General features: G+C 53.5%; 10 protein-coding genes across 33 annotated transcripts; 5 read left to right on the top strand and 5 right to left on the bottom strand.

The window, feature by feature from the left end:
- The first annotated feature begins 13,428 nt into the window (after positions 1-13,428).
- Positions 13,429-26,712, top strand: CCDC9 (coiled-coil domain containing 9). Of its 10 annotated transcripts, XM_045988959.1 has the most exons (15): positions 13,429-13,506; positions 15,114-15,186; positions 15,332-15,436; positions 17,049-17,150; positions 17,332-17,580; positions 19,187-19,270; positions 19,365-19,538; positions 20,412-20,593; positions 22,722-22,768; positions 22,871-23,003; positions 23,458-23,548; positions 23,636-23,870; positions 24,363-24,455; positions 25,411-25,460; positions 26,032-26,712. In XM_045988959.1, exons 2-15 carry the CDS (start codon positions 15,184-15,186, stop codon positions 26,047-26,049), a joined length of 1,566 nt encoding a protein of 521 aa, XP_045844915.1. In that variant the 5' UTR covers positions 13,429-13,506; positions 15,114-15,183; the 3' UTR covers positions 26,050-26,712. The 10 variants fall into 10 exon arrangements, with proteins under 10 accessions (XP_045844915.1, XP_045844914.1, XP_045844908.1 ...); XM_045988958.1 differs by lacking the exons at positions 24,363-24,455; positions 25,411-25,460; positions 26,032-26,712 and having other exon boundaries at positions 23,636-24,238; XM_045988952.1 differs by lacking the exons at positions 24,363-24,455; positions 25,411-25,460; positions 26,032-26,712 and having other exon boundaries at positions 23,458-24,239.
- A 205-nt stretch (positions 26,713-26,917) lies between these two features.
- INAFM1 (InaF motif containing 1) lies at positions 26,918-27,925 on the top strand. Its single transcript, XM_045988963.1, has one exon. It carries the CDS (start codon positions 27,118-27,120, stop codon positions 27,547-27,549), a length of 432 nt encoding a protein of 143 aa, XP_045844919.1. The 5' UTR covers positions 26,918-27,117; the 3' UTR covers positions 27,550-27,925.
- Positions 27,926-28,806: 881 nt separating this feature from the next.
- C5AR1 (complement C5a receptor 1) lies at positions 28,807-63,060 on the top strand. Of its 4 annotated transcripts, XM_045989462.1 has the most exons (4): positions 29,066-29,137; positions 34,367-34,577; positions 42,527-42,614; positions 60,728-63,060. In XM_045989462.1, exons 3-4 carry the CDS (start codon positions 42,570-42,572, stop codon positions 61,781-61,783), a joined length of 1,101 nt encoding a protein of 366 aa, XP_045845418.1. In that variant the 5' UTR covers positions 29,066-29,137; positions 34,367-34,577; positions 42,527-42,569; the 3' UTR covers positions 61,784-63,060. The 4 variants fall into 4 exon arrangements, with proteins under 4 accessions (XP_045845416.1, XP_045845418.1, XP_045845419.1 ...); XM_045989463.1 differs by lacking the exons at positions 29,066-29,137; positions 34,367-34,577 and adding an exon at positions 36,374-36,541; XM_045989460.1 differs by lacking the exons at positions 34,367-34,577; positions 42,527-42,614 and having other exon boundaries at positions 28,807-29,137.
- A 7,947-nt stretch (positions 63,061-71,007) lies between these two features.
- On the top strand, positions 71,008-78,481 carry C5AR2 (complement C5a receptor 2). 2 transcript variants are annotated; one of them, XM_045988465.1, is made up of 3 exons: positions 71,047-71,143; positions 73,792-73,985; positions 76,622-78,481. In XM_045988465.1, the coding sequence occupies exon 3, from the start codon at positions 76,637-76,639 to the stop codon at positions 77,648-77,650; it is 1,014 nt and encodes a 337-aa protein (XP_045844421.1). In that variant the 5' UTR covers positions 71,047-71,143; positions 73,792-73,985; positions 76,622-76,636; the 3' UTR covers positions 77,651-78,481. The 2 variants fall into 2 exon arrangements, with proteins under 2 accessions (XP_045844420.1, XP_045844421.1); XM_045988464.1 differs by lacking the exon at positions 73,792-73,985 and having other exon boundaries at positions 71,008-71,143.
- Positions 71,019-108,802, top strand: DHX34 (DExH-box helicase 34). 6 transcript variants are annotated; one of them, XM_045988460.1, is made up of 17 exons: positions 71,019-71,143; positions 87,224-88,147; positions 91,033-91,344; positions 93,268-93,522; positions 95,917-96,019; positions 97,102-97,319; positions 99,183-99,357; positions 101,167-101,360; positions 101,999-102,100; positions 103,098-103,322; positions 103,458-103,631; positions 103,898-104,015; positions 104,939-105,045; positions 106,231-106,518; positions 107,243-107,419; positions 107,642-107,780; positions 108,443-108,802. In XM_045988460.1, the coding sequence occupies exons 2-17, from the start codon at positions 87,446-87,448 to the stop codon at positions 108,574-108,576; spliced, it is 3,423 nt and encodes a 1,140-aa protein (XP_045844416.1). In that variant the 5' UTR covers positions 71,019-71,143; positions 87,224-87,445; the 3' UTR covers positions 108,577-108,802. The 6 variants fall into 6 exon arrangements, with proteins under 6 accessions (XP_045844416.1, XP_045844418.1, XP_045844414.1 ...); XM_045988462.1 differs by lacking the exon at positions 71,019-71,143 and adding an exon at positions 83,147-83,175; XM_045988458.1 differs by lacking the exon at positions 71,019-71,143 and adding an exon at positions 83,162-83,222.
- Positions 108,803-118,181: 9,379 nt separating this feature from the next.
- On the bottom strand, positions 118,182-129,436 carry MEIS3 (Meis homeobox 3). Of its 2 annotated transcripts, none has more exons than XM_045989363.1 (13): positions 129,061-129,436; positions 127,212-127,393; positions 126,862-127,021; positions 126,716-126,766; positions 125,673-125,723; positions 125,355-125,504; positions 122,908-123,019; positions 122,572-122,720; positions 121,691-121,767; positions 121,426-121,484; positions 121,235-121,318; positions 120,539-120,601; positions 118,182-118,646 (listed from the first exon to the last, which is right to left on the bottom strand). In XM_045989363.1, the coding sequence occupies exons 1-12, from the start codon at positions 129,070-129,072 to the stop codon at positions 120,552-120,554; spliced, it is 1,137 nt and encodes a 378-aa protein (XP_045845319.1). In that variant the 5' UTR covers positions 129,073-129,436; the 3' UTR covers positions 118,182-118,646; positions 120,539-120,551. The 2 variants fall into 2 exon arrangements, with proteins under 2 accessions (XP_045845319.1, XP_045845320.1); XM_045989364.1 differs by having other exon boundaries at positions 125,355-125,453; positions 129,061-129,435.
- Positions 129,437-143,781: 14,345 nt separating this feature from the next.
- On the bottom strand, positions 143,782-173,695 carry SLC8A2 (solute carrier family 8 member A2). Its single transcript, XM_045989414.1, has 10 exons — positions 173,565-173,695; positions 168,269-168,958; positions 163,355-164,019; positions 157,092-157,514; positions 152,785-152,888; positions 152,615-152,632; positions 151,053-151,177; positions 150,661-150,760; positions 146,821-147,099; positions 143,782-145,577 (listed from the first exon to the last, which is right to left on the bottom strand). Exons 2-10 carry the CDS (start codon positions 168,941-168,943, stop codon positions 145,201-145,203), a joined length of 2,766 nt encoding a protein of 921 aa, XP_045845370.1. The 5' UTR covers positions 168,944-168,958; positions 173,565-173,695; the 3' UTR covers positions 143,782-145,200.
- Positions 173,696-175,063: 1,368 nt separating this feature from the next.
- On the bottom strand, positions 175,064-182,699 carry KPTN (kaptin, actin binding protein). 2 transcript variants are annotated; one of them, XM_045989449.1, is made up of 12 exons: positions 182,385-182,662; positions 181,970-182,052; positions 181,776-181,873; positions 181,628-181,682; positions 180,543-180,618; positions 180,345-180,418; positions 179,881-179,990; positions 179,726-179,803; positions 178,970-179,045; positions 178,127-178,262; positions 177,848-178,030; positions 175,064-176,231 (listed from the first exon to the last, which is right to left on the bottom strand). In XM_045989449.1, exons 1-12 carry the CDS (start codon positions 182,529-182,531, stop codon positions 176,103-176,105), a joined length of 1,245 nt encoding a protein of 414 aa, XP_045845405.1. In that variant the 5' UTR covers positions 182,532-182,662; the 3' UTR covers positions 175,064-176,102. The 2 variants fall into 2 exon arrangements, with proteins under 2 accessions (XP_045845405.1, XP_045845404.1); XM_045989448.1 differs by having other exon boundaries at positions 175,065-176,231; positions 181,776-181,860; positions 182,385-182,699.
- A 2,697-nt stretch (positions 182,700-185,396) lies between these two features.
- On the bottom strand, positions 185,397-207,105 carry NAPA (NSF attachment protein alpha). 3 transcript variants are annotated; one of them, XM_045988007.1, is made up of 11 exons: positions 206,874-207,105; positions 198,287-198,366; positions 195,746-195,862; positions 190,868-190,914; positions 190,081-190,158; positions 189,784-189,839; positions 189,613-189,697; positions 188,746-188,850; positions 187,589-187,661; positions 187,076-187,126; positions 185,397-186,161 (listed from the first exon to the last, which is right to left on the bottom strand). In XM_045988007.1, exons 1-10 carry the CDS (start codon positions 206,969-206,971, stop codon positions 187,092-187,094), a joined length of 774 nt encoding a protein of 257 aa, XP_045843963.1. In that variant the 5' UTR covers positions 206,972-207,105; the 3' UTR covers positions 185,397-186,161; positions 187,076-187,091. The 3 variants fall into 3 exon arrangements, with proteins under 3 accessions (XP_045843963.1, XP_045843961.1, XP_045843962.1); XM_045988005.1 differs by having other exon boundaries at positions 187,593-187,661; positions 206,874-207,103; XM_045988006.1 differs by lacking the exon at positions 187,589-187,661.
- Positions 207,106-211,526: 4,421 nt separating this feature from the next.
- Positions 211,527-243,459, bottom strand: ZNF541 (zinc finger protein 541). Of its 2 annotated transcripts, XM_045988469.1 has the most exons (15): positions 243,159-243,459; positions 239,345-239,588; positions 235,983-237,816; positions 234,253-234,311; positions 233,822-233,981; positions 233,428-233,595; positions 232,194-232,518; positions 223,573-223,636; positions 222,801-222,943; positions 222,315-222,418; positions 221,186-221,261; positions 220,539-220,627; positions 212,710-212,850; positions 212,342-212,523; positions 211,527-212,203 (listed from the first exon to the last, which is right to left on the bottom strand). In XM_045988469.1, the coding sequence occupies exons 1-15, from the start codon at positions 243,457-243,459 to the stop codon at positions 212,035-212,037; spliced, it is 4,059 nt and encodes a 1,352-aa protein (XP_045844425.1). In that variant the 3' UTR covers positions 211,527-212,034. The 2 variants fall into 2 exon arrangements, with proteins under 2 accessions (XP_045844425.1, XP_045844424.1); XM_045988468.1 differs by lacking the exon at positions 212,710-212,850.
- Positions 243,460-277,750: the final 34,291 nt, after the last annotated feature.

Raw genomic sequence — 277,750 nt, forward strand, 5'->3', positions numbered from 1 at the left:
AGTTGGCCTCGTGAACACAGGGGCCGAGCGTTCCCCTCCCAGAGGAGACCTGGGCGTCCTGACCTCACGAAGGCAGGGGCTGTTTGTCCCCCCACCCCCACCCCCACCCCAGAAGGAGATTCAGGCATCTTGAAAGAGACGTTGAAGATTTCCCCCTCCTCTGAAAAGGACCCAGCGTCCCGACCCCATAAGTGACCCCGCCCTCCCCAAAGGACCCAGGCATGCCCTCTCCTGTGACATCAAGATATGAGCCTCCTCACCCTAGGGGATGTTAGTTTCCTAGCCCCAGGAAACAAGGGCTGAGGGTGCCCCCAAAAGGGGACTCCAGGCCTGTCTGATGCTATAAAAGTTAGGACGCAGCATTCCCCCCACAGCCCCCCATCTCCCCAAGCAGGGACTCGGGCCTTTGGACGTCAGGCCCTGAGATGCCCAGAGACCCTGGATATCCTGGGCTTCACCCGTATTGGTACTGGAAGCCCCCCCCGCCCCCCCCAACAGTCACCAGCCCCTCATGTGTCCCAACTCATCCGGACGACCACCTGCCCAGATCCAGGGTGCACCTGCTAGCTTCCCTCCCCTCTGAGCCCTCTTCCCCAGCGTCAAGTTGCTCATTTCCCAGGACCCAGGCATCTGACCCCACAGCCACTCCCTCTACTTCCCGACACCCACCGCCCAGCTCCCGCCCCCAGGGTACCAGCCTCACTGTGTCAAGGACTCCGGAGTGTAAACTCCAAGTCTCTCAGACACTCCCCCAGACACCTGCAGAGGTGACCCGGCCCCTCACAGTGATACAGGGGCGCTCTTCCCAGTTCCAGGACCCTCCGATGCTCTGGACCCCAGATCTGGAAGTTCCAGCCTTCCAGTGCCTTTAGTTGGCCACCAGGGATCCAGGAGTGGGAGCCTCCAGCCTCAAGGGACCCTGATGTGAGTCCCCAGGCCACTCCAGAGCGGCTCACATTCCTCAGTCCCCACCCCAGAGAAACCCAGGGAGCAGAGCCCCAAGCTCCAGACCCTGGTGAGCCCAGGTGCGGCCCGCCCCTACCCCGGTACCTGGGGGGGGGGGGGGGGGGCGGAGTCGAGGATTACTCAGCCTCCAGAATGAGGCGATGACATCATCCTGGGGGGGGTTGACTAATGGCCGCGCTGGGGGGGGCGGGGAAGTTTACCCGGTAACAGCGGCTGCCGCATGGCCCCGCCCCCCAGGAAGGGCCGGGAAGGGGAGGCATAAGCACACACACACACACACACACACACACACACAAACACACAAGCCCACTCAGCACACCCACCCCCTCCAGCATCCCACACTGCACACATCTTACTGGGGCAAGGGCAAGGATGGGGCAGTGTTTGTGTGACTGTGTGTATGTGTGCTGGAGAGTTCTCTGGAGCTCTGCTGGGTCAGTGTGCTGTGTGTCAAGGGGTTGACATATGAGGGTGGTGGTTGTGTCGGGGTGCAGTGTGTGGGTGTGTGTGACTGTCAGTGTGCTATTGTGTGTCAGTCGATTGTGTGTGTCAGGAAGGTGGTATGGTGTGTCAGCCTGCTACATTTGTCCCACCGGGTGTCTGTGACTGCGGTTGTGCATCAATATGCTATTGTGTGATGTTCTGGTGTGCTGTGCGTGAGTGCAATGGTGTGTCTGCGTGTTGTGTCAATGTGTTGCTTTGTGCAGTGGGCTGGTGTGCATGGTGAGATGGTGTGTGTCCATGTGATTGTGGACACAACATCAGTGTGTGTCCATGTGATTGTTGGTGTGACATGGGGATTGTGTATGACGGTGTGTGTCTGTGTGACTGTGTTGGTGTGGCATGGGGACTGTCTACGTGCGGGAATGATGTGTGTTAGTAGAAGTGTTTGTGAAAGTGCTGCGTCATTGCACCCTTGTGTTGATGTGGTAGGACGCATCGGTGTAACATCACTGTGGTGTAGTGTGCTGGGTATGTTGTGTCACTGTTGTGTGCCATTGCGCTCTGCTGTGTGTCAAGAGAAGATGTGCGTGCGTGTCACTGTTACTGTGTGTGTCTGAACAGTGCTGTGTATGGTGGGATTGTGTGTGTAACACTGTCATTGTATCTGAAGTGTTGTGTGTTCATGGCACCATGCCTTACTGAGCATATGTGCATCCATGCGACTCTTCGTGTCATTGTGAGTATGTGTGTCATTGTAATTGTGTCATTGTGGTTGTGTTGTCAGGGTGATGTTGTGTGTCTCTCTCCATATGGGACACTATATATGTTAATAAAAAGGTGTGTCTCTGCAATGTTGTGTACTGCCGTGACTGAGTGTCATTGCGGTTGTGTGTCACGGGGATAAATTGGCTGTGGGGTTATGAGGATGTCACTGTGATCGTGTGTGTGTCCCTGATACTGTGTGTTCTAGGGACTAAGTCGTGGAGACTGCACGTGTCTGGTGGATGGGGTTGTGTGTTGGCATAAGGTGTGTCGTTGTGGTTGTGGGTCCGGGCAGTGCTCGCGTGTGTCCTGGGACTGTGTCTGCCGAGTGAGATTCGGTGTTCCCCTGCGATGCCGTGGGTCTCGGCGTGCTCCCGGTGCGTGCACGTCTGTGTGCGTGTCACGGTGATGGTGCGCGCGTGTGGGGGCGATGCTGCGCGTCCCTGGGACAGTGTGTGTGTGCGAGCTACTGCGATTGTGTGTCCGCGTGCTTCGCTGGGTGTCGGGGGAAGGTGCGCGCGTCTCCGGGCCTCCTGCCCGAGAACAGCGGCGCTGCCTTCTGATTGGCTGCGGCCTCGCCAGTGAGAAGCTCGCGAATCCTGCGGTAACTTGGTAACTCGGGAACTCGGCCGCCGCCGCCGCCGCCGCCGCCGCCGCCGCCGCCCCGGGGATGGGGGGTGGGGAGGGGCCCTTCCCGCCGCACCCCGCGCCCGGCCCGCCCCTGCAGCCGACCCTCTCCCCACTGGCTCGCGCACAGTCTGCGGCTCTGTCCCCGGGACTCCGTCCATCTCCCTCGCGGGGCTCTGTGCCTCGGCTTCCCGAGTCTCTGCCACTCGCTAGGTCTCGGCGCGGCTCCGTCTTTCCCACGTTGCTCTCTCGCTCCCTTTGTGCCCCTGCCGTCTCGCTCTCTCTGCCTCTGTCTCCCACACCCCGTCTCTGTCTCTTCCAGGGTGTCTCTCCATCTCTGCATGTCCTGGTGTTTCTCTGTCTCCCCATCTCTCTTCCTGTCTCTGTCTCTCTCCATCTCTGTCCCTCTGACTTTGCCTAGCTGTCTCCTCAGTCTCCGTCTCCCCTTCCTCTGCCTCAGTTTCCCCAGCTTCTTCTCCCCTTCCCTTGTCTCTCCCACCTCTTGTCTCTGACTCTCCCCCTTCCCTCCCCTCCTCCTCCCTCCCCCATCCCCTTTCTCTCTCACTCCCACAGCCATGCTCAGAATTCACTTTTCATTCTGCGGAGACAGCCAGGGGACTATTCGCGACTTCATCCTCGCCCCTCCCTGCAGGCCTAGGATTCTGGCAGCAGGCCCCACGCAGGGCAGACTTCAGGAAGGACTTCCCGCCCTGGTTCAGCACCGGAGCTTTATCGCTCGGGCCAGGCGGAGGCCAGGCGGCCCCGTGGCTTCCGGAGGCGCCCGGGCGGGATGAGCTCACTGCTAGTTGGCTTGGATTTCATCAGCTTCCTCTGCTGGAGTTACCCCCGCTCATTTTCCCGCGCGGGACGCAAGGGCGAATCCTTCGGGCGCCTGCTGCCCCCGAGCGGCGAAATGCGGAAGCACAGGTGCCGCGCAAAAAGTCCAACTTTGCCCCTGACCACGTCGCGGGGTTATGAACACTGCAAATAGGAACCAGTTTAATCCTCACAACGACCCCGCTGGGGAAGAGACCATCTTAAATTCCATTTACAGTGGGTAAACTGAGGTCAGAGAACTGAGGTCGGCTGCCTAAGGTCACAGCTGGTGAATGGGCCCTCTGGGGGCTTACACAGGGAGAGAAGGGAATGGGTATGACTGACCACCAGGATGTCTGTGGTTGGTCATTCATTCATTCATTCATTCATTCAGCAGAGGGTTACCGAGGGCCTCCTCTGGGCCAGGCACTGTTGTAGGCACTGGGAATACAACAGTGAACAGAACAGACAAAACCCACGTCCCAATCCATGAGGCTGAATTTCTGGTCTAGGGGAGACAGACAATAAAGAACACAAATAAGAATGCAAAGGGAGTCTCGAAGTCCAGAAAGGAAGCAGGGAAGAGGGCTCAAGAGTGTTGAGGGTGGTTTTATTCAGAAGGGTGACCAAGGAAGTGGTAGTTTAGTAAAGGCCCAAAGCAGGTGAAGAAGCAAGGAGTGCCCGACAGAAGGAAGGGCAGGTGCAAAGGTCCTGAGACCAGAGTGGGCATGTCCAGGATGGTGAGGAGCTCCTCTGCAGCTGGGAAGAGCTGGGAGTGAGTGAAGAAGGGTAGAGGGATGGAAGGAGAGGTCTGAGAGGGGGTTAAATCCAGATGAAGACTTTAGCTTTTACTCTGACAAGGTGGGAGCCTCTGGAGGGTTCTGAGCAGAGGGAGGTGAGCTGATTTAGTCCTAACAGGCGCCCTCTGGCGGTCAAGTGGGAAACAGGCTGTGAGCAGAGAGCAGGGAGCCCAGCCAGGAGGTGATCGGGTCAGACCCAAGGGGGAGCCGATGGCATTGGCTGAGGCACTGGGTGTGGATGTGAGGAAAAGAGAGAAGTTTGGGCAACTCCAGGTTTTGGCCTGAGCAGCTGGAAGGAGGAAGGGGCTGAGAGAAATAATAATCGTAAATAATGACACATCTACTGTGTACATGACGTCGTTAAATCCTATGACTATCCTGAGAGGCGGGAAGTGGAGGTGAGAGATGTGGTAGGATTCTGGATTTATTCAGATGGATAGATTTTGAAAGTAAAGTCTACATTACTGGCTCAGTAGCTGTTGGCAGATTCAATGGATCACTGCAGTAACAGCAAAAACATGCAGTGTGCGTGGCACTGTTCTTGGCACGTATATAATCCTTATGACATGTTACCACGAGCGCCATTTTCCACGTGGGGAAACTGAGTCACAGAAAGATTAAGTACCTTGCCTAGCACGATACTGCTAAGAATTGTAATAGACTTGTCAGAGAGGTGGTATAGAGAGCTCTGGGAGTCAGAAAGATCCCTACAGGCTCCAATCCCAGCTGGATGGGTGACCCTGGGCAACTCACAGCATCTCTGGGCTTTACTGTCCTGCTTTGTAAAATGGATGTTAGAAGGGCTTACCATGTAGAAAATGCTCTTTAAGCACTGTAGGTTAACTAGCTGGAATTAAAATAAAAACGTAAATATATACTGTTTAAATGTTAGCACGGACTCTCTTTCGGGGTTGGAGACGTGGCTGTAGGCAAGCTAGTTGGGACTTTAAAGCAATCGTGATAAAACAAATACTCTAAGCTTTATCTTGTGCCACCTCGTCCAGGCAGGACCCGCTGATTGCTTCCTTGCCCTCTCCAGCCTCATAGGAGATCATCTTGTCTGTACCTCAGCCTGAGATGTTTGCGCCAGAGAATAAGCCACTCGTTACCTCCTACTGCGCCTGGCTGGGTCTACGTGAGTCTCCCTTTCCACCTTGCTGCTAGTGAACGGAGCCACCGTATTTCTTTCCTTCACTTGGGACGCCCCCGTATTCATCTGGCTTGCCCCCACGTTTCAATCTGGTCTCTGCTCAAACGTCACCTCCTCAGAGAAGCCTTCTGGAACCATCTCTGTCCGGTCCAGCCTTATTTTGCTCCGCAGCGCTCCTATTAACGTGTTCATTTGTTTAGCTATGTGGGGTCTGTCTTCTCTTGGAGAAAGTGAGCTTCACGGGGGCAGGGACAAGCCTCCAGGACAGCTGTACGTTCTGATCTCCGTTTTACAGGTCGGAAAACCAGAACGAGGCCGGGCACGGAGAGGGTTTTCATGGTTCAAGTACTGTTCCTTGAATGAATGCTTGTCCCGCGTGTAAAGCGGCAAGGAGTGCGCCACAGCGGCTCCTGGTGGCGAGCGGGAAACTCGTTTCGCGAAAGTCGGTCGGCTTGGCTGTCCAATTTCCTACCAGATCTTCATGTAGTCTGGGAATTATGTACTGATGCTAGAACTTAACTCCATTTCACGGGCAAACACAAGGTATTTTTTATGGTGTCTTTTTGAACTTCCGCATTTTTATTTCCAAAGTTCTTTTTAAAAAATTTTTAAAAAGATTTTTGTTTATTTATTTGACAGACAGATCACAAGTAGGCAGAGAGAGGGGGGAAGCAGGCTCCTGCTGAGCTGAGAACCGATGCGGGGCTCGATCCTAGGATCCTAGGATCCTGGGATCATGACCTGAGCCAAAGGCAGAGGCTTTAACCCACTGAGCCACCCGGCGCCCCTATTTCCAAAGTTCTTTAAAACGTTGTTGAGACGTAGGCATAACTTACACCCTTTCCTAAAACCCACAAATCCCAAGTGCAAAACTCCTCGTCATCAGCTCCCCAGGGAAAGGGGTAAAACATGACAAGCTCCAGCCTTTTCCCAGGAGGTGGCCCCCTCGAGTCCCTCGCCCCTGGACCATCATTATCTTAGAATCTTTTTTTTTTTTTTTAACTTTATTTATTTGAGACAGTGAGAGAGGGAACACGGGCAAGGGGAGAGGGAGAAGCAGGCTTCCCACCAAGCAGGGAGCCCAACTCGGGGCTCCATCCCGGAACCCTGGATCATCTGAGCCAAAGGCAGACGGTTAATGACTGAGCCCCCCAGGAGTTCCAGTATCCCCGATTCTAACAGCAGAGGTGACTTTTGGCTGTTCTAGAACTTCCTACCAGTAGAATCACACGGTATGTGCTTCTTTGCGTCCGTCTGGCTTTTGTCATTTGCCATAATGTTCCTAAGATTCGTGCACGCCGCTGAGCGTGGGTAGAGATGGTTCATTTTCCCTGCTGGATGGTCTCCTCCTGTGTCAAGACACCGCAGTGAGATGGGCATTCTGGTTGCTTCTGGTTTGGGGTGGTTATCAGTTTTGCTCAGTGCGGTCACCACCGAGCAGCCCAGGCTGGATGGCATGAAGCAACAAAACTTTCTTTTCTCATAACCCTGGAGGCAAGAAGTCCTACCTCAAGGAGCCAGCAGGCTTGGTTTCTTCTGCAGCCTCTCTCCTGGGCTCAGGGATGGCTGTTTTCTCCCTGCGGCCTCGCACGGGGCTTTCCTCTGCGAGCGTGTTTACTAATCTCTTCATACAAGGACGCCAGTCACGCGGGATTAGGGCCCACCCTAATGACCTCATTTTCACCGAATTACCTCTGTAAAAGGCCTGTGTCCAAATTAGGTCACATTCTGAGGCCCTGGGGTGGGGGTTGGGTCTTTGACACAGAACAGGGAGGGGACACAAATCAGCCCATCAGAGAGACAATTATGTTAAAGCTGCTATGAACATCTTCCCCCCTTTTTAAAAAAAGATTTTATTTATTTATTTGACAAAGAGAGAGAGCACAAGCAGGGGGAGCAGCAGGCAGAAAGAGAGGGAGAAGCTGACTTGTCCTGGAGCAGGGAGCCCGATCCCAGGACCCTGGGATCATAGCCTGAGCCCAAACCAGCTACCCAGGCGTCCCGCTGCTATGAACATTCTCATAGGTGACATGTTGTTTGGTGAATGTGTGCACGCGTTTCTGTTGGGTCGATCCTGACGAGTGTGTTTGCTGGCGCCTAGGGTGAGTGTTCGGGTCCAACCACAGCCGAAATTGCCCAGAGGTTACCCCACAGTGGCCGCGGCATTTTGTATCCCCCTCCAGCGGTGGGCAAGGGTCCCCGCGGCTGCACACGCTCTTCACCAGCACTTGACCTTGTCAAGTCTTTCATATGAGACATTCTTTTGTGGGTAGACACAAAGTGTTATTTGCATGGTTTCAGTATATCCTGAATTTTCCAGGGAGTCCCCTACTTGCGTCAAGGGAAAATTGTACTATGTTGTGTTCAGAAATCAACCGAAGGTGATGCATCGTTCTGGATCGTCACGTCACCCCTGCAACCCCGCTCCTGATGTCAAAGTCACAGTCGAGGAGATCACCACAGCCACCAGCTGCGGTATTCCAGGGTCCCCGGGAAGACACGCACAGGAAGACTGAGCCGCACACGCGCCTGCGCATGCGCTCAGCCCATTTCCGAAATCTCAGCTACGCGCAAAAGGATGTTTCATGAGCAAGCATTCCAATACCCAAGCGTATTCGTTGTAAGAGCTGAAAGCGTTTAACGACTTCTTGACGATTTCCAGGGTTCACGTGTGTTGCTTTATTATAAATTTCTTCCCTTCGATTTCTGTAATTTCTCCTTTATGGTAAATTTAGGTACTAAATTATACTAAAAATGATGTGTATAGGGGTGCCTGGTTGCCTCAGTCGGAAGAGCATGCGACTCTTGGTCTTGGGGTCGTGTGTTTGAGCCCCAGGTTGGGGGTAGGGTTTATTTAAGGTAAAAAAGAAAAAGATTGGGATGCCTGGGTGGCTCAGTCAGTGAAGCATCGACCTTCTGCTCACGTCAAGATCCTGAGGTCCTGGGATGGAGCCCTGAATCCAGCTCTCTGCTCAACGGGTAGTCTGCTTCTCCTTCTCCCTCTGCCCCTCTCCCTGCCTCATTCCCCGTCTTTCAAAAGGATGACTAAAATCTTAAAAAAAAAAAAAAAAAAGATGTATGTAGGTAGGACATACTATGTAGGCACTTCATTTAGGAGAAAGTGGTACTCCTCCCATTTAGGGGGGAGTACAAGGGGTATTTTGCAAGGAGTTTGTGTCATAAAGCATATTTGGGATAGGATGGAGTTGGGTCCTGCTGGTCTAATGGGTTGGGGACACCGAAGCTCTGGGAGAACCAGGTTGCTCTAGTGATTCCATATGTATTGAGAACTACTGTGGCCTTGTGCTGGATGGTGCTGGGGACTCAGTGGTGACAGCAAAAACCCCAACCCTGCCCCTGGGGCAGTGAGGACCAGAGTGGGCAGGACTGGGAAGTGAGAATCGGCGGGGGGGGGGGGGGGGGGGGGGGGGATGGGGACAGCCCAGAGTTGCATCCGGCCTAGCGGGGGGTCAAGGAGGGTTTCCTGGGGGAGGTGACCTTAGCGCTGAGCCTGGTGGAAGAGGTTTCCAAGCAGGAGGACTAGCCTGTGCCACGGCCCAGGACCCAAAACATTGTTCTGTGGGCCTGGAGCAACATTCCTTAAGATTGATTCCCTGGGATCCTTCCGGTGTGCAGGGCTCTACGGAGGGCTGGGCCACGTGAAGGCTTGCAAGACCCTGGGACTAGGTTCCAATCCTGGCCCTGCCGCCGCTGTTGCCAAGATGCCTTCACCAGGAACCTGAGAATGGGACCATGTCTGGAATAAGGGCCTTTGCTGGTGAACTTCAATTAGGGATCTTGAGAAGTGATCATCCTGCATCAGGGAGGCCCTACACCCCACGACTGGTATCCCTGGAAGAGACAGAAAAGGAGGAGACACAGAGCCACGGAGAGGAAGGCCACGTGAAGACCCAGGCAGAGATGGGAGTGATGCGTGTAGCGGCTGAGAAGGGCCTGGGACAGATCCCAGCTCAGAGCCTCTGGAAGGGGCAAGTTTGCCCACACTTTGATTTCGGACTTGTGGCTTCTGGAACTGTGGAGAGATACACTTCTGCTATTTTAATTAAAAAAAAATTTATTTGACACAGGGCGCCTGGGTGGCTCAGTTGGTTGAGTGACTGCCTTCAGCTCAGGTCATGAACCTGGAGTCCTGGGATCGAGTCCCACATCAGGCTTTCTGCTCGCCAGGGAGTCTGCTTCTCCCCCTGATCTCTTTCCTCTCATGTTCTCTCTCTCTCTCTCAAATAAATGAATAAAATCTTTAAAAAAATTTATTTGACACAGAGATAGAGAGTACGAGTAGGCAGAATGGCAGGCAGAGGGAGAGGGAGAAGCAGGCTCTCCGCTGAGCTGGGAGCCTGACGCGGGGCTCGATCCCAGGACCCTGAGATCATGATCTGAGCGGAAGGCAGAGGCTTAACCCACTGAACCATTCAGGTGCCCCATTTCTAAATTTTTAAAAACATTTTATTTATTCATTTTATTTATTTATTTAAGAGAGAGAGAGAGAGAGAGCGCAAGTGTGCGTGCTCACGTGGGTGGGGGAGGGGAAGGTGCAGAGTGGGAGCGGGGAGAATCTCTAAGCCTCTAAGCGGACTCCCCGCTGAGCGCGGACAGGATGGATCCCAGGACTCTGAGATCATGACCTGAGCCCAGACCAAGAGTCCAGTGTTTCACCCACTGGGCCCCCTCCTGCCCACCCCCGCTGAGTGCCCCACTTATGCTGGTGTAAGTCATATAGTTTGTGGTTGTTGGTTACTACCAAGCGGCTGTGACTCACTGTGCAGGGGAGCCTCAGCGAGCCTGTCTTCCTCTCTGTAAAATGGGCATCAACAAGGCCTATCAGACCGTGAGGTAGATGCAAAGGAAGCAGCCCTTTAACCAATAAGGCAGCAAACGTCTGAGACTGTGGCCTGTCGCCAGAGGCCAGGGTCTGGCCAGGGTGTTTCAGGTAATAATAAGACAGTTAAGGGGCGCCTGGGTGGCTTAGTGGGTTAAGTGACTGATTCTTGGTTTCGGCTCAGGTTGTGATCTTGGGGTCATGAGATCGTACCGCATTGGGCTCGGTGCTCAGGGCAGAGTCCAGAGTCCCCTTGGAGTTTCTCTCTCCTTCTCCCTCTGCCCCCCATCCCCTCTTCCCCCGTCTGTCTCTCCCTCTCAAATAAATAAATCTTAAAAAAAAAAAGAGTAACGTTAAGCGTACCCACTGTGTGCCAGACACTGTTCTAAGAGCCTTTTGCTGCCATTGAACAACACACATTTATTCTCTTACAGCTCTGGGGGTCCAAGATACAGAAGCAACCTCCCTGGGCCAAAATCAGGGTGTCAGCATGGACACACTCCCTGGGGAGGCTCTAAGGGAGAATCTGTCCCCTGACCTTTTTGAAACTTTTCCCAGCTGCATTCTTCGCATTCCTTGGCTTGTGGGTCCTTCCCACATCTTCAGTGGCGGCCACATGATACGTTGCCCCTCCCTCTGCTTCCCTTTTATAAGGACTCTTGGGATTACAGTGGGCTCCTCCAAATGGTCCAGGACCTTCGCCTTATTTCAAGATTATTATTTTTTTTAACATTACAACACAGATGCAACCAAAGATGGGATCTTATTGTACTTTTCAGCATCCCTCTTTCATTCCACCCCCACAAGCAACAGATATATGCGTATATGCATGTGTGTGAAAATGCCACTTTTTAGCCAGGGAAAGGTGACTCCGACTACATAACCCTTGGGCCATCGAACTGGGAAAGACTGAAAGTGTTAAAACACTGTGTCAGCGAGGCTGTGGGGAAACACGCACTCTGGCCTCGTTTGGGTGAATGGAAGTCAAGAGGTGGCTGTCCTGCAACGCAAATGGAGTGAGAGCCTCTAGATGCCTCGTCCAACAGAGCCAGCGCTCTGTCCAATACCCTGGGAGGTGCTCTTGTCTTATACTTTTTTTCACTCTCTGTTTCGAGAGGGCTTCCGACTTTGTAGACACTTCAGGCCCTAAACTACCTGCATCCGCCATGGTTTATTTTTACTGAAACGTCATAATGTAAATTAACTTTTGATCTGGGAATTTGTCTACCTAGAAGTCATAATAATGGTCTCCATGTATTGAGAACTTAACAATTTCTCAGGCCTCACGCCAAGCACTTTCTGTGTTTTTATTCATTAATCCACTCACTTCTGCACTACAGACCCAGTAGGGAGGTGTTATGGTATCTCCTTCACAGATGAAGTTGAAGTCCAGAGAAGTTCCATATGTCGCTCAAGATCACATGGTTGGTAAGTGATAGATCTGAGATTCAAACCTGGGCCTTCTGGTTTCAGAGTCTGTGGTCTTAATCATGATATCAGGAGTCCTTTTTGAGCAAGCTTATGGGTCATGCACTTAAAAGATGTGTGCCCAGAGAAGTTCAGTGCAGCATTGTCGGCCATCTCCCCAATCTGGAAACAACTCAAAACATCCATGAGACCAGGCAGGGCAAATTATGGCCCATCTCTAGGAGGGAATATCACACAGAAGTTTCAAAGGTTGTCAACCATCCATTGTTTAAATAAAGATACATGATCTCAATGAAGTATATATGGTTTTTGTTTCATAAGAAGGGAGAAAATAGTAGTAACAAAGATTGATCCATTCATAAACACATTTTTTTTTGTGGGGAGGAGACAGCTTACTATGTATGAGTCCCTGTTGAAGGCCCTGGGATGTAGCAAGTTATAAAAAGAAGAGATACAGGGGAGGAGACAGGCAGAGAACAAGAGAAATAAGACACTAGGTAGTTTAGAGGGTGAATGGTAAAATGGAAAAATAGAGTGGGAAGAAGAAAAGGGATGGGAGGTTTTGCAACCTCCAGACAGGCGGCTTCAAGGAAGGCCTGTAAGTGGGGCTAACATCTGAGTAAAGACCTGAATCAGTAGATAGTGAACTTGGCAGGAATTTGGGGACTTCCAAAAAAATTCGGTTGTATATGTAGAAAATGTCTTTGAAAAGCTGTTAACAGTAACCTTATAAAGGGACCAGGGATTAGAAGGTGCTTCCACTCTTCCCGTTTTGAATCTCAAGATAAAATTGCCAGCAACCTCAGGGAATCCAGTCTGCCCACTTATAACTGTCAACGCTTTTTATTAATTGTAATGACAAGTTCATTACAACGAATTTTTGGTTAATGCATGTAACCCCCTGGCCTCTGTAACAAAATCCAGCTGGTCCCTCTCTGAGCTTCCTCCAGTCCCTGGAATGCAAGATGCTCACGCACCACAGGGCCTTTGCACAGGCCGTGTTGTCCGCCTGGACAGCCACCGCCTGTTACCCGGAGGCCTCTCTGTAAGGTATCTCCCCACATTTCTGTATCTGTTATTTCGTATTTACTTGTGCCTTCCCTCACCAGGGAAGGGATGGGGTTCGCCTTGCTCATCTCCTTTACGCCCTTCCTCCCCACGCACTGCACCTTCCCCCAGCCTGGCACTCAGTACAGATTTAGAGAATGCAGGAAAGATTCAATCGGTTGAAATTTTTAAGCTTCTACTCTAAGGTTTCACTGGCAGGAGCGTGAGGGATTCCCCAGCCACTCCCAGCACAATCTGGCAGGTCAGGCTTCCAGGACTCTTTGCCTCGTGCCTGGTCCTATTTATTGGAACCAGGAAAGAGAAAGCAGGTAAAGGCCGGAAAGAGGCTGTTGTCTCCTTTCCCTGGAAGGAGGTAATCTAGGCCAAACGAAGTTGAGCAAGCTTCCAGAGTACCCCTGCGGACCACCTAGACACACTCCCGCCTGCACTCGCGGGGGCGCGGCGCCTTTAAGGTTCCCGGAAACGGGCCGACAGGACCGGAAGTGACCCTCTTTAGTTCCCCTCTTCACGTGGTGCGGGCGGGAAGTGACGCGAGCGGCCCGGGAGCTGCGGACGCGGAGGCCGACGGAGTCGGAGTAGCGGACGCCGCGGGGTCTCCGGGACAGGTGACCCGGGGAGGGGGTCGGGAGCGCGCCCGGAGGGGGCGGGGCCTGGCGTTCCACGTGGAGGGGAGAGGGAGCGGGTGCAGGCGGGGCAGCGTACTCTGCGGGGGGCGGGGACAGGACGCCCACATGGGAAGCTGGAGGGGCCCCGCTGGGGCGGGACGTCGGCGGGTGGGCAGGATCCGGGCGGGCCGGGCTGTGGGTGGGGCCGGGGCGCGCGGCTGAAAAGTTGTGCCCGTGCTGGGGGCGGAGCCAGAGTGTGGCCCGGAGAGCCAGGGGGCGGGGCTGGGACTCTGGCCGAACGTGCTGGGGGCGGGGCCAGAAAGTTTTGCCTGAGCGTGGAGTGGCTCCAGATCGTCTGCCGTGACTTCCGAGGGTGGGGCCGGGGCCAAAAAGTTGTGGGTGGCAGGGGCGGAACCAGGGTGCTGGCGGGGCATGCTGAGGGTGGAGCCAGAAAGTTTTGCCGGGAGTCTGAGCGTCCGCGCGGAAGCTGAAGGCGGAGCCAGAACCTCGGCTGGGGGTAGTGGGGGCGGGGCTATAGTTTTACACGACGAGGCGGGGCTGGGAGGCAGGGGGCGTGACCGGGAGGTTGGCTGGGCAAGTTGGAGGCGGGGCCGGTGTAATAACGCGAGAGTAGGGGGCGTGTTCAGGCTGCAGCCGTGGGACCCAGGGGGCGGGGCCTAGGGGAGGACTGGGAAAGTCAGAAGCTGGGTCTGGTTAAAGAGGCGCGTGTGGGCGGGGTCAAAGGATTAGCTGGAAAGGCCGGGCGAGAAAGTTGTCCCTGGGGTGGGGCGGGGCCGTGGCCTTCCGGACCCGGTAGAGGCTGGAGCTTTTCCCTGCCAAGGCGCGCGCGGGTGGGGAAGTTTTGTCTGCGCCGGGGCGGGTAGAGTATTCCCTAGGTTGAGCCAAGCCCAGGAAGCCTCGCCAGTGGACACCGGGCCTGTTTTGGGAATCTTGGCGGGGTTGTTGGGGAGGCAGCGGTACCTTTCTCCGGACGTTGGAGGCGGGGCTAGGACAGCCCAGAAGGAGGCGTGGGTTTAAAGTGCTCTCGCAGGGTCGGGGCAACGTGTAGGGTTCGAGCTTGTTTTTGTGTGGGGTTATTTTGACCCGTTCCTGGGAAAGAGGTGGGTTTAGACGGCTCACGGGGATGGAGGGGCACCAGAGAGGGCAAAGAAAGGTGGGTCTAGAATCTTCTTGTACAGATGGGGAGCGGGAGATGTGTCTAAAGCACTCCGGAGCTGGAGGCCTGGGTTAAAACTCCCAGCACCGGGGTCTAGAGGCTGGGCCAGAATCTTCTTTTGGAAGGGAGCAGTGTTGGATGTTTCCTTAAGCTGTAGGGTGGGACCAGAGCTTTCCCAAGGTGGGTGCGACTCTAGGGTTTAAGTAGGGAATGGGCACAAATGTCCAGGAGGTGGTGGACTCTAGATTTCTCCGGGTAGGGGTCGGGCTGGCACAAGAAGAGGGAATGGTAGTGAGGACTAGAATTCTCTTGGGGATGCAGCTGGGGTTGTTCATGTGCATGTGTGTTGGGGAGGAGTCCCGGGTGTGGGTGAGACGTTAGCAGATTGGGGAGGCATTGGCCTTAGTCCTTTTGTTCCCTTTGCCTTCAGGAACCCCCAGTGCTGTGTCCAGATTCTGCAGGGAAGGTTGCTGGGACCCTGGCCCCACCTTGCCATTGGAATGGTGAGATGGAAAGTGGGCTCTCTAGAATCTATGCTTTGGGTCAGGGGCTTGGGAGGAAGGGACCCAGGACTCAGACCCTGGATCCAATGGCACTGGGTTGGGTATGGGTTTTTCTTACTGTCTCTCAGCTGTCTCCTTCTCTCAGTCAGCCACACTGGATCTGAAATCGAAGGAGGAGAAGGATGCTGAGTTGGACAAGAGGATCGAGGCTCTTCGGCGAAAGAATGAGGCCCTCATCCGGCGCTACCAGGTGCCCTAGCCCTGCCCTGGGAGACCCCATCCCCTCTCCTCCCCGCAGTGAGTTTCCCTCACCTCTCCCTTCAAATCTTTTCATGGCTCCCCATCACTCTCAGGATAAAAGCCAAAGACCTTAGTCTGCCATTCCTTCTTTCATTCCATCGTTCCATCGTTCATGCAGGAATACTTACGGGGCCTTCACTGCCAGGCTCTAGGCTGAGTGTGGCCGGACACATAGCTGTGACTGAGACAGCCATGAGGTCATTTCAGACTTCACAGTCCAGGGTTCAAAGTCCAGTAGGAGCACCGGCTGTTCTCAGGCAGTGATGACCTGTAGTAGGCTGGGTTGAACTGCAGGAGTTTAGAGGTCAGGCGGGAGCCAAAGGGGGCTCTTCACTCAGTGTGGGGGATACTTGGGAGGGCTTCCTGGAGGAGGAGATTCTGAGACCCGAAGGGTGAGTTAGCCAGCTGGAAAGAAGAGCCGAACATGTTTCAGGCAGAGGGAACAGTTTATGTAGAAACTCAGAGCTTAAGGTTGGAAGGTCAGTGGAGGGACATTGACCCTGGCAGCCAGACTGGGAGTTTGGACTTTCTCTTGAGGACACCAGGGAGCCCTGGAGGGCTTTGGAGCAGGAGTGGGATCAGGTCAGAGTAGCCTTTTAGGAAGAGCTCCCTGGCTGCTGTGTGGTGTTGGTTGGGAGGAGGGGATACCAGAGCCCAGAGAGCAAGGAGGAAGGAGAGGAGGTGCCGGGCATGGGACAGGGCTGTTGGGAGGGCTCAGAGACAGGCTGTGAGGAGCGAGAGGCCACAGTACAGTGCCGCCCAGATCTTTGTCAGAAGTGCCAGGGTGGTTGGTGGGGCTCTTCCTGAAAAGAGGCCTGAGAAGAAGAATGGGTTTCATTTATTCATTTTTCATGCATTCATTCGTTTACTTTAAAAAAAAAAAAAGAAGAAGAAGCATATTGAGTTTTTGTTGCGTGTCACGGATGATTCTAGGTTTGGGGTATACATCAGTGAACAAAAGAGCTAGATACGCCTGTCCTCAGGCAGCATCTGTTGGAGGGGGGAAGGCAGACAATAGGCAAAATACATGTAATGCCGGGTAGTGAACAGGAGAAGGGCCAGGAGAATGGTAGGGGAGGTCAGGGAAGGCTTCTCTGAGAAGGGGACATTTCAGGAGCAGAAACCTGAAAGAGGTGAGGGACTAAACGCTCTCTGGGTTAAGAGTGTTCCCAGCAGAGGGGGGCAGTAGGTGCAAAGGCCCTCAGGCAGGTCTGAGCCTGGTATGTTCTAGGAACAGTGAGAAGGGCAGGGTGAGTGAGGGGGAGAAGAAGGGGGAAAGGGTGGGTGATGAGGTCAAGGTGGTCATGAGGCCGGACCCTGTAGGGCCCCATAGGCTGTGGGGACGCCTTTGGCTCATACTCAGAGACGGGTACCCCAGGAGGCTTCTGAGCTGGAGAATAGCGTGGTGTGGTGGTGGTAGGGAAGATGCTCAACTGACCAGCGTTCCTGTCAAGCTCAGGAGAGAGGCCTAGGTGGGGACTAGTCTTGGGGAGAGTTCAGGGGGCTGTGCGAATGCAGCTGGCACCAGTACCTCTGACACTGCTCCTGCTGTTTGGTTCTAGGAAATCGAGGAGGACCGGAAAAAAGCTGAACTCGAGGGAGTGGCTGTGACAGCTCCCCGGAAGGGCCGCTCCGTGGAGAAGGAGAACGTGGCGGTGGAGGCGGTGAGCTCCGCGCTGGGGTGGGGGACTCTTCAGGACAGAGAAGGGGCGAGCCTGAGAGCCCTCCCGTGCTGGCTGCCCCAGCCCTGGGGCTGGCCTCTGTTCTCACCGCTGCCCTCAGGGTTTGGGAGGTCCTGGTCTCCTCATCCCTGTGACTATACTTTTCCTCCCTTCCCTCCTCCAGGAGAAGAACTTGGGTCCCTCCCGGAAGTCTCCTGGGACCCCACGACCTCCAGGGGCCAGCAAGGGAGGCCGGACGCCCCCCCAGCAGGGAGGTCGGGCAGGCATGGGCCGGGCGACCCGCAGCTGGGAGGCCAGTTCTGGGGAGCAGCCTCGAGGAGGAGCTGGGGGCCGTGGCCGGAGGGGCCGGGCCAGGGGGTCCCCTCATCTCTCTGGAGCTGGAGATGCCTCAGCTGCCGACCGCAAATCCAAGGTAGAAGCCCAGGATAGGCCGGGGTCATCCGGCAGAGGCTCTTACTGTCTCGTTGCTCTTTGGTCCTACTCTCACGTGGACCAGTGTCTGTGTGTTTGTCTTTCTCAGCCTCTCCATTGGCTTTTTCAGTCCCCCCATCGGCTCATTCTTGCTCTCATTCCTCCCTCCCTCCCCCTGACGGGTGCTTCGTGCGCTCTCCCTGTTTTTTTTGTTTGTTTGTTTGTTTTTTTAAGATTTTATTTATTTATTTGACAGAGAGAGATCCAAAGTAGATAGAGAGGCAGGCAGAGAGGAAGAGAGAGAGGAGGAAGCAGGCTCCCTGCGGAGCAGAGAGCCCGATGCGGGACTCGATCCCAGGACCCTGAGATCATGACCTGAGCCGAAGGCAGTGACTTAACCCACTGAGCCACCCAGGCGCCCCGTCCCGGTTTTTTTTCTGTCTCCCCTGTGTTGCTCATTCTGGTGCAATATTTCCGTCCAGTTCATGTGCCCTCGCTCGCTCTCTTACTCTGTCCGTCTCGTGGCCAGATTTCTTCGTGGGGAACAGTGATGTACCTGCAACTGCCCTTCCTCCCAGCTGCGCGGGTCAGCCGGCTGGGAAACCGGCTAGCAGAGCGGCTCAGGGCCCACCGTGGACTTGGGGTTAACTTGGTTCGATTAATTCCCTGCCCTTGGGCAGTTCAGTTCCCCCTGGGAGCTTCTGAGTTCTCAGGAGAGTAATGAGAGTCAGGTTTCAAGGGTATTGCGAGCATTCTGGGATATCAGGCATTGAAGCTCTCTGGGGAAGCACTTGAAGAACATTACTTGCGGGTGTTTATGATTTGCACACGTTAAGCTGCTGTCCTTGAAAGACCTCAGGTGGCTTAGCCCAGGTGGATGTTTATTTCTCCCCCATGTGCCGAGCTGTGGGAATGCAAATGTCCTCTCTGGCAACTTGGCCATGTGCTCATCTAAAGTTCTGTTCCCATGGAAGAAAGGGAGAATGGATTGTGCGGTGGAGGGGGGGGCACCTCGCCACCTGCCAGGTTATTACTGCTGTTATGGACATCATTTCTGTGACAGCTGTAGGGTATTGTGGTCCCCGACTCCTTTTCCGGGTTCAGGGGTTCCCTAGAAAGATTGGCAGCTGAGATCTATTACAGTGGGAAACCGAGGGGAGGAGGCGGCGGGGACGACATCTGGAGGGGCTCGGATGCGGGCTCGGGAGCGAACTGGTCTGTTACAGCCACACCTTATGTGCCCTCAATTCCTCCAGTGTTGAATCCTGATGACAAAGGGCTGTCTACCAGGGACTCCCTGGGGACCACCTGCCTGGAGGGTTCCATAGGTCCCCTCTGCCTCGTACATAACCCAGTTCCAGACCCCAGCAGGAAGGCGGGCGCCCAGCACATGCCACACCATCGGCACAGACAGCCGAGGTGCTTTGAGCTCCCTTCATAGCTAACTGTTGCCCGGGAATGTGCCGGGAGCCGAATGCCCAGGTGCCATCCCGGAGCCGGCTTGGCGAGCAGGCCCGTCTGCAGAGAGCCTTGGACCTGCTGTGGTTGTTCCTCTGTGCGGATGCTGACACCCAGCGTCTCTGTCTCTGTGCCCTGCCTGCCTCCAGGAGTGGGAGGAGCGGCGCCGGCAGAATATCGAGAAGATGAATGAGGAGATGGAGAAGATAGCCGAGTATGAGCGCAACCAGCGGGTCAGTGCCCTGGGTGTCCCTGCGGCGGGGCGGAGCTGCCTGGGCCCTCGTGAGCCCTCCAACCCCTCCTCCCCCTGACTCCCTGTGCCCGCAGGAAGGTGTGCTGGAGCCCAACCCAGTGCGGAACTTCCTGGATGACCCCCGACGACGGAGCGGGCCCCTGGAGGAGCCTGAGCGGGACCGGCGGGAAGGCAGCCGCCGGCATGGGCGCAACTGGGGGGGCCCCGACTTCGAGCGGGTGCGCTGCGGCCTGGAGCAGGAACGGCAGGTGGGTGCCGGCAGCCGGGGCACCCTGGGTCGAGCCCCAGTCTGCCAACGGCCTGTCCTTCCTGCAGTGACCGTTGATGGGGTGGTGCCAGGGGCGGGGCGTGCCCGAGCGCCAAGCCCAGGGTGGCCAAGACAGCGGGTGGGGGAGCAGCCTCCCTCCCCTGTCTTTCAGCCCCCAATTGATGGTCCGTTCTTGTTGGGGCACCATCGTGCTTTCCTCTTTAGCTTTATGGAGCCTTTGGGCGACGTCCTCTCGGGATTGTCTGTAGTGTTTATGGGTCCTTTTGGGTGCTGGATGTGGACTTAGGTGCTAGGACTTTTTTTTTTCCTTTTTTTTTTTTTAAGATTTTATTTATTTGAGGGAGAGAGAGTGAGCGAGCAAGCACAAGTGGGGGGACGTGGTAGAGGGAGAAGGAGAAGAGACTCCCCGCTGAGCAGGGAGCCCGACGGGACTCGATCCCAGGACCCAGAGATCATGTCCTGAGCTGAAGGCAATGACTTTAATGACTGAGCCACTCAGGTGCCCACTGGGACTGTCTTAGGGCCAAGCTCCCGCCCTGATGAAATTGATTCTGGTGGGGGGGGGGGCGCTGTGTAAACCAACCTGCAGTGGGGTGTCAGGTAATGCGAAAGGTTGTGAAGACAACTCCAGCAGGGAGAGGGAGAGGGAGAGAGAGGGCGCTACTTGAGAGGGAGCGATCCGGGGCGGCCTCTGCACGGAGGTGCCTCGGGAGCTGACCTGGTTCCAGCCTCCAGCTGTCGCCCGTCGTGTTGGGCATGGCCCTACTGCTGAGTGCAGCAGGCACGTGGGGGAGAGGCTGGGATGGGCCAGCCTGGGGAATGGGGCCCTGACTGCCTGTCTGTGGGTGGGCAGGGCCGCCGGGCCGGCCTAGGCAGTGCTGGTGACATGACGCTGTCCATGACGGGCCGGGAGCGGTCAGAGTATCTGCGCTGGAAGCAGGAGAGGGAGAAGATTGACCAGGAGCGGCTGCAGAGACACCGCAAGCCCACTGGCCAGTGGCGGCGGGAGTGGGATGCCGAGAAGACCGACGGGATGTGAGTGTCCCCTCTGCTCGCCCCCGTTTGGCTCCTTGGCCTTGACCCCGACTTCCCTCCTCTGTCTCTGTCTCTGGCATCCCGGCTGGGCTTGGCTCCCCGGTGCAGGCTGCACTCAGTTCTGCTCCCCGTGGGTTCGTTCCGGGGTTCAGGCGGCAGCTGCTCTCCAGAGAAGTGCTGGCCATGGCGTTCGCAGGTGCGCAGGAGGGAGGGGGACACGCTCCCTGCCCTGTTGGCGACAGCGCCATTGCTGTGGCGGGAAACTAAGCTGATCTGGTTGGTGGTTTGGCTAAAGGCACGGATGGAAATTCTAAACAGGGAGGGTGTGAGGACGGGCGGCCGGTGATGAGACCTTCGAACTGCATGCCCGCCCCCCCAACCCACACCCTTCATCCGGGGGGCACTTTTATCCTTATCTGGCCACGTCCCCTTTCGGGCCCCAGGAAGCAGCCTGTTAGTCCACCTTCAGGCGAAGCTCTTCCTTGTGTCATTGACAGGAGGGCTGGTCCGCGGACCGAAGATTCAGCCAGCCGTCTGCTAGAGTTTATTTATTTATTTATTTATTTTATTTTTTATTTTTATTTGGGGGGCGTGTGGGGCAGAGGACGAGACAGAGTCCTCACGCAGACTCCCTGCGGAGTGCAAAGTCCCACGTGGGGCTCGATCCCATGACCCCAACGTCATGACGGGAGTGAACTCAAGAGTCGCACGCCCAGCTGACTGAGCCTCCCAGGCGCCCCTGCTGTTGTCGTCGTTATGCCGTGCTGCCTGCCCTGCTGCTCGGGAAGTTCTCATGCCGGCCCTGTTTGTTGCTGGCGCTGGCTGGACAGAGAGGCTGTTGGCTGTGTGCCCAGCGCGCGGAGCGTTCATTTCTGGATCAGGGCAGAGCTTGTGCAAGTGCGAGAAATTTTTGCACAGATACTGTAGCTGACTCTTTGGAGGCTGTTAGGGAGACCTTGTCAGGGCTCGTCCCTTGTGTCCCTGAGGCAGCTTGCAGCCAGGCCATTAGTGTGTGCGTGCTTTGATTTCCGTAGCTTTTTTATTTTTTTATTTTTTTTTTCCATTTTTTTTTTTTAAAGATTTTATTTATTTATTTGATAGAGATATAGTGAGAGAGCACAAGCAGGGGAGCAGCAGCCAGAAGGGGAAGCAGGCTCCCCACTGAGCAGGCAGCCCGATGTGGGGCTCGAATCCAGACCTTGGGATCATGATCTGAGCCGAAGGCGGGCACTTAACCAACTGAGCCACCCAGGCTCCCCAGCAAATGTTTTTTTTTTTTAAGATTTTGAGGAAGAGCGAGAGCATGCATGGCCAGGGGAGGGGCAGAGGGAGAGGGAGAAGCAGGCTCCCCACTGAGCAGGGAGCCCCACGCGGGGCTTGATCCTGGGGCCCCACCAGGATAGTGACCAGAGCTGAAGGCAGATGCTTAACGGACTGAGCCACATAGGTGCCCCGTCAGCAAATATTTATTGAGTCTCTTATCCGTGTCATGAAAGGTGATGGCCATACAGTGGTGAACAAAACACTTCTGCCTTCAGGGTACCTCGAGTCGAGTTGGAAAGGTGGACACTCGATCCAGTGGCAGGTCACAAAGAACAGCAAAGAATACGGAGAGGGATGGAGGCTCTTGTTTTAGACTTTGGTGATATATATAAACTAACATGTGATTATGTTAGGGGTTTAGGAGGGTCTGAGCTGAGGCCTGGAGGAGGTGAAGGTGCAGGCCACTGAAAAGTCTGGGGAAATGTCCCAGGAGCAGCAGGTGCAAAGGCCCTGAGGTGGAGCTCTGTGTGGTGGGAGACTCTGTTTAGCCGGGGAGATGGGAGACAGTGATAAGAACGGAGGCCAGACTGGAAGCTAGAGATCATGTACTTCCTAAAATTTTGTGGGGTTTTTTTGGGTCAAATACCGACTTTTTTCTGTTTGTCACTACAATGTCAAGTTTGCCTCTTGGCCCTCCCCTGATACTATCTGCCTTCTAATCAGTGACCTCCTCTGGTTGACCATCTCTCCTTCTATGATCTTGATTTTTGACGCCGGCCCCCATCTGTCTCCCTTATCTCTTCCCACCCCTCTTGCTCCCACTGTTCCCCCAGCTGCGTGCTCACCCCCTTTCTCTTTTTCCCAGGTTCAAGGATGGCCCAGCTGCTGCCCTCGAACCATCCCACCGCTATGGTGAGTGGGTGTCCTGGGGCCGGGGGGCAGCTGGCAGGGCCTGGCACAGGGGTTACTTTGTACCATGCCCCTGTCCCCGACTCCTCCTGGGTTCTGTTGCAGATGACCAGGCCTGGACACGGCCCCCCAAGCCCCCCACTTTCAGGGAGTTCCTGTCCCAGCACAAAGCTGAGGTCAGCCGCAGGAGGAGGAAGAGTAGCCGACCCCAGACCAAGGCAGCCCCTCGTGCCTACAGGTGGGGACACCCCTTCCTTTGTGTGCGCACAACCCCGCGCCCCCAGCAGGGCTGTCTGGCTCGATCCATGGTGGTTCTGACTCCTGCATGTCGGGGCATGTCTGTGCTGTCCCGTCCTTGTCTTTTCTCGGTGCTTGTCTCTCCATGGGTCTGGTTCTTGTTTCTGGGGAGTTCGGGCCCAGCTCTCCGCTTTACCTCCATCTCTCCCTTCATCTCCCTTCGCTCCTCTTCTGCCACCTGGCGCTCCTCCATCTGTCTGTCCCTGACCCCTGGGGACACCTCCCATTTCCTCCTCGGCTCGGCTCTCCCGTGTGCTGGCTTCACTCCTGGAAAGCTCTAGCCCCCTTGCGCCCTGAGTTGAATTTGGCAGCTTTTCTCCAGGGGAGGACCTGGAGGTGAGATGCCCCTTCTTCCCCGCCATCTGGGCCTCACCCCTTTCCTCTGTCCCCTCCAGTGACCATGATGACCGCTGGGAAACGAAGGAGGCAGTGTCCCCAGCCCCTGAGGCCCCCCAGCCCACTCCGCTTGAGGAGACGGCCCCTCAGGTAAGGCGGGCTCTCGTCGCGGGGGAGGGGGCGTGGGGGTGCTCGGGGCCCACCTCCTCTCCCCGACCTGCCTCGTGTTCCCCACAGCCGCTGGAGACCCCCGCTCCTCCTGCCCACCGGCCCCCTGAGGACGAGGGGGAGGAGGACGAGGGGGAGGATGAGGAGTGGGAAGATGTGAGTGAGGAGGAGGAGGAGGAAGAGGAGGTTGAGGAAGAAGAAGAAGAGGCTGATGAGGAGGAGGAAGAACCAGCCCCAGACCACCAACCCCGGGAGGTAGAGGCCACCAGAAGCCCTACGAGAAGCCGCACCGGAAGTCCCACCGGTGAGCAGGCTGACACAGAGCCGTCCAGGCCAGAGAAGCCCCCGCCACTGCCCCAGGCCCCTGCCACGCCTTCTAGCCCCTTTTCACCCCCTGGGGACCACCAGCCTGTGTCTGACTGGGGTGAAGAGATGGAGCTGAATTCTCCCCGGGATGCCCACCCGGCCGGTGCCCTGGCCCCGGGCGAGGCCTGGCCTTTTGGAAATGCATGAAACTAGCTGCTTGTGTGTGTGCACGCGTGCTCCGGGGGTGCACTGGCTGTGGGGACTGTCTGGGGCTGGGCCCCGGGACCCTGGGCGCCCCACTGCCCCGGTGGCTAGGGAGGACAGCCCATACCTGTCTCTGGAATGCCCCGTCCCCAATAAAGAGTTCATGTCCTCAAATGATACTCCCCAAGTGTGTCCTTGAACACCCCTCACTCTCCCAGGGCCTTCTCTCTCAGGGTGGGGGGAATTGGGAGGGGTGGGGACTTGACTGGGCCTCCTCCTTCCCCAGGAGGTGACCAGCCAGCCCCTGCCTCCCTGGAGAGTGGGCCCAGCCTCCCAGGAACCCAGAAAGCTGAGGAGGAAAGGTCTGACGCAGCTCCAGGTGGGGGAGCGGACGGGGCCCAACGGGGCCAGCTTCCTTCCTCTTTTTCTCCCTCTGGCGCCGAGGGGAGGGTTTGGGGAGAGTAGGACAGAGTGGAGCTGGGTACGTGGGCTGTGGGCGTAGCTGTGGACCTGGGGGTGAGGGTACAGTGCTAGGATCCTGAGAGACTGGGGCCAAGGTCAAGGGGGTGGAGCTAAATGGAGAATCTCAGTGCTAGGGGATTGAGTGGAGGGGTGAGGGGGGCTGTGAGGACGTGGAGCCGAGATGGGACTGGGATTTGGAGGCAGACGGGGTGTGGGGATGTCCTCTAAAAGTAATGGGGTGGGGCTAGGCCCAAGGGGGCGGGGCCGAGGGCCAAATTAGGAATTTAAATGGGAGAGGGGTAGAATTACGGATTTAGCTGCGGGCAGGATTGGCGTTGTGAGGTCCAACCACGCAGGATGAGTTAGAACAGAAACGCAGACCCCCAACGCAGACCCCCACGAGAATGTTGGGCGCGGGGCCTCTTCCGCCTCCATCAAGCTAGGTTGCCATCCAGGGACCTCCCCAGGAGCGGGGTTAGAGTTTGGGGCAGAGCCAAGGGAGATCTGGTCAGCACTCTTCGTGGGCAAGGACAGAGAGGGACAGGTCCAACAGGGTGGGCGTGATGGGAGTCAGTTTATGCCCGTGGGAGTGAGGGGGGCGGCGGCTGGGGTGCGCGAGGACAGAGTTTAGGGTGACTACAATGATTTCACTGATTGTAAACGGGGTTCTGTTGGGGTGCTAGCAGCTTGTGGGTCCCTTGCGAAGATGAGAGGAGTCCGAGACCCATAAACCACTTAGCACGGGGAGACTGCAGCCGGGCTCAGTTGGGATCAGAGGCAGAACTGGACGGGGCGGCGGTTGGGGCGGGGGAGGTGTCGGGTGGAGGGTGGGGGAGACGGGCCCTTCTGCTGACTGCCTCTTCTTTCTTCAGAGGCGGGCACCGAGGGCCAGGAAACCGCGGAGATCACCGACTTCCAGAGGGTGCGTTTCTGCAAGGTGGTGGCTGCCGCTCCGCCACCGGGGGCCGCCCGCTGACCGCGCCCGCCGACCGTGGCCTCCGCGCTCTGCACTAACCTCCTGCCGCCTTGCGCCTCTGTCCTCTGCTTCCGTCACACTCCCGCCAGAAGAGGGTTAAATGTAAGGGGGGCGGAGCCAGGGACCGTGAACGGGGTGGGGCCAGGGCAATAGTCCAGTCTCACGCTTGGGGGGCGCCGTGGCACCGGGAGGGCTGAGACGCCCCCGAATCACCCACCTAATGGAAGCCATGGGGTAATAGATGCCGGTCCCCAGGCCTAGATTGCTGCCTCCCGGTTTACATCTGGGGCCTGGCAGATAGCCGGTGACTCTTCCACTGGACTCGGAATTACCGGGCCACCGGCCCCGTCGCCTATTAAACGCAGTGCTTCCGCTAACCTTTGAACTGTGTTTCTGGCAGGGCAGGCTGGGTTGCTATGCTTGGCGGGCTTTTCCGTGGCGGAAGAGGCGGGAGGAAGGGGGTCTTCCTTTCTCCACCCCCCTGATACGTCTTCCCTCCCCTCCCCTCCTCCCGCAGGCCTCCCCGAATTCCTGAAGACGCTGCTGGGAGGGGACTGAAGCTTCCCCGCCTTGATGGGGTGGGGGCGGCAGGAGGGGGTTAGTCTGGATTCCCAGGCTGCGCTCTCTCCTCCCCGGAGACCGCTCTGAATCCCGTGACTTTAGGGAGAGGGAGAAATAGAGGGTGGTGGGGAGGAGTTGGGGAAGGGGCGTGATTGGGTTGTGGGGCCCAGCTGGGGCTTCGGGGGTGTTTAGGCCTCAGGACACTAAGTACCGAGGAGGTCCCGCCGGGGGCGTGGTTAGGATGCCGGCGCGGGGCCAGAATTCTGGCAGAAGGAGTTAGAGAGCAGGATGGCCTTAGATGTGGAATGGAGCGGCGAGAGCCGGTTTAGATGGGCGTTCCTAATGCGGGTGTGGGGTGCATCCCTCGGTCGGGGGCGTGTTCAAGTCAGGTGCTAGAACTAGTGGAGTGAGGCGGAGGAAAGGGGTGGAGCCTGGAAAAGAGAGCGTGAGTCCAGGGAGAGAAGAGGATGGCTTCGAATGCTAGATTCGAGTCCGATTCGGAGAAAGGCAAGTTAGCGGAGCGGGCCTGCGGCTAAGAACGGGGGCGCTTTGTGAGGCTTGAACCTCGCAAGGCCGTGGAGCCCGGAGGCGGGGCTGGATGCCTGGGAGAAGTCTGAATCCCGAAAGGGGACGGGATTAGGGCTGGGGGAGGAGGCCAGAAGGGGGAGGGCGGGGCTAGGCTCTGGGCGGGCTCGCAGGTAAGAGGTGTGGGCATCACACCGAAGCCTGGCGGTAGTCGGAAGCGCAGGGAGCTTGCTTTGCAGGCCTAGGGCGGGGTCAGAGCTAAGTGAGGGGTGGGGTCGGAACGCTAGTTAAGCCTTAGCTTGATAATGGTTGGCTGGAGACTGGGGAGGGGGCAGACCCAGAGCCCGGAGGAGACCCGCCCTTTCGGGGGCGTGACCATGCTGGCGGGGGCGGGGTTGGACGAGGGAGATTTAGAACGCGGAGGCGGTCCTCCGAGGGGGTGGGTGGCGGGGGCGGGCCCAGGGCGCGGGGGCGGGGCCTGCGCGGGCCGCTGCGCTGGGCCCAGTGGGCTGCGGGGATGCGGGGCACGAGCTGCGTGGGCGGCGGCGGCGAGAGCCCGGGTGGCGCCGGGCTGAGCGAAGGCCCGCGGGGCCGCTGGTTGCGCCTCGCCCCGGTCTGCGCCTACTTCCTCTGCGTCTCGTTGGCCGCCGTGCTGCTCGCCGTCTACTACGGACTCATCTGGGTTCCCACGCGGCCCCCCGCGGGGCCCGCCGGCCCGCCGCCCAGCGCGCCGTCCTCTCCGTGCGCCGCCCGTCCGGGCGCGCCGCCTGTCCCGGCGCCCGCCGCTGCCTCGGTCCCCTGTCTCCTGGGAGCCCCCGGCGGGCCGCGACACCAGCTCGAGCTGCCGCGCAGCCGCCGCCGCCGCCGCCACAGCGACCCCAGCCGCCGCCCGAACCGTCAGACACCCAGAGAGACGCCGGAGGCCGCGGGGGGGCGAGGACCCGGGTAATCCTCCCTTCCAACCCAAGCTGGATCGCTGCCTTTCGAAAGCCCGCGCCCCCACGGCGGATGCTCCGTTACCCGGTTGGGCCCGGGCTCCCTCTTCATGACATCGCCTAGCGTCTCCGGAGTCGTCATCCAGAAGAATGGGGGTGGGGGCGCCAAGGGGAGCTGGCCTGGGGCCTCGCTCCTCTGCCGTCAGGCCGGACGGGGTCCTCCACTATCTGGCAGACCCCATCCTGACCTTTGCCTCCTGACACCCTCCGTAGGATTTTGAGCATAGAGCCCACAGCCCACCGCCCTCGTCTCTCAATCTCCGTGTCCATATGTCCCCGTGCAATAAATTCCAGCCCCAACTGCCCGGTGCTGTGTTGTATTGTTTGCGAGATGTCTCTCCTTTCAAGTTTGTGAGGGGAAGGCCTTACCCGGGTCTGATCTTCGTCTCTCTTGCCCTGGGTGGATTGGGTGGCTTCTGCCCTGACCTGGGTGGGGGTGGGGTGGAGGTTCTTCTCTCGCCATCATGTGGTTTTGGGGGCTGGGAGGAGGCTTCTTTGCAGTGGGGCAGTTGAAGGTCAGACAGTGTGAAGGACTTCACAGCTCTGCGGATTCTTGAGGCAGAAGAGGAGGGCGTCTGGAGGGGGGTAGAGGGTTTGCCCTCTTGTTACAGCACAGGAGATGAGGGGAGAGATGGGATGATTTCGGACAAGAATTAGGGCTTGGGGGATTGTGACTAGTATAATTACAATGTGAGGGACAGAAGCTCGGTCACTCTGAGATGTCAGGATGCTACTGGGAGGGACTGAGGCCTTCATCCTGGGGCCTGAGAAAGGAGGGTGGACAGGGGTGGTCATGGGCTTCTCTGCCTCCCTGGAAATCACAGAGGAAGTTGCCAGCACTGTGCTGCCTTTGAAGAGGAGTACAACCTCTCTGGTCTCTATCACTCCTGGTGGACAGAGGCAGAGAAACTTAGGTCCTGCTGAAAGAGTCAAAGGTAGTTGAGTCTTTCTTCCTACCCAGAAGATGGAGGCCTGGCTCCCGGCAGGACATTGGACCCTATAGGCAGGAAGCAGTTTTCCTGTCCAGCCTCCTCCCTTGAACTGGGGACTTTCCCAGAAGAGTGAAGCTTAGCCTCCTCCCTCAGGCTGGGACATCTGTGGATGAGGACAGGGCTGAGAATGTCAGTCATTCTGGTTGCCTGCCTTCCTCGCTTCTACCCTTCCAACACCACTTCCCAGAGGCGGTCTCCAGATGGAAGGGGAACCCAGGAAGACAGCGCACCTTTATTTAGCACAGGTGATGGTTAAAGAGCACTGATTCTGGGGCCTAAGATGCCCAGATTCAAATTCCCGCTCTTCCTCCTCTCACTGGCTCTGTAACCTTGGGCAGGTTCCTCAGCCTTTCTGGTCCTGTAAAGCGAAGATGATAATAGTACAGAGTTTCAGGGAGGATTAAACAAGCTAGTGATCTGCCTGGAGCCTTTTGAACAGCATCACATGTTCTTTCTCTCCACCCACTTCTGTCCCTCAGGGATTAAAAAACCCCAGCCTGGATCCCAAGGGATATCAAGTCAGTCTGGAGCTTCTGGAGACCAGCAAGTGGTGAGTTGGAGGTGGGGACTGCTGTTGCCTCTGTGTTCCCCCGGGGCTGTCTTTCTAGCTTCCTGCCCTCTTCTCCCCAGCTCCATTTCTCCCCATCCCTCGGCTTCTCTTCCTGTCTCTGCGTCTCCCTCTCCACCGTCCTCTCCTGCCGTCCTCTCATTGTGTCTCTGCCTCTTTGTCTTCCCCTGACCTGTCTCAGTGTAGTCTTGGCCTCTGTCCCTTACTCGCCTCTCTGACTCACTCTCTCGCCTTTCTCCTCCCTCCCCCATCTTGTCCCCAAGTGCCCACCTTGCTCTCCTGCCCAACCTACTTTCCCATTTCTTCCCTGGCTCAGCCCCCTCTGCCCTATCGCCTCCACTGTGCTGATCTCTCTTCATGATCTCTCAGTCTCTTTTTTGGCCACTGTCTCTTAATTGTGGGCTTAGCAAACATTTACTGTGCCTTTACGATGTGCGAGGCATTAGTTTAGGCGTTGGGGTCACAGCCATGAACAAAACAGGCAAACCTTCCTGCTCTCCGGGGAGCTGACATAGGAGAGACAGACAAAAAATAGGATCAGTAACTTCAATATACATTATGTCCAGTCATAAGAAGCACCAAGGAGGAAAATAATCAGGGTCAAGGTGACAGAACGGGATGGAGTTGCTGGTCCCTGGGCAGAAGTGAGGGCAGGGCCTGCCGATCTCTGAGGGAAGCTTGTGCCAGGAAGTCGGAACAGCAAGTGCGGTGGCCCTTAGGCTCAGGTGCTTGGCTTGTTCAAGGAACCACCACGAGGCCAGTGAGTGAGCAGAGCGAGTGATGGGGAGGGCAGGAGGTGGTGAGCCGAGAGGGAAAAGGGGGGCCGGTTGTGCAGAGCCCTGTGGGCTGCCCTGAGGACTTCGGCTTTTGCTTGGAGTGAGGTGAAACCACGGGAGGTGTGGGAGCTGAGGAGGGACAGAGCCAGCTTAGCTGTCCACAGGACTCTCTCATTGCAGGGTGGGAAGGGGCGGTACCAGGCAAGGGTAGGAACTAAGCGGGGAGCCCCGGGGGAGGAGCCACTCCCGTGGTTCAGGTGAGGGAGGGCCGGTGGTGGCCGGTGGTGGGTCGATCAAGATGGTGGCCTGGAAGAAAAGTGGGGGGTCAAAATCCGCGGTGTGTGTAAAATACACGAAGCATAAAAGTTACCATTTAAACCATTTTAAAGTGTACGGTACAGGGCATGGAGCACAGGGTTGTGCAACCATCGCCGCCTCCACCCATCTGGTTGCCGTGAGAGGAGGGAGGGAAGGAGGGACTGGGCCAGAAGGCCTGAGGCTGAGACAGGGTCCCGAGGGAGTCGGGGTGGCGGTGGGGGCGGTGTGTTTCTCGGGGTCCTCAAGCAAAGGCTGCCCATCAGAGTGCTGGGTGGGGTGGTAGCGGGCGGGCACTAGTACCCGCCGTGCTGACGCCGGGAGGAGCCTCAGGGAAGCCTTGGCCCCAGCACGGTGGCGCTGTCGGACAGCTGGGCCCTCAGCAAACCGTTTCTGGTTCTTTCTGTGCAGAGAGTCAGCCTCATGCCCGAACGGCTTCGCAGGGCGCCTCCCGGAACTCCTTCCCATCCCTCCGAGGGACGGAGGCCTGGCCCCTATTGGTGCGCTGAAGGGCTTTCCTTCAGTTTCATTGGATCAGTGAAGGTCACATGACAAACCTGGAGCCGATGCCTGAGCCAGGCGCCGTCTGGTGCGGTTGGTTAAGCCTTGGGTTCAACCACTCACTGGCAAGTGAAGGCGGGATTACTCGGAAGGTTTGGGCCAATCAGGACCCCATCGCTGGATCAGGCCAAAGCCAGTAGACATTCAAGCTGCAGCCGAGCTGCGAGGGGTGGGACTGCCAGGAGGGGGCGCCAAAGAGTCGCCGTCCGCCCCGTCGCCACCTCCCCGGGCCTGGAATCCCAGGCTTACAATCCGAGCTGGAATCTAAGTGCCTGCACTTGCGAGGGGCCTGCTAACAGTACCCCTTGTCCCTTACGCACAGTTCCGAATTCGTAAAAGCTGTGACAACCGAAAAATATTTCTTTGGGGGGTAATTTTGGCCCACGTGGTGGCAGGTGAACTAATAGGAGTTATTTACGCTCTTTATTTTATCTCCTTTTGGTGTGAATTTTCACATGTGTTTTGCTGCAAATATATGAACATGTCTGATGGGGAGGGGGCTGCCTCAGGCCCCTGGGAGTGTTACGCAAAATATAGCATTAGCTCAGAATTGCCTTTCTAAAACTGGAACGGTTCAGAGTTCTGAAATGCATCCGTCCCCAAGGACTTCAGCTAAGGGATCGTGGACCTCTAATCGGGCATGCTGCCAAACCTAGATTCATCTTAATTACTTGTTCAACATTTATTTAATGGCTTTGGGAAGAAACTCATTTTCCATTACAATAAAAAAAGAGAGAATGGGGGTAATTTACTAAGTGCCCTTTGTTAATCATGCTATTTTTGGTGTCGTGTGTGTATGCGTGTTTGACTGTGTGCCCATATGTGAGGCTGGGTCTCTTTGTGTTACAGTATTGCTGTGTGTGTGTGTTTGTGTATGTGTGTATATGTGGGTCTGTATGAGAGTGTGCGTGTGTGTGAGTTTGATCTTGTGTGTGTGTGTGTGTGAGCACTGAGTTGTGTCCTCTACAAAATTACCGAGAAATTTTGCGCCTCAGGCAATACCTCGTACTTCCACTAGAGGTCGCCTGTCTGCTTTGGCCGGAAGAAACGTAAAACTACATTTTTTGCCTTTTAATCGGGAATTTGTTGATTCTGGCAGAGATGTGTCAGGGACAGTTAGCTCAGGTTCAGCTCAGCTGCTCACAGAGCAGAAGCTCTCAAACTTGTTTCTCTTAGGATTTTTTTTAACAATCTTAAAAATTATTATTTTTAAAGATTTTTATTTATTCATTTGACAGACAGAGATCACAAGTAGGCAGAGAGGCAGGCAGAGAGAGAGGGGGGAAGCAGGTTCCCTGCTGAGCAGAGAGCCTGATGTGGGGCTCCATCCCAGGACTCTGGGATCATGACCTGAGCTAAAGGCAAAGGCTTTAACCCACTGAGCCACCCAGACGCTCCTACAACCTTAAAAATTATTGAGGACCCCAAACAGCTTTTGTGTATGTGAGTTGTGCCTATTAATATTTAGTATTAAATTAAGACCGAGAAGTTCAAGGGGCGCCTAGCTGGCTCAGTCGGTGGAGCCAGCGGCTCATGATCTCTGGGTTGTGGGTTCAAGCCCCACGTTGGGTATGGAGATTACATAAAAATAAGATCTTTAAAAAAAGACCGAGAAGTTAAAAAATTTACTTATGGAATCATTTAAAAATAACCATAATAAATTCATTGCATTTTTGGTAAATATTTTATTGTGGCAAAATATATGTAACGTAAAATTTACCATTTTAAACATTTTAGGAGCACAGTTAGCGATATGAAGAATGTTCACACTGCTGTGCAAGGATCACTACCATTCCTTTCCAGAATGTTTCCATCTTCCCAAACTGAAACTCTGTATCCATCGAACAATACTCTCCATTCCCCCTCCCCCTTCCTCAATCCCAGGTAACCTCTAGTCTACTTTCTGCCTCACAGTTTGCCTGTCCTATGATCTCATATAAGCCTCATATTATGTGCCTCATAGTAATCCACGATTTGTCCTTTTTTTAAAAAGATTTTATTTATTTATTTGACAGAGATCACAAGTAGGCAGAGGCAGGCAGAGCGAGAGGAAGGGAGAGCCTGACGTGGGGCTCAATCCCAGGACCCTGGGATCATGACCTGAGCCAAAGGCAGAGGCTTAACCCACTGAGCCACCCAGGTGCCCCCAATATTTGTCCTTTTGTATCTGTCTCATTTCACTTAACATCCTGTGGTCAAGTTTCATCCAAGCTGTAGCATGTGTCAGAATTTCCTCTCTTTCTAAGGCCAAGTAATATTCCATTGAATGTATGTATCGCATTTGGTTTATCCATTCATCTGTTTTAAAAATTTTTTTATTTTTTTGAGAGAGAGCATGAGCAAGGTGGGGGGAGAGGGAGAGGGAACGAGAGAATCTTTTTTAAAAATTTATTTATTTATTTGACAGACAGAGATCACAAGCAGGCAGAGAGGCAGGCAGAGAGAGAGTGGGGAAGCAGGTTCCCTGCTGAGCAGAGAGCCCAATGCGGGGCTCGATCCCAGGACCTGAGATCATGATCTGAGCTGAAATCAAGAGTCTGATCCATCCGGGCGCCTCTGTTGCTGGACATTTGGAAACTCCTTGCATTTTAGCATAAAAAACATTTTAAATGAAAAGTGCTATGTTCGGGCGCCTGGGTTGTTTAGTTAATTAAGCATCTGCCTTTGGCTCAGGTCATGATCCTGGGGTCCTGGGATCGAGCCCAGTGTCTGACTCCTTGCTGGTGAGGAGTCTGCTTCTCCCTTTCTCTCTACCTGTCGCTCCCCTTGCTTGTGCTCTCTCTCTCTGTCAAATAAATAAATACAATCTAAAAAAAAAAAAAAGAAAAGTGCTGTTTACCAAAATAAAAAAATTTAATGAGAAGAGTGGCATTATTTCACCTTTTTTTAAATTATTTCGCATTTTTGAGAATACTTAACGTCCAGCTCAATAAAAGACAACTGGATTCTCAGAGCTGCTTCTGCATTCGATCTGTTGCAATGTTACTAGTCATGTAGCCTCCGGAAAAATCTGGGTGAAGTCCAGCCAAGTCATGGGAAGTCCCGAGAATGGGTTTTCCAAGCCTGTTAACCCTCCAACCACATCATCCTGAAACTTAGACGGTTGCAAAACCGCCTTCAGCCATCCAGATCCTGTACATTCCACATCTGGCGCTGGGTACAATTTCTGACAACATTCCCGGCACCCTCTTCCTATGTGGCCCATGGATCCTAAATAAAATAATCTGGCCATCACATAGTCACACTGCCACTATGTAATGATGGTGAGTGCGTGGGTATACAACTGGTAACTGTCAGTTTCCTCATCGGGTGATCAAGAATGAAAACCTGTGTGTGACCCACACACACTGATGTTTATTTAGCACACGCATCTGGGGGTCAGCTGAGGGTCAGCTGATCGTGCTTGGAAGGCTCTGCTGATCTTGGCTGGCCTCTCCTCTAAATCTGAGGTTATCTGGGGCTTGACTGATTGGGGCTGGGCATGTTTGGGTGGCTCGATGATCCTGACTGGGCTCTCTCAGGTGTTGGTGGGTAGGCTGACCTTGGCTGGCCTTGGCAGGTGCATCCAATGCGTGGGACCCACGGGCTATCCCAGAAAGGTTCTTCTAGCAACAGCAGCTATGTGAGCCCAACTGCATTTCAAGCCCCTGCTTGGGTCCTGTGTGCCTTCCTCCTGCTGGCCAAGGAAGTTGCACGGCCGCTTGGTATAAAGGAGTGGGAAGTACGTTCCTTCCAAGGGGACGAGGTGGATGGAATGACGACTTCTGAAAGTAAGTTGAGCTGCACAGATGGTCCCATCCCAGCCAAGGCTGTCCTGGGGGGAGGCAGGGGGATGGGAGGACCAAGATGCTGTGCTCACACCTGAAACTGAGAATCCAAGTCCGGGTGTCCGGGCGTCCGGGCAGGGACGGTGTAAAAAGGCGCTGATGTTAACATAGCACCCCAGGGGGGTAAAGGGTAATTGACGGAGCGGTAAGTGTGTGTGTCGCAGGGTGTGTGCGTGCAAAGATGAAAACCGGGCAGTCTGACTCTACACCAGGCTGGTTTTCCTGCTCCTTTTGCTTCTCAGCCCAAACCATATGGAAAGCCTGAGTGTAGGCACTCTGGCTGGAAATCCCAGTGGTGGGGCACCTGGGTGGCTCATCTGGTTAAGGGTCTGCCTTCAGCTCAGGTCATGATCCCAGTCCCATGTTGAATGGAGAGATTACTTAAAAATAAAATCTACAAACAAACAACTTCTGCCTTTTTTTCCCCTTCCTTCCTCCCTCCCTCCCCTCCCTCCCCTTCCTTCCTTCCTAAGCGGGCTTCACACCCAGTGTGGAGACCAGTGTGGGGCCTGAACTCACCACCCTGAGATCGAGACCTGAGGTGAGATCAAGAGTCGGGTGCTTAGCAGACTGGGCACCCCAGGTGCCCCGAATTTGCCTATTCTAGATATTTCATTTAAGTAGAATGTTTCATATCATATTTATTCTTCTGTGTCTGACTCATGTCCCTTAGTATGATGTCTTTGAGGTTTGTTCGTGTCATTGTAAGTATCCGAACTTTGTTTCTTTTTTATGGGGGGGTAATCTATTTATACCTCATGTTGTTTATCCATTCCTCTGCTGATGGACACTTGGGTTGTTCCCACCTGCTGGCTATTGTGAACAACGCTGCAATGAACATTGGCATGCAAGGTTCTGTTTGAGTCCCTGTTTTCAAGTCTTTGGGTTATTTATCTAGGGCTGGCATTGCTGGGTTATATCATAATTCTATGCTGAAGTTTGTTTTTTTAAGATTTTATTTATTTATTTGACAGACAGAGATCACAGGTAGGCAGAGAAGCAGGCGAGAGAGAAGGAGGAAGCAGGCTCCATGCTGAGCAGAGAGCCCAATGTGGGGCTCCATCCCAGGACCCTGAGATCATGACCTGAGCAGAAGGCAGAGGCTTAACTCACTGAGCCACCCAGGCACCCACCATGCTGAAGTTTTTGAGGGACTGCCTAACTGTTTTCTGTAGGAGCTATAGCCTATGACCTTTTAAATCCCTAAATTCCCTGTGTTAGATACCTTTATGCTTAAAATACCTAGAGTGGTATATATAGAGATTTTATTTATTTGCTGGAGAGAGAGTGAGAGAGCACAAGCAGGGGGAGCAGCAGAGGGAGAGGGAGAAGCAGGCTCCCCGCTGAGCAGGGAGCCCGATGTGGGGCTTGATCCCAGGATCCTGGGGTCATGACCCGAGCTGAAGGCAGACGCTTAACTAATTGAATCACCCAGGCACCCTGGGCTTGTTTTCTCCTTAGGTTCATATGAAAGATTAGGATCACAGCTGTCCAACAGTGTCACAAGTAAAACAGAAAGGTTGGCCCCCAAACCACCCTCTCCACCTATACCCTTTGCATTGGGACTTTGCAATTCTTGCCCTCAATGTGGGGAGTCAGTTTCCTCACCCCTTGAATTTGGGCTGGCCTTGACCAATGGAAAGTGATATGGTGTCAGTCTTGAGTCTGGGTCTCAAGAGTCTGTGTCTTCTGTTTGTTCTCTTAGAAAGTGTCCACTCTCATGGCAGTCAGCTTGGGCTCACCTGCCCGAGGACAAGAGACTGTCCTAAGTCACCTAGCTGATATTGTGCCAACTCCCAGAGACAGAGCCACCTCCCGACCCCAGCTGAGGTCATATGCATGGATGAACTCATCCAAGACCAAAAGACCCAACCAGCCAACCCACAGACCTGTGAACAACAACAAAGGTATTGTTTGAAGTCATTCATATTGGAGATATTTATTACATGAGGGCTGCTAGAGTGAATTACCAAAGGCCAAGCGGCTAAAACAGCAAATATTTATTCTCATGGCTTTGGAGGCTAGAAGTCCATGATCGGGATGCCAGCAGGTTCCCGAGTCCTGGTGTGCAGTCGGCCGTCATCTCGTGGTGTGCTCCCGTGGCAGAAAGAGTGAGAGTCCCTGAGGTCCCGTGTGTAAGAGTACTGACTGACCCTGGGGGCGCCTGGCTGGCTCAGTCAGTGGAGCTTGTGGCTCTTGATCTTGACGTTGTGAGTATGAGCCCCACGTTGGGTGTGAAGGTGACCTAAAAAAATAAAATTTGGGGGGCACCTGGGTGGCTTAGTTGGTTGAGGTCCAACTCTTGGTTTTGGCTCAGGTCATGATCTCAGGGTCATGGGATGGAGCCCTGCATCGGGCTCTGTGTGCAGCGTAGAGTCTGCTTGCGATTCTCTTCCTCTCCCTCTGGTCCTCCCCTTGCTTGTGCACGCATGAGCTCTTGGATAAATTAAATCTTTGAAAAATAAATAAAATCTTAAAAAAATCAAGGCACTGATCCCATTCATGAGGGCTAAACTCTTATGATCTCGTCACCCCCAAGTCCCTGCTTCCCGACTCTATCACATTGGGGGATAGGGTTTTACCATACAAATGTGGGGAGGGACACAAATATTCAGTCTATAACAACAGCAATAGTTAACTGATACACCCTGGGCTCTTCGTAGCTCCTCTTAGAGCAACAGTAAAGGTCTGGCAACATGTTTAGCCTTTTTCATCCAGTTCTCTTTCAGGGCGATGCCCAGAGCCTGAGAAATCTCTCTGTTGTCTATCCTTGCTGACCAGGACACCTGGGGCTTGGGACTGTGGGTGACTGAAAATTTACTGTCAGAGGACAGAAGCAATGTAGGTGACCACCTAGGAAGTGCTTGCTCTGAATTTGATAATGACCAAGGGGATTGTCTCTTGTTATCTGCTTTCTGCTTGACGATGTTCTGATGTCCCCCACTTCATTGTGATAAGAAGAATCAAATGTGGTTTTTGTCAAGAGAGAAGGGGCAGCTGTAACTCTGGAAACTCTTAGGGCAGATTGTCAGAAAGGGGGCAGGGAGGTGACAGAGGGGACAGTGCAGGTGGGAGGGTGGGAGCCGAGCTGGCACTGAGATATTGGGGGGGGGGGGGCAGTGGCACCTTGGGTTGTGAGGAGTCTCTGAGGCCAAACGTGAAAGAGAAATGGAGGTGTGCAGAGATGTTAAGAGTTGGGGAGATGGAAGGACGCCTGGGTGGCTCAGTTGGTTGAGCGTCTGACTCTTGATTTTGGCTTCGATCATGTCAGGTTTCCAGGATCGAGTCTTGCATCAGGCTCCCTGCTCAGCAGGGAGTCCTTCTCCTTCTCCCTCTGCTGCTCCCCCTGCTCATGCTCATTCACTCTCTCTCAAATAAATAAATAAAATCTTAAAAAAAAAAGAGAGAGACGGAGAGATGGAAATATGGAGAGAAGTGGAGGGAGAGAGGTTCTGAGAGAGACAGAACGCTTATAGAGTTGGGAAGGAGGGAGACTAAAGGGAGGAGTGGAGGAAGGACTGTGATACGGAAGGGAGAAGTGGTCAGAGGCTGAGGAGGAGAGAAACAGAACAGAAGATCAGGAGGAAGATGGGAGAATGAGAGGTGGAGAGGGAGGAGAAGGGAAAGAAGAAGTGATGGAGTGAAGAGAGAGAAGGGGCTGAACATGCCAAGGTAGAAGGAAGAAAGACAGATGGTGGGTTTGACGGAATGAGGCTGGAAGGGCCTGAGTTCCCTGGAAGTGGCTCAGAGACACAAAGTGAGCGAGGGCCAGAGGGTATGGAGGGCCCCTCAGAGGCTGGGTGAAGGAGAGACAGGGAGGTGGGGGGAACCCAGGGAGAGGCAAGGGCACTGAGAGAGAGTGACACAGAGCAGGAAAGAGGTCTGGGCTGAAGGAAGACCTGGATGGAGGAGAAACGGGAGGCTGGATGGTGGACAGAGGCCAAGGGAAGAGGGATGGAGAGAAGGAAATGCTGAAATCTGGCTGACTTAGAGGAGGACGACGCACAAAGAAGAGAGGGGATGAGAATTCTGAGAAAGAGACAAGCAGGTGGTGTGCAATTAGCCACGGAGAGAGCCAAACCAAGAAATGGAGCAGCATCTGGAGTGGTGTTGGCTGGGAAGAGAAGAGGTGAGGCAGGGAAGTGGAGGAGAGAGAGAGGGAGACAAGGAAACTGGGGCAGGGGATGTCCTGGGGGGTGGGTGATATCTGGGTTTGGGGAGTGGAAAGAAAGCTGAAGATGGAGAGCGAATGGAGGTAAAGCTTGGGAATTCTGAGAGATGCAGAAGCTGAGAGACCCCCCCCCCCCCCAAGACAGGAGCATCTGTCGCTCATCCCCGAGACAACGCTTGTATTTAGTGACTCACAGAACCTGGAAGAGCTCTTATCATCGTGTTCATGACTTATCACAGGGCAAGGAGAGAGGTTTGAGTCAGCCAAGGGGGAGGGTGCGCAGGGTAGCATCTGGGAGAGACCAGGCACGATCTTCTGCTTGTCTTTCCCCGTAGAGTCATGGGGATAGTGCTCACCTTTCCTGGCAACGTTATGCGACCACACGTACATGGTGTACTGCCAACCAGGGAGGCTCCCCTCGGCGTCCGGAGCTTTTGTTGGGGGATCAGTTATCAGGGCAGGGAGCACCCAGGGGCCATGCTTCTGCCTACCACCTCTACAGTGAGCTACAGCTTCACCAGAAAAAGGAATGGGCTATACGTGCGCCATGATGGATGACAGCATGAATGAAAGAAGCCAGGCAAGGCAAATCCCCTCCTCCTGGACGATTCTATGCATGCAAACAACATTCTAGGAAATGCAAACTAATCCCTTGTGCTGGAAGGCAGATCAGTGGTTTCCTGAGGATGGAGGGTGGAGAGAGTGATCAGTTACAGAGAAGCACAAAGGACCTTCTGGGCATTATGGAAATGTTTGTTAACTTGACTGTGGTGAAGGTGTCACACATTTCATTCTTGAGATGTGCTGAGGGCACATCAGTTCTACTTTAATGAAGTTTAAAAAATAGCACATAGCAATTCTGTTATATACTCCGATGGATTTAGCAAGAAACGAATTATGCGTCTTGCTTCGGTTTTGCGTTCTCAGCTTTCACTCAATTCCACAAGCACTACGGTCATTTAAAAAGCTTCATTGTGAGGACACCTGGGTGGTGCAGTCACTTCAGCACTGGACTCTTGGTTTCTGCTCAAGTCATAATCAGGGCCGTTGGATCGAGCCCTGCGTCTTGCTGGAGTCTGCTTGAATTCTCCCTCTGCCCCCCCCAAATAAATAAATCTTTAAAAAATAAATAAAAAGCTTTAGTATGGTGAGGTGTTTCTCATTTGATCATAACATTCTGACAACAACCCTATGCACTGTATTTTTTTTTTTTCCGCTCATTTTATAGATGTGGGATGGGTGCAGAGGGGTCAAAAACCTGTCCAGTCACATATAAAGGTTTATCTGCCTGCAACAACCTCCATGAATTTGGAATTCTGTTTTTAAAATTGAGGTAAAATCAACATATCACGTTACATGAGTTTTAGCTGTACAACCTAACGATTCAGCATTTGTATATATTGTAAAACGATCGCCACAATAAGTTCAGTTAATATCTGTCACCATACATACATAGTTAACAATTTTTTTCCTTTCTGGTGATGAGAACTGTTAAGATCTACTCCCTTAGCAGTTTTCCAATATATCGTCTATTATAATTATAATAATAATTATTATTTTAAGATTTTATTTCTGAGTAGTCTCTTTGCCCATGGTGGGGCTTGAACTTACAACCATGAGATCCAGAATCACCTACTCCATGGACTGCGCCTACCCCGGTGCCCCTATAATACACTATTATCTATTATACTCATGGTGCTGTACCTGGAATCCATGCAACTTACGTATTTTATCACTAGAAGTCTGTACCTTTCGACCACCTTCATCCCGCTTCCCTGCAACCACCAATCTTTTTTTCCTGTATTTTGAAAAATATTCACAGGTAAATGAGATTGTACACTATTTGACTTATTTCAGCATTATGACTTCAAGGTTCATCTGTGTTGTCATAAATGGTGTGATTTTTTTTTTAAAGATTTTATTTAGTTGAGAGAAAGAGTGCATTCGAGAGAGAGGGGGAGAGAGCATGAGCATGGGAAGAGGCAGAGGCAGGGGAGAAGCAGACTCCCCACTGAGGAGGGAGACCGATGTGGGGCTTGATCCCAGGACCCTGAGGTCATGACCTGAACCCAAGGCAGATGCTTAACTGACTGAGCCACACGGGTGCCCCTCTTATCAGTGCTCGATGCATATCGTATGTATGTCCTCCCCCAAACAAGATAAGAATCTAAATGTGACTTGGCCGTCCTCCCCCCACCTTCCATCTACATCCTGCAACTCCCGTTTTGACATCAGTGAGTTTTATCTTCGCTTGTGCGGACAATCATTTATTTTTGTGGTCACTATTTCTTTTGTTTCTCACCTTGTTTCTAAAATGTGTCACTTCCTCCTGAATTAACTCCTATTCTTGTTTGTCCTGAGTTCTTTCAAAGAGGGTGTATGGGAGGGGAATTTTCTGAGTTTTTGAGTATCACCTTCATTCATCTGGTTATACAACCCTTGTTCAGTCTTTCATCACATGGGGGATGTTACTGTGTTATCTCCTAGCATCTAGAGTTGGATAACAGTCTGATTTGTATTCTTTCTTGTGGGGGGGTGGATTTCCTTTTTTTTTTTTTTTTAAGATTTTATGTATTTGTTCCAGAGAGAGCGAGCAAGACAGAGAGAGCATGAGCAAGGGGCTGGGGGAGCGCAGGCAGAAGGAGATCAGGGAGCCTGTGGGACTCAATCCCAGGACTCTGGGATCATGACCTGAGCTGAAGGCAGATGGTTAACCAACTGAGCCACCCAAACACCCCTGTCTTCTTTAAAAAAAAAAAAAAAGAGTCTCCCTTTTCTGGAGGCGTTTGTGGTTTTCCCTAATACCTTGATATTTTAAAATCTGGCTAATATTTATTTTTTTTAATCTCCCCCACCCAATCTTTCTTGCTCATCATACAATAAACATTTCGGTATGAGGTATTGTGTCCTTAGTTCTTGGTTGATATTCTTAGTTATTATTTGTAATAATAATATAGCTTACAAAATTCTTAGTTAATATTTTTTTCCCATAGTGTGTCCCTATCTACTCTTTCTTTTCTCCAGAGAGATTCTATAGGATAGAAGTTAGAACTTAATTTTATTTCTTAAAAGATTTTACCTTATTTTAATTATTATTTTCTTTCTTTATTTAGTTAAGAGAGAGAGAGTGAGAAAGAGAGAGCAGGAGCAGGGGGAAGGGCAGAGGGAGAGGGAGAAGCAGATGCCCTGCTGAGCAGGGAGCCTGATGCGGGGCTCCAGGCTTGATCCTGGGACTCTGGGATCATGACCCAAGCTGAAGGGCAGATGCTCAACTGACTGAACCACCCAGGCCCCCCTTATTTATTTATTTATTAAAATTTTTTTATTTCCTTAAGTAATCCCTACACCCAAGGTGGAGCTCAAACTCAGGATCCCGAGGTCAAGAGTCCCATGCTCCACCCACTAAGCCAGCTGGGCACCCTAGAATTTTCATTTATACCATCCACATATCTCACATTATTACTACGAGTCTCTCTCTCCCTCTGTCCCATATGGATGCCTTTTGGGCTAGCATTTTGAGCTCCCTCATTTATTCTTGAGCTGTGTCTATCCTGCCATTTAACACACCTATTGAGTTCTTTATTTCAGCAATTATAGTGTTGATATCCCTTGTCTCCAGTTAGGTTCTACCTCATAACACCCTCTTCTGGCTTGGAATTTTCAATAACCTCCCTTAGTTCTCTGAGGATATTTATTATGCTTGCTTTACCTGCCTCATTAGCTCCACTTCACTGGGTGTTGTTTCTTCCACGCCTGGCTGAAATATGCGAGCCTCCTGGGCATGCCGACAATTTGGTGCTTCGGAAAAGGTAACCATTCAGTCGTCTTTAAACTTGATAGTTTTACATTATTTTTCTTTGAGCATTGATTTAGAAGTGAAGCAGAGAAACTGATTTCTAGTCCTTAAAAAAAAAAAAAGTAGATAGAAAATTACTGCCTCTGGCCAGAAAAGAGATAATTTTCTGGTTAAAAAAAAAAAAGGAAAAATTGTCAAGGGCCACCTATGTGTGGTAGACAATGTGGATTCCTGTCCCCACCTTGGTTTGCCCACAGCTGGGGCTGATGGTTTCCAAGACACAGTCAGCCTCTCAATTCAGTTTTTCTGGCTTTAACTTATTTGGACGTCAGATGTGGCCCCCAGAGTGGGAGGAGATTATGATCTCCCAAGTTGGGGCAACCCATACCCAAAGCAGGATCAGAGCGGTGGCATCAATGCCCAGGTTCCCCATCCTCCCATTGGAAGATCCTCAGGCATGTTCTGCCTGGTTCCTCACAGCATCCCCAGCATCGAGCCCCAGGTGCCCACAAACTGTACGGAGGTGACTAACACATCTTTTATTGGCCTTCTGCCCTTCTCTTGGGCTCCGTTCTCTACCCCTTCACTCCTGCTTCCTGAGATCAACCCCCAAATAAACTACCATCACCTAAATCATCGTCTCAGTCATTTTCTCTGCTTTTGGGGAAATGCAGGCAAAACTGTGAGTCCTCTCCATATCTTGTCCTATTTTCTTTTTTTTTTAAACCATTTTCTTTAATTATTATTTTTTAAAGATTTTATTTATTTGACAGAGAGAGACAGCGAGAGAGAGAACATTAGCAGGGGGAATGGGAGAGGGAGAAGCAGGCTTCCCGCCAAGTCTGGAGCCCTATTTGGGATTTGATCCCAGGACCCTGGGATCATGACCTGAGCTGAAGGCAGACACTTAATGACTGAGCCACCCAGGCACCCTAAAGATTCTATTTTTAAGTAATCTCTTCACTCAACATGGGGTTCGAACTCACAACCCCGAGAAGTAGAGTTGCACTCTCCACGGACTGAAGTGCCCCTTACAGCAGCTTTTTTAGTAATCATCCCAAACCAGAGATGACTCGAATGTCCTTCCGACTGACTAACAAAGAAACCATCTGCCCCCCCCCCCCGCCCCCTCCCCGCCGTAGGTACAGTGGAATACCGCTTAAGGTTAAGAGGAACTTTTGCTACACACGGTGACAGGGATGAATTTCAAACGTATTGTGCTAAGTGAGAGAAGCCGGGTTCAGAAAGCTGCGTACTGTATGATTCCATTTATAGAACATTCTGGAAAAGGCAAAACTCTGGTGACGGAGAAGAGATCAGTGGTTGCCTAGGGTTACGGGTGGGGGAGGGGATGACTACAGAGAGGCAGCCTGAGGGAATTTTCTGGGGGTGATGAGACCCTTCTGGGTCTCATTTGCGGTGGTGGTAATGCAGTTCAGGGTTTTGTCACGATGTGTAGGACTGCACGTCTAAAAGAGTAGAGTGTTGTAATAATATCAAAATAAATGAACACAAATTAAAAAAAGGTATGTTAGGGGGCGCCTGAGGGACTCAGTCAATTAAACATCTGCCTTTGGCTCAAGGAATGATCCCAATCTTGGGATGGAGTCCCACATCCGGCTCCTTGCTCGACGCGGGGGTGGGGGGGGGTGGGGGGGGCGCTGCTTCTCTCTCTGCCTCTCCCCCTGCTTATGCTCTCTCTCTCTCAAATAATTAAATAAAATCTTTACAAAAATATCTCATGATTGGCATTTTAGGATCAGAGATGCTCACACTCCACATCTGTGCTATTTTAGGATTAGAAACTTCTAGAAAGTTCAGAGTACTAATTACCACTTCTGTATTCAGTCAGGCCTGGCACTTCTTCTTCTTCTTTTTTTTTTTTTTAAAGATTTTATTTATTTATTTGACAGAGATCACAAGTAGGCAGAGAGGCAGGCAGAGAGAGAGGGGGAAGCAGGCTCACCTGCGGAGCAGAGAGCCCGATGCGGGGCTCGATCCCAGGACCCTGAGATCATGACCTGAGCCGAAGGCAGCGGCTTAATCCACTGAGCCACCCAGGCGCCCCCGGCCTGGCACTTCTCATTGTGATCTGGCTAGGTTCTTGTGAAGTGGGTGGGGTGCTTTGTCTTGCTGATGATGCTCTTTTCCCACAGCCTTCCAGAGGCCCTCTGCCTGACAGGGCCTGGCCCCTGGCCTCCTCCCAGCCTCCCCCGCCCCAACCCTGGGCCTCCTGTCACCACCTCGTTCCCCACTCAGCAGGGGCTGGAAGCTCTGGGAGTCAGTCTGAGCAGGGTCAGAAGATCCTGACCCTGGTTGGGTGTGGGCCCAACCACTGCTGCCAGAGGACCCACCACATCCTTCCTCAGGGGACCCTGTGGCCACCACGTGGGAGCCTCAGGGTGAGTGGCCAACATGTGTCTGGCTTGGGGCTTCCTGTGGTAGCTGGCAGGGTGGTGGCTGGCCGCAGCTGCTCCTCTTTGCGCCATGGAGGCTCAAGCCACACTCTTGGCCCAGCCAACTTCAGATACCAGGAGATGTGAGTACAAATTAATGTGTCTTGGGGCACCTGGTTGGCTCTGTCGGTTAAGCCTCTGCCTCTGGCTCATTCAGATCAAGTAAAAGCAAGTTTCCACTCCCTAGACCCACTCAGCCCCACACCCCTTACAGTTTCTACCCTCCAAGAAGAACGTCTATCTGGGCTTGTGACAGCAAAATCTAGTTTTGTCTGTCCTTGAACTTCTTTTTTTTTTTTTTTTAAGATTTATTTATTTAGGGGTGCTTGGGTGTCTCAGTCTTTACGCTTCTGCCTTTGGCTCAGGTCATGATCCCAGGGTCCTGGGATTGAGCCCCGCATTGGGCTCCTTGCTCAGGAGGAAGCCTGCTTCTCCCTCTCCCACTCCCCCTGCTTGTGTTCCCTCTCTTGCTGTGACTCTCTCTGTCAAATAAATAAATAAAATCTTTAAAGAGCCACATTCATTTATTTTAGAGGGAGGACTGGCAGAGAGAGAGAGAGAGAATCTCAAGTAGGCTCCACTCTGAGCAGGGAGCCCAAGCAGGACTCAATCCTACAACCCTGAGATCATGACCTGAGCTGAAATCTAGAGTTAGTTGCTCAACTGTCTGAGCCACCCAGGCGCCCCTCTGTGAAATCTTTATGGAGTCTAGGTACAAATCCTTCATTGAAGATAAATAATACATCTTCTTGCACTCTCTGAGCCATCAGACCTACTACCAATTTTCTTTTCTTTTCTTTTTTTTACTCTCAGGGCAAACTGAAAGAATCCCAGGACTTTATTTTGAAACTCTCAGTCTTTCTAACTACTAGTAAGAAATCTCAGCAACATAAAAAAAAAAATCTTTTATTGTTCCTCCATAATTTCAGGAAAGCAGATATGATTCTGCATCATAAAATTGCCCCTATAAATATTATTTCTAACAAATCTTTTTTTAAAAAAGACTTTATTTATTTATTTGACAGAGAGACATCACAAGTAGGCAGAGAGGCAGACAGAGAGAGAGAGGAGGAAGCAGGCTCCCCACTGAGCGGAGAGCCCAATGCGGGGCTCGAGCCCAGGACCCTGGGATCGTGACCTGAGCTGAAGGCAGAGGCTTAACCCACTGAGCCACCCAGGCACTCTTCTAACAAAGGAATCTTATAACACATCTAAAACTTTAGATTTTGTTGTGTCCTATGTAAGTAGCTTTAAAAAAAAAAAGACTTTATTTATTGCTCAGAGAGTAAGAGAGGACAAACTGGGGGAGGGGAAGAGGGAGAGGGAAAAGCAGACTCCCTGCTGAGCAGGGAGCCCCACACAGGGCTCTTTCTGAGGACCCTGGGATCATGACCTGAGCCAAAGGCAGATGCTTAACCCGCTGAGCCACCCAGACATCCCTATGTAAGTAACTTTTAACCCCCCAAAACTCCATCATTATGAGCCACTGATAGGTAGTAAAACATTTACCTGTGTCCAAAAAGACTTCTGACTTTTCCTCAGCTCCTGGAAGGTAACTGAAGCCCTTGGAATGAAGTCTGATAAGACTGTCTTGGTTTACATGGAGCCTTGGGCAACTCCAGATGGTCTAACAATGTGATTTAAGGTGGGGGGTTTTGGGTCACATGGTGTTAATCAGCTAGACCTCCAGGGGGGCTGGAGACCGAGACCAGCCACAGTGGTGACCTACCAGGTCTACATGACCAAGGCCCGGCAAAGACTGGACATCAAAGCCTGGGTGGGCATCCTGGTAGGCGATGCTCAGTCTGTATCGTCACACACTGTTGCTAAGAAAGAGCTGTCTGTGTCTCTGCGAAGGGAGGGCAAGTGGAAACTCTGAGTACAGAGCCCTCCTGGTCTCTGCTCCCTGCAGCTCTTCCCTTGGCTGTTTACAGTCTCTGTCCTTTGCATGTAATAAACTGTAACCATGAGCACAACAGTTTCCAGACTCAGAAGCGAGGGTGGTCTTGCGGACCGTTCAGCATCTCACAGTTGTCTAACTTAATAATGGAAGAAATTTATTAGCCCATTCTTCTTCTCTCACACATTTTCTTCTGTTAGATATTTTCTTTAAGATTAAAAAAAAAAAAGGTTTTATTTATTTGGGGGGGGGACACAAGCAGGGGAGAGGCAGAAGGAGAAGCAGGTTCCCTGATGTGCAAGGAGCCCAGTGTGGGGTTCAATCCCAGGATCCTGGGATCATGACTTGAGCCAAAGGCAGACGCTTAACTGACTGCACCACCCAGGCATCCCATCTTGGTTTGTTTTTTTTTTTAAGTTTATTTAAAATTTTTAAATTAATTTCCACACTCAATGTGGGGCTTGAACACACTGGGATATCAAGAGTCACACAGTCTTCTGACTGAGCCTGCCAGGCACCCAGTCCTCTGCTAGGTTTCTTATTTTGGCAGTAATAAATAAGACCGTCATATTTAAAATTAAAGCTGCCCTTCCTGATGCTGTTTGTAACTGACTTCTGTGGTCTTCAAGAATGTATTTTCTCATCTGTCCACCAGAGTGGAGTGTTCGAAGGATATCAGGAACACCTGGCTTACAGTGGCTTTTCTCCGCCTCCCTTGTACAGGTGCTTGGTCATGTGACACATTCTAGCCAGTAGGCTGTGCAGGAGGAAGAGCTTGGGCAGCAACAGAGTCCTACCCTTAAAAGGCTCACCCATCTGCGCTCCTCCTCCTTTCCCCCCTTACTGTTAAGGGGTGTTAAGTGAGGTGCCTAGGGGTGCCTGGGTGGTTCAGTGGGTTGAGCATCTAACTCTTGATTTCAACTCTGGTCCTGATTTTGGAGTCCTGAGAGAGTCCTGAGTTAGGCTCCCTGCTCAGTGGAGGGTCTGCTTCTCCCTCTCCCCTACTCCTCCCCCTTACTCATTCCTTTCTCTCTCTTTCAAATAAATAATAAATAAAATCCTTAATAAATGCTTGTACACAGGCACCAAGATATGTGTATAAGGATGTGCACAGTGGTATGAACAAAAGGGTTGGAAACCATCTAATACCACCAATAGGGAAATGATTATATAAACAGCTTTCCAGCGAAGAACGGATTTGTTATGCAGTTAAAAATGGACAAAAGGTGTCTTTAAATGTATTAAAAAAAACATGCGGGGCGCCTGGGTGGCTCAGTGGATTAAGCCGCTGCCTTTGGCTAAGGTCATGATCTCAGGGTCCTGGGATCGAGCCCCGCATTGGGCTCTCTGCTCCGCAGGGAGCCTGCTTCCTCCTCTCTCTCTGCCTGCCTCTCTGCCTACTTGTGATCTCTCTCTCTCTCTCTGTCAAATAAATAAAATAAAATCTTAAAAAAAACGAACAAACAACAACAACAAAAATGCTTACTTTGGAAGCAAAAGTGGTAAGTGAACCTTATTGGAACAACTGGGGAAATTTGAAGGAGGAGGGAAGATTGTATCAGTAGTACATTTCCTGCTTGCCCTGTGGTGAAGCGCCACGGGGTTTCCAGCTTACCCTCAAGTGATTCTGGAGAAAATGCAAAAATAGAGATACATAGATATAAATGCGGACCTTCTCTGTCAGCTTCCCAAGGCTTCCCAGCCTCCACCATTGGGGGAGCCAGTTTCTTAAGACAAATATCTCTCCCTTCCACCCTCTTCCTCCCTCCCTCACTTCCTTTATCCTTTTTTTTTTTTTTAGATTGATTTATTTTAGAGAGAGCAGGGGAGGGGGAGAGAGAGAATCTCCAGCAGACTCCCCGCTGAGCAGGGAGCCAGATGCCAGGCTCCACCTCATGAACCCTGGATCGTGACTGAGCAGAAATAAAATTAGTTGCTCAGCTGACTGAGCTGCCTGGGTATGGCTCTTCTTTTTAAATTTTTATTTATTTAATCTGAGAGAGAGGGGAGAGGAGCAGAGAGAGAGAGAGAAAATCTCCAGGCGACTCTCCCTTGATTGCAGAGGTGGGGCGGGGGGGGGGGGGGGGAGCTGGATCCCCTGACCCTGATATCATGACCTAAGCTGAAATCAAGAGCCCGCCTTCCCCTAAGCATACAGTGGGAACATACAAAAGAAAGCACCCGAGGGCAAATGCAACAATGAGTGAATCTGGGTGAAGGGCATACAGGAGTTTCTTTTATTCTCCGTGTCACTTCCAATTTAAGTTCCAATTAAATCACATCAAAATAAGTTGCAAGAAAAAAAAAATCTGAGTTGATAGCTTCACCAAGTCGATAGTCTAAGACATCGAAAACGTTAAGAACCTGTGATTTGGGGCACCTGGGTGGCTCAGTGGTTTAGCGGTTTGGCTCAGGTCATGATTTCAGGGTCCTGAAATCAAGTCCCTGGTCACTCGCCCTGCTCAGCCTCCCCCTGACTCATGCTCAATCCCTCAAATAAAAATAAAATCTTAAAGAAAGAAAGAAAGAAAAATAACCCATAATTTAAGGCAATACACAACTTTGGTCCAAAATCCTAAAAAACATCAAGGGGGTGTGACCTGGCTTTCTGAGTCTCCCCCAGTTCAGGCGCCCCCTTGAGGCCAGAGTGTGTAACAACACCTCCTCTCAATGGGCACAAAACCCTCACCAAGGGACCTTCCAAATCCGTGCGGAGTCCATGTAGACCCCCCACGCGGTTTCATTTAGCGCAACTAAAAGTTGCCGAACATTGTCCACCCACGTGTCTGTCCCCGAATACAAATACCACACTTGTAAAAGTCTAGCACACTTCAAACTCCATAGGAGTTTCGGAAGGATGGAGTGGAGACTTGTCACTTTAAAAAAGAAAAAACAGGGGCGCCTGGGTGGCTCAGCGGGTAAAAGCCTCTGCCTTCAGCTCAGGTCATGATCCCAGCGTCCTGGGATCGAGCCCCGCATCGGGCTCTCTGCTTGGCTGGGAGCCTGCTTCCTCCCCTCTCTCTCTCTCTGCCTGCCTCTCTGCCTACTTGTGATCTCTATCTGTCAAATAAATAAATCTTAAAAAAAAGAAAAAACAATTTTTTTGGTAGAAGTATTACATCTCTGCATTGTTCAAATGTTTGCAGTGCTCATGGACTACCTTTGCCACGAAAAGAAAGCTGGATATTTTACAAAGTTGAAGGCTGCTGGAGAAAAATGCTATTTGTGGAGGAAAGACCTGGGTGCTTTATTCCAGAGCTGCGGAAGAGCACAGGAAAGGCGCGCCTGGGTGGCCCAGTGGGTTAAGCGTCTGCCTTTGGCTCAATCATGAACTCAGGGTCCTCTGGTTGAGTCCTGGTCAGGCTCCCTGCTCAGCGGGAAGTCTGCTTCTTCCTCTGCCCCTCCCCCCACTTGTGCTCTCTCTGTGTCAAATAAATAAATAAATAAATTTTAAAAAAGGAGAAGACACAGAAAATGAGCCTGTCTCTGTGCTTATCATCACAACCACGCTCATCTTGGGAGGCTCAGGAAGGTTCCCAATGATGTCCACATCCTAATTCCTAGAACCCGTGGCATCACCTTAAATAGCAAAAGGGACTTTGCTGTTAAGGATCTTGCAGTGGGAGATTATCCTGGATTATCCAGGGGGACGTTAAATATAATCACAAGGGGGAGGCAGAGGGGAGTTTGGGACCCACCGGTAGGAGAGTACGAGATGTGACCCCAGAGGCAGAGATTGGAGGGATGGCCACCAACCAAAGTCCCCAGAAGCTGGAAGAGGCAGGAACTGATTCCCATCTAGGGCCTCCGGGGACTGGGGAGCACAGCCCTGCTGCTGCCCCGATTTCAGACTTCTGGCCTCCAGATCTGTGGCAGGATACATTCCTGGGTTTGTTGGTCACCTTCCAAACCCAAGGCAGGAGGATGTACCAGTCCCCAAGGCCTGGGCCACCTCCACAGACCTGCTCTGCCTCTCTGGGTTTCAAAGCAACCTGGCCAGGAGGCTGGGGCTCACCATCCCTGCTCCCCAGAACCCTGGGGGGGGGGATTTGAGCCAGCTGGACCTCTGAGCTTTTTCTGCAGCCGCCGGGGGCCCTAGAAGGTCCCAAATGGGGAAACTGAGGCCGAGAGGGATTGAGCCTAGAAGGCTGGGGGGGGAGGGCTGCACCAAGGATTACACCCTTGTTGTCCGGCGAGGGACTTCCTCAGTTTTGCAAGCCCAGCCTCCCTCCTCTGACTGGAAGGAGGTGTTCAGAGCTCTCTGGGTGAGTGCCCCAGATGGGGTGCCCAGTACACAGACCAATAAGAACCCCAGAGGGGAAAGACTGGTCATTTCCTCCCTGCGCTCTGCATCCTCCCCTGGGGCTTAGAAACCACAGTCTGTGGGCAGGAGGGACCTTTGATCAGCGGGGTCCCTGGGAGACCTGAACATGGTGAGTTTCCCAGAGGGATCGTGGGCACGGGCACCACCTCCCTTCCCTCTCTCCTTGCTGGGTCTCTCTCCCCCCTCCAACTCTCCCCTTCACACTCTTTCTCCCTCTCCTTCCTCCTCTCTCTGTCCTCCATCTCCTCCCTTCTCCCTGACCCTCATCTCAGACTCTCAGACTCCCCAGGGGCTGGGAGGCAGTTTAGAAGGAAGGACTGTCAAAGGATTATAGAGACACCAAGATGCCCTAGGGCCGGAATCCAAAAGGTCCCCAGGGTAGGAAACCCCTTGCCTAGGATCTGATCCAATGACGCCCTTCCCCAAGTGGAGAGATCCAGAAGAGATCTTTCAGGCTTCGGGAATGGTAGGAGGGGAGCGTGGGGGGTTGCAAAGAGCCGGTTTGGGAGAAAGACAGTGACTCATTCTGACTTTCAGATGTTCTGAATTATAGAGACAGAGAAACTGAGGCTCAGGCGAGAGCAGAGATGGCCCGGGTCCTTTGTGGGTGACCCAGGCTGTCCTGTGGATTCTGTGGGTGTCAGGGGGAGACGGTCTCCAGGCTTAGGGGGGTTCCCCTGCCATGTGCACCTGTGCCCCCAGGGTGGGCTTCCAGAGAGGCAGGGCTGTGATTTGGTACCTGTCTCGCTAGACATTCTCGTCTTGCTTCTCTGGGGTGAAAGAGGAAACGGAGGACTTAGTAGCTGACCAGGGAGGGGCTTGGCATTGCCTCATCCCACTTTGGAGGCCTGACCAGGACCAAGTGGATTTTGAGAAACCAGCTAAGGGCTTCGCCTTCTTTTCCTTTCCATAAAATGATCCCAAATACCAAAGGGTATTCAGTGAGAAGTCACTCTCCCTGCCCAGCCCAGAGCCTTGGACTCCTTGTCATGGCCCCCAGAGGTGACTGTGGACACCGGCGTGTGTTGGATCCTTCCAGAAAGTCTACAGGTGTTCAAGGACAGAGGTGCAGGGAATGAGGTAGCTGGTAGTTTGGCCAGGGTATCAAATTGACATCAGCTTCAAATTCTGCCTGTCCTGTGCAAAACACGAGTCCTTTTCTGGGGTTCCTTCTCTTTACCTTGAAGACGGGGGTAACAATCCTACAGAATTAGAACCAACATCATAGGCTCGTTGAGAGTATTAAATAATACTCGGAAAGCTCTTATGGGGCATACAGTCGGCGCTCAGTGATTGTGATGTGTCTATCCTTTCTGCCCCCAGCAAGTAGAAGTACATTCTGCACCTTAGCCTACATCTTGCTTTTTTTTTTTTTCATGTTTAACATAGAGTATCTTTAAGCAGTATTTATTGAGCACTTACTGTATGCCCCGGCCCTGTGCTAGACTCTTTGCATGTACATCTATGAGGAAGATGCTGTTATCATCCCTGTGTATTTCCAGGGAATGCCTTCTTTCTTTTTATCCACCGTATATTAGTCTACTGGGCGGGTCCATCCCCTCCTAATGGAGAATCTTGGTTGTTTCCTATATTTTGCCTTTAAAGCCAAAGTTACAACGTTGGCCCCAAGTCTGGGTCTCCAGAACTGCCAAGGCTGAGTCCACGGGCAATTTTTATCTTAATGGGTCTTGCCAAAAGTCACACCAGCTTATATTTCCCATCTACAGTGCAAGAGAGGGTCTGCCCACCCCTTCACCTGCCCATCTAACTATTTTTCAAAGGTTTTATTTATTTATTTGCCAGAGAGAGAGAGATCACAAGTAGTCAGAGAGGCAGGCAGAGAAAGAGGAGGAAGCAGGCTCCCTGCTGATCAGAGAGCCCGATGCGGGGCTTAATCCCAGGACCCTGAGATCATGACCTGAGCCGAAGGCAGAGGCTCAACCCACTGAGCCACCCAGGCACCCCCCAATCCTACTTCTTTGATTTTTGCCAACCCGTGAGGCAGTTCACTATGCCCCTCCAAGGACTGGAGACTTGTGTTTTTCACAGGGTTTAAAAATTGTGAGCGCTTGGGGGGGTCATGGAGGTCGTGCAATTCAAGAAAAGTGATCAGAGACAAGATGCCCACCCTCGCTCTCATATCCCATTTCTCCGGGGACGCGACCTCTGATGCCCCATGGGGTTCTGTGGGTGGGTTATTCAGAGATGTTGTGTAGTTGTAGGAATGTTTGAAGTTTGTGGCAGGGGAGGGGGAAGCAGGGCTTGCCTCCTGTGGATTTCTTGGCTCTGACAGCATCCCTAAGGGGGTCTGTTCTTTTCCTTCCTTGGGGGCACGGTTGGCAAGACTTCCCTTTCTGGAAGAATGGGGGTGGATGGAAGGCCAGGCCCTGGGGCAGAGTTTATGGCGTACCACTTGCAGGACTGCGTCTCGTCTCCTCGGTGCTTTCAAATCCTTCTACTTTGCTTCCTCCTCTTGGCCATGAACCCCCGCCCCCCCCATCTGCGTTCCCATCGTCAGCGGCCTGGAGCTCCTTCTCAGCTCCTCTCTGGTCCTGCTGCCTCTCATCTCACCGTCTCACAGTGGCCAGAGGGATCTTTGTAAACTGAAACTAACCTAGCCCTTCTGCAGCTCAAACTCCCCCCATGGCTCCCCATGACCCAAGGATAAGATACAAAATGGATAGCCTGGTGGCCCTTCCAACCTCATCCTGGCCCCCTGCCGGCCACGCTGGCCTTCTTTCATGTTCTGGTGGGTAGAACATTCCCTGGTTCTCACCTGTGGCTGTGGCTTTGAACACACTGCCCCGCCCTCCCCCCCCCCTCCCCCGGACCTGCCCAGTGCCCTGTACCATGTAGTCACTCAGAGAGGCCTCGAAATCTCAGAAGTTCTCACTCAACTCTGCCACTTGCTACCTGCAGGGAGGACTCGGGAAGCTCTCTTAAGCTCTAAGAGGAGCCTCAGTTTTCCCATCTGTGAGATGGTTGTTGCAACAGTGACAACGCTCATAGGGTTGTTCTGGGGGTTCAATGAGCTCATACAAGCCGAGGGCTTAGAATAGAGCTTGACGACGATGATTGCTATTCTTGTGAGTCCCGCGGCCTCTCCTTTACCCTGGTCTCTGATCCGTGCACATCTCCTCAGGGCCACCACCCTCTTAACATGGGCCAGTGAGGGATGCCTGGCCGGCTCGGTCGGTACATGGTGTGGCTCTTGATTGCGGGGTGGAGGGTTCGAGCCCCGTGCTAGGGGTGGAGGTTACTTAAATATAAAATCTCGGGGAAAGAAACCCAGGCCTGTGGACTTAGGAACAGTAGTATCCCATGCTTCTGGATGTTCGGACGTAAATACTGTTATGAGTTCATTAATGAACTAACCCCTAGGAAGGGTTCAGAACTATGTCTGGCTCCTTTGTAGCCCTAGAGCTACGCTGTCCAATCAGGCAGCTACTAGCCATGTGTGGTTATTGAAATTTAATTAAACCGCCCAAATGTCAACCCGTTTCACTCGCCCAGTGGCCACATGTTGCTGGTGGCCGCTATCAAGGACAGGTGCAGAAAGCTCTTATTGGATGGGGATACAGCCCGTCCTCACCCCACACCGCCTGGGGCTCTCCAGCAACACTCAGCCCTTGCCCCTTGGGGGTTCACTCATCCCTCCTTATAGACCGTAATGTCTCTGCGGGTAGGTGCCTGGGTGGGTCAGGGTCCCCCAGCTGGTTAGCCGATTAACATTAGTGTGGCGGAGAACCCTGCCTAGAACCGCGGAACCACAAATTCTTTTATCTTTGCTGTACGATGTCTGTTTCTTAGAACGGGCAGCGCACGCACGGGTATGGTTCCTCATACAAGAGGAACAAAAATATACACAGTGAAATGCTTCCTTCCAGTGCCTGCCCCCCCAGCCCCCGCTCCTCCCCCCACTCCCTGCCCTCCCCCACTTCCCACCTCCCCCCACCCCCCAGGGGCTAACCACTGGTACCAGCTTCCTCTATCTGCCTCTAGAGCTGTTCTGGGAGAGAGAGAGAGAGAGAGAGAGAGACAGGTATAGGCCAGAAGTAGAGACGGAGATACAGAGGAGGGAAGGAGAGAGAGGGAGAGCAAGTGAGAGTCTTCTTTTTCAGGTCAGCTGCTTTATGCGGCGTCTGGTCCTTGCTTTTTATTATTTTTAAGATTTTATTTAATTTATTTATTGAAAAAGTATATATCTATATATATATATCTCTCTATATATTGTTGTTTGTTTTTAAGTAATCTCTACACCCAGCCTGGGGCTTGAACCCACAACCCCTGAGATCAAGAGTTGTGCGCTCCAGGCATCCAGGCCATCCAGGTGCCCCTGGTGGTCCTTGCTTTCTAGGAGTGGTCCCCCTGGACCTTGGAGCTCCGTCCCCAGCCATGCATCAACCCCTCATTCTCCCACATGGTGGCATCTGTTGTTGCTGGTGTTTCATCCGTCACTTAGCCAGTCCCCTCTTGCTGGACACTCCGGTTATTTCCCGTCTTTGTAGGGATACCCGCAAGGGCGCAACATTTCGAGCCACTTGCACTGGGAGGATCCTGGAAGCCACAGGGTGTTCGAATCAGCACTTTTTTTTTTTTCTGCCCTCATAAAGTCCGGGGAGGGAAAAGGGCCCCATGAGCTCACACCAGGAAGGAGCTTTGTCAGCTGATGGGAGGAGTGGGGAGCGGGAGAGCAGGGTGTGGGGAGGGATGCTCCCCGTTTGAAGTCTGAGTCACTCGGGCAAAAACTTCATGCACCCAGTATCGAGCAGCTGCTAAGGTGGGGGGGATGGGGGTGGGTGGGTCCCAGAAGAAAATGGGAAGGAGCCAGGGAGCTGGGGCAGGGGGGTGGGGTGGGGGAGGGTAGGTGTAAGGCTCCCAGCCGGGGCTATTTAGCCCTAGAAATATCTCAACAATTTGAACTGTGTCTTTTGAACAATTTTCACACTTACGGAAAAATGACAAGAATAATACAAAGGACTCCCATGGAATCTAGTCTTTACCAGAGTCTCCAAATTTGCTTTATCAACCAGTCGTCTGCCCATCTAGCCTCAATCTGTCACCTGCATCGATGTCTGGGGGCCGTCTTTTTTTCTGAGAGTCAGTGTAAGCCTCACGCCCTTTGGCCCCCAAATACCTTAGTGTTCATTTCTCAAGAGCGATCACAGTCACGGATATGAACAGAGCACAGTTACCCTTGTCGGGAAATTAACATTTGGTGCAATATTAGTGTCTAGGCTGCAGACCCTATGCAGACTCGCTCTGGTGTTCAAACATGCCCTTTGCCACGAATGGGTTTTTTCTGCGCTGGGCTCCAGCCCAGCATGTCATATGGCATTTGGTTGTCCTGACTGTGTGATCCCTGTTCATGAGGAACAAACAATCCCTCACCCCTCCCTTGGGTTCATGACACAGGCGTTGTTTTGTTTGTTTGTAAAATGCGAGTAAAATTCACATAACGTATAATTCACCGTATGAATGTCTACGATCCAGTGGTGTTTGTAGGACACTCATTGTGTCATGCGGTCGTGAGCTCTGTTTCTAGAACATCACCCCAGAAGAAGTCACCTCAGAAGAAACACCCATGGTGGCTCGCCTCATTCCTTTTTAGGGCTCAGTCCTATTTTATGGGGTGTACCTACCACATGCTACTCCTCCCCTCCTCAGCTGACACTGACCCTTTCCCTTTGAGTAAGGTGTCATCCCTGATAGGGCTCCATACCAGCCAGGACCCCCTGGGGCCACCAGCCTGGCCCACTTTCCAGCAACATAAAGGGACTGAGACATAAAAAAGTGGTTCAGGGAAAGATCTGAGCTCTTTGATCATCATAACATTGAGAAATAATGGTTGTATTGGCTGCCCTTTCCTGTCCCCACGCGGAGTGCCAGGCACTCGGCTGCCCGGGGCCCAGAACGTTCGTCATCTTAAATACTCCACCAGGTGGGTGTTTCGGGGGGTAGGAACCAAAGCCTGCAAATCCAGGTGTCTAGCTCTGGAGGTTTCTGTAACAACCATTTCCCTTCTTCTCTGTCTCCTTTCTCCAGGTTGGTGACAAAGTGGCCTTCACGGGCAGGCTAGCCCCCAGGGCCACGGAGTTCACCACTGGAGTTTCCTCCTCCATCCACAGCCCCTCTTGGAAATGGTCAGGGGCAGCCTGCCCGGGTTTGCATGCCAGCCTGTATAGGTTTGAATTCCAAACCCCGTGACCTAGAACAGGCTATTTCACCTTCTTGTGCCTCTGGGTCCGCATCGAGAAAATGGGCACATTAATAGCACCAACTTTTAGGGGGCGTGGCCAGGATCGGAAGAGGTTATGCTATGTCTGGCACTTGGTAAGCGCCCGGTAAATGCTGGATGCTTCGGCATAATCGTTCTATGGGGATTTTGCCACTGTGTCTTGTGCCCCTGGGGCGCGGATTTGCCTACGAGGCTCTCTCCAGCTCTACTGCGACTCACAGACTCTCTCTTGGGGGACACGGTGCTCGGAGCAGCTCGGCTTGGGAAGAAGGGCTCAGGTCCCCTCTGCTCTTTATTTTATTATGGAAAATTTCAGGGGTGCCTGGGTGACTCAGTCATTAAGTATCTGCCTTCAGCTCAGGTCATGATCCCAGGGTCTGGGGATCGAGCCCCGCATCGGGCTCCCTGCTCAGCGGGAAGCTTGCTTCTCCCTCTCCCACTCCCCCTGCTTGTGTTCCCTGTCCCGCTGTGTTTCTCTCTGTCAAATAAATAAATAAAACTATATTTAAAAAAAAAGGAAATTTCAAACACACAGAAGTAGAGAGAATGTGACCGTGAACCTCAGGGGACCCGTGACCCCCCCTCAACAGTTATCAGTGTTTTGCTGTTCTTAGGCACCCACAGTCCTCCCCACCCTTCCTGTCTCCTGCTTCCCAGAGATTTCTTTTGCTGGAATGTTCTTTTGAAAAAATTAAAAAAAAATTCTTTTAAGATCTTTAAATTGGGGGAGCGGGGAGCTCCTGGATGGCTCAGCCAGTTAAGGGTCGGACTCTTGATTTCAGCTCAGGTCATGATCATAGGGTTGTGAGATGGAGCTCATGTAAGGCTCCGGGTTGGGTGTGCAGCCTGCTTGGGATTCTCTCTCTCCCTCTGCCCCTCCCCCCGCAACTCCTGCTCACCTGCATGCATGTGAACACACTCCCTTTCTCTGAAAAAGAAAAACAAATTAAAAAAAATTTTTTTAAAGTAATGTCTACACCCATGGTGGGGCTCGAACTTACAACCCTGAGATCAAGAGTTGCACACTCCACCTAGCGAGCCAGCCAGGTGTGCTCCATTGCTGGAGTGTTTTAAAGCGAATCCAAGACATGGCATTTTACCAGCAATGTATCTTTATCAGAAACAGCCTTCCCCCTCCTTTTTTAAAAGCATAAACACAAAAACCACATCGCTTTCAATAAAACTAGCTCCGATTCCTTACTTTGTCAAATACCCACTCCATTTTTAAGTGTCTCAGATTGTCTCAAAAATGTCTAATTTAGGGGCGCCTGGGTGGCTTAGATGGTTGAGGGTCTGCCTTCGGCTCAGGTCATGATCCCAGGGTTGTGGGATCGAGTCCCACATCAGGCTCCCTGCTTAGTGGGGAGTCCGCTTCTCCCTCTCTTGCTCCCCCTGCTTGTGCTCTTTTGCTCTCTCTCACAAATAAATAAATAAAATCTTTAAAATTAAAAAAAAGTCTGATTTTGCAGCTGATTCTTCCAATCAGGGTCCAAATGAGGTCTCTGTATTACCTTTGCTTGATATGCCTCTAAATCTCCTTTAATCAATGACATTTTCCTTTCCTTTTTTTCTTTTTTCTTTTCTTTTCTTTCTCCCTCCCTCCCTTCCCTTTTCTTTCTTCCGCTCTCTCCTTCCTTCCTTCCTTCCTTTCTTCTTTCTCAATGCCATTTATTTGTGGGAGTAAACAGACCATTCATCCTGTAGAGTTTCCTGTGGTCTGATTTCATCCCTATGGTGTTATTTACCATGTTCCTCTCTCCCCCACTTTTCCCGTGGTCTGGTAGTTTTGTTTTGTTTTGAGAGAGAGAGAGAGAGAGAGAGAGTAGGGGGAGAGGCAGAGGGAGAGAGAGAATCCCAAGCAAGCTCCATGCCCACAACCGAGCCCAACATGGGGCTCGATCCCTGAGATCACTACCTGAGCTGAAAGCAAGAGTCAGATGCTCAACCGACTGGGCTACCCAGGTGCACCAAGAGTGGTAGTTTTTGTTCTAGAACCTTGGTTAGATTCATGGTCATTCATTTGGCAAGAACTGCTCAAAGGCGCTGCTGCGTCCTTTCTAAAGCATCACCTGACATAGAAGAGAATGTCTGATTGTCTCTCTTCTCTGGACACTGAGGTTGATTGCCTGGTTTGGGGTATGAACCACCAGCCACCAGCCTTTCACCCAATGGTTTTATCGATGTTGATGGTCCTCATCAAGACCCTTTCCTGCATTCTGTCGTTCCTTCTGCAGGTATCATTGTTAGATTTTTCTCTAAAGGATGGCTTTCCCCCATTGACTCTTGCTTTCCCCGAAATTTACCTTGTGCAGAAATGGCAGGATAAATGCCCGATTTGTTCTCTTTCCAGAAAAAAAGTGACCAATGAGTTTGTTTGTTTTTATTATCATTTTGAACTCATAGATCTTTATATATTAATGTGTTTCATTTCTTCTTTTCTCCTTCTCCTCCTCTTCCTCCTTCGCCTTCTTTACTCAAATTGGCTCATCTTCAACTAGGGGTCTCTTCCAGGCTCTTTTTGTGTCCTTTTGACATGTCTCTATCATTCTTTTTTTTTAAATTTTATTTATTTATTTGACACATGGAGAGAGAGAGAGCACACAGAGGGAGAGTGAGAGGAAAAAGCAGACTCCCTGCTGAGCAGGGAGCCTGATATGGGGCTTGATCCCAGGACTCTGAGATCATGACCTGAGCCAAAGGCAGATGCTTAACCCACTGAGCCACTCAGGTGCCCCTGAGTGTTTTGGGTTCTCCCTTAAATGCTCTGCCCGAGTCTATGAAGCCCTGCGGAGCCACCGCCTTGTCTGGGGAGCTGCCTCCGTGAGTGGAAGGCAGCACAAGGGGGTAACGGTGGCAATGGTGGGTGCCCATGGAGTAACTACCCAGTACTCTCATCTCAGCTTGTTGGTGACCTTAAAAGTAGCTAAGAAGCCCTGTGTTACAGTACTGACCAATCAGGACTGGATTTTAACCATTTGGTTGCTGGATCACAGGGACTTCAACGGACAGCGAGAGCGCGGCAGGGGGACTCATCAGCGTGGAAGGGTTTCCCACTCTTATAAGTGGTCTGACACCCTCGCAATCTCTCAGCCCTCAACACCCCCATTTTCCTGGGGAGACACCTGGGGCTCCCCGCTGCAGAGCTCCGCCGGGTGTCCGGCACCGGTCCTCAGACTCACCCTCCCTTTGTCTCTCTGACTCCCCCCAGGCGTCCGTGGGGTACAGCACCACTGACTACTCTAACTATGACAGTATGAACCTGGACCCCAGCGTGCCTGTGGACCAGTCTCCCAGCACCCGCAGGCTGTCCATTCCCGACACCATCGCCCTGGTGCTCTTCAGCGTCGTCTTCCTGATAGGGGTGCCGGGCAACTCCCTAGTGGTCTGGGTGACCAGGTACGAGTTCCAGCGGACCATCAACGCCATCTGGTTTCTCAACCTGGCGGTGGCCGATCTCCTGTCCTGCCTGGCACTGCCCATCCTGTTTGCTGCCACCGTGCAGCACGGCCACTGGCCCTTCGGTAGTGCCGCCTGCCGCATCCTGCCTTCGCTCATCCTGCTCAACATGTACGCCAGCATCTTGCTCCTGGCAGCCATCAGCGCCGACCGCTTTCTGCTGGTGTTTAACCCCATCTGGTGCCAGAACTACCGGGGGGCACGGCTGGCCTGGGGGACCTGTGTCGTGGCCTGGATGGTGGCCCTGCTGCTCACCATCCCCTCCTTCCTCTTCCGCCGGGTGCGTACTGACCCCTTTCCCTTGCAGACGATCTGCGGTGTGGACTATGGCCCCAATGGGGTCCAGGTGGAGAGAGGCGTGGCTCTCCTCCGGCTTATTGTGGGCTTCCTGTGGCCGCTGGTGACGCTGACCATCTGTTACACCTTCCTCCTGTTCCGGACCTGGAGCCGCAGGGCTACGCGCTCCACCAAGACACTCAAGGTGGTGGTGGCCGTGGTGACGAGCTTCTTCGTCTTCTGGCTGCCCTACCAGGTGACGGGGCTGATGCTCGCGGTGTTCCCCAGGAACTCGGAGAAATTCACCTCCGTGTCCAGCCTGGACTCCCTGTGTGTGGCCTTCGCTTACATCAACTGCTGTATAAACCCCGTCATCTACGTGGTGGCTGCCCAGGGATTCCACAACCGCTTCCTCAAGTCCCTCCCGGCCAGGCTGCGGCAGGTGTTGACCGAGGAGTCCCTGAGCAGGGACAGCAAGTCCTTCACCCTCTCCACGGTGGACACCCCAGCCCTGAAGAGCCAGCCAGTGTGAAGGGGGGGGCCTCTCAGCCTCCCTCCCATCTGCTCAGTGCTTGGCCCCCTTTCCCGCCTGTCCCTTCTCTCTCTGCCTCTCTTGCCCCCAGCCCTTGGTGCGGTGCTGATGTTTGAGTGAACGTTCCTCCATTCCTTTCCATCTTTCCAGATAGGTCCTCCCGTGCTTGCAGGATGAGCGGGTCCCTCTAGGGACTCTCGACTTTTCTATCCATCCAAGGGCTTTGGAAAACAAGCAGAAACTAGTATTACCGGGAGCGCCCCCAACGGGTGTCCCCTCTGTCTGTCTGTCTGCGCAGGGGCAGGTGGTGAATAGAACACATTGGATACAGAGAAAACAGATGCATGGAAACATTCCAACCTTTAAACGATAGTGATGTGTTTATTTTATAAATACATGTGGTAAAAAACCTGTAAGGACCCTCTCAAAACATATTCTGATCAAGAACAAGGCAAAACCCACTGGCTAAGCTTTTCTCAGCGAGCTGGTTTAAAGACAAGCAGAAGTTAAACTATTACGTAATTGGGTTTTGAGAAAATGCATGAAGTCAAGAGATGTTACATGGTTCTGGGGGAAAGCAGATGTGAAGGAGAGGTTGGGAAACGTTAGTTGGGCATCTCGGGGTAAGATAGTCACAGGGAAATTTGACTTTTTACTTCATAAACTGCTGTTTTGTGTGCATTTCTCAAAAAGAAAGAAAAGAAACTTTTCTTTAGACATAAAGAAACTTTGAATTTTGCTCTTGCTGTAAATTCCCATGCAGTTGTAAGAAATGATACAGGGGATCTTGTGTGCCCTTGACCTGTTTTACTATGGGAAGCTCTTGCAAAATGATGTTACAAGATCATTACTAGGATGTTGGGGCGCCTAGGTGGCTCAATGGGTTAAAGCCTCTGCCTTCCGCTCGGGTCATGATTCCAGGGTCCTGGGATCGAGCCCTGAATCGGGCTCTCTGCTCAGTGGGGAGCCTGCTTCCTCCTCTCTCTCTGCCTGCCTCTCTGCCTACTTGTGATCTCTGTCTGTCAAATAAATAAATAAAAATCTTAAAAAAAAAAGATCATTACTAGGATGTTGACATTGATACCCTCGAGGGGCAGGACATGTTCATCACCACTGGCTTCCCTTATGATGCCCTTTGTCAGCCACTCCCACGTCCCTCCAGCCTCCCAGCCCTATCCCGGACCTTTGGCAACCATGATTCCACTCTCCACATTTGCCCTTTCAAGGAATGCTCTATCAATCATGTAACATTTTGACTTAAAAAAAAAGTCAGGTGGGCACCTTGGGTGGCTCAGTGGGTTAAAGCCTCAGCCTTCGGCTCAGGTCCTGATCCCAGGGTCCTGGGATCGAGTCCTGCATGGGGCTTTCTGCTCGGCAGGGAGCCTGCTTCCCTCCCTCTCTCTCTGCCTGCCTCTCTGCCTACTTGTGATCTCTGTCAAATAAATAAAATCTTAAAAAAAAAAAAAGTCTGGGGGTGCCTGGGTGGCTCAGTGGGTTAAGCGTCCGACCCTTGATTTCGGCAGCTCATGATCCGGAGTCCTGGGATCAAGCCCCACTTTGGGAGGAGCCGCTGTCTGAGCTCAGCGGGGAGTCTGCCTAGATTCTCTCGCCCCCCCACCCCCGCTGCTCCTCCCCCTGCTTTTCTTCTTAAAGAGGAAAAAACTAGTCTGCAGCACTTGAATAATGAAAATTAAAAAAAACCCCAACATCGTAATGTCATGTTATTTATAAATGACTTCAAAACATTTCTCTCTGGCCTTTTATGTGTGTGCGTGCTTGTGTGTGGATTGGTTAGAAATATTGTACAGACCAGCACCATCCGACAGACATATGATGCGAGCCCCCTGGTAGTTTTCAGTTTACTAGTTGTCACTCTAAAAAATGAAGGAGAACCAGGGGTGCCGCCTCTCGATCTCAGGGTTGGGAGCTTGAGGCCCACGTTGGGTGTGGAGATTACTTAAATAAATACATTAACTTAAAAATATTAAGAAGAGGGGCGCCTGGCAGCTCAGTTGGTTAAGTGACTGCCTTCGGCTTAGGTCATGATCCTGGAGTCTCAGGATAGAGTCCTGCGTCGGGCTCCCTGCTCAGCAAGGAGTCTGCTTCTCCCTCTGACCTTCTCACCTCTCATGCTCTCTCTCACATAAATAAATAAAATCTTAAAAAAAAATTAAAAAGGGATGAAATAATAGTAATGTATTTTATGATGTAATTATATGTTAACAATTATACTGATATATTATATCATATGAATAGTATATATTTTATGAATAACAATGTTACATAATTATACAAAATTATATTTATGATTAGATAATATAAAACATAACTGCATTACATGATATAGAAAATGTATATTAACATACTAACACTTTATTAATATAGTATTATAATAATGCTACTAATATATTTTTATTATATAAAATAATATATAAAATATTATTATAGTCATGCTATATTTTCCCTAACACAATATATCCAAAATATATTTTTAAAGATTTTATTTACAGGGGCGCCTGGGTGGCTCAGTGGGTTAAAGCCTCAGCCTTCAGCTCAGGTCATGGTCTCAGGGTCCTGGGATCGAGCCCCGCATGGAGCTCTCTGCTGGGCGGGGAGCCTGCTTCCCTTCCTCTCACTGCCTGCCTCTCCGCCTAGTTGTGATCTCTGTCTGTCAAATAAATAAATAAAATCCTTAACAAAAAAAGATTTTATTTACTTATTTTAGAGAGAGAGAGAGAGAGAGCAGGGGGAGGGGCAGAGGGAGAGAGAGAGAATCTCGGGCAGACTCCCGCTGGGCATGGAGCCCATCATGGGGCTCAATCTCACAACCCTGAGATCATGACCTGAGCCAAAATCAGGTCTGATGCTTAACTGACTGAGCTACCCAGGTGCCCCCAAGTCTTCAAAATCTCGGGTATGTGTCACACACAGCGTGTCTCAATTCGGACTGGCCCATTTCAACTGCACTGCCACACGGGGCTGGTGGCCTTTCCAAAGCGGACAAGGTGGGTATAGCCTCGTCCTCCCTCTTTGCAACAGCAGGTTGAGCCCAGGGAACAGCCCTCAGGGCTGGGCTGGGATCTTGTGTGACTGCGGCCAAAGGTATTTGGATCCTGCTAGGACAGTATTGTCCTATCGGCCCAGGGAACAACTTTCATTTAAAGACAATGCCTCGGGGGTGCCTGCGTGGCTCAGTCAGTTGAGCGTCAGACTCTTGATTTTGGCTCAGGTGGTGATCTCAGGGTCAGGGATCCAGCCCAGTGTCAGGTTCCCTGCCGAGCGGGGACTGAACCTGCTTGAGGTTCTCTCTTTCTCCCTCTGCCCCTCTCCACCGCCCCACTTGTGCGTGTGTGCCCTCTCTTTCACTTTCAAGTAAGTAAATATGTTTAAAAATAAGAAAGACACTCTCTGAGCATGTAGGACAGGTGCTCCGTTGAGCTTCTAGAAGGTGCTGTGTGTGGTTTTGGTAATAAATGTTGGCACATGTGCAGATCTCCAGGCACCACGGTTGTTGGCAGAGACCGAAGCCTCGGGTCTGGGGGGAGGCACCCGGTACCACCCCAAGAGACCCCTGTGATCTTGGATGTCCCTTCTTCTTCTTCTTCTTCTTCCCTTTTTTTTTTTTTTAAGATTTTATTTATTTGACAGAGAGAGACACAGCGAGAGAGGGAGCATGAGCAGGGAGGGTAGGAGAGGGAGAAGCAGGCTTCCCGCTGAGCAGGGAGCCAATTCGGGGCTCCATCCCAGGACCCTGAGATCATGACCTGAGCTGATGGCAGACGCTTAACGTCTGAGCCACCCAGGCGCCCCTTGGATGTCCCTTCTAGCTAGACAGCCAACATCCCTCCCCGCCCTCTTCCCACAGCTGGGTGTCCTCCCTCTGAGACCCTTTCTTGCCGCCTCCAGTCGGCAGAGTTTCTTCCTCAGCCCTTAAAGGCTGGCGTTCTGGGGTTCTCTGTCTCCATCATGCTGCCCACAGTTACAAGTTACAGCTTCACTGATACTTTCTCAGTTCTCTCTTCATGATGTGCCCTCGGAACCCTGACCTTGCTCCAGCTGACCTCGGAATGTTCTCAAAAGCCTGAAAGCCTTCCCCTCCCCTCAGATTCCCATTCCAGGGGATGTCCACGAAGTTACCAAGCCTGTGCCTGGGACCCAGGCTGGAGGCCACCCCCTTCCCACCCAACACGAGGTCGAAGCTCCCCCCTCTTCCCGGACTTGGGTCTCTGCCTCGCTTCCTGTCTGGCCTTCCAGCTGCCGGCCTGTTTTTAAAAGATCATCTCTGTCCCTATTCTTTTTTTTTTTAAAGATTTTATTTATTTGGGGGTGCCTGGGTGGCTCAGTGGGTTAAAGCCTCTGCCTTCGGCTCAGGTCATGATCTCAGGGTCCTGGGATGGAGCCCCGCATGGGGCTCTCTGCTCAGCAGGGAGCCTGCTTCCTCCTCTCTCTCTCTGCCTGCCTCTCTGCCTGCTTGTGATCTCTGTCTGTCAAATAAATAAATAAAAATCTTTAAAAAAAAAAGAATTAACAAATGATTTGTAAAATTAAAAAAAAAGATTTTATTTATTTGACAGAACACAAGCAGAGGGAGCAGCAGTCAGAGAGAGAGGAGGAAGCAGGCTCCCTACTGAGCGGAGAGCCCGATGCGGAACTTACTCCCAGGACCCTGGGATCATGACCTGAGCCAAAGGCAGATGCTTAAGCCACTGAGCCACACAGGCACTGTCCCTATTCTACCTTCTTTCAGGATGATGCCTCCTCCAGGAAGTCCTTCTTGACTTCCTCTTCTACCCCTCATCCCCCCCACACCCTCTCTCCATCTCTGTTCCTGGCCAGAACTTTCCTGGCTTGGGGAGTGGGTGCCGTAGGCAGTGAGGTCTTTCCCTCGCTCTGATCTGGGAAGGAGATTCTGTTCCTAGAGCCAGACCCCACAGTGGTCTTCTAGAAACACTTGGAGGCCAGCCAGTGTGGATCCAGGTGGCTTCTCTGAGGTGTTGATTTGCCCTGCCCGGGAGGGAAGTAGGCTGAAGGGCCAGGCGGTTGCCACATCTGGGGCTTGGGGGATCTGCTGCATCAACAAGTCCCGAAGAGGAAGTGGTGGGAAAGGAAGTGGATGATTGGGTTTGGCTGAGTTGTCTGTGTCCATCCCCGGCCACACCCCCACCCCCACCACCAAGTCCCCTGTCACCCACCCACCCACCTATGCCTCGGACCAGGCTCTCCAGGGCCTGGATCAGAGCCTTCTCCCCTGCGTCTGTGTCACGTGACCTTCCCCGGGCCCCACACCTCTCACCTCCCGGAGCGAGTCACTCTAGTTTTAACGCTGATAGGAACACGCTGTGAGCCACAAAAGGGAGCTTGAGTTTTTCCAGCAGCTAAGCAAAGAGAGATAAGCAAAGAGCAACCAAAAGAATCAGATAACATGCATTTGGGTGCTATATTTTATTTTTTTATTTTTTGGGTGATATATTTTATTAAACCAAATATATTTAAAGTATTATCATTTTAATAGGTGATCAATAGAAAAGGTTATCAAGAGATCTCACATTGCTTTTTTTTAAAAAGATTTTATTTGTTTGACAGGCAGAGATCACAAGTAGGCAGAGAGGAAGGCAGAGAGAGAAGGGGAAGCAGGCTCCCTGCTGAGCGAGAGCCCGATGCGGGGGCTCCATCCCAGGACCTTGAGATCATGACCTGAGCCAAAGGCAGTGGCTTAACCCACTGAGCCACCCAGGTGACCCTCACATTGGTTTTTCTTACCCATCTTTGAAGTCTGGGGTGTATTTTCCACTCACGGCATCTCAGAGGCCCTCACATTCCAAATGCCTGGGAGCCTCCTGGGGCCAGTGGCTACCATACTGGGCAGCAGAGGGCTTGAGAGAACGCCTTCACTAATGTCCAGACCATCTACAAAATTCTAACACCCAACAGCTGGAGCTCTAACTGTCTAACACTCCCGAGCTCTAGTGTGACATTCTAGAATCCCACGATTCAAATAGTCTGCAACTCACACTGTTGGATCCCTTGGATCCAATAGCCTAGGGTTCCAATGTTCTATGAGTCTGTAATTTCAACACTTCAGAGTCTTTGACCTAGATCAGGAGTCAGCAAACTCCAGCCTGGGGGCCAAATGTGGCCCACCGCTTGTTTTTGTAAATAAAGTTTTATTGAAACACGGCTATGGCCATTCAGTCTGTGGCCACTTTCATGCCACCACAGCAGATTGAGTCACTGAGGCAGAGACCATGACGGACCTCTTGGCCAGCAAAACCCCAAATATTTACTCCTTGTTATTTTACTGAAAAAGTTTACTGAGCCTTGATGTTGAGATTCAAAGACTTGAAGACTGATGGTGGTTTTACGGTTGCTTGTTTGACAGTTGATCTTGACAGCTCACATGGATGTTACCTACACTCTTTTCTGTGCATCAAATTTCACGTAGTAATATATGTTGTTCAAAAGGGACTTGTTTCCGGGGTGCCCGGGTGGCTCAGTGGGTTAAAGCCTCTGCCTTCGGCTCAGGTCATGATCCCAGGGTCCTGGGATCAAGCCCCGCATTGGGCTCTGCTCGGCGGCGAGCCTGCTTCCTCCTCTTTCTCTGCCTGCCTCTCTGCCTACTTGTGACCTCTGTCTGTCGAATAAATAAATAAAAATCTTAAAAAAAAATAAAAGGGACTTGTTTCCCCATCTTAGGCATTCATTCATTTACCCTTTCAGATTTCTATAATTGTGTCAGGTCGGGGACACCTGGCCGGCTCAGTCGGTGGAGTGAGTGACTCTTTGTGACTCTTGATCTCGGGGTCGTAGGTTCGAGCCCCACCTTGTGGGTAGTGATTACTTAAAAAGAAAATTTCTAAAAAAATTTTTTTTTAAATTAAAAAAAATTTTTTAATTAGGTTAGGTTGAACTCTAAGAAACTGCCAAACTTCATCCCATTTTTGGGGTGAAGGGGTGTAACGGCTTATTACTTATTACTTAAAAAATTATAAAATACAAGTCACATAAAATTCACCATCAATGGCATTTAGTACATTGCTGGTGGGTGCAACTGTCACCATTCTCTCTTTCTGGAACATTTGCATCACCCCCAAAAACCCCATCCACCCCCTAGCCCCTGGCAACCGCTAAACTGTTTTCTCATTACAGATTTGCTGGAATGCAACCCATTTTTTTTTTTAAGATTTTAGTTCTTGGGGCGCCTGGATGGCTCAGTGGGTTACGCCTCTGCCTTTGGCTCAGGTCATGACCCCAGGGTCCTGGGATCGAGCTCCACATAGGGCTCTCTGCTCCCGAGGGAGTCTGCTTCCCCCTCTCTCTGCCTGCCTCTCTGCCTACTTGTGATCTCTCTTTGTCAAATAAATAAATAAATAAATAAAAGATTTTATTTCTTTATGTGTGTGTGTGTGTGTGTGTGAGAGAGAGAGAGAGAGAGAGAGCGCAAGCTGGGGGAGCAGCAGAGGGAGAGGGAGAAGCAGGCTCCCCACAGAGCAGGGATCCCGATGTGGGACACAATTCCAGGACCCTGGGATCATGATCTGAGCCAAAGGCAGAGGCTTAAGGGATTGAGCCACCCAGGCGCTCCACAACCCTTTTTGACCCACAACATGGCAGTTTCCCATGTTATTGTCACTGTCTCAGATCTTCTTCTTCTACTACCCCCATGTTGAGGGGCTGGTACTTGGATCTTTTGGAGTGGCTCTAAAAAGAAATCCCACCCCCAGAGCAGACCGTCCTTTTCTGTTAAAGCTGTGTCCCCAGGGGGCGCCTGGATGGCTCAGTGGGTTAAGCCTCTGCCTTCTGCTCAGGTCATGATCTCAGGGTCCTGGGATTGGACCCTGCATGCGATTTTGCATCTGACTTTCTGCTCAGGCAGAAAACCTCACCCCCACCCCCCAAATCTGAGAAACGTGAGAAACGCGCGCCCCAAGGCTCAGCGCCCACAGTGTTTATGGAAGCCTACTGATCTGAGAGACACCCCACCATGAACTTGAGATCAGGGGAAGTTTGGGCTGATGAAGGACAGTCCCCACCCTGTGCTTCTGCTGTCCTCATCTCGTCGGGAGGGTCTGGGGTCAGGACAAGGCTCCGCCAAGACGTGGTCACCATGGGAGAAGATGGGACATGTCACAGGTCACACAGTGAGCTCGTTTGTTGACTCAGAACAATTTCCTCTAACAACACGATTTTATTCCCTAAACAACATCAAAGGAAATGTGTAAATCTATCCCCTCCACCCCAAGGCACACACAGAGCGACGCACCCCCCCCTCCCCCCCCCCCCCGCCACACACACTGAAGAACCACGGACTAAAAGTTCTGAAACTGGAGAACCACTTCCTCTTACGAAGCCTTCTTGAAATGGATATTTTGACTTCCACTGTATTCTTTTCGTCCTTGTTCAACATGTCAGTAGGCATAGCTGATGTGCCCATGTGCCAGGAACCCACTGAAGCGCTTGAAATCTATTTATTTTTGTTGAAATTTCTTTATATTTGTTGCTCGTGGCCGAACGGCCTTTGCACAGAGGAGGGAGTTGAGGCCCAGAGAGGCCGAGGCCCCCGATCTCACCCATGGTGGACCTGGACTATGAATCTCATCATTCTGACCCTCAAGTCCGTGTTCTCGGCCCCCGCACCTGTGCTGGGAGGGAGGTTAGGGACCACGATGGTCAACATGTTCCCATTTCAGAGACGGGAAGCTGGGGGGGGAACAGGATGGAGGGGATTTGTTTGTGTTCTGTCTGCCCTGTGGTTAGTGGCCTTAGCCTTTTTGTCGGGAATGTGACCCTGAGCTGTCTCCCTCAGTACACGGAAGGCGGGAGGAATATTTATCTGTCTTCAAGGCTCTGCAGAGGGCAGAGGGAGGGGGCTGGTACACAGCTGGAGGCTGGGAGGAGGGTAGTGGGCTGTGTGCGGGTGTTCTCTGAGGATGACCTCAGAGGGCCCCTTGGGGGAGTGAGTTCCAGCCAAGGACCCCCAGGCCTTTAAGGTCAGACCACATGCAAGTCTAGCTTCCAGGAACTGGTGGCATTGCTGCCAGGGTGGGGAACCCTGGGCCAACTCTCCACCCACCTGAGTTCTCTCCAGTTTCATTTGCTGCCCAGTAATTTTGGGTTGTGTGAGTCATGGGAAGAATACAGGACAAACACACCCTTGGAGTAGGAAAAGGCCACTCCCATTTTCCCCCAGTTGTAAAGATTTGCGGGGCCCGGGAAGTGGCAGTGCTCAGCGTCCCATAGGAGCTCTGGCAAGGGGGACGGACTTTCAGGAATCCACCAGCTGCCGGACGCTGGGAGAGACCCCAGACCTCCCGGGTCCTGGCTGCCAGTCCGAATAGGGTTTCCAGGTGGCATCTGATCAAGGTGAGGATGGAGGGAAGGAGGGAGGGAAGAAGGGAGGAGGGAGGGAGGGAAGATGGCATTGGGCCCTCTCAGCTTTTTTTTTTTTTTAAGATTTTATTTATTTATTTATTTGACAGAGAGAGAGAGAGAGAGAGATCACACGTAGGCAGAGAGGCAGGGAGAGAGAGAGGGGAAAGCGGGCTCCCTCCCTCCCCCAGCAGAGCCCGACGTGGGGCTTGATCCCAGGACCCTGAGATCATGACCTGAGCTGAAGGCAGAGGCTCAACCCACTGAGCCACCCAGGTGCCCTGTCATCTCAGCTTTGTAGGCAAATACTTTTCAGAATCTGGAATCAGATGGAGAATTGGAGAGGTGGGATCTTATGACCACCACACTGGAATTCCAGGTTCTTGGAATTCTCTCAGGCGGCCCAACAGAAAGCTTCCGGTCAAAGCGTCCACACAGCTGGCACACTCAGGTGTAGGGCAAAGGGCCATTCTCTAAACTCCAGGAGCTCTTGCAGTTTCTGGAAAATTCATCCAACAGCCACTTGTCCAGTGAACTAGCCTTTCGACTCACCAATTCTGCTTCCTAAGAAGGAAGATTTAATTTTAGTTCCACGGATAACAGACACACACGTCAGAGCTGGGAAGCTCTGTGTGTCTCCACAAGCAGGCTGTGCACAGGGAACGGGCTCCCGGCTCAAGGAAGAGCACAGACCTAGTGTCGATGTGCCCCCTTGTTCCTCCACCCCGCCGCTACCCACCCCCACAGACCTCTCCTGCTTGTTTTTGAACTTGACCGTGAATGGTATCCCTCAGTCACCTCCCCTGCGGGTCTGTCTGCCTCCTTCCCGGGAACTCAGCAGCGTCTCTGTGAAATCCATCCACATTCGCCTGTGCGCTTTGTTCTGCTACAGAATATTCCACGGCCCGAGTATACCATGCTATGGTTTCTTCTTTTTTTAAAAAAAAAAAAAAAAGATTTTATTTATTTATTTGAGAGCAAGAGAGAGAGGAGAGAGCACGAGCAGGGAGAGCGGCAGAGGGCAGAGGGAGAGGGAGAAGCAGGTTCCCGGATGAGCAGGGAGCCCGGTGTGGGGCTCGATCCCAGGACCGGAGCCAAAGGCAGACACTTAACCGACTGAGCCTCCCAGGCGCCCCCATACCAGGGTACGTTTATTCATTCCCGTGGGGGTGACAGCTGGGTGACTTCCCATAGGAAAGTCTTTCCTGGCACGTGTCTTTTGATGAGCATGTGTGTGCTTCTCTGGGGGGAGGGGCGAGGTGTCCTCTGTCCGGCTTCCGTGGACTTGGCCCCACAGTCCCTAGACACAAATTCCAACAAGAATGGGTGACTTACAAACACACACACGCCGAGCGCATGCACACGGGTGCCTGTGGGCTCAAGGAACCGAGAGAGAAACCTAAGTGACCCCTTTGCTGCTCTGGGCCTCAGTTTCCCTCTTTATTCTTTCACTCGCTTAAATAACAACAAAGCACTTGCTGGGTGCCGCGTGGTTTTCTAGATGCCAGGGACACGGCGGAGCCCAAAGCCGCGGACGGTTTGGGAAATGGAGCGTCACAAGAATACAAACTTCGGGCACTTGTCATAAGGGCTCAGCCTGATCCGTGATACGTACTTGGTAAATGTCATCGGCTATCGTAACCATTATAAAATAATTATAATAATAATAATAATGGTAATTATGTTTTCTACGTAGACATGAATCTAATACTTTTGTATCTGAATCGAATTTACTGTACAAAATGATGATAACAAGGCTTTTCGTGATTATCATGAAACGTCCTTTATTTACAGTCGGAGGCTGGTTTCTGAGCCCCACCCATCCAGCGCGCGGCTGACTCGAGCGGCTGCAGGAGCGGGCTGATGTGTGTGCAGGTAGGGAAGTGGGTCGAAAACACATTCATTATGTGGAAAAGATAAGGCGATGACACCGTGGCTGTTGGATGCTGCATTTCTGTTAGAGATGCCCAAAGGGAAATACCACAGTTGGTTGAGCTGCCAACATTAGATTTCCCGGATTTTGACCAGTAAAAGCTGGGCAGGGCGGGGTCTGAGGGTGGGGAGAGAGGGTGTGCGTACCAGCAGGTACCAGCAACTTCCACACGGCCAATGCTCTCTGGGTCCAGGCACTGTGTCCAGCTCTCCGCTCCCATTCACCTGCTGAATCGCCTCCAAGGTAGGAATAGTATTATTCTCATTTTACAGACGAGGATGCTGCAGAACAGAGAGGTTAAGTGACTTGCCTGAGATCACTCAGCTGGTGAGGGTCTGAATTTTTAAAGGCTGCACACCTTTTACTCTAGTGATGAAAATACTACGAAAGCAGCATACCAAACTCCAAACACACACGCACGTACACACACACACACACCCACCCACACACACACACACACAAAGTGTCTGGGCCTCTTGGCAACTACTTGGCAGGAAGGAGGGGACAGGGCAACACTCCACTTCCCCTCTGCTTTTCCTGTTGCATCAATGCCAGCTAGAGCCCTGGGGTCAGGCCATTCCGACATAGGGGGGATGACCTACCATCCGCCTGAGCCCTTTCCCTGTGCCACGAGCTTTATCACACGTCACCTCCATGAGGCCCCCCCCAAACTGGTGCGGTGGGTTCATCTCCCTGACTCACTTCTCAGATGAGGAAACCGAGAGAGAGAGCCGAGTGAAACCGAGTCACGGAGTCCGGGTCTGCTCAGGACCACCGACTGTTCCACCTTCTGTCTTCTGAATCTAAGGATTTTGGGTGAATGTGTTCTGGCCTGGAGTTCCGGAGTGGGGCTGACACGGTTCAAAACTCAACTCTGTTACTTGCTTAGCTGAATGGTCTTTGGTAAGTTACTTCTCTGGGCCTCAGTTTTCTTGTCTGCAGAATGGGTATAATAATAGCCTGCATAAAAGGACAGTATTAGAATCAGAGGGTTGGGGCGCTGGGTGGCTCAGTGGGTTAAAGCCTCTGTCTTCAGCTCAGGTCATGATCTCAGGGTCCTGGGATCGAATCCCATATTGGGGTCTCTGCTCAGTGGGAAGCCTGCTTCCCCCTCCCCGCCTGCCTCTCCGCCTACTTGTGATCTCTGCCTGTCAAATGAATAAATAAAAAAAAAACTTTAAAAAAATAGTTAAAAAAAAAAGAATCAGAGGGTTGTTATAAGAATCAAATGATTTAAGATTTAAAGGTTCCTGGAGCAATGCTCAACACATAACACAGTGGGCTCAATGGAGGACGGCTTCTAATAATAACAATAATAATAATTAATGGTAAGTAATAGTAATATATTATTATATTATATATTTTATTACTATCATAGTAATAATAATTTATAATATGTATTATATGGATATATAGTAATCTATGACTAATATATTTTTATATAGCATACTATGTTATATATAATATATAGTAAGTATATAGCATATTATAGATAGTATATATTTTATATACTATATAATATAGTCATAGTATACTGTATATTTATAAATAACATATTAATATATATTTATTTTTTAATTTTATTTAATATATATTTAATATATTTGATATATAATACTAGTATATACTAGCATATTACTGTTATATAATATTAATATATTAATATTACTAATAACATTGTTTTATATTATACATTCTATTACTATATATTCTATTATTACCATAGTAATAGCAATATTATCATATATTATTATTATTATTATTATTATTGCTATGATAGATTGTGTCATCTCACTGCTTAGCATCCTCCGATGACCCCAATCTCAACGGGACATAAAAGATAAATGCCTTCACAAAGCCTTCCGGGGTCCATGATATCTTTTTGTTCTTACCTTCCCCTTCTCTGCCTTACCTACTCCATTCCAGCCACACTGGCATCCTCATTGTTCCCCGAACATGACTATCATGTTCTCACCTCAGGGCCTTTGCACTGGCTATTCCCTCTGCCTGGAACTCTCTTCTCTCAGATCCCCGCGTGGCTCGTCCTTCACCTCCTTTATGGCTTTGCTCACGTCACCTTCTCAGAAAGCCCCTCCTTGACCACTCATTTAAAATCCCCTGTGCGATTTTTTTTTTTTTTGCTCTAGCATTTATCACCTTCTAAGACACCGTATTTTGCTTATTTATTCCTTTTTTGACTTATTTCTTCCTTATCTGACTCCTCCCACTAGAGTGTCAGCTCCAAGAGAAAAGAATTTTTTCTTTTGTTTGTCATGTCCCCTGCTGTGCAGGAGTGCCTGGAAGAGAGAAGGTTACTCAGGAACTTTCTTGAATGAATGAAGGAATGAATGAATGAATCTCCTGGGAAGAGAATTCAGCATTTTATTTTTCTTGTTTTCCTAACGCCATCATGACTTTCAGAAACTGCTAGTGGTAGGATTCTAGAAAAGTTCTGTTTCTTGGTCTGGGTGCCTGTCTCCTGGCTGTGATAAGGTAGTGAAACCCAGAGAGCCGGCGCTACGTGATGTGTGCACTTCGTGGTCTGGGTTTATAGTCAAGTTTATGTAAAAAACAAAACGACATAACTGCTCCGGAGAGACATTTTTCATGGCACCAAGACTCAAAAACACCAATGAAGAAGAACTAAGACAAGTACTTTTGCTATCAATACGTATTAACCTTTCCCCCTCTTGATGGATATTCAGATTCCAATATTTTAAATTCTAGGCGTGCCTGAGTGCTTCAGTTAGTTCGGTGTCTGCTTTCGGCTCAGGTCATGATCCCAGGGTCACAGGATTGAGTCCCAAATCAGGCTCCCTGCTCAGTGGGGAGTCAGCTTCTCCCTCCGGCCCTCACCCAGCTTGGGCTCTCTCCCTCTCTCAAATAAATAAATAAAATCTTAAAAAGAAAAAAAAAGAAAAGAACATTTCCATCAACACCAAAGTTGGGTCACACAGTGCTGTTCTAGAATTCCAAATAATAATCGGCTGGGGTTCCTTTTTTTTTTTTTTAATTTATTTGACAGAGAGAGAGAGATCACTAGTAGGCAGAGAGGCAGGCAGAGAGAGAGGAGGAAGCAGGCTCCCTGCTGAGCAGAGAGCCTGATGCAGTGCTCGATCCCAGGACCCTGGGATCATGACCTGAGCTGAAGGCAGAGGCTTAACCCACTGAGCCACCCAGGCGCCCTTCGCCTGGGGTTCTAATAGTATACTATTTTGGGATTCCAAAATATTTTCTTTATCGTGATCAGGCTCTAGCACTGCAATGTTCTAGAATTCCAGGATGCTCATGGGTTAGTGTCCTCAACCTCTGGTGTTCTAGAATTCCAGTCTCCTGACCTGCTGGGGTTCTGATGGGGCCCTATTCTCAAATTCCAGGATGCTCCCGAGCGAGTTCTAAGATGTTAGTCTTCTAGAATTCCAATATTAGGACGCACTGGAGTTCTGACGCTGTGGTAGTCCAGCTTCCAAGCGGCTAGTGGGGGTTCCCACACCCTGAGGGGTTTGTCAAGGAGCTTCCATGATTTCTCTCCCGCTCAGGTGTCTAGGGCCTGGATGGAGAACACTTCTCTAAGCTACGATTATGGGGATTACGACGGGGTTCCGGGTCTCCCCGTGGACTGCATGGACGGCACCTGCATCTCTGCCTACTCGCTGCGCACCACCGTGTTTCTGCTGTATGCTGCGGTCTTCCTGGTGGGGGTGCCCGGCAACGCGATGGTGGCCTGGGTGACCTGGAAAGAGGCCCGCCAGAGAGTCGGGGCCACCTGGTTCCTACATGTGGCCGTGGCCGATCTGCTCTGCTGTGCGTCTCTGCCCCTCCTGGCGGTGCCCCTCATGCGCGGGGGCCACTGGCCGTTCGGGGCGGTGGGGTGTTGGGCGCTGCCCTTTGTCATCCTGCTGTCCATGTACGCTAGCGTGCTCCTTCTGGCCGCCCTCAGCGCGGACCTCTGCCTGCTGGCCTTCAGGCCCAGCTGGGGGTCTGCGACGGGGCGGGCGCGCAGAGTGCAGGTAGCCTGCGGGGTCGCCTGGACTGCGGCCTTGCTGCTCACTGTGCCCTCAGCCATCTACCGCCGTTTGCACCAGGAGTATTTCCCTCACCGGCTGGAATGCGTGGTGGACTACGGCGGCTCTGCGGTGCTGGAGAGTTCGGTGACCGCCACCCGCTTTATTTTTGGCTTCCTGGGGCCGCTGGTGGTCGTGGCCAGCTGCCACGGTGCCCTTCTGTGCCATGCGGCCCGACACCGCTGGCCCCTGGGCATGGCCGTAGTGGTGGGTTTCTTTGTCTGCTGGGCCCCCTACCACCTGCTGGGGCTGGTCATCACCGCGGCTGCCCCGCACTCCTTGCCCCTGGCCAGGGCCCTGTCGGCTGAACCGCTGGTCAACGGCCTCGCTCTGGCTCATAGCTGTCTCAATCCCGTGCTCTTCTTGTATTTCGGGAGGACTCAACTGCGCAGATCACTACCAGCCGCCTGTCGACGGGCCCTAAAGGAGTCACAGAGCAAGGATGAAAATGCGGTCGGCCAGAAACCCACCAGCCATGACCTAGTCTCGGAGATGGCGGTGTAGGCTGGAAGGAAATTGGTCTGTGTGCAACGCTCGGATTTCGCAAGCTAGCTTCAGGCATAGCTGGATCCAGTGGCTTAATGATATCATTTCTTTCTTTATTCACTCAACAAATAGTCATTAAGCACCTACTATGTGTAAGGCCCTGTTATAGGCACTGAGGAAATAGTAGTGACCAAGAGACACAAATCCCTGCGCTCAGGGAGCTGACATTTTACTGGAGGAAGACAGGAAATAAGCAAAGGAGAAGAAGATATGCAATATATCAAGTTGTGGCAAGGGCTAACCTAAAGGGGACAAAGAGGACTGAGTGGGGCAAGGATATAGGTTAGCTAGGCAAGGCCCATTGAGTAAGGTGACATTTGAGCCCAAACCTGAGGAAGGGAGGGAGGAGTCATACTTAAATATGGCAGAAAAGCATGTCAAGCACTGGGAGCAGCAAGTACAAAGGCCCTGAGGCACAAAATGCTTGGCATATTTCAGGAAGAGCAAAGAGGCCAATGTGGATGAAGCAGAGGCAGCAAGAGGGAAAGTAGGGTGAGACAGAGGGAGAGAGGTAGTGGGGAGCTGGATTTGAAATTCTTCCAGGCCATAGCAAGTGTTTGGAGAGCCATGGCAGTGTTCTGAGCTGCAGTTATCAGATAAAATATACAACACCAAATTAAATTTGAGTTTTAGATAAACAGCAAAAAGGTTTTTTTTTCTTTTCTTTTTTTTTTTTTTTAGTATGAGTATGTCCCATGCAACATTTGAGACATACTTAAAAAAAAATTATTTGTTGGGGCACCTGGGTGGCTCTGTCAGTTAAGTCTCTGCCTTCAGCTCAGGTCGTGATCTCAGGGTCCTGGGATCGAGCCCCGCATCTGGTTCCTTGCTTGTCGGGGAGTCTGTTCTCCCTCTGCCTGCTGCTCCCCCTGCTTGTGCTCCCTCTCTCTCTCTCTCTCTGACAAATAAATAAATAAATTTATTATTAAATTAAAATTTTAAAAATTAAATAAATTTAAAAAATTATCTCTTGCTGGGGCACATGGCTGGCTCAGTCAGTGGAGCATGTGACTCTTAATTTTGGGGTTGTGAGTTCAAGCCCCACATTGGGTGTAGAGATGACTTAAAAATAAAATATTTACGGGTGTCTGGGTGGTACAGTCAGTTAAGCATCTGACTCTTGGTTTCGGCTCAAGTTGTGATCAGGATGGAGCCCTGAGACAGGCTCTACGGCCAGTGTGGAGTCTGCTTAAGACTCTCTCTCCCTCGGGCGCCTGGGTGGCTCAGTGGATTAAGTCTCTGCCTTCGGCTCAGGTCATGATCTCAGGGTCCTGGGATTGAGCCCCACATCGGGCTCTCTGCTCAGCAGGGATCCTGCTTCCCCCCACTCTCTCTGCCTGACTCTCTGCCTACTTGTGATCTCTCTCTCTGTCAAATAAATAGATAAATAAAATCTTTAAAAAAAAAAAAAAGACTCTCTCTCCCTCTCCCTCTCCCCCTTCCCACTGCCCATTTTCTCTTTCAAATAAATAAGAAAAATCTTGAAAAAAATAAAAATCTTGAAAAATTCTTTAAAATAAAAATTATTTGATGTTTATCTGTGTTCAAATTCAAGTGAGCATTCTGTAAAAAAAAAAAATTATTTTCCTAAATCAGGCAACCTGATTCGGAGCAGAGACGTGTCTTGATCTGAATTAGATTTTAATAGGATCCCTCTGGTTGCTGGTGGAGACCAGACTATGGGAGAGGGGGAAGGAACATGAGCTAGTGCTTTGGAGAAGAGACTACTGCCGTGGTCCAAGCAAGAAGAGATGTGCACTGGGGTCAGGGTACTAGCAGAGGTGGTGAGAAGGTGACAGATTATGGCTCTGTTTTGAAGGAAAGATCTATGTCCCGGCTCCTTAGTTTGCTATCCAAGGCTTCTCTCTGCCGGTGGACGCACTTATGTTCTAGCTGTTCAGACCACTGCAGTGGACAGAATCAGGGCCCCTAATGGGATCCACATCCGAATTGCCTGAACCGGGGAATATGCGACCTTACATGGCAAAGGGAACTTCGCAGGTGTGATTAGGGATCTTGAGGGGGGGAATGGGCATCCCAGATGATCTGGGTGGGGCCAAGGCAATCCCAAGGATCCTTCTAAGATGGAGGCAGGAGGGTCAGAGTCACGAGCAGGAAATTTGGCAGAGGAAAGAGCTATCAGAGTGATGGATGAAAAGGGCCATCAGCCAAGGAACGCAGGAAGGGGCCTGCCGACATCTTGATTGTAGACGCGTGACATCCAAAACTTTAATGGAATAAATCTGTACTCTTCTGAGTTGCTAAGTTTATGGCCACTTCTTACAGCAGCCACAGCAGACAAAGACAGATCCTCTGGGCTGATTATTTTCATGCCTCCAGGCCTTTTCTCAAGTTGGTGCCACTGCCTAGAATGGCTTTCAGATCCGTGGTGCCCTATGTGGTAATCACCAGCCCTCCGTGGTACTCAGATGCAAATGAATTCAAATAAAAAAACTGAGTTTCTCAGTTGCCCCAGCTGCTAGTCTGAAGCTCAGCAGCCAGCCCAGGGGTCCCTGGTGGCTACCATATGGACCAGTGAAGATCTGGAATCTTTCCATCAGTTCAGGATGTTTCCTGAGACAGGGTTGCTTGCGAATCTCACTTGCGAATCTCTCCCACTCACATCTTTGAAGCCACCTAGTAGTTACATCTGAATGTAGGGTCATAACTACAGGACAGCATCTCCCACAGAGCTTCTCCTTTAAGGTAAGTCCAACACCAACACAGGGAAGTAAGGAGAGATGCTTCCTTTTATAGGATGAAGCCCAGAGAGGGGAGGTCATCTGCCCAAGATCACCCAGCAAAGACATTGCAGAACTGAGATGTGATCCCGGGTTCACTTGACTCTGGGGCCCATGCTCTTATCTCTGAAATCTTCCTTTCATGCCTTGCTCAAATGACACTGTTCTCCAGGGGAGTCCTCTCTCATTCATTCCCCTCCAAGGAGGGAGTAGTGTTGTCTTCTCTGGGTTGAGTTTCTGAAGCACATGTTCCCAGGTACATTGTAAATTCCCCATGGCAACATCCGAGCCCTTTCCATTTTAATCTCTTCTCCACCCATCCCAGCCCTGAGAAATAACAAAACTATCTTCATTTGTAGACAAATGTTTTCCAACTAGACTGTGAGCTCCCCAATGATGAAGATCTTTTTCTTGCTACCTCTTCTTCTTCTTTTTTTTAAAAATCTTTTTTCTTTATGATTTTTTAAAAAAGAGTTTTTATTTATTTGACACAGTGGGTGTGGGGGCCAGAGAGCAAGCACAAGCCGGGGGAGTGACAGGCAGAGGGAGAAGCCGACTCCCCTCTGGGCAAGGAGACCGACTGTTGTAGGGCCCGATCCCAGGACCTTGGGATCATGACCCTAGCTGAAGGCAGCCACTTAACCGACTGAGCCACCCAGGTGCCCCTCAGATATGTTTCTGTGGAACTTGGTCATTCAAAATAATCTTGCTTTTTGTTTGTTGTAACGTCCCCTTTTTTGTTCTTAATTTCATTTGTTTTTTGAACGTACCGATTTCCTTGTTTCCAAAAGCACCAGGTCTTAATATTTTTCCAGAACAAATTTCAAGTTTGCTACTCGATCCTAGGGTTGGTAGTTTGCGACACACATCGTGAAGTCATATTGGTTGTTTACTTCCATTTTTCTTTAAAAAGAAATTGGAGTTCTCTTTTGGAAAGTTCAAGCAATGCTTGGTCAATTTCTTCCCCTTCTTTTTTTGATAATGACATATGAATTGGCTTCTCTATGTTCAAATTGTTTTCCAAAGGTTTAATAATTGCATCCAACTTTCGTTTTGACATCCTAACTCAATGTCCAACACATAACTCAAACTTGAATACGTTCAAAATGGAATTCTGGGTTTTCTCTCTTAGCCCTCCTCTATTTTCCTGATCTCAGTTGATGGCAACTCCGTATTTTCAGGCACTGGGCCAAAAAAGTTGGGCTCATCCTTGACGCCTCTCTTTCTCTCACATTCAATGGCCAATCTGTCAGCTAACGCCTCCGGGCTCTGCCTTAAAGTATGCACGGAACCCTTCCACTTCTCACCACCTTCTCAGCCATCATCCTGGTCCCCCCCTCTTACTTACTGCATCAGCTGCCTCCCGGGGCCTCTTTCCTCTTCTTGGTTCCCTATAGTCCGTTTCCCAACAAGGGAAACAGAATCTTGCAAGGTCAGAGGACCCTCCTCTGCACAAACTCCTCCCATGGCTCCCACCTCACCCAGATGAGAAGCCAAAATCCTCACCTTAGTGTGCCTGGTCTACTCTCCTCCTTTCCTCACCTCATTTCCTGTTATTTCCCCCTCTTTCACTCCCTCCACAGGAGCTGACCTCTGAACCCACCAACAATGTTGCCATGGCGATCTGCACTTGTGATTTCCTGCAGCTCTGGTGTGCTCCCCCGCTTGCTGCCTCACTTATTTCTGCTCCAATACTACTACTTCCTCAGAACTGTCCTCTCTAACCAGGCTACTTAAAATGCCATCACTCTTTGCCCCTTTCCTGCTTTGTTCTTCTGCACAGAGCCTGGCTGTACGGCTGACATTCTTTTTATTTTTATTTGAATAAAAATATTTAAATGTCAGTTTCTCCTACTAAAACCGGAGCTCCATGGGAGCCGGGCTTCATCTGTTTTGTTCACTGCTGAATTCTCGGTGCCTAGAACTGGCTCTGGAACTGAAGGCTCTACCTTCTCAACCGCAACTAGGAGAAAGGAGAATGATGGGAGACTGTAAAGAGAAGGAAAGATCTAAACTTTATTGAGTGCCTACGGTGCACAGTAGTGAAAAAGCAATTTATGTACCTTATGTGCACATTTTCGCTTACTTTCCCCAATGATCTTGAAAAGCAGATATTATCTTCATGTTGTAAATAGGGAAACTGAGGCTCAGACCCACCGTGACTAGAGCCCCTAGGACTAGAGAGGACTCTACTTTCTCATTTGTTTAATCATGCATTCAACAAACATTGACTGCTCTCTGATCCTAGTGGTGGACGCAGGACAACACGGGACCTCCAAGACAAGAATGGCCCCTGCCTTTAGGAGGCTGGGGAGTTGAGCTGAATCATAATTATGAATTATAGTGAATGAATCATGGGAGCACTTTTTTTTTTTTTTTTTACGGGAGCACTTTAATAGCCCTAGTATTTAATAGGGTTCCGGTCAGCTTTCTCTCTGGCGTTGGGACGATCCAGTGCAAAGAAAGTTTGGGGCAGCGCAGAGCGCGCGCTGTGCAGTGGGGGCGGAAAAGGGGCAAGCGGGAGGCACTTGCAAGTTTCCGCTGCAGCGCTACTGTCAACCTCTAGAGGGCGCAGCACCATCCGTGGCTCAGCTTGGAGAGAGGCGGAGCGGAATGTTGTGCGCAGGCGCAGAATGGGTTTTGACCGCTTCCCTTAGCGCCCAGGCTCCTTCGCTTGCGGCGGGGTGGGGCCTGGCCGTGAGGGTGGCGTGCGCAGGCGCAGAACCGGCTTCGCGCGCGTGGGTTGCGTTTGGACCGGAAGTTGGAGAGGTCCCGGCGCGGTTAGTGAGGTGAGGGGGCGGGGCGGCTGAACGGGGCAGTGGCGGCGGGGACGGCGGGTGTCGGACCGGGTTGGGTAGCTGGGAGAGAGCCGAGGGGTGAGGGGGAAAGTTCCAACATGAGGACGTGCGTTGGAGGAGACAAGGGGCCCGGGAGAAGCGGACGGAGATTGAGCCTGAGCGCCCCGAGAACACCTGGGCGACACAGAGGCTCGAGTCTGGCAGGAGTGGGAGTCACGAAGAGAAGCTTGGAGAAGCTGAGGGACCGAGAGACGGGCAGGCAGAGAGAGGACGGAAGCTGCAAATTGGGGCGATGGGGGGCAGGGAGCTAATGGGGTCCCCCGAGGGCGCCTCCCAGAGGCTGCAGAGAAATGGGGTCGCACCGTGAACTTGGGGGTGGGGGAAGCCACCGAACAGAAGTAGACTGAGGAGGGCGGTTCAAACGGAGGAACAAGACTCTCGTTGACCTTAGAATGTTGCTTTACCAGCAAAAATGGGTTTACTTGGGGATAACCGCGACTTGCAATCTGGGACAAGCCAGCTACAGCAAAAATCATTGGCGAATCCAATAAAAGAGAAGATAATTTTATGGAGAAGAAGGAGGAAGTTGGGAGGGGATGTTTTGAATGGAAGGTCGGTTGGAGAAAAGCATGAGTTCAGGGTGTTGATGGTTTCTCCCTGGCCGAGTTGCGGGTTGGTCGTTTTCTTGTAGAAGATGTGTCTGTACCTCCTTCCCTGTTAGCACCTGTAACTGATGATTCTTTCCTCTGGTAGTTCTTTTGGAGCCTCTAATTGGCAGTTTCAGTACTGACCTCAGGCGGTACTGCCATAGAGCTCTCATCCTTCCAGCCTCCCAGCTCATCTTAGTGAGATTTCTCTTCGTTAATGGAGACTGACAGATGCAGAGAGACAGAGGCAGTGGAATAGGGAGAACCTGGCAAAAGCTGATGGGGGGACTGAGAAAGGGGAAGAGCCCCCGAAGGAAAGACACTTGGAGAGGAAGCCGGATGTGGGAAGTGAGTGAGATGGATGGGAGCTGGGTGATTTGGGCAGACTGATGAAGAGAGCCGTCCAGAGTGTGGAGACATGGGGCTCAAGGGAGAGCGAGTGCATTTGGTAAGCTTAGAGAGCAAAGAGAACTGAAAAGACAGTGTCAAGTTTAAAAATGGGGAGATAAAGCCAGACCACGGAGACTCACGCTAAGATGAGGAAGAATAAATGGGAGACTGATTCCCTAGATTTGAATTCCTTGTCTCACTATGTACTTAACCTGTCGTTGGCTCAACGACAAGGAGTGATTATAGCACCTTTTTTTTTTTTTTTAAAGATTTATTTATTTTAGAGAAGGGAGAAAGGGCAGAGGGGGAGGGAAAGAGAGAGTCTCCAGTGATGTGGAGCGGGGTCTCATGACCCTCAGATCATGACCTTAATTGAAACCAAGAGACGCTTAACTGGCTGTACCACCTAGGTGCCCCAGAGAGTAGCACCTTAATATGAGGAAAGTGTAGATGTGTGTATCTATGTAGTAGTGCACACAGATATATGCGTGTGATGTAGAATAGTACCTGATCCGTGGGGAGCACTGTTAGCTTCAAAGCAGCAGAACTGGGAAACAAAATGTTAGGTGGAGAAATGGAGATGAATGGTCACAGTGGTGGGAGAGGCGGTAACAGAGACTGGGAATTGAAGAGAGACAAAAATGGAGCGTCCAGAAAAAAACGACTGAATGACTAAATGAGCATATGAGGAAGTCAGATGGCGCACCGACGAGGAGTGGAGATGGTCAGGTGGAGAAGGCTTGTTGGAGAGACCCATCAGACCTGAAGATAAGAGAAAGGAGGAGAGACAGGACCAGATTATCAAAGGAAAGCGGGCTGAGCACGGTGAGCTGAAAAAGACAGGCTGAGACATGAGGACGGACAGCCAGAGTGGGGAGAGCTTGGGAAGCAAAGAAAACCTCTGAAGGCCACTGCCACGAGACCCAGAGATGGTCAGAGATACTGTGACAGAGAACCTAGGGGACCCAGGAAATCTACCTGGTTGCCTACAAGAAGAGACTCTTTGAGACCCATGGTACGTGCCCATTTGGGCCCACATGCTCATAGGCAGCTTGCAGCTGGGCGGAATGCTCTTCCATTTCATTCCCGATCCTTTTCTCGGGATCCCAGGCTCAGTATCAACAGCCTTTTCCTCTTGCTGCCTCCCCTGCAACAGGAGTTCCCTGTGAAGCCACTCTAGCGTCATCCAGCTCAGGTGTTTGCTGGAAAATGACGCATACTGGCTGCTGCTCCCGTGGGAAACCACTCCGCCGGCTCACAGGTGCTTCGTCAGCAGGAACCCCCTTTCTGTCTCTAATAAACTCCCAAGGATGGCCCGAGTTCCCCCTGGGACTGCAGAGATCGAATCTCTGAAATTGTTCCGGGATGGCACCGAGAGACCGAAGGGAGAGTAGGTGAAAGCATTACTCATTCCAGATGAAGGTGAATTGTGGCCTTTTTAAAGATTTATTCTAGAGAGAGGATCTCAAGCAGACACCCTGCTGAGCATAGAGCATGGTGTGGGGCTCGATCCCATGACCCTGAGATCACGACCTGAGCCAAAATCAAGAGTCGGTCGCTTAACCGCATGAGCCACCCAGGATCCCCAAATGGTGGCCTTTTGAGTATAATTTTCCAGGCTAGATGCTCTGGTTTCTCTCACTGATTACCGCATGTTAGTCATCACTGGGAGGAAGAGTGGACTTGAATTCTGGTTACTGTTTAGCTCCTCTGTGCCAGGCTAGGTGCTAAGCATTGTAGTGTTTGAAAGTAGGTATTATCCCCATTTTAAATTTGCAGGTGGCCCCACATCTAACAAATGATGAAGATTCAGAGGTTCAGAGATTCGAACCCAGATCTGCCTGACTCCAAAACCTGTACCAAGGAAGGCTCTGAATCCTCTTAAGGTCATAAACTTATGACCTTAGTGAGGCGCTTCACTCCAGAAAATTGTACCTACGAGGATATGCTCTCATGATTAGTTAGGACTTAGGCAGCTGAGAGAAAACCAACTTTGCCCAAGAACACATTTTCTTGTGTCACTGGGACCTGAGGGACGGAGTGGACCAAGCCAAACTTCTTCCCTCTCTCTTCCACTTCTCGTAGTTGCTCAGTGGTTGTTCTGGTACGTCCTTCCCTGTGTCCAAGGGCAGGCTTTTCTCTAGGATGGATTTCTAGGAAAGACTCAGGTTCATGAGCTACCACGGACAGCTCCAGGTTTATACGTCATCCCTGTGACCACAGTAGATACGATAAGGGCTTTTCTGTCCTGGCAACCTAGTATAAATTTCAGAGAAAGGCCGTGATTGGCCCCCTGTGGGTCATGTGTCCACTTCTTGCACCAATCACTGGTTGAAGGAGGAGAAGTTGGGGAACATGATTAGCCAGGCCTTTGTCGCTTCCCCAGTCAGGGGTTTCCTGACCAAGGCCGGCAGAGCTGGGTGGAATCCAGGAAGGGCAGCTGTTCACAGGGCAGGGGAGCCAGTGGGTATTGTTATCAGAAAAGGAAGGGATGTGCCAGGCAAGCAAAGACAGCGGATAATCTGACACTTGTAAAATTGTGCACTTGATTTCAAAGCGTTCCTAGGTGTCCTGAAGCTCAGAGACCCCAGAAACCCTTGCCTTACTCTTTTCTTTGTACCACACCTCTCTTGTGTTACTGGCTCATGGCAGGGTTCTGCTGTCGATTGTCCCCGTGTCACTGGCTCATGGCAGGGTTCTGCTGTCGATTGTCCCCGTGACCCGCCCTCCTTCAGGTTTCATGTCAAACATCTCTGAGCATCCTTTCTAGATTACCAAGCACAGTCAGGCAGCTCCTGTGGGCTCCCACGGTCCCATCACAGGATCGTTTTTCTTTTTCCTGTGGCCACGACCACATATGAAGGTTCAGGGTGGCCTAGTCCAGTGCCTACAAAACAGCAGGCTTTCAGGAAATGTTTCTAAAAATGAACGAGTGTCTTCTCTTCTCTCCTCCAGGTGTTCCGGGCCTGAAAACCCAGGATGGACTGGCGTCTGTCCCAGAGATCACTGCAGGAGTCGTGAGGGGCCCTGGGTGTCACCAGCTTGAGCCAGTCTCTGTGACTGGCTTTGTCATTGCCCGTGGTCATCCTGGACCATCCAGGAGGAGGGAGATTATCTCTTTGAAGAGGGAGTGGTTCTCTCCCTGTGACTTTAGGACAGAGCTGTGATAGCCACAGTATGCCGCCTCCCAGAACGAAGGAGGGCGGGGATCACAGAGGCCGACCCTGGGATCCCAGCGAGGAGGAGGCCCTCGAGAAATGGGACTGGAATTGTCCAGAGACACGACGCATTTTCGAGGATGCCTTTTTCCGTGAGGAGGATTATATACGCCAGGGTTCGGAGGAGTGCCAGAAGTTCTGGGCCTTCTTCGAACGCTTGCAGAGATTCCAGAATCTCAAGACTACCAGTAAGGGGGAGAAAGCGCTGGCGCGTCCCCAGCACAGCATCCCAGCCCTGGCTGACCTACCTCACACTTACGACCCACGCTACCGCATCAACCTCTCAATCCTGGGCCCCGACACCCGGGACTCCCGGGAGCTGGCCAGGCAGCCCCCGGAGAGAGTGGCCGAGTTCCGCCGAGCCCTGCTGCACTACCTGGACTTCGGCCAGAAGCAGGCGTTCGGCCGGTTGGCCAAACTGCAGCGCGAGCGGGCGGCGCTTCCCATTGCTCAGTACGGAAACCGCGTCCTGCAGACACTGAAGGAGCACCAGGTGGTGGTGGTGGCCGGGGACACGGGCTGTGGCAAGTCCACCCAGGTGCCCCAGTACCTGCTGGCCGCCGGCTTCAGTCACGTGGCATGCACCCAGCCCCGGCGGATCGCCTGCATCTCCCTGGCCAAGCGAGTCAGCTTCGAGAGCCTCAGTCAGTACGGCTCACAGGTGAGTGGGCCACGCGGCTTTCTGGGTTTTCCAGCACGACCTCGAGCCTAGGTTGTTGCCCTTATCATAGTACCAGTGAAGGTTACCAGACCACTTACCCTTTCACTTAGCAAGGATTTTTCTAGAGCTCGATCTGCAAATTGGCCTGAATGTGGTTCCAGTGAGAAAGGCACTAGCATTACCCATAAGCCTTTCTTAAAATTTTATTTTTGAGAGCGTGAGCATGGGGAGCAGGAGAGAGACTCTCAAGCAGACTGCATGCAGAGACCGACATGGGGCGTGATCCTGAGATCATGACCTGAGCCGAAATCAAGAATTGGACGCTTAACCCACTGAGCCACCCAGGCGCCCCCCACCCCCCATGTAACATTTTTTTTTTTTTAAAGATTTTTTATTGACAGAGAGAGATCACAAGTAGGCAGAGAGGCAGGCAGGGGGTGGGGGGAAGCAGGCTCCCCACTGAGCAGAGAGCCCAATGCGGGACTTGATCCCAGGACCCTGAGATCATGACCTGAGCCGAAGGCAGAGGCTTAACTCCCTGAGCCACCCAGGCGCCCCCATGTAACATTTTTAACAGCAAAAAATTGGAAATGTCCCAGGGATCATTTGGTTTTTAGCAGCCGTAAGAAAAAGAGTGAGGACACTTCTTTACTAATGGTTTCGAGGGTTCTAATCCACGCTCAACCACTTATGAGTCATTATTGAAATTCTAATACTCTAAACAGAAGGATGTGCGTATCTTATGTAGCTCAGTGAATTTTCACAAATTGAATTCATTTATGTAAACACCCCAGAAACCCTCTGTCTCCCCACCCTGCCCCAGTTACTGCCCTGAGCCCCCAAGAGTTGTCGCTGTTCTGAGTGATAGATTATTGTCTTAGATGATGATAACTGAGTTAAAGAGGAAATCCCACAGATCAACTTTGCTTGTTTCATTTACTTTTTACGAGTGGAATAAAAAAGCATGTTCTCTTTGGTGCCTGGCCTCTGTCGCTCGGTAGTAGTTTTGTGAGTCTTGTCTGCGGCAGAGCGTGTGGGTGCACAGTTCTCTCTCGCCGCTATTCAGGGTCCCCTTGTGAAGACACCACAAGGTATCCGTCCCTTCTGCTATTGATGGGAGCTCGGGGCATTTCCAGTTTCCGGCTTTTGTGTGAGGGTGCTGCGGTCAGCATTCTAGAACATGCCATTAGGTGTCTGTCGGTACATATACCCATCGGGGATGTAGCTAGGAGGGTGCCTGCCGGCTCATCAGGTCTGCGGGCACGTCTGGCTTCAGCAGATGCTGTCAAAATGCTTTGCGACGTGGCTGCGCCCGTCCACACTCCCAGCTGGCCCTGTTACAGTTACTCTCTCTTGTTCGGGCTTTTCTGGGTGGGTGCGTCGCAGCGGCACGTTTTCATTCGCATTAGTCTGACAACCGAGGGTTGAACGCGTTTGTTGGCCAGCTAGAAATCCTCTTTTCCCGAGTGTCTATTCAAGTCTTTTACCCTGTTTGTCTTTTGCGTTGTCTTTTTGTTCTTGACGTGTGGGGATTTAAAGATGAGCGAAATAGGTCCTTTGTAGGGTTTCTGCATGGCGATCTTGTCTCCTACTCTGTGAGCTGTCTTCCATTTTCTGAAGGCTTCTTTTGATGACGGCGTCTCTTTATTTAAGTATGGTCCAGTCTGTCGTTTTTCTTTCTGTGGTTAGCACTCCGGTTTCTGTTTAAGGAGTATCCCCCTACCTTGACATAAATGCATCCTGTGTTTTTTCCTAAAGATATTTACCTTTAAAATTATAATCTGTCGGGGTTAAAGCCTCTGCCTTCGGCTCAGGTCGTGATCCCAGGGTCCTGGGATCGAGCCCTGTATCGGGCTCTCTGCTCTGCAGGGAGCCTGCTTCCCTTCCTCTTTCTCTGCCTGCCTCTCTGCCTACCTGTGATCTCTGTCTGCCAAATAAATAAATAAAATCTTTACAGAAAAAAAATTATAATTTGTCAGGAATTGATGTGTGTGGGATGTGAGGTAGGGGTTAAGATCATTTCCTCACAGGATGCTTGGGTAGCGGCGCAGCTGGTCGAGTCTGACTCTTCTTGGTTTTGGCTCAGCTCTCGATCTCAGGGTTGTGGGATCGAGCCCCATCTGGGGCTGCTTGGGATTTTCTTTCTCCTTCTCCCTCTGCCCCTCCCCACTTTCTTTCTCTCTCTCTCAAATCAATAAAATTTTTTAAAAAGAGATCATTTCTTTCCAGTACCACTTTTGAACGGTGGTTTGCCTTGGATGAGTGACCTCAGTTTCCCCATCGGTGAGGTGAAAGTAGTGGTTCTTCTCCGGGTGGCTGTGAGGATGACATGAGCCAGTGGCACCCATTTCAGTGGTTAGAGTAGGGACTCAAAGAAAGGTGAACTATCTCCATGACCATTAATTAGCATAGACACCAGGCTCTGTGCCAAACACTTTATGTGCATGAACATGTCCCATTCTCCCAGCATTTAGTATTTTATTTATTTAACAGAGCGAGAGAAAGACAGAGATCACAAGTAGGCAGAGAGGCAGGCAGAGAGAGGGGGAAGCAGGCTCCTTGCTGAGCAGAGACCCTGATGCGGGGCTGGATCCCAGGACCCTGGAATCATGACCCGAGCTGAAGGCAGAGGTTTAACCCACTGAGCCACCCAGGCGCCCCTTCTCCCAGCATTTAGGGGTGAAAATGTCTCTGGGGTATGGAAGTGCTCGCCCAGACTCAGCAGCACTAAGCAGCAGAGGGGGGTCCACACCTGTTGGGACTCCTAAGTCTGATGGGGGCCAGGGAGCGGGGGCGTTTGCTTGGATGTTCAGCGTGGGCGGGTGAGGGCTGGCGCTGAGGTCCAGGCGCCTCCCTTGACCCCCCCTACTCCCTCCCCGACTCAGGTTGGCTACCAGATCCGCTTTGAGAGCACGCGGACAGCAGCCACCAAGATCGTGTTCCTGACAGTGGGGCTGCTCCTGCGGCAGATCCAGCGGGAGCCCAGCCTGCCCCAGTACCAAGTCCTCATAGTGGATGAAGTCCATGAACGGCACCTCCACAACGACTTCCTCCTGGGCGTCCTCCGGCGCCTGCTGCCGCAGCGGCCGGACCTCAAGGTCATCCTCATGTCAGCCACCATCAACATCTCGCTCTTCTCCAGCTACTTCGGCAACGCCCCGGTGGTGCAGGTGCCCGGGAGGTTGTTCCCCATCACGGTCAGTGCTGCCCCATGTCCGCCAGTCCTCCCACCCGCTCTCTGGCCAGCCCGGGCCTGTCCCTTCCCTCCGGCTCAGATTCCCATCTTTCCGTGAAGGGTGGTCTCGCTCGTGCTCTCTCTCTTTTAAGCTGCTGTTTCCTGAGCGTGTACACTGTGCTGGACAGGTGCTCAGAGCCCGGGGGAGGAGACCCAGCCTTGGAAAGCTACAAGTTTATATTCCTCTTACGAAACAGTCCTGCTGGTCCAGGCCGGTGTGCAGCTCTGTTGCATGTGGTACTTCTGGGTCCCGGGCTCTTCTTCTTTTTTTTTTTTTTTTTAAAGATTCATTTATTTGACAGATAGAGACCACAAGCAGGCAGAGAGCAGGCAGAGAGAGAGAGAGAGAGAGGAGGAAGCAGGCTCCCCGCCAAGCAGAGAGCCCGATGCGGGGCTCGATCCCAGGACCCTGAGATCATGACCTGAGCTGAAGGCAGAGGCTCCGGGCTCTTCTTTTCTCCTGCTCTACCATCTCACGGAGTGGGGCTGCTCAGTCTCTGCACTCTTGACATTTTGGATAATTCTTCTGTGGGGGCTGCCCTGCCTGTTGTAGGCTGTTCAGCAGCTTCCCTGGCCTCTCCTCACCAGCTGCCAGCAGCGTTCTCCTCCCCCAGGAGTGACAGCCCAGCGTGTCTCCAGATGTTACCAACTGCCCCTGGGGATGCCCCACCCCCCTGGCCCAGCACCGCTGTCCTAGGGAGCTGACCAGGTCTGTCTGGTCAAAGCGTTTGGGAAGAGGGAGAGAGCCCCAGTCCAGGGAAAGGCCCATTTGTCTTTAAGTTGGACATGACCTTGCAGCTGTCTCATTCTCTCTGCACCCCGCCCCGCTGCGAGCTGAGGGGGCTGGAAGGTGCTCTCTTGCTAGGGGATGGCGTGCCCAGGAAGGAAGGGGCTGAGTCTCTGGGGCCACTGTGGGTCTCCCACTCCACTCGACACTGCCCCCCCCAACCTCACCCTGTCCCCACAGTGGTCCTGGCCAGGCCTGACTCCACACACATCCTTGACCTCCCTTCCCAGGTCTTCAGGTTCTCTGAAAACTTCTGCCCTGAACTTTGCCCCCTTTGCTTGGGCCTCTTTGCTGTGGCTAGCGCGGTGGTCTTGTCAGAAAGCAGAGTGAAGGCTCGTGTGGGCCCCACCACAGCCGTGGGCGCCCTGTGCCAGGGATTTCTGCCCTTGGGGGTAAGACGGAGGCTGGGAGGTGCGGAACAGCAGAGTGGGGCCTGGGTCTGCTCGCAGACGCCGCCTGGGCCCGGCAGCCTCTTTCTGCTCTTTCAGATCCCCTTTTGCAGCCCCCCCGCCGCAACCCCGTCTCCAGCCTCCCACCCTGGGTGGCACTCATGGACCCCTCCCACGTGGCTTCCCCGTGACCCTCCAGGCTGGTCTGCCCCCGCTCTCTGCTCTCTCTGTGTTTTGAAAGCCGCACCTCCCTCTTGCAGCGGGAGTTGGTAGGAACCCCGGAGTTCCCAGCACCAGGAAGCGCACCGATCAGTCCCTGTGGTTTTGGGTTCTAAATACCCATCCATCAGTCTTCCGGGCAGCCGTAAAAAAAATAAAGGGGGGGGCATGCTGTCTGAGAAGCAGTTTTTCTAGGCTTTTGATCCTGGCCCCACCCTTTAAAATTCTGTGGTCGCTAAAGTTCCCCTCCCAATCAGAGAGAGAGCACGTGTCGCGCGTGGAGCTCAGCCAGTTTTCACGCATCAATACCTGTATGCGGCCAGCGGCCAGATGCGAAACTCACACGTCCCCAGGAGCCTTCCGGTTACCCCGATATGCTGTCCTTTTAGAACTTCCTCCTCTTGTTAACCCGCTGGATGGGCCTGCGCCATCTCCCTGCGCTGTCCCCCCCGCCTCGGGTGACAGGCACGCCCCTGCCATCTCCCCGCAGGTCGTGTACCAGCCACAGGAGGCCGAGCCAGCCGCGTCCAAGTCTGAGAAGCTGGACCCTCGGCCTTTCCTCAGGGTGCTGGAGGCCATTGACAACAAGTACCCCCCGGAGGAGCGGGGCGATGTCCTTGTCTTCCTCAGCGGCATGGCGGAGATCAGCTCGGTCCTGGAGGCCGCCCAGGTGTACGCTGGCCGCACCCAGCGCTGGGTGGTGCTGCCGCTGCACAGCGCCCTCTCCGTGGCCGACCAGGACAAGGTACCACGCGTGGCCCGTGCGGCCAGGCTGGGTGGGTGGGCAGGGAGGAGGATGCTGTGGGCGGTGGAGAGAGTATTGCCAGGGTGAGCTTCCTGGTGAGTTGGGGGCATCTGTGTGGAGCTTTGCAGGACAAGGAGGACTTGGAGTAGCCGAGGGGGAGAGGGAGGGCGTCGGGGTGGGGGTGCGGGAGGCCTCGAGCTCTGGTGTGGAGGTGGGAGTCTGCGAACTGGGGGTGGGGAAGGGTCGAGAGGCTGGCCTGCTGGAACAGGAGAGGCTGGCAGAGAGGCCTTCAGGTCACCCTGGCAGTTGTCTGTTGCCTTGTAACGGAGCCTCCAAACCCGGCAGCTGAGAACAGTGCGCATTCGCCATCTCCCATGGCTCCTGCAGGTCGGGAATTTGTGAGAGGCTTGGAGGGGTGGGGGTGTGCCTCTGGCCCAGGCTGTCTCGGGGGCTGCGGCTGAGGGGTCGGCTGGCGCTGCTGCCATCCGAAGGCTGGCCGGGGCTGGAGGGCCTTCCTGTAAGATGGCTCACTCCGTGGCAGGCTGTTGGCCGGGGGCCTCAGTTTCCCTCCATGTGGGCTGTTGGAGTGTCATCCCAGCTTGGTGGCTGGCTCTCCCCAAGAGAACCAAGCAGAAGCCACAACGTCTTTCATGGCCTGGCCTTGGGGAACCCAGCCGTCATGTCTGCAGGGTCCTGTTAGCTGACCTGGGCCGCTCTGGTCACGGGGACGGTACTGGGTGAGGGTGTGGATCCCAGGAGGCGAGCTGCATTGAGGCCTTTGTGGAGGGTGACTACCGCAGTCCCCTGGGAAGGAGGCCTTTCAGGTCACCCTCAGTCGTTGACTGAAGAGACACCTCCTTAGTGCTTCCCCTCGCGCCAAGGGGGCTCTTTGGGACACGCTGGGAGCCAAAATACAGTCCTTCCCCTCACGTAGCTGCTGGTCTGTGGAGGGAGATGGAAAGCTGTGATAATTTACAAATGGAAAAGAAAAGTTCTGGAAACCTGGGAGCAGAGCACAATCGTGGTGGATTCAGGGAAGGCTTCCTGGAGGAAGAAACTTTCAAAACTGAGACTCGAGAAAGCCTAGGAAGGGGGCAGGGAGAAGAGTGTCCCAGCTAATGTGTGTGGAGCCGGTTGGAGCGGGCAGCCGTGTGTGTGCCTTGCCTTGTTGAGACCTTCCAGCAGCCCTGTCTGCCAGGGACCACTGTTACCCAGGACAGACACAGACACTGGGGCCAGGCACTTGTCCGAAGTCACATAAGTGGCTGAGCCAGGCTTTGGAATATGGTAGTTTGGCACCAGAGCCCACGCTCTTAACCAGAGGTTACCAACTTCCTGTAAAGGGCCAGGGAGTACAAAGTCGTAGGTTTGTTCATTTGTTTATCTGAGAGAGAGAGAGAGCGTAAGCAGGGGGAGAGGCAGAGGGAGGGGGAGAAGCAGACTCCCTGCTCAGAGTGGGGCGTGATGCAGGGCTTGATCCCAGGAACTCGAGATCATGACCTGAACTAAAGTCAGAAGTTTAACCAGCTGGGTTAAACTGGGGGCCCCAGAGTTGTGGGTTTTGTGAGCCATTTCGTGTCTAGCACAACTACTCCACTCAAAGTAGGAAGACAGCCGCAGACTGACGCAGGTGAGGCTGTGCTGGGTTAAAACTTGATTCCCAAAAACAGACAGGAGGCTGGATCTGGCCCCAGGCCTAGTTGCAGACCCTGCACTGTTGCCCACTGTGTTTGTCTCCTGGGCCCAAGAGAAGGGCTTGTGCAAAGGGCCTGCGGTGAGAGAAAGGCAGGGCCCCTGGGAGACCACCTACAGGACGTCTGGGGTCCAGACTGATGGGGAAGGCAGGCTGGGTGCTAGTGAGAGGTGGGCAGACCTAGGCTTCGTGGCCTGGAAGACCCATTGTGGTGCTTGGGCTTTGTCCCGAGTGTTCCTGGAGCCACGGGAAGGTTCTAGCAAGGTGGGGAGTGGCACCCGTTTGTCCTTTAGCAGATCCCTGCTGTGTGTGATTTCCGGTGGGAGGCCAGAGGCCAGGGAGGAGGCTGGGGCAGGACCTGGGCGGGAAGGGAGGGCCTGGACCAGGACAGGGCTGTGGGTTTGGGGAGAATGGAATGAATTTCGGAAATGTTCAAAACATGCAGGTGTGGCTGGAGTGGGGAGGGGCAGGGGAGTCAGGACAGCCCAGGTCTGTGGCCCACGTGGGTGATGAGCCATCTCCAAGATGGGAACTCGAGGAGGAGGAAAGCGTTCAGTGGGAGGCCCTGAGGCTATTTGAGATGTTGTAGGTGGGTGTGCAATGCCTGTGGGCCATCCAGGACACGTCAGGGAGGCCACTGGACACGGGTCAGCAAGGATCCGTTAGTCCTGGATCTCACTTCCTCCCTGCCACCCCCCCAGGTATTCGATGTGGTCCCCCCTGGAGTTCGGAAATGTATCCTTTCCACCAACATTGCCGAGACCTCTGTTACCATTGATGGGATCCGCTTTGTCGTCGATTCTGGTAAGGGCTGCTCCCTGCCACCCCTCAGGTCCTAGAGAGAAGGGTAGGGTCTGGAGGTGTACAAATGCAGTGAGGGGACTCCAGACCAAAGCAGGGAGTAGGTGGTTTTTAGGGCCGTGGAGCAGTGGCAGCATCTTGTCAGACATTCCAAGCTTGCTCCTGCCTCAGGGCCTTTGCACTTACTGTTGTCCCTGCCGAGAGCAGTCTTTCTCCAGATATCCACCGGGCTCACACCCTCATCTCATTTTAGGGCCTGTATAAACGTGTCCCCATCAGAGAGGCTCACCTTGTCCGCTTTGGTGATTTCCCCCTCCTCCTCCCGCTATAGCTTCCCTTATAAGACCCATCGGTCCTCAGAGTATGGGCCTTATATTTTACATCTGGTGGTCTATTTCTTTTCTGTCTTCCCAGCTGGACGGTTCTCTGGGCAGTCAGTGTAGCGTAGCAGTTGAGAGACGCTGGGGCCAGCCTAGCTGTGTGGGCGAGGTCGCGTCCCTGAGGCTGTGTGTGTCCATTCGCTCATTTGTAAAACGACAGTAATAGAGCCTCCCTTGGGCTGGAAGGCTTCAGCGAGTGAATTCATTCCCCTGGGTATTTTGGGTGGTACCCGGCACAGAGAGAGCCCTCTGTGTTAGCAGTGACCTCACCGATTCTGGGGACCGTCTGTGATAAAACATCCCATAATTCTGCATACCATTGAAATTTTAAAATGCTGGCCATGAAATATGGGTATGTCGTTGCTTCTGAGGTGTATCCCATTTTCAGAGGCAATGAAAGTGGCCAGAGTTGGTCTTAGCGTTGATGACCTCTGTTCTGCTCAGCCCCGTGAGGCTGGGGACAGTGTTTACAGCTGCGCCCCATACAGAGCCTGGCATATAGCAGGTGCCTAATAAGAACCGTTGAATAACCAGGCTTCCGAATATGCAAATCCGAGACGTGTGAATGAAGAGCGACAGGCCGAGTCAAGGAGATTTCAGGGTCAGGGCCGTGTTACTGGGATAGAGGAGGCAGTGGGGGTGGCAGGGGCCGAGCCCGAGGTGGGGGCCCCGCGGCTACTGCACTGGCCATTCGTCCCCACACAGGGAAGGTGAAGGAGATGGGCTACGACCCGCAGGCCAAGCTGCACCGGCTGCAGGAGTTCTGGATCAGTCAGGCCAGTGCCGAGCAGCGCAAGGGCCGGGCCGGCCGCACGGGCCCCGGCGTCTGCTTCCGGCTCTATGCTGAGTCCGACTATGACGCCTTCGCCCCCTACCCTGTCCCGGAGATTCGGAGGGTAGCGCTGGACGCGCTGGTGCTGCAGGTGAGCCCTCCGGCGGGACCCTCCAAGCTGTGCGGGCGGGCGGGGCAGGGGAGGGCATCGCTTCCAAATGTCGGCTCCCCTGGCAAGGGCAGGGTTGTACCCCGGGTTCCCGGGCTCAGGGGGCCCGTTAGAATGCTTTCAGCGGCGACAGCCAGCCCACCCCAAAGCGGCTCTTGAAAGCGGGACTTCTTGGGACAGTCCGGTCCTGGCTCCTAGGCAGCTTTGCTGCGCTTGGGCTGCTGGGCCACGTGGGCCCCCTCGTGGAGCGGGTGACACACAGGACCTTAGGCCTCAGGGTGCTGGGTGGGGGGGGGGACCCAGGGGACCCAGGCCCCTTCCCGGTGCGGCCTGTCGAGGAGCATGGGATGGCATGAGGGCCAGGCCCCCGCACTCACCCTGCCAGGTTAGCTCTCACTCCTGGGCCCACCCCTCCCCATGGGGGAGCCTGGCGTGCCTGGGCAGAGGACAGCGCCAGGGAGGGGCTTTCCACAGCAGCAGCCTCCCCCGGGCGGGAGTGGCTGGAGGTACAAACCAGCCCCCTTCCTGCAGGTGGTGCACCCGGAGGGTTTCTGTCAGATTTTGTTTTTCAAAAATGCCGCTCGGGATCCACTGTGTGCATTCCTGACCCACGCGGCCTGCCCGATCCGGACGCTGGGCCGTTTCACATGAGGCACACTCTCCAGACAGGGAAGCGGAAGGCTTGGTTATTGAAGTGGGTCGGTGATGTCCTCTAGGGCTCGGGCTCGTTCTAGCCTTTTTAAAAAAATTTGATAGCAGAGATCACAAGTCAGCAGAGAGGCAGGCAGAGAGACGGGGGAAGCAGGTTCTCCACTGAGCAGAGAGCCTGATGTGGGGCTGGATCCCAGGACCCTGAGATCATGACCCGAGCCAAAGGCAGTGGCTTAACCCACTGAGCCACCCAGGTGCCCCTTGGTCTAGCCTTTTCTGTCTTCCGTCCGTCGGCGGCTCTGCCAGGCGTAGCGATAGAGGCGGTGACGGCGCACTTGCCTTGCGCTCCCTGTGGCCTGGGCGCCCTTCTCGGTGTTGCGTGTCTAGGACTGTTTGAATCCCCGCAAATACTAGGGGGCAGGTAGTCTTATCATTCCGATTTCTGGATGAGGAACCAGTCACACAGAGAGGGGATTTAAGTTGCCCCAGGTGTCCCAGCGGGATTCCGTCGGAGGCTGTCAGGCTCCGGAGCTGGCCTCGGATGTGCCACCTGGCTCAGGCAGCCGTGGCCTCATCGCCTCCCTCTCTACCACCCAGAGGCAGGTGAAACTGCCTCCTGCCCAGGGCCTCATTTTTTAAGGCCCCGGAACCTTTCCCCGAAGGCCCCTGACCAAACTCCCACCCCGTCTCGTAGGCACCACTGGGTCACCGGTGTCTCCTGGTTGACTTGGAACTGCCCGGGGCCGTGGCCTTGGCTGAGTAGCTCAGAGAGGGGACCGCCGGCCCCAGCTACTCACCGGAATCACCTCGAGAGCTGAAATAAAAAATCTGGCTTTGCCCCTCATCCAGAGCTTCTAACATAAAGGTTTTTTCATGAGTACAGGGCGTCCTTCCGGGCGGCAGGGAGGAAGGCCGACCCACCTCAAACTACTGAGCCAAAGAGAGGATTTCACAAGGTTGTGCATTCGTCGTGGGGGGTGGTCTGGCTTAGGAACGACTAAGGACTTCTGCTGCTCTCCTTGGTCTGGGAGAAGAGGTGCTGGACAGCTAGGGCCCTCCTCCCCTGCCTCTGTACAGTGGCCTTGACATTGGGAGATTTAAGGTAGCATGCGTTTGTGATCTGTGAGCCCCCGGCCAGTGCTGCACAGTAGCTCCCGTGTCCCCCATTCCTGGGGGGCTCAATTGTCATTCCAGATGAAAAGCATGAGCATGGGGGACCCGCGAACCTTCCCTTTCATCGAGCCTCCGCCACCAGCCAGCCTCGAAACGGCCATCCTCTACCTCCGGGACCAGGGGGCCCTGGACAGCTCCGAGGCCCTCACCCCCATCGGATCCCTGCTGGCCCAGCTGCCTGTGGATGTTGTGATTGGTGAGGACGTCCTCCAGGGTGGTCACCCAGGGCTCTGGGAGTGGCCGTGGGGCCTGTTCATGCCCTGAGTGACTCATAGGCCAGCCTGCACTTTCTCTGGGCCCCGTCGGACCAGTCACAGGCTCTGTGCCAGACCGTCCTGGGCGCTGGGGTGCAGGAGTAAACACACAGGCCCCCGTCTCCTCTGTACACCCTGTTCCCAGCTCCACCCTGCAGCCCCTCTCCTGGTGTCGTAAGGATGTCAACACAGCCCGCTTCCTCCTCTTGCTCAGCCTTGAGTCATCCCGGGCCCTTCTGAGAAGCTCTCTGACTGACGTGTGTCCTGGTCCAATTCTTGTGACTCGTGACGAGCTAGGTGCTCTGTGGCCTGCAGAATATTTCCAGGCGAGCAGGACTCGCTGTGGCACTGTTGGCCAGGTGTGATGCTCCGCAGAACCTTCCGGCCGTGTTCCCATCATTCACGTCCCCTCCGGGCACCACCCTGAGCTTCGGGAGGGACAGGAGGCTGGGGACCACCGATTCTGAGGGCCTCTCATGGTTAGGAAGACGGTTCTGTTTGTTTTAGAGGGACACAGGGCTAGAGCCCGGGGAATCTGATCCGAAGTGAAAAAGAACGTTCTGTGAGCCTTGGCTGTATGTCAGTGAAAGGCTTTGTGGGCCTTGTGTCATTTCACTCTCACCTGGTGACGGAAGGGCATCTGGTCACTCCTGTATAGGCGAGAAAGTTGAAGCTTGGCCGGGGACAAGGACCTGCACCCCAGGGCCCGCAGCAGGCGGGCAGCAGGGCCTGGGCTGGACCCGGAGTGACAGGGGAGTGACTGCAGCCTCTGAGAAAGCCTGTCACTTGCACAGGGTCACGCCATGGGCAGAGCTGGGAGGCACCTGCAGCCCAGCGGACACTGTCGGTCCCCAAGCCCCGCGGGGCAGGCGGCACAGCTGACTCAGTGCCAGGAGGTTCCGGGCCCAGATGGCTCAGTCCCGCTTCCCCTGTGCCAGGTGGGGCGCCGGTGAAGCCCCGCTTGTTCTCCTGGCAGCCAGATGCTGCCATTGGCTCATTTGACTGACAGGGAAACAGAGGCGCAGGAAAAGGGAGAGGACAGAGCTAGAGGGCCCTGGACAGCCTCGTTTTCTTGCACTGCTTTATTTTACAAGGTTAGATGTGTAACAGGAACTTTCCAGAAAGGCAGCCAAAGGGACTGGTAAGGATGAGTCAGACACGTGTTACGCAGGCTGCTGAGCACGGGGCAGACAGGCGAGGGCCTGGGGGTCCAGACCAGGGACCTGCTGCTTCGATGTCTCCCCGTCTTCCCTTCTCCTGCTCCTCTCCTCCCCCACTCCATCGGCCCCTCCACCTTGAATTACACAAAGTGCAGGAGAGGACCCGTCCGGAGGCAGGCACAGGAGTCTGTGCTGTGTCAGGCAGGCCAGGCTGTCAGGGCTCCTGCGGAGTTCCCTTCTAGAGGGAGGGGATGGTGCAGGGAAGGAGAGCCAAGCCAGGAGGGGGCGCCAGGTGTAGAGCGGAGAGCCAGGTGGGCAGGGGCAATGCTCGGACCAGCCCTCCGACTGTGTCCACCTGGTGCTTCAGGGGGCAAGTGTAGTCACCCCTGACCTACAGATGGGGAAACTGAGGCCTTGCCTAAGCTCGCATGCCTGGGAGGCAGAGTGTGGGCTCAATTCTGTCATTGTGGCTCCCAGGGCCCTGTGTGGGTGAGGTGGAGGGGGTTGGGGGCTGGCTGGGAGTGGGAGGGCGGGGAGGGCGGCGGTCCCAGTCCCCAGGAGGCTCAGCTCGGCGTCTCCCCGACCCTCCAGGGAAGATGCTGATCCTGGGCTCCATGTTCCACCTGGCGGAGCCCGTGCTCACCATCGCGGCTGCCCTCAGCGTCCAGTCACCCTTCACCCGCAGCGCCCAGAGCCACCCGGAGTGTGCGGTGGCACGGCGGCCTCTGGAGAGTGACCACGGGGACCCCTTCACGCTCTTCAACGTCTTCAACGCCTGGGTGCAGGTGAGGCCAGCGGTGGGCCTCCCGTCTGACATTGTGGGTGGGGCAAGAGGAGGCCCGCCAACCCGGCGAGGACCCCGAGCACTCTGCGGCCTAGAGGGGCCCCGTCTCCACCATCCGCTCCCGTGGCCATGGGCCCAGCAGGCGCTGGGGCCCAGCCTCGGGGGAGGGGAGTGTTTCCAAAGCACCGAGTAAGACCACTGCCGCCCAGAGGAGGGGCCCACACTCCTAGGATGGCCCTTAGTATCCAGCACGTGCTCTGGCTGGGCAGTCCCAGGGACCTGGTGGTGACTGAAAGCCCTTGGTCTTGCCCTCCAGGGTCACACAGTCCTGTGCAGGGAGGCAGACCTGTCCCTGGGCTGTGACCTCCCAGAATGGGCTCTGATGGCAGTCCAAGGGGCTGGGTGCACCCAGAGGGGATGTCTGACCCAGTGTAGTCTGGAAGGCTTCCTGTAGGAGGAAGCAGTGACACCGAGACTTGGGAGAAGGAGAACACGTGTGTTCCTGCCTCCTTTTCCAGGGACTGCTGTTTGGGCCCGTTCTGGGGGCGGCTGGGGGTGTTTGGGTGCTGGGTCAGCCCCTGCACCCTTCCCTAGCCGACCAGGCCCTGACCCCCCCCCGGCGTTCGGTCCCCCACCCAGGTGAAATCTGAGCGGAGCAGAAACTCACGCAAGTGGTGCCGCCGCCGGGGCGTAGAGGAGCACCGGCTGTACGAGATGGCCAACCTGCGGCGCCAGTTCAAGGTGAGGCTTGGGACCGGGGGAGGGGGCCGGTGGGGGTGGGAGAGCAAGTGCGGGGACACCCACCCCTTTCCTTCTCTGATGGAGCAGAGTCCCACCCTACACCCACCCCCGCAGCCATCAGACACTCAGACGTGGGGTGGCCTGCGTGAGTCATGGGTGGAAATCCAGGAGGGCTTCCTGGAGAAGTGGACAGGGTCAATGGTCCCATGCTACATCCTCACAAAGAACCTTGCCATCTGGAGCAGGGTGCTGAGCTCTGGGAGGCAGCAGGGGCGACGGCTGGCCCACCAGATGCAAGTGGACTTCCAGTGTCAAGTCCCAGCTCTGTCATTTGCTGCAGTGCGGCCCTAAGTTCCCGCACGGCCCTGGGCCTTGGCCTCTGTGCCGTCCTGTGAGGATTAAATGAATTAATAGACGAGGGGCACCTGGGTGGCTCAGTGGGTTAAGCCTCTGCCTTCAGCTTGGGTCATGATCTCAGAGTCCTGGGATCGAGCCCCGCATCGGGCTCTCTGCTCAGTGGGGAGCCTGCTTCCCTCCTCTCTCTGCCTGCCTCTGTGCCTACTTGTGGTCTCTGTCTGTCAAATAAATAAAATCTAAAAAAAAAAAAGTTAATAGATGAAAGAGCCTTTAGAACAGGGTGAGTCCCCTGTGGCTTCCCTGCCCATGGCTGCGCATGGCCACACTGGGGCCCGGAGGGGGCGGTCACCTGACCACGGCCTACTGTGCAATTTTAGGAGACCCCCCCACCCCCACTCCCTGTCGGGGACTACAGATGCTTGGACTGTTCCCGGCATCTCTGGCTTTCCAGGGCCTCGCTTTGGCTTTTGTTGGCTTGCAGAGTCCGAGAGGGTGGTGAAAGGCGGGAACTCCTCTCTCCGTGTCTCACAAGACATCCCAAGTCCTCTGAAACAGAGGGGCCGGTGAGTGGCCGGCCCAGGACCGGAGCTCCAGACTCAGCCTGCCCTGTGTCCCTCACCCGGGCTCCACCTATCCCCAGGAGCTGTTGGAGGACCACGGGCTGCTGGCCCGGGCACAGGCCGTGACACCAGGCGACAGCTCGCGCCGGCTGCAGGAGCGCCGGGAACGCAGGGTGCTATACCGCCTGAAACGCCAGCACGAAGAGGGCGGGGGGCGGCGGCGCAAGGTGCTGCGGCTGCAGGAGGGCGTGGACGGCGGCTCCAGCGACGAGGACCGGGGGGCCAGTGATGGCGTGGACATCCAGGTGGGTGCTGGGGGGGCGGGGGGGTACGGACAGGACTCTGTGGCTCCCTGGGGTCCAGGGGTCCTAGTGGCAGCCCCTCGGGTACTGGGCTGGCCCCCCCAGGAACCTGCCTTCCCCCCCACCTTCCCCTCGCAGGATGTGAAGTTTCAGCTGCGGCACAGCCTCGATCAGCTGCAGGCGGCCACCAGCTCGGCCCAAGACCTGACACGGGACCAGATGGCACTGCTCAAGCTGGTGCTGGGCCGGGGCCTCTACCCGCAGCTCGCCGTCCCGGACCCGTTCAACAGCAGCCGCAAGGACTCGGACCAGGTGGGCCTCCTCCTGGTGCTTCGCCACTTGGCATGCCTTCTAGCCGTGCTCGGTGCTGAGGACACGGGAACAGTCCTGGCCCTGCCCTCATGGGGCTCCAGTGCACTGGAGGTGCACTGGGAGGTGTCAGGGAAGGCTTCCTGGAGGAGGGGGCTCCTGAGCGGAGACGTAGATGGGGATTCTGGCCGAGAGAGTGGAGGAAAAGGGTTGTGGGCAGCGGAAGAGTAAGTCCGAGGGCCTCTGTCACTTGGCGTCTGCCTCTGCAGCTCTTCCACACGCAGTCCAAGCAGGGGACCGTGCTGCACCCCACCTGCATCTTTGCCAACAGCCCGGAGGTACTGCACACGCAGGAGCAGGCGGCCAGGGGCGGCGAAGCCAGCCGAGGTATCGGGAGTCTAGGCAGGGAGAGAAAAACCCTTTGGGAGGGGAGCGAGGGGCGGGGGGACGATGACGTCAGGGGGCCCCTCACCATCTGGGCTTGCCTCCTGGCTCCCACCCACGCTTTGCCGACATGGGACCGGCCGGTGTCAGGGTGTTGGGGTCCCAAGAGCCAGACCGCTCGGGGACTCACTCCCACACTGAGCCCCACCCTCCCCATGGTGACTAGTGGGGCGCTGTGGCCGCACCCCAGGCTGGAGCTTTTAGCAAGTAGAGGGGCCCTGTCCCAGGGGCTCAATGAGCGCTGCAGCTTGGTCCTGCCCCAGAGCGCCCCTGGCTGCTGGGGGCTGGAATGCAGCGTCCAAGCTCTGGGCCAGGCGGGGCCGGCCAGGGTGCCCCCTGTGTGAGTTCTGGGACGGCTCCTCTCTGTCCTTGTTTGTAAACAAAGTAACCACGGTAAAATGTGAACATTAACTCCAAAAGGTAAGGTTTATAATTTTAAACGTTGAAGGTAGAATTTGAAACTTTCCCTCAAATTTTTAACTGCTGTGAATTTCTAGACTGTCTGCTCTCTTTCTGTTACATTGTTTTCATCCTTTATGTTTTCATTTTGAAAAGTCCCGACCCCTTCCAAGGAAAGAATGGGATGAGCCCTCGGTAGCCTCACCCAGCTTCCTGCCCCTACCCCCCCACCGTGTCTTCCATCACCTCACGTTTTGCTCCTTTTTGCTGGGATCCAATCCCAGGCCTGTCGCTGAGAAGTGTAAAACAAGGACTGGCGTTTTCGCTGCTGTGATGCCTGGTGAAATCAGCAGTATTTCCTAATGCATGGAAATGGCCCTGGGGGGACAGACCAGCGGGGGCTGCTGTGGGTGGGAGATCGGGTGGCGGGGGGGGGGGGCCCTGAGCTGCCCTTCGGACCATTGCAGATGACAAGGACAAGATGAGCGGCAAGCACCAGCTCCTCGCCTTTGTCTCGCTGCTGGAGACCAACAAGCCCTACCTGGTGAACTGCGTCCGCGTCCCCGCTCTGCAGGTTTGTCCCAGCCGCTGGGCAGCCCAACCCTGTCCTTGGGGCAGGAGGTTGCACTGGGCGGAAGAGCCGCCTTCCCCAGCTGGCTGCTGTCTCTGCCTTCGCGTATTCATCCAGTAAGCGCTTGGCTGAGCGCCTGCCGGTGCCGGGGACTGGCCTAGGCACCGACAGCCCAGCAGGGAGTAAGACCAGCTCTGGTCCCTGCTGGCCCAGGGGTCACATGCAGCCGGGGAGGATGGCAGTAATGACAGACATGTTAGCGGGTGAGGACTTGGGGAAAATGAAAAGAATAGGGTAAAGGGGTTGGGGTGGGGTGAGAGTGAGGAACAGGCTATGACAGGAAGGTGATCAGGGTGGACCTCACTGAGAAGGTTCAGTGGAACAAAGGAAGGAGCCACCAGGATACTTAGGGAGGAGAACTTGGAACAGCAAGTGCAAAGGCCCTGAGGCACACACATGCCCACTGTGCCCAGGGAACAGCTGGACCAGAGGTAGTGAAGGGGAAAGTGACTGGAGCTGGGGTCAGAGAGAGGAGGTCTGAGAGGCTGGAACATGCCCCGCTCCTGGGAGGGTTTGAATAGGGCTGGAACAGGGTCTGATGCGGGGCAATGTCAGGACCCCAGTGAGGAGGTGATTGTAGTCATCCAGGCAGGAGAGGGTGGGGGCCGAGGACACGTGTGGGTTGTGGATAGCTTGGTGTATGTGTCTGTAGCCAAGCGGGGAGAGTCCTGCCAGCGTTAGCTGCCCCGCCTCCTGAGTTCCGCACACCACCCTGCCCACCGAGGCCTGCCCTCCCTTCCCGCTCAGCAGAGGATCGGCGGAGGCTCGGGAGAAAGCATAGGTAGTGACCCTTCAAACGGGAGGGGCGCCGTCCGAGTCGGCTTTGACAGAGGCCTCCGCGAGGTCACCGCCGCCCTGTGGCGAGACTGGCTGAGGACCCGGACTTCCTAGAATGTAGTGCAGTTTATGCTTTGACCTTGGTTGGTCTGTCCAAGTACAGTGTCCATGCTGTGGGGGCAGGGACCCTCGCAGCCAAGGTGGGAAGGGGCCTGGCACGTGGGGGCTGTGGTGGGTGGTGCGGGTGGCGGGTGAACAGACAAGTGGGAGGAATGAGGGGCGGACGGGGTCTCTCGAAGCTGGCGTCCTGCCCCGCACCCCACCGTCTGCCTCTCATCCCCTCCCTTCCAGTCCCTTCTGCTCTTCAGCCGGTCCCTGGACACCAACGGCGACTGCTCGCGCGTGGTGGCTGACGGCTGGCTGGAGCTCCAGCTTGCGGACAGCGAGAGCGCGCTCCGGCTTCTGGCAGCTTCTGTGCGGCTCCGGACCCAATGGGAAAGCACCCTGGACCGGCAGCTGGCCCATCAGGCCCAGAGGCGGCGGCCAGAGGTGGACGAAGGGGAGGACACGGCGGCTCCAGGGGACCGCAGGGAGGTGGCAGACCTGAGCCGGGACCTGCTGCGGTTCGTGGCATCTGAGGTACACGCCGCCTCCATGGCTGTGCCTGCATTCAGAGGCCAGAAGGCCTGGCTTCCCCCTCCTTGCCTGGTCTTGCTTTGGGGTTTACATACCCGACAGGCCGATGGCAAGACCAAGGTCACACAGAGGGGGAGGGGTGGAGCGAGGATTTGACCCCAGGCACCCAGCGGCAGAGGCCAAGCCATTAGCCCCTGCGGGGCCCCTTCCCCCTACCCCTGCAGTTCAGTGTGCCTTTATTGAGCACCACTGCACGTGCCGTGCGAGGTGCCCTCACGAGGGGTTAAGGGCGTGCAGGCTGGAGAGGGAAGCTGTAAGAAGTGGTCAGTTCACAGAGGGCACAGGGAGGAACTGGGCGGGGCAGGTGTGAGGTCAGTTTCCCTCCTCGTAAGTGGGCAGCTGGGAATTGCTCCCAGGTCTGCGTGTGGATGGGGTAGAGAGAAGGGTGTGCACCAGGGTGACTTCCCAGAGCTGCAGGTCCGGGAGCCAGGGCAGGGGGAATGGACCGGCGTGCTGGGTGAGGGCGGGTTGGGTTGTGGTCCCACAGGTGACAGGGAGCAGAAAAGGGGCACCGGCGCGGATGCTAGACCAGCCTCTGGTAGCTAGTGGCTGAGACCGTGCTGTGACTGATTTGAGCAGTTGGCCCTGTCCTGGGTCGGATTTCAGGCACAGCTGGATCCAGGTGCTCTAACAATGTTTCCCTGAGTCTCTCTCTTTCCTTCCCCAGGTTCCCTACAGCCTCCGGCGGCTCACAGGGCTGGAAGTCCAGAACCTATATGTGGGACCCCAGACCATCACCACTGCCCCCAGTCTCCCAGGCCTCTTCGGCAGCTCTACCCTCTCCCCCCACCCCACCAAAGGGGGCTACGCAGTCACTGACTTTCTCACCTACAACTGCCTTGCGGTAAGCATGGACCCCACCTTGGCCCATCACCCCACCCCCGACCCTAAACGGAGGGAGTCCCGTCCTCCCCCCGACCAGCCACATCCCAACTTAGGGCAGGAGGTGGTTTTGGCATGGGGCCTGCCAGCCCCGAGGGGTGCTGGGACAGGTCGCAGGCGGCGGGGGGGGGGCGGTGGTGAGCGGGGCAGGGGGCCACGTCCTGACGCAGCCTTCCTGCCCCAGAGCGACACGGACCTGTACAGTGACTGTCTCCGCACCTTTTGGACCTGCCCCCACTGTGGCCTGCATCTGCCCCTGACGCCCCTGGAGCGCATCGCCCACGAGAACACGTGCCCCAAGGCCCCGCAGGATGGGCCCCCAGGTAGGGACGTGGGGGAGGCCGGGGCAGCTGTGTCCACCCGCCCCTCCCGTGGGGCTTTACTGCGAGGCTGGGCCTTCGTCCGCTCCCCGTCTGGGGACCGAGGACCTCAGCCCTCTGCTCTGGCTGGTGCCACATCGGGCTTTGTCACAGAGACCGGGAACCAGGGACGGGAGGGCCCAGAACGCCACCTCTTTCTCATTCTTTTGTGTCTGTATCTCTGGGCTCCGTGGGGGCTGACTCTGGTCTGCCTCCGTTTCTGTCTGTTGCTGTGTCTCTCATTCTTTCCTCTGTCCGGCTGCTGTCTCTGGCTCAGTACCCGGCCCCTTTGTCACCCAGGGGATGCCGCAGCAGGCAGGTCCCACCACAGTGGCCGGGGCTGGTCTGGGAGGCGGCAGTGGGACCCCACGGTCCCCATGCCAGGATGTGCTCTTCCTCGGTCTCTGTGTCCCAGCGGGTGACGGAGACAGACACATAGATATGGAGACACACAGAGTAGAGCCTTGCCTGTGTGTGTGAATCAAGAAAGGCTTCCCTGAGGAGGCAGAACCAGAGGCCCCAGAGACTGGGAGGTGGCCTGAGCCCTCTGGGTGCCTGGACTCGGGCCGGGGTGGGAACATGCGGGGGCCGCTCCCCCCTCCCCCAACAGCCTACTTCTCTTGTAGGGGCAGAGGAAGCCGTCCCCGAATCCGTCCAGAAGACGTCTGCCCTGCAGAGGCCCTACCACTGCGAGGCCTGCCAGAAGGACTTTCTGTTCACGCCCACAGAGGTGCTGCGCCACCGGAGGCAGCACGTGTGAGCGGGGCCAGGAGCCCCACCTGTCACCCCCGCTGGGCACCGGGACTCCTGCCCGAACCGCAGCCTGGGCTCAGTGCTCTGGTCGGGCGGGCCTGGCACGGAGGGGAGTGTGGACATGCGAATAAAGTCTCTTGTGCGGCCTCTGCCCTTCGAGCTTCCTGCTGCCCCTCGTCAGTCCTCCCCCGCCCCGGCTCTCGTCCTGCCTGCTGATCCGAGGCACCCCGGGACCCATGGGGACAGCAGGGCCTTCAGCTCCCAGGCAGAGGACCCTGATCCCCTCACCCCCCTGCAAGTGTGTCCTCACGGGTCCTGCTTTTCCTCAGATGGGGGAGACCTGCGTGTTGTCCGCCCGCACGAGCCATTTCGAGAACGGGGCAGGGGGTCGGGGTGGGCACACGTCTGCCACGGTGCCCGGGGCCCTTCCCGCTGTGGGTCCACGGCCGGTCTCGGCCCCTCCTTCCCCGCACAGCCGCACGCCTGAGAACCAGAGGAAGATGCTGTGAACCTCGATGCTGGCAAATTCCACGGCTCAGGTGAAAGAAAAGCGAAAGACGCAGGCGACCAAAGCTCGCTGCAGAGGAGGGAGGGAGAGCTGTGGCGTGAGCAGGGTCCCCGAGAGACCGGAGCAGCGGGAAAGCCCCCCTCCGCGGCCCGCACGGACACAGGCATGGAGCCCTCACTGAGGCTCCCGCCGGCCCCAGTCGGGGGTCTGCAGAAAGGGCAGCAAGTGAGTCATGGCCTGCGGGGCCTTGTTCTAGGAACAGCGTTGGCTTAACGTTTGAAGACCAGCCCGCGGGATTCCCATATTAAAACCTAAGCGCATCAGACAACTGCAACACCCCTGGCCCTGGGGAGACCCTCGGCCTCTCCGCTCTGCTCTGCCCTTTCTCCCTCTGACCGATGAACACAGCGCCCCCCCCCCCCCCCCCCCCCCCCGTCTGTATGCCTCAGAAGCCTCATTTGCATCTGGAAATCCGGGAAAGCTCTCAAATTTTGTTTCCCTGAGTAGGAGAGCGACGCATGGTTGTGTGGGGCTGGGATCAGAGCCTAAATGAAGCCGCTGCAGGGGTGTTAAACAGGAAGGGGGTTAATAGAGGGATGGGGGCCGACGACAGTCTGGGAGACTGGAGCTGCGGGCTCCGGCCAGGCCCTCAGGAGTGACCCCCAGGACGACAGGACAGGACCCCACCGCCACCGGGAGCGCTGGGTGACCCTGGGTGTCTTCTGCCGCCCTGTGTCTCTGAAGGGGGTCCGCCTGCTGGCACCTACTCCACGGCCAGAGTCTGGCTCTGCCGCCAGAAGGGAGGGGGTCAGGCCGGCCCACCCGGCACCCCTGCTGTGGGCAGCATGGGAGGAAGCCGAGGAGGTGCAGGAACGCGATGGAAGGAGGAAGAACCCCCGCGATCCACCTGTGGGGGCACAACCTCCAGCGTCCTCCGCGCACTTGTTTCCAGACAGCTACAAACTGGTCAAGGTCTTGTGGTGCCCTTGGCCCCTTGAACGGTTCTGGGAGACAGAGCCCAAGTGTTTCCCCAGCTCGTTGCACTTCCATCTGAAAGCGGACTCTTTACGGATGGTGGAGCAATGGCCCGAGTGTAGACACCCCACTCGTAAATACCCGTGTCCTGCCCTTGGGTGTCTGGACTGTTTCTCTGTTAATTTCCCAAACAGTGCGACAGCAAACACTTTTGTTTGCATCAGGGGCTCTCTGTCCGCTTCTGAAATCCTGCTTTTAAAAAGGCTTTGCCCATTACGGAAAATTCGGGGAGGCTGGAATAGAAGGGGAAAGAATCCCCCGAAATCCCCACCCGAGAGACCCTGGGCAACAGGGGTTTGGATCCTGTCGGCTTCTTTGCACAAAGCATCTGCACAGACACACAGGCCACTTATCACCCGCGTGTCTGCGCTCTCGGTCCCCACGGTCCGTGGTGGGCTGCCCGGAGCCATGAGGGCTTCCTTCCATTCTGCACCGGGCTCTGCCCCCCACCCCCCTGCACACGGTGCTCTGCCCCAAACTAACCTGACACCGTGGAGCAAAAAAGGAACACGTTACACTTACACACACCCACCCACGAAGCATTTCCGTGGAGCCTTCGGTGCAGACGGCCAGTTTGCCCTCCTTTTTAACCACCTGCGTTTCTGTCTGACTTACAAGGGGAATTGCATGCGTTTGGGTATAGTAGCAAACCCTCGATGGTGCCTGCTGTGTGTCGGGCACGGTGCTGGGAGATCTTGTATTCCCATACAGAGTCATCACATGGACAGGCCGAACATTTTCTTAGCTAGGCCGGTACAGAGAGACATTTCAGCTATTTCCAATCTTTTGCTCCTACCAACAGAACTGCCATGAATATCCTTGCACGTGGGTCATTTCCAGATATGTGTGTATAGGCTAAATCCCTGCGGGTACAATCACTGGTCCAAGGGAAGGTATTTTTTTTTTTTTTTCAAAGATTCCATCCATCTATCTGACAGAGGTCGCAAGCAGGCAGAGAGGCAGGCAGAGAGAGGAGGAAACAGGCTCCCCGCTGAGCAGAGAGCCCAACGCGGGGCTCGATCCCAGGACCCCGGGACCATGACCCAAGCCGAAGGCAGAGGCCCAACCCACTGAGCCACCCAGGCACCCCGGGAAGGTACTTTTTTTTTTTTTTAAGATTTTATTTATTTATTTGACAGAGATCACAAGTAGGCAGAGAGGCAGGCAGAGAGAGAGGGAGAAGCAGGCTCCCCGCTGAGCAGAGAGCCCAATGTGGGGCTGGATCCCAGGACCCCGGGATCATGACCTGAGCTGAAGGCAGAGGCTTTAACTCACTGAGCCACCCAGGTGCCCCGGGAAGGTATGTTTTAATAGGTCATTTGATGGATTCTCTTTCCTATCTGTCCTTCCGTACAGGCTGTAGTGACTTAACATTATTTTTATTTCCCCCGATTCCCAGCAAGCCCAAGCATCACTGCATGTTCTGTACCGTTTGAATTTCCTCTTCTGTTGGCTCAAATCCTAGACTCTTTGTCATTTTGTTATTGGTCTTTGGTAGCTCTTTATATATTCTGGATCTTAAGCATCATAGATGTTAGGAACATTTCTCTCACTTTGCTGCTTTCTTTTGGCTTTGTTTTTGGTGGCTTTACTCAACATTTTGAATTTTTTTTTTGGTGGTCAAAGCTCTCTCCCGTTATGATCCCTGAAAATGCCTTCCCTGATCTAGGCATTAAAAATAGAGAAATAAGGGGATGTCCTGGGTGGCTCAGTGGGTTAAACATCGACCTTTGGCTCAGGTCATGATCTCAGAGTCCTGGGATCGAGCCCCGCATCGGGCTGTCTGCTCAGCAGGCAGCCTGCTTCCTCCTCTCTCTCTGCCTGCCTCTCTGCCTGCTTGTGATCTCTGTCAAATAAGTAAATAAAATCTTTATAAAAGAACAGGGAAATAACTGGTTTGTAGGAGAAAATAACTCAGAGCTGCTCCCACCCACTGCTCAGCCACATCTCCTTAGAACATTACAGCTTGTCAGGACTGTTCCTGACAAGTCCTCTTTTCCACGTTAAAACATAAATGAATGTCCCACTGGCAAGAAACAGTTTTTATTTGTGTGCACGCATGCGCACGAGTAGGGAGGTGCTAAAACGGCAGCTATCCAGCATCTGCCGAAAAGATCCAAGTAGCCCCTGGGCTCAGACCCTCTAAAACCGCTCTAGGGGGTGAGTCTGAAGGACCCTGCCCGAGGAAGGGAGAAAACTCAACACCCAGATGTGGCCTCCAGGGCATTTGTCCAAACTGAGAAGTTCTTATTACCCACTGGTCACCCAGGGCACTATGCCCGCTCTGAAATGTGCACAGAAACTCCAGGTGGGGCTGTAACCTGGCCATTCTCACAACAGCAGGAAATAAGGGTCCCAGACACCTCACTTTTCACCCATTAGACTGGCCCAAATAAAAAGATTGATGAGGCTCCCCTGGGGCGAGGGCTTGGGGAGATGGGCACCTCCAGTCGCCCCGAGAGAACTTCGTACTTGAATTTCACAGCAGCTTTCAAGATGCAAAGTGTGTACGCATCGCTCAACAACCTTTTAAAACTTTCTCTTGAAGAGTAACACACAGAAAAGGGCACAGATGGTAAGGAAATGGCTTGGTGAATTTCCGCAGAACACGAAACACGCCGGGGCCACCAGCATCCAGACAAACAAACCACAGCCAGCCCTGGGTCCCCGCGGGCCACCAGCGCCCTGCGCCCACACACCGTCGCCTAGCCTTGCCCCTTCTAGAACCTTGTAAGAATGTTCTCTCTCGTGTCTGGCTTCTTTGGCTGACATCCTGGTACATGGAGCTGTGTGGTTTACTCATTCTGTCGTGGGAATTCATCACAATTTGTTTAATCTGTTCTTTTAGTTGGTGGGCGGCTGGCCAGGTTAATGCCGCTGTGAACACACAGTCCGTGTGGCTTTGGGTGAGCCCATCTGTGCCCTTCTGCTGGGTTCACACCCAGGAGTGGCATCGCAGGGTCACGGGACACACACGGGTTCGGTGACGCTGGATTTTTTGCAATTGTCTTCCAAAGTCGTACCAGTGTGTGCTCCTACTAGCCATGCGTGAGACCTTCCATTAGCTACGCAGATGACGTTTATTGTGTATTTACTGCATTGTACTTGCATTTTCCACGATGGCTCATGGTGTTGAGTATCTTTTCATGGGCTTATTGGCCATTTGTTTACTTTTTGTCATTTATTTTTTTAAAAGATTTTATTTATTTGACATGGAGAGAGAGATCACAAGTAGGCAGAGCGGCAGGCACAGAGAGAGGGGGGAAGCAGGCTCCCCACTGAGCAGAGAGCTCGACGCGGGGCTCGATCCCAGAACCCTGGGATCATGCCCAAGCCAAAGACAGAGGCTTTAACCCACTGAGCCACCCCGGGCACCCCTACTTTTTGTCATTTATATCCAATATTTTGCCTCTTATAAAGGAATTATCTTACTGTTTTTTTTTTTTAAAGATTTTATTTATTTATTTGACAGACAGAGATCACAAGTAGGCAGAGAGGCAGGCAGAGAGAGAGGAGGAAGCAGGCTCCCCGCGGAGCAGAGAGCCCGATGCGGGGCTCGATCCCAGGACCCTGAGATCATGACCTGAGCCGAAGGCAGCGGCTTAATCCACTGAGCCACCCAGGCGCCCCTATCTTACTGATTTGAAGGAATTCTTTATATTCTGTATATAGCTTACAGGGAGCCTAATGGCTCAGTAGGTAGAGTGGGTGGGTCTTGATCTTGGGGTTGGGAGTTTGAGCCCCAGCTTTGGTGTAGAGTTTAGTTAATAATAAAATTTTTAAAAAAATACATGGTTTATGTATTTATATAATATATATAGTCCTTTATAGAACATAGATGTCAGGCATGTAGTGAATATTTTCCCCAAGTCAATATCTGGTTTTTCAATTTCTTCCCCTCTATGACCTCATTTTACCTGGGTGTCTGTCAAGATCCCATCTCCAAATAAGGTAAGGTCACATTCATAGTTCCTGGAATTAGGACTTGAGTATATCTTTTTGGGGGACACAACCCAACTCATATCACTGCTTCCCCGTCCCCCTCCGTAATCTACCCTCTGCATGGCAGCTTCACGCAAAGCACAAACCCGACTCTGTCCTTTTTCTGCTCAAAATCCTTCCAAGACAATGGAATAACTTCCTGCCATAAAAAGGAACGAAGCACCGAGACATGCAACAACATGAAAGAACCTCGAAAGCTCTCTGTTGAGTGAAAGCCAGACACAAAAGACCACACAGTGTGTGTGTGTAGGGGGGGTGGCGTTTTGTTCAGGCTCTGATCTCAGAGTTTTGGGCTCGGATCTACATGGGGATGGCACTCAGTGTGGAGTCAGCTTGAGACTCTCTCTCCCGCTGCCCCTCCCCCTCCCACTCTCTAAAATAAATAAATCTTTAAAAAAAGAAAAACCCTATAGATTTCATTTCTTTCTTTTTTTAAATTTTTTTTAAAAGATTTTATTTATTTATTTGACAGACAGAGATCACAAGTAAGTAGAGAGGCAGGCAGAGAGAGGAGGAAGCAGGCTCCCCGCTGAGCAGAGAGCCCGATGCGGGGCTCGATCCCAGGACCCTGGGGTCATGACCTGAGCTGAAGGCAGAGGCTTAACCCACTGAGCCACCCAGGCGCCCTATAGATTTCATTTCTATGCAATGCCCAGAACAGGCAAATCCACAGAGCCAGAAAGTGGATTAGTAGCTGCCCCGGTTTGGGAGTTGGGGTGGCGGGAGAGCCGCTGTTGAAGGGTTGGAGAAAGGAGGTTTCTTTCTTAAGGGTAATGAAAATGTCGTGCAGTTGATTGTGGTGATGGCTGCACAACTCTGTGACTAGACGAGAGCCATCCAACCGCATGCTTTAAATGGGACGGTTTTAAGGTTAGTCAATTACGTCTCAATGGAGCGGTTGCAGACAAAACCTCCGTCCACGGCTCCTCAGCGCCCTCTGGAGGGAGCCCAGGCTCATTGCCTGCCCCACATTCACCCGCACCCAAGCGGGTATGACCCGGAGCCGCGCTGTCTCGCTGACAGAGCTCCCAGGACCCTACAAAGCCACACGCAGAGACACCGCCGTGGACTCATTCAAGGAGGCCCCCAGTTACGAAGGGGACCCGCTTAGCCACACAATCCACCCCCAGACTCAGGTAGTGACGCCCGGAGTCTCGTAATCGCAAACACACGAGCTGGACCGAGGCATGGCGCGACAGACGCAGCCGGGGACCCGGGCATTCGTGGGGGACACACGCGCGCCGCGCAGGGACAGGCTCAGCCGCCGACGCCCACCCCCAGCCGCACAGGCCCGAGCCTGCCGGGCCCCGCCACTCAACCCCCTCCCGCCCCCCGCGGGCGCCCGGGAGACCCGGCGGGTTCCCCACCTCCCCGGCCCGAACCCGGGGCGGCCGCGGCTTCCTCACCCTAGGAAACGGGGGAGGTATTTTTAGTTACAATTAACCTCCCGCCCAATTTCCCTCCTCCCCGGTGGCACATCCAATTGGTTTAATTAGAGAGGATTCAGCGAGAGGCATTTCCAGTCGCCGAGCAGGTGGGGAAGGGGGAGGGAAGCTGCCCCTCCCCCACTCGTCCGGGTCCCGGGTTCCCCCATTCCTCCGCCCCCAGCCCCCACCCCTACAGGCAGCGCTGGCTTCCCACGCCGCAGACCTCAGGCCTCGGCCCGGCCCCGCCCCCTCCCTGCCTTCAAAGTGGGGCCGGGACGTCCTTCCTGCTTTCTAGCCCCAGTCCAACCCACTTTAGTCCTGCGGAGCTGGCGGGAGGTAAACACGATCCCGAGTCACCAGAATCATATCTTAACACAGAGAATAGGTCATGCTAGGTCCTTTCAAAACACAGACTCTTAGAGTTCTGTTTTTTTGTTTTTTTTTTTTAAATAAGAGGCCGCGCGGGCGGAGTGGTTAGCCACGGGCTTCAGGACGCTGGTCTGAACGGAGACCCACACTCTCCAGCTGTGTGACCCTGGGCCAGCGCAAGTTCACCTCTGGGCCTCAGTCTCCTCATCCGGGAAATGGGGACAGCGATGGCACTTCCCTAGCCCTAAGGGTGAACTAGGTGGAGCCCCTCGGAGCCTGGCCCCCAGCGCGCAGCAGCTAACTCCCACCCCTACTCTACTATGTACGACCTCCCGTCACCTCGCAGTCTAAACCAAGTGCTCATTTGCTCGGCCCTTTGTGGGGGCCCGCCACACTAGGGCGCCGGCCCCTGAGGACAGGGGTCTTCGCTTTGATCACAGACGTGGCCCAGAGCGCGGACTGCGGACCTCAGAGACACCCAGGGCCCGAATGAATGAGGCTCAGCTGCCTCGATTCCTCTGCCCTCCACCTCTTGTCCCCTGGCGCGCCCGGGGCTGCCAGGGCTGAGGTTCAAGCCAATAACATAAGGAAACAGGCGAATTAGTGAGAGAGAGAATTCCAGGGAGGGGGCGTTAAGGGGAAAAGAGATGGGACAGGAGCAGCAGGTAGTCGGAAGGGGGGTGCCTCGATTTGGCTGCTCCTGAATCTTTGCAGAGGGGACTCTGAGCAGGGGAAGGTGATCCAGGGCAAAGGGAGTGCCTAGGATGGAGGCGCGGAAGGGGGACTGAGCTATTTGCCACAGACAAGGGTCCAAACCCAAGCAACTTACAGTTTGCACTGAGCTCCACGGGGGCTCGGGAACAAAACAGGATTGGCAGCTCCTGGAGTTGGCAGCTGACCCGAGTGAGATTTGAGCCACGCGCACCTTGTTGCGGAGGGTGAAGGCGTATGTGGATCACAGGCCTCACAGGGCCTGTTTCCATGTTTGCATTAGGTTCCAGAGGCTGCTGTGTTAGGAGGTGCGTATGTGAGGGGCTCCTGGGTGGTCCTGTAGGTGGAGCCCCGGACCCTCCATTTAGGTTGGGTCAGGAGCCCCTAGCAGTCACGAGGAGTCTGCTTGTCCCTCTCCCTCTGCCCTGCCCCTGCCCCGCCCCTAACTCTCCGTCACACGCATGCTCTATAATAAAATTTTGAAAAAATAAAGATGAGTATGTGAGTGAGTGCTGTTTGGAGGTGGGCTCTGGGGGTCTCACGCTTCCAGGCTCAGGTCTGTTCAGTCCAAGTGAGTATCATGGAGCAAAATGGGGATTTGAACCCAGGCAGGTTGGAGCTAGAGTCTGGGTTCACAACTTCCCTGCTGTCCAGCCTGGTGGTCTGTTGGCCACACATGAGTGTTTCCAAGGCCACCCTGGGGTAACTGCGTTTGTGTCCCATGGGACAGACGAAAAAAGTCATCTTGGAGCGACAGTGTGGGAGACTAATGCAAAAGGAGCCATTTTCCTTCATCCCTCCCCGCGTCCCCATCTCTTGCACTGTGAGTTTGCAGGCTCCCATCCCCACCCTGTAAGGGGTGGAGTTTCTGTCTCCTCCCTTGAATCTGGCTGGCCTTGAGATTTGTGGCCAAGAGGATGCAGCTGAGAGAACCAGGTGTCAGACCTGAGCTGGGGCCTCAGGAGGTCTTGGGCCCTTCTGTTCCTTCTTGAGGGCCAGCTGAGCCTCTGTGTGAATGAACTGGACAACCTCCTCGTCAATGTCACTCCTGTTGCCCCTGCTGCCAACCAGCAGAGCCCTCTTGCTGACCCATCTCTGGCCACAGATACACAGCAGAGCCCTGCTGAAGTCACATGAACTGCCCAGCAGAGCCTAGTTATGCCAACCCATAACATAACGAGCTAAAAGAGTTGGCCTTTTGAACCACAAAGCTTTGGGATGGTCTGTTACACAGCAATAGCTAATTGATACAGAGTGCCTGGGGAGAGCAGAGATAAAGAGTAACAATTATTAGGACACCTGGGTGGCTCAGTCAGTTAAGCATCTGCCTTCAACTCAGGTCATGATCTTGGGGTTCTGGGATCGAGCCTCACATCCCGCTCCCTGCTCAGCGGGGAGTCTGCCTCTCCCTCTGCCATTCCCCCTGCTTGTTTCTTCACTCTGACAAATAAACAAAATCTTTTAAAGAAAAATAATCAATTATTATTATAATTGGTGATCCATGAGCTTCAAATTGATGAGAATTTGAATCTTGAAAGAGACACAAGAACTCAGATCGGTGGCTTTTTGTTTTTAAAGATTTTATCATTAAAAAAAAAGTAGAAGACGTCAGTGAAGGGAGGTAGGGGGGAGAAGGGGCGGGGAGTGGACTGGCAAGACGAGGGGACCTCTTCCAAATGTCGGATCCGGCTGACCCTCTGTCCCTGACCTCCGCAGCCCACTGCCAGTCCCTTCTCTAGCCTGGAGGCGGGGGACCCCCAGCCACCATCTTCTGAAGACCCGGGCCTGGGATCTCAGCATGGGCTCCAGGCAGAGGTGATGGCAGAAGTGGGGCGCAGGGCCTGGGGGCCTTGTCTTTGTCCTTGAGAGACCCTCGAGTGGGTGCTCAGGCCCCATGTCCTGGTGGGGCCCCAGGGAGGTAGGCATTGCATTGGGGACCTTAGGAGGTGGGGTCCTGAAGTCAGGGGGCCAGGTGGGGACCGGAACCAGGTGTGAGCTTAGTGGTCACAGTCCGGAGGCTGGGGTCTGTGGAGAGGGGATGAGAGGCCAAGTGAGGAAGTGGGGAGGGGTTTGGTCCCACATCAGCCCCACAGTGAGAGGAGTGCAGAGGGAGGGAGGGAGGCAGGAAGGGAAGGAGGAAAGAGGAATAGAAATAGAGGCAACAGAGAGAGAGGGATGAAAAAAAAGGCAAGACCCTTAAGACCAAGAAAGAGCAAAGAAGACAAGGAGAGAGACTGGGAACCCCCTCCACCTCTTTTGAGGTCCCGTGACACTCAGACCAGGCCACAGTCATCCTTGGTCGGTCAGGGCAGAGCTGAGACCACTACCGACCTGCCAGGCCCTGGACAAATGTCCATCTCTCCTTCCCAAGCTCCATGCCTAAGCTCTCTTAGGTCTCCACTCCCATCACCCAGCCTTTCTGTTGGCCCCAAGTTCACTACTCGTCACCGAGCCTGCTGGTGCCAGCCCAGGCCAGTCCTTCCCCCTCATCAGTCTGGAGGCAGTGGTGATAGGGGCACAGGGCTGTCTCATAGCCTTGAGTTTGCTAAGTGCACTGGGCCTTTGCATATGCTATTCCCTCCTTTCCTGCTTCACTCCTTCCATTCTCCTGGTCTCAGCTCCCAAGTTCCCCTCTTCCCTGAAACCTCCCAGCCTGGGTCTGATGCTCCCTCTGGGCTCCTCCAGTTCCTGGGTTCCCTCATCCCAGCCCTGTCCACTTTGGGCATCACTGTCTGAAGACAGGTGTGTCTCCCCCACTGGACAGTGAACCCCACGAGGGCAGGGCTGGGCTGTCGTGGTCACTGCTATGTCCCCAGCACTACCCAGCCCAGGGCCAGGCACACAAGTACTCGGGAATGTGCATTAAATGAAGGAGTGTAGAGGTGTTGAACTGAAGATTCTGGACTTCACCAGAGGGCACTAGGGAGCCACAGAAGAGTTTTAACTCGGAGTCAGTCAAGGTCTGATTTGTGTTGTAGAAATTGCAGGCAGCCCCCGAACCCTGGGCCTTTGCACACACTATTCCCTCTACTTTTCTGAGCTCAGTGAACCTGCACAAATGAACTCTTCTTTCTGAGCATCAATTTTTCCCATCTGTAACACAAAAATAATCATTTCTCCCTCTTGGGGGATTTTTATGAAGACTAAGTGGAAGATGCTCTAAAGTCTTAAGACCTGGGAGAGTAAAAGAATGTACCCTACTCCCTTGCCCCTCCCTCTTCTCCCCATTCTCCCTATTCATCCTTCAATGCCCTACCCAGAAGTTATTTCCTCTCTGAAGTCTTTTCTGTTATCTCAGGGACAGGTGACGTCTCCCTCCTGCGAGCAAGCTCTGTATTGTTCCACCTGTTGCTCTGGACCGTCATTCCTTTCTGACGTTCACTTCCTCCAAAGCTCAAATTTTCTCAAAAGCAGGACCCTGTCTGAGACTGGTCAGGATCCGGAAGAGGGTTTCATGTCCGCCAGAGGTGTGTGAACGGATGGGTGTGGGGATGACTGGGTGGGCAGGTGGGCGGGTGAAGCTTTGGAGGGGGCAGATCAGTGTAGATGCGGGTGAAAGACTGGTTGATGTATTTGCTGGCTGGAGGACAGGTGGTGGACGGAGGCATGGGTGGCTCACGGGTGGGTGGCTGGATCGGTGCGGAGGTGGACGGCTGACCGGCTGGGTGGGCGGACAGATGACTGCGGAGTGAGTGGATGTGTGTTTGCATGGAGAGTGGGTAGGTGGATGACTGATGGATGGACACACGTACAGATGAATGAATGAGCGGGTGGGTGTATAAACCATCTTCTCACGGAGCCCTGAAGACCCATGCAGACCCCCTCCAGGTGGGCCCAGTATTGGGATCTGGAGGGCTTACCGAGCTTTGAGATCTACACAACCCCCAACCCAGAACCCCGAGACATCGGACACTCACACTTGTCCTGAATCTATAGATAATGCCACTCTCCTTCTAAGTTCAAACTCATTCCCATTGAGCCTGGAAGACAAAAGAGGAGGGTTGTGCGCCTTCCCCGGACTTTCCCATATGCCCCAAATCCCTCCCACTGTGTCCCTCCCCAGGGGATCCCTCTATCAAGACAGACTGAGTCATCATTTAAGAAAGTACTAGACCTGGGACGCCTGGATGGCTCAGTCTGCTGAGCCTCTGATTCTTGTTTTCAGCTCAGGTCCTGACCTCAGGGTTGTAAGATCGAGCCCCACGTTGGGCTCTGTGCTCCGCGCAGGGTCCATTTGTCCCACTTCCTCTGGTGCTCCACGCCTACCCCACCCCCACCCTGCATGCGAGCGTTTGTGTGCGTGCGTGTGTGTACACACATGCATGCGTGTGGTGCGCGTGCGCTCTCTCTCTCAAATAAAATAAATAAAATCTTTCTTAAAAAAGGTACTAGTCCTTTAAGTAGAACCTTCCAGTGGATGGGCGGAGCCCGGAAGAAACAAGCTCAGCTAAGAAGTGGGCTCCAGTAAATCTGTGATGGTCCCTCCAGCTCCACTGTTATGCAAATGAAGTACTGCATTATTCATGAACAGAATCCCAGAAGGTGGGGCATCTTCCTTGAGAGGAGGGGCCTGGCGTGCTGGGGGCAGGGTTAGTTAAGGAGCGGGGACTTACCTGGAGGCCTGACAGTCATGTGTGGCTGAGCTTCCGTGTAGCCCCCCATGGGCTGGCCCTCTGGGCTGAAGGCTGCACTCTGCCCTGGGAAGGAGGTTGAGGGGTGCAGGCTGAGCTCCGGGATATGCGGGTCCCAGCTTTGATACTCCCGGGGGAACATTAGGCCCCCTCTCCCCATTTTCTCCTTGTACCTGTGCGGTTGGATTGGTCGATCATTGGTTGCACGATGCGTCTCCGGGCGTTGATGAACCTGGGAGGGGGTTGTGGAAACCGAGGAGGGTGTAAAGAGGGAGCAGGAGAGAGGTCGAAATGAACACACGGAGACGGAGCTGGAAAGAGGACGGGATAGAGGAGGGGAGAGGAGAGGCTCCCGGGGGCTTCGGGCCTCCTTCAGCACCGTGGACAGCGCCCGGCCTCCCACCCTGGCCGGCCCAGGGACTCCCAGGGGTCACTCACCAGTTGTTGACTTGCAGGATCGTGAGCCCCGTGTCCTGCGCCAGCTGCTTCTTCTGCTCCTCCGAGGGGTATGGGTGCTGTGACCACCACCAGAGAGTCACCCTGCCTGCCCAGCTGCCATCTGACCTCCAGGGCCTGGCCCCATGGGGATGGTGAGCCCAGGCTGGGGCAGGGCCCAGAGACTCAGCCTGTCTAAGCCGCTCCAGGCTTCCCCAGGGGCCAGTGGAGGGAAGCGGAGCCAAGATTCGGGCAATTATGCTTGTGGGCGCCCCCGCCTCTTCTAGCAATTAGAGGCTAATTGGCCAGCTCTCATTAGGGAGACCAAAGTTCAGGGTGAGGGCTCCAACACCAGAATGGAGGCAAAGCCCAGCCCGGGCCGTGTCTGAGTCTCTATCAGGGTCCTGGTGCACGTCTCTCAGTGCATGTCTCTAGCTGTCCCAGTCTCAGTCCCTCTGGGACTCAGTCTCTCCCTCTCTTCCTGTATTTTCCCAGCTTCCCCCACAAGGCAGCATGTTGCACTGGAGAAGCCCAAACTGCCTGTATCTGAACCCATGTCTGGCTAGGAGACCTCTGGGCTCCTCGCTTGCAGAATGGAACCTCCCAGCCCCATCCTCATAGACTCTGTTTGGTGATTGGTGGGGGGGGGATGTGAATGGCTGGTGGGTTGGGGGCAGGACTGAGTGAGTTCAAAGCCCTAGTGGCACCTGGCAGGCAGCTAGCACTCACGGAGTCAAGCCCCTCCCCTTGAGATTTACCCTCTGTATCTCCCCCGAGTCTCAGTCTCCCATCTTTGGGTCTCTCTTGGGGCCTCAGTGTCTGTGCGGCCATCCTCCTCCTTCATTCTCTATGCCCAGCCTGCACCCAGGCCCCAGGGCTCTCACCGAGAGGTGCTGGAACAGCCAGGCTCTCATGATGTTAGTAGCCACCTTGGGGAAGATGCCCCTCTTCTTATTCCGCCGCCGCTCCTGGTCCAGCTCCTCGTCCTCTCCCCCCGAACTGGGAGAGGCCACGCTTGTGTCTAGTCCATCTCCTGAGGGAGGACAGGCAAGCTGTGTTTGTGGGCAGTGAGCAGGGAGATCAGAGGGACCCAGAACCCTCACCCAGGAGACCACTCCACACCCCTTATTGTCCTTGCACTTCTGGAAGTCCTACTTGCTGTCTAACTTCAATCCTCAGGCCGACTCCCACATTTCCCCTCCACCTCCCAGCCTTCTTACCTTGGTCACTGGAGTTGTCCCCACTCTGGGAGGCTAGGCCCCCACTGGAGGGACCTGGGGTCCCCAAATGTACAGACCCGCTGTCCTCATGGTCTCTAATCCATGTATTATTCTGGAAAACAAGAGCTAAAGGTCAGTGCCAAGGCTTGGGTGCCCTATAGCACAGTGACTGAGACCATGGGCTCTGGAATTGGGACACCTGAATGTAAATCCTGTCACTGCCTCTTTCCTGGCTGTGTGGCCTTGGGCGAGTTGCTTCACTTCTCTGCGCCTCTGTTTCCTTAACTAGAAAACAGAAGACAACAACTGTCTCCACCTCACAGAGGTGGAAAGTGTGGAAAGGACTTGGTGAGTTCATTCGCATAAAGACACACAGCAATCGCTCCATAAACATGAGCTTACATAGATCCACAGCACCTTAGCTGAAATCCTAGAGGGCCAGCAGTGTTTCAGAATTTAGAACTTTCCGCATTTTAATTTTTTTTAATTTATTTTTAAAAGTAACCTCCAACTCACGACCCCAAGATCCAGAGTCGGAGCTCTACTGCCTGAGCCAGCCAGGTGCCCCTAGAACTCTTCCCCTTTGTAGACACTAAATCTGCCCACACACTGTGTATTTCATGACACCCCCAGCAGGGTCTGGGGCTTAACCTCCTCATCAGACTCATTAACATTTCTGCAGCAAAATGGATGAATATTTAACTAAGTGGAATAAATAAAGTCTATAAATAGCCTCTCATTAGTTCAGGTCAGACTTTGCTGCCAAATGAGTTTGCACTAAACTTAGGGGGGATAAAAAACAACTTCTCGTTTTCAGAGATGGGGTGGGGAGGTGTCTCCAAATTGCAGATGCGGGGGAGGGTTCAGGCTGTGCTTTATCTAGACTCTGATACACTTTGAAGAACTGGACAATGCATTAGATCAGCCCTCGGCCCCAGCTCTGTGTCCCAGGCGGCTGACCTACCCGCACACACTGTGTCAAACCCTCTTTGTCATTCAGTTTAAGGTTCAGCTTGACTGCTGGGAGGCAGATGGGTGGGTTACAGCTCTTGTTGAATCCCAGGGTACCCCACCTGCCCTGATTGCCCCGGACCCTGCCCGCTGCTTTGTAAGCAGGCCCCCCACTTCTACCCCCATTCCCCGGCAGCCTGCCATGGCCCACCACGGGTGTATCATCTGTATCCTGGGAGGGGACAGGCTGGAGATGCCACAGCTTGGAGAAGGTTACCCCGGGTGTGGCATGTCTGTGTGGAACTGTGTATTTGAGTGCATGGTGGACAGGTCAAACTGTGAGATCATCAGTCTGAAGGCTTTTGATCTTGGCTGCAGCAGCTGCTGGGGCTTTTCTAGCGCTGGGTCTGATGGGACGCCGTGGGTGCGTGTCCACAGCGGTGTGCCCCAAGCTGCCTTGAGACTGCGGTATGGCCCATGTCTGTGCGCTCATGCCTGTGTCCCTCTCTGAGATGGCCTCTTGTACCTCCCTGAGATCACGAGGCCACGGTGTCCTAAGTTTGCGTCTGTTGTTCAAGAGATGGGCAGTCTTCTCTGTGAGACGGTGTGTGTGGTTACTGCACGCGTGGCTTCGTGACTACACCGGGCTGGATGACTGCCACGGGTGGGTATTGGCGGCGCCGCGAAAATGCGGAATACCGCCAGGCCTCTGAGTGGGGCTCTCGCTGCGCATGTGCAGACCGTGAGTTGTGTGGCAGAGGGTCCTCGAGGCCAGTCTGTGACTGCCGTGGGCAGCCTGCCCGAGTCTGTGCCGGGGCACGGCCCTGCGCCTGTATCTGGCGGCAGGTGTGACCCTCTTGCGGGGGTGGTCCGGGTCGGGCTCTGCGCTGCTCTTACGTGACTGCCAACAAAACGGGTCCATCGGCACCCGGCGCGGCATGGAGCGTGGGTACCTGCTGCGGTCCGGCTGTCATGGGGTGAAGGTGGCACGTGTCTGCGTGTGCGCAGGCCCTGCACTTGCGCCGCGCTGGGTCTAAGTGTGGCGTGTCCGAGTCTGGGTGGCAGGATCTGGGACAATTTGCCTCCGTCTCCGTCGTGGTGGCCGTTGCTCTAGAAGTGTGGGTCTCGCTCGGGGTGTGCGGCGTATTACGTTGCTCTGTGGCTGGGACGCGTGTGTTTGAGTAGGTGGCAAATGTACTCATCTAGCCGCGAGCGAGAACGTCGGGGACTGAGTCTGCGTGGCTGTGTGTCAGGCTGTGGGTACAACTGAGTCTGCGTGTATGCGTGTGTGGGCATGCGCATATGTGCGCATGCGCTGCCATCCGGGTGTGTCCTGGTCTGCGCAGCCGCTCTTGCGTCGTGGGCGCATGCCCCGTGGTCAGGCGTGGCTGGCTGAGGCTAGGGGGTGGGTGGGGGCGCCCTCACGCTGTAGCCTGGCTGTGTCCACTCACGGCTATGGTTGCGGGGTGATGCCTGGTGCCCCATCCCCGGCCCACCTGATCCGGGAGACTGGGGCAGGAGGCTGGGTAGTCCTCGAGGTCCTCCCTGCAGCCGCCATCCCGATCCTCGATGACCAGGTCGATGGGCATCTTTCCCTTGAGGCAGGTGATGTAGCGGTGACAGAAGTTGTCGCACAGGTCGTGGACCTGAGGGGGCACCGGGGTACTGGGGGGGCCACCCGGGAGCCAGGGCTGGGGTGTACAGGGATGGGACAGCATTCTGCTCCAACTCCAGTGGGCAGAGGGCCTGAAGGAGGGGGGGAAGGGGTGAGAAGGGGGGGAGTGAGGGTGTGAGGGGAAGTGAGAAGCACTCACCTTCTCCAGCTCCAGCAGGTGGAAACGGAGCACCTGGATGGCCTGTATCATCTGAAAACGGAGACAGGAAGAGACAGAGCAGGGGAGAGAGGGGAGGGGGAGGGGAAGAGAGAGAGAGAAAGAGGGAGAAGGACAAGAGGAGGAGGAGGAAAAGAAGGAGGAGGAGGGAGGAGAAAGGGCAGAAAAGGAGAGAAAGAAGAACAAAGAGTGAGATAGAATGACAAAGACAGAGGACAGGCAGAGAGGGACAGAACCACAGGGTCAGAGAGCAACAGGGAACAGAGACAGAGACCCAGAATTAAGGAAAGATGAAGTGCCATAGAGTCAGAGACAGAGAAAGAAAAGCAAGAGGTGGAAGAGACGGGAAAGGATCCATCACAAGAGAAGTGAATGAATGTCTGCTGTAATAAAAACACCCCATCTTTTGCCTGCTTGTCCCTTGCTCCATTTCCCACCCTCTGACTGTAAACTACATTTCCCAGACCCCTTTGCCAAAGGGGTCACCCAATAGGAAGCCCTGGCCGGAGTTGGAAAGCAAGAAAAGGGAGAAGCCAGGGTATTTCTCCTTCTCTCTCCCTTCTCTTCTCTCCTTTGCCCTTTGCAGCCGAGTCCCTGCACTCATCTCGGCATGAACTCTGTTGTCCTGGCTGATAGAAGAGCTAATGCCTATTTGGTCTCTGTTCTGTGCCAGGCCCCTTTCTAAGTGCTCAACTCTTGTTAGCTCATTATATTCTCACAACAGCCCTATGAGATAGGCATAGCTACTAGCTACAGATGAGGAAACCAAGGCACAGGGAGATTCAGCTCCTTGTCTTGGTTCACAGAACTAGTGAGTGGCAGAGCTCCGATTTGAACTCAGGCCATCAGTCCCAGTTCTCAAACTCTAGGCTATACTCTTTGTAAAATGGCAATAATTATCATTGTTTGAGAAAGTGGGTCATGTGACCTCCTGTCCGCTCCCATAACCAACCCCAGGGTTATGGAGGGTGGGACAGGAGACCCCTGCAGAGGAAGGAGCATTGGGAGGAGAGCAGAGATCTCACCAGATTGTCCAGTTCCGGGTTGGAGGAGAAGAGGGGCCTCTCAGAGCGGACCTGGGAGGAAGAGAGAGACCAGGGAGGGTGCGTCCTGTCTCCTGACCATCCCTCCTCGCTGGTTCTCCTGGTGCAGAGCAGACGGGGATGCCCACCTGCTTGGCAAAGGCAGCAATGTCCTCGTTGAAGGAATCAGAGGAGCATACGTCACCACTTGGAGGTGTGCCCAGCCCAGTCCCGGCCCCATCCCGGGGTGAGCACGTGGCCAGTTCACATTTCTCAAAGACCAGGGCCAGCAGCGGGAAGAGCGGGTGTCTGGGGGAAGCAGGACAGAAAGTTCATGAGGAGAAAGCAGGGGACAGGCGGAAGATGGAAGCACCTGGGAGGAGACAGAAGACTCAGGGAAGAGATGGAAAGACCAAGACAGAGCACGAGAGTCAGAGACTCAAAGAAAGGGGCCCGCATCCCAAGACCCCACTGAGCCTTCTGTCCTGTCCCCACTCACCCATAGATCTCATCCTTCTCCCTCCTCAGGCCATCACTGTCCAAGCCCAGGGGCTGGGGTTGGGGAGGCCGGTGGGGGCCATAGGGCCCCGGGGCTCTCGGTGCCGAGGGCACTGCCTCTGAGAAGCCAGCCAGAGCTGCAGTGCTGTCCACGATGCCTGGGTAGTGGGGCAGCTCATCGTACTGGGGGGAGGCGAGAGAGGGAGAGCACCAGAGAGGCATTAGGAAACCTCCCTACCCTGGCACTCAGGAGATGTCCCTCCTTGCCTCCCCGAACCAGCCCTTTCACTCCCTGGGTCTGAGTTCTGCCACCTTTAGACCATGGATGTCCCATGGAGCTGTCTGGGTGGGTCTGAGAGCCCCGTGCCATGGTCTTCTCTTATAGCCCTGGCCTATGAAAAATGTTCCACGGGGGATTCTTGATGTGTGGGCAGGAGGGTCAAGAGGAGAGAGACTGATCCAGGTCTCAGGTCTGAGGGTCAGGGATCAGCTGAGGGTAACTCCCAACTCCTCCCAGAGCAAGGGGCGGGGGGAGAGAGCCATGGGGAGATTCAGAGAGAGACTAGGAACGAGATACAGAGATACAAACGACAGACAGAGAGGAGGAAAGACCGGGATGGAGGAGAGAAAATACAGGAGAGAGATACTCACTCACGGGAGACTTCCCATAAAAGCAGCACAGCACGTCATTTATGCATAAATGTATGTCTACACTGCCTCCCCCCCCCCCGTCAATTTCATCCCACAGTTGTCAAATAGGCACATCTGACTCTGCCTTAACAACCTGTCACGCCCCACTCACCATGTAAATCCGCCCCCTCCCCCCCCCCCACAGAACTAAACACCAGACACAGCAACGAAGGAATGAGTGGGTGAATGAATGAATGAATGAGGCATTTAGCGCATGCGTGAATGACCGAGCGAGGTATTTAGCGCATGCGTGAATGAATGAATGAGGCATACAGCACAGCACCTGGCACACATTTCATAAACACTTGTTGAACCGAAGTGTAAGCCCGCACAACCGCACAACCCACTTGTGCGATCGGCCCCAAAGCGAACCACCGTCATCACAAAAGCACGTACCCTGGGGAGGCCAGAGGGGCCTTAATCCACAGGGCCAAACTCTCTCCTTGGACTTGAGGAAACAGGCTCAAAGAATCAAAGAGACTCAAACAGAAGGATGCAGACGTTCCTCCCCTAGGTAGCCCTGGCCCCTGCCCCCCGCGGGTGTGTGCCAAGGGCTCTGTGTGTGGATGTCCCTCTCGCCATCTCTTTCTCTTCCTCCTCTCCTAACTTCTCCTGAGCCCCGAAGTTGAATCCAACTGTTCCTAAGACGTGTGATGGGGCCCTCACAGCCTGCCATGTTCCCACCCCCCCCCCACCCCCAAAGGTGCGTACTCACCTCCTCGCCTGATCCCCTCCGACTGCCCCATCCCCAGGACCACAGAAGAGAGAATCCCTCGGCCCGGCCTGGTGAGAACCCCCTCCCCAGTACTGTCCCCACCCCTAATCCTCAGGAGGACTTGGAACAAAAGTATACCGGGGAGGAGGGCTGGGGAGGGCAGAAGAGCAAGGAGGGGGTAGGAGGAAGGACCTGAGATGGAGCAGGAGACTCAGGGGTGGAGAGGAGGGGGGCACCCAGAGCAGAGACAGAGGACCCCCGGGGATAGACTGAGGAAGAGACCCGGAGCAGAGACGGAGAGACCAGGGACAGAGAGGGGAGGCAGAGAAAGAGGTGGAGGAGAGGGCGGGACGGGCTGACGGGGGCCAGAGAGCCGGAGCGGGGGCGACGGAGGGACAGGGTGCGCGGCCGGGCTGGGACGCGGGGTGCCCACCCTGAGACCTACCCTCCGGGCCATGGGCTGATGCCGGCGGCAGCTCCCGGGTCCCTCCAGGGCCTGGCCGGCAGGGCGGGCGCAGCCCGGGGCAGCGGCCCCCGACGGGCCCGCGGTGCGGACGCCAGGGGGTGGGGCAGGAGACCGGGAGCCCGGCCCCCCCACCCCCGCCGCCGTCAGTGGCCGGCGCCGGGCAGCGCGGAGGCTGCGCGCATGGACCCCCGGAGCCCTCCCCCCGTGGGGGTCAGGGCGAGGGGCTCATGACGGCGGGGGCAGGGGTGAGCGGGGGGCAGGCCCCCAGTCCTTCCCCCCCCCGCCCCCGGGGTCCCGGGAGGATCGGGGCGGCCCGCGGCCGACAGACCCGGAGACTGGGGAGACCGGGGTGGTGCGGGGGGGAGATTGGGAGAGGGGGCGGGGGCGGCGGGGGGTCCTGAAGGCAGCGGGCCAGAGGACTGCCGGCGGCTGGGTGGCTCGGTGTCTCCCCGGCTCCCGGTCTCTCCCGGTCTCTCCCGGTCTCTCCCTCTCTCTGTGGTCACATCCGGAAGTTCCACATCGAGATGCTTAACCCGCTGTCCGCCGGTGGCTGGGCCGCGGGCGGGGCGGGCGGGGCGGGCGGGGCGGGCGGCCCCTCCCCCACCCACCCCCTCTCCACCTCTTCCTCCCGCGCCGCCGCCCTCGGGGCGGCCTTTGTGTCGGGGTCTCCCCGGGTCCCCACCCGGGCCGCCCCTGTCCTCGCCGCCCTCTCCCCGCACCCGGCCCGGGCCTCCTTGGCCTCCCGCCCCGCGGCCGCCACAGGTCTCTGTCCGCCCTGCCCGGCCCCTGCTCCCCGGCTCCCTTTCTCTCCGGTGCGCCTCTCTTTGGCCTGTCTCTTTGTCTCTCTCTCTTTGTCTCTGTCCGTCCGTCTGTCTCTAGGAGACGGATGAGCAGACAGAGGAGAGAACCGGAGGCTGGAAGTAACCAAACCCCATATTTTAGTTTCTGTTCTTGCTCCGGGTCCCCTAACTTCCCTCCTCTGGGAGCCAAGGATGCTCATGGGCCTGTGTCTGACGCTGTGTGTGCGTGTGTGTGTGTGTGTGTGTGTGTGTGTGTGTGTGTCTGGTTGTGGGACGGTGCAGGGTTATTGTGCTGGGTTATTGCCGTCTCTGAATATGGTGCGTATTGGGGGGGGTGTCTGCCTGGGTTCAGCGTCAGGCCTCAGCCAGTGGTGTGACAGCCCCTGAGTTGGGGGGGGGGGCGTGTGTGTGCACATTGGGGGTTGCACAGGTGTGCAGGCTTGGAGGTGTTCCCCTGCCCAGTTCTGACCCCCGGCCTTTCACAAGGGTCTCCCCCCCCCCGGGTTAGGGTAGTTTGTGGAATGTGCAAAGTTGAGGGTAAACCATGGGCCTGCTCCCCTATCACCTATCTGTTCCGGAGCAGGTCCAGAGCTTTTATCTGGCTCCTGGAGGATCTGGGACCCAGACATCCTGTGCAACTAGGGTCCTAATGACACACAGGAGGTTTCTACAACAAAAATTAATATTGACGGGTGCCTGGGGGGGGGGCTGAGAGGGTTAAGGCCTTCCTTCGGCTCAAGCTCAGGTCATGATCTCAGGGTCCTGGGATCGAGCCCCACATCAGCCTCTCTGCTCAGCAGGGAGCCTGCTTCTCCCCCCACCCCCCATCTACTTGTGACCTCTCTCTCTCTGTGGGTCAAATAAATAAAATCTTTAAAAAAAAATTAATATTGAGCTCCAGCTGTGTGCAGGGCAGGGTTGGGGGGGAGTGTCCTGGAGACGAAGCAGAGAGAAAAGATAAACTTCTTGGCCCCCTGGCACTTGAGTTCTCTTGGGGAGGGCTGGGGAAAGAGTAGACCAGTAAGTAAGTGCATCAGGGTAAAAATAATGCCTGGAGTTGGCAAGTGTTCTGAAGCAAAGCAGAACAAGGACAGAGCAGATGATATAAGGGGATGTGGAAGGCCCTCAGAGGAGGTAACATCTGAGCAGGGACCTGAAGAAGGTGAGGGAGGGAGCCATGTTGGACTTCTGAACCCAGAAGCAGAGGAACAGCAAGTGCAAAGGGCCTGGGGCAGGAATGTGTCTGGTGCATTGCAGAAACAGTGAGGAGGTCAGCAAGGGTGACCACGGCAGAGGGCAGGTAGGAGAAGAGAGACAGACCTCGGATTCATCATCTCTCTGGCTTTTTCTGCATTAGGGGTCTTTATCTTCTGGTGCCCTCAAATTCCTGAGAGGATATGCTGATGCACATCCTGGAGGCCTGTGAATGCTCTGAAATTGCAAATGGTGGGCTAGGTGCCCCTGTGCTCCTTTCCCAGGGAAAGGGCCCCTTGTTTTCATCCTATTGTCATAAAGGGATACTGGACCCCCAAAAGTTACCCAACCATCATTCCTGAGAGAGTGTGCCAGAGAGAAGTGAGACAGAGATCCAGACGGAAGGGGGACAGCAACAGAGATCCAGAAAGAGGGGGACAGAGATCCAGAAGGAGGGGTGACAGAGTTCCAGAAAGAAAGGGACATGGGGGGGGTGCCAGTGAGAGAGGGGCGGAGGCAGCGTGCCCACCCCTGCTGGGCTTGCTAAGGATATATATATTTTTTTAATATTTTATTTATTTGACAGAGAAATCACAACTAAGCAGAGAGGCAGGCAGAGAGAGAGGAGGAAGCAGGCTTCCTGCTGAGCAGAGAGTCCGATGTGGGGCTCTATCCCAGGACCCTGAGATCATGACCTGAGCCCAAGGCAGAGGCTTTAACCCACTGAGCCACCCAGGCTCAGCGCCCCTCGCTGAGGATATTTTTATTACCCTCATAAACAGCTCTGCTCTGCGGTGATCTGCTTCTCCACCCTCCCATCATGTGGAAGTGGAACAAAACCACCCAGGGCAGGGGCGAGACCGGCAGCTAAAGCAGGAGGCGCTGCGGTTAGGACAGCAGCAGCACTTCCCGGTGGGAGAGGGCTAGGGAGTAGAGGGCTGTGAGGAGGGCAAGGACAGGACGATGGCCCCGGGGTCCCCTCACTCCTGGGAAGGTCCCCTCCTCTCCCACCCCAGGCTCAGCCGGTGTCATCCCAGAACCCTCCCTCCTCTGTCTCTCTCACTGGGTCACCTTGTCCCACTCCCTCACTCTGTCTCACACAGGACCTCAGACCCTGTCTCTCTGTCCCTGACTCCACCACCAGCCCTCCAGCCTGGCCATTGCTGGGTGTCCTCCAGGAACCCGGGGTCCAGACCCACCTTGGCCCCTCCTCTCAGCCTGTCTCCCCATGGGCAGGACGGGCAAGGGGCCTGGGGTGGGGGGGGGGGAGGAGGGGACACGGTTAAAGCAGAGAGTGCCAGGACCCAGAGAGCCTTGGCTGACTCTGGGGCCCCCTGTGCCAGAGGGCACTGCCCGAGGCTCTCGGGAGCAACTGTCCCTGGGGTGACGCTGGCCCTTTAAGGAAGGCGGAAGGGAGGGTAAGGGGGCCCCGGGAGAGCCTTTCATCACTGCCACACACCCCGCCCCCCAGATAGGGGTTTTGGAGCAGAAAATTAATTTAAATCACTTTTTAATTAAAGATGCGAAGCTCTTCTGTCTGCCCCCCACAACTGCCTTCAGCTGAGGTTCAGGGTGGGAGGGCCTGGGAGGTGGACGCCCAGGCTCGCCTTACATCTTGGGGGGTACGCTGAGGTCTGCTCCCCAAGCTGACTCTGCAAACAAGAAGTGTGGCCTGATGTGGCCACAGTCCCAGTGGGGAGTGCGTGTACAGAGGGAGAGAGGCGACTGTGTTTTCGCTGGGGTGGGGCGTCCCAGGGAGGCCAGTGGGGGGTTGTGAATGAGAACCAGGCAAAAGCAGCGCTGGAGAGAGCCAGGGAAGGGCTGGGGGCAGATTGAGTTACAGACGGGGTGGGGGGTGAAGGGGGGAGAGAGGGAGACAGAGACAAGAGTCATCTCTGCCATTGCTCTGAGCTCAGAGGACGCCCCAGCCCCCCAAACAAGGAGGAGGGCCTCTGACTCTTGGGTATAAATCTTTTTAATTAAAGAGAGGAGCGAGATGTTGGCAAGAGGAAAGTAGGAGTGTCTGGAAAACTGATGGAGGGAGGGGAAGGAAGGAGGTCTGCAATTTTCTCACTGCCCTGCCCCCCTCTCTGTCTGTATCTCTCTCTCACAGACAGACAGACAGACACACTCGGCACCCCAGTCTCCCACCTCTCTCTCTCTCTCTCTGACTTCCGGCCTCCTCTGCAGAGCTGAGCTGCCTTGTGTCCCAGGGGAGGGAGCAGGTGGGGTCCAGGCCTGGATCCTGGCAGGCGGGGGTGGGTAGGGGAGGACATGCTCCCTGACCCTGGTGTGGCTGCTTCTCTGAAGGCGGTGTTTGGACCCCTGGATACAGGTATGGGGAGTGTGTGCGGCTCAGCATGGACACAGATCTCCCCCTCCCCCAGGTGAGCCCTGAGCACAGGAGGGGCTCTCACTCTCTAGCCCTGGCCCATCAGGCCCTCTATGAGTAGCCCTGGGGGACCTCCAGGTCCTTGCAATGCAGATTCCCCCCACTTGGCCGCCAGCCTCTCCATGGCGGCTCGGCTTGGGAGGACCTTCTCCCTCAGCTCTGTCCTCTCTGGGGCTTTGCTCACCAGGCGGCTGTGATTTCCCAGGGACCCGGGGGCATCCCCCATGGTCAGCTCTAAATGGATGGAGTGAGCAAGGAGCTGCTCGGGGGTCCCTGTCTTCTGTCGTGTCCTACAAGCTCTCTGCCTCAGTTTCCCCTCTGTCAACAGCGCAGGGGTTTGTCTTTCCATCTCTCTCTCTCCTTCCTCATCCTAGCCTCTCCGCAAGGATCTGTGTCTTTGCTCAGGGGCAGGGATGAAGGGATCCTAAAAGAGGGTCCTCTGTGTCTCTTTCTGTCTTGGGTATGTGTCCATCTGTCTGTCTCACCTCTCTCTCCCTCCATCTTCTCATCTGTCTCTGTGTCTCCTTTTCTCTGGATGGTCTTTCTGTCTCGCCCTTCCCCTAGCTCGTCTCTGTCTCTGGAGACTGTTGTCTCTCCGCCTTTGTGTCCCCCCCCTTCTCCTCTCCTTCTTCATCCCCTGCCCTCCCCACTCCACGCCCCCAACCCCGTGGCCCTGGGTTTCTGCCTTCTTGTGTCTCTCCCTCGCCCCCCACCCTCTGCCCAGGCCCTTCACAGATGCATCGCCCCAATCCCCAGCGCCTCCCCTGTCTGGCTCCAGGAGAGGGAAACATTTATCTTGTGGAGGGGGAGTCCCCCCGCCCCCACCCTTCCCCCCGCCTCCTGGGCCCATCCATCACCCATCACCGGAGCCCGCGACTCAGGCGACTCATTTGTCACTGCCGCCTGCTGCCCCACCAAGCAATCATACCATTAGCCATGGCTCAGCAGAGGCCACCAGGACTGGCCTGACCCGGGCGGGGGAGGGGCGCTGGCCAGGGCTCCCACCCCCCACCGCACTCCTGTTTTCCTGTCCCTTCCCTCCTTTTTCTTCCAATCGGCTTTCTTCTGCCAGCCTCGCTCCGTGCCTTAGTGTCTGCTTTGTGGGTCTCATCTCTGCTCTTCTCTTCTCTGCCCTCCTTCTCCCCCACCTCGCCCTCTTCCCCCCCCCCCCCCCCCCCCGTCGCCTTCTTCCCCCTCCTCCTCTCCCTCTCTGTTCTTCTGGTCCCTCTCTCCCTCTCGCATGCCCATACGCCTCCCTGTCCATTTGTCTGTCCCTTGTCTCTCTCTCCCCATCTTTTCCTTTCTGTCTCAGTCTCTCTTTGTCTGGATGATCTCTCTGTCTCTCATCCTCACTCTCCCCAGTCTCTGTGTCTCCCCCATACCTCCCTCACCCCCACCTGGCCCTGCTCTGGTCCCTCTCTGTCTGCTCCCTGGTCCACAGCTCTCTGGCACCCCGTGCCTTTAAGGGGCTCTGACCCTCTAGTACTATTTGTACCATCTCCGCCCCATCTCTCCCTCTCTCTCCCATCTGCTTCCACACCGCATTTTAAAGTCTCTGGGCTCCCCTCTCCCCGTCTAATTTTCCTGTCTCCCCTTGGTCTTTGTCTCTGCTTTGTTCTGTGGCCCCCTCCTCTACTGACCCCAACTGCCCCTTTCAATCCATCATCCTTGACATTTCCTTCTCTCCATCTCCTGGGGAGAAAATTGCAGGCAGAGGGCAGGGGGCAGGCAGGCCAACTATAGGGGGTGGGGAGGGCAAGCCCGAGGAGACACTGAGACCTGGGAAGCCCACCCCTTCTCTCCCCCAGTCTTCAGTGCCGGGAGGGTCTCCCTGACTTCGATCCTCAGAGGGACAGCCAGGAGCCAGCCCTTCCCTGTGCCCTGGAGGGACAGCCGGGCCTCCCTTCTCAGTGCCCATGCACTTTCCCATTGGACGAGGGAGAGGGTAGGGCCGTGTGGGACAAAGGTGCCCCACTCATGCCCCTGTGACCTGCCACCAGCTCCCACCCTGGCACCTGCACCCACCGAAGTGCTGGGAGCCAAGCCCTGGAAGGCCGGCTCATCAGCAGTCTGGACTTGGTGGATAAACACCCCAGTTTCCTCACCCTGAGGTCGGGCACCCTAAAGAGGATTCTGCACCATCCCTGAGCGGTCCCAGCAGGGTTGAGACCCTGTTGCCCCTAGGGGGTGACTTGCCAATCAACATATCCTTAATACTTTCCTTCCCCCACCCCCACCCCTGGGGTCTCCTGGAATCACTTCCCAGATAAGCCACTTGCCTCCCATCCTTGCTTTGAGCCAGCTTCTGCAGAGCCCAGCCTTAAATGGTGGCCAGGCAAGGGCGAGGTGGATAGGCACTGAAAGTGGGCAAGGGGAGGAGAGATCCCCTGAGAATCAGATCTGTCCTTGTGGCTAGGCTACGGTGCTGCCCAGCTTAGATGTTGCTTGTGAAGGTGTTTTTAGATGAGATTAATATTTAAATCAGCAGACACTAAGTAAAGTTGATAATCCTATGTAAAGTGGGTGGGCCTCACCCAATCAGTTGAAGGCCTTTAGTGAAAAAGACAGATGTCCCCTGAGAAGGCTGGAAATCTACTTTCAGCTGCCTTCCAGCTTGAGCTGCAACATCACTACCCCCCTGGGTCTCCAGCCAGCTGGCCTGCCCTGCACACTTTGAACTCTCCAGCCCTCACAGTTGCATGAGCTAATTCTTTAAAATAAATCTATCTAGGGGCCCCTGGGTGGCTCAGTTCTTAAGCAACTGCCTTCGTCTCAGGTCATGATCCCAGGGTCCTGGGATCCATCCCCGCACTGGGCTCCCTGCTCGGCAGGGAGCCTGCTTCTCCCTGGGCCTGCCGCTCCCCGCTTGTGCGCGAGCTCTCTCTCTCTCCCTCTGCCCCCTCCCCCCTCATTAAAAAAAAAAAAAGGAAGAAAGGGGTTCAAGATGTAGAGACACCCAAAAGATAGGGGACAAGTGGCAATAATGAGTTAGCTCTAAAGGTAGCATATTTATTACCTTTAACTTCAGCAGCTGCCGTTACAAGTTACCATTAACTCAGGTTCATCCTCTCACAGTTGTGGAAGCCAGCATTCCAAAACCAGTCACTGAGCCCACATGCAGGTGTCGGCAAGGGCTGCGCTCCCACTGGAAGCTCCAGGGGAGAATCGTTCCTTGCCGCTTCCAGCTTCCGGGGGCTTGTGGTCCAGCTTCCTGGGGCTTGTGGTCCAGCTTCCTGGGGCTTGTGGTCCAGCTTCTGGCGGCCTGTGGTCCAGCTTCCAGGGGCTTGTGGTCCAGCTTCCGGCAGCTTGTGGCCACGTGACGTTTGTCTTGAAGGGCCAGCATCCTCAATCTCTGTGCCTCGTTCTCACACCCCCCCCCCATTCTGTGTCTAGTATCCTCTCCCTCTGCCTCCTTCTTTTAAGGATGCCTAAGACCGCATTTAGGCAGACCAGGGTCATCCAGCATGATCGGCCCATCTCAAGACCCTTTGTTTAATCTCACCTGCAAAATCCCACCTGAATGTCCTACAAAGTAACATTCAACAGGTCCTGTGGATGAGGGCATGGATATCTTCAGGGGCGCTAGTATTCAGCCTGCCACGAATGGCTGCCAACAATTCTTCCCCACCCCCTAGGCCCGCGCTCCACCCATCAAAGAGGTGGCATGGACTTCCCTGCCTGCTGAAATCCTGCAAATGGCTTATGGTAGACATGACCCAAGGCCCCGCAGCTTCTACAGAGTCTCCCTTGCAACCTGGTGGAGAAGTTGGTCCAACCAGCTAGGGGAGGAGGGGGGCCACATGGAGGAGTAAAGTGGCCCAGCCCACAGGCAGCGCCCACTGCCAGCCACGAGGGAGGGCATCTTGCACATTCCAGCCCCAGCCGAGCTCCCGAATGAATCACAGCCCTGTGATGACCTCAGCCAACGCGACGTGGACCAAGAGAGCCGATGTCAACGCACAGAAATGTGAGAAATAATGCAGAGTTTTTTCAAGCCACCAAATTCCAGGTGGCTTCTTACTCTGCAATAGGTGACTGATGAAACACACACACACACACACACACACACACACACACACACACCCACACACACACATGCTCGGGTTGGGGGCCAACATTTGGAAACAGATAAACAGAGAGGGAGGGAAGATACAGATCAAGAAAACAAAGCAGAGAGACAGAGTCAAGAGAGAGGTGGAGAAGACAAGAGAACTTAAAAGAGAACTTTGGAAACAGAGAGCCGGGGAGAGACAACAGTGGGGAGACAAGAGGAGACAAGAGGCAGAGAAGTCATCAGGAGAGTCAGGGGCTCGAAGCCCCAGCCAGACTTTCAGTCCCCCAGCCAGCACCAGCCCCATGAGTGCATTACCTGAGACACCAGCCCAGCCGGGCTGAGCCTTCAGATCGCTGGAGCCTCAACTGACTTCTGACTGTGGTCATAGGACAGACCCCAAGCAAAGATGCCCCAGGTCAACCCATAGAGCCCCGGGAGCCAAGCCACCCAGGGAACCGTGGGAGAAGATATGGACTCGTCATTTTCAGCCACTAAGTCTTGGGGTGGTTTGCTCTGTGACCACAAACATCCAGGACAGGGAGCTTGGAGGGTCAGGGACAGGTGTGGGTGAGGAATGGGACACGAGAGAGTTGGGGGCGGGGTCTTAGGTGGAAAATTTATTTGGGAGAAACAGGCTAAGGACTTGGGGAACGGTTTGGGAAGATGAGGCTGGGGAAATAAGGGTTTTGAGTTTGGGGCAGTTTGGAGGGTCTGGACTGGGTCTGGCTGGGGACCTTGATCTCGGAACAGGTGATGCAAAGAGTCCTGGACCCTCTGGTGTTGACACCAGTTTCACCCCACACCCCTACTCTGACAGCTTCGAGTTTCTCATCATCCACACCGCACGCTCCCTCAAACGTTTCTGCATGTTTCCATTCTCCCACTTTTCCTGAAACATCTTTGGAGATTTTAAGCATGATGACTCAGGACAAAAACTACATTTTTTTTTTTTTTTTAGCTCCTCTCACAGCAAGATGTGGCCACGTGAGTCAGGTCTGGCCACAGAGATGCAGAAGGAAGTGATAGGTGTCATTCTTGGGTCATAGCCTTACGGGGAGCAGTGGATCCCAGACCGCTCCTCCCTGCCCCAGCCTTCTGTTTGGACTGATACCACGGACATGAGCCCATCCTGAGTTAAACCAATGAGGGCCACACTCTGGCTATTCCAGAGCAACAAGAGAGAAGAAACCTGAGATTTTATTGCCCCAGTGAAATAGTTTTGCTATTCCAGATGCGACTGTCACACAAGAGTGAGATAAGCTCTTACCTTATTTAACCCATTAATTTTTTTTTGGATCCCCATTATTCACATCTAAACCCACATCTACCTACTATCAGTGAAAATATTCCCTCAGCACCTGTCTGTGGTCTTGGGTGCACACGGCAGAAGGTGACTGACTGATCCCACAGAAGCCAAGTGTATGTGTCAGCTTAGGTTGGGTGATGTAGTAACAAACATCCCTCAAATCTCAGTTGAATGAAATAAAGATCTGACCTTTCCCTTCCCTTCCCTTCCCTTCCTTCCTCCTTCCTTCCTTCCTCTTTCTTTTCTTTCCTTTTTTCTTTCTCTCTCTCTTCCTTCCTTCTTTTCTTTTCTTTCTCTCTTTCCTCTTCTTTCTTTCCTTCCTTCCTTCCTTCATAATCTCTATGTCCAACATGGGGCTCGAATCACAACTCCAAGATCAAGAGTTGGCGTGCTCTACTGATTGAGCCAGCCAAGCCTCCCAGACTTATTTCTTGATCCAGCTACAAGCCCACAGCAAGTAGGGTACATAACACCTTCACTCTAGGACCCCAGGCTGTTAGAGCGGTCGCTACGTACATTATAGCTCATCATGGCTCAAGAGAAAGAGACACGGTAGAGCACATACTGGCATTGGAAGCTTCCACCCAGAAGGGCCTCCTGTCACTCCCGCCTTCTTTCTTTAGCTGCGGCAAGTCACCTGGTCACTACTGAGCTCAAAGGCCTGGGAATGCACAGTCTTCCCACAGGGAAGGCAAACAGAATTTAGCAAGTGCTAATACAATTGACTATACGGAACTTAAGAAAAAAGGTATGAGGGGCTCCCAGAAGCACTGCGTGGCCTGGAGAGCTGGTTCTGAGGCTAAGGCTCCAGAAAAGAGCCCCAAACCATGTCCATGACAGACCCAACAGGGAAACCACCTCTACGGCCCCTGGCAGATCTGGGTCTTGGACGTCATCCCAGGTTGCCCCGCTGTGGGGTCCGGGACATAACCGCGCCTGCCCCCGGCACAGATGCTGCCTCTGGGTCTGCGCCCCTTCTTGCAGCTAGCAAGGCCTCCCAAAGCCAGAGGGGGCTGCTGCCACACCAGCTTCACCAGCTACATGGACCCCCTACGGGTCCCCTTTTGCCAGGCACGCCTTTGGAGCTGAGGAGTCCTGCTGGCGAGTCTGTTTGGGGGCACCAAAGTCACGCTCTGAGTCCTGGCTGTGAAGGAGGCTGGGAAGGCGAGTTCCGTGGCTCCTTTCTGGTGGATACGAACTTTCCAGGCTGGAAACGTCCCCACACATAGTGAGTGCATTTAGGAGCTAGAAATACGAGAAGTTTCCACTGTGTGCTCACATTACTGAGGTCCAGAGAGAGATGGGAGTTGGCACTAGGAGGCTTCAGCAAGCCTCTGTACTCGTTTCCTGTTGCTCTTGTAACCCATTACCCCCAGCTCGGGGGCCTCGAATGACACACACTTCTCCTTACAGTTCTTGAGGCCAGAGGTCCGATATCAAGGTGATGGACGCTCATTCTGGAGGCTCTAGGGGAGAAGCTGCTCCCTTGTCCTCTTCAGTTTCCAGAAATGCCTGAGCCCTTCCCCAGGAACTCCACCCTCTGCTCCCCCGTCACAGGTCCTGCTGTGGCCACCCCCTCCCCCTTTTGGAAGAGCCTTGTGGTTGCACTTAGGGCCCACGCAGATAAGCCAGTGTCCTGTACGTCTCGTAAGATGTCGGCCTTGATCACATTGGTGACGTCCCTCTGGCTGCTGCGGAAAGGAACCTATCCACAGGTTCTGAGGGTTAGCAAGAGGACCTGCTGGGGGGCTGTTATTCAGCCTACCACCACATGGCTTCATGGAATGCATCCAAGGGTTCTGTCCTAAGGACTCCTAGAGCCCTGGGGTGAGGTCAGGGCACTCACCCTCGCACCTCCCACCTGCCCGGCCCCGCCCCATGGGTGTGGGTCCGCTTGCATGCCCATACCAGAGTCACAGCTCTTGTGGGGGTTGCCCTCTCCATGTGGCCATCCTTGCAGCTTCTGGAAGTCACTGTCCCCACACCTTGTCCCTCAGGCTTGGGGCATTACTAGCTCTCAGCTCTGCCAGCCCCAGAGGCCTGCATTTGTCCATTTCCCTACACCCTGCTGGCTTAGAGCATCCCCAGTCTCCCAGTTCCCTGCCACCTGTGTTCTGCTAGAGTCCTTCCACTCACAGGTCCCAAATTGACAGCCCCCTCCTGCATTCTGTTTGGCATGTGTCCCCCACTGCCCTGTGAGCTGGGTGAGAGCACGTCCCAGGGATATTGTGGTCACCGCAGTAGCCCCAGCAGAGGGCCAGGCACAGAGCGGACATGTACTGGATAAACGGAATTAAAGAATCTGGGGGCTAGAGGGAGAGGAAGGGATAGTCCCCATTTTGTCTCCCCGGGGTCTGGGTTTTTAGGAACCAAGTCTCAGGTGGCAAAGCAGGTGTATATGGGGTCTGCATTTCTCTGCCCTTCTGGGGCTGTCCTAGGATGGCCATCCTGGTGCGTGTGTGTGCGTGCTTGCATGTGAGTGTGTGCACGCGTGCCATTGGGGAGCGGAGGGAGAGAGGAGGTGGAGAGAGAGAGAATATAAATTATAAAAGTGGGCAAGCTGGAAATATCTAGAAAGTATAACCTTTCCATCTGTTGTGCTCTATGTGCTTGGTATTATCCCAAATATATATATAAAATTCAATAGAACCCTGCGCCATTAGTCCCCATCATTATTGTTCTTATCCCCATTTTCCAGATGAGGGAACTGAGGCACGAAGAAAGGAAATCATTGTGCTATTGCTTCCTGCCATGACAAGTAATTGAAATGACTCCCCAGCTGACTCCCTTGGAACTCCTAGCATGGGGGAAGAATCGTGACTTTGGGATGGGATGGACCTCGTCTCATCCCCGTCCCAAGCTCTGGATATGCTCTCTGGAAAGCTGAGATCTTACTCATCGTCTCCAGCCCAGGCTCACCCATTTCCTTGCCTCTACCCCCACTGTCTTTGCTCAGCCTGGTAAGACAGAAGTGTCCTTGTCCCATCTGGTGCTCTGGACCTCATCCTCTTCCATCCCCACCTTCCAACTATGAGACTTTGGGCGAGTTGCTTCCCCTCTCCGAGCCTGTTTCCACACCTGTAGAAGGGGGGTGATCCCTAGAAGGGGACTGCATGTTCTCCCTCCATTTGGCCCCTTCCACTCCCTCCTCTCTCTAGACCAGCCTGACCCCTCCCCCACATCCTTCTCCAAATTGCTCTTGTCAAGTCCTAAATCCCAAGGTCCATTCCTGCTGCTCACCTTCCTCCACCTTTCAGCCCTGTCAACCACACGCTCATTCTGGAAACTCTTCTCTGGGCTTCAGGTGTGCTAGTCTCCTGGTTTCCCACCTACATTTCTGGCATGTTCCTCTCCATCTGCAGGTCTCCCACGTTCCTTGTGCCCCACCCACTCCGTGGCTTGGTGATAAGGCATTGCCAGCAGATCCTCAAATCTCTGTCCCAGATGGGATGGATGTCCCCCCTCCCTGACATCTCCCTGGATGTCCCGGAGGCATCACCCTTAGCATGTACTCACCTGAATCCGGCATGTTCTCCAAACCTGGCGCCCCTAGTTATCCCCACCTTCATTCCCCAAACCCCGGAGAGACCTCACTGCTTCTGCAAGAGAGTCTCCACACTGACTCCCTCCCTGTCTCCGCCCTTCACCCATCTCCCCCGGGAGGCTGATCTATATGCACCAAATATTAAACCATGGCTTCCGGTTGAGTTCAGCCAATGGGAGGCGCCAGCGGGAGCCTGGTGGGTGGGAGGAGAGGAGAGCCAGGTGGGGCTCACTCTCCAGACCCCCTCTCTTCAGGGTCTCTCTTCAGTGTGGGACGTGGTGCCTACACTCCTGCCCTTCCCTAAACCTACAGCTTCAAGGCTCAACAGCTTCAGGTTAACTGCCACCTTCAAGCCCGGGGTGGTAACTGCTCCCTCTACTGCTGGCCCCCGGGTATTGCGCCTTCCCCCACGCTTGTTTCCCTTGACCTTGCCGGCCCCTAAATCCCTTAATAGCTTTCCCTGGCTACTTCATTTGAGCCCACAACTTTTTTCCTGCTAGAGCCCTGGCAGGCTCTCCCTGAACCCCCTTATCCAGCCTGATCCATTATCTTCTAAACCGTCCCCTTCACACCTCGATCTCCCTACTCCAGGACCCTCCTCTGCTGCCCTAGCCTCCTCCCTGATACCGCAGCCTCCAGTCTCACAGGCTGCCAGAAGGAAGGTTTGAAATGTGAATCAGACGTCAACTGCCTGCCCCCTCTTTAACACCTTTCCAAAGCTCCCCCTTTGCTTTTGGGATAAATTCTAAGCTCCTTAGAGTGGCTGATAAGGTCTCCTGAGATCTCTCCACTCCCCGCCCCCAGGCACCCCATTCCCCATTCATGCTAATCACTGGCAGGAGTATGAAAAAGCCAGTAACTCACAAGTCTGTACACCTTCACATAGGCTGTGCCCTTTTCCACACGTGCGCACACACGCACACCCACACCCCTCCTCCTATTTCAGGATTCTGAGAAAAATCACTTGCTTTATTCAGGAAACTGCCATCAACCCCAGCTCCTCTGATCAGACAAATCTGGATCCTCTTTTGTGTTCCCAGGATGGCCAGTGAAAAGGAATAGCTTGTGGCTGGTGGGATGGGGGCGTGGCTAGGGAAGCTCCCGAGTGAGGCGTGGGGGCGTGGCTAGGGAGTACCTGTGGTCAGCAGGGGCGTGGCTAGGGAAAGCTCCCGGGCGCGGCGTAGGGGCGTGGCTAGGGAAAACTGGGTGGTGAAGGGGGGCTTGTGGCTACGGGAAGCAAGTGTGGACTTTCAGTATGGCTGGTGCAGGTGGGTGTCCTTTCAGAGGACGGGGGTGGGGGGGGGGCATGGAAAACCCAGAGTACCTGGTCTGTTCCACAGTTGCCCAGGTCTCAGCCAGAGACCTCATTAGCTCCCTCCTCCAGAATCCCAACTTCTCACGGGCAGGCTGTTTTTCAGGCAGAATTTCAAATTTTTATGGCAACTTTTACAGAAATCACAGAGAAGAGACAGCGACTGGTGCTGATGAGCTAGGAGTAGAGAAAAGGGAGAGGGTAACAGGTCTGGGGTGTTGGGGTGATGCGCAACAGGACGACAGAACGCTAAAAACCTGTGGGAAGCAGGGTGTTACGGGAGTTGCAGGGTGATCCTCAGGGTCCCAAGCAGTGGGCAGCACATCGCACACCCCAAGTGTGTCCTTTGGGCAGGAAACAATAGTAAGAAAATACAGATGGCCTACCAACAGACGGGTGGCCTCCAAAGTTAAAAATGCCCACCCAGACCCCCTGGCCCCAGTCCCTCCCTCCCACCCACCCCTGCTCCCCATCAGGCAGAGATGTGGCAGCATTTGCTGGCTTGTAGCATTGGTCCTCTGGGACCCTCGGTCTCCTCTTTGAGGGTCCTGCCGGGATTGGCTGGCACTGAGGGCAAAATGAGCCTTCTAGATTGTCAGGGGAGATGGCTGGACTCCCTTTGATTCCTGGCCTCTTCCCCAAAGCCAATTCTCATGGCTGGGGGAGTCTGCTGCCCTCACAAAAGGAAAGTCTGTCACCCCCTTTCCCCAAGACATGCACCCTCCCGCGTCCCCCCTCCCCCAAACACACTATATATACACACAGGCCCCCTCCCCTCCTTCCAAGGTGTGGCTGGGCTCTCAGAGGTAGTGGAGGCGAGTGGGGGCGCTGGAATGTGAGAAGTTGCAGGTTCAAATGTGCCTCCTCCAGCTCTGAAACCCCAAACTTCTCCCCTCCCTTCTCCAAGCCTCGAGAATTAGTGTCCTCCCAAGGGCCTGAGTGGAGAAATCAGGGAAGGTGTGGCCCCCTTATGCACGCACCTACCTGTTCCTCCGCCCCATCCCCGAGGGGCTGAACAGAGCTCCCTGAGGTTTGGGGAGAAGGGCTAAGATCAGGGACATCCTGGGATGGATCAGCCTCCTTCAAAGGTCCCCCTGGGGGGCGGGCAGGGTTCTGAGGCCCTGGGGCACAGGGTGGTGGTGGTTGGGGGGTGGTCCACTAGAGGAAGAGGGTTGTAAGGGATAGGGAAAGCCTCGGTGTCTAGGGAGACCGATGGTAGATTCTCCAGAAGGTCATTGGGTAGGGACCGGGTCTCGGGGGCGGGGCCTCGAGGTGGCACTGGGCCCAGGGGTGTGGACAGTGACTAACAGGGATGCACCGCAGTTGCGGGTCCCTCGGGGTGACTCCTGAAGAGGAAGGGAGAAGGAGGATGTTAGTGGGGACAGAGGAAGGGGATATCAGTTCCCAGGAGGAAGGCAGGCTGAGTCCCAGGAGAGGAGGCCGAGTCTCTGGGGGGTGAAGGAGACGCGGGTCCGGAGCGGGGGCAGCCGAGTCTCTAGGGCGGGGCGGGGGGTACCCTAGAAGCCCCGGATGTGGCAGTAAGCCTCGAGGCTGGCGAAGAGGATGTAGAGGAACCAGAGGCCCAGGAAGAGCGCGGTGGTGGCGAGCTTGGGGCCGCGCGGGCCGCCCAGCTCGCCCCCGATGTGCGGCCGGCGGCGGTACAGCAGCACGGCGATGCCCACGAAGGCGAAGACGGTGAAGAGCGTGACTGAGAAGGCCAGCGTGCCGGTGCGCACCTCGAACGGGCGGCCCTGCACCGCCCAGTACACGGCGGCCACCGACCAGGCCACCCCCAGGCCCAGGAACACGTTCACGGCGTTGGAGCCGGTCACGTTGCCGATGGACGCGTCCGCGCACTGGTCCTGCAGCGCCGCCACCTTGCTGGCGAACGTGTCTGCGGGGGCAGAGACATAGCGGTCAGTGGGGCTCGGCCGGTCCCCGCCGCTTGCTTTCCCTTAGACCCGACGCCATCCCTGTGGCCCGAGGAGCCAGACCGCGCGGTGGGCCGTACCCGCCTCCCACGGCTGCACCTCGGCCCCTGCGACCCCCCCCCCCCAGGAGGCCAAGTGGGTCACCTTCCCTACGCTTGCTCTCCCGGAACCAGCTGCCTGTTTTCTAGGGAACTCGCTGCCTGCTTTAGAGGGGGCTTGACTGCATTCAGTGGTATCCGCTACCTACATTCCATGCCGTCCGCTGCCTGCTTTCTACCGACTCACTGTCTGATTTGGGGGCGGGGCCCGTCTCTGCATTCGATGGGGCCTGCTGCCTACTTTCGTTGGGACTCGCTGCTTTCCATAGGAGCCACTCTCCGCCTCGCATGAATCCCCCGCCTACTTTCTGTTGGCCCAATCGTCCCATTGCCACCAGGCTGGACAAAATAAGTGTCAGGCTCCCTCCGCCCGCGACGCTGTTGCTATCAACACCCCCCACCCCCACCCCGGGGGAACGCGGGCAGCGGAGAACCATTCACCGTAGTCTGCGGGACCCGCCACCTGCTTTCTAGGCCTACAGCGCCACCACCTGACGGGTGAACATATTCACATGGGGAAAAAAATAAAAGTGCCCGGCTCCCCACATCTGGTCTTCCCACTCCTGTAAGAATTTCTGTCTGGGTCACCTGGTTTCTAAGGGACCCTCCCTCAGGTTTATTTGGGAAGAGGGGATCATGGCCATTGTGCTTCCATGGGACACACACTACTTCGAGGCTCCACTGTCTTATTTCCATGGCACCCCCGCCTCCAACGTCTGGTTGTGACTCTGCCCTCACATCTTCGCTAAAGCTTTGAGACTCACTGAGACTCGTTCCTGTCATGCCCACTAATATAGTTGGATGGAATCTTCCACGTGGTTTCTCCAGGGGAAGGTAATTAACATTTTGTTTCTATGGTACCCACGAAATGGTACCTATGAAGTCCCCACCTTATTTCTGTGGGACCCCTCTCCCCTACCTTTCCCTTCAATGCCCCACCTCCTCCTTTCTATGGAACCCACCATCATATCTCTGTGGGGCTCACCATATGGGTTCCGTATGATGGTTCCATACCCCCCCCCAAGATATCTGCAGAACCTTTCTTTTAGGTTCTACTGTTTGACGTCTCTGAGACTCTCCCCGGACACGCAGTTTCCTAGGGGGTTACCGGGGATGGAGGTGCCCAGGGCCACGAAGACTACAGCGTTGACGGAGTCCTTGAGGCCAACGGTGCAGCCAAAGTGGGAGGCCAGGTCCCCAATGAGCGCGGTGAGCAGGCCGATGACCAGGATGCAGACGCCAAAGCAGGCCCAGCCGTGGCAGTACTCAGTGGGGGGCACACAGGCGAAGAGCACCTTCCAGAACACCGTCAGGAAGTGCATGACGTAGTCAAAGCAGGAAGGCAGCCGTTCCTCCCGGGACCCGTCCTCCTCCTCCTCCTCGTCCCCTGTGGGGACAGGACCCAGCTGGGGCACACACCCATGCCTCCTCCTTTCTCGCCTGCAGACCCCTCCCATTCGGGGCAATTTCCAGGCAGTGAATTCCATGAAACTAACCGCTTTCCAAGAATCCCTTGCAGCTAGAAGAATATACGGGCTGGAAAAAAAATACTCACTTTTCCAGAATCCCTTGAAGCTAGAGACTGTGCACCAGGCTAAAAATATCAGGCTTGCTAGGATCCCTTGCTGCTAGAGGTGGCCACATCCCTAGCTAAGAAAAAGAGTCTCTTTCTCAGAAGCCTTTTCAGCTACCATCTACAGACAGGCATTTCTGTAGCTACAAATAATGACTTTCTGATTCACTGCAGCTAACAGTAGCCGCATACTCAGCTAATGGTGCTTGCTGTTCCAGAATCCTTTGTAGCTAGAGCATACCAGACACCCAGCTAACATTATTCACGTTCCCAGAATCCCCTCAGACTAGCAACAGCTGGGTCCTCAGATAAAATACTCACTTTCCCGGAACTCCTTGCAGCTAGTGGCAGTCCTGTCCTCAGCTAAATACTTGCTTTCCCACAATCCCTTGCAGCAGGGGCCATATGACCCAGTCTGGCAATGAGACCTAAACAGAGGGTTTCTGGAAGGCTCCAGCTTTCCTGACACAGGCACAGTGTTACGGATCTGTTTGGCTGAACCTCGTCCAGGATGCCTCACTCACTGTTAAAGTTGTGTGTGTCACGTACTGTGATGGAATTTTACCTGCTTTCGTTTTTGTAATGGGAAAGCACGGATGCTATGTTTTGTCTACTTAGCTCTAAACTGAGAAGCATAAAGCGATGAATGAATAGTAGTGAGCGACTCAAGTGGCCAAGCACTACAGATGGAAGGATGCCGATAAGGAACAGTGTAACCCTCCTTGCTTCCCTGCTTCGTCTTTCTGCCTGCCTGGAATGTGAACTTGACACCTGGAGGTGTGGCAGCCATCTTGCAACCATGAGGGCAAACTGCTGAAAGTGGGAGAGAGAAATAAAGAAGGAGCCTGGGCATTTAAGAATGTTACTGAGCTGCCAACACTTTATCGCCTCCTCCAGATTTCTTTGTTCTGTGAAAAAGAAACTCTAGCATGCACAAGCCACCATGGTTGAGTTTTCTGGTGTTTGCCGCTGAATACATTTCTAATTGGCTACAGTGAGAAGTGGCCAAAGTCAGAGCGGGGAGAACACACTCTTGGGAGGGAAGGGGCTGCTATCATTACATCTCTTGGGGGCTTTTCCTGCCCTGCTTCAGATCCTGCCTTGGTTTCCTACTGCCCTTAGACCCAGGTCCACACTCCTGTGCTTGGCATCTGAGAACACGCAGGTTCTGGCCTCTGCTTACTTCTTTGGCCTTTCCCATCTTCTTCAGCCTTTCTCATGGAGGGAGCCTCGTGGTTATGTCTGTGGCTCTGGGGCTACTGCTCTGGTGTCAAACCCTGAAGCTGCTGTGTGATCTTGAATCAGGCTCCTAACCTCTCTGAGCCTCCAGAGGAAGGCCCCAGAAAGAACTCTGCATGCAGCCTGACCCACCTCCAGTGTTATGGTTAATGCTGGAAGCCCCTTCTAGTGCTTGGGGAGAGTCACAGATGCTACAAACCAAGGCTGTCCTGCAAAGGGCTTACAGTTCAGGCAGGGACAGAAAGGATATAAGACAGAAGCACCTCTATGTGCCAGACGGAACACAATTCATCCTCCAAGGAGGTGAGAACCGCCCTTCTCCGCAGAGCCTCAAGGATCGAAAGGCATTTGTTGAACAAAGTGTAAAATGATCAAACCCCGAGCCAGATACTTGGGAAACATCAGTTAAATGAGGTCATACAGGAAATGGACTTCCCAGCTGCCTGGCACTCCACGGTCCCCGTCATCGCTGTCACCATCAGGATGATTACTTATTACTGGTCTGGCTTCCCCTTCCCCCTACTCTTTCCTCCGATCTCATCTGTTGCTTTCTACAGATCCACTGGGTGACTCACGTTGGCTCTCCGTGACCACCATCTCACGCCTTCTCCTCTTCACTAAGCTCAGAGGGAGGGCTGTGACTCCCAGCTTTCTTGGATGGGAGGTTCAGTTCCTCACCACATCGTCACACCCCACCCCAGCCTCTCCTTCCTTCCACAGACTCCCAGAGCTTCCCCCACTGAGAATGCTCCGAGGGCCCCCATGCACTGAAATGACACCCAAGCTCCCTACTGTGGCCCGTGAGAACCTGCACAGCCCGGACTCTGCCCACCTCCAGCCTCATCCCTTGCTGCCTCTTCGTGCCTGAAACTAGTCATCCCACTTTCCCCCTGCAAACAGTGCCATGACCCGGCTGACTTCCAGACTCTTGGTGTCCTTCTGCCTAGAACACCTCCCTGTCTCCTCTCTCCTCCTGGCTAACTCCTCTTCCAATTTGAAGACTCAGCTCAGAAGCCTCCTCCTGCAGGAAGCCCTCCCTGACTTTCAGGCTGGGTCAACACCCTATCTGGGCTCCCACAGCCACGTCAGGTCCCCTGTCCCAGCCCTGCCCACTCTGAGTTGTCACTGTCTCCCCTGCTGGACAGTGAAATCTGTGAAAACAAGGCCCAAACTGTCATGGTTATCTCTTTGTCCCCAGCACTGTCCTACACAGGGCTGAGTCTAGAAGATCCCTCTGAAACAGATACTGAAAGAATATGGCTTCAGAGACATCACTTCGACTCTTTTAGGCCTCCAAGCTGGTGTCTGCAGCTCTGCTACCTGGTACTTTTCCAGCCCCTAAGCCTGGTTTCTTTTGATCCCACCGAACAACCACAATTCCTGGTGTATTTTCAATTCCTACCAGTTAGGCTTCCCTGAAGGAAATTTGATGTTGTATAAGGGACAGAAGCCTTGAGATCCACCTCAGCTCTTTCTGAATTCCTTGTGGGACTTCAGGCCAGTCCCTCCTCTGCCTCTGGGCCTCAGTTTCCCCAATTCGTATCACAAAGGGCCCATGTTGGTCTCCGGGATTCTGTGAATCCAAGTGTCATGGTGTCTCTGGCCACAGGGGGGCAGTGTGGGCCCGCCCGAGACCTAAGGAGGGAAACCAGCGCAGGTGGGAGAGAGCTGGGCGCCCTGGTGACCATCTCCATGGCAACAGAGGAATCCAGGCTGTCCGGGGAGGCCAAGACTTGTAACCTGGTCCCACCCTGGGGCTGTCTGATGAGAAAGCCCTGCCAGACGGCTCCTTCCCGAAGCTCTCTCCCTCCACCCCTCCTGAGGTCTTTCTCTTCATGTCTCTCCGTCTCTCTGTCTCTGGCCTTCTGCAGTTTAGGCACTTTGCTCTACATCTCTCATGCTCTCTCCACGTCTCTGTCTTTCTCTGTGGTTCTCTGTGCATCTCTCTTTGTGTGTCTGTCTCTCCTGTTTGTATCCATTCCTTATCTTTTCCTCTGTATTTCCCTGTCTCTTTCTTTCTTGTTTTTTCTCTTCTCTATCGTGTTGTCCTTCTCATCTCTCTTTCTCTGTCTCCCTCCCCATCCCCCTGTCTCTCCATCCCTCTCTCCCTCTCCTTTTTCCTCCCTCCCCACTTACCTGCGCTCACCGTAACGGCCTCTAAAAACTGTTCCCTCCAGGAATGGGTCCCAATCACCAAAGCCAAGTTGGTTTTCTTGATGAGTTTATCCACTGTGTTCTGAGGATGAAAGAATGGGGAAGAGATCATTGCCCATGGCCACCTCAGGGCACCCCTGAGGCTTCCTGTAGAACACTGGGGTTGAGGCTCACAGCTCAGGGGTCCCCAACCCCCTACAGCTCGGTTCATAGCAAGAAGGGAAAGGGGCATGTTGCTGTCCATGGTGCTAGCAGAAGGATGGGAGGATGGTCTTGGACCCCTGGCCACCCCTCCCTTGTGACCCCAACAGTTGATTCCTCCTGGACCCTCCCCAAGTAAATGACTCAAGGAAGCTGGGGCCCCAGAAAGTCACCTTAAAGTCATATGACTCCTCAATGATAACCTCCAGCCGGCAGTTTTCCCCAAGAACTGGCTTGCCCATCTCTGCTATCCTCCGAGCCTCTTCTTCCTCGGCGGTCAACTTCCTGTCTCCATCTCCTGCAGCATGAAGGATGGGGGTTAGACTCCAGGGAGGCCCACCTCACTGGGCCCATGATGCCCTTGCTACCTGTTCCCACTGAGAAAGAAAACTCTGTCTGTTGTCCTCTGGGAAGCCTCCCTGGTGGTACGTCCCCAGCCTGCCCCAGTGTCCCATCTGACCACCATCTTCCCCAGCCTAAGACCCAGTTGGTCCATGAAGTTCAGCTGGTGGGCTCTGAGCTTCATATGGAAGAAGCTGTGTGACCTTGGGCAATGCCTTGGACTCTCTCTGCCTCAGTGTTCATGTCTGTAAAACAGGCACAATGACAGTAGCTACCTCATGGATGCTTGTGAGGGTTAAATGAGTTGATTCATGTGCGGTGCTTAGAACAGTGCCTGCTACACAATAAATAACCCCGAGGGGTATTTCCTTTGTTAAAATCACCACCGTCATCATCATCATCACCACCCAAACTCTGAAGAACATCCTTGAGTGTGTCTGAGGTGGTAAGGAAAGAAGGGATTCTCAATTTTGGTACAGATCTTGGACCCAGACTCAGCCGCAGCTCATCTCCCCAAAGCATGTTGGTCTTTTGGTCCAAGCCCAGTACCAACTTAACCCTATCTCTCAGTGGAAAGTCACCCCCACCAGGAACACTCTCAGAAAACTCTACCAGCAATGACTTTTACTGTGTTAAGCTGCTGGGATTTGGGGCCTACTCGTTACGGAAGCTGCTACTACTCACCCTAATACGATCTTTAGGCCCTGAATCCTAACCCCAAACCCTAATTCTGATCTCAGCTCCAAAACTACTCTGTCCCTATCTTCAACCCACTGCCTCTGCCCCCACCCCAATCTCTGACTCTGGCCCTAGTGTGAACCGTAAGACCCCCAAAGTCACCTTAAACTACCACCTAGGCTTTGACCTAAATCTGACCCCAATTCTAATCTGACCCCACTGTAAACCCAGATGGGATCCTGCCTCACCATTCTCCCAACCTTAACTACAAACAAAACACGATCTTGGGGCACCTGGTGGCTCAGTCGGTTGAGTGTCTGACTCTTGATTTCAGCTCAGGTCATGATCTCAGGGTCATGAGATCAAGCCCCACACTGAGCTCTGCACTGGGCATGGAGCCTGCCCAAGATTCTCTCTCACCCTTTCCCTCTGGCCCTCCCTACCAACATATACTCTCTCTCTCTCTCTCTCTCTCAAAAACAAAACAAAACCATGATCTTGGCCTCCAACCCCCACTATTGTAACTCCAAATTCAAAAGGTCTTACCAACTCTGAGGTCCGTTCCAACTCTCACCCAGCCCTGAATCTGCCCTTATCTCACTTCTAACTTGCCTCAAATGTGACCTGGAGGAGTAGCCTCCCGCTCCTGGAACCCTCCCCTGAGACCTCCCTCCTGTGTCCCCCCTCCAGTCAAAGCTCAGAGGTAACCACTCACCTTGATTGAGCAGCAGAGCTGGGGAGAGAGAGAGGACAGAGAGAAGGTGAGATTACTTCCCTGGGAAGCTCAGATCCATGAGCCCGAAGGAGTACCCACTAATGGAGCCTCGAAGTGTCCTCCCACCCTGAACCCCTTACCTCTCCCACAGCCCACCCATCACCCCTCACCTGAAATCCCTCGCTTAAGCCACTGCGGCTGGCCCAGCTCGATGAAGAAATTATCCTTTTTCTCATATTCCTCGTCATCAACTATCTTTACCTGAAGAGTTTTCCTGGGGGAGGGGGGAGGAAGAGCACCCAGCATAAGCCCCCTCCCCAAGTTCCCAGATAACTCACCCACTGGCCCATTTTTTGAGCAGCCCTCCATCCCAGGCTCCCTAATCTCAGTTAATCCTCACAAGTGCCCCCACAGGAAGGCTCTGTGTTATTCCTGCTTGACAGAAACAAGCCTAGAAACAACTAAGGAAGCTGAGGTTTATTAAATAGGAACCTGAAGGATCCGATAAAACCAAAGTTAGAATAGGTCCTTCCTCTGCTCAAAATGTTCACATGGCTCTGGTCTCAGCCAAAATAAAAACCAAAGTCCTTACAGTGGCCCACAAAGCCCCATGCAATGTGGCTCTTTCTGGCCCCCTGCCTCACGTCCCCTTGCTCACCCACTCCAGCTACACCGGCTTCCTCACTGTTCTTTGAATATGCCAGGCCTGCTTGTGCCTCAGGGCCTTTGCACTGACTGTTCTGGCCACCCAGAACACTCTTCCCCAGGCGCATTCCCACAGTTTCTCTGGATCTCTGTTCAAATTAATTTCTCATTGAAGCTCCCTCCCACCACCTTCTTTAATTTTGAAATCCAGCCTTGCCCGGACCCCAGCACACAAGCCCCCTTACTCTGCTCTATGTCTTCTTTTTCGGTATCACCTTCTAACAAACCACCTAATGTGTGTTTTTTGGGGTTTGTTTGTTTATGGCTTGCCATTTGCTTCTTCACATGAAGATGTAAGTTCCACCGGGGCAGTGACCCTTGTTCCTTTACATTCTTTTCTGTATCTCCAATACCTAGAACAGTGCCTGGCACATAGTGTACCTTCCAGAAACATTTGTTAACTCTAATCCGTTGGCTCTGGAGACACTCTGCTTCCTGCCCTCTGTCCTGACCACTTCTGAGGGTTAACTGAGTGCTAATTGATTTTCTCAGCATCCCTGCTGCTATGGTAACCCAGGGGGTGACTAGGGAGAAACAGCCAGAAGTTATTTGGGCCCTCCAGGCACATAAACCACCCCCCTCCCTCACAAAGACCTTCTCACCCCAGAAGGCCCACAGCCCTACCACTAACAGCTCTTTCAGCTGTAGGAACCTCGAGGCCCGGCCCCAGAACCCAGAAACACAAACACCCAGCCCACACAGTCACCCGGCAGAGGAAGCTCAGCCAATCACACCGCCCACACCCACACATCATCGCACCCTGCAGCCATTCCCTATGCAGTGGCAAAATCGCACAGACCAGATGCCTGTTAGCACAACACCCCCACCACAGCCTCGCGACTTCGCCAACCTGCAGAGCCCCACTGTGGTACCATGTAGACTCTCCTTCCTTGTATCTCCCTCATTCTGTCTCTTGGTGTCTGTTTATTTTTATTCCCTTCAGTCTCTCTCTTTCTCCATCTCTGACCCTCTTTGTCTCAGGCTCTCCCCCAGCTCTCTGCCTTTCTTTATCTGTGTTCTTTTCTCCCCATCTCTGTGTCTCTGTGTGCATAGGATGGAATTGCCAAAGCCAACACAACTCAAGCAAGGGGCTCTCAATCATACAGTCTCTCAGTGGACCCATCTCAACAAACGCAGGCACAGGACACAGCGACACCCATGCTGAGACAGATGCACACAAGACAGTCATGTGGGGATGTATGCCCACCTCCACCCTCATCCCCTCCTGGTCTCAGGATATTTTAAATTTTCTGTGGGTGAAAAGAAATGGCCGCCCCCAACTTCGGGAGCGGGCTGGGAGCTGTCCGAGGTGCTGGAACGCCGTGGCAAGAAGCAGGGTCTCTGGAGACATTCTCCTCACACACTGTGACATGCAGACAGCTGCCGACCCGGTGGCACGCTGACAGACAGGGTGATACACACACACACACCTCCGACGCTCACACTCGCAGACACGCCGTGATCTGCTGACACGCGGTGACTGACACGCAGTGACGCGTGTGCCAACGGGCGCCCAGACAGGCGTGCCCTCAGGGCGCCCAGGGAGGAGAAACCCAGCTGGCAGGGGACAGCAAGAGGGACTCAAGCTAGACAAAGGCAGGACTTCCTGAGATCAAAGGAAGCAGCCTTTCTCCCCAGTCTGACACTCTGTCACCCTCATGCCCGCCTCCCGTTTCCTGGAAACCCCGCTCGCCCGCCCTCTGCAGCCGCTGATCTCGAACCAGTCTCCTTTGTATCCTGTCTCCTGTGCTTCTCTCTGACCCAAACTCTTTTCTCTCTGTCGCATCAAGAGGACCTCTCCTTCCCTGAGTCCCACTGGGTTTCTCTCAGGAAGAAGGTCTCTCTTTCTTCCCCACATCTCACTTCCCTTCAGGCTTCCTGGATTGTAGCCTTTCATTCTCCCCAGCGCCCTCTCTCCCAAAATTTCTCAGTTTCCTTCTCCCTTTGTATCAAAGTTTCTGTCTTTCTTTCTATAGCTCTGTCTCTCCATCTCTATCTCTCATCTTCTCTGTCTCTCTCTCCCATTCTCTCCCCACCGCCCCATCTCTGGGCGGCTCTCCTCCACCCCGGTGTTCATCCTGCCTGGGGCCGCCCCTCCAGCCGGGCTGCTTCCAAGCACCTCTAATTAGCGCCTGCCCGTGAGAGGAAGGATGTGTTTCCCTAAACGCTAATTAGCCTCCTGTTCTCTGTCATCTGAAGCCACAGCTGGAAGCTTGGGCGGGGGCGAGGGTGGGGGCGGGAGCAGAGGGCGTCCCAGCCTGGGGAAGCCGTGTGGGGGAGGAGAAGGCCTGTGGGGTCGCAGCAGCAGGAGGGAAACGGGTTAGACTACAGGAAGGACCTGAATGAGCAGAAAGACAACTTTCCCCATTGCCTCTGCCTCTCGAATGTGATAGATGGGGTCTGGGATGGTGCCCTCAGCCCTCAGCCCAAGTTCTCAGCTCAAGCTACACACAGAGAGAGATGGAAAGGTACGGAGAGTCCGTAACTGAAACATAACCCGAGTCAGAGAGCTAGACACTGAAGACCTAGATCAAGAGATTAACAGAGACACAGAGATAGACTGCCAGGAGCGAGACGCGAAGGCAGGGACGGAGAGGCGGGGAGAGCAGTGAGAAGCTGAGCGGAGGCCAAGGCACAGAGGCAAGGAGGAGGAGGGGGAAGGGAGTGCGGTGGGGGCTGTGCTCGGTGGGAGGAGCGTGGGCGGCAGGAGGAGGGAGACAGACCGGCGTGCGGGGGCGGAAGGGCTCAGGCATAGGGGGGAGGCGCCGTCTGCCTCCCAGGCAGGCGGCGGGGGACGTGAGGCTGCAGGCACACAGTGGGGAGACTCGGGCATCTGTGTAAGCGGGTAGCCGGGTGTCTGGGCATGAAACCAGCCCTGACGCCGTGTTTTAGCGAGCGTGTCTGTGGCTTCGTGATTCCGCATGTGCCAGCGTGTGTGTTGGGTGTGTCTGTATCCAGGGCACTTCCCCAGACCCCACGCCACCTTCCGCAAATCCAGTGTCTTCCAGTGTCTTCAGTGTCTCCTCAGGCCCTGCCCTTACCTTCCCAGGCCCCCGCAATCCTACTCGGTCTCTTCCCAAAGCCTAGCCCACATTCCCCTTAAGTGTCCGGCCGTTTCCCCAGGTTCAAGTGTCCTCCTATCCACAAGCTCCACCCTTTCCCTAGTCCCGCCCCAAGCTCCGCCCTCTCCCCTTAGGTCCCGCTTTCTTCCGCCTTCCTCGTCCAGCTCCTTGGGTCCCTTCCCAGACCCCATCCATCGGCTTAGGCCCTGCCGCTTCCACACTTCCATAGGCGCCGCCCCACCTCGATTGGAACCTACCCTCTTGCCCACGAGGCCCCTCTCCTCGGGCCACATTCCATCCCCACTAGCCACCAATTAAATCCTCTACACTCCTCTCCCCAGGCCTCTGTTCTCCTTCTTCTCCTCTCTTTCTTCACCTGGCCCTACTTCCCCGGGTCCACCTTCCTCTCCCCAAACCAGCCTCTTTCTCCCCGGCCCTTCCCACGCCCAGTCCCTTCCTCTTAGCCCCGCCCCGTCACTCTTGTCTCCTCGCTCCTCCCCCCTGTTCCTCCCCCTCTCTGAGCCGTGCCCCGCCTCCCCGCTCAGGCCCCGCCCGCCACGAAACACGCCCCCAACTCCGCCAAGGCCCGGCCCTCTTCCCGCGACCCCGACCACTCCTGCGGCTCGCCCACTGGTCGGCCGCGCCCACGTCTCCGGCCCCGCCCCATCACCCAGCAGAGCCCCATTCTATCCCGGTCCCCGCGCGCTCACATGGTCTCGTCGTCGCCGAACTCGAGCTCGCCGCACGCGTCCTCGTAGTGCACGCCGCCGCCGCGCGCCGTGCCGTCCACCGTGCGGTACGGGAGGCGCACGGTTCCCCGCGCGCCCGAGCTGCGCACGACGCGCACGTCCACGGTGCCCATGCACTCGCTCACGTGCAGCAGGCGGTCCTGGAAGGAGAAGATGCCCGCGTGGTCGTCGTCCAGGATGGTGACGGTGGCCAGCAGTGGCGCCACCAGCCGTCCCTTGGGCCGCCCACCGCCGTCGGGCTCGAACATGCCCTGCGCGTCACCCACGCGCAGGTTCAGCAGCCGCACGAAGAAGTGTTCGTCCTCCTCAAAGATGTCGTCGTCGATGATGCCGATGCGCAGCTCCTTCTGTGTCTCGCCCGGCTTGAACACCAGCGTGCCCTCACTGCGGCGGGAGGGGTGGGAGGGGGAGAAAGAAAGCGGTGTAGGTGGGTCCCCTCTGTGGGAAGGAGGGGAGTCAGGGCATGCTTCCCGGAGAAGGGGAAAGGCGCCACCGAAAACTCCCAAGTATGAGGATGGGCAGGCATTACGTAAATAATACTGAGGATGAATCAGGGTGGGCTTCCAAGGGTGGGAGGGAAGGGGCTGCAAAAGGGGAATAAGACAGAGTCGGTCCCTCCCTCATGGAACCCATGACGATTGGGAACGCCAGCATTAAATAATGTTGAAGATGAGATCAGTGCCGGCTTCCTGGGGGAGGGGGGTTCTAGTGGACAGCAATGCTCCAGGCAGAGGGAACAGCACATGCAAAATCCTAGAGTGGAGAGAGTCTGCAGTGTTCCATAAACACACTTCTCCAACCTTAATGGGCACACAGATCCCCTGGGAGGTCTTGCTAAAATGCAGATCTGGTTCAGCGGCTCTGGGTTTCAAGACTGCGTTTCTAAGTCGCTCCCACAGAGGTGGACTCTCCCATGAAGGATACAGGGGCCACACTTGGGAGTAGCAGGGATGTGGGGCCCAGAGCTGACCTTATTCACACTTCTGATGAAAACATTTGAGTCCTCCTGGGTACTCTCAAGAGAACGCCCACACTCCTTAACTTGGGCTCATTCATTCATTCATTCATTCATTCAACAAAGACTCCCTGAGCATCTTCTGTGCCCTGTTCTGGGTGGTGCTGGGGACAGAGGGTGACGGGGCCCTGTCTTCACAGCGCTCACTGCATTCACAGGCCCGTGGGAGAGCATATCGTGGTGACAATTACACATTTAATAATTTAATTACGGTCCATTCATTCAACAAATATTTACTGAACAGCTGTTGTGTGCTAGGCACTATTCTTAGTGTTGGGGAAACAGCAGCAAAACCAGATCAGAGGGGCACCTGGGTGGCTCAGTCAGTTGAACATCTGCCTTTGGCTCAGGTCATGATCCCAGGTCCCGGGATAGAGCCCCGCATGGGCTCCCTGCTCAGTGGGAAGCCTGCTTCTTGCTTTCCTGGTCACCCTCTCATGCTCTCTCTTTCTCTCTCTCAAATAAATAGATTTTTTAAAAAGAGAGAGATGGATAAACAACAAACATACAATAAAATGTCATATAGTGATGGTGTTATGGAGAAAAATAGAGGAAAACAGAGGAAAGAGGGTAGGGAGTGAGGTGTTGTGTTAGAATGTCCGAGAAAGCTTTTCTGAGGGGTGATGTTTGAGCAGAGACTTGAGGGAGGAAAGGGAGGGAGCCATGTGGAGGATATCTGGGGAAAAGTATCCCTGGCAAAGGGAAGAGCCAGTGCTAATGTCCTGAGGCAGGAGCAGCTTGGAATATTTGAGGAGGCAACTGTGGCTCCAGTGGAGGGAGCAAGGGTGGGGGGAAGGAGATGAGGCAGATGATATCACAGAAGAAACAGGACAGATGTCAGGGGCTCCAGTTGGAAATCTGGTGCTTACTCCAAGTAGGGTGGGAAGCATGGGGGGCCTCTGAGGAGGGGAAGGATATGGAAGGAGCTGGCTTAGGCCTAAATGAGCATCAGTTGTGTAAGTCTCTGAATATATGTGAGATGCTCTATAATGGGGCAGGGGAAGAAATGAGATAATGGTGGCAGAGTAGTCAGAGTGAAACTTTGTGGGGGGGGGGGGACAGGGAATGAGTGGGCTCCTGGCAGGACTGTAGGCTTCAAAGTGACTCTGGGATGTAAATGCACCTTGAAAAATCTACAATTTCTCCTCCTGATCCATCCCAGCATGCACCAGTGGCCCCATTTCTGAAAGGTGTTATATGATCCATGAGTGTTCTCTATCATTACTGTGATCAATTTCATAAGAAACAGGTCCTGGGCTCCAGTTCTCCCAAAAAACTTCAGCTCTGTGTGTGTGTGTGTGGGGGGGGGGGTTCAGAGAGACCCAAAGGTTTTGGCAAAGAGGTAGAACCAGATGACAAGACTGGGAGGAGACAGGTAAGGGGCTCCCTGTGGCTGTAGCCTTCCTCCCCGGAGCCACTGTCCATGGTAGCCAAGGCACCAAGCCCCGTGAGCCCACCTGCTCCGAGCAGGGTTGTGTGATATCGGGCGGTTAGGATCTGTGGCCCTCTGAACCTCAGGTTCCTCTTCTGTAAAGTGGAGCTAATAACAGCATCTACCTCGTGGCGGTGTTACAAGGATTGAGTTATAAGACAAGGAAAGCACTCAGCACAAGTTAGCTAGTGATATTTGCATATCCAGATTAGAATATGCAAATATTCTAATGGGTTAAGTGTCTCACTCTTGTTTCAGCTCAGGTCATGATCTCAGGGCTGTGAGATCGAGCCCCACGTCAGGGTTCTCGCTCAGCATGGAGTCTGCTTGTCCCTCTCCCTCTGTTCTTCCCACCGCATGCTCTCTCTCTTTTTCAAATAAATAAATAAATCTTTAAAAAAAAAAAGATTAGAGTCTTAGAATCCTACAGTTATGGTATGTTAGAAATGTTAGCTTACGTGGAGATTTTAGCACAAACTTTACCAAATGGTTAAAGGGACATCACTGGTTGTGGGACAGGCGGGAGTCATGGGCCTCCTGGTATAATGGACCGAGGAGAACATTGCATCGCTTGCATGAATTCTGGCCAAAAGTGCATCGCCTGAATCTAATCACGAGGACACATCGGACAAACCCAAATTGAGGGTTGTTTTACTAACTAGCCGGTCTTCAAAAGTGTCAGGGGCACAAAAGTCCTAGAGAAGTGCAGAGATGGATCCAGACCGAAGAACTCTAAAGAGACATGACAATGAAAAGCAACGTTTGGGTCTGGATCAGATTGGAAAAGAGGAAGGGAGGGAAAACACAGCCACAAGATGTTACAGGGATGACGGGCCGGTGGGTGGGATACAAACAGGGACCGCTGCCTGGGTAATAATATTGATTCAGTATTACATTTCCTGAGTGTGGCAGTCAGATTGTGCCTTGGGGGGGGGGTGGCTGTCATAAATCTTAGCAGCGGCACACTCAAGTACTTACGGGTGAGTGGTCATGCTGTCTGCAAGCCGTTCCCATCTAGCTCCACAATGATTAATACTAGTATATATTAGGGAGGGTGAGTGAAGGCAAACAGGACAGCAAATGAACAGTTGGTGACTCTGGGCGAAGGTGATACGAGGGTTCACCAAACCATTTCTGCAGCCCTTCTGTGAGCGTGGATTTTTTCCAAAATCAAAGGTCGGAAAGACAAAGAACATGGGGATTTTGGAAACCAGGTATGATAGAAATACAGAAGATGGACTTGTGTTTCAACACTGGATGCACAAATTCTGAGAAGATGAAAATGCAAGAACCAGTGCACGGGAGACTGGTTAGGTGTGGAGTAGAATACCCAAATGTGGGAATCCTGGAATCTTAAAACTTTAGACCCTTAGCATGTTAGGATTGTAGGGGCTTAAATCTCAGAATCTTGGAACAGGTGTGCTCTTCTGGTGCCTTGGAGATCATATTAAATTTGGAGAAACTGAGGCCCATGGATCCTAACCCATATGATCTCTGTGGGCAAATCAGAAAACGGCTTCCCTCCATCAAGACCCTTTATTTCCATGAATAAGGACATTGTCATAATAGACATACAAATCTACAATGTCCACCATGTGAATAGAGCTTTCTTAGATGTGGTATTCTTAGGCAGTGCTCAACCGTAACAACCGTACAAGACATCCCTGATTGCCCACACTGAAGCCCGAACTTGCTCAAGAAATAGGTTCCAGGGCTACATTTGGACTGGAACCCAGTTGTCCTACCTCCCAGTTCTGTACCTAAGCTGCACTGATAAGTCATGCCAGGCCTGTGACCGTCACCTGGGATAGGAGAGCAGGGACAGGAGGAAGGTGTCAACTTTGCCTAGCTCTTTGGTTCCATCACTGAGCAGCATTTACTCCTACACTTCAGACATCTCAGTCTGAGGTCATTTGCAGGCGAGAGAGGCGCCTCTGATCCCAGCAGGTGACACCCGTCCTCACTTCCTCCTGCAAAACCTTTGGTGGGGGCAGCTGCAGACTAGGGGGGTAGGTAGGGGTGGAAGGGTGAAGAGGTTGAGTGACAGCAGGCCCCAGTATGGTGAATGCTTCTTCTTTAGTCTAAGGAGGCTGGGGGATGGAAGATGGTAGGGAGAGAAGGGAGGGGGTGTTTGGTCACGGGTGACCAAAGGGATGCCACGTTACAGGATGACAGGACAAAGATCCTGAGCCCCACTCAGGGTAAGCAGAATGGAGGGGGAGGTGGGAGGGTGGGAGAAATGAATGGAGATGGGCAGACCAAAGGACCTTGGACTGACCCGAGGTGGAGGGAATGATCTACAAATGCCTGAAGCCGCCGAAATATTGGAAGATGTGACGGCAGAGGCAGGGGGAGGCTGGGGCGGAGCTGAAGAGTCGTGAAACCCAGAAACTTGGCCCCAGCGAGAGAAGAGTTAAAGGGACGAGGGCGAGCAGAACTGAAGATCTACAATTAGGTCCGCCTTAGCTTTACCCAGGGAAGAGGATGAAAGGGAGGTATGGCAGACTACTTGGCAGGTGGAACCGGGGAGAAGCTCAGTCATCAACACTCTCTGTCGTCCTCTGCCTTAATTTCTTCACAGCTGACATTTTTCTGTCTTCAGTGTCTACTCCCTGATGGCCCGTCTTTCCCACGAGAATGTCAGCTGCTTTTGGGCAGACGCTTGACGTATTTCATTCACTGCTGGTCTTCAAGGCCCAGATCCATTTCTGGCACATAGTAGACCCGTGATAAAGGTGTTGGTATTATTATAGAATACTATGGAATACTATGGCAGACTGCACATTGGTCAACAAACTACACTGTGAAACTATCGTTCTTGAAAGAGTGTGGTATGGACAGAACTACAAACAGATAAAGACTTTTGTGGGTCACAGGAGGATAGAGAAGTTATCTTGTTTACTGTTCTGTGTTTTGTTGTTGTGTAGTTTTAAGGTGGGGAGGGGCAGAGCAATCTTAAGCAGGCTCCACGCCCAGTGCCCAGCCAGACAGGGCTCTGTCTCACCACCCTGAGATCATGATCTGAGCCAAAATCGAGTCCCAGGCTTAAGCCCACTGAGCCACCCAGGTGCCCTAACTGTTCTGTGTCTAAAGGTAGTACCCGACACGTAGTAGGTATTCAGTAGGAACTGCTGAAGGAGGGAAGATCACAGATCTCCTCAAAGAGGGGTGAGGAGAGGGACGGGGGGGGGGGGCAGAGAGATACAAGAGGGTACAAAGTGGGGGGGCTTCTTTAAGGTGCCACTCAAAACCTGGATAATTTGGGTCCTGCCTCTTCCCTCTTATCCCATTTAATTTTCCCACCTCGCACTTAAAATCCCTTGATATTCTTAGTCTATTTAATAGTTCATTGCTTTATTGCAACTTGAGGATAGGGGCCTTAGCTGTCTTGTTCACCACGGTACACCCCCAGGTATACAGTAGCTGCTCAATAAACATTTTTACTTTAGTCATGGTGTGTGGGGGGGGCGGGGAGAGGGGACTTGTCCTACCCGGTAACACCACATAGAAGGAGCTGTAATCATGAACGCGGGGTGGCGTCAAGCGCAAGAACCCGCAGGTAGCCAGTATGCTGGGGAGACGGGACAGCCGTGCTATCTGGCAAGCGCTAGAAGAGCTTGCGGTGCCAAGAAGGCTCTCAGCGGGAATGAATGAACGAACCATGAATGAAAGCCGCGGATGGATGGGCGCTGGAGGCAGCCCTGAGCCCCGCGATCGCGGAGGCCGGGGCGGGGGTGGGGGGGGGCGGGACCTCCGCCCTGCGAGCCGCCAACCCACCTGTACTCGTAGTCGGAGCCGGCCTTGGCGGAGCCGTCCTCGGTGCGGTAGTCCACGTAGAAGGTGCTGTTGCCCTCCCCGCCTTGGCAGGTGACCGACAGCAGCACGGAGCCACAGTTCTCCAGGCAGTGGTAGAGGCTGGGCTCGAAGAAGATGCGGCTGGCGCCGTCGTCCTCGTCCTCGCCGGCGCCCTCGGCCGGGGAGGCCCTGCGCGACGCGTCCACCGCGTGTCGCCGCAGCACGTTGCCCGCGCCCGTCATCAGCCGCGTGGCCTGGATGCGGTAGAAGGCGCGGCTCTTCTGCTGGTGCAGCAGCGCGTAGTAGTTGGCGATGCCCACCAGCTGCTCCAGGTCCTTGTCCGGGTGCTTCTGCTTGAGGTCCTTGAGGATCTGGATGACCTCGCGGCGGCTGGCGTCCAGCTCGCGGGCCTCGGCGGGGCTCGGGCCCAGGCCGCCCACCTCGCCCGGCACCTCGGCGCCCACGAACGTGCCGTCCAGCTCGATGCTCTTGGGGGGGTCGCCCTCGGCGCCGATGATGATGCCGCTGCGCGGGTCGGTGCGGTAGCGCTTGTACACGTACTTGTAGAAGAGCAGCCGCTTGTCGGCCATCCAGGCGAACACCACGCACACCGGGAAGAAGACGAGGGTCAGCAGCGCCTCCCACACCTGCGGGTGGCCGCGTGGGTCAGGACCGCCGCGCCGCCAGGGGGCGCGCTCGCCGCCCCGCCGCCCGGCCGCCCCCCCCCCTCCCCCGCGTCTCCCTCCCGGTGGTCGCCTGGCGCCCCCCATCAGCCCCTCCGCTCCGCATCTCCCCGCGTCTCGGTCCCTGCCCCGCTTCGTCCCCTCTCTGCTTCCCTCTTTCTCTCCCTGCCTCCGTCCCATTCGGCGCCCGGTCGGTTTTTGAATCTTTTTTCCTGTCTTGTTGCTTCTGTCTCCTTGTCCGCCTTTTCTATCTTTTGTAGATACGCATCTCTCTCCCTTGTGAGATGCTTCGCAGTTTCTCTCCCCCTCCCTCCGCCTCTTTCCTGGTCGCCTGATGCATGCATGCCTCCATCCGCTCACGCGTCCACCCGTCCACCCGTCCATCCATCCATCTATCCACCCACCCACCCATCCATCCATCCAGTTATCCATCCGTCCGTCCGTCCGTCCACCCATCCATCCATCCATCCATCCATCCATCCATCCATCCACCTTTTATCACGTTGAGAACCACGCCCACCTGCCCCAATGCTGGGAACGCAGCTCCCCTCAAGGGGCAGAGCCTGTGTCCCTTCCTGCTTCTCTTTCCTTCCATCTTTTTCTCCCTGCTCCACTTCCCCTCCACCCCTCCTCACCTGGGATGCCCCTGACTTGTCCAAACCCCACCCATCACCCAGGGCCTGCTCTCCACTCCACCTCCTACTAAAGCTCCCTGATTCCCTCTCCCCTCCGCCACCCCCCCCCCCCCCACCTCCGCCAACCCGACCAGTGACTACAGCCTTTGCCAGACTCTCCTTAGAATCTGGCCCTTAGGGACGGGACTTTGACTCTAAAAGAAGCAAAAGTTGGCTCCCCTTACAGCCTCATACAGCAAGTTTCCATGTTTATATGCTACCTCCCCAGAGAGACAAGGCAAGGCTGAGTCCAGATCCTGGTTCTAGAAGAGGGAGGTATGGCTCAGCCTCTTGCCTGTAAGACGGGGGCATCCCCAAGACTGAATGAGCTTATGTACCCCTAACACTTAGCACTGTGGCTCCTAACACGTGGAAAAGACTCAGAATGTGAAATTAACATTACCATTATTATACTAGCACTCACTGAGGTCCAGACTCAGTCTGCAAGTAGTTACCTTTCTCATTAAAGATAAGGAAGAAACCATTAAAGGTTATTTACCATCAGAGGACACCCAGAGGTGTCTTTAAAATGGGCCCAAAAGGGAAAATATCTTTTCCGATCCAGTGCCCACACACCTTGTCGCTGGGTTTACTGATGGCTCAGAGAGAAGGGCAGGACTTGGAAACAGAGCCTCACAAGGCCACCAGGCAGGTCTGTGAAAAGAAGCTGAATTTTCTACACAAGCTGTAAAATGAACTCTGGCCTCCTGTTCATTGCACTGGTCGCTGTGTATATCGCACAGGATTCTCCCAGACAGCCTCCAACCCCTAAGATTTGCTTTCCCTGCCACAGGTAAATAAAAGGCGAATCTAGGAGACTCATATCTTCCTTCCAGGGCACCTACTGCGAATGGGCATATGGACTTGCCCACCCTGGGAGGGAAGTGAGACAGCTTCAGTGGACCAGAACACCCCCAAGAGGGGCCATCTCCAATCTGGGGTCCTTTGTGGGCTGCCACCATGATTGGGGCGGGAGATCTGGTCCAGTGACTCATGGGGCAGCCCTACACAATACAGACGTGTCCCACGTCCTGCCTGACCTCAGAACCTCTCGCTGGACATGCGCAGTGGTGAAAAAACCTGCTTCTAATAATTGGAGTCTAGAACTCAGCTCTGTTACATGTATATGAAGTATTTTCCTGATGCTCTAATATATGCTGAATGCGCTTATTTTTAATCTTGTGGCTACCCACTCCTCTGCTCAGCTCCGTGCATGGAACGTTTCCTGATCTTTTTCTTTCTCTTAAACCCAAACTTATTCGGTAAAAGTAGGTGCTGGCATCTGGTACCCACACCATGACTTGTAACGTAGCTATGCTGAAGCATTTCCATGTGGAAATGCACATGGCTCCATCAGACTCGCTTTCCTTTATATCAGTTTGGCCATTATACAGATGTTTGGAAAGCCAACAGCACAGGCAAGTGTTATTAGCGGGAGGAATCGCTCACATTTACTCTGTCCTAGGCTTGCTGTTCTGAGCCCTTCCGTGTGTAATTTGTTTGATCCCCACACCACCCTCTGGAGTCAGTGCTATGCTGATGCCCAGATGACAGGTGAGGAAACTGAGGCACAGACAAGGTGAGGAACTTGCCCAAGGAACAGCTGGGGAGCAGCAGAAGTGGAGTTTGAACCCAGCATCTGGGTCCAGGGTCCACACACTTGGCTACTGGAGGAGAAGGCCTCTCTCCTCTCATCTAAGAATTTCACGTCCAAGTAAAGGGTAACAAAGCATTTGCTAGAAAAAGGGAGCACTCCGTATGAAGGGTCAAGAACCAAGGATCCGGTCTAACCCCTTCCATGGTTCAGATATGAAAACTGAGGCCCAGAGAGGGTATGGGCTTTGCCTGAGGTCACACAGCACTTTGGGAGAAAACCCAGAGCCACCCATCTTGCTGCCCCAGGTCCCTGTGTTGAGGAGGAAGTGGCAGCATTTTGATTTCATGCCAGTTCCTTCCATTATTTCATGAAAATGTCCCATAAGCCTGGCCTCCACGTTACTCCCAAAGGGATCCCCCATGGCGACTTCTCTACCCAGAGCTGTGACATTTTCAAGCTTGTTTTCTGAGTCTGAGCCTGGCTCCTTCTTGGGTGGGGGAAGCTCTCTCCTCCACCCCCATCCCTACCCACTTGTCGCTCATGGTATCTACAATTCTCTTCATAGTTTTGCTGTGAATCCTCATCAAAGACCACTTTGAAAACCCAAGCCAGTATACCATCCTTTCTATAAGCGCAAGTGCACGAGACCGTGTGACGCAACCTTCTGTACTTTTCACCATGGCTGCCAGGAGACTCAGCATTCTAGTCATTATTCAACTACAGTAAACGTCTCTCTCCCTCTCTCAACCCTGTCTCCTGGTGCTACCATCTCCCCCTTAGCTCACCTGTGGTTTCTGGTCCCTCCCTCTGCTTTTACATCACCTGCAAAGAATTTTTATACTTCTAACTTCAGCTGCTTCCTGGAAAGAGACTAGAATTGGCAGAACCGGATAGATTTGCGCAGAGAGATTATACACATGTGTGAAGGAATTCTGAGTAACCTCAAATAAATTATCCACGTGTGTGAACAAATTAGGCCAGGCCCATAAATAAATTATGCAAATATAGACGGCAGTCCTGGGGTTGTGGGAAATGAATTAGGCACATGTTTTAAAGGAAGACTAAGCAGAATGCAGTTAAGATACTGGACAAACAAGAGGCAAATGATTATGGGAACGTGGGTGTAAATTATGGAGCAGTGGGGCTAAATTTTGTTGGAATAAATTATGGAAAGTGGCCTTTGCAGTGGACTGGGCTTACACCTACATTGGATTGGATTGCATATAAATTACAGTGATGTAGCATAAATTATCCTACCATCAGCAATTATGAATAATGAATGAATTATGCAAATCACAATTGCATATCTGGCCAATACAGAGCTAGATTACACAGATGTGGGCCTATGTCTATGCAGGCCCATGGATACATTATGCAAATTGTACCAAGTTACCCACGTTGATTAGCACTGTCAGAAAATACAAGGCTGGATTATGCAACTGTGGCATGAATTATGCAAATGAAGGTGGTCTTATTATAAAGATAGGAATAAATTATGCAAAAGACAGGGACGGTAAGAAAACATGTGAACCTACCTGGCAAATACCTGGCTAGACCATGAGGTGGGTGCGGTATGCATTACACAGATCACAAGGACTCTGTTAACACATATGGCACCAAAGTGAGAGCTAAAGGGGTCCCTTCCAAACGGGTATAGTGCAAAATGTCACCCCCCTCTGGGTGGATGAGCCCTTTCCAGAGCCTGCAGAGCCATCCAGACATGGCTTGGGCAAACACTCGATGGACTCCAGCCTCAACTTGCCTTCAATACCCCAATGCCCTCGTGCAGTGTACAACCTGCACAACAATACCGGGAGGCCCTCCCAGATGTGAGCATGCATTTCTGCAAATACATGAATCAGGTCTCCAAGCCCAGGGGGCCACCCCTCTGGATTTTGCAGACATACATGCACCAAGGAGGTGTCCATGGGTCCTTGCTCACCTGGACCACACCCGGGGAAAAGACAGCCAGGATGAGATAAAGCCAGACGTAGGCGAAGATACTCCAAGAGGCAGTGACAAAGAAGACTCTCAAGTGCTTGATCTTGCGGCTCTCGCCGGCTGGGATGACATAGATGCACACGGCAATGACCACAAACATGTTGAAGGCAGCACTGCCCACAATGGTGCCCGGGCCCAGCTCGCCCGCCTGGAAGTTGTGGCCGCAGACCTCAATGACGGACAGCAGGATCTCAGGGGCTGAGGAGCCCAGGGCCATGAGCGTGAGGTTGGACACCGTCTCGTTCCAGATGCGGACGGTGCCCACGCTGGTCTCACCGTTGGCCTTGGTGATGGTGATCTCCTTTTCCTTTGATGTGATGACCTCGATGGATGCCATGAAGCGGTCGGCGATGATGGACACGCCCAGGAACATGTAAACCATGGCCACGAAGTAGACCACAGCTCGTGCTGCCTTGTCCCCCAGGGACGGGTCATCGGGCTCCCAAACGGGCAGCAGGACCCCTGGCTGGCAGCGGTTGGAGCCCTGGCAGCCCCCTGCGCTGGCATCACTGTCATTGGCCAGGGGAGGCGGCAGTGAGGGGGTTGGGGTGGCCGCCGCCGAGCAGGGGGTCGTCCCCAGGAGGAGTGCAAACCCCACTAAGGCCAGGGGAGCCATGGAGGGTGTTGGGTCCTGTGGGGGAGGAGGAAGAATGTGGGTGAGGGGCATGGACTCCTCCCATTTGCACGGGAGTCAAGGCTTGTTGGGAGTGGGGCATGGGGGACAAGCAGAGGGCTGACAGAGGGAGGATGGGGACAGAGGGAGATGCAGAGACACAGAGAGGGCCAGACAGAGACCAAAGGAGAAAGATAAAGACAGAGGAGCATTGCACACTGCTGGTGGAGTGTACGTTGGTCTCTCCACTTTGGGGAACTACAGCTGAATATGTCGTGTCCTAGGACTCAGCTGTTCCCACTCCCAGGTACATACGCACCCGGGAGCCCTAGGTCATGTGTCTGCCAAAAGACACATCTGAGAATGTCTAACAGCTCCCGTCTTGAAACAACCCAGATGCCTCTCAGCAGTAAATGGAGAAGCCCAGCGCGGAGCACTCACACCGAGGAATGTTATAGGGCCCTGGAAAGGGAACAGGCTGCTGGCTTGCCCAGCCACACAGACGAATCCCACAGACAAGGGAGGAATGAAGCCAGGCCCCAGAGAACACAGAGTGAATAATTTAGTGGGTGAGGCGAGGGGCTGATAATTTAGTGGGTGAGGCGAGGGGCTGATAATTTAGTGGGTGAGGCGAGGGGCTGGAGGCCCTCAGTTCATGAGGTAAGTCTCATGGTTTTCGACTTGGCCCCCAGAGGGCTCCTGCTCAGAGTCTGGGATGTCTGTCTGTCTGTCTGTCTGAGAGGGGCTGGGGAGGGGCTGCTGGAGGGTCTCGCACTCACATTGTTCCCTGCAACGGTGGCAGGTGTCTCTCTCCAGGAGCCCCCAGGTCCCTGTGAGGTGCCCGGGTCTCCAGCAGCTGTGACATGAGGCCCTGTGTTGGGCTTTTGGTCTCATTTGTGGGTTGTGGGGTCTGTATGGTTTCAATACTTCTCCTCCAGCCTCCGATCCTGGCTCCGAGTGGCTATCTCTGTGTCTAGCCTCAGTTCCCTTTAAAAATGCAAACTAGGGGGCCCCTGGGGTGGCTCAGTTTGTTGGGCATCTACCTTTGGCTCAGGTCACGATCTTAGGGTCCTGGGTTTGAGCCCCCATGTGGGGCTCTGAGCTCAGTAGAGTCTGCTTCTCCCTTTCCCTCTGCTCTTCTCCCCAGCTCATGCTCTCCCTCTCTCAAATAAATAAATGAAATCTTAAAAAAAAAAAAAAAAAGCAAGTCAGTTCACCTCCTCCCTCTGCTCAGAACCTTCCATGGCTCCCAACTCAGTCTCAGCTAGAGTACCACAGTCCTCGCCCTGGCTCACGAGTTTCTCGCAGGATCTGCCCCCTTTATTCCCTCTCCAGCTTCGTCTTCCCCTGTTCCCCTTGCTTGCTTGGCCTCTGCCACCTCAAGGCTCCTCACATACTAGATAAGTTCTTGCCTCCGGGCCTTTGCACCTGCTATTTCCCCTTCCTGGGATGCTCTTCCCCACATATTCACCCTCTCCTCTCCAGTTCTCCACTCAGATATCACCTTCCTGAGCTCTCGATTAAAAATGACACTACCCCACTTCGGGGTGTCCCTAGCTGGTTCCTCAGTGGAAAGGGCCAAGGCTCAGAAGTCAAAAGCTCATTCAAAGCCCCCAGCACCAACTCTGGTTCCATTTCTCTCTCCAAGAGTGGCCCGAACTCCCAGTTCCTCTGCCCCACTCTTGCATTGCCTTGGTAACCCAGTAGCCTATTAAAAAAGGGGGGGGGTACTGAGAGAACAAAGACTGGGTCCTCTGAGCCCGCAACTTCCTGATCCTGTCTTGGCCAGTGCCTCCGGGTACCTTGCATTTCTGTCTGAAAGTTCTTCTCTGAGTCTAACCCACAGCCTGCCCCCAAAACACGCCCACGTACTCACGGGCAGGGAGCTGGCTCCAGCGGGAGGGAGGCAGAATGTTGGCAGAACTTCCCTGAGGAGTCTGTGTGTGTGTGTGTGTGTGTGTGTGTGTGTGTGTGTGTGTGTGGGCGGGGCGAGGGGGATTCTTAAAGGGCCACCACACAATTAGCCCCCTCAGCAAGGCCCCTAATGATACATCCAATTAGCAGCCCCCTAATTAGCAACAACTTAGGCATAATTACAAACCCACCAGGATCCAAAGCAAAGACTCACTCTCTCTCCCTCCCCTCTCCCTGGCTTTCAGGAGTGAGGAGGGCCACCTGGGAGTCAAGAATTCATCTCGAGCATCGAACTCCCTCTCTCATGGGAGGGCTCTGGCCTGGAAAGTGCCCCCTCAAGTCCAACCACCCGTCCCTCCCGCTGAGGTCCTCTAGGGAGACCAGAGTCTGGCAAAGGGTGTCCTCACGCCTGCCCTCCTTACTCAGGGGCTGGGCAAAGAAGCCTGCCTCAATCCCTTTTCCTGCAAAACCTGGTTTTCTCTCACTGAGGCCTTAGGGGAGGAGGGGTCAGACAGAGAAAGCGATAGATAAATATTTGTGAAATGAAGAACCAAGAGCTCTGAGTCCTGTTGCCGGGGGGACAGCTGGGCTTCCTCTGCTAGACGCACCCGCCTCTGCCTCTCTCCGTCTGTCCGCCAGCAGCCCTGAAACCTAATCTGAGTTTAGAACCCAGGGGCAAAAGGATCAGGTTGAGGCCAGGGTAGGAGGGCTGATGGTGGCATCTCTCCCTTTCTCCCCACCCTCGTGGGCAGGCAGCGAGCTGGGTCAGTGGCGAGTACCCCAGGTCTGCCTCGCATGCCTCTTGGGGGTCTTGGAGACCTTCTGCCTAGACTGGGACTGTAGGCGTAAGTGGGGGGAGCCTAGTCTGGCATGGCAGGTGGGACCTCCTCCCTCCCTCCTCTCCCTCACCTTGGCAAGGGAGGTGGCGGTTCCTGGTTGTGCTCTGGTGGGAGCAAGTGTTGCCCGCCACCCCTTGGAGGGATTTCGAGGTGGGGACACAGGCTTCTAAACACACCCACTTATTGCTCCGGTGGTGAGCCAGGCTCTCCCAGCACCACACCATGTCCCGGCCTGGGGCGGGGGTGGGTCTCAATGTTCAGGGCCATGACACCCTGATGGGTGAACTGAGGTCCAGAGCGGGGGAAAAAGCTTGGCTAGGTGAAGCAGCTTCAAATCAGGGGCAGGGGCAGGGGAGGATGGAAACGCAAGGCATAGGACTCCTAGGCTGGTGATCTTCTGAACCCAGCTGGGCCCCACGTGGATACTTGAGGACCTCACCCCATCTCAGCCAGGGCTATAGGGTAGGCTCTCCCCTTTCTCCTGGTCACTAACTCTCACCCAGCTTCTCTGGGGTCCCCTTCCCCCAGGAAAGAAGATGATGTACTGGCCAGGGACCTCCAGACTCAGAGGGGCCCTCTTGGAGCCCCCAGGGGATGGAGTAGCTTTGGAGAGCCACCCCCACTGAGAGGTCTGAGGCTGGCACGCCACTAGAGGGATGCAAGTAAGGCTGCAGAAAGGACTGGCCTGACCCACCCCAGTGCCTAGTGCTGTGCCTGGAGTAGACAAGGTGCTCAGTAATCGTCCAAGGAACAGAGGAGTGAAACAAGCAATGGAACAAAGGGTGAGAGGCATAGCAGTCTGACTGTAGGAAGGACCGGTCTAGTCTCTCCCAGAGTGCTGGGAAGAATGGGAAGGCAAGATGGGAGGACTGGTGCAGTCTCCACCACAAAGGGTAGAGGGTAGATTGCAAGAAGGACTGGCCTCTGGATGCCAGATGCAAGGAAGGGGAGAGGAGAGGAGCTCTGCCCTCAGGGAGGGGACAGGGCACAAACCAGCCAGGAGGATGGGCGGGAGCTCAGCTGAAGAAGGGAGAGGACTTCAGGGGACTCCGCACCTTCTGGGGGAGCCCACTCTGCAGGAGGGGGAGTCTTCTTCCTCCAGGTCTCCCCCTTGCCAGAGGCGGGGACAAAGGTGTGTGGGAGGAGAGTTAACCAGCTACCAGGGAAGACAGAGACAGAGAAACAGAGACCTCATACCTACAGATGGAGATGGAGAGAAGGAGGGAGAGAGACAGAGAAGAGAGAGGGAGACACCCACAGAGACAGAAGAGATAGAGACACAGGAGAGGAGAGACGGGAGCGAGAGACAGGGACACAACACACACAGATGGCGAAAGAGGAAAGCAGAAAGAAACCAGGGACACAGAGACAGAACCCCGAAAAGACACAGAACAGACCCAGGCACAGAGGGAACCAGAGGGACAGAGATGAGAGTGAGGGACTGAGAGACAGGGGCACAGGCAAAGGGACTCAGAGAGGCAGCCAGACTCTGCAGGACAGGACCCCCAAGAGATGTGGAAAGACAGAAAGACGAGACCCAGACGCAGGAAGGTGGGGGTAGAGGGAGAGAAGGCGAAGGGGGACTGCCCCAGACGTGCCTCAGTGCCCCCTCAGTGCCCAGGAGGCACCCCCTCCCCAGCCGGCCATTCTCCCTAGAACACAGGAGGAGCTGAGAATGTTGGCTGCTGGTGGCGCCCCCAACCCATGGAAGGGACCTGGTATCCCCACCCGGGATATGCAGCACCCCCCAACCTCCATAAACGAGCTCAGGGAAAAGCCGCTCCAGGCTCCTGAAATGTCCCTCTCTACAGCCCGCCCATGCGACACCATCCTTCTCCCACACCGCCCCTCCTCCCCAACGAGGGTCTTACCTGCTGCTGTAGCCTGGAGCAGGTCCCCCTAGCACTGGGCTGGCAGTGGTGGGCGACTCCGCCCGACAGAGAGAGAGAGAAGAGAGAGAGAGAAGCTAGATACTGAGAGGGAGAGCCAGGGAGGAGGGGAGGGAGAGGGGATAGAGGGAGGAGAGGAAGAGGGGGGGAGGGACACGGGGGAGGGGGAGTCGGGAGAGAGGGAGGAGGAGGGACGGGGGAGAGTGCTGGGAGGGAGGAGGAGGAGCCATAGACCGAGGGGAGGAGGAGGAGGCGGGGAGAGGGGAGGCTGCCGTGGGGCGGGGGAGGCTGGGGGAGGGGCCTGGAGAGGGCTGGGGGGAGCCGGAGCTTCCCACCCACCCTTCAGGTTCAGCACCACAGACAGGGGACAGCGGCGGAGGGTGCTCGGTGTGTGCGTGTTGGGAGGGGTTGGGGGTCATTCAGAGGCATCCCAGCTCCTCCCCAACACACAGACTCTGATCCATACAAGGGCCAGAGAGGCACGAACAGCTACAAATAGTTACAGGCTCACAGAACCAGGGGGAGGGCAAGAATGTTTAACCAGAGTCAGATCCAAATTCACATGCTGTGCCTCCAGACAGAATCTCACCCAGCGGGCTGGAAACAACCACAAAGGTACCCATTAATAATAGTAACAACAGTTGCCATTCATACCCCCCTTACGACGTGCCAGATGGTGTTAAAAAAAATTTTTTTTTTTTGTGACTGACAGGTATTGACACAACTAGCCTTCCGAACAACCCTGTGAGATAACGTTATTAGCCTCATTTTACAGATGGGGAAATTGAGGCACAGAGTGGCCAAGCGGAGCTTGGGTCTCCACACCCTTAACCACTCCATGGCACGCATGGTCCCACATGCGGGAGCAAGTGAAGAGTGGTTCAGCGAACTGCCAGCAGCCAGGCGAGGGGCTGAGTCTTGAAAACACACAATCCTGAGCCCTGAAGGGGACACACGCTTCAGACTCACACCATCACTGACTAAACTTACCGAAATCCCACACCGGAGTCCCACTCCCACCCAGGACAGGAGGGGACGCAGCTGAGGCCGGCAGCAGGAGGGAGGAGACCCCGCCCCCGCCACTGTGCCCAACGCCGGTCCAGGCTGGACACCCTTGGGCAGGCTGCCAGCAAGAGGGAGGCGGTTCAACTCCCTGCAATTTCCCACGCTTGGGCCCAGGGTTCTGGGAGCTGACAAGTGTGGCCAAGGATTGGTGGGCTCCTGCCTTCCTAAAAACCCACCTGGTGGCTTGGTCTTCACGGTCAGTGTGGGTGGTCAGACCATGGGGTGGACTTCCTTGGTAGGGGGTGGACAGATGGCCGGGATGACTGGGGGGTCTTCCCCTCTGCCCCGGGAAGGAGGAGCCCCACCCAAACCCTGTCCCACGGACGAAAAAGACCACCCTCCCCACCAGCCCTGGATCCCGCTCAGGAATTTCTTCCCCAACCGCCCCCCCCCCCCAAGCTATTCCTGGCCTGTGGGGGAGGGCGAGAGTTCTCCCGGTTCCTGCCCTCCACTGGTCCTGCAAATACAGACCTCCTGCTTCCTTCTCCCTTACCTTAGACAGGGCCACAGGAGGGAGCAATTTCTAAAGCCCTTCCAGCCTTGGGCCAGGGAAATCAGCCCTGTCTCAGACTCCCTGGTCCCTGGATCCCCTGGGCTTTCCAGTCTTTTCCAGTCCAATCAGGTCTAATCCTGGGCCTTTCAGCATGGCACACCGGGGGTCTTTCCCTCCTGGGTTCCCTCTCAGCATGCCTCAACTGGGATCTAAACTCAGTTGCTTTCTGCTGGGGTCTGACCTGGGCCCTTGGCACAAAGTCTAAGCACAGTAATTTCCTGGGGGTCCAACCTCAGCATTATTCATGGTGGTGGTGGGGGGCGTCTAGCCTCAAACCCTTTGCTGCAATTTGACCACAGCTTCCCACAACAGCCCTTCCCACCTATACCTTCCTCCGACGCTTAATTTCTGTACTTCCCTTGGCTCCTATAATCCCTTCCATGTTGGTTTCATTTCAGCCTTTATGGCAGGTCCTCATTTCTGTCCTCTGAGGTCTACACTAGGATCTCACCTCAGTCCCGCTTCTAGGTTGAACCTCCGATTTTTCTCTCCCCACGTGCCCCCTCTCTCCTATTCTTCTGGGCGAATCCAGCACCCAACACCGAGCCTGGCCCAGGGCAGGTGTCAAACATTTGCCAGAACAAAAGAATGAAGACAACTCAAGTCCGCTTCCTCTGGACATATAAATAATCACAGGCTGACCAAGTCTCCATGGGGGTGACGGGGTGGGGGGTAAGATTGTCCCATTTTTCAAACGGGGACACTGAGGTACAGAGACAGGAGTGCGTCAGCCAGGCCTGCAGGGCACAAGGGCGCAGAGTCAGAGCACTGACTCCAGTTCCACCATCCTGGGGGGCCTGGGGAGACCCTCCCCTCCTTCAGGAGGCTTCCCCACTGTGCGCGGCTAGAGGCGATTACTCCAGTGCCTGGCCCTGGGCCTGGGACGGGCAGTGGGCGGGAGCTCAGGAGGCCGGGGTCTCAGTGGGCCCGGGACCCGCCCTGTCCCCAGGCCTCTGCGACTGTTGTCTCTTCTGCTGCACTTCATGCCGAAGCCGGCTCAGGACCAGCTCTGATGCCTGGACCAGGCTGTGCTGTGGGGAACAAGAGGGGACCGGCGCTGAGAAAGAGCAGGAGGGCGCAGGTTAGACCACACGGGAGCTCAGCGGCAGGAGGTCAGACAGTGGACCAGCGTGTGGGGTGGGAATGGGTCTCTGTGGTGGGGTGAAGGTTAGACCCAGGAGGATGGCCTTCAGTGAATTTCCAGTGGGAGGGACAGAGCCTCGGCTGAAATGTACGGGTGTGAGGTTTAAACTCAGAAGGGACAGGGAACGACCGAAACACGGGAGAGACACACATTATACGGTAGTGCAGCTGAGGTTAGACCATAGTGGGGGAGACAAAGGTGAGACCTGGATGACAAAGGAGAGACTAATAAGGGAGAGGAGGAAGCCAGCAAAATGAAAAAGGGAAGAATGTGGCACCACATGAGGGACAGAGTGAGACCCTGGTTGGAGGGTCTCAGGCTAGACCCTAATAGAAGGGACAGAAGAGATTACAGTGACGTGGCTTGAATGAGGGCAGAGGGTCGCGGGGATGGTTCGGCCACAGTAAAGGGAAGTCCTCTGTCCCACAGTTGGACCCCAGCCTCTTCCACTGGGATCTAACCTAAGTCCTTTCAGTTTAGGCTCTAACCTCAGACCTCTCCACTGGGGTCCAGCCTTTCTCCTTTCCGCTGAGGTCTAAGCTAAACCATTCCGTTGAGGTACAGAATGTAGGAAAAGACCCAGGCAAAGCCTGCAGAGGAGCCAGCACCCTTGACCTCTGAGAGAAAGCACCCAAGCTAGACCGCGGAGACAGGGCCTTGGGGGCAGACCAGAGGCAAGGAGAAGGCAAACAACACGCCAGAAAACAAAAGTAGAGCACAGCCTGAGAGGTGGTGGCCGGCCACAGGGGAAAGGTCAGCGGTCGGACGGGATGAGCTGCAGTGCGGGTTAGGGTTGGACCCTGGACCACTGGAGCGGTTGGGTCCTAACCCCAGCAGGGTAGTTATGGCAGTTGGGCTGCTATGCGGTGGGAGTGAGGGGGTCTAAGTACTGCAGAAGGTCAGACGACTCACTATAGGAGGTTCAGGGGTTAGGCCAAAGCGGGAAGGTTCAAGGTTAGTTAGATGCCAGGGGAAAGCCAGAGACTGGTTGCGGGAGGGCCGGAAGTTGGACTACAGGGAGGGTAAGTCCCCGCCTGCCATGGAGGGCAGAGGTTAGACTGCAGCGGAAGGACCGAGGTCAGGTCACAGGGAAGGGGGTAGGGGTTGCAGGGCAGGCAAAGGGAGAGAGTCAGACAAAGGGTGAGGAGCCGAGGGCTGAGGGTGGTGAGGCTGAGGGTGGCTGGGGATGGTCCCCTCCCAATTGGCTGCCCCGTCTCTCGGGACTTGTCCTTGGCCAACAGGAACTGCCTCCTGGAAACAGTTACTCCTTCCTCCGGGGGGGCCAGCGGCCCACGGTCCCCTCGCTGAAGGTGGGCTCAGGCTTGCCGAGGTCCTGAGGGGTCGGGCCCCTGAATGCACCTCCTCAAGTGGGGCATCTCCCCGTCCCCTTCGTGTTTCCCGGGAGGGAGCTCGCCCTCGACACAGCAGGGGGCACCGACAACCCCCCACCCCCAACTCCAGGTGGGGCTCAGCGAGGGGAACCCAAGGTGGGGAGCTGGCTACCTGCAGGATGTGCACGCCCTTCAGGGAGACCACGGCGAGCTCCTGCAGCCCATCCCCGGTCAGGTCCACGTGCGCCATGGCCAGCAGCGGGCTGGAGAAGCCCCGTTGCCACAACAGGCGAAATCCGTGCTCGGCCTGGGGCAGCCCGCACTCTGGGCCGAAGTACTTGTAACAGAGCAGCTCCTGCAGGGGGTTGTGGGGGGGGGGGTGCAAGGGTCACACGAGGATGCGGGGCAGTGGGAGGGGACACGCAGTGGTGGTCCCATCCCTCAGCCCCACCTGCCCGTAGGTGGCCACCAGGACTTCAGGCCTCCCGTCCAGATCCACGTCGGTGACCAAGCCACAGAGGACGCTGTCAAACTGGTCACTGCCGGGCAGAAGAAGCTGGTCCTCGAGTCCCCGGCTCAGCAGGTCCCTGAGGGTCCCCGGGTGCCGCGGGGAGACCAAAGTCACACCACAGTGCCTGCCCCCTCTAGGCGGCAGGCTGGGACTGGGGGCCACAGTGCTTCCCCTTCCCGGGTCTGGGCCACGCTGTTCCTCCCCGACACCCAGACCCCCTCGTCTCCAGCCTGGACGTCTGCACATCCACCAAGGGGAACCCAAATCATTCCCTCAGACTGTTCACAGTTGCCCAGAAGGGACACCCACCCACACTGCCCCCTGGAGGCGGGGCCGTCTCACCCCTGCACGGAGGACCCTGTTGCGCTTTCTGGCAACACCCTTGCCTCCAGTCTGGACATGCACAAGGCCTCTGGGAGGCTGGCGTGGGGGACTCAGACCCCACTCGGACACCAGTGCTGCCCACCAGGGGAGCCACAGCTGGCTGTCTCTGGCTCCTGAGAGCAGACTGTGACATTTTCAGAAATTTTGCCAGCTGACTTGAAACCCACCATGGTGGGAAGAGGTACGCCCCAGAAACTGGCCAACCTCTGAATCGAGGCTTTCTTACGCACCGAGTTGGCTCATAAGCTCTTGCCCACACGCTTGTCTGGGGATAGTGGGCATCTCAGTTCTCATCCCAGGGCCTCAATGTAGCCCCAACCAGTTCCAGACCCAAACACTGACGTTCCCCTCCCCAGGGCACAGCCACCTTGACCCGCCTGACCGGGAACAAGCCCTCACCTATACACCACCGCCGGTTCCAACATGCTGGCCACGAGCACACTGTACTCTTCCCGCCGTGTGGGGTCCTCGGTCTCTGGAGAAGGGACACGGATGGGGGGCACTGAGGGGACAGGCTCTAGGCTCTTCACACCCTCCCACTCCGTGTGAGGGCGGAGACCCGAAGCTGTGCTAGGGAGGAATGCATCGAGGTCAGATCACGAGAGGTTGGGGGAGGGGAGACACCAGGAAGAGGAGCAGGTGTGAGGCCAGAGCAGGAGGGAGAGGAGTGAAGACCAACCCAGGGGGCAGACGTTGGCCTACAAATGTCAGGTGAAGAGAGCTGCCAGGGAAGGGCCCAGCAAGAGGAACGGAGCAACAGGTGCGGCTAAAGGGGAGCCCGGGGAGGAGGAGGAGGAGGGCAGCGTGGAGTCCCCGGGGTTGGGGGGTGGGGGAAGAGCTCAGGCTTAGACTGCAGCAAGAGACTGGTGACGAGGCTGGGAGTTGTGGGGGTGGGTGTAGGAACAGAGGAAGTCTGCAGGTTGCTGGTTAGACCACCAAGGGAAAAGCAGAAGTTCAACACCAGGTTAGGTCTCCATTAGACCATGGGGGGCGGTAAGTCACTTAAGTACAGTCGGAGAGTACGGAGAGGAGGGCGTGGGCCCAGGAGGGATGAGGGAGGTGCCGAGGGGTCGGACACTTTGGGAAAAGGGCATGAATCTGGGTGTGGAGGGCTGAGCCTGAGAAGTTGCCCCCTACCCCAGGCCCAAAGCTCACCCTCAGGAGCCGAGAGGCTGAACACGATCACCCGGGAGATGGGGCCGTCCTGCAGGATCGTCCATGTCTGCAGGACCTCTGTGGGGGAAGTGGGGGGACTCAGGGCCCTGTCCCCAGCCCCAAGTCCCCTGCCCGGCCCCCATCCCAGCCGTCACCTTGGCTTCGCTGGTCCACGTGGGCAACTCGGACATAACCGCTCTGACAACCAAGGGCGGAGAGTCGCCGGGATGTGCCGGGGAGGTTGTGGACGTCAAGCCAAAGGACGCTGGTGGGTGGGTGGGTGGACAGCAGGGCCGGAGGGCATCACTGGGTCCTGGCCCCATATTCTGCCTCCCAAGGAGCATCCACCCCCTTCCTGTAGCCCTGGGACCCCGCTGGGGAGTCTGATTTCTCTGAGGTTACCCCTGCCACCCGCTTTCTCAGATCTCCCTGAGTCCATTTTGTGTTTTCTCTGTGATCATCACCATTGACCAGCTTCTCCCAAGTGGCCTGAGTTTGCTGAACTCCCCCCCCTCCTTGCCCAATTTCTCTGAGGTCATCTCTATCCCTGCTGTCCCTGATTTCTCTGAGGCTCCCTGCCCCCATCCCCATGGGCCTTGCTTTCCAGGGGCTCTCTTACCTACTGGTCAGGTTTGTGAGCTCTGGGAAGAGGTTTTCCACGGGCTGTTCTTCAAACTGATGCAGCCCCTCATTCTGGGGGAACCAAGACCAACCCCCCACAACCCCCGACCTGGGAGTCAGTGGCAAGCCTCGCACCCAGCACCAGCCCGTGCCAACCCGGGCTGGGCCCTGCCCACCGTGCCAACCTCTGCCTCACCTCCTTGTACAGATGAATGGCTGGGTCATTCCCACTCAGGAGAAACACTGTCTCCAGCTGATTCCCGACCTGGACCCTAAAAGCAGAGAAGTCTAGAGCTCCAGTGTGGTAGAACTTTCTGTTCTCAGAATCACAGAAACCTTCTGTTTCTAGAGTCCTCACCTGCTAGAACCCTCATTCTGGTTGTGGATTCAGGCACAGAACATGGGGCTCTCGTGTTCTAGAATACCAGAACCTCTTTAATCTAGAACTCCAGTGTTCCAGAAGTTCTATTTTCCACCTCCTTTGAAATACTCGAACTTCTAGAAACTGCCACCATAAAATAGCAGAACATCCAAAACCTAGAATCCAGAACATCAGCTTCTAGAATTCTCACCTCCTAGACCAGAGCCTGGCAAACTATGACCTACAGACCAAATCCAACTTACACCCTGTTGCTATAAATAAGTTTTATTGAAACACAGCTACACCAATTATTTACAAAGTATCAATTTCTTGCTACAGTGGCACAGCTGAGTAGTTATAAGAGAGGATCTAGCCCTTAACAGAAAAACTTGGCTACTCACTGTGCTAGACCACTGGTGTTCTAAAATGGAACTCAGAGCTCGAGTGGAATTTTCACACTTTGGGATTCTAGAAACCTCACATTCTAGACAGTCTGTATTCTGTCTCCTTGAAATATGAGAATACAAAATAGGAGAATGACTTTATCACTACAGAATCTCAGAATTACCAAACTGCAGAATTTTAAAATCTTGGCATCTCAGAGCTTGTGACTCTAGAAATCTCAGTATCTCTGTATCTTGCAGGATCCAAATCTAGCACACCAGAGCCCAAGATTCTAGATGTCCAGGAGAGAGGTGCTCAATCAGCTCTCAGATTAGCTAGCTCTCAGATTAGCTCGGGGGCCGAGGCTGGTCCACAGCCACTTTAAAAGCACAATGTTCTAAGAAACAAAACTAGAGTCTGACTGTCTACGGGCAGCTTTGTTGCCTTGTTGGCAGGAGCCTCCACCATGTGCACACGCGCGCGTGTGCGCACACACACACACTCTCTCTGTTGTATGACACCTGCAGCTTACATACTCTGCATGGCACAGCTGGAAAGGAGTGAACTGGAGCTCCAGGTTCAGGCAGCTCTCTGTAAGGGGAGCACACACAGATGAGCATGGGGCACCCGACAGGTGCCCCCTCCCATCTTCCCCATCCCTCCTTCCCTCGAGGCCACACTTACGCGCAATGGAGTCAAGGTTGTACTCAGAGCCAGGCTCGTAGTCGCAGTAAATGTTAAGGAAGGGGCTGCCCTTGTCCCCTGAATCCTGGGGTAGGAAACTGGCCTCAGGGGAGAGCAGCAGCAGCGAGAGGGATTTGGGTCAGACGTACAGGGACTTTAAGGAGGGAATGGGTAGATGGAGGGTGCCTGGATACCTTGATGAACGTGATCCCCACCACCAGGCCCCGCTTTGGGGGTGACTTGTTGAAGGTGTCGATGGAGACAATCTCTGCGTCCACTGGGAGGGGACAAAGTGCACGTCAGGCAGAACCCTATATCCGCAATCATGGTGACCCCTGATCTCTAGGACTCACTAATCTCTGACCATGCCAATTACCATCATCTCTCAGTCCCTGTGAATCCTGATCACAGCGGTGGTATGACGGATCCTAACCTCCGGGTCTGAGGAATCCTGAACTCTAACCATTGACACCGATGCCTCCCAATTATCAGCCTTGATCCCTTTCAGTCACACTGATCCCACTCTCTCACCAGGGTGACCCAGCTCAGCGCCTCAGAAGCCTTCTCAACACCAAGTTCGAGGCCCCCCAACCCCATGGCGCCACGCACCGGGAATGTAGTTGAACTGCAGCTCCTTCGCCACGGGCCGGATTTTCTGTCGGAGGTCTTGGTAGCGGAAGCCCAACACCTTTCCTTTAAGGGTGGCGGCCAGCAGCTCCCCGCGCCCGCCCGCACCGCCCGCCAGCCCGTACACATTGCTCTGCGACGAGAAGCGCGTGAAGCTATCCTCGCGCAGCGGGCACGGCCCTGCGGCCACGGCCGCCTCCCCCATCACGCCCCTCAACGACACACCCCCGACAGCGCCCGGCGCCGCCGCCCACCCTCCCCACCTACCCACCGCTGCCGAAGCGACCTGAACGGCCGGGTGCCCGCACGTAGCGCAGACTGATGACGTCAAGAAGCTGCCGTCGCTGCCCTTTACCAAGATGGCCACCCGCCGGGCCGCCAGGGCTCTCTTAAGACTACCCCACCGCGCGTGCGCACTCCTCTCCGCTCCTTTTCAGAGTCGAGGAGAGGGGCTGCCGCTGGCAGATTGTGGCCTGAACTGGGGTGCGGTCTCCTTGTGCAGTGTGGAAGGTAGAGTAGTAATCCTAAAACTCCGTACCGTCCTTACGTACCAGGAGGTGTTCTAAGCGCTTTCGATCTATTGATTTATTTCAAACTCAGAAGCAGGCTGAGGCAGTTACTATATTTTACGAAGGAATCAAGGCTCCGGAGGTAATCTGCGTCCGATCGCACAGCTGGTAAGCAGCAGTAGTGGAATCCAAACAAGATAGTTCACAGTCTGTTGTCTTCATCATGTTCCCTTTAAAGTGGTTAAGTGGATTCCTACTCAGTGAAGAAGGATCTGGCTGGCTGTCCCGGCAAATAACTACCTCTTTCACTGAATACCTACTTGGTGCCGGCACGTTGGCCCGGATTGTCACGGAATGCTGACAACCACCCAGCTGTGGTTACTCTGCATTCATTTACTCAGCATTTATTGTCCTGTGTGCCTGGTCGTCCTTTATGCATCAGTCTCAACGAACCCTTCCAACTCTGCAAAGGACTTCATTATCCCAATTTACAGAGGATGAAATTGTGGCTCTGATAGGACTCAAAAGTGGTGGAGACTGGGTGTTAACCCGGTGTTTCTGACTCTGGGGTCTTCAGGGGTTCATATATGTGCTTTTTTTTTTTTTTTTGACCTAGAAGGGCATCAGGAGTTTGAGGACTCTGTATACATTTGTACATCATTTCCAGAAGACATGAATTGGCCAACTGTCCAGCCACCTTGAGTGATCTGTCTCTCTCTCTCTCTCTCTCTCACACACACACACACACACACACACACACACACACACACACGGTAGAAAGCTCGCGTGCATGCACACAATAAACAAGGACAGTGGGATCCGTGAAGGTGGTGACTAGGTGTCCCTTGGTCACAGTCAGATCCCCAGTCCTGGACTACAGGGCCGGACACAAAGTAAGCATTCAGTAAACAAGTGTTGGAAATCCAAAGACTCTGTTTCAGCCCCTTTGCCAGGCACCAGGGACGTTACATAAGAGACATAAGGGGAAATTTCTCGAAGGCACATGGGATCTGGAGGGTGGTGAAGGGGAGTTTGTGTCCCTTCTTGACTTTGGGATTTGGTGACCAAATCCTGGAGGGCAGGGTCTGGCTGTGTGGTTTCATGCTGTATTCCCAGGGCCTAGACTAGGCATGGCGTACAGTAGGTGCTTAGTAGATACTCGCTGTGTCAGTCGAATGTGGGGTCTAATTCTGCTTCTCAAGAATGTTTTCTTCAGGCTGCTTCTCCCTCATGTGGTAACCTCTGAACCATGTTCACTTAACATCTGTTAAGTGAATAAATGAAGTTATAGGTTGGGAAGGAAAGAATTGTCCTGCTCAGTGATTTCCACCTCTTGTGGCACATGTGACTCAGCTGTGGAATTTCCAGGAAAAAACCAAAACCCCCCAAAAGGGTGGGGAGCTTCACCCAAATCACAATTTAATCTGCTGTGACCCAAGCTTGTGTATTTTAAATGATTTTAAGCACAGCCAGGGTCAAGACTCACTACTGAGGTCAGGGTGGCAGAAACAGATTCTAACGCTATATATCCTTCAGCCTGTGCCCGTGGCAGACATCAGTAATCGATCTCAGGTCTCAGGGAGTCTTAACTGAGCCCTAGGCAGCCATCATCAATCAATCCATCTGAGCTGTGGGAGGAGCTGAAGGGGACAGGAGCAGGGCCTGGTGCTGTAGTCCATAGAGAATGGACTTGACACTGAACCTGAACCTCTCTTCGACTTCTTCCAGTTCTGGCCTGGAGCACGTCTTTGAGGAGCCTGACCTGATTTCCCAAGCAGCCCCTCCTCTGCATCCGCCCCAACCCCACCCCCCCAGTTCATTTCCTGACATCCCAACCCATAGCAACTGTGCCTTTTGGGCACTGAGCCTCCTCCAGCTCAGTCCCCCCACAGCCCAGGGCCAGGCACAGCGCTTGCACATCGGACTGCTCACCTCTACACAGGCCTCCACTGTGGCATGTGGCAGAGGCTGGTGGTTCTTGCCCACCTTCCCTGGGCAGAGCGCTCCTGTCATCCCCTCTTCCATTGCCATGTCTGCTTGGTCTTCATGCACTGCCCACCTAAGCTGTTTCCCCCCTTGTCCTGGGACGCCTGGAACAAATGGCAGTGGGGTTTTCAACCCTCCTTCCAGGGAGAGTTGGGCACAAGGGGCCTCTCTTCCAGCCTCCTTACCACCACTGTCCTTACCCCCATTCTCCAGCCAGCTGAGGGCTGGGACTGCCACCCGCCATCCCAGCCAAGGAAACTGAGGCCCGTAGAACTCAGAGGCCCTAGGATTAAGCTGGGTACTCCTAGATCCTGAGCCCACCCATCCCTAGGCCTCCCCGGGGCCTCTGACCCCAGCCCCATCTCCTGGTCACGCCTGCCCTCTTTCCCACCCAGTATGCCCAGAGCCCAAGCCGGGGACCAGGAGGGGCAGGGAGACAGGACACCAGCCCTGAAGGGAGAAGCGGGCAGCAGAGGTGAGAAGGAGGAAGAGAGACTCATGCAAAGTATTCTTTTTTATTTTCTTAGGCCAGCTGCAGCTTCTGACCACAAAAACCTCAAAGCACTAGGGAAGGAGCAGACATAGGGGTGAATGCAGGGATGACCCTGAGCTCCAGGGCCTGCGGTCTATCCTGAGAGGTCAGGGCTGCAGGAGGCTTAGTGGGGGGGTGGTTCCCGGCACTGGAGGGGGAGGGGCCCACCCCCGAGGTGAGAGCAAATCTCAGCAGCTACATGGGCTCAGAGCTCGGCTGGAGGACAAGTGGGAATGGCAGAAACCAGCCTTGCGCCTCAGCTGGTCAGGAGATGGGGGACCAGACACTGGCCCCCACCCCTGGCAGCACCCACAGCAAATAGGTCTGTGTCAAAGAGTTTGTGTTTTGGGGCAGAGAAGGGGACCTTTGGGGGGGCTTAAATAAATGGGCAGGAGGCGAGGGGTGCAGCGAGAACAGAGGGGGACTGTCCGGCCAGCAGGCCCCGCCTCGGGGGCTCCAAAGCAGGGCTGAACCCACACTCCGGCTTGGGGAGACTCCTCTGTGGGAAGGGAGGGAAGGTCTCACAGCCAAGGTCTCGGCCCCACCTTTCTCTCTGGGCTCACGCGCTGGAGGGGCGCGGGGGGAGAGAAGACGGGGCAGAAAGACAGGTGCCAGGGGGCTGGGCGGGGCTTAGCGCAGGTCCTCCTCCTCCCCCTGGATCGTCTTCTTAATGCGGAGCAGCATGGTGGTGAGCCACTGGTCCAGCCGGGAGATGGCATCGTACTCCTTCACCTGGGACACACGGGGCGTGGGGGGGGGGTGTCTGAGGGGCCGGTCCCACACCTGGCCCTGGCCCTGATTCCCCGTCCCCAGTCCGAGAGTCTCTGGTCTCCAAATTCTCTGTGTATGTCCCAGCCTGCATCCCAGAGAAAAGCAAAGGGAGGGGGTTCCCTCTAAGGCTGCCTTGGGAAGAAAAGATGTTGCAGCATAAAAATGCTCCAGCTTCCTTGTTTCATGGGTGGGAAACAGGCCTGGAGATGTGAAGGCCTGTTCACGGGGATAGGGGCCAGAGGGAGAACCAGTGCCCTGTTGCCCAGCCTCAGCCTCACTCCTCCCTTCTCCTCGCTGGAGCTTCCCGATGTCCCACCCCTCGTCCTAGGCAGGAGGGACTGGAGGGACCTCAGTATCTGTCATCGATGATGATGTAGGATTCCTGAGGGGCACCCAGGAGACACCACTGGACAGACGCAGTCTAGACGACTGCATTAGGACTGGAACTGGGCCCAACGGAGTTCCAGATTGTTCCAGAGAGTAAGAAAAGGGAGAAACACCTCTGTGGGGTGCTTCTACCAGGGAAGGTGGTGCTGGAAGGGGAGGCCCTTTCATGACTCGTCTCCCTCCCTCCCTGTCCCCACTGCTCACGGGGGGCACTCATTGGTGCAAAGACCTTGGCCTGGGGAACAGAGAGACAGACGTGGGTCTGCCTCCCCACTGTGCCCCCAAGAGGCTGAGGATGAGTGTCCTCACCTCACCCCCGTGCCATCATCTCTGGTATGGGGGGAACACCTCCTGTACCTCTGGGGCTCCCCGTGAGAATTCTGGGGTGACTGGAGAAAGGAATTCACAGCCAGGGCTGGGCCCGGACAAAGGGTAGGATTCACAGGACAGCGTGTCTGAGAAGGGTGCCCCCCGCCCCCGCCACTCACCGCTTCAGTGTAGCTGTCAATGTTCTGCTCCTCGTGGGCATCTAATAGTTTCTGTAAGAAGCCAGCAGACAGGCAGGGGTCAGGGGCCAAGGCTGGCCTGAGGCCTGACCTGGATAAGACACATACCTACTCCATTTGGGGGGTGCAGGTTGGGCGGGGAGCGGAGGGGGGGTCCCGTTCCGGGAGGGAGGAAGGAGCTAGTTCCACCTCTGCCTGGTGCGTATGTGTACGTGTGTACGTGTGCGTGCAAGAGATCACGCAGCCTCCTGGCTCTGCTCCTGCCTCCACCACCACCTGAGCCTTAGTTCTCGCATTGAGAAAATGGAGGCCCAGACAGGAGAAGAGGAAAAACAACACACAAAAGACCCTGAAGAACCGCCGTACAGGCCTCGGTGACGGTGACAGTGACAGTAATACCCAGAGTCCCAGCCTCTGGCTCCTGCCCCCCAACCGGTGTCCTGGCTGAGCCCTCCAGGCCCAGAGGCAGGGAGAGGGCAGCGGGGCGCCCGGCACTCACTTTCATCAGCGTGCACTCCCGGGAACCAGAGAAGGCGGGGAACAGCTCCTCATACTTCTGGACAGCGAGCTGGACATTGCCAGGGTGGAAAGAAGGAGGGAAGGGGACAAGCTAATGAAGATGGGACATGGGAGCCACTGGCCTGGCAGCCAAGGGGATCTGAGCCACCCGGCCCGAGTCAGCGCTCTGTGCCCTTCCCCCAGCCTCCAGTGTCACCTGGCTCTGTGCCCAGCAGGCACCTCCGTGGGACTGTGCCCGGCCAGGCTGGCCACAGAGACAGCTTGTGGGGAACAAAGCTGGGGGAGCGGGGGAGGGAGGTCTCCCAGGCTGGTGTGCAGGGTAGGGGGAAAATGCCAGGCCAGTGTGCAGGGTAGGACGCAAATGACCGCTGCCTCGTGTGAGTCCTTCCTATGTGCCAGGGCTAGTGCTGGGTTTGTCTCACATTTAACTATCACGTGGACCCGGGGAGGGTCGAATGATAGTGACCCCCATTCTGAAAGTGGGGAAACACACGATGACCTGCTTAGGGCACAGAGTGCGTGGGGGCAGGGATGCGAGCCGGCCCAACACCAGAGCCCGGGCACTTACCCCAGTGGGAGCAGGGATGCAGCGGCGCTCAGACACCCCATGTGGTAGGGCAGGGTGGAGGGCAGGGCGGCTGGAGGCCCCGCGAGACTCCAGCTCCTCCCTCCGCCGTTCCCTGCCCCCTCGCCCAGCACTGACCCCTCTATCACCGAGAAGCCCTGCAAATGGGTGACGTGGGCGCGCACGCTGTGGTTCCGATCATGACACTGGGAGCTAGAAAGATCTGGACTCTGGCCATGAAGCCCTGAGTAAGGGTCTCTCTGGTCTCAGCCTCAGCATCCTCATCTGTAGGACAGGGGACAGTGATGCTGACCTCAAAGGAGGCAGGAAGGACTCAAAATGTGCCCTCGCTGAAGACAACACCAGGCACTGTGTAAGTCAAGAGCTAGATAAACTCAAAAAGCGGCAGAGACTGGGTGGGGGATGCCAGGGATGGCCACACAGCAGCAGCAACACGCAGCTGACTGTCGGGGGGCCGGACGGGAGGGTGGGGCTCCCCCCTTCAAGGGATCAGGCAGCGACCTAGCTTGGTGACAGCCCTGGGCAGGCCCACGGGGCCCCGGCTCACCTTGGCATTGAGCATGTCAATGCAGAAATGGCAGAGGGCTGCCTTGAAGAAGTAGTCTTTGGCGCTGTACTTGAGGAGGGGACTGTCCATGGCGTTGGTTCCCACCTGTGGGCACGTGGAGGCGGTGCCGTGAGCTTGCAGCAGGCAGCCAGAGGGTCAGGTTCATGGCCAGGCACCCGGGGGCCAGCGGGGAGCAGCATCTGTATCCTAGGTGAGGCCCTTCTAACCCAGGATCCCAAGGGCAGGGAGGCCAAGGACCAGCCCCAGGGAAGTCAGCCAGTGGTGCACAGGCAGCCAAGGCCCAGGGTTTGACAGGGGTGGGTGTTGTCGCAGGGCTGAAGCCAGGTGTCCGTGGGCCCCCTGAGGCGCCCAAGACTCTGGGGAGGAGGCGGCTCCGCTGTCAGGCCCCACGGGAGGCTGGCTCACGGTGGGCAGAGGGGCGGCAGGCTGAGGGAACATGAGAGGTGGTGCCCGCCCCCACCTCCTCCAAGGCCAGCTGCCTGCCTCTCTCTTGGCCAAACTGGACCCACCAGGACAGCCTGGCCTGCCCAGGCCTCCCCACACACCACAGGGGAGCCTGTGCACCAAGGGACGCTCCCTCCCCCTCCCTCCCACCCGGCCACCTTCCTGGAGGCCCCTTGGCCACCTCTGGCACCCCCAGGCCTCAGTGATTCTGCCCACTCCCTCTGGGACCCTAGGCCTCCCAGAAAGCTCCCTATAAGAAGCGTACAGGGAGAGGGCGGTGACACCGTGTGGGTCGTGGGTGAAGAAAGGTTTAGCCAGGGAGGTGATGCAGGAAAGCGGAGAGGAAGGCACCGGCGCAGGGCCCTCCCAGAGACCAGGGCTCAGAGCCCCACCAGCCCCCACCTGCTCGTAGATGTCAATGGCCTTCTGATACTGCTCCAGCTGCGCCGCGTAACCAGCCACCTTCAGCAGACACTTGTTGGCTGAGCTGTGTGGGGTGGGCGGGGAAGACAGAGGTCAGTAGTGGCCTGGGAGCTTACTGGGGGCTGGGGAGGGGAGCCCACTGCCCCATACCTGTTGGATTCCTCCCCTTTGTAGTAGTCTGCCGACTGCTCATAGTGGGCGATGGCCTGGGGAGACACGGGGCAGGCGCAGAGGGAAAGGGGATAGCAGTGCAGGCCTTGTCCATCACAGGCCGGGCCCTGGGCCTGTTACACAAGTTCGGCCCAAGCCCCACGCCCCCTTCCAGTACTCAGACATCAGGGGACTCCCCAAGGGCACACAGCAGTGAGACGAGCCCCAGTCCAAGGGGACCGACCACCGCGGTCCTCCCCCACCACTGGCCAGGCATGGCCGCTGACCGCCCCTCACCTTCTCGATGTCCACCAGCTCCGTCTCGTAGATCTCGGCAATGGAGATGTGATGCTTGGCCGCGATTGTGAATCGGCCCTGGGCGGGACATGGGAAGGAGCACTCTGTGACAAGTGATGGCCCCAGCGCCTCGCCTCAGCCCCTCCTCACCCCTCCAGCTGGCGGGTCCCTGCCCCTCAGCCACATCACTGAGCCAGAAGGGCACAGGCCTTCAACAGGAGGCTTCACCAAGGCGTGGGTCTGGGTGCTGCCCCGACGGGGGTCCCTTGTGCATGTCCCTCCACATTTAGCCTCCGAGTCCATCCTGTCCACAGGGACACGGCAGACAAGGCGACGCCAGAGGTAATGGTGGCATCGGTACCCAGCAGAGGGCCTGGCCCAGGGAAGCATTTGACAGATGGCCCACGGAGGTGGAAGGACCAGCCTAGAACTGCTGGTGAGAGCTCTGGAGAAACCAGGCTGATGGTCTGAGCATTCCCACTGTGGACAGGACAGCCCTTCTTGGCCTCCCTGGCACCCAGTGCGGCCACAGAGGCCAACACCCATCTTCCCCCAAAGAAACGCATAGCATGTCTAGGTCCTGGGTTCCGGGTCCCTGGCGGAGCCGCCTCTGGGCCTCACCTACAATGGGGGTGGTTCCCTGGGGCAGGGGCAGGGCTGGCCCAGGGGACCACACTCCCCCCCACTGCCATGCCCCTCGCACCTGCTCTTGGTGCTGGGGTTGGGGACAGCAGGCTGGAGCAATAGGGTGGGACAGGAAGGGGACAGGACGGGCAGCGACCCTTACCATGTCTGTGTAGATCTCGATGGCTCTCATCAAACAGTTAATGGCCTCTGGGGAGAGAAGAAGGGAAGTGAGGGGCAGAAATGAGAAAAAGAAGTCATCTAGGCAGAAGCCAGGAGAGGAGCGGGAGGCCAGGCGGGCGCTTGGTGGCCTGTGGAGAACATCGGGCTCATGCAGCTACCAGGGCTGCGTTCCTGTGGCTGGGCCAGGGGTTTGAAGGGATCCCTGAGCCCCAGGGAATGTGCTCAGAGCCATGGATGGTGCAGACCATGACCTGCTGAGGGCTGTCATCTCGGCAACCCCAGGCACGGAACACAGGCCGAGAGCCAGCCTCCCACGGGGGTTTGGAGCCAGGCCAGCGAGGGCCCCACCCGCCATGACAAGAGGGGCTGGCAAGGGGGACGAGAGGCAGCCAGGCCTGACATGTGAGGGACCCCCCAAGTTCCACCAGGGCTCTGGAACCTTGACACTGCCCCACATCCCCTGCACTTGTCCAGCCTCTGTCAACAACATGAGGGGAGCCGGATGTCAGGACACCCAGGCCCCTGGGGCTGTGACCTCCATCACCGTCTCATGCACACGTGTTGGCATTCAGCAGAGCCCTCCACTCTCGTCCCTCCCCCTGCCACCTGCCCACTCCTCAAACCACATAGCAAACACCAGGAAGGCCCACGAGGAGAGAAATTCGGCTACCTTTGTGGTACTACCTCTTCCAAGACCTGAAATTCGGGTATGGGTTTTTTTTTTTTTTTGACACGTTATTTGGAGGAGAGTGAGCAGCATGAGTGGGAGGCATTTTCTAGCAGAGATGTGCTCTCAGGGTGGCTTTTTTTAAAAAACGCCATCTCCAAGGAAAAGGTGTTGGGGGAGGTGCGGGGGGAAGGACAGAGAGCCTGGCCAGACCGAGGACACAGGCTCTAAGCTGGGGTAGAAGTTCATCCTGACATCCCGGGCACCCTGCAGGCTCCTGGTCTGCCTCCAGGGCTACCCTACTCCCCCACCCCAAGTCAGCCAGGCCCGCTGGGCAGAGCGGCCACGGAGAAGGGCCGAAGCTGTTCTTACAAGGCCCGAGGTCTCACTACCTGGGCGGGGCGGGGTGAGGGGGTATGTGAAGAGAGGCTCTTAGCCTCAGACCTGTGGCTGGGCCTTCAGGGAGTCCACAAGCCCCCCTAAATTTACATGCAAAAGGTGGGTGTCTGTGAGCACTGCTCTAGGGGAGGGAGGGCCTGTAGGTTTGGTCCAATTCTGAAATTCGATGCCAGAGATCTCCCGAGATGCCAGAAACATTCAGAGAACGTACAGCATTCGGTTGGGGTTCTGAGGCTGACTGCTGGAAGCCCGGGGCACCAGAGAAAAAGAAAATGAGATAAAGAGAAGGCAGAGAAAGAGAACACAGAACCCAAGTTACAGCCAGAAACGGTCTCGCTTGAACACACGCACACATTTTGCAACAGCATTTCTAAGCCGGGTGACGGCAAGGGGCTGCTTGCAACCCGGTGCTGAGGCCGGGAGGAGCTGGCTGGTTGGGCTGCAGGGGAGCGCCTCTCACCGGCTCCCCCTTCTGGAACAGCGTGGTTGCGGGGGAGGCCCACCCCACACCTGTGCCTGCTCCCGCTGCAAGGAGCTCGGGGACAGGGAGAGGCTGCGAGTTCTCTGGAGGCCAGACTCTCTCCGTGGCTGTTCTGGTGCAGCACGGCTGTCAGCAAGGCACTGCCCTTGGAGCAGCAGCGGGGGGCGGAAGATCAACCCCCCCACCCTCAGCAGCAACATGGATTCACAGGGTTAAGGCCCCCTCACTCCTGCTCCCGGCTCGGGGACAAGCGGCAAGCTGCCAGCGAACACCCTGGGGAGCGCTGGCACCCGGGACACAACCGGCTTATCTCCAGGTACCAGGCCCCTGAGGAGGAGTGGCTAGAGCACCCCTGGATGAGATCCAGCCCAGGGTGGGGGGTGCTGCAGTCCACAGCAGGGAAGGTGCTCGCTTACGCTCACCAGGAGTCATGCAACTAAGGGCCCTTGCCTACCTGCTGGGCTCCAGCAGCCTCCGGGTCCGGCGGCTGGTTCCCACATCAAGCCTGGGACTCAGCCCTCCCGGGTACAATGGGGGCAGATGGCAAAGGCCCGCAAGGAAGTGGCTTGGGTTAAAGCAAGCTGTGGCTGTGTCTGGTTCGCAGGAGGCACCCAGTAGCGTGCGCACATAGCCCCAGGACTGGCTCTTGGGTGGCTGGGGTTAGAGACCTCCCTGGCCTGAGCCCCTCCAGCGTAGCGGACAGAGGCTGGGACCCCCGGGAAGCACCCACAGCCAGGGGCATCGCAGCTCCACCGCTGGCCACCCAGGGGCAGCAGGCAGCCCCGGTCCACCATTCCAGGCAGACTGGCAGAGACAGGGCGTGCTGACGACTGCCAAGTCCTCTCCTCCATCCCGGCCAGCTCTGGCAGGCCTTCCGTGTGGGCCTGGCGCCAGCGGCCTCTTGCAGGGGTGGTGGGAGGGGGCCTCCAGGACTCATGGAGGAGGTGCTGACACAGGACAGAGGCCTTCGGGGTGGCCAAGGGGACCAGCAAGGCCCCAGGGAGCTAGCCACCTGCTTGGGGCAGCCCAGTGGGGATCTGAGCGGGCCCCCTGGCTCTGTTTTACAAGCCACGTGGCCACGGGGAGGAGGCCAGGGGAGGCAGGGCCTCTGATGGGAGCCAAGGGCCACCCCTCACCAGACATCTGTCACACGCCAGGTGCTGGGCTGGCTGAGCCTGTGCTTCTCACATGTGGCCTCTGCCTTGCCAGACAAGGAAACGGAGGCCCAAAAGATGAGGTGACTGCCTGGCTGAGGTCACAGGGAAAGGGGCTGGGTCCAGACTCAGGGGAGCATGCTGAGCCCCATGTTGCATGAGCCATCACTCGGGCGGGGAGTCAGCGAGGCGGCGGTGCAGGGTCACTACTCAGGGGCCCCTCCCTGCTCAGCACCAAGAACCTGGCGCTCCGGCCAAGGCACCCGCTCCGGGCTGTGCCCAGATTAGGCTCCCCTCCTCGTCAATGCTCCTCTCGCTGCCTGGAAACTCCTTCCCACCCCAAACCCACCTCTGTCCCACCTCTGCCCTCAGCTCCCAGGCAGTAAACTGCACTTGCTGATCCCTGGAGAAACCAAGTTGGCCTCTGGGCCCCACGATGGCCACGTCAGCACATGCAACGACCGCTGCCCTCCCACTCTTGTGGCACAGCTCCTGAGGCAGGGCGCCAACCCTGGCCCGGGCCCCAGCACCCAGCCCACCCTTTGCAGAGCCCTCCTCTGGCTGGAAAAGCTCAGATCAAAAGCCACCTGAGGGGGCGCCTGGGTGGCTCAGTGAGTTAAGCCACTGCCTTCGGCTTAGGTCATGATCTCAGGGTCCTGGGATCGAGCCCCGCATAGGGCTCTCTGCGTGGCAGGGAGCTTGCTTCCTCCTCTCTCTCTGCCTGCCTCTCTGCCTACTTGTGATCTCTGTCTGTCGAATAAATAAATAAAATCTTAAAAAAAAAAAAAAAAAGCCACCTGAGGCCCAAGGACGCAACATCACAGACGCAACATCGCGGAGCCGGGTGGGGGCCCATCCCAGGGAAGCGCTGGGGTTTGTTTGCACTTGACTCCTGCCCCAGAGACCTGTCCTTCCGGTCACTCTGGAGCAGCAGCTGAACATACAGAGGCTAGGGTGGCAGCTCCAGGAAGACCAGTTCCCCAGGGAGCAAAGGGAAGGCTGATGGTGATGGCGAGGGGTGGGGCAGGGAATGGGACAGATGTCCCTGCGTGATTCGAGGCTGCCCTGGGTCCTCCTCACATCACCTACACGGCCTACCGTGGTTCAACCCCGCCACAAGGCCTCCCCTCTGGTCCTTGCTGAGCCTGGGCCCCACCGTGTGACCCCTCAGGCCAACCTCTGGGAGACCCCCAGCTACACAGCAAGGACTGGTCAAGTCTGGGGACACAGAGACACTACTTGGTCTACCGAGACACCTGATCCCCGCCTGGAAACGACAGGTCCCTGGTGGCAGCAGTGGATCGGCCAGCAAGTCCCCCGCACCGGGGCAGGAACCGGTGCCCACTGAGCCTCGGAGGCACCTCGATGCCCGGCTGCAAACTGTTCTCTCCTGGGAAGGGCTGGTCTTTGTTCCAAGAGGAGGCATCTTTTTTTTTCTTTCCCTTAAAACATTCACGTATTCTCTATTCTCTTCTGAGAGAACAGTAGCAATAGATGGTCACCCAAAAAAAAGCATCTTGGCTTGCTAAAATTAAAAAGTCAGCAACCTGTGTCTGGCACTGAGATGAAAAACAGAAATTAAAATTCCAGCTCCCCGAAACCCAAAATTCTGGTCCCCACTGGGCTGTGCTTCTGCGTCGGGACGAGCCCAGTGGGACAAGTGGTTTTCTTGCCGTGAGTCAGTCCCAAAGCAGGCTTCTCTCCCCAGCACGCCCTCGTTTTAAGTAACTTGTTCTCTGGCAACTCCCATCTTGGGCTCTGCTCTGATTTCCAACCCCAGGGGGTAGGGAAGCCAGGTTAGGATAATTTCCGCTCCTTTTTCGGCAGCAACTCCTACCTGGCTGGTCTCAGAACCCCCTCCTACCCCCCTTCTGCATGTTAATTCTGACACCAGAACAGATTTTCCTCTCTCCTTGGCATGCGGTGGGTCTGCGGTGTAACTCCCACTCCCAAATGCTCCAGGCTCCGGGAGGGAAGCATCAGCTGCGTGCACAAAGCAGGGGGAGGCGGAGGCTTGGAGCGGGATGCAAATGCCAGCCGGAAGGGAGCCAATCGTGAAGTTCAAGCACAAGTGTCTCCCTGGCGGCCGGGGGCCGGACACCTGAGGACTTCTTGGGAGAGGGCTTTGCTGGGCCCCAGGGACCCGCGGAGGCTCACCTTGGGGGTCGGCCTTCTTAAACGCGTTGCCGGCATCCACGAAGCAGGTGGCCGCGTCGTGTTTGCTCTGGAGCTGCAGGTGCAGCTGGGCTGCCTGGCAGAAAGCATTTCCGGCAGCTGGAACGGGAAAGAGCGCATGCAGCCTGAGTGGGGCTCTGCCTGTCAGAAGCAGCCCTGACGCTGCCCCCAACAACCCCGTCCCCCTGGGAGGAGGGGGGCTCTCAGATTGGCCCCGGGGGAGCAGAGGTGAAGGCCTTGACCTCAGACCTCCTGACCCCAGCCAGGGCTGAGGCTCCTGAAGGCCCTGACATGGACATGGAGGGAGGAGGAAGCGGCCCCCCGGGGGGCGGCCCCTAAGCCCTGTGTATACAGAGAGAGAGCCAGGTGGGGGGCCGCTATGATCCCACCGCCTGAATCCCAGCCTCTGGCAGTATTTCCAGGGCCACTCGGTTCTAAAGATCTGAGGAGAAGGCCAACACGGCTGAGAGCTACACAGGATACAGAAACTATCCCCAGCTGACCCCAGCAGTGGGCCTGGGGGACAGCGGGAAATCAGGTGCAGGGGACAAGTGCTCCCGGGGAAGAGGGCGGTGCAGACCCCACCGGAGGCCCAGTCTGTCTTTCTTATCCCTGGCTGCGTGTGGTCTTCCTGCACTGCTCCCAAGCCACTGCAGTCACCCGCGTCTTCTAAGCTGCCTGGCGGCTTGCCGGAAACAATGGCATCGCTTCTCCTATGGGGCTGGAGAGCAGGGGTTAGGGGTAGGAGTGTCCTGACCGGAAGCTCTAATGCCCACCGCTGTCCTCCTCTGGCCACATCGGAATCACAGACTTCCAGAGCGGGAAGGGAACTGGCAGGCCTGACTCATCCTGGGACATCAGAGCAGCAGGAAAGACAAAAGCAGCCCAGTTCCCATCATGTAGGATATATTATCTTTAAAGGCTCAAACGTGAGTGCAAAATTTCCAAAAAAGCAGTGTCATGGGGAGAAAAATGAAACAGAGCCCAGGATTTTTGTTTTGACTAGTTGGGGGTGGGGAGGAAGCAACACGTTTTAGGGGCAAAGTGACACCTATGTGATCGAGAAGTAAATATTCCTTCTCTGATGGCACCTTGTTAGCTTCGAAGCATGAAACTATACAGGGCATGTGGTTCTGTGCACAATATATCTGGTGAAAGCTCAGGAAAAACCCTTCTAGTTTCCAGGAAACCAAAGGTGTGCTCAGGAAATGAGGTGACTCCGTCTCACCCCAGGCCTCCAGGGTCCCATGCCTCCAGGGTCCCATGCCAGGCTATGTCTCCTTCTGGTAAGAAAGTTCTTCCCAGGGTCCCAAACCTGTCTTTGCCCGATTTCCTGGATTCAGTATTGCTAGGGCTGGAGGCTGCATCCTGGAACTGGCCCAATGAGCGCCATGCCACGCCAGATTCTCCAAGCTCTCTTCCAGGCCCTCAGGCAGCTCCTGGCCACCTCTTCTGGTCTCTCCCACCTCTAGGAGCCCCTGCCTGCCTGCCTGCCTGCCCCACCTTGGCTCTGTGGAACCTGCCAAGAGCCAGCCCTACCGGAGCTGGACCACAGCCCTGCAGCCAAGTCAGAGGAGTTGTAACTCTGGGCTCGCTCCACCTGCCAACATAAGTCATGAGCATCTCCGGAGGCGCAGGAGCTGGGACACCCTCCCCCCAAGGATGGAGGCCCTTGCGGCAGTGTGCGACACTGTCACTGTGTGTCCTCCCCCAGGTCGGAGCGAAAGCACACGGGAGGCTGTGCCGGGCACCTCCTGGCCGCTCCGGAAGTTTGCTAGTCTGCGGACCAGAGTCCTGGCCAGCTTCCACCCCCAGGCGGGGCGGGGGGCACTGCTCACAGCCGGGACAGATGCTGCCTGGGGTCACACGGCTGGCTCGAGCCGTGCCACAAACCTCAGTCCCTCTGGCTGCGGAGGTCCTGAAGCCACACAGAGGCCGGCCGAGCACCGCGCTCCAGAGTCCGAGCTCTGCCTTCTGAATTCTGGCTCTCGGTCCCTCACTAGGGCCAGTGCCTGAGACCCCGGGGCTGAGTCAAGCCTCGGTTTCCCACCACGGGGATGTTAGTGGCAGCACCCCTCACAGAGCTGCCCTGCCAGTTCCATTCAACGCGCATGCTTGGCACTTAGGGGCGCCCTCGATAAACGGCTGATGGTTAAGGTGACTACTGGAACCACTGGAACGTTTGTTCCCTCAGGCCTAGAATTCAGACCTGATAAAAGCACTAGAGAGGAGGTTCTGGGGCAAACTGGACATTCTGGGTTTAAGAAGAAAGCCCTCCAAGAGCTACCCGGATTCAATAATGTATTTATCCCTACAGTCCTCTTGCCAAGGCCCCATGGCCCAAGTAAAAGAACCTGGGGGCTCGAAGCAAGCTGAGGGTAGGCCGATGGGTTTCTGGTGCCACAGATGGCAGAGAGAGATGGGGGGACGGTGAGGGTTGAGCCCCGGAGCCAGGCCCTCAGGACTGGAAGCCGAGGGGAAGGAGGAGAAAGGAGCATGAAGGGTTCTGCAGAGATCACATACCACTCCAGTTTTTGGCCATTTTGAACATGTTCGCTGCTCTGGTGTAGATCTCGCATGCTTCCTCTATTTTGGATGAGCCTCTGGGGAAAGAAGGGAAAAGGAGATGAGACGCACGAGTCTGGCAGTGAGCAGCAGCCTGCATTCTGTCCTGGGGATGGTGGGTATCTGCGCCCCCTACCCCCATAAGGCCACTGTGAAGCTCTCTGCAGCCCAGGCCTCTGCTGAGGGCTTAGTGGAGACCGAACCCGTGGCCCCTGCTCCCCCTGCACAAAGGCATGCTCACTGCAGGTGCCTGGGCAGCTGGGGGAGGCCGGGGTCATCCCCACACGGTGGGGGTGGGTTGGGGAGGGGGAAGACTTCCCAGCCTTCCTAGCCTTCCTGTGAGCCCAGCCTCTGAGGGCCTCTTCCACTTCTGTTCAGTGAACGCTGGTTCCCAGGCTCTATGCAAACTACCCCCCGCCACACCAACACATTGCAAAGCATTCTGGGGGAGGAGCCCAGCTCTGCACACCTTGTCCATCCCCCAATGCCTCAAGCCCATGCCTTGCTCGCTGCAGGTGTTCTGGGAAGACCTCCCAAACCTATGCGTGCGCCATTACTATTTCAGGACAGAGCAGGCAACACACAGAAAACCAGTCACTGCCTTTCTACAGAACTGGGGGGGCCAGGTGCGAGAGACAAGATTTCACACACTCCTCCTTTGTACTGCTTGAATTTTCTTATCTTCTGCCTATTTTATCTACTAAAATGCATTTATATAGAACATAGAAAAGATATATATAAATCGTTTTAAATATCAGGATTTACATTTGGTTCTGTGGTCCAGCAATGAGTTACATTTCTAGCACTCTACCCCAAGAAACTAATCAGAGAAGGTATAAGGATGTTCAGTGCAGAATTATTTAAAATGACAAAACCACCTTCGAAGACCTTCTCGTGCCAGAGCAGGGGTCTGAAGAGATACAAGGAGTACGTTTGCAAAAAAAATCAAATAAAGAGCACTCCGATGGGGCAGCTTTACTCCGCCCTCCCGATCTCCAAGCCGCGCATCAAAAGTTCGTCTGGAATTGGGGGCGCCCTTCATGTGTACCCTGTGAGTCCCTGCCATGTTTCTGTCCACCTCCAAGAATGCGACCTCGCCCTGGCTCCTGAAGTCTGTGGTCTCTGCAACTGTCCAAATTCCCATGCCCACATCCACCAGTAGAAAACACCCCACATGCCGAGTTCCACCAAATGGATTTCAGATTTTCTCTTTGCTGACATCAACATTTTGTGTTAAATGAAGAGAAAAGAGAGGTATTTTCTAACAGAAAGCCACACAAATCAGCTTTCCTGTTCTCCCCCCACACCCGTGTTCACTGGCCCTGGAAACCAGCCAGCCCCCGCTGTGGTTATGGAGGGCCTCCGGGGTAATTCTGCAAGTTGTGTTCACAGGGCTCCTTCCTTCGGTCCCTTCCTTTGCATCACAGGAGTGGCTGGCTACCATGATCACACCAGACCCCATAGCCACCTTCTGGGAAGATTTCACTCAGTAGGTCTGGGGGGGGGGCCTGGAGTCAGGCTTATTTTTACACAATGGGCCCAGGGGATTTGGAGAGCTCAGGTGAGTTCAGGAGGAAAAAGCTGATCTATACCCATGGCTCACTCTTCTCTCCGGGAGTCAGGCTGTTTCCGTTGGTAATATGCCCCCCACACGCCCCCAGGGCAGGCTAGCTGGCTGGCAAAGACTGGAATCCCGGCCTCCAGGATCCACATCCCAGAAGGTAAAGTTCTTCTTTGGATGAAAAGTCTCTGCCTTCTAGGGCTATGCTGATGCCGTCTCCCCTAGCCTCTGCTGTTCCACAGGAAGCGGCCCCCCAGGGGAGTGCACGCCTGTGCTCACTCTGCTGGGTCCCACAGTCTTCCCCGGCCAGCTTCACCTCAGCTGGGCCGACACACCTTGCGCTCGGGGCTCCTGCTTGGAGTGACTTCTGTAGAACCCACTACTGGCCTTGGAGAGATGAGGAACTTGCACCGGCGGTACGGGGCCTTTGGGGCCTGGCTACAAAATCCTTTGGGGACCTTCTCTAGAACGTTCTCTGACTTAAAGGAGATGGATGCACTCACAGACCGAAATCGGGTCTCAGCGTGCCGAGCTCCTCCTTCCCTTCTTCGTGAGAACAATGAAGCCCTATCCAGATTCAGCCAGTCTCTGAAAAAACTCAGACTCATGAGCAGAAATGGCTCGACCCACCAAGGGGCCCAAAGAGGGATGACCAACAATGGACAGGGTCAGCCCCAGCTGGTGTGTTTCAGCTCAGTGGGACAGAGAGACACAGCACACAAAGGCTGGCAGCTGCCAGGCTGAAATTTCTGTGATCCCGGGCCAGCCCTGCACCAGGCCAATGATTCTAACTGCAGAGTGGGAAAACCAGAGGGATTAATGTCTGCTCAGGCCTGCCTCCTCCCTCCTCTCAGGACGTGGGTCCTGGCCATTTCCGTGCCAGGCGATGACAGGGGAATCTCTGGGATTCCATCATCTTTAAGAGATGGAAGTGGAATTCCCAGAAGGGACAAATGACTTGCCTCGGGTCACTGGCAGATCCTGAAACAGAAGCCCTTCCCACAGCCACTGACTCACCTGGAGAATAAATCTGAGCATTAACTATGTGCCAGACACTCGCAGGTATTAGCAGTAAACCGAGGAGAAGGACCTGGCCCTCGGTAAACAGGAAATCAGCAAGACGATTTCAGACTGAGTAAGCCCTGGAGGAACTGGGAAAGGAGGGGGCCTCTATGCACGGGCAGATCATGGCCACTGCTGTGAGGACAGGAAGTTCAAGATCAGTCCCCAAAGATGACTAAGGAGCAACTGACAGAAAGAAGGAAGACCATTCCAGAGAGCGGTCACAGCATGTGCAAAGGCCCTAGGACAGAAACAGGCACAGCCAGTTCCAGGAACAGCAGCGGGCCAGGCTTGCCACGGTGCAGGGAGGGGTAGGAAACGAGGCCAGAGAGGCAGGTGGGGAACCCCCATACAGGAGGCCGGGGGAAGGGCTGAGGCACTATTATATAACATGACAGGGAGGTTTCTGGCAGGGAGAGTGACCAGAGGAAGAAGTCCGAGCGCAAGTACTCTACCAAGGGGCCGCCCTGCAGGATAAAGCTACAGCTGACTACAGGACTTTTCCCCCAGGTCAGGGTAGCTCTCGGAGAACCCATTAAGCGCGGCAAACTCCCTTCTGGGAAGAAAGCAGCCCTCCTCCAGTGCCTCCTGCAGGAGATCCAGAAAAGCTAGTTGGGCCTGCCCCTCCTGAAGAGCCCAGTGGCCACACCAGTGACAGCTGACAGTCCCTCCCCCACAGACCTCCCCCGAGCTGCCTCTGCTTGGCTCTCCCCATCCCCGAGCTCCAGCTCCGAGTCACGCCGGGAATAGAGGGAACTGGTTTGGGCCGGCCTGCTGCAGGGCTGTCTATAATTACCCACTCAGCTCTGCTTTCTGCCCCCTCCCCGGGCGGAGGAAGCAGCCTCAGGGCTCCCAGGCACAGCCACCAACCTCCGGCGACTGCCATATGGAGAGGCGCGTGCGGTGCCAGCGATGCACAGACGGTCCGGTGGGCCCCAGGCCTGGTAGAGGGGGGTCTGCGGGGCAGAGACACAGCCTCCCTCGCTCCTTCCTCCACCCCCTGGGTACTTCCTGGCTCCCAGAAACATGCCACCCGGCCCACCGGCACTCTCCTAAGGGCTGCACAGGGCAGGCCGGATGGAGTAACTCCCACTGCAGGTCCTCGGGCCTCCCTGGCCCTCCTGTGCGTCCAGAGGGCCATAGCCACCACCCCTCGGTCCCGTCCTTGTCCTCAGTTGGCTCTGCTTCTCTGGGCAGTGTCCTGGGTGAGGAAGAAGGGACCCCAGGGCCTTTCCCTCTCTTACTGTGTCTCACGGTTTACACACCCCCATCACGTGACTAGAACTGTTTGCTAGGAATGCTGAGTTCCTGACAGCAAAACCCTGGCTGTCACCCCTGCTCCACCGGGAGGAAGCTGGGTCTTGGAGGAGTTAGGAGGCCAGCCCACGCTCACACTGCCAGAAAGTGGCAAGGCCCAAAACTAGGACCCAGGCCTGGAGATCAAGTCCTGCCTTGCATCTCACTCAGTGATCTGGAGGCTTCCTTCCCCACGTCCAAGGGTCTTCTGGAAAATGAAAAGGGGGGCCACGGTCCCCACCTGCTCCAGAGTAAACAGCCAACACTGGGCCGATCTCCCTCACCCGATGGGCAGACGCTGCTCTCTGCTGGAGCCACATGGAGCTCCTCTAGGCAAGGGAGGGCAGCGGTGACCAGCCCCCCCACAGAGGCCCCCATCAGGGCTGCAGGTGGAAGGAACAGCAGAGAACACGAAGGGCCACCTGGCACAGCGAGCGGGCAGCCACCAGCCCTGTTCCTCTGCTGACGACACTGAGCTGTCAGAGCAGAGCCGCAGGATCCCTGGGTATCTCCTCCCGCCCCCCTCTGCGAGGCTAAGCCCTTCACCGCCACGGCTCCCACCCCTCTGCCAGGCTCTGCAGTGTGTACCCGCCCCCGCCCTGCGTACCCCATGGATATGAGGGCCTGCGGGGCAGGGCCTGGGCCCCCACAGTGCACACACAGGCCCCAGCAACAACAAAAGGATAAAGTTGTTACGTGCTAACCGCTGCATTCCGCAACCACCTCAGGTTGCTCTTGTGACATGTCTGTAATGGGCAAGAAGCAGAAACAGAACAGACTTGGGGGCCGAGGGACCTGGGCTGAGCCCAGTTTCAGGCACTGTGATAACGGCGTGACCTTGGGTTAGCAACAGCGGAGCCTCAGTTGCTTTATCTGCAGAACGGAGGCAAGGAACCCGATCTGAGAAGCGGCCCTGTGGGGATCAGAGAGGACAGAAGCGCCCAGCCTGGCACAAAGAGCAGAGCTAGGGCAGGTGCTCAAACGCTGCTATTCTGTGAAGGAGGAGAAACACGCTCTGAGGGCTGCCAGCCACCCGGCAAGGGGAATTCTAGAGTCACGTGGGGTGGTGGAAAAAATCGGGGACTGCAGCAAGGCCTGGACTCAAGCGCAGGACCTTCTGTGACTCTGGTGGGAGGCGGGGGGTGGGAGACACTGTACCTGACGGGGCTGCTGGAGGCTCTTGCAATCTCGCGGGCAGTGCCTAGGAGACTGCCCACCACATGGCAGGTGCTCAGCCTGGCTCTTATCGGGGCTGGCAGAGAGGGTGCATTCTAGAAATGTTTACCTATTTCCAATATCAGCGTGAGCTTTACCTCCTCTGCCTCCAGGTTGGCAAGGGGGCACCCGCCTCTGATTTCCACAGAGCCCCGAGGCCTCCAACCTCCCCACCCCTCCTTCCTACATCCTGCTGATGAGGCTTGTTTCTGGGCCACCGCCTTTCTGACCGTAAGCTCGGTGACGGGGGTCAAGCCTGCGCACAGCGGGATGCGTACTCCTCCAGCTCTCCTACGGATGCCTCTGCACCCCGACAAGATGACTTCACTGCGGCCCAGGACCTGAACGTATTTCCCTGCCTTAACAAACGTTTCTGAAAGACCTCGGCCTCTCAGCTGTCCTGTCCCAAACAGGAGCGCTGAAGTTCTGTACAGCCAGGTGGCAAGGTCCCCTCCGTCTTGGCAGGCAGAACCCTGGGACCACCACAAAATGACGGCCGGGGTACCCCAGACCCTGCATCCCCTCAGGAAGGACTCCACTCTGAGACTGGGTGAGGGACCCCCAAGTGTTTGGCCATGGAACCCAACAGCTGGCAGGGAGCTCAGTCACCGCACTGCCCGCTGGACACAGGCAGGCGGGGCCGTGGGCAGGCTCTACATGCAGAAAGGCTGTCCAAGGCGTGGCCAGAAGCTGAGGTTCCTACACTGGGCTGGGCTAAGGGCCCACCCACCTGACCTGGGCACCCATTCCTCCCCTACACAAGCCAGCCTCCAGGGCTCCTGGGGCGTGCTGGTGCCTACAGGCAGTTTAAACAGGAACTGATTGGTCCACACTCTATCTTTAGGAACCTGCTCTGGGTCTACACAACCTGCTACCATCCCTATTTCCCCGGCACCTCCCACCCAACTTGCAGTAACAGTATTTATAATAACAGTGAGTATGTAAACACTGACCAGGGCCAGGCGCTGTGTGCTCACCATGTCAGGAGCATGTTCCCAGTTACTGTTTAGGACCATCCCGTGAACTAGGTATTACTACGATTTTCCGTTCACAGACAGAGAAACTTCCTATCAACATTGGTATCCCAGTGGAAAAGAAGTTTTTGTCTTGGGTTTCAGTCGGTGGGAGATGGGGGACGAGGGTGGAGGTGTCAGTGTTGAGGACAAGCCCCAGGGAACACAACCACCATTTAGAGCTTGTACCATTCCTGAGGGGGCACAGTGGGGAAGTTTCTGAACCCATCTGAAGCCTCGGAGCGGGAAGGAGGAGAAAGCGTGCCTCCCCTCCCCTTTCTGGCGGTTTCACCGTGCTTTACTCAGGAACTCTCCATCTTTTTGTTTCCAGAGAGCCGTCTGGGTTGCTCCCTCCTCATTCCCCACAGCTCCCCATCCCAGGTGCGCCCCAGGTGCCTGTGCTCTGGGTGGGGGCCTGAGGGAGGAGGGATCCAGAGGGAAGGGACACAAGGAGCTCGGATCTGCTAACTGGATCTGCTAACTGGCTGGTACCGCCTCCCTCCTCCCTCGTGGGCTGCTGGTGCCCCAAAGCCCTCTAGTGTTCAGGAGCCCAGAAACAGGGAAGAACAAAGAAGGCCCTGACATCCAAGAATACGGGGCTGGCCCTGAATCCCGAGTGGGCGCTATACCATTTGGCCTTCTGAGGTGACCAGAGGCCTCTCAGTCTGGAATGGTACCACTGCTGAGGTTTCTGAAAGGGGAGGGAAAAGCAAGAGGGACGAGCTGAGCCCCAACAATCCCTCCCGTGGTCCCCGAAGCTACAAGAAAAGGCAGCTGTGAAATGCTGAACACACGAAACCCCAGCTCCAGAGGGGAGGAGGTGCCAAGAGTGGTTGCTGGCCGAGAGGAATGTCTGGGCTGACCTGTCGCTCTCGGACAGGCTCTGGTCAGTCCCTCTGCTCTCTGCTCCCGCCTTGCCCACTCCCCTCTCAGCACCATCTCAACCGCTTTTAGAGCTGGAAGGGACTGGGAGGAATACACTGGCTCTCTCGAACGTTTGGGGAAAACTGCCATGTGAGGTAGGGAAGAAGGAAGAGTTATGGGGTGAGAGTCCCCTCAGACACTGAAAGGTCTGTCAACATCCTCCCTAAGTGTAGGGTCCAGAAATGGGCAGACGCCTCGGGAAGAAATGCGTGTGGCAGGAAGATAGCTCTGGGATCAGATAGGCCCAGGTCTCCCCCTTAGTGGGGGCCAAGGCAAGTAAATCTGTCCACCTCCACAGGGATGTTGTGAGGATGCAATGCAAGGATACAGGTGAAATGCCCGGCCCAGGACTGACTCAGAATCAGAGAACTTAATAAATCCAATCCAGTATTATGACCGTCACTGCCTTCGCTCTCCCCCACACCAGCTGCTGCAGTCCTTTCTAAAAGGCCAATGAGAGCCCTCCGAGAGTGGCCCTGTTCTGGACTGAATGTGTCCTCTCAAGACTCGTGTCAAGAACCCAACCTCCAAGATGATGGTATTAGGAGATGGGCGTCCTTGGGAAGTGATTAGGTCATGAGGCAAAGCCCTCCCCACTGGGATGAACGCCTTTACGAGACTCCAGAACGCTAGTTCATCCCTTCCGTCACCCCTTCCACAATGAGAGAGCACAGTGACAAGTTCCCTGTCTATGAGAAAGCAGGCTCTCATCAGACACGAAATCTGCCAGCACCCCGATCTTGGGACTTCCAGCCTCCAAACTGTCAGAGATAAATTACCCGTTCTGGAGTACTTTGTCATAGAGGCCCAGACAGAGTAAGACGGCCCCGGTGAAAATCCTCAATGTTCTCCAGCACCTCGAGTCCAAGCCCTTTCTCCAGTTCATGCAGCTTTCTCTCAGGCGCCTTCACACACCTCAGACTTGGGCTCATCGCTCCTAGGATCACCTTAGCCCTGACCCCCCTGACCCCCATCGTCCAGAGTTCACTGAAACCCACTGCAGTGCACCTTGGGAAGGTCAATCCGACGGCCAGGTGTCAGTCGCGGGCCCCACCGTGCCCATCAGGGAGTCTTCAGACAGGTTCTCCTAGAACTCCAAAAGACTCCTTGACCTGGCTGCTCTCCCAGGCCGGTCCCCTTGAGGGCCTCAGACCGTGCTGGCTTCGCGCAGGTTCTCCTCCCGCCCCTTGGCCCATCTTCAGCCCGGGTCCCCTTACCGCCTCCAGACGGTGTGGCCTCGGTTTGGGTGCCTCAGCCCGGGGCCCTCCCAACACCGCAGACTGTCTCTCCTCCAACCGTGTTGCCACTGCCGGGGTCCGCTGTCCTTAGCCTGTGTCGCCTCTGTTACTACCTCCTCCCGGAATGCCCTCCGCTCTCTAGGCTCGAGCCGTATGACTCTACCCCGCCGCTTCAGGCCCTGACTCCTTCGTCCTCTCAGCGTAGGTCCCAGCCGACCCCTCCGCGCGGTTCTCACCCAAAGAAGCCCGAGAAGAAGGACTGCGAGTTCTTCACTTTGCGCTCCGCCTCGGCCAGCAGCGCCATCGCCTCCGCTTCTTTCCCGGAGTTGTCCATGGCGGCCGCAAAGGTACTCAGCAAACGGCCCGACCCGGGCCCGCGGGGGACTCAGCCGAGGCCCCGCCGCGGTAGACAGGTCGGGGAAGCTTAGACGGCTGCCTTGACGTCGCACCGGTGCGCGCCGCCCGCAGCTCGGCACCATGTGACGTGCGCCGGCCAATCAGTGGCCCGCTAGGGAGGCGCGAGCCCCGCCGGCCACGCCCCCTCCCGCCGCAGCACACCGCCCCGTGACTCAAGGCCACCAATGAGCGACGCGATACTATAACGCTTGCGCGTACTTCCGCGTAAGGCACTCCACTCTTCCTGGTGCGCTCCACGAAATCCCACGTGACTCGTCTAAGCCAATCGTAGTCCCCACCGTCCAAGACCCATTCCGAGGTACTTTTTTCTGGCTCCTGCTCCACCAATCACCAGCATCCCCCGACTCGGTCCGTCCCTCCCCGCGGAACTTGCGCCCCCATCAGCTGACCATTGACCCTCACGTGACAGCTCCCGGCCCCGGCCGGAAGATACGCCCCGCCTTCCTCCGGGTTTGACAGGTGTCCAGCGCGCAGCTCAGTCCCCGCCTCCGCCCCTTTTCTCGCGCGGCTCTTCACTGGGAGAGGCGTCAGCTGTCAGGAAAGCGCTCTGCCTTTTCTTGCGCCCTCTGCTGACGGATACTGGAACTGGTTTGGGAAGGCCAGTAAAGTACCCAGACGGGGAAACAAAACTGAGCGAGGGCTCTCTACATTCATCAAAAAAAAAAAAAAAAAAAAAAAAAGGGCTGGAGACAGCGTGTCAAAAATTCAGACACTCGGGGCGCCTGGGTGGCTCAGTGGATTGAGCCGCTGCCTTCGGCTCAGGTCATGATCTCAGAGTCTTGGGATCGAGCCCCACATCGGGCTCTCTGCTCCGCAGGGAACCTGCTTCCTCCTCTCTCTCTGCCCGCCTCTCTGCCTACTTGTGATCTCTCTCTCTGTCAAATAAATAAATAAAAATCTTTAAAAAAAAATTCAGACACTCAGAGCCCAGATCTTTAATACCATTCCCCAATAAAAGGAACCAGGACTCCTTGACAAGTGGCTGCTTTGAGTCTTGGGCAGGAAATTACACAGGATGAACCTGGAGCATCTTGTAGTGCCAAAAAGGAAGTGTCTGTGTGTGTGAGAGACACACACACAAGTGGTAGGATATGTCAGAGACACAGGAGCCAACTGGAAGAGCTCCCAATGGCCAAAGCTGGAAAAATTTGAGCAACACATTAAACTAGTCCGGGATTATCGTCCACTGTATAAAACGTCCCTGATCCCACGCAGTATAAATGAACGAACGAACGAATAGACGGGGAGAATGGACAAACATTTCATGCAGAAGAGCTCTGCCTAGTTCGTGTAGACTCCTCCCTCCAGAACGTGGAGCTTGGCTCCTCACTCCTGCGTGTGGAGGCCCCCAGGGACCTCCCTCCAGAGTGTGGTATGCGACGGGGATGACGGGACTGTTTCCAGTGCAGAAATCTGAGAAACGCGGTCAGCCAGGTGGCTGGGGTTACCACCGACAGTGGTGAATCCCACTGATAGAATGTGCTCTCAATACTGTGATATGAGTGGCACATGGCTCCTGACCCCACCCTCTCCCCATCAAACCACAAACATCAGACAAACCTTGGCTGAGGCACATTCTTTGAAACACTTCACCAGGATGTCTCAACACTGACAAATCATTTAAAAACAAAGAAAGTCAGAGACACTGTCGTCGCTAAGGGGAGTCTATGGAGACGTGCCCACTGTATGTAATCTGGTGTCCTGGGTGGGATCCTGAAACTGAAGATGAATGTTAGGTAAAGACTAAGTAAATGTGAATAAAGTATGGGCTTTAGTTAGTAATAACATGTCAATATTGGTTCGGTAATTGTAACAGAGGTACCATACTCATCTAAGATATTAATAGGGGACGTTTGGGGACTCAGTTAAGCATCTGACTCTTGGTTTCAGCTCAGGTCATGATCTCAGGGTCCTGTAATCCAGCCCCAGTTGGGCTCTGCACTCAGCAAGGAGTCTTCATGAAGAGTTCTCTCCCTCTTCTTCTGCCCCTCCCCCTGCTCAAGGTCACTCTCTCTCACATAAATAAATCTTTAAAAAAATAATGGGGGGAGGGGCACCTGGGTGGCTCAATCGTTAGGCGTCTGCCTTCGGCTCAGGTCATGATCCCTGCGTCCTGGGGCTCCCTGCTGGGTGGGGAGCCCGCTTTTCCCTCTCCAGCTCCCCTGTGCTTGTGTTTCCTCTCTCGCTCTGTCATAAATAAATTAAAAAAAAATAGGGGGACCTGGGTGTGGGATATATGAGAATTCTCGATACCATTTTCACAATCTTTCTGAAGAACCTAAAAATGATTCTACTATGAAATCTTTAAAAAAAATTCAAGTTCCAGAGCCCTACCCCCTATCCAGAGCAATTCCAATTGTGAAAGTCGGTGGCAGGATCCAGGAATACGCATTTTCTTACAGGGCTCTCAGATGACTCAGACAACGCTGTTATTTGGGGGGTGAGGGTGGGGTTTAGCTGAGGGGGAGTAGTTCACAAGAAACCTTGGCTCTGACTTTAGGAGACTCTCTTGGAACACCTTCTCGGGGTGGCTGCTGTATTCTAACTGCAGATCAGGCGGGGGTGGTGGTGGGGTCTGGATCACCACAGGCACTTTCGGTTCCTTGTCCGTCTGAGTGGGGCTATTATAAAAGCTCCAGTTTAACACTGTTAATTTCAGGGTGATTTTTTATGCAGCACCGGAGAACTAACAGACCGTCACCCACCCGTTAGATCAGGGTCTTTCATTTCCAGCAGCTGAGCTTGTCCTCCTGGGCAGGAGATAAACAGTGAGAGCAGGAGGGTGATTTAAGCAGCCCCTGCCCGGTTCCCGTGGTGCACCCTGCAGAAAGCATCATTTACCTCTTCTCATTGAACCAGGACATGGGGGAAGGTACTTTCCATCCCGTTGTACAGACTGAGAACACGGAGGCTGAAATGGGGAAAGTGACTTGTCCAAGGTCACAAAGATAGAAGAGTCTGGCTGTAAATTCCAGCTCCAAAGACGCCTGAGCCTGAGCCCTGTCCCTTAACCACAGGGTCCTTAGTGCTTTAAACTCAACTTGCTCCTCTGCTCCCACTCCTGTCCTGGCTTTAAGATTTATTTAGCCACAACGTGGCGCCCTGGGATGGCTCCAGACACTGCCCTCTGCCCTGCTCCCCCCCACCCCACTTCCCTCAGTCCCTCAGAATGCAGCACCCGCTCTGACGGATACAATCACACCTCAAGGCAATCAGTCTTCTGAGGAATCCCTGCTCTTCCCTGTCTGACTTACTGACATCCACTCAAGCGCCAAACCCCAGAGCTGCCACGCCGGCCCTGACCTCTCCCTTACCACCTCTCCCTGGGAGAGGACCCACAAGCAAGGTGGAGTCTACTCCCAAGGTGCTTCCCTACTCCCCAAGTTTCTGTCCCTCTTCAGCCCAGGCCACCGTTTCACCTTCTTACCACCGTGTCTGTCTACGCTTGCCCTCTTGCCTCCTACAAGCTCCACAGAGCAGCCGGAGGCCCTCAGACCACCCTCTACTCGCCCCTGCGCCAGGGCTCTCGGTCCTGCTACAGCCTGGAATCCAGACCGTGGCTCCAGCAACCTCTTCGGTGTGGCCTTCCCTGGCTGGCCACCGTCTGCCACTTCCCAGACACGGCCTAGGACTTGCCCCCCGCCCCACCCCCAGCTTTTCTTCATGTCACCCCGTGGTAGACACCCGGTCTCCCTGCCCAGTAGCCCTCTCTGCGTCCCCTTCTTTTCCTGGCAAACCGAATTCCAGTTTTGACCTGGTGGCAACAAACTTGAGGGATCACACTGGGTTCCCCCGGTTTCTGGAGACACAGCTGGAGTGTCTGGGAAAACCGTGGCCGTCTTCCTTCCAGCTGGCAGGGATCCGTGGAGAAAGGGCGGGGGCTGCAGTCAGCCCGCAGAACAAGAGGGGCATCCTGCTGGGGGCTGCTACCAGCTCTCCTGGCTCTTCCGAAGGGACAGGAGGAAGGGATGGGGAGGGCCGTGCTCTCTTACCCCGCAGCCTCCAGAGGTCTGGGTGTTGGGGTAGAAAGAGGTGACTGCCACGGCTGGGCAGGCCCCCTGCGGGGGCTCCTGACCTCACAGCTGAGCCCCGGGGGGGGGGGGGGGCCCACCACGCATCCCTGCACCAGAGCCCGTGTGTCCCTGCATATCTCAAATCCCCTTTCCATTCCTTTATCACCGCGACTCTCCCACTCTGACAAAGGAAGTTCCGCAAGGAGAGGGTCTCTGTTCCTCCTGCATCCCTGTAGCCCCACTGCACGGACTCGGTTCCGTGGGGCTTATGCTCTATGGCACTTGCTAAGTGCTGGCTGAGTGCATGGAGCCCCTGGCTCCTCTCCTCTGGGATGGGGTTCCGCTGACTCATCTCCGTGGCTCCAGCGAGTAGCAGGGGCTCAAACGCCTTTGTTACATCAACAGGCCAGGGAAGCCAGAAGACAGCTGCTCAAGAACCCAATTTAATAAGATTTACAAGTAGACACGTACAAAAAAACCCTAACAATGTACAAGTCATTGCAAGACTAGGGACTGAATCTGGAACGCAGAGAGACTCCCCGGGTGAGGGAGCCCCACGTGTTGGAGATCTGAAGGTATATTCCCACTGATTCTCTACGTCTTGGCCTTATCGAACAAATGTAACCAAACCCCAAACCTGAGGCGAAGATTTAAGAGCTACCCAGATCTACCTCATTCCCTCCCCAAGCCTCCCTGCTCTCCAAGAAGTGGAACTGAAAGAAGGGGAGAGACTAATTAAAACCTAAAGAGAACGGAGCCTCTGGCACCAGCTGACAGCGGTCTGATTGACTGGGAGTTCCTCCTGCTGACTTCTAGCCAAATCCCCGCCGGGCTGGCCAGGGAGGGACAGTAAGGATGCGGGGGAGGCAGAGGGGTGCCCCAAACCCCCTGGAGAGGCCGAGGGCATAGGTGACGAGGCTGGAGGCCCCCATCCAGACTTGCGGCCTCGCCCCAGCCCCCGCTCCAATCACCACTGCAGGGGGCCGATGTCAGCCCCTATCTCCTCCTCCTCCTCCTCTTCCTCCTTCAGCTGGAAGGGCTTCACGGGCCACTTCACCCTGACGATGGGCTCCACATGGTCCTGAAGCCGGTGGCGCTTCATGTGGGCATTTCGACTCTTGATTTTGTCGAACACCCTGAGGAGTCACCAGAACGACACAGGTCAGAGCGGGGTTGGAGGGGGTGGGGGGGCGGGTGGCCCAAGGGCAGCTGCCGGGAGGGGGGCGGGGGGAGAAATGAGGTTGTGTGGGCGCATCCAGGGACAGGGCTGGCACCTCTCACATTCTCTGCAGGGAAAGACACCCTGGCCCTCCACACTCCCCGGCGGCTCAGGGGTCCGCTTGGGGCCGGCACTCGGGCTGGAGTTGAGAATGGACTCCCTCCTGTAACTCTTGGTCTTTATTTTGAACTCAGGAGTAGGACGGTGGCTGGGTCTCTCCCGAGGGCTGCAAGTGACCTGCAAAGGGGCGGAAACGACGATGGAAGGGTGCCGACCCTCCACGCTTCTCAGGGAGCTGCTTGGCCTGGCAGGGAAGCCCCTCCCAGCGGGCGCCCTTCCCCCTTCCCCCTTCCCTGACTTGGATCGGCAGCGGCATCCAGATCGGGGCCGAACTCCAGCCCCACCTCCCCCCGGACCTTCTACCTTTGCTTCTGTCCTGTCTGCCTCATCTGGCTCTCTCTTGACCCTCTTTTCCAGTCCTGGGGCTCGACCACAATCAAACTTGATCATTTTTTTCCAGATGTAATAATACTCAACACACTGGGCTACACTCTTTGTCTGGATCTAGCGAGGGAAAACAGAAGACGGCTATGGACAACACCCCATGAGCAGCCAGCCTCAAGTGTCGCCATGACACCCCGAATCCCCTCCCCACGGGGCCACTTTTGGAAAGCCTTCCTGAAATGTCTCTCTGCATGGCCTCGCGTGACCCTTCGGTGCAAGGAGCAGAGAATCACAAGTCCTCGCAGGTGGCGAGCGGCTCAGACTGCAGCCACCGCCGCCAGCACCGGTCAGCCCTGCGCACGCCAGGGGGTGGGGTCCATCCCAGGGATCCTCCCCTGTGGGAAGGTGCATCGGAAGGCATACTACTAGGGTGCTCACAGCAAAATCATGCCTAGGAGCCTCACATTTGCCAGCTGGGACCAATGACAGCAGAATGCCCTGAGGCAGTGGGGGCCACCACAGCCTTTGGGATGGTGACGCAGGACCCTGGAGTCCAGAGGAAGTGGCCCATGAGAGAAGGAAGGGGCTCTGAAGGCCCGGCTGGATCCTGGCCGTGCAGACCCCCACCATGTGCTCCTCCCTCCACTAAGAACTGATCCCGTTAACAATACCTTCTGTGAAAACAAAACGGGATGGAAAAGTTTCATTGCCCCAGAGAGAACGTTTCTCAGGTAAATGCAACTGGCCACTTAGTATCTGGAGCTCACTTTAGAACATACCTTCTCTGTGTGAGTTTTTTTGAGCTGTGTGGGTCTTCACAAAGTAAGAGTCAAAATAGCACATCCCCTGTCCTTCTAGGAAATGGCACTAAGTTAAAAAAAAAAAAAAAAAAAGCCAAAAAGCTGAACTTGTGCTTCCAAACAAGACGGGGTTATCAGGAGGAGCCGGCTCTCCCTCCCAGCCGAAATGAGAAGACACAGGAAACAGTGGTTGGTAAGACACCAGGCATCGGTCCGAAAACAGCTTTCTGAGAGGCAGAAAATACACCACTACCTTGGGATGGTTTCCAGGCCAAGGGGGAGGGACCCAGTCAGAGCCCGCAGACTCCTGAGCTGAGAGCGAGCTGAGTGCCTGGGGAGACTGAGGCGGCAAGAGTCCACAGGACAAAGGACAGCAGAGGAGACAGCAGCATGGAGAAAAACGCCAGAGATCTGGACAGGGTTCCCCTCAGGGATTCAGGGACGTGCGTGTGAAGAGAACCTAATGCTAGGTAAAGACCCATCATAAGGGATCAGAGGGAAAGCCGCTTGTGGCTCTCAGGGGCCAGAAACAGTGCCTGTCCCCACCAGCTGGAGGTGGAAAACCTCCTAATTCATGTGGCATTGGTAGAGGAATGAGAAGGATTTTGCCTCAGAAATGAGAAATAATTAGCCCTAGACAAAAAGCTGTTCTGGGTGCCTGGGTGGCTTAAGGGGTTGGGCCTCTGCCTTGGGCTCAGGTCATGATCTCGGGGTCCTGGATCGAGCCCCACATTGGGCTCTCTGCTCAGAAGGCAGCCTGCGTCCCCCCTCTCTGCCTGCTGCTCTGCCTACTTGCAATCTCTCTCTCTCTGTCAAATAGTTAAATAAAAAATCTTAAAAAAAAAAAAAAAAAAGCTGTTCCGGTACCGCCATTAAAAACCTAAAAGCAATACCTAAAAGGATCAAGTTGTTTTCACCGGTCTACACACAGTGATGTAAGGCAGTAAAAATGGTAACTATGTGGGTAAAAATATAAGGCTTTGTATCTTTTTTAAAAATTTTTATTTATTTATTTGACAGAGATCACAAGCAGGCAGAGAGGCAGGCAGAGAGAGAGGAAGGGAAGCAGACTCCCTGCTGAGCAAAGAGCCCAATGTGGGGCTTGATCCCAGGACCCTAGGATCATGACCTGAGTTGAAGGCAGAGGTTTTAACTCACTGAGCCACCCAGGCGCCCCAAGGCTTACATAGTTGGCTGTTCAAACAAAAACAGTAACAAGGTATTGGGCCGTTAGTAACATATAGAAGAGGCATAGCAATAAGAATATAAAGGCCAGGAGGAGAGACGAAGCCACTACTCTGTGGTTCTCACGCTGCACATGGAGTTCTGTCAAATTGCTTGCAGGTTCGACCCTGATAAATTAACGATGCACAGTATAAACCCTAAAGCAACCACCAAACTAATAGTTGTAGTCAATAAGCCAGCAAAGGAGATAAAATGGAATCCTAAAATTTACTACATTAATCCAAAAGGCAGCAGAAAAATTGCAGAAAGGAGAAACGAAGAACAGATGAGTCAAACAGCAAACACACAGTAAGGCGACGGACTTAACGCTCACCATCCCAGTAATCACGTTAGACGTGAATGGTCTAAACGCCCTAATTAAAAGACTGGAATTTTTTTTAAAGATTTGATGTATTTATTTGAGAGAGTGTGAAAGTGAGAGAGATCACAGAGGGAGAGGGAGAAGCAGGATCCCCATGGAGCAGGGAGCCCGATGTGGGACTCCATCCCAGAACCCTGGGATCATGACCTGAGCGGAAGGCAGAAGGTTAACTGACTGAGCCACCCAGGCACCCCAAGGCTGGATATTTTTTTTTTATAAGCATATAACAGAATATTACTCAACTCTAAAAAGGAATGAAATCCTGCCATTTGTGACAACATGGATGGATCTGGAGAGTATAATGCCAAGCGAAATAAGTCAGAGAAAGACAAACACCATATGAGTTCACTCATGTGTGGAATTTAAGAAACCAAAACAAACAAAAAAAGGAAAAAGACAGTTAAGACAGATTTTTTTAAAGATTTTTAAATTTTCATTTATTTATTTTTAAAGATTTTATTTATTTATTTGACAGACAGAGATCACAAGTAGGCAGAGAGGCAGGCAGAGAGAGGGGGAAGCAGGCTCCCCGCTGAGCAGAGACCCCGATGTGGGGCTCGATCCCAAGACCCTGGGATCATGACCTGAGCCGAAGGCAGAGGCTTTAACCCACTGAGCCACCCAGGCACCCCTAAAGTTTTATTTATTTGACAGACAGAAATCACAAGTAGGCAGAGAGAAAGGAAGGGAAGCAGGCTCCTTGTCTAGCAGACAGCCTGATGTGGGGCTCGATCCCAGGACCCTGGGATCCTGAACTGAGCCGAAGGCAGAGGCTTTAACCCACTGAGCCACCCAGGCACCCCAAAGACAGATTCTTAAACACAAAGAACAAACTGGTGGTTCTCAGATGGAGGGTGGGTGGGGGGACGGGGGAAGTAGGTGACAGGGATAAGAGCACACTTATTTTGATGAGCTCTGAGCAATGTACAGAAGTGCTGAATTACTATATTGTGCACCTGAAATCAATATAACACTGTATATTAATTATACTTCAATTAAAACAAATTAAAAAGCACCATCCAACACATGCTACTTATAAGAACACACTTTCCATATAAAAACACAAATAGGTTAAAAGTAAGAAGATGAAAGAAGATATACCGGGCAAACACCCATTATAAGAAAGCTAGAGTAGTTGGCTTTCTTATATAATATAATATATATAATAATGTATTACCAGAAAAATAGGCTTCAGAGCAATGAATAATACCAGGCATAGAGGAAATCATTTCATAATGATAAAAAGGACAACTGATCAAGAGGACATAAGAATCCTAAATGTTTATGCACCTAAGTCAGAGCCTCAAATACACGAAGCAAAACCCGAAAGAACTACAGGGAAAAACAGACCCACAGTTACAGCCAAATATTTTAATAACCCCTTCTCAGTAATGGCTGGAACAAGGAGATGGTAAGTGTGGAAGACCCAAACCACATTATCGACCATCTTGAACTGGTATTTCTAGAGCTCCAGTCAACAGCGGCAAAATGCACCTTCTTCAAGAGTACTCAGGACATGTACTAAGATGTAGACCATATTCTGGGCCATAAACAAGGATCAAAAAATTTAAAAGGATTTGAGTCATATGAAGTATTTCTCTGACCACAGTGACATTAAGTTAAAAGTCAGTAACAAAAGAACTCTGGAAAATCCTAAAATATCTGGAGACTCAATAACACACTTCTAAATAACTCATAGGTCAGGGACATCTGGGTGGCTCAGTGGGTTAAGACTCTGCCTTAGGCGCAGGTCAAGATCTCAGGGTCCTGGGATCGAGCCCTGTGTCGGGTTATCTGCTCGGCGGGAAGCCTGCTTTCCCCCTCTCTTTCTGCCTGCCTCTCCGCCTACTTGTGATCTCTCTCTCTCTGTGTGTCAAATAAATAAATAAAATCTAAGATAAATAACTCACTCACTCACTCAAAAGTCAAAAAAGAAATCAAAAGGGAAGTGAAAGCTTTGAACTGAGTAAAAATTAAAATCCAACATACCAAGATGTATCAAAGCCTAACTCTGAGGAAAATTTATAGCACCAAATACCTATATTAGGGAAGAAGAAAGGTTTCATAGCAATGATCTCATTTTCCACCTTCAGAAACTAGAAAAAGAAGAACAAATTAAACTCAAAGCAGGCAGAAGAAATGAAATAATAAACAGCAGAGCAGAAATCAATTAAACAGAAAAAAAAGCAACAAGCCAAAGCTGCTTTTTGAGGAAAAATCAATAAAATCAATAAATTTGATAAATCTCTAGCCAGACTGGTCAGGAAAAAAAAAAAAAAAAGACAAATTACCAATATCAGGAATGAGAGAGGTGACATCCCTATAGTCAATGAATATAAAAAGGACAATATAAGACTTACGAGCAATTTTTGCTAATATATCAGACAACTTAGAAGAAATGAACGAATTTCTCAAAAGAAAAACTATGAAAGTTCACTCAAGAAATTGTGTATGAAACACCTGAATCTGCATTTCAGAACCTTCCCACAAAGAAAACTCCAGGCCGAGGTGACTTCTCCACCAAATATTTAAGGAATAAATAAAGCTGATTCTAAACAAGCTCTTCCAAAAAACTGAAGAGGAGGGAATACTTCCCAACTCGTTCAGTAAGGTCCGCGTTGCCCTGATACAAAAGCCAAAGACGCTACAAGTAAAGAAGGCTACAGACCAATATCCCTCCTGAACACAGATGAAAACTTCTAAACAGAGTTTTAATAAACAGAATCCAACAATATATATACAAAGGACAAGACATCGGGACCAAGTGGAGCTCATCCTGGAAATGTGAGGCCGATTTAACAATCTAAAATCGATGTAGCTGATCATGCTAAAATGAAAAAGAATAACCACATGAGCATCTCGACAGATGCTGAGGAAGCACTATCGATACAACCTCATATCATTCACCGAAACAAACTCTCAGCAAACTGGGAATAAAAGGAACTTCTTCAACCTGATAAGCAATATCTGGGAAGACCCCATAGCTAACATCATACTTAGGAGGGAAAATAGGGGCTGGTTTCCTGCTAAGATCGTGAACAAGTCCAGAAGGTCCACTCAACAAGTTACCGGAGGTTCTACAGTGCAGTGAGGCAAGAAAAATTAAAAGCAAGGAAGAAATAAAAATGTTTTTATTTGTGGATGACATGATTGTCTATGTAGAAAATCCAACAGAATCTGCAAAAAAAGCTACAAAAACGAATAAATGAGTTTAGCAAGACTGCAGAACACAAGATCAATATTATTTCAATTTTATTTCTATATATACCAGCAAGAAACCATTGGAAATCAAAATTAAAAAGAGCCTTCCATAACAGCATAAAAATTAGAAATACTTAGGAATAAATAGGATGTAACACCTATACACCCAAACCTTCAAAACACCACGGAGAGAGATTGAAGACTTAAATAAACAGATACACTTTGTTCGTTGGTCGGAAGACTAAATACTGTTAAGATATCCATTGTCTGCAATTGACCTGGAGAGTCAACGTGGCACCAGATAAGAGCCTATCAAAATTTTCTTAAAGAAATTGACAAGCTAATTCTGAAATTCACATGGAAATGCAAAGGACCCAGGATAGAAAACACTGTGAAAAAGAATAACAGGGTTAAAGAACAAACGTTTTCTGATTTCATGACTTATTATAAATTAACAGCAATAAAGAGCATGGTAACAGCTTAACAGTTCACAAATAGACCAATGAACAAAATGGTCAGCCCAGAAACAAACACGTATGTATACAGCCAACTGATGTTTGACCGAGGTACCAAGGCTGTTGGCTGCAGAAAATTGTCTTTTCTTTCTTTTTTTTTTTAAGATTTTATTTATTTATTTGAGAGACAGAGATCACAAGTAGGCAGAGAGAAAGGAGGAAGCAGACTCCCTGCTGAGCAGAGAGCCAGATGTGGGGCTCAATCCCAGGACCCTGGGATCATGACCTGAGCCGAAGGCAGAGGCTTTAACCCACTGAGCCACTCAGGAGCCCCAAAATGCAGTCCTTTCAACAAAAGTTACTAGAATGATTAAACATGCATGTGCAGAAAATGAACCCCAATCTGTACTTTGCACTGCAGGTCAACCCAAAACAGGTCATAAATCTAAATGTAAAACTGAAAACCATAAAGCTTACAAAGAAAACAGGGGGAAATCTTGGTGACTTTCTTAGAGAAGCTACCAGAACCATGGTCCCTAAGAGAAAAATTAATAAACTGAGCTTACTCAGTGTCTGAAACTGCTTCTGAAAAGACACTGTTGAACCGACACTGAGAAGTCAGAGACTGGGCGGAAAGATGCCCAGCAGTGTCAGTCCCTCGGGAAGCGCAGGGAGAGAAGGCCGTGTGCTCAGAATGGCGACAAGAAGAGGCCTGGCTGTGGGGTGCTCTGGGGAGGGCGTGGGGCCCCTAGAAGTCTCCTGAGCCGCCCGTGGACATGTGAGGTTCCACGATGGCTTTGGATGACCGTTTGGCAGCTTCTTCAAAGTGAAACGTGACCCTCACCCTATGATGCTCTCCTCCCCCTGGCTAGGTGTTCACCCCGCAGGGAAACGGTGCTGCCAGAGCCTGCCGCACGTCTCAGGGCTCACGGCGGCTTCATCTCTAAGCGCCGGTGTCTGGAAACCACCCAGACATCCAGACTGAATAGCCAGTGGTACACACACAGCAACACGGTCCCCAGCAATGAACGGGGGTGAGCGACTGCTACTCGGCCACCTGTATGGAGCTCGGGGACGCTGAGCATGAGAAGCCAAAGCAGAGCACGTGCTGTACGACAATTCCGCTCAAAGAAAACTCTGGAAGATGTAAACTGACTAACAGGGACAGAAAGGAGTCAAGGAGTTGACTAGGGACAGGGGTGGCATGAAAGAGGACCAAGGGGCTTGGGGGAAACGTGGAGGGATGGATGGACGTGTTTGTGATCTTGACCGTGGTGATGGTCTTGTGTGGGCGTAAGTACACGGAAACATCCAAGGTTACACTTGGATCACAGGCTGGTCTGTGGTCATCAGGTTAATGGAACAACCACCCAGCAGGACATCTGGTGTAGAAGGATCTCGGCCTTCGTAAGGACGCGCACGGACGAGCATGAGAGGTGTCTGGACAGCGCAAGCCTGAGGTGCACGAGCAGACAGGTGGAGGTTAGCCACCTGGAGGAGGGCTCTGCAGAGGACATGGAGGCCTTTACCAGAGCATTCCTCAAGCTGAGAATGGGAGCGTTCGTTTATTTGAGCACTGACGCATTTCTGTACTGTTTGGAGGTGTTCACAGTAATGTCCTTTTTAAAATGATGAACCGTGTCCGAGGCCCGCAAAGGGTCCCCCTGGCAGGGCCTTCCGCTCTAGCTGAGCTCAGCTGCACAAGGCGAGGCCCCGTCTATGCCAGTGCACCCGCATTCACCTTACCGTCTTGTGTATCAAGTAGAAGTCCTTCTTGTGGGCACAGAATGCCTTCTTAAAAAGCCTCTTCTCCATGGGGGTCCAGATGTCAGAACCTGTCAGAGAAAGAGCCAAGCAGGGGGAAAGGACGGGGCTGGCGTGCAGACCACCCTCCTTTCCAAAGCTGCCATCACCAAGCACGATCGTGCGTCAAACATTCTGCTAAGGCCCTTACTTGCTTCATCCGCTACAGACCTCACGAAACCTCAGCAGGTTGGGCCCTCACAATCTGTGCTTTACCGAGGCAGTCATGGAGGCCTGCACTGGGTGAGGGTCCAGACTGCCTGACTGCAGGGCTGGCGCACGGGCTCCCACCGCTGAAGCTCAGCCTGCCTCCTCCCCTCCCTGGCCCAGGGCATCCCCTTCCTGGCTGGGCATGGCCCCTGAGGGAATCAACGGAAAAGGGGAAGGTGGGATGCAACTAACAGAAAACATGCCCACAGAGTCCCATCCCCCCACCCCCCACCACCCCGGGGAGAGGGAAGGCCTTTCTGGAAAGGCAGGTGAAGGCCCCAAGAGAACTCCCAAAAGGCATAGGTGAAGCTTGCTGTTGGGACTGTTTTCACAAGGTCTCAGCCAGGCAGAAAAAAATGCCCACAGCCCCGCCCAGTCACCTGCGTAGCGGTAGTCGGCCAGCGGGTGAGTGTGCGGCTTCTGGGGCCCGCGCAGTAAGAGGGTCTCCAGGGCAACCTGGAACAAGGGGGGGCACAGACTACTTTACACAGGGAGGGGAGGAAGAGTCTCACCTCTGCTCCCTCCATCCTTCTGAAGCCACCGCCGGCTCTCCGGAAGGCTCTCCCCAGCCCTATACTCAGTGCGGTGGGTCCTCGGACCAGCCCACACCTGTGACCGCTGAGCGCGGCTGCCATGGACTCTCCCGGCAAGGTGCTCCCAACTAGGAGACAGTGACTGTGTGGGTTTGCTCCTGTGGTGCACGTTCTTTGCCATCAAGGACCAGCATTTGGAACAGCCCTTGCCCACCGCCCCCTTTGTTTCCTTCATGGCGCGAATCGCTATCCAGCCACCTTCCAGAACGTATTTGCTGTTTTGGCTCTTCTCAAATGTAAGCCCATAAAGAAAGGGACTTTGTCCTGCTCCCCAGCGTAACCCATCAGGCCTGCCGTGGCATCTGTGGGACCTAGCGCAAAATGAAAACGCTTCTTCAAAACTTACTAAGGATTTCAAGATGACAACATGAGCATGAAACCAATACTGGGGTCCCCAAGCTGGCCCCGGCCCCCATGCCACAACATTACCAAGCCCTCAGCGGAACCCCAGGAAGGTGGGTTGCCCGCTCTGTTGAGCACCTACTATGTGCCAGCCACTGCCTCTCAGCTGAAGAAAGAGCAGGACTGTGGCACTGGCTGCGTGATCGGCCTTTTCCTCTCCCACTACTCAGTAAACTGAGGAGGGTCTTGGAGGAGACACAGGCAATTCTAATGCATCAGAAGTTTGCATACACGGGTTTTTAATTGAAGAAAAAAAGCTCTAAGAAACCCAATGAGCACGGGACCTGAGTTGGGTGTGCTGGGCAGCGGCTCTCCAGCGCCCCAGAGATGGGGTGGAGCCCGGCACTGCTGTCGCACCAGACAGAGCCCACACCTGCAGCTCGTGAGGACCACACCAATCCCAAAGCCACAGGAAGGACGACAGTGGCCTGCCCAAGCAGACGGCGCGCAGGACACGCCTGCAGCTCCAGCTTCCCCAGGCACACCCCAGCCCCTGGCCCTGCCTCCACTTCACCTGAACACTGCCCCGGGCCTCGTGCAGGCAGTGCAGAGCAAGCTCCAGGTTGGTGCCCCCTCCCGGCATCACGCTGGAGCAGGCCACATTGCAGAGCTCAGTGACTGTGTCCGGCAGCGATCCCAGCAGAGTGTGAGAGAGGAGACAGGGAGTCAGCAAGTGCCAGGGAGGAGACTTCCTGGACAGCACAGGGGGTGGGCTCCTTGTCACCCACCCCCCACGTCTCAGCTGAAAGCGGGATGAGGGAAGGGAGGGACAAGAAGAACAGGCACAAACCCTGCCCCGAACAGCTGAACAGCCGGGCCAGGCTTGCGGGCGGGAGACTGTAGCTGCCGAGAAGCCGCGCAGCACCAAGGGGAGCCCTCCCGCCTCCTCACCCCGGGTACTGCTTCTGGGTCTAGGGGAGAACCAGGAGGAGATATCCTCAGACATGGGGGGTAGGTAGGGGCAGGGCCCGCTGGAATTTGGCCCCAAAGCCTCAGCCACCTCTATCCTGCGTTTCTGGGTTGGTCGTCACATCTCCCCATGGCTTCCAGACCAGAGAAGCGACGTGCTCGTCAGCAGCAGCCAGCGCTCTCTCCTGGAGCTCTGGGATCTCAGCCTGAAACCGGCTTCCTATGTTGATGTGTCTGAAATGAGGCCGCACACACAGACACGCGGGACAGACACACGTGACTAAGACGGGAAATGAAACAGATATGGGCGGTGTTCCCTTCTCTAGGGCCACAGCCTTGCCCAATGCAAACCCTGTGCCATCTGCCAAACGTGTTCAGTGTCCATCATCCCTGACAGATACGTGCAGTCATTCCAGAAACCCCTCAAAGGGGTACTTCCTTCCCTCCTCTCATTTCCCTTATTGCTGTATCTCTGGCCTCGGTGTCGCTGCAGGTCCAGGACAGGCGAGTACACGCTGAGAGCTCGTGTGCTTCTACACCCATGGCCGTACTATCCAGCCACACTCCACGGACACTCAAAAGTCTGGACTATACCACCACCAATTCTACCTAGAACCCCAGGGTCCTGGGCATTCTGTCCCCGGGGCCCTAGCTATGGTATGTCTAGACAGAAAGAATGCTAGGGGAGCTGCCCACCTACACCCACAGAAGTGCACAACTTCTCCCTTACGGAGGCTCCGTAGCGAGACCTGATCTCCTGTGACGAAGGAGCCCCGGGAAAACTGACACAGGCCCACAGGGCAGGTAGAAGCACCCCCACTTTGGAAGGATGCACCCTCAGGTGCTACTCTGTTCCAACTTACGGTTCAATGCTGATCTTGGTGTCATCCTTTACCATGCAAATGCCGAAAGAACTGTCCACTTGATCTAGAAAACACGCAACAAGAACAAAAGCTTCAGGAAGACTGACCATAAGGCCCTTCTGCCTGCCTTCGTGGAGCAGCTAAAAGCCGGCTCTTTACAGTTGCGTGGTAGGGAGAGTCTTTGAAAAATTAAAAGGAGAACTACCGTAAAATCCAGCAATCCTGCTTCTGGGTATTCTTTCCAAGATTTTATTTATTTATTTGACAGAGAGAGGGAGCCAGAGAGCACAAGCAGGGGGAATGGCAGAGGGAGAGGGAGGAGCTGACTCCCCGCTGAGCAGGGCACCAGATGTGGGGCTCCATCCCAGGACCCCGGGATCATGACCTGAGCCAGAAGCAGACGCTTAACTGACTGAACCACTCAGGCAGCACCCCACCCCCACCCTGGGTATTTATCCAAAAGAACTTGAACCAGTATCTTAGCGATAACTGCACTTCCACGTTTACTCAGCACTACTCACAACAGCCAAGTGGAAACACTCTGATGTCCTTCAACAGAGGAGTGGGTAAAGAGAATGTGGTGTTTACATATGATGGAATACGAATCAACCTTTTTTTTTGAGAGGAACCTTCAATATGCAACAACACAAATAAACCTTGAGAACATCATGCCAGGCACAGACAAGGAAATATTGCATGACTTTGCTTATGTAAGTATCCAGAATAGTCCAATTCAGGGGCGCCTGGGTGGCTCATTTGGCTGAGTGTCCAACTCTGGGGTTTGGCTTGGGTCATGATCTCAGGATCCTGGGGTCGAGCCCCACATCAGGCTCTGCCCTCGGCTCGGAGCCTGCTGGAGATTCCCCCCCTCTCCTTCTCTCTCTGCCCCTCCCCCCATCTGCATGCATGCTCACGCTCTTTCTAAATAAATAAAAAAATCTTTAAAAAATAGTCCAGTTCACATAATCAAAAGTGGGATGGTGGTTGCCAGGGGCTGGGGGAGTGGGAAGTGGGTATTTACTGATCAATGAGCATAAAGTGTTGGGTAAGCCAGATGAGTAAGCTCTAGAGGTCCACAGGGCAACGTGGTCCCTGTAATCAACAATGATGTTCTGAGCACTTACTCACTTAAGGGAGACTCATGTTAACTTATCATCATAAAACACAATTTTTAAAGAAAGATTTATTTACGTGAGAGAGAGGCAGGAGAGAGGGGCAGAGAGAGGGAGAGAGTAACCTAAGCAGACTCGGGGCTGAGCACGGAGCCCGACATGGGGCCTGATTTCATAACCCTGAGATCATGACCTGAGTGAAACCAAGATTGGTGACTCAACCGACCATGCCGCCCAGGTGCCCTGATAGCACACAATTAAAAAAAAAAACAAACCTTGCATGGAAGAGGCAGAGGAACTCAGCAAGATGACAAATTAACTGATTAAAAATTATTTTATAGAACAGGAAGCTAAGGTCTCTGGAAGCTGTCCTAAAGGCATCCAGCATTTTAGGAAATACTCATTTAAGAAAATGACCAAATATTGGTAAGAACAGTGAGAGTCTGTGGCATCTGCCCATCACTTCCCCACCCGAAGCCCAGCTCCATTAACAGAAGCACTACCTAGAGTGCCTCACCCTAGGCAGGTGCACCCAAGGAGAGGGACTTCTTCTCCCAGCAGCATCCACGCTTAAAGAATTAAAGGGAGTTATGATGATTTCTTATCAAAGAGAGAATACTGTAAAGAGACAGAAGATTTTTAAAAGAACCAAGTGGAAATTTGGGGATTAAAAAAGTACAATAACCAGGGTGCTTGAGTGGCTCAGTCACTTAAGTGATTTTGTGATTTTGGCTCAGGTTGTGATCTCAAGGTCATGAGATTGAGCCCTGCATGGGGCTCTGTGCTCAGTGGGGAGTCTGCTTGAGATGCCTTCTCTCCCTCTGCCCTTCCCCCAACTCTCAAAAAGAAATAAATATTCAGGGAAAAAAAAAGCACAATAACCAAGCTGAGTCTCAACAGCAGATCTCGGCTGGCAGGAGAAATGATCAGCAAATCTGAAGATAGATCACTAGAGATCACGTAATCTGAAAAGGGAAAAAAGAATGGAGAAAAATGGAGTGAGCCCCAGAGAAATGGGGGTCATCATCTAGTGCCGCAAAATATGTGTAATCAGAGTCCCGGAGAAAGACAAGGAAAGGATGACAAAACATGTGAAGTATCATGGCATCGATACAACAGCTGAAATCTGCCCAAATTTGGTAAATAACAAAAACAAAAACCCAATATATACATCCAGGAAACTATAAACACTAAGGAGAATAAACACAAAGGGTTCTGTGTCTAGACACATCCATCACAGGCAAAATGCTGAAGGCCAAAGATAGAGATCTTGAAAGTAAAAGGAGAAAAACAACTTGTTTCACGCAAGAGCACCCCAGTAGGGTTAACAGCTGACTTGGCAGAAGGACAACATATTCAAGTCATTGAAAATAAAATACTATCGACCAGGAATCACATCCAGCAAATTACTTTTCAAAAATAACTGTGAAATAAAGTCATTCTCAGATAAATAAAAATTGAGATTTGTTGCTATCAGATCTGTCTTAAAAGAAATAGTAAAGGGGGAGGGGTGCCTGGGTGCTCATTCGGTTCAGTGTCTGACTCTTGGTTTCAGCTCAGGTCGTGATCTCAGGGTCATGGGATTGATACACACAGTTGGGCTCCATGATCAGTGGGGAGTCTGCTTGAGATTCTCTCTCTCCCTCTCCCTTTGCCCTGCCCCCCACCCTCTATAAATCTTAAAAAAAAAAAAAGAAAGGTGGAATATCATTGTCATAAAAAGGAATGGAATACTGACACACACGGCAACACAGGTGGAACCTGAAAACATTATGCCAGGAAAGAGTCACAGAACACCACATACTGCAGGATTCCAAGTATATGCAATGTCCAGATTAGCCAAATCTACAGAGACAGAGAGTCAACTAGAGGTTACCTACGGCTGGGGGTGGGGGGCAGGGACAGGAATGGCTGCTAAGGAGTGTGGGGCTTCTTTTGGGAGTGCTGACAATCTCTGAAACTTGACAGTAGCAATGGTTGCACAGGTCTGTGAATGCAATAAAACCCACTGTATTACATGCTTTAAAGGGATAAATTTTATGTAAATTGTATCTCCATACTGATAATAGACACCTAAGAAAGTTCCTTAGACTGAAAGCAGATGACACGAAATAGTAAGTGAATCAAAACAAAAAAACAAAGGGTGCTGGTAAAGGTAATTATATGGGTCATTCTAAGATTATAATCACATATTTTTTTAATTGACTCGAAAAGCAATTGCATAAAACAGTATGTATTGTGGGCCTATAAAATACAGAAATACACTATGTGTGGCAATAAAAAGGAGTTACACTGCAGTAAAGAAAGAAGACCCCAGACAGTGAGTTGAATCTGCAGGAATAAATGAAGTTATCAGTAATGGTAAATGAGAAGGGCAATAAAACAAACTCTATAAATAATGCCTGCTTTCCTTTTTTTCCCCCCTCTTTAAAGACTTCATTTATTTATTTGACAGAGCAAGAGAGCACAAGCAGGTGGGACAGTGGGGAGAGAGAGGGAGAAGCAAACTCCACGCTGAGCAGGGAGCCCGAATCAGGGCTCAATCCCAGGACCCGGCATCATGAGCCGAGCTGAAGGCAGATGCCCAACTGTCTGAGCCACCCAGGCGCCCCATAAATAATGCTTGTTTTCCTTTATTGTCTTCTTTATTATAACGCAAAATTATATAAAGTAATAATTACAACAATGTATTTCAGGGTTTCTAATATATGTGTGTATATACATAAATAACATAATGTTATATATATACATACGACAATAATAGCAGAAGGGTTAAAAGAAATGGAATTAGATAGCGATGTTTCTATATTTTATTAAATTAATACACAACTGAGCACACTCTGATAAAGTAAGATGTATGTTTTAAGTCCTATAGCAGCTCCTAAGAAATGACTAAGAAAAAGTGAAAAATTAAAGGAAACAATGTGTTATACAAGAAAATATTCACGTAATACAAAAGAAAGCAGGAAAGGGGGGACAGAAGGAGAAAATGACATGAGACCTATAGAAAATAAAAAGCAAAATGGCAGATATAAATCTAACTGCATCACTGGCCCATAAAAGAGAATGCTTAAACAAACCAATCAAAAGGCAGTCTCTCAGACTGGATATAAAAATATGATCCAGGGCACCTGGGTGGCTCAGTGGGTTAAGCCTCTGCCTTTGGCTCAGGTCATCATCCCAGGGTCCTGGGATCAAGCCCCGCATCGGGCTCTCTGCTTGGAGGGGGGTCTGCTACCCCCTTTCTCTCTGCCTGCCTCTCTGCCTACTTGTGATCTCTCTCTGCCAAATAAATAAAATAAAAAAACAAAAACAAACAAACAAAATATGATCCAACTGACGCTGTCTGTGGGAGACACGCTTTATTTTCAAAGACACAAACAGGGTGAAGATAAAAGAACAGGAAAAATCAGACCAAGTGAAAAACAACCATAAAAGCCCTGGAATGGCTACACTAATGTCAGGAAAATTAGACTTTATTATTTTTTAAAATTTATTTGCAAGACAGGGAAAGAGTGAGGGAGCAGGGAGGGGGAGGAGGAGGGTCTCCAGCAGATTCCTTGTTGAGTGTGGAGCCAACGCAGGGTGACCTCATCACCCAGAGTTCACAACCTCAGATGAAATCCAGAGTCAGATGCTTAACTGACTGTGCCACCCAGGTGTCCCTGCAAACTGCGACTTTAAAACAAAAAATATTACTCGAGAACATGACAAAATTCTTGTAATAATGATAAATGATATCCTATCATAATGACAAAATGTCAAGCCATCAGGAAAATATGGCAATTATATAAAAATAATGCACTTAAAACAGAATCCATAAATACATAAAGCAACAATTGATAGAACTGATGAATAAAATGAACAATTAAAAGATAATGGTTGGATCCATCCACGTCATCGCAAATGGCAAGCTTTCATTTCTTTTGATGGCTGCATAGTATTCCATTGTGTATATATACCACATCTTCTGCTGGGGGGAGGTGGGATTGGGAGAGGGGGAGCGGGCTATGGACATTGGGGAGGGGAGGCGAACCATAAGAGACTATGGACTCTGAAAAACAACCTGAGGGTTTTGAAGGGTCAGGGGTGGGAGGTTGGGGCAACCTGAGGGTTTTGAAGGGTCAGGGGTGGGAGGTTGGGGGAACAGGTGGTGGGTAATGGGGAGGGCACGTTTTGCATGGAGCACTGGGTGTGATGCCAAAACAATGAACACTGTTATGCTGTAAATAAACAAATAAACGAATAAAAAAAAAAAGATAATGGTTGGAGGGGCGCTTGGGTGGTGCAGTCGCTTGACTGAATGACTCTTGGTTTCGGCTTGGGGGGTGATCTCGGGGCTGTGGAATCAAGCCCTAAGTTGGCCTCCGTGCTTGATGCAGAGTGTGCTTGGGACTCTCTGTCCCACTCCTTCTGCTCCTTCCCGCCATGCATGCACATACGCTTTCTCTCTCTTTCAAATAAATAAATCTTTAAAAAAATAGCTTAAATACTTAAATACTTTCAATAATGCATAGGACAACCAGGCGGAAGGCCAACAGGAAGTAGAATACTTGAACTAACCGCACACAACAGACAACTACAGTGTTTTCTACCCATCATCGGGAGAATACATTCTTCTCCAGTACACATGGAACATTCTCCACGACAGAATATATTCTAGCCCATAAAAATGTAAAAAAGTGGGCGCCTGGGTGGCTCAGTGGTTTAAGCCGCTGCCTTTGGCTCAGGTCATGATCTCAGGGTCCTGGGATCGAGTCCCGCATCGGGCTCTCTGCTTGGCGGGGAGCCTGCTTCCCTCTCACGCTCTCTGCCTGCCTCTCTGCCTACTTGTGATCTCTCTCTGTCAAATAAATAAATAAAATCTTAAAAAAAAAATGTAAAAAAGTAAAAGCACTCGAAAAAAGTAAAAGCACTGAACTAATACAAAGTATATTCTCTGACCACAACAGAATTAAAAATCAATTTAAAAAAGGCAACTTGGAAAATTCACAAAGAGGCAGAAATTAAACGACACACTCCTTAATAATCACTGTATCAAAAAAGAAACCAGGGGCGCCTGGGTGGCTCAGTCGGTTAAGTGTCTGCCTTTGGCTCAGGTCCCGGGATCGACCCCCCCCATCGGGCTCCCTGCTTGGCGGGAGTCTGCTTCTCCCTCTCGTTCTGCCGCTCCCCACCCCCACTTGCACTCTCTCTCAAATAAATAAAATTTCATAAAAAGACATAAGAAAGGAAATCAGAACATGCTTTGAGATACATGAAAAGAAGAATACAACATGCTGAAACTTGTGAAATGCAGCTAAAGCAGTGCTGTGAGAGAAATTCATAGCTGTAAAGGTCTGCATTAAAACAGAAAAAGAGGGGCGCCTGGGTGGCTCAGTGGGTTAAAGCCTCTGCCTTCGGCTCAGGTCATGATCCCAGGGTCCTGGGATCAGGCCCCGCATCGGGCTCTCTGCTCCGCATGGAGCCTGCTTCCTCCTCACTCTCTGCCTGCCTCTCTGCCTAGTTGTGATTTCTCTCTGTCAAATAAATAAAATATTTAAAAAAAAAATAAAAAAAATAAAAAATAAAAAAAAATAAAAAAAAAAACAGAAAAAGAATCTCAAGTCATTTATGGTCAATTGGCTTTCCACAAGGCGCCAGTTCAGCAGGAAACGAACAGCATTTTCTTTTCTTTTCTTTTTTAAGATTTTACTTATTTATTTGACGGGCAGAGATCACAAGTAGGCAGAGAGGCAGATGGGGGTGGGGGAAGCAGGCTCCCTGCTGAGCAGAGAGCCCAGTGTGGGGCTCGATCCCAGGACCCCGAGATCATGACCTGAGCCGAAGGCAGAGGCTTAACCCACTGAGCCCCCAGGCGCCCCGGGAGCAGCATTGTCAGTAATGGCGCTGAAACAATGGACAGTCACGTGCAAAAGAACAAGTTGGGACTCCCATCTTACACAATACATAAAAGTTGAAATAGATCAGACATAAATTTAAGACTTAAAATGCTATGACTCTTTCAAGAAAACAGGCAAATCTTGGTGATCTTTGCTCAGGCAAAACCTTAGATACAACAAGGAAAGCACAAGTGACAAAAAATAAATTGGGACTTCATCAAAATTAAACACTTTAGTCTGGCAAACAAGACCACAAATAAAATGAAAAGACAATGCCCCAAACGGGAGAGAGTCTGCAAACCCATGTACCTGATAGGTACAAGGCCTTCATTCCAGAATAGAGAAGAACCTTTTACAACTGAATAATAAGAAGATAACAACACAATTCAAAATCCGGGCAGAGGATTTGAAAAGATTATAGAGCCTCGGTAAGCACGCAGAATGACCCTCAGTCTCAGGAACCATCAGGAAAATGCAGCTCGAAACCACCTTACACATAGCAGGACAGTCACATGAGAAGAAAGGTCACGACGGCTGACAAGGATGTGGAGAAGCCGGAACTTTCATACGACGCTGGCGGGAATTTAAAACCTGTCCGTCATTTTGGAAAACGGTCTGGTAGCGACTGGAGTGGTTAAACTCAGAGCTACCCTACGACCCAGCAACTGCCCTCCTGGAAACATACTCGGGAGAAAAGGAAACATGTCCCACAAACGCCTGCACACGGTGTTCAGGAGCACATAACTCGCAGCAGCCGGAGGACAGAAATACCCCAAATGCCCATCAAGTGAGGGACGGGTACGCAGAACGTGCCATGTCCAGACCACGGGATGTCATCGGGCCCTAAAGAGGTGTGTGACCGTGGCGCACACTGTCACATGGACGCCCGTGGAGGCTGAGGGAGGAAGCTAGACAAAACGTCCCCCACAGTATGAGCCCTGTTATACGCATTGTCCAGAATGGGCAGCTCCAGAGAGAGAAAGAATAGAGGAGTGGTTGCTCAGGGCGGGGGAGAGGGAGCCCCAGGCTGCGTGTGACTGCATGGATCTGGTGCTTCTTCTGGGAGTAACAAAACTGCCCTAAAATTAGATGGCATGAGGGGCGCGCAACCCTGTAAGAATCCTAAAGAAACACTATCTACTTCCAGTGGGTGATTCGTGTAGCGTAATTTTGTTCTGGCCAAAACTGGTAAAAATTACTCAAAGGGCAGGATGGTGGTCAGGGTCAACAGTTCCTGCATTTTCTTTCTGGCTGTAAAATTCTCGCACCTAGGGGTGCCTGGGTGGCTCAGTGGGTTAAAGCCTCTGCCTTCGGCTCAGGTCATGATCCCAGGGTCCTGGGATCAAGCCCCGTATCCGGCTCTCTGCTCAGCAGGGAGCCTGCTTCCCTTCCTCTCTCTCTGTCTGCCTCTGCGTACTTGTGATCTCTGTCAAATAAAATAAATAAAATCTTAAAAAAAAAAATTCTCGTACCTAGAAGGCTGCTGGTTCCAGAAGGTGCTGGGCTTCTCCGGAACAGCCATGGGACTCACACAGCAGGCCCAGGGTGGCAGGAGGGAGGGGAACAGGCCCCCCGCAGGCCCGCCCCACCCGGAGCAGAGACCACAGTGGTGCCCCGCGTCACTCACCACGCATGTTGCTGATGAGTTTGTCCGGACCAGCATGAGCAGAGGTGGAACAGAGGGTGTTGAAGTACAGCCCTGAGCCCTCCCGGATGGGGCTGAGCATGGGGGGTGGCGTGTAAGGGGAGCACTGGAACAGTCCCTTGAGGAGGCGGTCCACCAGGAACACCGGAGACCGCAGACAGCTCTGGTGGCATCCCCCCAGGCCCGGCTCCCCAAAGGACGAGGGTGGAGGAGGGATGAACAATGCCTTGGACTGGGGGCGCTTCTTCCGCTTCCGGTGTTGGCTGCCATCCTTGCTGTCTCTCTCTTCCCCATCTTTCTCTGGTCCCTGCGGAAGAAGAGAGTTCAGAACTCGGGATCTCCTGAGGAACCCCGCCACACAGCTGTCTTCAGGATAGCAGGCGAGAGGGAAAAGAGGACAGACTCCCGAGACAGAGGGACACACGACCTGCAACCCAGCATGTCCATGCCTGGGGCCCTCAGAATAGGGAGCAGAGCAGGGCCTCCGCACCTGAGCCGGACCCTAGACCCTAACTTAGCCACTGGACCCCTCCACGCACCCGTGCCCTCAAGGAGAGGCCTTGACTCAGGGGAATTTGAAAATAGGTGAGGCCAGTATCAGTTGTCAAAATGCCTGGCCCTTAGAGAGTTGGGGGCAGAAAGGGCCACAGCTTGAGCAAATGAAAAACAGCAACAGGTCCTGCAAGGTGAGCAAAGACATCCATGAAACCCGTCCCCGCACCCCCTGGGCTTGGCCAGCGGGATCCTCCAGTATGGGCTGAAGAGACCAGGCACGCGCACTTGCAGTGCTCTCTGTCACCTCCCTGCGATCTCCGCTCCTCTCTGCCAGTCCCACTCCACCTCTCCTCCAGGTCTCTGCTCCCACACCTTGTCTGGGAAGACCCCCCCGACCTCCTTAGGTTGAGTCCCTGGTGCCCCCTCAGGATGCTCTCCACTCCCTCTGCTCCCCCTCACAGACCGGCCCACGCTGGGGCACCCCTGTCTGGGGACAGGTCTACTGACTACTGGACCGACAGGCCCATGGGGGCGCAGTCACCAGAGTCTGCAGCGCTGCCCCCATAGGCGGACACCGCGGAGCAGAGGATGTTAGTGACTGAACGAGCATGCTCTGAGACTCAGATACTCCAAGACTCCAAGACTCAGGGCTTCCCCCTCGGCCACTTCAGCCAGCAGGCAGGGGAAGCAGCAGGAAGACAGCGGCCTGACCAGCACCCACCTTGGCGGTGCTCCCGGCGGGTCGGTTCCCTGGAGCTACGGGCACAGGGATCCCCAGAGGGGCCGCAGCCGTGTTGTCCAAGGACTTCTTAGCTCCTGGAGGACTCTGCCCGTCCCCCTCTGGCCTTGGCACCTGTCGCAGTGGCTTGCAAAACTCCGTGCCAAACACCTGAATGCAGAGAATCGATGGCTCTGTAAGCTTCACCGGCGGGCTGGACAGGAAGAGCGGCTCCGGCCAGGCTGCTCCGGAGCAGCCCAGCCCTGACTCCTGGCCCCCTGCCCAGGCTCCCCCCAGGGGCACACCTCCATCCAGAGATAAGTGATGTCCGGTCGCCTACCCCCCGAAAACCTCCCGGAAGCCCCAGCAGCACAGAGCTGACTGCGCGTCCCTTCACCTGCTGCTCCTGCTTCCCTCGAGGTGATGGCCACTGGTCGCTGTGAAAACACATGTGGCTGCTCAGCCCTTTGTCTGTATAAAACATCTGGCTGCAATTCTTGCAGACATAAGTGCTCCTTGGCTCTGCCCAGTCTGCAGGGCCCCCATTTTGCTGGTTACTGTGGGGAAACATGGCAGGAGGGAAGAATGGGAGAAAGGGACTTGGTCCCCATCACTAATTTCTCTTTGTTTAAGTCTGATGCCCTGCTAATGCCTGATGAACCCTGGGAAGTGGAGAGAGGGCGCCCCAATCTTCATGGCCGGATGCATACCTCTTCAGGACTGAAGCATCCAGAACTTGGTGACTCAGGCCCAGCACACAAGAGCCACCAGAGGAATCGGAGGGTCTGAGCTCCCCCAGGCCGGGTGGGGTGTATCCTCTGAACTTACCATCCACCTGCCATGCTCTCCTCCTTCAGCGGATGGGGGAGCCGGTAGATATTTCCACCCTGAAGATGAAAACACATCTGAGCCACCATGTTGGAAAGGAGGCCTACAAGACCTCCAATGGTCAGACTCTGAGACGAAAGCCCAGGTGTAATTCTCTGTGACCTCAGAGGAGGACCCGGTGCCCGGGTGGGGGGGGGGCGCACTTAACTGGAAAGACAGAACTGACAATTCGACTTCATCAAAAGTCCGAACTTCCATGTGTCAAAGGACACCATCAAGAGAGGGAGAAGATGGCCCCGGAATGGGATAAAATCGCTGCAGGTCATGACCTGACAAGAGACTTGTATTCATAATACATAAAGGACTCCTACACAGCTCAGCGATGAAAAGCCCGACACCCCAACTTAAAAATGGGCAAAGGATCTGGAAGACACGTAACCCGAGAGGCTTTCCAAATGGTTACTAGCACATGAAAAGATGCTGGGCAGCCGGGGCAAAGAGCACCAAGGTGCCGAGTCACAGCCGCGAGCATGGGTGGATGAACAAGCCTGCAGCGCAAGCGGGGCTGGTGAGGCTGTGAGGCTGGCGCCCTCCTGTACCGTGGGTGAGGACGCTGAGTGGCGTGGCCCCCCTGGAAAAGTCTGACAGTCCCTCAGACTGAGTCGCCATATGACCCAGCAATGCCCCGCTTTGGTATTTCCCGAGAGGGGGAAACCTACGTGCACGCGGACCTTGTACATGAACGTTCACGGCAGTCCACACAGGCTGAGCTACAGGAACAACACCCGACAGCTAATGAACACGTTCACAAAACAGGACCCAGCCTTACAGGGAGCATCACTCAGCCGCGAAAAGGAGCAAAGCGCCGAGAGGTGCTACAGTGTGACGAGCCTTGAAAACACCACCCTAAGCGTGAGAAGCAGGCACAGAAGGCCCCGCAGTGTGTGATTTCAACTACTCTACACAAAATGCCCAGAAGGGGCAAATCCGCAGACACAGAAGGTAGGTTCCTGGTTGCCAGGGGCCGGGAGGGATGGAGAGATTGGGCATGACAACGAAGGGTCTGGGGCCTCTTTCGGGGGTGACAGAAACGTTCTGGCGAAGAGTGGTAACAGACACCCAACCTTGTGAATATACTGAACGCCACTGGAGGGTACACTTTAAAATGGTGAGTAAATGATACAGGCTGTTAAAAAAAAAAAAAAAGGCAGCTGTGGGATGGCGGGAAGGGTGCTGCACCTCGGGCCGGGATAAGACAGAGCGGCTCCCCTCTCCGTGCCCAGACCCCGTGCCATCCGCAAGGATCGGCAAGGACTGGGCTACTACTGCTCGGCAGGGCCGGCCGGGGTTGTGACCATGACTCCCACCAGGAGAGAGATGGTATCGCACGCAGAATTATTTACAGGGGCAGGATCTCTACCTTTATATCCTGTGAAGAACTGAAGGAGGCCAATCCAAAAGGAAGTGAAAGGCAAACAGCACAAACAAGCAGGAAAAGCTTTGGGGAGAAAGCGTCTGACAACTTTAAAGACCTCGTTAGCTCTTTCGGGGTGGGGGGTAGGGGACAGGAGGGACCACAGTCTCCACGAACCTTCCTTTCCGCCTCTTTAAACCTGCCCTGGAGGAACCCCCGAGATGAAACACAACGCCTGACCAACCAGAAAATGGCGGGAGCAAGTCAGGAATGAGCACAGGCAGGTGTTGGGTCTCGTGAGGGAGAGCCCAGGTACCTGGATTCTGTTGAATATGGTCAGCTTGGACTTGGAGTCCTGGGGTGGCTCTGCTGGGGGCCCGGCCGACGAGAAGGAGGCCATGGCCACCTGGCTCGGGGAGGCTGTGCAGCACATATCCATTTTCACCTTCTCCTTCCGGAAGCCCGAGAAGCGCTGGGACCTGGGGTTGCCGGAGAAGAGCCTGTAGCCTCCGCCCCGGGCACAGGCCTGGCTCTTTTCCCCTTTTGTGGCCCCCAATGCCGTGCCATTCTCCGCCTGGGGCTGCTTCCCTGGGAGCGGGGCTCCGAGGGGCTCCTCCCCACCTAACTGGGTCTGCCGTGTGTCCCCGGGGGAGAAGATGTCCCCCAGGTCCAAGGTCCCTTTTGTGGATCTCAGCTGCTTGGCCAGAGAAGAGATGTCTTGATTGCCGGGGGCGTCCAACGATGAGGCCGTGAGGGACGGTGGAGCGGTGGCCCCTTTGGGTCCTCCCTTTGAGTCCCGTCTGGTGCTGGCCGGGGAGGCCTCCCTGGGGAACAAAGGCGTGATTTTCCTCCTGCGGGCTGGGGACCCCTCTGGCTCTGGGTTTCCGGGGCCAGCATGGAGAGAGTCTACAGGGGGTGCCGGCGGCGTTGGCTGCTGCGGCCAGGGCCCCGGCAGGGGCTTGAGGGCGGCCTGCTTGCCCTCGGACCCGGGGAGCTGGTTGAAGATCCGCTGGGACTTGGCAATCATCTGGAACACCTGCATCTGCTCGTGGCTCACCAGAGACTCCTGCGACTTCAGGAACAGCTGCCGGAAGAGCGGCGTGCCGTCCGACGGGAGCCCGCTCAGCTTCGGGGCATCCGGAAGGCCCGGCTCGCCGGGATTTTGCCACGAGAAGGAGTCACAGTCAAACTTGCTCTTCGTGGAAACCCAGGCGTCGTCTTCCCCGCCGGCGTATCTGGGGTCACCGGAGGCCTCCCCAGGCGCCTTCAAGAGTGTGGCAGGGAAGGGCAACGTGTCCTCCAGATTGACGGTCCCTGGGCTGGGCGAGGGCTCCCCTGCGGGGGAGATGCTGCTGGGCCCCGGGCCTGACTCGCCGCCCTCCCGGGACGGCATCGACGGGGTCTTGTGGACCATGAACACGTTGTTCCCTTTGCTCTTGGCGCAGCCAGGCAGGTTCCTGAGCCACTGGAAGTTGTGGCCAGCTGGCTGGGAACTGGCAGGGACAGTCTGGCCTCGGAACAGAGGCAGGCAGGCAGGCAGGGGGCCGCCCTCGGGCCAGCCCTCCAGGCTGGGCGGCAGCGGGAGCACCAGTTCCGACTCGGCCGAGTCAGGGCCGCCGTTCTCCACGCCTCTCGAGTGCACAGCCGTGAACATGGCAGCGGCAGGCTCCTTCCGCGGGAGGCGAGGCTCCTCGGGAACATCCGTGCCCAGGTTCCCAGGGGCCGCTGGGATGCCTGCTGAGGTGCAGGAGGGCCCGGAAGAGGGTGCACAGGGACAGGCCACTGTCCTGCCTTCTCCGCCGTCTGCGGGCCCCGCGGCGGCCGGAACTGGCGAGGGAATCTTCTGGTGGACGATGCTGCTGACGATGCAGCGCAGGAGGTCTCGGTTGGGCAAGAGGGAGCCGGGGGACCGGGCTTCCGGGGGTGCCAGGGCACGCGGCCCGGCGGGCGCGGGCTGGCTGGCCGCATCGTGGGCGTGCGGGGAGTCCCCGCAGGCCTCCTCTTCCGGGGGGGCCTCCTTCAGGATGCACAGGCCGTGCTGCACCTCGTAGTGGCGGCGCAGGGAGCGGTAGTCGCAGTAGCTCTTGCTGCAGCCCTGCTCCATGCACACGAACGGCTTGGTCTTCTGGTGGGTGAGCATGTGCCCGGTCCTGCAGCCACACGGGGGGAGCGAGTCAGTGGCTGCCTTGGCTGCCGCTCCCCGGGGGCCCCAAGGGTGTCCCCAGGGGGCAGTGGTGCAGCCATATCAGAAGCTACACGTGCCCCCCTCCCCATGAGGGGAGACCCAAGCGGCCGCTGATGGCCAAATGCAAGGGGCACTCCTGTCCCTCAGCTTTAAGCAAACCCCTCATCGGAGGAAAAAAAAAAAATCAATGAAAGGCAGACTGGCGTTCCCCAAAGTGAGTTCCCAAGGAACACCAGTCCTCCAGAGTGGCTCCCTGAGGATGTGGGCTCAGCTGGCAAGCAAGTTTTGAACAAACACTATTTGCTCCTTGGAGGATCAGAGCAGCAAATTTAAAAGCCATGCAGCAGGGAGACAAACCCCTCTTTCAGCTCCCATGTCTCTAGGACTTATTTGTCCACAGAAGCGTTTATTCAAATAGCCCCTCATAGCATCCCTGAGGACTAAGGTTCTGCAGGATACGCTCAAGGAGATGCTTGCTTCCACACAACCCTTCCCTTAGCCCAAGAGTCTTTGCTTTGTCCTAGCACTCCTCCAAGGAGACCGCTACCTGGAGCCTACACCCCGGGGGGAAAAAAAATTACAGATGCCCCATCGGTAAAACCTTTGTAGCAAACAGCCAAACGTGCCTCCTGTAATTTCTGCAATTATGAATGAATATGAATATGTACTACATTTACATCCTACTTCTGGCTACGTTAGCATATCACAAGCATAAACAAGTAAGTCAGTCAGTCCTGTCCTAGGTTCCCAGCAACCCTACCCTGGACAGTCTAATCCGCATGGCACATGGCGTTATCTCCAGCAGCCCTCCCCCCGAATCCCTTCTGAGGAAAGCTGAAGAGAAGGAGTTTAGGAGCCTCCTAAAAATGCAAGGGCTTGCCATCTCCCACTGCCAAGTCTCTGGGTTTGAAAAAAGTCTGTCTTTCCTGTCTCACTAGCAAGAAAGGCCCATCATTTCCAAGATACTGAGAACACAGAGAATTCTGGCTCCTAATTCTTAGAATGGGCTTTATTTTTTTAAATCAAGAAAAAACAATGCTCCATTGCCATATTCTAGAAACAGGCATTTCGGAATCTCTCATGCCCCTGAATTATTCCCACACACATGCCTCATGAGACGCAGATCTGTCCTCCTTGGACACCTGCTGGGGACTCCGAGGATTTCTCTATATGGTTAGCCCAATTCCCTGCATGACAAAATTGCCTTGGAATGAACCCAGATGTGTCTTGAAACCCACAAGGATCCCACTTGCAATCAAGGCAGCGGTTTCCGTCCTGGTGGGAACATGTGGGCTGGGCGGAGGGACCTGTCCCGGACTGTGTGAGCCCGCGCTCCGCAGCGGGCAGTGTGAGAAGAACAGAGGGGCGTCCGCGCACAGCTCCCAGCCATCTGGGGAGCTGGACGGCCGGCTGGGGGGCCTGGGATGGGGTGAGGGAGACCCAGGATCAGCTCGCCCGTTCCCCACCAGCCCCCTGACCACACTCCGACATACAGGTGGTCCTGGCGCTTGAACGCCTTGCCGCAGATCTTGCAGACGTGCTTCCTCTCCTGGCTGTGCGTCAGGTAGTGCTTGCTCAGGGAGCTGGCGCTGCTGAACACCTTCCCGCAGAGGCTGCAGTCCAGGAGCGGGTTCTGGGGGGAAGCGTGCTGCCGCTTGCCTTTCCGGGCGCTCCCACAGGTGGCCCTGCCTCCTTCATCAGCCTCCTTAGGCACCTTGAGGGCGCCGAGCCCGAGGTCTAAACAGAGGGAGAGAGCACAGGTTACAGACGTGTGGGGAAGTCAGAGGGCACAGCTAAGGCACTCAGAGAGTCTCGGGGCTGTAGCCCGCTGGGGCAGAGGGACCACGTCTGTGTCCTCCAACTCCAGCAGCTCTGCACACAGAGAGAAGGGGGAGGGGGAGAAGGGACCCCAGGGATGGCACTCGGAGGGATGGCGGCGGCAATATCTGAAGCATTTCTGGGACAAAGTGACCACTGTGGGTCGGGATTTATGGCTAGACCATCCGTGGTGCTCTCGGAAGGCCAAGCCAGAAAAATAGAGTCCAAGACCTCAGCAAAGCACAGATCCTTCCTGGCAGCCAATTCCACTTCTGGGATGTTAAAGGAACAAACACAGATTTGTACGAAAAGGTAGCTGGCAAAGCAGTTAAGAGCAGCACTGCCTTTCCTGTTAGAAACCTCCTAGCATCTGATGAAAGGGCACGCAGGGGACCGCAGGACGCTCTCAATGGTCTAGGACACAGCATTTAAGATAAAACTGGGGGAAAATATGACGACATGACTGGATATGCTACTCCGTTACAGAACAGAAAGAGACCAAACAATTTGAATAGAAAACAAGCTGAGAGAATGGCATTGACTGGGAGGACTCTGGGCCACTTCTGTTTTCCTTTTCTCGTGTATCTGACTACCTTTCTGTGTTTTCTGTATCCCTTAGGGTAAAATGTTTACAAACCATTCACCCGAGGACCCAGGAAGGGACAGGGAATGCTCAGGTGAGAGAGGGGTGGGACACTATCTCAAGGGTCAGCATTTGGGGAGGAAAGAGCCTGCTTTTGTCCTGCTCCAAGGGACAGAGATTAGGTTTGGTTGTGTCCGACTGAAGAGAAGCAGATTTCAAATCACCGGAAACACAGGGGTGATGGATGCAAGGACGCCGTGGGCTCCCGCCGTCTCCAGTGCCTGGAATTCACTCCCGACACTCACGGGCACTTCTACAGTCATCTGGTGGACAGACCAACCGTGAGAGAAATCCCTGCTCTTTACATTGGTCTTCAAGATGGATCGGACTGCCCCGTGAGATGGCAAGTTTAGAAACCGCCACTTCTCCTGAGCGCTGCTGGGGCCAGGAGTGAGCACAGCAGGTACAACCTGAGAGACACGGCAGGAAGGAGCCTGGATGGCAGTCCCCCAGCTCTGTCCGGGCCCTGGGCCGTTTGTCCCGCAACATGCCTGCTCTCCTCCTCTTCGCGTAAGAAATTACTGCGGCAAGTGTTCGACTGATCCCAGCAGGTTAAATGCGGAAGAAAAGGACTCCTGTCAGAGAAGTCCTCAGCCCTGCCAAGCTACTGTAAAAATGCTCGTTAAAGCAACTACAAAGCTGGAAAACAAAACGTTGTTTCAAAACGTTGGCAAGGACGCTGACCATCAGGCAGGGTCACTGGCCCGGGAAACTGCCGGATCTTCACAGAAGGCGGTGTTAGAGTATTAGAAAACGGCGGACGTACGTTCTCTGATGGGCAGACCTACTTGGAGGAGTAAGCTCAGAGAACTCATCCAAAAGGAACCTCAACTTGTGAAAAGTTGTTCACAGAAACACAAGTGGTCCAACGAGGAGTGCGGTCAGACCGCACGATGGAGCAGCGTGTGATGACAAGGTAATACCTCACGTAAGAAAGCGACTATGGTCGGTTTGAAAAAAACCTCTAATCGCATCACACACTTGACGACTCCGTGCAAAGCTATGCTTTTTCTGAGCACTTTCACTTGTGTTTCCCAAAATCTACATGGGGGGGCCTGGCTAGGGAGTTTTCCTGATGGGACTTTTCTCAGTTTCTTAAGTTTTCTTTAATAACTGTGTATTACTTTCCTGATTAAGACAACAAATGCAAGTGCATGCATTTATATCGGCCTGAATGTAAGCTGGAGAAGTATAAGGAGATAGAACGTAATGATGGGGGGCACCTGAGTGGCTCAGTGGGTTAAAGCCTCTGCCTTCAGCTCAGGTCATGATCCCAGGGTCCTGGGATCGAGCCCCACATTGGGCTCTCTGCTCCGCGGGGAGCCTGCTTCCTCCTCTCTCTCTGCCTGTCTCTCTGCCTAGTTGTGATTTCTCTCTGTCAAATAAATAAAATATTAAAAAAAAAAAAGAACGTAATGATGGGCAGTGGACTCCTCTTTAAACGCATCAGGAGAAGCTGAACTAGGTTAATGATTGGTAACACACTTTGCAGGAAGGGATGCGGACCCCCCGTGAAAACCTGGCGAAGGCTGCCAGTTCTCTGCCCAGCAAAATGCACACATATTCACACTATAAAAGCATTCTTTAGGTGGTTTCTGTGGCCGGGGCCGAGAACCCTAATTCCTGCAGCCACCCAGGCCTGGCCCCGTGCCAGACACACTGCACCTATCCCATGATTCTAGGAGTTCACCTTGGCCATCATTCCAACACGGGGACAAAGCTGAGCCCTTGTCTACTGCGTCTTGTGTGGAGAGGGGCTTTGGGACTTTCTCATTTTGGCAAGTCTTCAGGACGTTCCTAGAGCTGCTCCTAGAGCAGACGTTCACTGAACCCCTGCTCGGCAGAGCCATCACGGACATTGCCTTCCATGCACGTGGTGTGAATGGAACCACCAAAGGGCTCTAGCTCAGTCAATCCATCTGAGCAACTGATCCACGAACCCGTGAAAAGAGTTAGCAGAAACTGAATTGGGGGCACCTGGGTGGCTCAGTCACTTGAGCACCCGACTCCTGGTCTGGGCTCGGGTCTTGAACTCGGGGTCGTGAGATCGAGCCTCCCAGGTGGGCTTTGTGCTCAGCAGGGAGCCACCTGAGATTCTCTCTCTCCCTGCCCCTTCCCACACATGCCCTCTCTCAAAGAAATAAATACATCTTTAAAAAAAATTTTTTTTAAATTGGCTTTATCTTGTTGGGGAAGACTGAAAGCAAACCAAAAAACCCAACAGAAATTGCACCAAGCCATTGAACTACTGCATCCATTCTCCTTGTGCTCCTCTGCTGTTGGAGAGAGAGACTTGTCTGAGTCTGGGATGAGCTCTACCGACACTGATGGAAATGAGTGCTATCTGTCTCGTGCTCTATAGTGTGTGCAGTGCTTTTCCAGTCCTTTCTTCTCTTGCTCCTGACTGCTGATACTCTGCAGGGAAGCAGAGTGGACACTATCATCCCCCCACTTCACACAGATGAGACACTGAGGCTGGGGAAGCTTAGCCAACCAAGTGACAGACAGATGGGATCCCAGGTCACTCTGTAAACATGAAAAGGGCCTCTGAGATGTAATCAGTAGGAAAATCTCCCGTGAACTCAAATGTCTGTCCACAAAACACGCAAGATCAGGACATCCACGAATGGCCCAGTTTCTCAACATTATTCCTCTGGATCAGTGTTTAGTTTCCTTGACTAGGAAGTTGGAAACAATTCCCAAGTGATTGTGACCACCCCGTGTTCCCTAGTAGCCTGTGGAGGATACAAATTTTCCTATCCAATCCGTGCAGAAGCAACCCCGAGCTGGCCACAGGAGCTTTCACACAGCCCTTGGGGCCCTCGGACTCAGGTGGACAGCCTCACCTTGTAAGGAAGCCTGAGATTCCGGGTCTGCGTACTCCTCCAGCAGCTTCACAGAGTCACTGTCCTTCCCTGAGTACAGGGACAGGGTGTCTAAGTTGTCCTCCAGCACCTCACTGGCCATGTCGGGCGTTGGGAGGCTGGGGTCCAGGTCCAAACCACTCAGGCCAGCATAGAGCAGGTCTCGTGTGCTGGGACCCAGATCCCGGTTGAGGGTGTCGCTGCAATTGAGGCTCTCAGAAAACGAAGGGAGATGCATCTCTGGAGGGAGGGCACCCTCATCCCCGAGGCTGTACTGGTCCATGGCTCTCCGCTGCCAGGTGTTGGCCAAGAGCTACTCTCCAGACAAGCAAGGCCGTGTAAGGAGTCAGGGAGGAAAAGCTCTTGGTGCTGTCTAATTCCTGAAAATGAATGAGGAGGAATCAAAATTATGAGAGGGCAATGCAGCATGGCAGATGGAGCATGGACTTGGAGTTCAAACAGACCTGTGTTTGGGTCTGTTCTCTGCCACTTAACAGCCATGTGAACTTGGGCAATTCACTTAAGCTCCACGAGCCCCAGTTTCCCCATCTGTAAACTGGGCATAAGAGACACTCTGTCATAAGGTTGTTGTAAGGAATAAATGGAAGGATTTCCGGCAACACGGTGGACAGAACTGACAAAAGAAAATTTTTACTACGTAGCCAAGCTCAAGAGAGAGGCAAAACCCCATGTGCCAGCAACAAGGAGAAAATGCAAAGGAAACTCAGAGGTGTAGGCTCAAGTCAGCCAGAGGGCAAAGTCAGACTCTGATACTGAGCCTCTTGTCCAATATGGCAGCAACTAGTCATACAGGGCTGTGAAGCACGTGACATGGGACTGGCCCAAACTGAGACATGCCATGAATCTAACCTGCACAGTGGATTTGGAAGACTTAGTATTCAAAAAAAAATAAGGTTAGTATGTTTTTATATTACTACATGTTAAAATGATAATATCTTGGATACAGTGGGGGAGATATGCTATTAAGATGAATTTCATCTTCCTCTGTGTAGTTTTTCAATGTGGCTCCTAAAAAAACTTTAAATTATATATATGGTTCATATTAAATTCCTATTAAAGAGCATTATCCGGGAGGCTGGAACCCAGGGTCATAACTGACACAGGAGAAAAGGAAACAGGGCCCTGAGCTTACAGGAAGTAGAGATCTGGGACCTCGGAAGAGCCCAGCCATGCATGGGAAAACTACACAATCAAAAAGAAAAACTCTGCACATGGGGCACCTGGGTAGCTCAGCTGGTTAAGCATCTGCTTTTGGCTTAGGCCATCATCCCAGGGTCCTGGGATCGAGTCCCGTGTCAGGCATTCTGCTCAGCATTCTTCTCCCTCTCAAATAAATAAATAAAATCTTAAAAAAACAAAAGAAAAGAAGAAAAATTCTGCACACAAGCCAGAGAGTACCCCCAAGAGTCAGGAAGAAAACGGGCAACGGGAGACAATAAAACCCAGCATGAGAAAAGAGTAAGTCAGTACAGGGCAAGACCAAATATTTTAAAAAAGAAACAAGTGATTCATGAAGACATTTAAATCAAAAGCTCACTTAGAAGGGCTAAGCAGCAGAAGAAACAGGGCTGAAGAGAGAAATAATGAATCGACAGAGAAATCTGAGGAAGTACCCCCAGGATCCAGCAGAGAGAGAGAAAGAAATGGAAAACACGAATGGGAAGCTAAGAGAGTACAAACAGAGAAGCAAATGCAAAAAACTAACAGTGTCTGATAGGCATCCCCCCCTACAAAGAGGAGAGAACATAGAACACATGACATATTTTTTTTTAAGATTTCATAGTTAAATGATCTCTATACCCAGTGTGGGGCTTGAGCTCACAACTCCAGGATGAAGAGTGACAGGCTCTACTGACTGAGCCAGCCAGGCGCCCCAGGAGAAATGACATCTTAAAGAGATACTGGTGGAGAAGTTTCCAGAATTGCAGGGACACCGGAATTAAGCTCATAATTCCTGAAGATAATTGGTTAATACCAAGCAAGGCAAAGCCAAGCAGGATAAGTAAAAGTGAATTCACTCCTCAACCCACAACAGTAGAACTACCGACCACTAAAGACAGAGAGAAAAACCCTACAAAGGACCAGAAAGGAGAGGCAGACAGTCTACAAAGGGATGATGGCTAGCCTGCTGGCAAACATCTCAAAAGAGCAGAGGCTAGGAGACCAGGAATACCCACCGCCAGCAGATGAAGGCAGGGTGAGAGCCAGCTCAGAACTCAACACGCAGGGAAACTAGTATTAAGAGTGTGCAACAAAGACGTCTTCAGACAAGGCATAAGAGGTTGCACATAGACCTTGGCTCAAAGGCTAATACAGTTTTCAACCATTTGGGAAAGAAAAGACAATGATTAATTGTGTACTTTACCTATGCTAAAAAAATCCAAGTGTAACTACCAAAAGAAAAGGAATAAACTATATAACATCTGAACTAGTAGAATTTAACCCACCCCCAAAAAGAGAAAAAAGAACTCAAATGACTAAAATTCACAATTAAAGTAGAAACAAAACCAGAAAAGACTATAAAGGATTACTATGAACAACTGCATGCCAACAAAGAAGGTAACTTGGAGAAAAATGGATAGATTCTAAAAAGACACAAATTACCAAAGTGACCCAAGAGGAAACAGACTATCTGCATAGCCCTATGAGAAGGAAAAAGATTTAGTAACTTAAAAACTTCCTACCCATACCACTGCAGAAACAATGAAAAAAGTCAGCTTTATTGGAACTCTGGAAAATAGCCGATGGTTTACTGCAAACAAACCAACCCTTTGCAAGACAAAGGTGAATGAAACATGGTCCTGTAGCATTTTAACTTACTCCTGTCTCATCCCCCTTTCTCCCCCCACCAGCTGTGGTTTTGAAGGCAGAAGCCACATTCTGGTGTGGGCTCCTACTGCAGAAGGCAGCAGAGAAGATCTTGTTCTCACAACTGAGCTTGTCTGTCTTGACCTGTCAGATGGCTCCTGAAGGACTAACATGGAGGTCTTGCCTTGATTTTGCCTAACTTAGAATTTCTTGGCAGAGAACAGCCATGACAATGGCATTTGTTGAAAACATTAAAGGCCACATTGTACACCCAAAATTAATATGTGTATATTAATTATACTTCAACAAAAAATGCTCAGAAAATAAAAAATTAAAAGAATGTGGCAGGTGCTGCAGCCCAGGGCAAAGGATATTAATCGGGGCCAACAACAGATTTGCCACGGAAAGTCAGGGAGGAAGAGCTGGACAGTGAGAGGCTTTGAAGAGTCAGGGCTCTGAAAAGCTTCCATGCCGGCAGTTTCTTACAAAGCTGAACATGGTTTCACTGTACAATCCAGTCATCACGCTCCTCCATATCTACCTGTGAGCTGGAAACTTATGTCAACACAAAACCTGCACTCAAATGTTTATAGGAGCTTTATCTATAACTGCAAACAACTAGAAGCAACCAAGATATCTCCCAATAGGAGAACGGAAAACCAAACTCTGGCACCTGTGTACAATGGAATGTTATTCGGCAATAAAAACCAAGGAGCTAGGGGCACCTGGGTGGCTCAGTCGGTTAAGCATCTGTCTTCAGCTCAGGTCCTGGAATTGAGCCCTGTACTGGGCTCCCTGCTTGGTGGGGAGCCTACTTCTCTTTCTCCCTCTGCCCTTCTCCCCCTCCCCCAGCTTGTGCTTGCTCACACTCTCTCTCAATAAATAAAATCTTTCAAAAAAAAAAAAAAAAGCAAGGAGCTATCAGGCCACAAAAACACATAGAGGAAACTTAAATGCATGTTGCTAAGTGAAAAAAGTGGGTCTTAAAAGACTACATATTATATGATTCCAACCATATGGCATTTTGAAAAAGGCAAAACTATAGAGACAGAGACTGGTGGTTGCCAGGGTTTGAGGGGAGGGCGGAGGGATGAATAGGTAAAGCATAGGCGGGACTTTGAGGGAAGTGAAATTACTCTGTGTGATTCACGTAATAGTAGGTACAAGACATTATACATTAGCCAAAACCCACAGAACTGCACAACACAAAGAGTAAATCCTCATGTAAACTATGGAATCTAGTTAACTAAGAATAAAATAAACTTTAAAAATAAAACCCATCCACACTAGGGCGCCTGGGTGGCTCAGTGGGTTAAAGCCTCTGCCTTCAGCTCAGGTCATGATCTCAGGGTCCTGGGATCGAGTCCCACATCGGGCTCTCTGCTCAGCAGTGTGCCTGCTTCCCCCTCTCTCTCTCTCTGCCGGCTTCTCTGCCTACTTGTGATCTCCGTCTGTCAAGTAAATAAAATCTTTAAAAAGAAACCAAAACAACAACAACAAAAAACCATCCACATGCTTCAAGGAATCAAGAAGGCCATGTGTCCAGGGCAGTCACATGCTCAGAAAACACTTGTGAAGACTCTAAGCTCTCACTTCTGGCTGACCTTGGGTCTGTGAACTCCTGCTGAGCGCAGAAGTTGTGTCCCAACGCTCAACACAGAGCCCCACTGCAATGACCAGGAGATGTGTTTTGACTCCAGGCACTTAAGGAAATCTATGCCAAATCGTAGCCGACCACAAACTAACAGAACAGAGACTTTGCTGACCATGCACGACAAAGAATACAGTCTACAACGAGCGTCTACAAAAGTCATTAGCCAAACATTATAACTCATAAGCGGTGGCCAGCAACAAACCTTAGGGTAGGGGGAAAGAGAATCTGATTCCAAGAGTCACCACATTACAATATTAAAAATGTCCACTTTCTCAACAAAAATAATTACAAGGCAGGCAAACAAAGTATGGCTCAATGAGAGGGCCAACTGTTTCACACAAATGATGGATTCAAACAGTATCGGCCTTTTACGTCTGGCTGCTTTCGGGAAGAATAGCATTCTGACGGTAAATCACACTGCAGCATGTACCATTACTTCATGACTTTACAGACAGACGATTTTCCATTGTCTGTATATAGCACATTTTCTTCATCCATTCATCTGTTGATGCATATTTGGGCTGTTTCCATTTTGGGCTATTATGAATAATTCCATCCTCGCCTAAACATTTAGTAAATCCTTGATGACTCACTGGTAACAAATCTGGTGGATCCTAGAGTAACTGGAGTTCGGGTCTAGATTCCTAGGCTATGGGTTTCTACTGTTTTTAAACTTTCCAGGTTGAAATGTAGTCGAACAGCTGTGCCCAGAACATCTGCATTTCATGTCATGCAGCTACCTGCACATCTGGGTGTGGAGCCTATTGGGGGAGCTCAAAAGGGGAACACAGGCCCACAAGAGTACAACTCTGAGACCCAAGTGAGTTCTAGAATTCAGAATATGGGTAAATCAATGAAAAACACTGTATGTTAAGTAACCTTCAGTGGGCCTGGGGGTAGTGCCTGGTAACCAAATCATTATTTCTGCATCAACACCTGTGATGACTCCAAGTGAATGGAATAAATACTGTAAAAGGTAACCTGTGAGTTCAGGTTTGCCCACCCAATAGGTCTTGTGACCCTGTGGCACTGTCAGAATTCTTCTGGTTTCTAAATTGCAGAGAAGGGAATGTGGGCCATAGAAATTTATATTCTGAGGCAAAACGAATTTCTTCAGCACCGCAAAGAGGAAAGAAGCCATCACTTTTTTTCAGATTCTAATAATAAAGCTAATAAAAGAACATAGAAAATGTTGTTTAAAATAAATGTGAAGCCATGTTTAATAAAATTAAATATGAAGCATTTTTCTCCTTCTTGGAGATTTCCATGCATGAGTTCACTCTCTTCTCTGTACAGCCTAGAGGTTGGAGTTGTATCACTTCCATTTTACAAAGAAGGAAAGGACCTGATGGACTCTGAGACACTGAGTAATTTGTCCAAAGTCACACGTCTAACGAGGTGTTGAGTCGGACCTTAAACCCAGATATTCTGACTTTATAGCTTGTGTTCTTACCCACTACACAATACTAATTCACCATAAATATAATTACACTGCACTACACCAATTAATCTAGAAAGCACAAAAGGTTCTGGATAGGGGCAGAATTCCCCACAGGCCGAGTCATGTGCTTTCCAGCATACTCCCATAGTTCACAGAACAAACTGGTCTCATTACCGCTTGGGGCAGGCATGCCCAAAGTCCAAAGGCCATGTTTTGATATTTACATCCTTTTCCAGGTTGTAAAGCAACCCCCCCCACCTCAGCCAATATTGAATTTGTTCTTGTTCTGTCAACAGATAAATTCAATTCAACAAGTTTTAGCACATTCTAGATACAGGGCTCCCTGCTAATCCTTGTGGGGCAGGGTTTGTGGTCCCCTGGAACTTTGAAGACATTCCCAATTCTTTCCAAGAATTTTATAATTTAGTGCTTTCATTCAGAGAACAACCTAAGAGAAGAAAATCAGTCTATGAGAATTACTGGTTTACTACCTTATAACCCAGTACTACCATGTGATTTCAACACCCGGGGTATGTTTATAACTGCATGAATGCCAAAAGCGATGATTTTAATTGCCACAGGCTAATGAGAAGGGGACAGAGGTGGATTTAGCTCATAACAAGGCCTTTGGGGTCACCTAAAAGCCAACAGACATCAGGGTACAAATGGAGGTCTTGCTGCAGTTTGAACTGAGGAAAAGGACAGGAGACCTGAGACACCACAGGGTCTGCTAAACCCACCGTGGCCCAGTGCAGCCTTAGACAAGATGTTTGTTTCAAGAAAGCTGTTCGGTTTTAGCAAAATAGCACCCCTCCCACTAAACTGATGTTTGTAATTTGAATTACATTGGTTGGGTTGTTTTGTTTTACATTTAATTTGCAAACTGATTCTGGCTTTATGGTGCCACAAGAACTGTAAGTTTTAGGAACATATGCCTTGTTTTGTCATCATTTATGCCTTGTTTAATAGTTTAAAAAAACAACTTAAGCCAATGCTGGGGATACGAAGCAATTTTAATGTTTTTCTTTTTAAAAAGGCCTGTCATTCTATGACTGGTGGGAGCGGGAGGAGACAGGGATTCTCCTGTGAAAAGTTACAGCCTCTTGGGAAATTAGTCTGCCATACGTTCTAGCCTGCAACGGGTACACACTCCAGTAAGGAACATTTACTGAAGCATCGTTCGGATGGAAAGGAGGGAACGATCTAAACACTTACCGCCTGTATGAAGGGGTTTTATTTCGCCCACAATTAATCTGAATATTTTTCTATTTGTTGTCAAGTCGAAAAATCTGTCAGACTTCTTTTGGACAGAGCCTCGCTGTCCAAAAGAATTCTGTGTGCTGATGGAAACCGTCTACATTGGCGCTGTGCAATGACAGCCGCCAGCCACAAGCCACTGATGGGCGCCTAGAAATGCAGGAGCTGCCACCGAGGAGCTAAATTATGTATTTTATTGAAGTGTCATTAAATGCCAGTGTACACAGCTACAAGTACCTGGCAGCTACCACACTGGACACTCGCTGCTCTGCAGATTTCTTATTGGAGGCATGCTTTCCGACTTCTATTTCAAAATCTTGGAAAAGGGGTGCCTGGCTGGATCGGTTTGGGGACCGTGACTCGATCTCCTGGCTGCCAGTTTTTTTTTTTTAAAGATTTTTATTTATTTACTTGACAGAGATCACAAGTAGGCAGAGAGGCAGGCAGAGAGAGAGGAGGAAGCAGGCTTCCCACTGAGCAGAGAGCCCGAAGCGGGGGCTCGATCCCAGGACCGTGGGATCATGCCCTGAGCCGAAGGCAGAGGCTTTAACCCGCTGAGCCACCCAGGCGCTCCCTGGCTGCGAGTTTTAAGCCCCATGTTGGGCTTAGAGCTTACTATAAATAAATAAATAAGTCTTAATGCTAAAAAAAAAAAAACAAACCCACAAAAAAACAAAAAACAAAAAACACCTGAGGCTCTGTCAATTGCAATAAAAACTTTCAAGGGAAGCTTTGCCATCGAAAGGAAACCACGGGCTAGAGCTGAAAAGGGCAGCTGCTCTGGACAGAGCAGCCACTGTCCAGTGTGCCAGGGTCCCCACCAACACTTAATCTCTCACCCTCCCCCACCTCGCTCATTTCTATGCCCTGCCAGGCCCCTGGAGAGCTCTTTCCTTAGGACCCTGATTTCCTTAGGACCAACCTCTCTCTGAATAGCTTTACCAAATGAAACCCTTCAACAGCATCTTGCCTGGCACGGAATTAACTCTGGTTAAAGAAAGCTTTCTGCTTTCCTTTTGCAGATGAGCAACAAGATCCTGTTCCTTTTTGAAAAGCCCCAACCTGCTATTCTGCCTGCTTTTCTTCCTTCCTTCCTTCCTCTTTTTTTTCCCCCCAAGCACCATTTTCTCCTTTCCCTCTCTGCATCAGTGTTACCACGAAGAGAGTGATCACACCGAAGCTGGGAAATAAGAGCGACTTGCAGCTTTTACCGCGGGCGTGCAAATTCTTTCCCTGTTTTCCCACCCCAAATACTATTGCCACTATAGGCCTGTTCTGTTCAGCCTATGTGGTGTTTACTATTTTGCAATTGGATTCATCACCGACATTTTTCTTAATGGGGAGACTGCAACTAAATATATTAATTTCTGGCTTCTCTTGAAAATTGTTAGATTCTACATTTCCTGAGAGTTCTCAGTAGGAGAGAAGTGAGGGACAACTGCCTCCTCCTAACAGATGGTGCCACAGTCCTCACTTTCTTCCTGCCTGGCCCCTCTCTTCATCATCACTGTAAATCCCAGCAATAGCAGCAGACACTTCTCCAGGCTTTGCCATGTACCAGGACCTCCTTGAATCGCTTAAGGATCATCGGATCCCCACAACACCCCTTTTGGGCACATCCTCTGTTTTTAACCCTGTTTGACAGATGAGGGAAATAAAGTCCAGAGAAGTTAAGTAACTTGCCCCCAAATCAAGGTTTTGGGTTTTTTTGTTGTTTTTGGTTTTGTTTTGTTTTGTTTTCAAAATCAAGGTTTTTGACGACCCGGGGGAATCTGACGTCAAAGCCCTGCCAGGTAACCACTCTGTATGCAAGGATTCCGTCCCTGAGCCTGGGACTCCTGCCCTACACTCTGTAGCTAGTTTCCTAAGCTGAACAACCAAAGGACACTCCCTCCCTTGGGCCATGGAACCAAAATAATTCTAACAAGACAGTTAACTCTTCTCCTCTGATCGCTCATTAAAAGAGCAGATTTAGGGGCGCCTGGGTGGCTCAGTGGGTTAAGGCCTCTGCCTCCAGCTCAGGTCATGATCCCAGAGTCCTGGGATCGAGCCCCTCATTGGGCTCTTTGCTCAGCGGGAAGCCTGCTTCCTCCTCTCTCTCTGCCTGTCTCTCTGCCTAGTTGTGATCTCTGTCTGTCAAATAAATAAATAAAATCTTAGAAAGAAAAAATAAAAGAGCAGATTTAGACCTTACATCAGGAGAGAGAAAGAAGACATGGTGGAATCAGAAGGCAAGGACTATGCTTTCCAGGAAAATTTTGTACAGAGAATTAACTAAGGGAGGAAAAGAGACCTCAGAGTTTCTCATTCCAAAAGCTGATCCTAGCATAAAATGCAAAAAAGCATTAACATCTAGAACAACAGTTTCAAAAGGGAGGTGGGTGGGGGTGAGTAGCCCTGGGGTCCTCAAGATCCTTCCAAGAGAATTCAAGGTCACAACTATTTTCATAATAATATTCAGACATTATCTGCCTTTTTCATTCTCAGTGAAACTTTCCAGAAGCTACAGGGAATACCTCAGAAGGGTGAATGCAGAAGCAGATATGAGATTCCAGATGATTCTAAAAGCATAAAACAATGCCACTATTCTCACCAAATTTTTTGTGTTCTGAAATATAGTCTTCCGAAAAAATTTTTAAAAATAATCAACTTTGTTAATATACAATGAGTTTATTAGTGTCAATTTTAAATGAGTAAATATTTTAAAAACTTACTAAACTTCCAATACACGAAATAGCAGCATATATAGTTTATACATACAACCTCTCTGGAGTCTTCAATGATTTTTAAGTATAAGGGGCTCCTAAGAGCAAAAAGTTTGAGAACTGCAGCTCTAAAAAGGAAAAGTCCTGCATGGGCACATGTGGCTAACATAGAAACCCTAAAGCAAATACTCCATAGTGATGGCCAGTGGCATGTTTTGTAAGGGCTTCACGCTGTCTTTAAATGCCTTTGAAATTCATGGTCACCATTTCAGGCTTCAAATAAAGAAAATGTTCTGGTCTCGTCTCAAAAAACAAGAAAACCAAAATTAAGTTCTGGCAACAGTGTCCTGGCATTTCCACTGACTGGTAGGTATCACTTAGATGGGGCACACAGTCTTTGGCTTACCACACTGCAGGCCTTCACCTGCCTGTCCCTGGAGGTATCTAACTTGCTATCCTGAGCCATGGCAGGGGGGTGGGGGGGAGCATTTTTGCAATCAACAATGAAACATACATCAGTTTAATAAATGTCCACATTCCTCCAGAGAATTCAGCATGCACTACAAATAAACTTTTCCTTATCTGACTTCCCAAAGCAGCAACTTGTAATTGTTTCACCATCCGTAGAGAGACTCTTCGATGGATTAGAAATCCTTCTGAGAAAGAAAGGAATCCATCTGACAATCTTTGGACAAGGGCAAAGGAAGAAAACTCACCAGGAGAAGAGCAAATGAGTGAATCTCCAGGAACAGGAGGGCCCAGATTAGGCCCCTCAGAGAAGGGATTCAGGTGATTGGCAGACCACTGACTATTTCCTCCTGGAATTCTGGGTAGTAAATTCAGGACACTCATCCAACTTCTTTTGCCCTGAAAGCAGGTGGTGGAAAGGAAGAGGCATTCAGAACTTCGGTCCCCAAAGAAGCAAGAGCACAGGTGTGAAATTGGAAAAGATGGCCAATATTTGGAAGAAGGAAGAAAGTAATACTAAATTGGGGCAATCTAGATGGTACAGGGGTTTTGTTGTTAAATCTATTTTTTTTCTTCCTTTCCTTATTGTCCTTCCTTGGTAAGGGACCTGGAGGGTTTTGCTGGGAAAAGCCTAATTGGGGTAGAACTGGTGATGAGAAAGGATTTTTGCTGAAAAGGGTTGGAAAAACAAATATCACGTGAGATATTGGAAGAACCGAGTTGGTCTGTTATCAGCTGAAAGAGACTACAAAAAGGGAGACTCTTGGTGGGAAAAAACAATTTTTGTTGAAAAGTGATCCTTAATGGAGGAAGAATCTGGAAATGAAAAATACATGTATTTCTATATATATAGATAGATAGTTTTTTTTTTTTTTTTTTTTTTTTTTTTGCTAGAGGAAGTTCCTAAAAGGAGGGCGAGGGGTATAATCAAAGAAAAGAGGAGAGATTTTTTTTTTTTTTTTTTTTTTGCTGGAAGATCCTAAAAATAAACAAATCTCGGTCCCTTATTCAGAAGAAAGGGGATTTTTAGCAGAAGGCCTGGAGGCTAGGGTGAATGCAAGGCCTTGGTGCAGAAAGTGCGGAGGTCGGTAGGGCCCCGAGGCGCGAGCTGGAGAGCTGTGAGGGGGCAGTTGGGGCCTGCGGGGCGGGGAGGAAAGAAAGGGGATGCAGCGGACCAGGGACCCCGGAGGAGAGTCTTCTCCAAGAGGGAAGGGGCTGCGAGGGTGCAGCGGGGCCCGGAGCTGTTGGGGTGCAGAAGGTGCGTGCGTGACGCGGGGTGAGGGGCGCCCGCGGCGCCTGCTGCGCTCCTCGAAAAGGAGATGGACCCCCTAAAAAACAAATATATAAACGAATTAGATTTTAAAAGGGGGGGAGGGGTTGAAAAGTGAGGAGGGGCGGGAAGGGGGTTAGGGAGGAAAGGGAAGGGGCAAGGGCAGCAGCAACCGGGTTTTACCCGCCCCCGGGGGCTCGCGCGCCGGCCTCGAGCCTCGCGCCTGGCGGGCCTCCCAGCGGCCCCCTGCCTCCCTCGCGCTGCCCGCCGGCCTGGCGCGCACGCGCACCCCGGCGGACCCCCGGAGCGGCCGGCTCACCCGCGGCGCGGGCGCGCGTGCGTGGCTGCGGGTCGCCTCACGACGCCCAGGGCGGCCTCGCGCGCCCCTCGCGCCGCCCGGGCTCCCGGCGCGTGCCGCCCGGCGGCGAAGTCTCCGCAGCTTTTGGGCCTCCGCCGAGGGGCGGGGCCACGCGAGGGGCGGGGCTTTGGTGCGGTCAGGTGACCAGCGGCAGGCGGGAAAGGAGGCGGTTGGTCGCCATTTTGCGAGGAGGGCCGTTGAGGGCGGGAGAGTGTCAAGGCGGAGCCCGGGAAGGGGCGGCGGGGGGAGGGGCCGGTCCCCCAGCACCCGCACCCACACGGAGACCGGGAGGCCGGGAGGCCGGCGGCTCCGGCCATTGTTTCTGGAGGGCGGCTTTAGAACGCAGCGGCGGGGCACTCGGGCTCCCTGCAGCCGCTCCGAGCTGCGGTGACCCGCGGTGGGGGCTCCGAGGCGGGGGCCGCCCTGGGCGGGCCGTGGAGCCCAGCGAGGCAGCCCCGCGTGTTCCCGAAGCAGCCGCGGCGTGAGCTGGAGCCACGGAGACCGGCTCTTCAGTGGGTTGGGACGATGCGGGGCTGCCCTGCTTCGACGTGCCGGCTTCCGGCCGTCTGTGGGTCCCGCTCGGTGCTGGGCCGTGTTTAGGGAGGGGTGGAAACGGCGTGAGCAGTGTCCGGAGGGCGCTGACGGGTCCAGGAGTTTGAACCCTGGAACAGCGGAGATGGGAATTCACACCCTGGAAAGTGAACGCTAAACATCCTAGGACACAAAATAGCTTTGCGGTTGCCTCGGTTTGGGGACTGGGGATCCGCCGCCGTACCTGAGCACGAGGGGATCGGGTTGGGGTGATGGGAAGATTCTAAAAGTGAGTTATAGCGATGGTGTGCAACGGGGTGGATGTACTGGAAATCCTTGGATTGTACACTTAAAACGGGTGACGTTTGCATAAATGATACCTCAGTAAAGTTTAGTTGATTTCGAAAATGGATCCCTGGGATAGACAGAACAGAGAGGAGAAGAAAAAGACCGGCATTCTACTTTTGGATTCCTTTGTTCAGCAAATATTTATTGAGTTTCTTTCCAAGTTAGAGCTGTGTCTGAGTCAGACAGACAACCCTGCTCTAGCTTATGTTCTGGAGTAGCGCTGTCCTAATGAAACAACACAAAAACGTGAAATAAACTTTAGTCATACAATTTAACCCAAGAGGTTATTTCAGTATGTAACCAATATAAAATTTTTAGTAAGTTGCTTTTTTTTTTTTTTTTTTTTGAAACCCTGGACATTTCAATCCAGACCCGTGGCATTTCAAGGTTAGCCAGGTAGCTAGTGGCTCTGGTACTAAACAGCATACCTCTAATGGGGGACAGGCAAATACATTTAGAATGCAGTGTGGAAAGAAAAAATAAGGAAAGAGGATGGAGATTGTCAGAGCTTACTATATGATACAGGTCTGTGAAGGTCTCTCTGGTGAAGTTACACTGAGCAAAGACCTGAAGGAAATGAGGAAAGGAATCTATAAAAATATTTGGGGGAAGAGCAAGTGCAAAGGCCCTGAGACAGGAAGATGTGGATCCATTTGCTTTCAATTTAGGACAATTTAGGACAGATGTTTCAGTTTTTTAACAGTTAAAGTGAGGTGCCTGGGTGGCTCAGTGGGTTAAGCCTCTGCTTTCCGCTCAGGCCATGATGTCAGGGTCTTGGGATCGAGCCCTGCATTGGGCTCCCTGCTCGGCGGGGAGCCTGCTTTCCCCTCTCCCACTCATTCTGCTTGTGTTCCCTCTCTCACTGTGTCTCTACCAAATAAAATCTTTTTTTTTTTTTTTAAAGGGAGGAAGGTCTTTAGAGCCAGTCTCAGAATGGCTGTCTTCTCTCTGGGGGAGAGGCTAGCATCTGGGCGGATGGCATTTTGTCCCCATTTTCTAGTGGACACTTATGTTTATGGTTTGTGTGTGGAAGGGCATTTCCCGTCAAGATGACCCTCCCAGATAAAGATGCCTTAAAAAGCCAGGATAGCCAAAAGTTGGAAACAACCAAATGTCCAACAACCAATGAATGGATAAGCTAAACGTGATAGATCCAGGTAATGGAATAAGATCCAGCCATACAAGGAGTGAAGTGCTTAACTCTATAGCGCCATGACTTAACTAGTTCATCAGAAATAGGTTCAACATTAAAACAGGTGAACACACTGGGGCGCCTGGGTGGCTCAGTTGGTTAAGCCTCTGCCTTCGCCTCAGGTCATGATCCTGGGATCCTAGGATCGAGCCCCACATCGGGCTCCCTGCTCCACGGGGAGTCTGCTTCTCCCTTTCCCACTCCCCCTGCTTGTGTTCCCTCTCTTCCTGTCAATGTCAAATCAATCAATAAAATCTTTTTTTAAAAAGTCATTAAATAAAAAACTGAACCTCTCAGTATTTTTAAGCTTTAGAGAGTAAAAAAGCACCCCTACATCTCTTTCACAGAAGACTTCCTTTGGCTTCCTCTGTCTGGCGCAGTGTTTCTCAAAAGTGAGCCTACAGGGCTGACTCAGGAGGTCTGATGTGGGACCGGAGAATGGGAATTTCTAGTGAGTTCTCCAGTGATGTGGCTGCTACTGGGTGGGAGGCCACACTTGGAGAATCACTATTTTTGTACCAAGAATCTACTAATGCTGGGGGGTGCTCCGTTAGATACTTTCAAGGGAAGGGTGGCCGCGCTCTGAACGCAGTGCACATTCACTTTTGGGGAGCGAATGAATCAGTGGGAGGACTGTTGCAGGATCAAAATAACTGGCTTTCCCCTACCCTGAAACACAGTACCTGGGGATACTGGCGAGATGTTTTTCATTGAAATGAGGACTTGAACAACCCTACTGCCAAGAGAGGGGGGAAAAAACCCCAAAAAACCAAGCAAGCAAACATCCCTGCTTCTTAATATTTAGCCATGGAAATCCAAGTCCATGGGAATAGAACACCATTCCTCTGGCTTTAAAAAAAAAAGGGGGGGAGGGGGGACTAGAACAGCTTCTTTGACCCGATAAATATGGAGCCCTCCATTTGTGCTCGACCATCTTGCAAGTCATTCAACAAATACCTTTCGACACTCTGCTCGAGCGAAACACTCTTTGGGGCACAACCTAGGGTAGGTTGTTTTTTTTTTTAAGATTTTATTTATTAGTCAGAGAGAGAGAGAGAGAGTGAGCACAGGCAGACAGAGTGGCAGGCAGAGGCAGAGGGCGAAGCAGGCTCCCTGCCGAGCAAGGAGCCCAAAGTGGGACTCGATCCCAGGTCGCTGGGATCATGACCTGAGCCGAAGGCAGCCGCTCAACCAACTGAGCCACCCAGATATCCCTAGGGTAGGTATTTTTATTTGAGTAACCTTTCTAGCTTTTTCATGTGTTACTAAATATTTTGTGTTATTTTTGTCATTCTTTTGCATCTCCTCCCAGACTATATGCTCTTTGAAAGTGTGGTCTGGCATCACTCAGCAGACATCATCATCTATAATAATAAATACTATTATTAAAAATACAGGATTCTATCAGGACGACCAGCTCAACCCCAGGTGCCCAGAACTTTCCTGATTTTAGCCCTGAAAACCCCATGTCCTCCCAAAGCTCCTCAGTTCCAAGCAAACTGGAATTTGCTTGACCATTGGTCCCCCGAATTATAATGAATAATATAAATAGAAAGCATTTATCAAGCTCTGCTTATATTAACTGAACCCTCACAATGTGGGAATGTTAGTATCATCCCTATTTTCCAGATGAGGAAATGGGCTCAGAGAAGTTAAGTAATTTGCTCGAGTTTTCATAGCTAGGAAGAGGCAGATGCAGGAATAAACCCATCCTTTTTACCACCACAGGTGTTTAGTATTTGTCAACTGAGAGAATAAATCGAGAATCCTTAGTACCTTCATATTTGACCATAAAGTCTAGTTGAAGAGTGAAGACACTCTTATTCATCTTTGTATCTCTGTAACCGTGCAGGGCTGGGCACGCCCGCCCGTCGTAAACCAATGTGACATCGCGCAGCTCGGAACGTTCAAAGAACAACACCAGTGGCATTTGCTTAACTGCTAACAGAGGAGCTGAGCTTCCATGGGCTGTAGGAGGAAAGACAATGTTATGAGGACTGAAGCCAATGGGAAAAAAGTCCCAGACCTGATCTGCATCTTAAAGGACCCGTGGATTATGGAATCAGTGGGCCCAGTAACTATCAGTTGCTTCCCATGTACCAGACACTTGGCTGAAACATGTCCACGGAGGATGTGTGGTTGGGGGAAAAGGGGAAATCTCCCTGGACAAAGGGTAAGAAAGGGAAAATGAGGCTGGGAAATTCAAAGACTGGCCAGACTTAGATCTGGTAGCAGCAAACTGATGCTCCAAGACTGAAGGTATAATAATAACAATAACAACGATAATAATAATAATAAATAGTAACCACAGCAGCAATTGTAACAAGAAACATTTCAACAGTGTGTGTCATGTACCAAGCCTTCCTCTCTACGTTCTAATATGCAAATCTCACTTCATCCTCCCACCAAGCCTGTGATGTAAGTACCATGACTCACCTTGTTTCATGGAAAGGGAGACTTTGCATGGAAAGCGACAGGTGGAGGAGTTGCAGACTATGTTCCCTAGGCCACGGGGAGTTCCCTGAGCAGAGCGTTTAACCTCAGTGCTGCTGTCCTTTGGGGGGGTCAGGTCCTTCTTCTTTTTGGGGGCTGTCCTGTTGGTAGAATGTTTGGCCGCATCTTTGGCCTTTCCCTGCTAGAGGCCAGGAGAACCTTCTCCCCACAGTGTGACAAGCATATTGCCTCCAGCCCTTGCCACGTGTCCTCCAAGGGGGGAAAATCACTCCTAGCTTTCTCACAGGGCTTGGGGATGGGGAGGTGGTGGGATGGGCAGGCATGAATGGGAAGGGATGACACAGCATGTTAAGGACTGGATTGGACTCCAGGGGTCCCCAAAGCTACCCTCAGGCTTAACGATTTGTTGGAAGGCTGGCAGAACCCAGCAAGCCTGTTGTACCCATGGTTAACATGGGACAGTAGAAGGGAGAGGCAAAAAGGAAAAGGAACTCAGGTCCAAACAACACCAGGCACGAGCTCCAAGCTGTCCCTTGCAATGGAGCAGACAGTGCTTACTTCTCCCAGGCACAATGTGGGACAACAGGCATGAGCTGTTGCCAACCAGGAAAACTCCCCTGAGCCTCATCGTGCAGCGTTCCTGGATGCCTGATCTCAGTCTCCAGCTCCGCCAGAGGTCAAGCTACCTCCAGGTGAGCTTAGACGGTGGGTAAACAAAAACCCTCTGGTTGAGGCCAGACAGACCAAGGGCTTAAAGGTTTTACCTCCTAGGAGCCAGGGACAAGGGCTAAATCCCCCTTTGCCCTGTACAGCGTGGGACATCCCAGGCTACCGAGTTAAGTCTATGCCAAAAAAGAACAGAGCGAGGTTTGGAGCCCGTTTTCCGTTCTTCAAATCCAGGCTCCTTCCTCTCCAGCCCCGTGCCTGTGTGAATAGGTCCAAAGTACAATTTGAACCCACAGCAACAACACAAACATCCTTTCCTTGTTCACCAGTCTCAACACCTATGGTGATGTCAGATTAGCTCAGCACCCCCCCCCCCCAACCCCCTCCACCGGGGGGGAGGAGTAGCCTGCGAGATGCTCAGCTCCCAGAAGGAGTTCTGATATGCGAATATTCTATGATTCTGAAGTCATTTATAGGCTTGTGTACCCCTCTCTGGACTTCAGTGCCCTCCACCATCATACACCGAGTACCCCTAGTCACCGCGGTGCTGGGACCTGGAATTTCAAAGTTGAGTAGCTATGGCACCTGCCACCGAAAGTTCTTTCGAGATCCATCATCTCCTCTCATCTAAGAACATGGCCTGATGTTGTCACTCTTGCCTATTTAAGAACCCCTAGTAAAGTCTGTAGAGATACCTGTACACAGATGTTTATGGCAGCGTTTTTCAACCAAGCCAAATGGTGGAAACAACCCAATGGCCATCAGCTGATAAGTGGATAACAAACAGTGGAACCATACAGTGGGGTATTACTTGGTAATAGGAAGGAACAAAGGCTTGATACGTGCTACAACATGGATGAACCTTCAAAACAATGGGTTGGTTCTGCCTTTTTGACTAGGAAGAGCAATGCTATGAACATTCACATACAAGTGTTTGTTTGAACACCTGTCCTCATTCTCTTGGGCATACACCCAGGAGTGGAACTGCCAGGTCCCATGGAAGTTCTGCATCTAATTTCTAGGGGAGGGCTGGTTTTGAAGGTAGAGGATCTGCTGAGGACAGAGAATGAGATGAGTCAAGGCTGATTCCAGAATTTTTGAGCCAAGCAATTGGGTGAATGAGGAGTAGTGCCAGCCACAGAGAGGGGAGTGCTAGTGGGAGGGGGGGAACAGATGGCAGAGTGGGGGACAGCCATGAGCTCAGTTTTGGACATGTTTGGACCCAATGAGCTAGGTCCTGGAGTTGTAAATAACTGGGTCTGTCAGACTCTGCCCACACAGCCCCCAGAGGAGACAGACATTAAACAAATAATCACTCAGCTGATCACAAGGGTGACAAGTGCTACAAAGGAGAAACTGAGCGCCCATGAGAGGGAGAGGGTGTGTCTTGAGAATCTGGTCAAGACTGGAGGGTCAAGAAAGGTTTTCTTAGCCAGAGATATTTGAATGACATTTAAAGGAAGACTAGGAGTTAACCAATGTTCTGATTATTTATTACTGAATTACAAAACTGCCCAAACCAGTGGCTTAAATAATGACAATCATTTATTTTGTTCACAAGTCTTGGTGGGGTACGATTGGCTGGATTCAGGCTCTGGGCCTCTCATGCAGTTCCAGTCAGATGGTGGACAGGCTGGAGTTGTCTCCAAGGTTTATCACTCGCTGTCTGGTGTTTGATGTTGGTATTGACCAGGACCCGCTGAGGCTGTTGGCCCAGAACACCAGCACTTCCTCTCCATGTGGTCTGGCTTCTTCCCAACATGGCAGCCCCAGGACACTGGAACCTCGTACATGGCAGCTCAGGGCTCCAAAGGCCACATCCCAAGAGAGCTAAACAAATATTATTTGCCTTTTTATGACCATTCCCCAAAAGTCACATGGATCCATGTATTAGTTTTCTAGGGCTGGTGTAAGGAAGGACCACAAAGAGTGTGGCTTAAGCCACAAAAATGTGCTTATTGTCTTACTTATAAATTCCAGAGGCTTGAAGTCCAAGATCAAGATGTCGAGAGGGTAGACCAAGGTGTTGGTAGGGTAACCCTCAAGAGGAAGCGATGATCTGTCTCTGTCTGTCTCCCAGCTTCTGGGGGTTTGCTGACATCCCTGGTGCTCCTTGCTTCTCCATCACCTTGACCTCCGCCTTCACCTTCACGTAGTAGCCTCCCTTTGTGCATGCCTGTGTCCAAATATTTCCTCTTCATAAGGACACCAGTCATGTTGGATTAGAGGCCCCCCCTCTTCCAGTATAACCACACCCTAACTCTATTTCTAAGTAAAGTTTTGTTCTGAGGTGCTAGGGGTTGAGACTTCAGTGGAGAAATTTGGGAGGGGATGTAATTCAACGGATAACACATCACTTCTGCTATAGTCCTAAACCTTCCCAGATCCAAAGGGGAGGAACATAGAAGCCTGACTGTTAACAGGAAGCAAGCAAAAGTCACATTGTCAGAGATTGTAAGAGTGTAGGATGGTTGATGGTGTTGTGGTTATATTTGGAAAATATGAATGTCAAGTCTTGAGGTAGAGGGGGGGTAGAGGTAGGTGCTTCTTGATAAGGGGCATGCTCAGAGCTCGGGAATCAAACTATTTCTATTAGGATGAGTTCATCTGTAAGAAGAAAGAATATTCAACTACCAGTTACTGGATGTAGGTGACCTGGTTCCACAGCTCGGGCACATCCTCACAGATTTGCATATCCTTCTGCTGTGTGCTGTCCTCAGAGTATCAGCGGTTTTGATCCTCCTTGTTGTTGCCTCATGGTCACAAGGTGGCTGCTGTAGCTCCCCACATCACATATTCACCCCATTGTCCCAAGTGGGAAGGACAAAGAACAAGAGCAAACGGTTGTCTTCTTAAGAGACTCAATATTTTTAGCCAGGGAGATTTGCTGGGGCAGATTGCAACAACTGCCCTATTCTCCTCCTCTCCCCTGTGCGCTTGCTGTGGACTTTGTAGTGCCCTCCCACTCTGCCCTTCGCCGTGGAACTTGCCCCGGCCAATGGGGTATTAGCAGATGTGACAACAACAGAAGTTTGAACTGGGCATGGTCTTCCATCACCAGGAGAACATGCCCCAGGCTAGCTTGCTAGAAGATGAGAAGGAGAGACATGTGGAGCAGAGTCAAGCTGTTCTAGTCGCCTGATCCAGCGTCCACTGCTCAGCATCCATTGACCTCCAGACATGCGCATGAACCCCGCGGTGATGAGCAGAACCACCTAGCTTATTCCCAGCAGACTCCGGAGGCATGAGCAATCGATGCTTAATATGACATTCCACTGAGGTTGGGTGGTGGTTTTTCATGCAGCATTACAGTGGCAGTAGATAACTGATTTGCGTTTTTCGGAAATTCTCCAAGCGGTCTTGGACAGAGCAGGGAGGTGGTGGGGGAGTGAGAGGGTGCGGGTGGGTGGTGGAAGAAGGGTCATATATCCAAACACAAGGGCATGGAGGCTGAGGAAGCAAGAGGAATGGGACAGAACTGATTGGCTTGGGCCAATCAGGATCAATGTCCTGCGATTACTGCCCCCAAACAAAACAGAGATTCTGTAAGCAAAGACAAGGCAGGGATGGCCCTGGGGTGGGCAGCCAGCAGCACCTGTCACCACTACGACTGAAGATACTGTTTTTGCTCTGGCAGGGGTGTGGGGGGACGGTGGGAGGCGGGGCTAGATGCTTGCAAATGCGTACAAGGCTGTCAGAGGACCCAGAAATGATGGTGGTTCCTTCTGAGGAGGGATGGGAGATGGATGGAGGAGGACGTCAGCATAATCAGTAAGGATTTCAATTTTCTACAAAATTTTAAAATTTTAAATAAAATGTACTAAATGAAACCAAAATGCATTAATTACACTAACATATATGAATAATGATTAAAACATACTAAAGTTACATTAACACTTAATAATTAAGCAAAAACCTATTAATAAATGAAAACTTGTTAATTACAATTACATCAAATCATACTCTCAAATTAAATTAAAGTGTATTAATTTAGGTGCATTGATTAAAATTAAATTGGAAATATTGATTGAAATGAGATGAAAATGTGCTCATGAAAGTGAACTTACTATTCAGCCATTGGATTAAACCTTATTAGTATTTAAATTAAAATAGAGTAAATGTAAAAATAAAAAGCCAAGTTAAATGAAATTTTAAAGCATTAAAGGAAATAACGTTTTCCAGTGATTGTGGCCCATGGTTATGATCCCCTTGTAATCGAGAGAAGTCTTGCAACACATATGTGAAGATACCAAACGTTGTGCCTGGTGCACAGGGGTTGATCAGAGGGGTGAGTGGGGAGGTAGGACTGAGCTCGGGCTCAGAGGGTAGGGGAAAAACAGCCTCCCACCAGAGACTGGATGCCTGGTAGAAGGGGCGTGAGATCTGGGATCACTCATGCTCTATCTTTGAAATGCTTTACATATATTAACTCATCAAGTCCTTGTACATGCCCTCTGAAGTGGAAACTATTATTACCTCCATTTTCCAGATGCGTAAACTGAGGCCCAGAAAGATGAACTTAGTAAATGGACGAGTCAGGCTCCAAAGATCTGGATTTGAACCCAGGCCCCGATCCAGAGGCTCCATGGCCTCAGGCAAACCTCAGTTTCTGCCCCAGAGACTGAGGACAGCGACCCATTCGAGCAGGAGGTCTCAGGGAAACGGGAAGACTATGTAGAAAGCCCTCAGTGAATCATATTGAATGTATGTCACTGATCTCCTGTCGTAGTGCTGGCTGGCAGCATGACTCTGGGGGGTCAGCTCCTCAGGCCAGGGTCCTTCCCACCCTGAGGACATGTCCTCTCCTCCCAGGCACAGCCTCAAAATTCCCCTAAATACGCCGGAGAAAACTTACCTCAGTTTAGGAAAATGGAATAGGACATAGAACTGGAAAGGAGCAGAGAGGCCATTTGGGTCCAACATTTTCAATGTGCACAGATCTGGAAACAGAGGCCCAGAGAGGGCAAGCAACTTGCCCCAAATCACACAGCAAGTCCGTGGCAGAAACAGAGCCAGGTGCATCTGTCCTGACTCCTGGACCCAAGGCTTTCCCCTCTCTACCAGAATTTGAGCATGGGGAGGGCATCTGGGAGTTTGTATGAACTAGATGGTTGAGGGCAGGGGAGAGGGGAAACCAACCATATTGCACTAAAGAAGGATCATGTGGTATTTGCCTTTGACAATGCTCAACCATCACTTGCTATTAAATTTTTTTCAAGTTTGACCTTCAGCCATCTTAATGAATACACATGATTCGAGCACGTATTTACCAAGTGCCCCGCCTCCAGTAGTGTGCTAAACTCACGCGAGATGAGAGAAAAGGACCCACCCTGCTCTGGGCTGAATGTTTGTACCCCCACATTCTTATGCTGAAACCTACTGGGCAGTAGGATGGAGGGTATTAGGAGGTGGGACCCTGGGGCATGATTAGAGCAGGAGGCTGAGCCTTCACTGATGAGATTAGGGCCCTTTTTTTTTTTTTTTAAAGATTTTATTTATTTATTTGACAGAGACAGATCACAAGTAGATAGAGAGGCAGGCAGAGAGAGAGAGAGGGAAGCAGGCTCCCCGCTAAGCAGAGAGCCCGATGCGGGACTCGATCCCAGGATCCCGAGATCACGACCCGAGCCGAAGGCAGCGGCCCAACCCACTGAGCCACCCAGGCGCCCCTGAGATTAGGGCCCTTTTAAGAGAAACCAGATGAGATTAGGGTCCTTTTAAGAGACGTGAGAGAGTTCCTTCACCCTTTCTGCCATGTGAGATAATAGTGGAAAAGCTACCAATTCTGCCAGCACCATGACCTTGGACTTCCCAGCCTCCAGAACTGTGAGAAGTACATGTTTATTGTTTGTAAGCTACCCGGATTATGATATTTTTTGCTCTGGCAGCCCAAATGGGCTAAGACAACCCTTTCCAACTTTATGACTGAGAGACTTCAGAGAGAAAAAGAGACACAGAGGGGTGCCTGAGTGGCTCAGTCAGTTGGGCATCTGCCTTCGGCTTAGCTCATGGTCTCAGGGTACTGGGATTGAGCCCTGCGTCAGGCTCCCTGCTCAGCGGGGAGGACTGCTTCTCCCTCTCCCTCTACCCCTCCTCTCTGCTCATGTCCTCTCTCTCTCAAATAAATAAAATCTTAAAAACAAGAGAGAGAGAGACATAAAATAATAAAGAATAAGTATCAAAGTTAAGATTAGCCTTCTTTAAAAATAACCCTCCTCAGGGTGCCTGGCAGGCTCAGTTGGCGAAGCATGTGACCCTTGATCTCAGCGCCCTGGGTTTGAGCTCCATGTTGGGTATAGAGACTTACTTAAAAAAATAATTAGGGAAAAATATGACCTGTCTAGGTAAGCCCTCCCCGTACTCTGCCACACCTCCATTATCTCGCTGTAAGTGTGAGTTTACCGTTCAGTATCCTCTGCTCGGGGACCCTCTCTTTGTATCCTTGAGTCCCCTGCAGTCAGGCATTTAATGAATACGGAGCACCTGCTCAGTGCCAGGATGCGCTGTGAACAAGCAGACCATCTCTGTGGCCTCCTGGGTTCAAGTTCTTGTGTCGTAGGCATAAATCACCAAGAAAAGAAACAAGTTAACTCCAGGGTACAGTGAGAGCTATAAAAGGAAGAAACACGCAGCTTTAGATGTTTGCTCCTCAAACCAGGGTCTGCGCACCAGCAGCAGGAGCTGCTCGCTAGAAAGGCACAAGTTCAGCCCCATCCCAGACCTCCTGATTTGGGAGGCCTTGCATTTTATTTTGGAAAGATGCCCATGGGATTCATGTGCACCTTGAAGGCTGAGAGATGCTGCCTTAGGTAGTGAGACCCATGAAGGCTTCTCGGAGGAGGTGGCATGTGAATTGAGACCCAAAGGTTGAAAGAGTCATGCAGCGTGCGGAGCACAAATTCCGGGCAAAGGGAACTTCAAGTCCAAAGGTCATGACACCAGGAAGAGGTCTGAGGAGTTCCAAGGGGACTGGGGTGGTTTGGGCAAGCAGGTCAGGGGCACTGGCTGAGGCTAGGGGGGCAGGTGATGGCCCCTGCTGGGCCCTGGGAAGGGGTTCAGATAGCTCACACCACATCCACAGAAAGGCCACATGGGGGTGGGGCACAATCTGATTGACATTTACAAAAATGTCCCTCTGGGTCTGCTGTGGCTTCATACCGTGAAGCTTAGCTCTGTTGGAGCCCCGTTTCTCGTACTTTCCTTCCATGTATGGTTCTGGGTCAGGTTTGCCGGAAGATAAATGAGCATACTAGGACCCATTCAGTGATTTCTATCTAATATATTGTCCACATTCAGATTTCCTCAATTGTCCTCCAAATATCTCACTTTAAAAATATTCATATTGGGGTGTCTGGCTGGCTCAGTGGGTTAAGCCTCTGCCTTCAGCTCAGGTCATGATCCCAGGGTGCTGGGATCGAGCCCCACATCGGGCTCTCTGCTCAGCAGGGAGCCTGCTTCCCCCTCTCTCTCTCTGCCTGTCTCTCTGCCTACTTGTGATCTCTCTCTCTGTCCAATAAATAAATAAAATCTTTAAAAAATATTCATATTAAGGGGAGCCCAGTTGGCTCAGTCCGTTGGATGTGCAGCTCTTGATTTCAGCTCCAGTCGTGGTCTCGGGTCATGGGACCGAGCCCCATGTTGGGTTTCGGAGTGTGCTTGGAATTCTCTCTCTCCTTCTCCCTCAGCTCCTCCCCTCCTCTCTAAAATAAATAAATTAAATATTTTAAAAATATTAATATTAATAATATGCAGGGTGATAATGAGAGCTGTCCCAAGGTTGATTTTGCATAATCGCAGAGGAGAATCTGGGAGGGGAGGGGAAATCACCACCTTCCAATAGCTTCTTCCCTGGTGTGACCAAATTTTGCACAACCAACCCCAAAGAGAATGGCAAAGGAGGCAAGTGCACTGTCCGAGGGCCAGCCTGGTCTCAGGCTCAGAGATGGTGAGTTAATTGAGCAGGTGTGGACCTGGGCATTGTTTTGTTTTGTTTCTTTAAGATTTCTTATTTATTTGAGAGAGAGACAGAGCACAAGCAGGGGGAGGGACAGAGGGACAAGTAGACTCCCCGCTGTGCCGGGAGCCCCATGCGGGACTCAATCCCAGGACCCCAAGATCATGACCCGAGCCAAAGGCAGACGTTTAACTGACTGAGCCACTCAGATGCCCCAGCATTTTTTGTTTTTTAAGCTGCCCGGGTAACTCTGGTGTGTAGCCAGGTTTGTAAGTCGCTGCAATGACCACAGGAAACCTTCCCGTCTCTGGAGTCAGACCCTCCCCGCGCGCTCTCTGGGGTATTGGTGGACAGGCTTGCCTCCATGGTCCTTTCGCCTCCCACCACTCCCCCAACCTGCCTGCAGACCACCTTTCCAACAGGTTGGGACAGTGCTTCTCACTCTGGGATCAAAGTTATCTGTGGTCACCGAACCCTTGGAAGGCACAGTACAGGGGAGGCGAGGTGGCTGACTTGCACTTGGAAAAATGTAGGGCATTGGAGGGGTCAGTCAGTGAGGACACTGCAAAGGGGCAAGCAGAGAAGTGGAAGGAAACCCAGTGAACCCAAGGAAAAAGAGCCTTTCCAAAAGGAGGGAGGGGTCCACCTTGACCCCTGACTTCTCCTCTCCACCACCCTTTCTTCACGTCTTTGCTTGACTCAGCCCTCTTCCCCTTTTTTCATGTTTGACTCACTTCCTTCAAGCACCTCCACATTCCTCGCCCCCTCATCCTCGGCAGTACACACCTGGCCAAACACCAGCCATCTGTCTTCTCCGCCAGCTGAACGCGGCAGGAAGAAACCACCCAGCCAGCCCAACGGGTTTTACCTGAACCGGAGAAATCACAGACCTCACATAGGCGCAGGGCATCCTCGCCATAGGCTCTGGTGCCTGCTTGCTCAAAAGAGGAAGGTGTCCTTGCAGTCGTCCCACACCCCTCCACCTGCCCTCCAGCTGACGACCCTGTCCCACACTTCCTTGCGGGCAAACTGAAGTCATCAGGCCGGATTCCCTTGTTGCCCATCTCCAGTGCACAAGCCCCTCATCTTCTTCCCCTTCTGTGCCCCCCCTCCCTTCCAACCCCCAACCCCCGGCTTCCATCCCCTCTGGATCACAGATATCCTCATTCTCCCTCCCCTCCTCTCTTCTTCCCTTTCCTTCCACTTCTCTCCCTTTTTGACATCAGCTTCTCCATCTTCTCCCGGTCCTTCTCCCTCACTTCCACCTCCCAGGACAGTCCGGCCTCACCTCCACCTGCTGTGGTCCTTTCTAAAAGGCGGATGGGGGGGTGGTGCGCCTGGGTGGCTCAGTGGGTTGGGCCTCTGCCTTCGGCTCGGGTCATGGTCTCGGGGACCTGGGATTGGGCCCCGCATCGGGCTCTCTGCTCAGGGGGGGAGCCTGCTTCCTCCTCTCTCTCTGTCTGCCTGCTTGTGATTTCTCTCTGTCAGATAAATAAATAAAATCTTAAAAAAAAAAAAAAAGGTGGACGGGAACATCTCCACCCTGGTCAAAAGGGGGACCAGGAAATCACAGACGGATTTCAACTTCCAAGGAGCCTCTCCTCTGCAGCCCGCAGTTGAGAAGAGATGCCTCGAGACTGTGAACACCCCGCTCCCCACCAACTTTCCCCAGTGATTTTAACATCACATGCTGCGTGAGCCTCGCCTGGAGCAACATTCCATCGCAACCGGCCATATAGGCGGTAACAGCGGCCTGAACTCAGTTGGTAGGGACAGTGATGGGGAAAGGTGCTCAGATTCTGGTTTTAACTGTAATCAAATCACTTGCCGTGTAACTACACACTAAATGTGTCTCCTCTGCTTGTTTGGTGAGGACAGGGCCCAGGCTTATCTTGGTTCCTGTGTGCCCTACTTGACGGGGCTTATCACTAAGAATGACACAAAAGCTCCAGGTACTGTCCCCAAGCCTTTCACATCCACTCCGTCCTGAGAGGACAGTTGTTACAGATGGGGAGACTGAGGCACAGAGAGGTGGGTGACTTACCCTAGGCACACAGCCAGTAGGTGGCAGAGGTGGGAAACAAAGCCAGAGGCCTCCTTCCAGAGCCTGCCCTCTTCAACATTAGACTGTCGTCAGAAAGAAGCCACCGTGAATATCTTTGATTAATGGGGGGGGGGGCATGTGGGGGGAGACATGTTGTGGGTCATTTCAGCTCCCTCCCCTTACAACCCTTTAAGTGCGGAGGGGTTGCTCTGTTTTCTGTTTTGTTTGATGACAGTCAATGTCATCGGATGCCTTGCAGAATGACCTTTTTTTTTTTTTAAGATTTTATTTATTTATTTGAGAGACGGAGAGGGAGAAGCAAACTCCCCACTGAAAAGAAGGGACGCATCCAAGGAGACGTGGGTCAAAGCCATCCTCGTACGGGGGACACAGGTGGCTGGGTTTGGTGCTGGCCTCCCTTCCACCAGGACCTATCAGCTCATTGCCCAAAATTCAGCAAGACCATTAGTTCCTTTGAAATTAAGACCCCTGGTCCTTTACTTAAGTGGTTGTGATAGCTCTCAGCTCGTAGATGGCATGAGCTCCAAAGCCATCATTCTCTGACCATTGTCTCTCTCTTAAAGTGTTAATCCGGCATCCCTAGAAGGGGGATACACTGTATTGTTAGAGGAAAGAGGAGACTTGCATATTGGAATAAAAGTTTGGAGGGGAAGTTTGAAGGAAAGAGAGAATCTTCAGTTTCCTTTGTTATTCAATAAAGCCTAAAGTACTGGGTCTTGGGGATGCCCACACCTTTATCTCAGCTCTTAGTCTGTCCCTTGTATCAGTCAGCTATAGCTGTCTAACAAACCATCTCAAAACAGAGTGGCTTAAGACAACGACTGTTTATCATTTTTTTTCTCACATGTATTTGGTTCATCCAGGCCAGGCTCGGCTGACCTGGGTGGGGTTCACTCCTGCATCTCCCATCCTCCCGCAGTTTAGTTAGAGGCTGGCTGGTTTGGAATGACTTCGGCTGGGATGACTCAGTTCTTCTCCACATCCCCCTCACATCCATCCAGCAGGCTAGCCCAGGCACGTTCTGGTGGTGAAGGCAAAGGAGTAAGAGAGAGAGGAGCAACTCTCAGACATCTTGGGGCCTCATCCTGGGACCCATGTCTGTCTGTCGCTCTGAGGCATTCTGCTGGCCGGAGCAAGGTGCGGGTGCCAGGTCAGGGCACAGAGAGGTAGACTTCGCCTCTTGTGGGAGGAGCCACAAAGTCCCATAGCAAAGGGCTTGCACTGGGGAGGGGTGCATAAGGGTGGTTTGAGGGTAGGGAAGATGGAGATTTGCTTTTTCTTAATTGGTTTCTTTCCTCTGAGCTTGCTAAGGCCTGAGTCCCATTTGCCACAGACACTGTGCCCAACACTCCTTGCTTTCCGGCTTCACTCTGTTCTCCAATTTGTCCTGTGAGTCCCTTGGGTATCCTCTGGGGACTCTATCTCATTCTTCACTCCCCAAGTCCCCAACCACACCTCCACCCATCCCTGGACGCTGAAGACCCCTGGACATACTTCAGGATTGGGCTTCCTCTGGTTTCCCAGCCTTTTCTCATTTCCTTCCATCTCCCTCAAGAAGGTATTTCTCCTCCAGTGCTCAGGAGGGGTTCGGCCTAGCCTTCTGCTTTCTCAGCCCCCTCCCCAGTCAGTCACTGTTTTTCCTGGGCGGGGGGTGGGGGTTCAGTCCTCTGTTTCCATCCCCACATCTCCATCCTGGGCCAGGCTGCCATCTTCTTTTGCCTAGACTGGCAACAACCACACGTATGGGTGGGGGAGTGTGGTCTGCTTGTTAATACTGATTCTGCTGCTGACTAGCTGGGTGGCCTCTCTGTGCCTCAGTTTCCTCCTGCTGTAGACCGAATGTTTGTGGCTCCCCCCACCCACCCAAATCCATAGGGTAAAACCTCCCCACCTCCCCAAAATGATGGTATTTGCAGGCCGGGCCTTTGGGGGGGAAGGGCAGTAGTGTTATGAGGGTAGAGTTCTGCTGAATGAAGTTAATGACCCCATACAGGAGACCCACTTCCGCCACGGGAGGACACAGGAAGACGCTGACTGTCTGTGAAGCAGGAAGTGGGTCCTCACTGGAGGCCGAGTCTGACTGAGCCTTGATCTTGGACTTACCTGCCTCCAGAACTGTGAGGAAGAGACTCCAGCTGGTTGGAAGCCACCCAGTCTGGGGTGTTCCGCTAGAACGGCCGGAAAGAACAAACACGTCTCCTCTATAACGTGGGGATGATGGTAATACCTGCTCCTAGCCCATTGTTTTTTGTGAGGAGCCAAAAAGGACTTCTGAAGATCAGGGGCACCTGGGATTATTCCGAGTCCTGGTAATTGGCGGGGAAAGAATGGGGATGACAGGATGCGCCGGGGGCCTGGCTCGCTCCAAGGTGCCGGGGCTCTGCTCTCACAGGGAGCCTACAGGTTGGTCCCATTTTTCTGATGAGACAACTGAGGTTCAGTCACTTGCCCAGGGCCACAGTCATTGAATCACTGGGTCACGATTTGAACCGATATCCATCTGGTTCCTCAATTTCTCTTTCTGACTGTGAGCTCCGCCTTCTCACTCTCCTCCTGCTTCCTCTTCTCTCCCTGCTCCAATCTCCTCCCCCCACGACAGTCAAAGGGATACACTGAAGGGGGGAAGCTGATCAAGGCTCCCTGTTTCCTAAGACCCTTCGGAGATGCGACCCTGAACAGTGCAGGATCTGGGGCGAGATCCTGGACCAGGCAGCACATTGCTATAAGAGACATTATGGACGTGAATGGAAAGATTTGAATTTGTGGATTAAACAGCGTGGCAGGGTTCCATTTCCTGATTTCAGTAATGGTCCTGGGGTTGTGGAAGAGAATCTCTTTGTTCTGAAGCTCCATGCCAAAGCGTTTATGGGGATCGAGGGACACAGGGTCCACAGTCACCTCAAATGTTCAGAAAGGCGTGACATAAAGCAAATGTGGCAAAATGTGGTTGACTAATGAATCGAGGGAAGAGTTTTTACCCTTCTTGCTAGTTTTCTATAGTTGGATCTTATTTCAGGTGACAAATAAGACAACAGGGGGCGCCTGGGTCGCTCAGCCTGTTAAGTGCCGGACTCTTGATCTCCGCTCAGTCCTTGATCTTACGGGCAAGAGTTCAAACTCCAAGCACAGTACAGAGTCTATTTTAAAAAACAAAACAAGGCGCCTGGGTGGCTCAGTGGGTTAAAGCCTCTGCCTTGGGCTCAGGTCGTGATCCCAGGGTCCTGGGATCGAGCCCCACATCGGGCTCTCCGCTCAGCGGGGAGCCTGCTTCCTCCTCTCTCTCTGCCTGCTTCTCTGCCTACTTGTGATTTCTCTCTGTCAAATAAATAAATAAAATCTTTAAAAAAAAAAAAAACAAAAAACAAAACAAAACCACACAGGGGGCGCCTGAGTGACTCAGTCCGTTAAGCATCTGCCCTCCGCTCAGGTTATGATCTCAGGTCCTGGGATTGAGCCTCATGTCCGGCTCTGCTCTCAGTGGAGGGGCGGCTTGTCCCTCTGCAACTCTCCTCTGCTCATGCTCTCTCTGTCTCTCTCTCAGATAAATAAATAACAGCTAAACGGAAAACCCATAAGAAAAACACATAAGTAAATAAATAAAAACAAAAACAAGAACAAAAACATTCATTCTGCTCCTCGGTCGATACCCAAGAGAAGTGAAAACCTGTGTTGTCACAAAAACTTGGGCATAGACGTTCAAAGCAGCGTTATTCCCAATACCCAAAAAGTGGAAACAGCCCCAGTGACCATCACCTGAACAGGGGAACCAGATGTGGTATACCAAGTCAGCAGAATATTACTTAGCCATAAAAAGGAATGACCTACTGATCCCGGCTACATGGGTGAACTTGGAAAACATTATGCTAAGTAACAGAAGCCAGCCACACGAGGCCCCCTTTGTATGATTAATTCTATTTATGTGTAATGTCCATGACAGACAGATCCCTAGAGACAGAAAGCAGATTGGTGGTTGTCTAAGGTTGGTGGGAAAGGGAAATGGAGAGTGACTGCTGCTCGGTATAGGGTTTCTTGTTGGGTGATGGAATGTTCTGGAACTAGGTAAGGGGGATGGTTGCCCAGCCTCGGGAATGTAGGGAAAACCACTGAACTGTATACTTAAATGGTGAATGTGAATTCACAAAAAAAGTGAATTGTACACTTAAAACAGGTGAGCTTTATGGTATGTGAATTGCGTAGTGACTAAAAGTAACAATGCTAACAGCAAGCCTTTCAATGACCGTGTGTTGTCTTTGGGATCAGACCGCAAATCCATGGTATACCTACAAAGAGTCCTTTGGCCTCGCTCAGCTAAGCTTCCAACACTCCAGCAGCCTGACCTGACTTCTAACCCTGCCAGTGCTGCCTCTGGACCTTTGCACCTGCTCCTCCCTTCCACCCTTGTTGGACAAGCTCTATCACCTTGGAGTTTTAGCTTACGACTGACTTCCTGCAGGAAGGTCACCCTTAATCCCTGGAGATCGGGTCCTGGGCTCCCAAAGTAACATTTGAGATCATTTCCAGGTGACTTATTTTCATGATCATGCGTTTATTTTAATGCATGCCAGGGAGGCGGGGCCATGGGGGGGGGGGGAGGAAAGAACCAGTCCATCACACCTGTGATTTCATGACTATTGGTGCTTAGAATGAACCTAAGGTAGCCCCATGGGAACCCATTTGAGGAAGAAAAAAAAAACCTAAGCTGGTTGAAAGAACAAATTAAAAATATAAACAGTAAATGCAGTATTCTGCACAAATTGTGAAATAGTCCTTTGGGAATCCCAGAAGTTGAGAAGTCCCCGGGAGCCGGCTTAACTCTGCCTGACCTTCCACAGCAGCCACCAGGCTAATTAATAGCTATCACTTGGGGAATGGTTTGCTTTATGTCTGTTCCCCCCTCCCCACCCCTCCCCTGCCGAGGTCGGGCAGGGCTGGGCCTGGCCCCATCACCGGTGTCCCCAGCATCGCCTGCACAGTGTGGGGGCACAGAGCAGGGTCTCAGGGAACCTGTGTTGAAAGAACAGTGCTGAGCTGCCTCAGGGTATGGAGCCCTTCTGCCAAGGGCACTAGGGAGCCCTAGCACCGTTTCCATCGGGAATGTCAAGTCTCATCTGTGCTTCAGGAACTCTGGGCTCTCTCTCCTCTCTGGGCCCAGAAACTCAACACTCCTCCCAGCACTATGTTTTCCTATCAAACTCCTCTTTATCAGGTCTCCTCTGCCAGGAAGACTTTCTGAACCCCAGGCTGGGGCAGGCAGCTGCTCCGGGCTCCCAGAGACCTCTTCGTCCCCCATGCCAGCCCTGATGACACTGGGAATGGATCTGTATCCTCTATAGACCTGGAAGAGCTTCGTGAGGTCCGCCCTGGGCTCTCTCTAATCCCTCCAGAGCAGGTGCACTGACTGGACCCCACTTCCCTTCCACCTCCCCCGATGCCCTCCTTCTTTCCCTCCACCTGGCCCCTCTCCAGCTATTTCTGGCTCCTCTCCTTGAATACATCGCCGCGTGAATTACTTTTAAAGCCGTCTGTGCTCAACACCACTTTCCTTCTTAGCTGCATTTTACAATTTTTAACCTTCTTTTTTGGGAGATTTTTTTTTGTTTTTTTTTTTTTGACAGAGAGAGACCCAGTGACAGAGGGTACACCAGTAGGGGGAGTGGGAGAGGGAGAAGCAGGCTTCAGGTTGAGCAGGGAGTTGCACGCGGGGCTCGATCCCCAGACTCCAAGATCATGACCTGAGCTAGAGGCAGAAGCTTAACCGACTGAGCCATCCAGGAGCCCAGCCTGATATTTTCATCGTGTGTGCATCCACGTTATATCGGGTGTCAGCACTTGGTTCCTTTTTGGGGCCATATACTACTCTATTGCATGGGTACACCACCTTTTGTTTATTCATTTATATACTGATGGATGCATGGGTTTTCACCTTTTGGCTATTGTGAGTAGTGCCGCTATGAACAGTCTTGTCCAAATTATTGTTTGAACATGTGGTTTCAATTATTTGGGGGGCGTATAACTGGAAGCGGGTCTATGGTGATTCTATGTGTCGGTTACAGAGGGAAACACCAAACTCTTGGCTAGACCATTTTACCGACCAGCAGTGTATGGCAGTTCTGATTTTACCGCATCCTTGCTAACACTTCTTCTTGTCCCCTTTTCTCATCATGGCCATTCTACTGAGCGTGGAAGAGTGTCTTACTGTCGTTTTGATTTGCATCTCCCCGGTGACTGCTGACTTTGGGCACCTTTTACAAACTACCCACAGCTCCCCTCCCCCGCCCCATGCCACCTCCCCTAAAAGCCATTTTCTCCACATTGACCAATCCAAAGGTTTATCTCAGCTCCCATTTTTTTTCTTTTTCAAGATTTATTTATTGATTTGAGGGGGTGAGGGGCAGAGGGAGCGAATCGCCAAGCAGACTCCCCACTGAGAAGGGAGCCCAAGGTGGGGTTCAATGCCGGGATCCCTGACATCACTACCTGTCAGCCCTCATTCTTTCCTCTCTCCTAGCAACTTTGGACACCTTCCTCTCTCTCCAGCCATGTCCTGCCCCTTCTCCTTGCTCTTCTTTTTCTCTTTTCTGCAGGGAGATGTGGGGATGTGGGCCAGTTTATTTCACTTCTCTGTATGTTAGTTTCTCCATCCGAGAAAGGAGAGTGGTAACACTTTTGACTTCTGGGCTGTTGCAATGATTCAGTGAGCTGATGTGTATGAAAGGCTTAGAGGTGTGCCTGGCACATAGTAAGCAATAGATAAATGTTTAATGGGTAAAAGGGCCAAGGGCAAAACATTTTCTCTGTGAATGGTACTTAAAAAAATTTTGCCCTAGTGTAGAATTTTAGAAAGAACCGCCTGGAATTCTTTTATTAAAAACAAAACAGGAGGGCCTGGGTGGATCATTGGGTTAAGCATCCGATTCTTGATTTTGACTCAGGTCATGATTTCATGGTCCTGGTGGGATCGGGCCCCCATGATGGTGATGCTGCTCTGCCCCTCTCCCCGCCCCCACCCCATACTCTCTCTCTCTCTAATAAATTAATAAACCTTTACAAACAAAAACAAAAAAACCTCTCTACTACAGAAGATAGATGCAAAACTGTTCACCTCCACGAGGACAGAACAGTTTTTAGGGGCAAGTGTAAATACGCAGTTAAAAGTATGAGGTTTGGAGCAGGGCTGCCTGGGTTCAAGTCCCCACACAGCCTGATCTTGACAATTTTGTAACCTCTCTGTGACTCAGTTTCCACGTCTGTAAACCAGGGATGATTTTAGACTGTCCGATCTGCTAAGACTTGATCGGGCATTCGCTGACTTTAAACACCAGGACTGGCCATAACTATATCTTGTAGATGGGCAAATTTTCACTCTAGGCTTGGGTGACTTT

This window comes from Meles meles, chromosome 19 (genome assembly GCF_922984935.1).
Source record: "Meles meles chromosome 19, mMelMel3.1 paternal haplotype, whole genome shotgun sequence".
Classification (NCBI taxonomy): Eukaryota; Metazoa; Chordata; class Mammalia; order Carnivora; family Mustelidae; genus Meles; species Meles meles.

Bases quoted from the DNA above. Each gene is read 5' to 3' on its own strand.
- KPTN (XM_045989448.1), bottom strand. From the start codon at position 182,607: ATGGGGGAGGCGGCCGTGGCCGCAGGGCCGTGCCCGCTGCGCGAGGAT. The intron at 180,619-181,627 runs GTATGTAAGCTG...CTCTGCTTTTAG, and splicing joins TTCCAGCTGTGCCATGCAGA to GGTCCAGGTCGGGAATCAGC. The intron at 178,263-178,969 runs GTGAGGGCTTGT...GGGGACCCTCAG, and splicing joins GAACCGGCGGTGGTGTATAG to GGACCTGCTGAGCCGGGGAC.
- C5AR2 (XM_045988464.1), top strand. From the start codon at position 76,637: ATGGAGAACACTTCTCTAAGCTACGATTATGGGGATTACGACGGGGTT.
- DHX34 (XM_045988460.1), top strand. From the start codon at position 87,446: ATGCCGCCTCCCAGAACGAAGGAGGGCGGGGATCACAGAGGCCGACCC. The intron at 105,046-106,230 runs GTTTGTCCCAGC...CCTCCCTTCCAG, and splicing joins TCCGCGTCCCCGCTCTGCAG to TCCCTTCTGCTCTTCAGCCG. The intron at 107,420-107,641 runs GTAAGCATGGAC...TTCCTGCCCCAG, and splicing joins TCACCTACAACTGCCTTGCG to AGCGACACGGACCTGTACAG.
- ZNF541 (XM_045988469.1), bottom strand. From the start codon at position 243,459: ATGGACCAGTACAGCCTCGGGGATGAGGGTGCCCTCCCTCCAGAGATG. The intron at 237,817-239,344 runs GTATGTCGGAGT...GTGTGGCTGCAG, and splicing joins TTCAAGCGCCAGGACCACCT to GACCGGGCACATGCTCACCC. The intron at 233,982-234,252 runs GTAAGTTCAGAG...GTTTCCCCACAG, and splicing joins GAGAGCATGGCAGGTGGATG to TAACCAGCAAAATGGGGGCC.
- MEIS3 (XM_045989363.1), bottom strand. The intron at 122,721-122,907 runs GTAAGAAGGCTG...GTCCTCCCTCAG, and splicing joins GGACAACTCCAGTGACCAAG to GAGATGGACTAGACACAAGC. The intron at 121,319-121,425 runs GTACAAGGAGAA...CCTCCTTCCCAG, and splicing joins CGACCAATCCAACCGCACAG to GGCAGAGTGCAGCCTTCAGC.
- SLC8A2 (XM_045989414.1), bottom strand. From the start codon at position 168,943: ATGGCTCCCCTGGCCTTAGTGGGGTTTGCACTCCTCCTGGGGACGACC. The intron at 157,515-163,354 runs GTGGGTTGGCGG...CTCCCGCCGCAG, and splicing joins GGCTCCGACTACGAGTACAG to TGAGGGCACGCTGGTGTTCA. The intron at 145,578-146,820 runs GTAACCCCCTAG...CTGCCCCCGCAG, and splicing joins CCTGGGCACCTCCATCCCCG to ACACGTTCGCCAGCAAGGTG.
- NAPA (XM_045988005.1), bottom strand. From the start codon at position 206,971: ATGGACAACTCCGGGAAAGAAGCGGAGGCGATGGCGCTGCTGGCCGAG. The intron at 190,159-190,867 runs GTAAGGGTCGCT...TGTCCCGCCCAG, and splicing joins TCGAGATCTACACAGACATG to GGCCGATTCACAATCGCGGC. The intron at 186,162-187,075 runs GTGAGTGGCGGG...CGTGTGTCCCAG, and splicing joins TTGACAGCTACACTGAAGCG to GTGAAGGAGTACGATGCCAT.
- C5AR1 (XM_045989460.1), top strand. From the start codon at position 29,033: ATGTTCTTTCTCTCCACCCACTTCTGTCCCTCAGGGATTAAAAAACCC. The intron at 29,138-60,727 runs GTGAGTTGGAGG...GACTCCCCCCAG, and splicing joins CTTCTGGAGACCAGCAAGTG to GCGTCCGTGGGGTACAGCAC.
- CCDC9 (XM_045988952.1), top strand. The intron at 17,151-17,331 runs GTGAGCTCCGCG...TCCCTCCTCCAG, and splicing joins AGAACGTGGCGGTGGAGGCG to GAGAAGAACTTGGGTCCCTC. The intron at 19,271-19,364 runs GTCAGTGCCCTG...CTGTGCCCGCAG, and splicing joins AGTATGAGCGCAACCAGCGG to GAAGGTGTGCTGGAGCCCAA.
- INAFM1 (XM_045988963.1), top strand. From the start codon at position 27,118: ATGCGGGGCACGAGCTGCGTGGGCGGCGGCGGCGAGAGCCCGGGTGGC.